The sequence below is a fragment of the Meles meles genome, chromosome 20 (assembly GCF_922984935.1).
Source record: "Meles meles chromosome 20, mMelMel3.1 paternal haplotype, whole genome shotgun sequence".
NCBI classification, from domain to species: domain Eukaryota; kingdom Metazoa; phylum Chordata; class Mammalia; order Carnivora; family Mustelidae; genus Meles; species Meles meles.
Window position 1 is genome coordinate 40,653,208 of NC_060085.1, and position 288,358 is coordinate 40,941,565.

General features: G+C 41.5%; 2 protein-coding genes across 2 annotated transcripts; both read left to right on the forward strand.

Moving 5' to 3' along the window:
- Positions 1 to 9,909: 9,909 nt before the first annotated feature.
- GXYLT2 (glucoside xylosyltransferase 2) lies at positions 9,910 to 103,961 on the forward strand. Its single transcript, XM_045989667.1, has 7 exons — positions 9,910 to 10,316; positions 32,063 to 32,255; positions 40,578 to 40,709; positions 85,571 to 85,822; positions 86,956 to 87,079; positions 94,403 to 94,575; positions 99,468 to 103,961. The coding sequence occupies exons 1-7, from the start codon at positions 10,042 to 10,044 to the stop codon at positions 99,648 to 99,650; spliced, it is 1,332 nt and encodes a 443-aa protein (XP_045845623.1). The 5' UTR covers positions 9,910 to 10,041; the 3' UTR covers positions 99,651 to 103,961.
- Positions 103,962 to 122,647: 18,686 nt separating this feature from the next.
- Positions 122,648 to 177,173, forward strand: PPP4R2 (protein phosphatase 4 regulatory subunit 2). The gene is made up of 9 exons (XM_045990674.1): positions 122,648 to 122,923; positions 123,931 to 124,012; positions 161,354 to 161,524; positions 170,945 to 171,038; positions 172,622 to 172,659; positions 173,728 to 173,802; positions 174,056 to 174,199; positions 174,865 to 175,154; positions 175,408 to 177,173. The coding sequence occupies exons 1-9, from the start codon at positions 122,890 to 122,892 to the stop codon at positions 175,719 to 175,721; spliced, it is 1,242 nt and encodes a 413-aa protein (XP_045846630.1). The 5' UTR covers positions 122,648 to 122,889; the 3' UTR covers positions 175,722 to 177,173.
- The last annotated feature ends 111,185 nt before the right edge of the window (positions 177,174 to 288,358 follow it).

Genomic DNA, 288,358 nt, shown 5'->3' on the forward strand with positions numbered 1-288,358 from the left:
AGGGCTGCCACAGCAAATTACCACAAACTGGGCAGCTTATACAACAGAAATTTATTCTCTCAGGGTTCAGAATGTCAGGAGTCTGAAATCAAAATGTCCACAAGGGCCATGCTCTCGCTGAAGCTCAGAGGAGAATCCTTCCTAGCCTCTTCAAGTTTCTTGTGGCTCATGGCATCTCTTGGCTGTGGCAGTGTGACTTCAGTCTCTGCCTCCATATTCACAGGGCTTCTTCTTTTACCTGTGCGTGTTTCCCGTTGTTGTTTCTTCTCCCAAGGATAAGGATACCAGTCGTTGGATTGAGGGCCCACTCTGCATTCAAGGTGATTCATCTTGGGATCCTTAATCATATCCACAAAGATCCTATTTCCAAGGAAGTCACATTCTGAGGTTACAAGTGGACATAAATTTTAAGGAATCACTCTTCAACCACCACACCTAAGATTTAATTAATTATGTTCTGTCAATCAAAATTTGCTTTTGCTTTCAGAACCCCGAAGATCTACCAATTTGGGATCACTTTAACCTAAACTTTCTCCCTGCATTTTTTTCTTTTTTCTTTTCTTTTTAATTTCTATTGATTGATTGATTGATTGCCCCACAGAGGCCTAAGTGAAAATGGGCCATTAGGAATTCTCAATCAGATCCTTTCCGTCCTCTGCGGAACACTGTCCACACAGGCAACTTCTCTCCTATCTTTTGTGAGATGGGTTGTTTTCTAGGTTTCTGTTCAGAGTGCCACTCGGGATCTGGTTCATTTTTATGGTATTCTATTTTTTTATTTTACTTTTTAATTGTAGTATAATTGACACATAATATTATATTAGTTTCAAGTGTATAACAGTGACTTGACAATTCTTTACATTATATAATGCTCACTACAATATGTGTAGTTACCATCTGTCAGCATACAAAGTTATTACAATATTACCAACTATATTCCTTATGCGGTACTTTTCATCTCCATCACTTATTACACTGCTAGTAGTTAAAAGTGTATTCTCCCATGGAAGACAGACAAACTGAATAGAAAGCCCAGAAATATTCCAAAGTACACAAGGAAATTTAGCACGTGACAAAGGTGCTGTCTCCCATTGATATGGGAAAGATGGCCTGTGTAGTATTGGTGTTGAGACAACTGATCCGAAAAAAATAAAGTTGTGCTTGTACCTTAATCAGAATAAACTCCAAGTAAAACTAAGTTTTAAATTTTAAAATGAAACTATTTTTATTTGTAAGGGTTCATTATGCATATTCTGGATAATCCTACAAGTCAATAAAAGACAACTCGATAAAAAATGGTTGAAAGACTTGAGCAGATGCTTCATAAAATAAGATGTCTAATTGACTAATGAATACATGGAAAAATGCTGACTTTCATTAGTCCTAAGGGAAGGGAAAATTATACCCACAATGAAACACCACTACAAGTCTACTGGAATGGTTCAAATGAAAAAGACTGATAACACCGAAAGTTGGAGATGATGTGTAGCAACCAGGATTCCCATTCTCTGCTGGTGGGTGTGTAAGTTGACACCATCACGTGGTAAACTGTTGGATGGCACCCACTAAAGCTGAACTTTTATCTACTTTGTGACGTAGTAATGTCCCTCTTAGGTATATACTCAACACACATGAATTTGTGTGCTCACCAAAGACAAATGTAAGAATGTCCACAGTAGGTATAAAGTTAAAAGATTTCCTTCCACATTTGTCCTTCATCTGTTCTGGGCTTCTTAAGATATAAGATAAATTTATCTTTATTATTCAATCTTTGCTACTCAGAGTATTGCACTACCACCAGCAGCAAAAGCAACATCTAAGAGCTTATTAGAAAAACAGAATCTCTTGGGGCACCTGGGTAGCTCAGTGGGTTAAACCTCTGCCTCCAGCTGCGGTCATGATCTCAGGGTCCTGGGATCAAGCCCCACATCAGGCTCTCTGCTCAGCAAGGAATTTGAAAAGCCATAGTTTAAGCCATAGTTAGTCAGATATTCTCTTCTGTGTAGCTAAAATCATTCCAACAGTAACAGACATAACCCGAAACCTCCCCCTTGCTGAATTTTTTATTGGCTACCATATTGTATATGTCAGTTTGCACACTTCTCTTTGCTCCACCAAACAACTATACATATATATTTGCAGTAGTATCTCATTGTTTTAATTTGCATTTCCCCTGATTACATTTGTTGTGAAGTATCTTCTCACAATTAACTTCTCATATGTTTATTTGCCATCTTTGGTAAGGTGTCTGTTATGGTCTTAGGGCCATTTTTTAATAGGATTTTTTTTCATTGTTGAGTATTAAATGTTCTTTGTATATTTGGGGTAAGAGTCCATGATATAGTTTGCCTATTCCAAGTATTTTCTTCCAGTCTATAGCTTATTTTGTCATTCTCTTGAGATTGTCTTTCACAGAGCATAAGTTTTTCATTATAACTATGAAGTCCAGCTTATCAATTATTTCTTTCACGGATTGTGCCTTTGGTGTTATATCCAAAAAGTCATTGACATATGCAAGGTCATCTAGGTTTTCTCCTATGTTATCTTCTAGGAGTTTCATTATATTTGAGTCTATGAACTGTTTTGAGTAGCTTTTGTGAAGGTTGTAAGGTTTAGGTATTGTTTTGGGGGAGATTTTTTTTGTTGTTGTTTGTTTGTTTGTTTCTTTGTTTTTGCCTGTGGATGTCCCATTGTTTCAGCACTGTTTGTTGAAGAGATTATCTTTGCTCCATTGTATTGCCTTTGCTCCCTTGACAAATATCAGCTGACTATACTTATCAGGGTCTGTTTCTGGAATCTCTGTTCCGTTCCACTGACCTGTTGTCTATTCTTTTACCAACCCCACAATGTCTTGATTACCATAGCTTTAGAGTAAGTCTCTAAGCCAGGTAGCATCTCTCTTCCAATTCTGTTCTTTTCCTTCAAAGTTATACTGGCTATTCTGAATCTTTTGCCACTCCATATAAACTATAGAATCAGTTTGCCAATGTCCGCAAAATAACTCGCTGATATTCTGATTGGGATTGCATTTAATTTATGAGTAAAATTGGGAAGAACTGACATCTTGACAATATTGAGTGTTCTTAGACGTGAACATGGAATCTCTCCATATTTTTAGTTCTCTTTTCATCTAATTCTGTAGTTTTCCTTATACAGATCTTACACATATTTTTGTCAGATTTATTCTTATAATTCTCAAGTATTTCAGTTTGGGGGGGTTCTATTATGAACAGTATTGTGTTTATAGATTTCAAATTCCAGTTGTTCAATGCTGGCATATAGGAAAATGATTGACTTTTGTAGATTAACCTTGTATCTTGCAACCTTGCTATAATTGCTTTTTAGTTCCAGAAATTTTTTTGTCCATTCTTTTGAATTTTCCACATAGACAATTTTGTTATCTGTAAACAAGTCAGTTTCATTTCTTCCTTCCAAATCTGTATACCTGTATTTCCTTTCCTTGTTTTATTAAAATAGCTAGGATTTCCAGTATGATGTTGCAAGGAGTGTTAAGAGGGAACATCTTTGCCTTGTTACTGATCTTAGTAGGAAAACTTCTCATCATTAAGTATGATGTTACCTATAATGACTGTTGATGTTCTTTATCAAGCCGAAGAAGTTCCCTTTATTTCTAGTTTTCTGAGAGTTTTTCTCATGAATGGGTGTTGAATTTTGTCAAGTGCTTTTTCTACATCTCTCAACAAGCTCATGTGAGTTTTCTTTTACATTCTGTTGATGTGCTGGATTACATTGGTTGATTTTTGAATGTTGAACCAGCCATGCACACCTAGAATAAATCTCACTTTTCATAGTGTATAAATTTTCCTATACATTGTTGAATCTGATTTGCTAATTTTTTGAGGATTTTTATATATATGTGTCTATGTTCATGAGAGATATTAGACTGTTGTTCTCTTGTATGTCTTTGTCTGTGTCTGGTATTAGGGTAATGCTAACTTCATAGGATAAGGAAACATTCCACCTGTTTCTGTTTTCTGAAAGAATTTATAGACAACTGGTGTAATTTATTCCTTCAGTGTTTGTTAGAGTTCACCCATGGACCTATCTGGGCCTAATGTTTTCTATTTTCTAAGTTAATTGATAGGTTTTTAAACCTATCTCTTTTCTAATATATGCACTAAATGGTATAAATTTGTCTCTAAGCACTGCTTTTCCTGAATCCCACAAATTTTGATAAGTTGAATTTCTATTTTCATTTAGTTCAAATGTTTTTGACATTTTCTTGTGGTTTCTTCTTTCACCCAAGTGCTTTGTAAAAGTGTATTTTTTAATTTCTAAGTATTTTAGAGTTTTTCACCTATCTTTTATTATTGATTTTTAGTTGTGCTCTGAGAACATGCATTGAATAATTTAGAATCTTTTCATTTTGTGGAGGTGTGTTATATAGCTCAGACTGTGATCTATTTTGGTGAATGTTCCATGTGAGTTTGAGAAGAACATGTGTTCTGTTTTTGTTGGATGAAGTAGTCTGTAGATGTCATTTATATTCGGTAGATCAAAAGTGCTATGTCTTTAATGATATCTTTGCTTGATGAAGCTCTCCATTTCTGATAGACTGCCAATAAAGTCTCCAACTATAACAATTAATTCACTTATTTCTTGTGGCAGTGCTGTAAGTTTTTGCCTCATGTATTTTGACATTCTTTTGTTAGATACATACACTTTAAGGATTGTTATGTCTTCTTGGAAAACTGACCTCTTTATCAATATGTAATTCCTTACTTTACCCCTGGTAATTTTCTTCTTCTGAAGTCTGCTCCTTTGGAAATTAAAGTAGCTACCCCAGGTTTCTTTTGATTAATGTTAGCATGGTATAACTTTCTCCACCCCCTTTGCTTTCCCATTCTTTTACTTTTAATTTGTATATGTCTTTATACTTAAAGTGGGTTTCTTACATATGACATACAGTTGGGTCTTGTTTTTAGATTCACACTGAAAATCTCTTATTTGGTGTATTTAAACAATTGATAGAGCAGTTATTGATATAGTTGGATTAAAATTTATTCCATTACTGATTTTGATTTGTTGCCTTTTTCTTTGTTCCAGTTTTTTCTCTTCTACTTTTTTGCTTTTTGTGATTCTAGTTAAACATATTACATAATTCAGTTGTCCCTCTTTTCTTAGCAAATGAATTATACTCCTTTTTAAAAATATTTTTAGTGCTTGCCCTACAATTTGCCCTACACATTAACCACTAATCCAAGGCCACTCTTAAATAACCCTATACTGCTTCATAGGTAATGCAAGTACTTTATAATAATAAACTATTCCTAATGTCCTCCTCCCATTCCTTGTATTATGGCTGTCATTTATTTCATTTATACATACCTCTAAGCATCTGATACTTTATTACTATTACCTTATTTATTTATTTTTAAAGATTTTATTTATTTATTTATTTATCTATTTGACAGGGAGAGACACAGCGAGAGAGGGAACACAAGCAGGGGGAGTGGGAGAGGGAGAAGCAGGCTTCCCACTGAGCAGGGAGCCCAGTGCAGGCCTCCATCCCAGGGCCCTAGGATCATGACCTGAGCAGAAGGCAGACATTTAATAACTGAGCACCCCAGGTGCCCTTATTGCTATTATTTTAAGCAAACAACTGTTTTTTTTAGATCAGTTAAGAGTAAGAGAAGTGAAGTTTTTATTTTACCTTTTATCTTCTCTGATGCTCCTCCTTTCTTTATGTAGATCTGTTTTTTTTTCTTACTTGTATCATTTTCTTTCTCCCTGAAGAAATTCTTTTAACATTTCTTGCAGGACAGATCTACTGGCAACAAATTCTCCCAATTTTTGTTTTTCTGAGAAAGTCTATTTCTTTTCTTTTCTTTTCTTTTTTTTAATGATTTTATTTATTGGGGCACCTGGGTGGCTCAGTCGTTAAGTGTCTGCCTTCTGCTCAGTCATGATCCTGGAGTCCTGGGATAGAGCCCTGTGTCAGGAAAACTGGTCAGCAGGAAGCCTGCTTCTCCCTCTCCCACTCCCCCTGCTTGTGTTCCCTCACTTGCTGTCTCTCTCTCTGTCAAATAAATAAATAAAATCTTTTTTTAAAAAAGATTGTGTTTATTTGACAGAGAAAGAGAGAGATAGGGAGAGAGGGAACACAAGCAGGGGAAGTGGGAGAGAGAGAAGGAGGCGTCCCACTGAGCAGGAGCCCTACATGGGGTTCGATCCCAGGACCCTAGGATCATGACCTGAGCCAAAGGCAGACACTTAATGACTGAGCCACCCAGGTGCCCCTCCCCTTCACCTTTGAAAGACAATTTATGGGGTTATGAAATTCTAGATTGGTAAATTTATTCTCTAAAATCTTGAAGTATTTTCCAGAGCCTAGAATCAGCAAAAGGAAACACAAATGCAAAGAAACAGAAGTAAGTAAGACCCAGCAATGGTAGAGGCCCTGATGGGAAGCCAGTAGGGCTGAAGCAAGCCCCAGGATGGATGCAGTCAGACATGCAGTCAGGGACCACATCATCCTAGAGTTAGATGCTATGGTAAGGGGTTCAGACTTACTTAAAGAACCATGAAAAAGGAGCACTTGGGTGGCTCAGTCCGTTAAGCCTCCAACTTTTGACCTCAGCTCAGGTCTTGAGCTTGAGCCCCACATTGGGCTCCATGCTGGGTGTGGAATCTCCTAAACCACCACCACCACCACAACAACAACCACACTAACAAAAACCATGATGACTCACTGAAGAGTTTTAAGCAAGGGAGAAATAAGATTCAATTTATGTTTTGTTTTGTTTTGTTTTAAGTTATCCTGCCTTAAAAATTGGAAGAAGGCCTGGGAAGAAATAAGGAGATTAATTAGAAGGTAATTACTATTGCATGTAAGCTGTAGAACAGTCACATCATATAATGGGGGTGGGGGGGTGGGGGTGAGGTTGGCACAAGTTATATGGAATACAATAGGAATGAGGCTATTAAGAATTTAGCAAGGTTTTGTCTTGTCAAGCAATCATGAGTGGCAATTCAGAAGGAGAGAACTGGACAGATGCCAATCACTTCTGGGAAGCAGCTTTGACAGAATTTGCTAATTCTCTGGATATAGGAGATGAAAAAACAGCCTTCTAAAATGGCTGCCAATAATCCTGGCCTCCTGGTATTCCAGCCCTTATATAATCCTCTCCTTTTGAATGTGAATAAGATGTAATGACTTGCTTCTAAGAAGAAGAACAAGATAAACGGACAGAACATCACTTCTGAAATTAGTTTATAAAAGACTAATTTTTGTATTGCTGTGTCCTCTCTGACTCTTCTTATAGTCTTATGCTGATAGAGAGGGCCACCTGGCAAGGAACTGGGGGTATCCTCTGACCAACAGGCAGCAAGGTGACCTGAAAGAAACTGCATTCTTCCAGCAGCCATGTAAGTGAGCTTGTAAGTGGATCCTTCCCCAGTTGAGTCTTTAGATGAGGTCACTGCACTGAACCAACAATTCTTGGGGGCCCTATGAAAGCCTGGGAAGCAGAGGACCCAGCTAAGCTGTTCTGGATTCATGACCCACATAAATGTTGAGATTGCATGTGCATTATCTTATGCCACCGAATTTTGGAACTGTTTGTTGTGCACAACAGATAATAATAAATAACAGATAACTAATGCAGGAGTTGAGGGAAATAGGGACATCAAGGATGATTCCCACCTAATTTCTGGCTTGAGCAAGTGAGTGTCTAGAGGAGAACTCCAAGAGGAGAAAATTATTTCCAGGGTGAAGGGAGCATATAAATAAGCATTTTGGGTATTAAACATCTAAGTGAGGAATTGGGTGATGCATAGGTATAGTATCTGGAACCCCTTTTCCATGATGTCAGAAGTTGTACTTTTCCACCAATCAGAGCAGTGAAATCCAAAACTTGGGTTTGGACTTAGGGGAAGGAGGTAAGTCAGTGGAGTTTAAGAAAATGAAGTCCTGGGGCGCCTGGGTGGCTCAGTGAGTTAAATCCTCTGCCTTCGGCTCAGGTCATGATCCCAGGGCCCTGGGATCAAGCCCTGCATCAGGCTCTCTGCTCAGCAGAGAGCCTGCTTCCTCCTCTCTCTCTCTCTGCCTGCCTCTATGCCTACTTGTGATCTCTGTCTGTCAAATAAATAAATAAAATCTTTAAAAAAAAAAAAAAAGAAAATGAAGTCCTCTGTTTGGTCAAGCCTAACTGCCCCACGTTCCATTTGGGTGTTTGAGGCTAAAACCCTCAGGAACTACTCCAGAGTTACTTTGCCTTATTTTACCTTTGTTGCATGTATCCTCCTTGAGGAAGAGGAGAGGTGGTCAGAGAGAGTTTGGAAATTTCTATTTCACTGGGCCACAAAGCAACACGATGGTGGCCATTTCTAAACCTGAAAGCCTAAGCCCCAAGCCTTAGCATAGCTCAGTGCTTCTCAACGGGACCCCCGTGTTGGCACTTGGCCCAGGACAATTCTTGTCATGCTAGAATGTCCTGAGGATTGTAAGAGGGTTAGTGCATGGCAGTAGAACCCACCAGTCACTGTGACAACCCAAAACATCCTTCTCACAATTCCAGATGCCTCCTACTGGGATGATACCTTGTCGTTGTTGAGAACCAATGGACTATTGGTGCTCGCTCGACTGCAACATCTCAGCCCACACTTCGACCTTGCACCCTGCTGTTTCTATGTGCCTGCTTGGCAAGAGGTTCCAGGATATTAAACATTCTTATTTCTAGAATTTTAAATATAATAGGTTTCCTAATAATCAAAATGTAATGTTAATATAAGAATGATTTGGAATATAATTGAATTTTAGATGATTTATATATCAACGTGAAATCTGGTAGAAACTCAGAGACATTGTTATATGTGGTCTTCTTTGTGCTGTGGCCATGCCAAAAAGCAAGTTAATAAAATGCTGGCGGTCGGTTCATAGTGAATAATAACAGCATGTGTCCTAATGCTTCAGATTTGTGACTGGAGATACCCTGAAAGAATACTTTGAAAATTCAGAACCTTAATCTGGTGATTGTAGCTGCTAGGGTCTCAGAAGACTCTATGCCTACAATGGGTGGTAAAGTTGTTACTCTGTGTCAAATCCACATCAGAAAGAAAAAAAAATTGCATTTATGTATTTGTGATATGCTGCATTTTATTGTACTGATTATCACAGAGCTTTTATTGGACACCTATTGTGAGCCAGGCACTGTGCTAGTTTCTTTGAATGCATTTTTTAATTTAATGCCCACAAAAATGCCTCTGTGGAGAGCAGTATCATCATTCCCATTTTGCATGTAAGGACATGAAGGCTCAAATTGTGCAACTTGCTCAGGATCACTAAGCCAGTAGGGGACAGAGTCAGATTTGAAACCCAGACTTTGAAATTTATTCTCTAACTTCTTTAGCTTGCATGAATCTGGCGTGATTTTGTCCAACAGATATCCACCAAGTGTCAGGGCCTGCATTGGGAAAACAGAACAGAGATTGTCTTGCCTGCTTGGATGTCTAGATGGATGCACGGGTGTGTGGAAAGATGGATAAAAATAAATCATGAGGGAAATGCTTAGAAAAATGAGATGAAGAGAGGGGTGGAATGGGAGGGTAAGTGAATGAGTGACTGAATGAAGAAGGAACCGAGAAAATGGAATGGTATGGGAGGGAATGAATGGATGGATAAACAGGTGGGTGGAAGGATGAATACATGAAGGAGGAAGAGGATTTGAGGCTGAGCTCCCTAAAGCCTACGCGGCAGGCTCCGGGCGGCTGGCGGGTGGGCGGACGGGCGGCTACTCCACACAGTACGGTAGGCGCGGGCCGCTCCTCCTCGAGCGGGGCTTGCGCCTCCTCCCCTCCTGCCCCCTCCTCCTTCTCCTCCTCCATCGCCCGCCCGCGCGCCGACTGCCCCGACCCCAGTCCCCGGCGGGCGGGCGGAGAAGGCGGCCGTCCGCGCTGTTGCGCTCGCCTCGCTGCTGCCGCCGCTGCCGCCGCCGCCGCCGCCGCCGCCGCCGCCCGGCGAGCCGCGATGCGCAGACGGGCCGCGCCGCCCCGGGGCCGCCGCCGCCGCCGCGCCGCACCATGAAGCTCCGCAGCAAGGCGGCGGCGCTGCTCCTGCTCGCGCTGGCAGCGCTGCTGCTCGCGCTGCTGTCCCTGCGCGCCGGCCGCGCAGAGCCCCCCGCGCCCCCAGCGCGCCCCGAGTCCGCCCCGCAGCGCCACCCGGCGCCGACCCCCGAGCGCCTCCCGGGTCCGGGCGCCCTCCCGGGGGCCCGCCCGCGCGCTCGGCGGCGCCGACCCCCGCGTCCGCGCCCCCGAGCCGGCCGCCGGGGCGCCGCGAGCCTGGAGAAGTTGGCGAGGTGAGTCGTGGCAGCCCCAGAATCCCTGCTGGGGACCCGTGTCTCGCTCCCTCCGCCCGTGTCAAGTCCAGGGGAGGCTTTGGGCTGGAGGGACAGACTCCAGGTTCTCCCGCGGGCTGCCCGGTAGTATTTTTTGCCCCGCCAGAGCTGAAGAACCACCTTTGTGGAGTCCTGTTGACAGCGCAATGCTGATAATCACGTACATTTTTGAAAGAGAAGTGCCAAGGAGGGTGGTTTATATATTACATTTTTTTTAACAGAGCAAGACGTGTGTTTGCGTTCTTGCAAACATGAGCCCTTTGTTTAATTTTTCCAAAGCCATCACGATTCAAGAATGCTTTATCTAATTCTCATGTTTCACAGGAGAATTTTTACCAAAAACTTAGATGTGATTGAGTTGGAAAAGTTAGATGTTTACGAAACACTAGCTTCCTCTCCTGGAACCTTGAATCGCACTGTCCTTAGAACAGAAGGGGCACTCGACCTAGGTTTATTTAAAAAAAAGAAGAAGAAGAAGAAGAAGAAGAAGAAGAAGAAGAAGAAGAAGTTTTCTTCCTGGAAGGAGCGGTGCGTGGCACGGGAAAGAGAGAGTGACGGTTTCCCTATTCCACGTTGTTTCAGACTCACGTACGGTCGAAGCGTCTTACAGGGCAGAAACATCTTAACCTTTGACATGGTGTTTGATATTCTCTTTCTCTGCCCTGAGCTTAACCCGCCACAGCTTTTCATCAGAGCGTTTTATCTTTGTCCTTAGGGTTGCTGGACCGCCCCCAGGTTAGGGATTTGCGTTCATTTCCTTTGTTGTGGAGAGCTTTTTAACTATCCCCTTTTCTTGCCGGGGGTCTGTTTCCTCTGCCCTTTGGAAGCTGGTGATGTTTGTAACTGCCCTTGCTGTCTCTGCTGTGCAGGGCTCCTTCATTACTTGAAATGAGTTGAAGATTCGTTTTGGCCCTAATGACTAAATCTGTTTTGGCGCTTTTACTGTAACTAAGAGAAAAGACACAAAACCTCAAGAAGTAGCTGTGTCAGCTTTTGGTTCTCTTCTGCCTCATCATAAATGTACAGATGGGTACTGACAAGTTTGAGAGGGAGAAGGAAACCCAATGATCATCTATAGAGTCACTTCTAAGTATTTAGAACCATTTACAAGCTCTTATGAATGTATACATACTTTAAACTCGGGATATTTCTTTTAGGAGCTGGGGTTTCTTACAATGTGTTGCCCTAAGGTGGAACTGCAAGTTTCCTGGGGTTTGTAAGTAGAAGGGACAACTCCTAAGAGTGATGACTGACATCACTTAACTTAGCTTACCTTTCACCAGGCATCCTCCTAACAGCAGTCCCCAAAAGTAGCCCTTGTTAACACTTACTGTACACCCATTAACCATGTCATCTGCACCATGGCCCTCTGATGGGGGCTCCTGAAGTGTAGTCTTTGAAAGAGCTAGTGGCAAGAGTGTCACCCGAGGCCTCGGTAGAAATGCAGATTCTAGGGCCCCACCCCAGCCTCAGGAAACTAGAAGCCGTGGGGGGTGAGGCCAGTAATCTGTGTCCTAGCAAGCCCTCCCATTGTTTCCACCAGCGTTTGAGAGCCTCTTCTATGAAGTAAGCACTAATTATTATTGTTCCCATTTCACAGTTGAGGAAAGTAATGCCTGAGGTTTAGCCATTTGCCCAAGGTTCGTAGGTCACTTGTGGTCGAGAAGGGTAAAGATTCAGGTGGTCTGGCCGGGTTGACTCCTACCTGCTATGCTGATGTCATAACACTAACTAGTCTTGCCTGCTTTTCATGGTTTTCCTGAGATTTCTCTAAAGAAACATCATAGATTTTTACAACGGTCTCATTCTTAAAGGTGTTGGGAACATAGGGCAGCATCTTCTTGTCTCTATCTGAACAAATTGGCTCTGACTAGGAAGAGATCATGAGCAGAATCCAAATGAATGTTTTAGGGAAGGACTATTCCATGAGCAACAGTACCTCCTGAAGCCATTTTTCTTTTGAACATATCTCTTATATTATCAATGAAGTCGTGGCCAACACCATAGGAATATAGAACAAAATTTTTAAAACTCGGGGAAGAGCGAATAATAAAAAAGCCACAGGAAGTCTGAAGCTCAGATGCAGAAAGATGAAAGTCTAGTGTCCTCTGGAGAAGTTGACATTTCCTGAGACTTAATAATGTTGTTTTTTTGGGTTTTGTTTGTTTGTTTGTTTGTTTTTATACTACCTGGACAGAAATGGCGGCAGAAGATACCGAGACAATGAGGGAACAGGAGGGAAGATGTCTGCATGGACTCCTTTATTGCTCTTCTAACCCTGCTTGGGTTAAATTTTTGTGGTTTAGGAGGCATTTCATTTTAGGGAGGGAAAAGAAAGCCTCGTGTTTTCAGAAACCGGGTGCTTTAATCTCGCTACGTGGCTAGAATCCAGAAGAGATGAAGGTTACGTGATCTCATTTCTCGGCCTGGGGAGTAGTCAGCAGCAAGCGTGGAGTTGGATGGGATACAGTCCACCACCTGCTGACCATCCGTGGCCCGGGCTGCCTTACCTCCCCGGGGGTACTGCTGTTAAGTCAAGTCCTGCCACGTCAGCGCAGGAAACATAGCCCTCTCCTTCCACATCTTGTTTTCATTTTAGAGAAGTTTCCAGGGACTTGCCTAGTTAGCAGACAGACCCTACAATTTTATAACTAGTCATTTGTATGCAATCTGTCCTGCGGTGGCCTCTCCTCTCTATAAATATAAAGCCCAGAGGTAAGGTCTGAGCTTTTAGGTCAGGGGTGGGATCTGGAAATGGACACCACAATCCAAGTAGCTGTTCCAAGTGCACAAGAGAAATGAAATCTTCCTTTATTTTGGTTTATTGGTAATTTACACCTGGCTGACTTCCAGAGAGAATATGAGACGACTTTTAGTTAAAAAACATATATAATAAGGCCATTGAAATCATCCTAAAAAATGAGAAGTCATAAAGGAGAGGAGGAAATAAGCACTGTTTGTCAAAAACTGAGCCACTATTGTTATGAGAGTTAAGTATTAAATTTAGCTCCAAGCTTCCTGGCAGCCATGTCAAAAAGGGAATCATGATAGGCTGCCTTATTTTCACTGAATGTTTAGAGGAAAAGTTGATCAGGAAGAGATGATTTGGTTTTCATGGAAATGAATTCTAAAAAGGATTTTACTGGAGAGTAAATTTTAATAGGCTGTATCTCCAAGTTGCTTCTGAAAATTCCTCTTTGAGCCTGTGTATAGAAAGGCAGTTGAATATAACTGCTAATCAGTGCAATGTAGAAAAGAATTTGGCATCTGGAGGCCAGAAAATTGGGTTCTAATCCCAAGCCATTTCACCTTAATTTCCTCATCTGTAAACTGAGCAAATCAATCCAAAAGTTTTCCAAGATCTCTTCCAGCTCTGACATTTGATGATCCTGTGATGAGATCATCCAGTTTAGCTGTAAAATCCCAACAATGAGTATTGCTTAGCCCTTTGTGCTGTCTCTTGCAAAATCAGTTTCTCATTTATTGGCTCTATCCTAGAACTCCTACTGATTACTCAATCTCAACCCTCTCGTGAACTTTATTCTTTTTCTTTTTGCATTGGCCTGGGTATTGCTGTTTTCTCTTAAAATATGGTTTCTAAGGGAGACTTGGGATACCTCTGAGCTCTGTGGAGGTCCTCTGCCATTTTATTCCACAGTCATTCAACAGATGTTTATTGCACATATATTCTGGACCAGGCACTCACTGTACAGTGGTGAAAGGAGTTGTTGCCCTCCCAGAATTTGGGAGAGGTGGGGTTGAGGAGACAATAGAGAAACACGTTTACACTTGGCAGCCTCCCCAGCTGTTCCAATGAGAGGAAGCGTGTTTACTCACTCATCAAGAGACACCATTTCCTGCAGTTCCCTTTGGTATCTGAGATAAGTCTTCTCAGACGGTTCAAGCCTGGAAAAAGGTCTCCCTTAAGAGGGATGGTGTTATATAGCAAAATGCCAACCCTGCAGCGATCCTATAATTAGCTGGTAGCCCCAGAGCATATTAAAGCTCTCCAGAACTTAGGTACCCCCTCTGATATTATGTACTCTGATTCTTGATTCTGTTCACATTCATTTTTGTTCATTGGTCCATGATTCCATCTTTTATTGATCAGCAAGTCATATTGGTTCTATGTCAACATATATCCCTAGGTACCTGGGAGGCACAGTCGGTTAAGCACCCGACTCTTGGTTTCAGCTCAGGTCATAATCTCAGGGTCTACAGCTCCCTGCTCAGCAAGGAATCTGCTTGAGAGTCTCTCTCCCTCTTTCTCTAAAATAAATAAGTAAATCTTAAACAAAAAAAAGTGTGTGTGTATGTATGTACATGTGTATGTATGTATCCCCATTTCCATGCTTACCACTGTCTCCTAAACAGCACCTTTTACACGTGGACTCCCCACAGTAGCCCTAGATCTGGTTTGCATTCCTCCCACTCTAGCGCCCTCTACAGTCCATTTCCCATACAGCTGCTGGAATGATGTAAACTGCTTAGACCACACTAGGTCTTCGCTGGTGAAAGCCTCCAATGACCAACATCCTGTCACAGTGAGAAAATTCAGTTTCTTAGTCCGGCCTTCAAGCCTTGTCTGATCGCAACCCCATTTAGGTCTCTGACCTTGTTTCCTACCACTGTGCTTCAGCTACACTAGCCTTTAAGTGTGCTGAATTCATTCCCTCCTCAGCACTTTTTACTTATTCCCTGTGCTAGAATGTTCTTTGCTCATAGCCCTGCGTGGCTAGTTCCCTTCCTTCTTTTAAGACTATGCTTTTAGGTTTTCTTCTCAGAAGGGTTCTCCCAGCTGCTCTAGAAAAAAGGACCCTCCCCATCACACTCTACTCCCTTACACTGGTTAGTGCTTTTTAAAAAATTATTATTATATGAACATTGTATTTTCTTTGCTCCTCTCCTCCAGTGTATATTTCAGGTCTTATTCATCACTGTGCCACTGGCACCTAGAACAGAGATGATCTCATAGTAGGTACTCGATGCATATTTGTCAAATCACCTAATGAATGAACACAGTACCTACCTTTTGCCAGCCCTAGGTGAAAATTTTACTTACATGATTAAGTTACATACTATTTAATTATGTTCAAAATAATCTCATAGTGAAGAACAATGAGAAGAATGGTGAGGATCTGTAATTGTAACATCCTTAATAGAGAGGGCATCTTTTTCTTTATAATACATGTTACTTTTTAGAATAATTTGGGATTTTTAGAAAAAGTGAGAAAGTAGTACAAAGTTTCCCTATACCCAGCACCCAGTTTCCTCCATTATTAAAATCTTGTTAGTTTGATACATTTGTTATAGTTAATGAACTAATGGTATAGTTACTAATTTTTAGTTTATATTTCCTTCGTTTTTATAGAATGTCCCTTTTCTATTCCAGGATCCTGGCCAGGATAGCATGTGATATTTATTTCCTTTTTTTTTTTTTTTAAGATTTTATTTATTTGAGAGAGAGAGAGAAAGTGAGCAGGAACGGGGTGAAGGGCAGAGGGAGAAGCAAGCTTTCCGCTGAGCAGGGAGCCCAACACGGGGCTTGATTCCAGGACCTTGTGATTATGACCTGAGACAAAGGCAGATGCTAAACTGACTGAGCCACCCAGGCGCCCCGCATGTGATATTTAAATGCCACATCTCCTTAGTCTCTTCTTGGCTGTGGCAGTTTCTCAAACTTTCCTTGTTTCTGATGACCTTGGGAGTTTTGAAGAGCACTGGTCAGATATTTTGTAGGATGCCCTACCCCTGGAATGTGTCTCATGCTTCATTCATGATAGTACTGAGTTGTGGGTTATTGGGAGGAAAACCAGTGAGGTGAAGTGCCATTTTCATCATATCATATGGAATCTATATGCTACTGACATGATTTATGACTGCTTTGGTCACCTGGAAGAGGTAATGTTTGTTGGGTTTTTTTTTACTGGCAACTGCTCTCCCTTCCCCCCTTCCATGCTATATACCTTATTATTTTTTTTAAGGTTTATTTATTTATTTTAGAGAGGAGCGAGCCGGGGGCAGGGTGGAGAGGGAAAGAGGGAGAGTCTCAAGCAGACTCTCTCTCTCTCCCTGACTGAGAGCAGAACCTGACGCAGGGCTCGATCTCACAACCCTGAAATCAGCACCTGAGCGGAAACCTAAGAGTCAGTCACATAACCAACTGCGCCACCCAGGTGCCTCCATACTATAAACTTTAGAAGGAAGTCACTGCCCAGCCCACACCTGAGGAGTGAGCAGTGATGCTCTCCCTCCTTTACGGTGGAGTATCTTTACAAATTATTTGAAATTGATTGTCCTGCATAGGACAATTTGATTCTTCTCCTCTATTTATTAATGTATTCAGTCATTATATCACTATGGACCTACAAAGAGATATTTATTTTATACTTTGAGTTATAATCCTATATAACTATCATGTTGCTGAAATTGTTTCTTTATTGGCCATTAGGAGCTTTTAGAGTTGGCTTTTATTTTTGACGTACTCCGATCACTATGTTGTTGTTTTTTTGTTTTCATTTCTAGTTTTTTGAGCACTTCCTTACCTTCTTGCCCTACAGGATGCTCCAGGCTCATCTTGTATATTTTCTGATTCATTTTTTGAACCAGCCATTTCTTTAAAGAGCCCTGATTCCTCTCACTGGAGAATGGTATTAGAAACCAAAATGTGGGTATGAGATGTGCTTTTTGCTACTGGGATATCATTTCTTTTAGACACTCACAGCTGACAGAACAAAACATATATGTGTTTATATTAACTTACATGTTTACATATAGAAATATTTCCATATGTAACCATGTCTATCTATGTTAAGCTAAGCATTACTATATGGACTATTCTAGATTCCTTCCCTTACTTACTGGGGAGAGAGAATGTTTTTGTCTTCCAAACCCCAGTTTTCTCCCATCTCTTTGGCTTTCATTGGTTTAAATGCCTGTAGTGTGGGGGTGGAATTGGGAAGGAGCCGAGGGGTAGGATAGGATTGACTAATTGACTCAAAGCAAGCAAGGCCCAAGCCCTAGTTAGAGATGAGACCGTGAGTACTCACACCACCTGCGAGAAGGTGATGTAGACATTGTAATTGACCCCTAACCTCTATTCCTCCCACCCCGCTGCAGTTTGTGGATAGATTGAACTTCCAGGAGATGGTGTAAGCCAGGCATGGTCGTCCCACCCCTTTCATGGTGTCAGCTGTGTGCATACAGGACTAAAACATTCAATACACTCATTTCTCTGGCAACAGTAATTGGACCACGGATGTTACCTGACCCACATTGCTGAACCAGCCAGAAGGGAAGGACATATTTTTTATTTTGGGGCAAAAGACTCCATATGCTTGATATGGACAAGGAAATAAAAGTTCCAGTTACTACCGTGATTCTTAGAGGACCAGTTTTAAGATGAAGCCATCACTGTGAGCAGTAGAATAGAGAAGGTAGAATTTGGATCCTTGGTTACTGAACCCAAGAATCAGAACATCCTGATGCCTGCCCTGTCTTGGGCTCTCCGGTTACATGAATTGGAGTTGGGATGTCTGATATTTTTCTCCAAAATCATCTTACCCAAACCAGATAGTTCTTTAAATCAGAATCTCACTGGTGTGAATGGAGAGAAAGGGGAAAGGTCGCGGGAGGACCCATAGGAAAGGCGCATCCACCACACCCTGGAACAGCCCTTATGTACTATTAACCTTGTCCCAGGTCCCAGGTGATAAGTTTTTGGGCCTAATATTAGACCCTTTCTTAGGGATTTAAAATTGGATCAGAGACAGTTTAAAGGCAAAGTGACTAAGATTCAGGTATGAAATTCAGGATTGACTGCCATGTTTCCTGCATATGGAGGAAGCTGGTTTGCATTGAGAGTATATGAATCCAAGTGAGAAGCAACACAAAGCAACTGGCAGGGATGGGAAGGGTGGGGGTGAGGTGAGGGAGGCAAGTTCTGACATTGTTCCCAAGGCCAGCTTCTGCCCTTTTCTGGCTGTGCTGCTTCATCCCTTTCCTAGAATCCATGAACTGAGTTTCTTTCACTTACCACCAAGGGGTTGTGACTGATTTGGGTATGTGGTACCTGCTTTTAACATCGTCACTAAGTTCAGTAAATAGTAGCCATATTGACGCAAATCCCCTGACCAACTCACAGGTGAGATTCTTTGGAGGAAAATTGAAAACAGATTTGTTTTCCTTGGAAATACTTCTCTTCTTGTTATCTCACTGTGAGAAAATAAAAGATAAAATTGTATGAGATAGGGGTGCCTGGGTGGCTCAGTGGGTAAAGCCTCTGCCTTTGGCTCAAGTCATGATCCCAGGGTCCTGGGATCGAGCCCCGCATCGGGCTCTCTGCTCAGTGGGGAGCCTGCTTTCCCCTCTCTCTCTGCCTGCCTTTCTGCCTACTTGTGATCTCTCTCTCTCTCTGTCAAGTAAATAAATAAAAAATTTTTAAAAACAATTGTATGAGATATATATATGTATGTACATACATATATATAATCACCATTTAAAGTCTTAAAAAAAAAAAAAGAAGAGACTTTTGTGGAAGATGGAATTCATTTTGTGTTCTTTTCCAAATCTTCCCCAGCACTTGATTTACTTCAGATTCTGAAATTCTGAAAATTGCCCCCAGAAAGCGGAATCTCTTGACTTGATGCCTTTATTGGGCCTCCGTGATTTGGGCCAGCAGGGAGTGACTTTGGTATATATGAAGGTGATGTTTTGATGTTTGCCCATGATCCCTCCCCTCGACATCTTTTAGCAACATGATGAACTGAAATAGTCTAGGAGAAATTCATCATTTGTACAATTAGAATCCAAGCGTTATGTAAGGGTTAGTGGAGAACATGTAATCCAAAACGTGACCCCTTTTCATGGGGGAGGAAACTGAGGTCCGAAGGGATAAAATCGGAATAATGTACACAAAGCATCTAGCACAGGGATACCTCATGGGGGTCACTCAACAAATGATTCACCGTTCTGAGTACTCTGATCTTGTCCACTGTTGTTTATTAGTTAGGAACTGAATCCTAACTAGACCCAGCTAACAAGCTGAATCAGTCCTCCTCAGCAAATCATGGCTTTCTCTTAAGCTCAATGATACAATGAAGTAACAGGTAAAATGTTGGCATGGAAGCATGCCAGAAACTCAGCAAACATGAGCTGGGGCTCAGATGCAGATTAGGGCAGGCTTTTCTTGGATTATGTCTTGAGGAAATCAAAACTCAGTTTCCGTATATGATAAATAATACACCAGACACAGTCTTCTGATCCTCAGTAAAAGCTAAGTGAATAGCTGAAGGAGGACCATGTTGACTGCCTCCTGGGGACTTGGACTGTGGCTCTGGAGAGTGTCAAGCCTGGAGCTGTGGCTCTCTCTAGCTCTGATGTCTACTGGAGGGCAGAGAGCTATGGTTTCCCAGCTCCGAAAAGTAGAGAGTGGGCGAAGGGTTCACGGGAATAGGAAGTGTTCTCAGGGAACCCAAATGCAGAATTTTGTCCACAGACACTGCTATTCAGGGCTCTGCATATGTGGTTGGGCTTAAAGATGCCCTTCGTTTTCCTCCTCCTAGTTTTGTGAGAATTACAAGGACCTCAGTTGTCTGACCACCAGCCTTAAAGTAACAAGCTTTGATGTTCAAGTATCAGATTTTTACCCTTAGGGAGAATGCATTGCTAGAAACTCCATTTTAGAAGAAACACAAGAGAAGTCGGAAACACATTGACAATTGGCATTTAGAAGAAACTTTTAGTTTAAAAAGTGTACTAAAACTTCAAATCTAGTTTGCAATAAGGTAGAACACTGATACCTAAAGTACCATGCTTTTTGCCTCTCTGCCTGCCTGTTTTTGTCATGGAATTAAATTTTTAGAGAAGGGGCGCCTGGGTGGCTCAGTGGTTTAGGCCACTGCCTTCGGCTCAGGTCATGATCTCAGGGTCCTGGGATCGAATCCCGCATCGGGCTCTCTGCTCGGCAGGGAGCCTGCTTCCCTCTCACTCTCTCTGCTTGCCTCTCTGCCTACTTGTGATCTCTCTCTGTCAAATAAATAAATAAAAATCTTTAAAAAAAAAATTTTTAGAGAAAAGTGAGGGCTTCTTGTACATTTCAAGTTAGTATTTAATAATAATGGTGGTGGTAACAACTGATATTTAATGATGATTTAAAATATGCCATAATACGGGACATCTGGGTGGCTCAGTTCGTTAAGTGTCTGCCCTCGGCTCAGGTCATGATCCCAGAGTCCTGGGATCTAGCCCGGTGTCAGGCTCCCTGCTCAGTGGGAGAATCTGTTTCTCCTTCTCCCTCTGCCCCTCCCCCTCTGACTTGTACTCTCTCTCTTAAATAAATAAATAAATAACATCTTTTAAAAGAAAGTAAGTCACAATACTGTACGAAGCATCTCCGCGTATTATCTTGCTTCTTCCCTAACAACCTAAGAGGTACTATTATTGGATAGGTCAGAACACTTTCAGTTGCAAGAGATAGAGTCTTAGCTCATCAGCTTACACCACTTAGTCATAAGAGGTGATTTATTGGCTCATAAAACTTAGAAATTGCAAAAGAGATAAGGATTCCATCGCAGGTGTTTCCCAGATTTCTAGCTGTCATGCCTCTGCCTTCCATTTCTGCTGCCTTCTGTGTGAGCCACACCCTTGCGTGGGTGTTCTCCACATGAGAGTCCCAACAGGTCTGGGCTTGCCTTCTCCTCCTTCAGTCACTGCTAAATGAAAAACTTCATCCAGCAAGAGTCCCAGAGCTACCTCTGTTGACCTGACATGGATCACATCCATATCCGATCACTGATGGCCACACGTGGGGAGAGGATGATTCAGCCCTTCCAGACCTCATGGACTGACAACAGAACAGGAATGGTTTCCCCAAAAGAAAATTGAGGTGTTCTTACCAGAAACTCTTGGAAATGGATGCTGGTAAGAAACACCAAAACCGAAAGCAAATGTCCACTATAATCAGTACACCCATTTTACAGGTGGGGAAACTGAGGGTCAGAAGTAGTTAAAGCATTTGCCCAAGATGTACAGGTAAGAGGCAGACCTAGAATTTGAAGCCTGGGGCATGTGCTTCGAGAGCCGAATCACTTACCACCACGCTGTACTGGGGAACAAATCTTGAAGTCTGAAATAATTTCATTGCTTTCTAGAATCCCTTTGAAGAAGATCCTTTGATTAAATCTCTTTTCTATGTGAGAAATTTTTCATATTTACAAGGGAAAAATAGGATATAAATATTACCCCTTTAAAAAAGCTTTTATATATTTACATATTTATAGATACACATCCACAGATATTGAGTGTGGCTCTGGAAGATTATACCATTATACCAAAATGTTAACAGTGGTTATGGAATTGGAATTATGGTACTTGCCTTTGACTTGTCTGTATTTTAAATTTTTTTCTATGAGGAATATATGCATTACCTGTATAATTTATAAAGTAAGTTACAGTATATAAATTATCATAAAAATTAAAAATCCCTGATTGCCTGTGGCCTTGGAGGATGGAAATTAGTTGGAGAGACCATTTTTCTTCCCCTTCAGTTGGTCTTCCATGCTCATTTTTGGGCAGTGAGCTAGAAGTGTCCATTTGCAGAATATGTAATCCTCATTCTTTTCCCTCATATGTCACCAGCCATTTATTTCAAACTAACACTGCTGGTTCATATTTTACAATCTCAGTAGCATCTTAATTTGAGAAGAAGAGGGAGATGGAGAAATAGAATCTCCTGTGTGTCAGGAACAATCATGAGGGGAACACATGAAAAGAGAATTAGTCCAGGCAGTATCACAGAGTTAGAGGGAGAGGAGTATAGATAAATATACTTGTGCATGATGTCAGCTGGTGAATGCATGGATTATGACAGTGCAGTTGGTAAAGGTATGCACTGAGATTCATGCCTGGGAAGGGGGTGGGGCTAAAATCCCATCCAGGCTCAGATGACTGAGCTGCGAGCCCTGAGTACAGATAAAGGGTTTATCTGCCCAGAGCAGACTCCTTTTCTGAATCACTTGTGTGTGGCCCCAAATAGAGCATAAGGATTAAAAACATGGGCTCTTAAGTCCAGCTCCCTGAGTTTGAGTCCTTGCATTGCCATTTACTAATCATAAAGCAGGTGTATATGTCCAATAATGTCTCAAAGCAGACACGCATACAGATAGACCCATAGACAAGATTGACAACTTCAGGCTTGGAACACCTACTACGTATTAGACCTAGACTTTGTTTAGGAGCACAGCCATGTTTTAAATATCATGATCCAAACTAAAAATAGGCTATTCATAATTGAATGCACTTATCAAATAATTGTGTTATGTACTGCCCACCCCCCAGTAGATTTTTGGCACTGTGTTGACACCATTCACATAATACCATGGCTTTAAGGCAAACGTCAGCTTCTCGGCCTATCTTGGAAGATTAATGGTACTTGATTTAACTCCAAACCATGGGTCATTAAAAGTGATTTAACTGTTAGCACAGTCCTGAGCGTCATGTCTGGGTTTCTAAAGCGAAGGCTTTACTCCCAGCTCCTGTGGGGAAATTTTTTTTCAGGGGACGAATGTGTTCCCAGACCTGTGGTTCACAGGGAAGTTTATTAGCACCCCTCGCTGCCAGCCCGTAGCGTGGATCTAATTACCCGTTACCAGACTTGCCTTCTGTGTTTCCATTTCTAAACTGCCACCCTGGCCTCATCCACTGGCCTTCGGCAGGTTCCAGTAGCTATGGTTTCATCTGGTAGGATTCCACGCAGGAGGGAATCTCTTCTTCCCCCTGGATGAGAGTATTCGATTTCTTGGAATTCATCTTCTACCATCCCCCCCCCATTTATGTTTCCTTCCCTATGAAAATGAGTTACCAACAACACTGTTTTAGACTCTCTTTTTAAAAACTAGGGTTTTCTCTTCAGTCTCCACTGCCTGCCTGTATCCCAGCATCAGGTTTACCTGCATTAATTTAGCTTGTCAGTTAGGGAGAAGCCCTGGTAAGAGGTAGCAAGAGACAGCAGGAAAGAGGGTCTGAGGAGAACCAATTACTCACTTTAATAATTCAGTGTGTTTTGCAGTAATAGGCTACAGAGTAAATAGCACTACACGTAAGTGCCGTATTTCATTATTTATACACTCCAGAAATTGAAGTTTAATTAAGTTGCACTCTTGAGACTTTTAAGCGATTAAGGAGACACCTCATCTCGGACAGTGTGGAGCTGGTAGAGCCTCTTCCCCCTGTGAGCCTCCTCCGAATCTCATCTTGTATTTGCACAGGGAGGGGCTTGAGCAGGGACGAATGAGACATACATTTTCCAAACAGCAGTCAGTGGCACATCAGAGCCATCATTCTTATGATATGGCCATACTACCAGTGTCTTGAAATGTTAAAAAGTCTTGGTTAAACATAAGCGCATTTACTTATTTAATCATAGCTTGATTGCAATATAATCCAAATACCCTTTCAAGGTGTACAATACAGTGGTTTTTAGTTTATTCACCGAGTTGGACAACCATTACCACACCAAATTTCAGAATGTTTTCACCACCCGAAAGGAAGAAACCCTGTGCCCATCAAGCCATCACTCCACATTTGCCCCTAACCCCAGTCCCTGGTAACCACTAATCTGCTTTATGTCTCTCTGGATTTTCCTCTCTGATTTTCTCTGGGTTCTTCCAATATATGGAATCAGAAATATGTGGTCTTCTGTATTTTCATAAGTTCCACAGTTCACTGTTTAAGGTTTATACAGGTTGTAATATACATCAGTGCTCCTTTCCTTTAGTGAACAAATGATTTTTCATTTTATGAGTATTTCACCTTTTATTTATCCATTCACCAGTTGGGGGACATTTGGGTTGGATTCTGGCTATTTGAATAATTCTGCTCTGAGTATTTGTGTGTAAGTTTATGTGTGGACATATGTTTTCATTTCTCTTGGGCAGATATGTAGGAGTGGAATTGCCAGGTCACATTGTAGTTCTGTGTTTAACCAGATTTTTGGAACTGTTTTCCAAAGTGGCTGCACCATTTTGCCATCCCACCAGCAATAAGTGAGGGTTCTAATTTCTCCACATTCTAAGTATATTTATTTTAAGGGAAACTTCCTATCACCAACACAAATTCTCGGTGGCAACATAAATAGAAGGTAATCACTGAATAAGACACTAAGAAAATGAAACAGTGTTGGTCATTTCTGACTTGGCTGTTGAAGGTTCTGTATCTGAGATCTGCTGTCTTTTTAGTTGAAAGGGAAGATTAGGTTACATTACAAAGGTGTTCAAAACATGTTAGTGCCAAGCCAAGACTTTCTTACTGACGTTATTGAAAAAAAACTGGAAATGGAATGGCTTTCTCACTCAGACTCAAAGTGATTTGATATGGTGTCTTAGTGGTAATTGCAGCTGAGACATCGCCCTTTGGAAAATGCAGAATTTGGGAGGCACGGATGCTGTATGCAAGCCCATTTCATCGTGTTTCAGAAGTCAGCTTCATGGTTATGTCATGCAAGTAACTTGGAGGTGGCAGGGGTCATGTTTGTTGTTTTTGGGTTTTATTTTTTCTCACAGTATGTGTTTTCTATTAACTCTTGGGTAAATTTGAGAAACTGTCAAGGTTACTATATTTTTGGTAGGATAATATCTATTTCACCCAGTAATGTCATTTCTGGGAATGTAGTTGAAGGCCATAATGAAAAGAAGGGAAAAAAAATTCTGTTGGCTCACAATATTTAGTACCAGACTTTTTTTTTTTTAATATAACAGAATAGTTAGTTGGAAACAACCAACAAAAGGGCAATGCTAATAAGTTCTGCTGTTTTTATTGGATGGACTAGTAGATAGCTGGTTACAATGATACGCCTATGAAGACTTAAGAAGTAACAAGAAAAATAAAAGAATCAGATGAAAAATGTGAAATATAAAATTGTAGGTACACTGTTAGTACAGCTATAAAAATATGTATTCAGTGGAAATTAGACCAGGACATAACATGCAAAGAAAGTTTTAGAGGGCACAATTTTTTTTCCATTTACCAACATTAATATTTCAATATATATGTTATATATATATATATATTTGTTTTTAGAGGGAGAGAGAGCACATGTGTGCATGCAGGGGCTAGAGGGAGAGGGAGAGAGAGAATCTCAAGCAGGCTCCATGCCCATCTTAGAGCCCAAGACAGGACTCAGTCTCATGACTGTGAGATCATGACCTGAGCCAAAATCAAGTCAGACTTAAATATCTGAGCCCCCAGACACCCATGTTTACTTTTTTTAATTGGAAACTTACATTGTGTATTTTATTCTGATCTTGTTCTAAAGATAGAGATTTTGCTTATTTACATTGCCTTAGATTGATGGTATATAATGTGTCCTTGATATAAATTACATTGAAAGAATTTATAAATACCAGCTGAGGTAAGTTTTTGGAAGGAAATAAGCAAAGACCGTGACAATAAAAGGGAGTGTGCTCCTTTGATGAGGTGGTCAAGGAAGCTCATTTAAAAGAGAAGGAGGTATCTATGCAAAGGGAAGAATATTTCAGGCAGAGGACACAGTAAAAGTCCAGGATGTGAGTACAGCACTGGGTGTCTCAGGTCGAAAGAAGGAAAGGTGGTGGGTGCAGAAATCCCTAAACTTAAGGGTCAGGAGGCAGGGAGCATCTTCTAAACAGTGGTTGAAGTCCTGGAGAATGCTGGGAGGAATTCTGTGAGCGAGGAGCTGAGCTGTCGTTGAGTTAAGAGCACTCCCAGGAAGCTGAGAGATAACACCAACAAAGACAGAAGACAGTTTTCATCCATAGATGTCACTATGAAGACATGTCCCATGTCTAAGTGTGGCAGGAAGAACAAAGAGGACACCAGCCCATCTCCTGCCCCGAGACTCCCAGGGGTGGGGAGGAAGAGCAGCCTCCACATGGGGGTCTGTTGGGGAGGCGGCATCCTCACAAGGCTGCCATGTTTTCATGATGGCAAGACATGAAGAGAATACCCTGAGAGAAGGCTGAACATGGAGTGGGTTTTCCTGAGGGTGTGGGGGAAGAATTTGGGAGAGAAAAGAAAGGAGAGATGAGGGGTCAGCTCAGATCATTAGTTCTTGGCTACAGCCAAGAATCACTATTGGTGATTGTGGTACTGTACTAATAAGCAAACTCCAGGACCTCCCCAAGACCCTCTGATTTAGAATCTCTTGTGACGTGGAGGCTTGCATGTTAACAAGCACCTCCAATGACTAGGCTGTGTGAGCTGGGTAGGGGATCCCCCGCACTAGATGGTATCTGGTGTTTCTTCCAGCACAAAACTGCAAGAGTGGTGGGACTGGGGCTCAGGGCCCTAGCAGTGAGCAACAGGGAAGAAAGGGATTCAGTGAGCATTTCAAAGGCTGACTCAAGGTGAGAATATGAGAGAGGCGGAACGAGGCAAAGGTGATTGGAAATATTTTTAAGCCCTAAATTAGGACTCTTTTGATTGCTAAGCTGTAAGTTTGTTTCTATGTGGCTTCAGCGAAAGGAAATGCACTGGCTTAAAAACTGAACTGTCTGGGGCACCTGGGTGGCTCATTCACTTAAGTGTCCAACTCTTGATCTCGGCACTGAGGGTTGTGAGCTCAAGCCCCACGCTGCTTAAGATTTTCTTTCTCCATCTCCCTCTGCCCCCCTCCTACTTGTGTTCACTCTCTTTCTTTGTCTCTTAAAAAAACAAAAACAAAACAAAACAAAAAACAAAAAAAAAACTGTCCTCAGTTATGGTCACCTGAACCTGGATGCGGGTAGGACCAGCAAAGATGTGACCCACCACGTTTCGGCTCTGCTTTCTACTGTGTTGACTCCCATTCAGGCTCTACCACCGTGGCGGCCAAGATGGTTACCATCAGTTCCAGCCTTACCAGGAAGCGTCTCAAAATTCTGGACAGCAAGTGTCCACTCCAGTCCCCTTTTATAAAGTATAAATAAGAATATAGTTAACCATCAGTCTGAACGATGCTACAATTCCCCACTGCCCATTCCCTGCCCAAACTGTGTAATTCAAGGGGTTAAGGAGTTTTAGGTTCATAGACTGGACTTCCCTTGATCTTCGAAGGGTCTCAAGTGACATTTGAGCGGTGCTGGGTGAAAGGCACACCATTTTAGTGCCCTTAAACCTGATTATTCATTGTGATCACAACACAAATGCTTACTGCCTGAAGCCTGAGGTTTTGAATGTAATGTGAGAGGTAACAGAGGGGGAGCAGCAGAGGTCTCATTAAATCCTAACCACTGATACTTGAACTGCCATCAGGAGAGGCCTTTATTTTTCTTTTTTAATACCTGTCACCAGACACCAAGAAAGACTGCAGTCCCTAGCCCCTGATTTTTGTACTGTGCAGTCCCAAATCACGGAAGCCTGCAGAGAAGTAGCTTGTTAGGCTGCAGAGGAATGCAAGCTTTTTTTAATTAAAAAAAAAAAAAAGAGTTGTTGGGGAGCCTGAGTGGCTCAGCCAGTTCAGTGTCCGACTCTTGGTTTTGGCTCAAGTCATGATCTCATGGTCATGAGACTGAGTCCCGTATCAGCTCTGCTCAGCGTAGAGTTTACTTGAGAGTCTCTCTCTCCCTCCCTCCCCCTCTGCCCCTCTCCTTGCTTGCTAGTGCACACAATGTGCACACAACACATTCTCTCTCTCTCATATAAAATCTTTTAAAAAGGGTGTTGTTGGGGCACTTGGGTGCCTCCATCAGTTAAATGTCTGCCTTCAGTTCAGGTCATGATCCCAGCTCAGGTCATGATCCCAGTGTCCTTGCTCAGCAGGAAGCCTGCTTCTCCCTCTCCCTCTGCCGGCTGTACCCCTGCTTGTACTCTCTCTCTCAAATAAATAAATTTTTTTTTTAAAAAATCTTAAGAAGAAAGAAAAGTACTTCAAATAGTTTGGGCATACAAAAAATACAGATAGCAACATAATGAATTTCTGTGTACCTGGCACTCATCCTAAGAAATAAAAATTTAAATCCCAGAAATAACCATTATCCTGTATTTGATTTTTATCATCCTCCTGTATGTTTATTGTTACTACATAAGTCTATGAACAACACACAGTGCTATTTTGTTTTTAAGCTTCATCTAAATGGTATCATTCTATGGGGCACCTGGGTGGCTCAGTCGGGTAAGCGTCTGCCTTCACCTCTGGTCATGATCATGATCCCAGGGCCCTGGGATCTAGTCCTGCATCAAGCTCCCTGTTTAAAATTAGTATTATCCTTAGGTGCCTGGGTGGCTCAGTTGGTTAAGCGACTGCTTTCAGCTCAGGTCACGATCCTGGAGTCCCAGGATCAAGTCCCTCCTCAGGCTCCCCGCCCAGTGGGGAGTCTTCTTCTCCCTCTGACTCTACCCCCTCTCATGTTCTCATTCTCTCTCTCTCAAATAAATAAATAAGTCTTATTAGTAAATAAAATTAGTATTTTCCTGATTACTAAGGTTAAACTTTTTTGTTCATGTAGAAGCCCAATAGGTAAAGCTAAACTGGGCCAAGTTATTTGCGATGAGGCAGTGGTTCCTATTTAAGACAGCTGTGCGATTGAGTCGATGTTTGAGTACCTTTGGATGAGACCAGTGTTCCTAAATATTGGGCATAATTTTAAGCAAACAAGTTTGCATGAAATCTCTTTTGTAGTATGTTTTGGCCAGATTTTTGCCCTTTTTTAAAATTGACTGTAATTTTTAGCATTATCTGTGACACATCCTTCCCATCGTTTTACATAAGTTAATTGGGAGCTGCCTTTAATAGTGGGTCTGAAAACTCGCCCACAGAGCTGAGGAAGAGAAGACATCTGAGTCCATTCAGCAGGGATCCTTGAATTTACCAGGCATGATCCTGATTTAGTACCTTTGCTCTGACTGTCTCCTCTGCCTGGAATGCTCCTCCCCCAGAAATGCTCATGACTCACTTCCTCACCTCCTTCAAGTTGTCATCGGATTTCTGCATCTCAGTGAGGACTTTCCCAACTCTGCACTGTATAAAAATATCTACCAGCCTGTCAGCCACTGCCACATCCCTCTCTGCTCAAGGGTATATTTCCTTCATAGCCCTTCTTGCTGGGTAAATTTCTGTGTAAGTTACTTAGTTACTGCTACTCCCTTCTTTGTCTTTCCCCTGCCACCCTTAGAATATAATTTCTGCAAGGGCAGGCATCTTGTTCTGTTTCTTTCATGGCTGTCTTCAGGTACCTAGAGCAGTGCCTGGCACATAGTCCTCAATATAGATTTGTTGATTAATACATGGTCTGAAGTTAGCAGGAAAAAGAGAGCAGAGGAGAGCATTTCTGAGAGAGAGAGGGAAAGAGAGGGAGAGACAAACAATGCTTGTGCCAAGACCTGGAGACAACCCACCAGTCTGCTAACCAGAAACTAAGACGGATGGAGAGGATGAGTAGTATGTGTGATTATGGCTACGGTTATGAATGGCTGTCCCCCCGAAGCTGGGGGTGCTGGAGGCAGTTGAAAGAGATGTATATAGGAGCCGTGATCATCAGTTTGTACTCAACCTCGAGGACATCTAGGAGCCCTTACATTTATTTTAATCAAAAGAATAACACATTCCAATTTGCATTTTAGAACAACATCACTCTGACAGATGCTGGCGAGGATGCGGAGAAAGGGAAACCCTCCTACCCTGTGGTGGGAATGCAAGCTGGTGCAACCACTCTGGAAGACAGCATGGAGGTTCCTCAAAAAGTTGAAAATAGAGCTACCCTATGACCCAGCAATCACACTACTGGGTATTTACCCTAAAGATACAAACATAGTGATCTGAAGGGGCACGTGCACCCAAATGTTTATAGCAGCAATGTCCACAATAGCCAAACTATGGAAAGAACCTAGATGTCCATCAACAGATGAACGGATAAAGAAGATGTGGTAATATATACACAATGGAATACTATGCAGCCATCAAAAGAAATGAAATCTTGCCATTTGCGATGACGTGGATGGAACTAGAGGGTATTATGCTTAGCGAAATAAGTCAATCAGAGAAAGACAATTATCATATGATCTCCCTGATATGAGGAAGTTGAGAGGCTATGTGGGGGGTTTAGGGAGTAGAAAAAGAATAAATGAAACAAGATGGGATCAGGTGGGAGACAAACCATAAGAGATTCTTAATCTCACAAAACAAACTGAGGGTTGCTGGGGGGAGGGGTGTTGGGAGAGGGTGGTGGGGTTATGGACATTGGGGAGGGTATGTGCTATGGTGAGTGCTGTGAAGTATGTAAACCTGGTGATTCATAGACCTGTACCCCTGGGGCTAATAATACATTCTATATTAATTTAAAAATTAAAAATTAAAAAAAAAAGAAGAACATCACTCTGGTGCCAATAAGAAGAAATCAGAGGGTGAGAGTTAAAGAATAAGACTGGAGGCAGGTGGCCCATCTAGGGAGCCATCAAAGTGGTTGAGGCAAGAGAAGCTGATGGCCTCATTGGGTAGCAGCAGGGGGATGGAGAGAGTCGGACAACTTCAGGAAATACTTAGGACACCTCTAAGTGTTATTCTGTGATCTGTGAAATCAGTGGAACCCGCATACCTCTCGTTGTCTAAGCTTAGCTGAGCTTCCGCTAAGCATGCTCTGAAGTGATCAAATCGGAAAGCTGTCCGACGTGCTCCACCCACATCTTCACCAACCTCCTGGTGAAAGCACTCTGGAGCAAGACTGCCGTTATTCAACAGAGCAGCGGATAATGGAGCAGTGCACTGGTTGGACTGGAAGGTTTTGGAAGGAAGGTAACATTCCATGTCCAAGTTTCCCTGGCCTCCAAGTCTTTTGTGCAAGTAAATTAGTTTCATTCGTCTCAGGGCACCTTTTCCAGGCCAACTCCTTCCAACTTGCCTGCAAATGTCTCTCAGTGGTGTGTTTGAGGCTTGGCTGCATCTCCTTGTCTGGAACAAATCTTTTATTACGAGGAAATAGCTGGATGATGATTCTGGACTCTTGGACCCTATTCCCCTCTCAGCTGTTGGCTCAGTATTTGATACCTTGGTCATTTTCAGCTTAACCTGCCTCCTCTCCTGCCTGTTTCTCATTAACACGACTTATATACTGGAAGCCGAATTTCAAACCTACCACCTCAGCAATTTTGAGTGAGACAGTTAGGATTAACACCTGTTTCTCGAGACTCTCCCAAGATATGACGGAGACACACATGTTATTTTCTCTGCTCACCTCCCAGACTCGCGTGATTTTCCTTTGGTGCAGTGGTCATGCATTCCACCGCAACCTAAAACCATCCAGATGATGGGAATATCATGTTGCTCGTTTCACATGGGAAAGCCACAACCCACCCTCGTCTTGTTCATGTTGCATTCAAATCTAATTTGCGTGGCCCAAGTGAGCATGAGCAGCACAGCCCCTTTGTCAGCTGTTGGAAGTTTAGCAATACTATTTCCAAACATGGGCCATTCGGCAGCCAGCAGGCACTCGACAGCTGAGTGGGGCAGAAAAAGTCTCAGACACCTATGGCCATCCAAAGAGTGACTCATCCTGCTATTGCCAGGATAAATATGGGAATAAATGGTATTTTTCTCCAAGCAGGAAGAATTGTCAAAATGCTTATCACTTTATGAAATATAACAGATTGTGCCTGTTCATGTTTTGAAATGTTCCAACTATTCACTAGCTGGGCGTTTTGTTTTGTTTTGTTTTTAATTTTATGAGTTTATTAATAGCTTTAACTGTTTTGCTTCTTCCTAGGAGGCCTGGAGAATTTAGGAGTTTTCAGGCCATGCTGCCTCCAGAGCTCTGGATCCACTTGGCCGTTGTGGCCTGTGGCAATCGTCTGGAGGAGACCCTGGTCATGCTCAAATCCGCTGTACTCTTTAGCCACAGGAAGATCCAGTTTCACATCTTCACAGAAGACTCTCTGAAGCCTGAGTTTGATAAGCAGGTAAATTTGTGGAAATGGCAGTACCGTAGTTACTGAGTGCAGACAGACTGCATTGTGGGAAATACAATCCTCCTTCACTAATGGAATTCGCTGACCTTCGAGTTGTACTCTGCTGTGTGGCCATACACTCAACTCTGAGCCTTACTGCTCTCATGGATCCTTTAGGGATACTTACACCTACCTTGCAGAGATATTGTAAGGGTTCGATGAGATGATGCACTTGACCCAGGGCTTGAGCCCTCTGGTGTAATTAACATGGCTGTCGTGTAGGGGACAGCTAGCTGTCTACAAATCCCCTTTATATAGGTTTTTTAAATGACAAGTGATAAACATTCATTAAAATAAATTGAAATGATACATGTGCTATACATTAAAAGGTAGGTGTCCTTGGTACTTATGTACTTGGTACCTGGTCCTTATGGTCCCACATAAGAAACTGAGTTAGCTATTTTGAGTTATTCTTCCATATTTTTTTCATTTGCAGATGTGTGTTTCTGTGTGTAATTATCTGTATGGATGCATGGATATGTGTGTAAATGTGTATTTGTTTGTATAAACATATACCTGTATAACACATAGGTATATGTGCCCAGACTAAAATGTATTTCTTTTATTTTTTAAAAAGATTTTTAAAATTTATTTGAGACAGAGAAAGAGAGAGAGCATGCATGAGCAGGGGGGAGCAGCAGAGGAAGAGGGAGAAACAGACCCCCTCCTGAGTAGGGAGCCCTATCTGGGGCTCGATCCCAGAACCCCGGGATCATGACCCGAGCTGAAGGCAGACACTTAACTGGCTGAGCCACCCAGGCGCCCCTGTATTTCTTTTATAAAATCAAGCTTGTTCTCTATGTGCCCACCTGAACTTGGTTTTCCTACCTTAAAACCATATTGTCAGGATTGTTCCAGGTCAGGTCTCAGATGTCCTCACCTCATCTTTGCTGGTGACTGTATAGTATTTTATTACGGGTTGGATCCCTGTTCAGTTGACTGTTCCTCTACTGAGGAACAAGGACTGATTTTTTTTTTTAATTTTTATTTATTTGACAGAGATCACAAGTAGGCAGAGAGGCAGGCAGAGAGAGAGAGGAGGAAGCAGGCTCCCTGCCAAGCAGAGAGCCCGATGCGGGACTCGATCCCAGGACCCTGGGATCATGACCTGAGCCGAAGGCAGAGGCCCAACCCACTGAGCCACCCAGGCGCCCCATTTTTTTTTTTTTTTTTTTTTTTACCAGTTCCCAAGGAGAGCTTTGGAAATACCTCTTCTCCCCAGTCTCGGGACCAGGGAGTTTGCAGAGTTTTGAGTTTTGAGTTTGTAAACCAAACTTTGCTTTGTCTTGGACGTTTGCCCTTGTGGTAAGGCCTGAGTGCTGGCAGAGTGAGATGTGGTTCGTTTCATATCCACTGACTTGTGTCAGCAGGGCCCCCTCCTGTCCCCAGGCTGGCTACACTAATGAGAAAGGCCAAAAGAAGCCTGTTGGGCAGAGAAAGGCTACTAACAGAAAGCTAGAAAACGGGTTGCGTTTTCTGAAGAAAACTATCCCCTTGACATCTTCACCACGAGAAGCCAAATAGTCTCAAAGCTTTAAAATTGATTGGAAAATGCCTTGAAAAAAGATCTGAGTCAAAGGAAAGGGAAGAGGTTGGCACACACATGGTTTGCTTCTCTGCAGCTGTGGTTGAAACGAGATGGCAGTGATAATTACCACTTCTGATTTATAATCAGATTATAATTATAATCTACCCCTCCTTAACTCTCACCAGAAGGTAGCAATCATGTCCCTCTTTTGCAGAGTTTTAGTGATTTATTCATCAGGTATCAGCTCAAGGTTACAGCGTCAGACCTCCACCTGCTTAACCAGTGTGCCATTCTACCTCTGCAGCTAGCAGACAGAAGACTCATCTGAGAAACTCAGCTCCCCCGTATGCTTGCTGCTGGATCTCAGGCAAGCCTTGTGGCCTCTCAGAGCTTCGGCTTCCCTGTCTGTAACTTGAAGCGAGGAACAGTGATAGAAGAGCTAAGGTATCTGGAATCAGGACAGGCTATAGGTCAGGCTGCCGTAACACCTCCCAAAAACTTCAGACACTTTCCACGTGCCTGCTGCTTGTCTCACACAGGCTCTTAGGTCTGGGACTGAAGATAACAAAGACTATTCATGCTTTTTTTTTTTTTTTTTAAGTTTTTTTTTAAAATTGTTTTTGGTAATCTCTACACCCAGCGTGGGGTTTGATCTCACAACCCTGAGGTCAAGAGTGGCATGCCCTCTCAGCTACGCCAGCCATGCGCCTCAAAACTGTTCACGCTTTGAGTTGCACCTGCTGGAACACTTGGCCTCTGAAGTTCTTGGGATGCCATGCAGGAAAGAGAGAGACAAGTGGCTCACGACTGTGCATTTCACTCCCTTAGCTTGACAGTGACACGAGTCTTTTCCATTCGCATTGAACTGCCGGGAAGCAGTCACAAGGCTCACCCAATGGCAAGAGGCTGAGAAGTGCTCAGTGTGCAGGAAGGGAGGAAACCGGCTGTGAATGAACTTTAGCAGTGTGTTGCCCAATATCCATCTAACAAGTATTTATTGAGTACCCACTGGGTGCTAGAGGCTGGGACAGGAGGATGGAGCCGAACTTAAAGAAGGTGAGGGAAAGGAAGATATGTGTGTGCAACTATGTGTATGAGGCAGAATGTGTTTTCCAAAGAAGCTCTCAGTGGTCCCACCTTCTGTTATTGACACTCTGGCATGCTTCCCTCCTTCGCTGTCCCAAGGGCTGGCCTGTGTGACCAGCAGCATGGGGAAGACGCAATGCTATGTCAGTTCTGAGATTAACATTTAAAAAGGTACCGGGCTTCCTATCTTACCTGCACTCACTCTCTCTCCGGGATCACCTGCTGTGGGGTAAGCCACTTTCATGTCACAGCACCCCTAGGAGAGGCCTTCCTGGTAAGGACTCAGGGCTTCTTGTGACACTCATGGAAGTTAGCTTGGAGACAGAACCTCCCGCCCCGCCCAGCCTTCCGAGGACTGTGACCCCAGCCAGTAGTTGGACAACACCCTCGTGAAAGCCACTGAGCTAGAGCAACCCAGCTTACAGATTTTTGACCCTAAGAAAGTACATGAAAGAATACATTTCTGTGGTTTCGAGCCACTAAGTTTGGGGATAATTCGTTAAAAGGTAATAGCCAATACATATGCCTCTATATACATCATCTGTATGTATATATAAAATAGAGCATGCTACATAGAATGTTCACATGACATTTGAGGCTAGAGAACAGAAAGAACAGAGCTTCTGCCGGCTTTCATGGAATGCCTGCCCCAGGAACCTGGCCAGCATGCAGTGAGTGAGCCCACACTAGCCCACTCGGAGAGATCGTATGGAGAGACCCACTCAGAGAAGAGCTGAGGTCCCTAGCCCCTAGCTGGCCTCAACTGGCAGACATGTGAATGGACTAGCATTCAGATGATTCTAGCCTCCAGGCTTCGAAGCTTCTAGCCCATGATGAGGCCCAGACATCATGCAGCAGTGTAAGCCGCCCCCCGGCCCCCCACCCCCGCCTTCTATGCCTTGTCCGAATTCCTGATCCATGGAATCTGTGAGCCTAATAGATGGTCGTTTTATACTGCTAAGTTTGGGGGTAATTTGCTATAAGCCATGGTAATTGGCACATTATAAATTGGGAACTAAATTGTATGGGAGAATCATTGAATTTGAAAAATAATTTGAATCGCTCTGGTGACTTTATCCCTGTGATGGCTCCTTTCCTCAGGTCTTTGTTAGATCAGTGGAGCTCAACCAACAAAGGAAATTGTAACAGGGTGTTAAAAGACAGGCAGGGCATCTGGCCTCGTCCCTTTCCATGCAGGGATTGTAGATAAAAAGTTTAGATATAAAACCTTGTCTCTTATGGAAGTCACAGAACTTTCCTCAGTCTTGGTTGTTTCATCAGTATGGAAAGACAAAATGATCCTTGCTCTGTTACTGCAGAGCATACTTGTGAGGCTGAATCACATGATCTGTTTATTCTTTCATTCCACAGAGATTCTTTGGAACATCTCCTGTACCTTGTTAGCTTGAAAATAGTAGGGCAGGACCAGTTGGTTTTTGTGTAGTCGCAGGAGGTGCTGGTATGGAGAGGCAGGGTCTGCCACCCTTCGCAAGGGTCTTACTTCCAACCCTGAGGCATTGTGGGAATATCCAGTTTCTTGTGATAACTTCCTGCGAAGCTCAAGGCCACGTATCTTTATTTTGTAAAAACAAAACAAAGCGCCAGCTGACCTCACGATTCCTCTGGAAACTGCTTTGTGGGTGAATTATACTCTTTTTAAGGAGAATTTTTTAATTTTTAAGCCGTGTAAATACAATATGTCTGGAGCTATTTACCAAGTATAATGTAGATACTTAATATTTTGGAGTCTCATTTATTTTTGTCATCTCTCAATATAGGAGCTGCAAATGCCAGCTGGTTGATTTCCTAGCTGCTCCTGGCAGCTCGGGAATCAGACATGTGCTTGAGGTTTGGCGCATCTGTCAGGAAAAAGTGGGACACCAAAGGGGGGTAACCACCAATCCATTCTGGTGATGGGTGGGGCCAGTGGGATGGCAACCTCCTGTGTGTGTGTGTGTGTGTGTGTGTGTGTGTGTGTGTGCATGCTGTGTGTGTGTGTGTGTGTGTGTGTGTGTGTGTGTGTCCTCTGCCATAGGAAGAGGTGTCAAGCAGAACTTGTGGCTGGAGCTGGTATACTATTCAAACACGAGCATTGAAACAAACGTAAATGGACTGAACATTCCAGTTAAAAGACACAGATTGGCAAAGGCAGATAAACCCTTCTGGGAGATCAAAGAGTCAGGGAAACCAGTAGACCTCCGGGACCTTCCCATTCTCCTTCAAGGGCTGATTTTGGGCTGCTGTGGCAAGGCACATTTGGACTATTTGGACTGAGTATCTGTCCCTGGTGTCCATTCTGATGGGTCAGTGTTGTCGCTCTGAGTGTGTACAGCCAGTGTCGGTTCTGATGAGTCAGTGCAGGTGTGCCAGTATTTGTGTCTGGTGTGGGTTCTGATCGGTCAGTGGGCCCTCATAAATTAGTTATCAAAGACTTTGTCACTCCTCCTCTTGCTCCTTCTGAGATTTCTCTCTCATATATCCATCTCAAAGTTGCAAATTTAAAACGTGATCAGTGGTATGTTTCTTCAGACATTTTTATGCGACCATATAAGCAATATATGTAGAGTGCAAAAAAAAGTCATAAAATTATAAATTTAAAAAATCAGCCATCCTAATGGTCAGGGAGAGTAATATTGGTAGATTTACTTATATTCCTTTTCTTTTCACAGGAATATCAAAAATAGGATCATCTTCTATATTCCCTTTTATATTACAAAGTTTTGTATTACTAAATTTCTTCTAAAACTGGGGGTGTCCAGCTTTTTCTGTAAAAGACCAAATAATAGCTTTTTTAGGCTTTGTAGGCTGTGTGGTCGTGTAGCCACCCAATTCTGACATTCAGTGTGAAAGCAGTCAGAAATATGTACAGAATTAGGTGTGACAGTGTTCCAATAAAACTTATTTGTGGACACTGAAATTCAAATCTCATGTGACTTATAAATGTCACAAAATATTACTTTTGTTTTTACTTTTTTCAGCTGTTTAAAAGTGTCTAATCATCCTTGGCTTGTGTGGTTTTCATAGCAGGCTGGATTTAGTTCTTGTCCTACCAACGGTTAGCAAACCCTTCCTGTACGATGTCACATTCTGTTATGTAGACATTCCTTGGAGCTTATTTAACCAAATTGCTCTTTAGGTTGTTTCTAACTTTGCTCTGTTACAGACAACATTATGATAAACAACCTTGCCATAAATAGGAGTGGACTTTAGGATTTTTTTCTTACAAGTAGGACTTTTGTGTCCATGGGGAAATGTTAACTCAAAAACGTATAAGAAGATACACAGCAGATCAGTGTACAGAAGGAGACTCCACATCACACGTTATTGGGGAACTGCGGAGGAAAACAATGAGATACCACTACACACCTATTAGAATGGCTAAAATCCACAACACTGACAACACAACATGCTGCTGAGGGTGTGCAGGCAAGAGAAAATCTCACTCATCGCTGGTGGGAATGCAAGATGCTACAGCCACTTTGGAGAGCAGCTTGACAAATTTTTAAAAACCTAACTGTAGACCGACCATACAGTCCAGCTATTGCACTCTTTGGTATTTACCTAGAGGAGCTGAAAAGTTGTCCGTGCACAAAAACTACACATCAATGTTTATGCAGTTTTATTTGTAATCACCCCAAACTGAAAGCAACCACGATACCCTTCCATGGGTAAATGTATAAACAAACCATTGTATATCCATACAAGGGAATATTATTCGGTGATAAAAAATAAATAAGGTATCCATCCACCTAAAGACATGGAGGAGACTTCAATGCATATTGCTATGTATAAGAAGCCAATCTGAACAGGCTTTATACTCTCTGATTCCCACTCTATCACATTCTGGAAAGGGCGAAACTAAGATAGAGTAAAATAATTAGTGGTTGTAAGAATTCAGTGGGAGGGGGTGCTTGGGTGGCTCAGTGGGTTAAGCCTCTGCCTTCAGCTCAGGTCACGGTCTCAGGGTCCTGGGATAGAGCCCCGCATCGGGCTCTCTGCCTGCCTCTCTGCCTGCTTGTGATCTCTCTTGCTCTGTCAAATAAATAAATAAAATCTTTATAAAAAAAAAAGAATTCAGTGGGAGGGAAGGAGGAAGGGGTGAATAGGTGGAACGGAGGAGATTTCTGGGGTGCTGAAACTATTCTGTAACGGTAGATACCTGACGTTATACATCTGTCAAAGTCCATAGAATGTACATCTCAAAGAATGAAACTTAAGGTAAGCTATGGATTTTACTCACTAATATATTGATATTGGTTCATCAGTTGTAACAAACATACCACACTAATGCAAGACATAGGTAACAGGGGATAGTGTGGGGGTAGGGGGGAGGGTAGATGGGAACTCTGTGCTGCCTGCTCAATTTTCCTATAAGCATAAAACTGCTCTAAAAAATAAAACTCATTAATTGATTTTGTTATTGATATTAACATATGCAAAGTAAATAGACTCACTGGAAAATTTTAAAAGAACACAGAAATATAAACTTAGAAAATGACACCACCACCACTTCCACAGGTGTCTACTTTTAACAGTTTAGCATCAGGGATGCCTGGATGGCTTAGTTGGTTAAGTGTCTGCCTTCGGCTCAGGTCATGGTCCTGGGGTCCTGGGATCAAGCCCCACGTTGGGCTGCCCGCTCAGCGGGGAATCTCCTTCTCCCCTTCCCTCTGCCTGCCGCTCCCAATGCTTGTGCTCTCTCAATCTCAAGCACAAGCTTGAGCTTGTACTCAAATAAATAAATAAAATCTTTTAAAAAAAAAACCAAAAATCAGTTTATTGTCTATCTGTTGAGATTTTTCTCTCCATATAAAATATATGTGTGGGGCGCCTGGGTGGCTCAGTGGGTTAAGCTGCTGCCTTCGGCTCAGGTCATGATCTCAGGGTCCTGGGATCGAGTCCCGCATCGGGCTCTCTGCTCAGCAGGGAGCCTGCTTCCCTCTCTCTCTCTCTCTCTGCCTGCCTCTCTATCTACTTTGGATCTCTCTCTGTCAAATAAATAAATAAAATCTTAAAAAATATATATATATATGTGCATATATTTTTCCTTTAAGACAGAAACAAAGTTTTTTGCATTTTATTTTTTATTTTTAATAATAAAACATCTTTATTACAAATTTTATAACAAAATTCTTAATAAACTTATTTATGTAAACATATAAATTTTATAATAAAAGGTTTTTTATAATAAACATTTTTCCTTGTCAACACATGTAGATCTACTTTATTTTAACTATTACAATAGTCTGTTGTATAGTTCCATCATAATTAATTTTCCCAGTTCCTAACTATTGAGCGTTTAGTTTGTTCACAAAGGTTTTTTTTTCTTAATTACAAATGAGACTTTGTTGAAAATCTTGTGCCTTTATCTTTTGGGGTTGGTTGTTCCCAATTTCAAATTTCCCTCTTGGAAGTTTATTCAAATTTATTCTCCCTTTGTGCTGTTTATGTGCCAGTCTCCCAACATCCTTGACAACTCTGGATGTTATTTTTTTTAATTCTAGCCATAGTCTTTCATTCATTGAGCATTAATCATGGTGGTGAAGTTAGACATTCTGTGAAGGTGCCTGAATAATTTCCACTTGAACATCCAGAAGCTTCAGGTGTTTTCCATATCTCTGGGACCTAATCACCCTCCCCTTGTCTTCCTTGTTTTTTAGTTACGACAGTGGCCTGACTCGTATACAAAGAAGTTTGAGCACAAAATCTACCCCATCACGTTTTCAGTTGGAAACCCTCAGGAATGGAAGAAATTATTCAAACCCTGTGCTGCTCAGAGACTCTTTCTTCCGGTAGGAACATGAGCTTTTACTATGATGCTGCTCGGGAGAGAATTGTTCTTGGAAACATGGTGAAATTCACTGGTGTGTGTCTAAAAACATTTTACTTAGAGCTGAAAATGTGTTTCTCTTGGATTCTGCAGTTGATTCTCTTTGTGTTCCGGTATAGGGGGTTCTTGTGTTCAAGAAGTTGTCTGTCCCAAAGATTGAGGGACTGAGAGCATCCAAAGCATGTCTTGGATTCTGGGTCTTTGTGACTTCGGTTCCACCTTTACTAGCTGTCTGAACCTCAGTAAATCCCCCACCTTCACTAGTCCTCATGTTCCTACAGAGGTTTGGCACATAGTTGGCCCTCAATAAATGGTAGCTTTGATGATTATTCTCTGGTAGCAATAACTATTACCAGATGTAGCCATGTTAGGGGATAATTCAAAAACAGTCCAGAGTTCTGGTTCAGACTCTCAGTTTTGAATTTCTTAATTAAATATTTTTGTTACCTTTTAAAAAATCCTAAGTAGAAAAATCACTGAAGATAGATTCTAGGTTCTAGAATAGGTTCTAGGCCCTGGGTTAGTGATACCAATATGGTAGCAAACAAGTCAGTCACAGCCTTGCTCCCTTGGAGTTTGAGCCCAGCACTGAATAGGTAATCGGAAGTATGATCTGTGTTGAAGTCTTGTGGGCATATGTAATTTGGGGTTCCACGCTGGTGAGTGAGAGGTCATAGAAGGATCTTTGAGGACATGGCATTTATGCTGAGGCATGAATGTGCCAGTCTCCCAACATCTTTGACAACATCTTCCTTCAGAAGAAGCAGGGATGACTGAGTGATAAGGGCCTGGTTAGTAATGAGATAGAAGAGAGTACCAAGCAGATGGAACAATATGTTCAAAGGCCCTGAGTTGGAAAGGAACATCCTTAAGAAAATAAAAGAAGGTAGAGTAACCAGAAAATACGGTGATGTGGGATTAAAGAGGTCAGCAGGGGTTGGATTGTCTGGTCTTTGTGTTAAGAGCACTGAAAAGCCATTGACTGATTTCTAGCATGCAAGTGGGATGATCTGGCTTGTGTTTTAAAGAGGACACCCTATTCATTGCAGTGTGGACAGTGGAATCGCTAGGCCAATTACTGATTATATGGGATATGTTGAGGGCCTTAAAGATGGATTCAGAACCTGCCTGAGAAAGAGAATTTACCAGTCCTCATGACTGGCTTGTTGTAACAGTCGAAGTGGAGTGAAGTGAGAAGGATTTCCCCCAGGTCTCTGACCTTAACAACTAGTAAGGCTGATCTGTTTAAAATTGCCAATATTCAGCTATTTATAAGCTATGGAAAAAGGCAGTTTGTTAGGGTTCATCCTACTCAATGGATGGTGATCTTTGGAGAGATGGAAAAAGACTGTTTTCATGGGATGAGATGAGTTTAACTTGGGTCATATTTTTATTTTGAGGTGCCTGGGAGATAGCCATGTAGAGAAGTCTTACCATCTGTTGGTTTCAAACCCTAAATGGCAAATTGCCATTTTAGCATTTCCTACCCAGAACCTGTGAGAAAACCTCCACACAGGTTTACTCACTCATTAAGTGACCTGTCACACACCACAGACCATCATGTGAGATGGGAGTCATTTCATAAAAGTGTGGGTAAGGACAGCCTACCTCAAACTGGAACTAAAAATCTGAAGATTTTTGCAGAAAGATCTGTATAAGATACAAAACTTAATTACCATTTCAGAAGATGAGAAAAAATGTCAGGTTTCTTCTTCTTGTCTCTGTTTTAGAGGGAAAAATACATTCAAAAACCAAAGTTACTATTGCAGAATTTTCTTTCCAACCTATCCAAAAATATAAGCAACCCAGCAGAACCACATTTGAATGTTCCCTGACCTTGAGTTGTGACTTTATCACCACTATTAAAAAAACAAACGTACCACATGATGGTTTTCATTCATTCACAGCTAAGTAAGTGTTCCATTTTGAATGACAAATGATTGCTGGCATTCCTTATCTGCTTTTGATAATGGAAACTAGCCCTCCCTAAAAATAATAAAGAGAGATTGAAGTTGACAGGACATTTACCTCCTCCGAGTCATATATCATAACAGCAGATTATGAACATAGCATTTTTGGGCTTCAGTAGAATATATTGATCCTCAGGGTAATTTGAAATAAAGTCTAGGTGATGTTTTCCTTGAAATTCATCTCTGTAGAACCAACTCAAATATACTGCTGAGGCAGCAGAGTGAAGATGGAGATCCCCAAATGCAAACATTCTAGCAAGTGATAGGTCAGTCAATTGCAGGCCGCAATCTCACCCACATTCTCATCTACCTCAAGCTTGTAGGAAAAAAAGAAAAGAAAAAACCCTTCTCACATAAGATTTTACTATCAGAATAAGATCAGAGTACAAGTCTGCAACTCAAGCATATTAGATGCTCAAGTACAATTAGTGGAACTCAGATCCTACCAATTCATGATTTATGAAGTCCTAGAAACCAGTGGACATTTAATTTTCTATTTCTGTGAATAATGGTCCAAAGAGCAGGACCATTATTAGTGCAAAGTAAACTGCAGATGGCTGTAAGCTCTCTAAGAAGCATACTGCTCTCGGGTAACTCAGAAGCTTAAAGTATTTAAAACAATCTGCTGATTACAAGTAAATCAAATCTGTTCGTTAAAATTTATTGGGGGGGGGGTCGCCTGGGCGGCTCAGTGGGTTAAGTTAAGCTAGGTGGGTTAATTTTTTAAAAAAAAATTTATTCTGGGGCACTTTTCCCCTTTTCTTTAGTACAGCCATAAAGCTTTCACTATTGTAAAAATGATTTAGTGTCATGAATTCACCTCACCTCTCTCCCATTTAATTGGAAGTAGTGAGATTTTTTTGATGCATCTATACATTTTGTTACGCACTCGCCACCTTGATTCCAAAGCCACTAATTGTGGTTTTCCTGGAATCCTAGAGATATCCCAAACATGACAGAGATCACCGAATTAAAGAATCTTCAGAGACTTTACCGGCAAGCAGCACCCAGTATGGAAATATACATTAGGTTAAGGTGCTTTGTAAGTCTTACCCAGGGAGAAAGGCCTTTTTATTTTTTTAAAGATTTTATTTATTTATTTGACAGAGAGATCACAAGTAGGCAGAGAGGCAGACAGAGAGAGAGGAGGAAGCAGGGTCCCTGCTGAGCAGAGAGCCTGATGTGGGGCTTGATCCCAGGACTCTGGGATCATGACCTGAGCCAAAGGCAGAGGCTTTAACCCACTGAGCCACCCAGATGCCCTGAGAAAGGCCTTTTTAAACCAAGTTTTGAATAATACCAATATTATAATAATGTCTGATGTTTTTCTTGTTTCCAACACTTGCCATAAGCATCTCTCTCAAAGGAAGAAGTTAGGGAAGAGTATTGACCTGAGAGGCAGGATAAAATTGCTTACAGCCTTGACCTATAAATTCTCCCAGACTTCTGGATATTTCTGTGTTTCTAACAAACTCGACCCATTCTTTACTATTTCAAAGGTATATCCTACCAAGTAAATAAAAATCTTAGATTACCTAGATTTTCTTCACCACATCAAGAATAACAATATATAGGGGTGAGTGGGTGGTGCAGTCAGTTAAGTGCTAACTCTTGGTTTCAGCTCAGGGGATGATCTCAGGGTCATGAGATTGAGCCCCACATTGGGCTCCGCACTCAGTGTGGGACTATCTCTCCCTCTCTCTCTGCCCCTCCTTACTTTCCCCAAACCTCAAATAAATAAAATAAATCTTTTTTAAAAAAGAGTAACAAGGGCGCTTGGGTGGCTCAGTCGGTTAAGCTGCTGCCTTCGGCTCAGGTCATGATCCCAGGATCCTGGGATTGAGTCCCACATCTGGCTCCTTGCTCGTCTGGGAGCCTGCTTCTCTCTCCACCTCTGCCTGCCGCTCTGCCGGCTTGTGCGCTTACGCACTCTTGCTCTCTGAGAAATAAATAAATAAATAAAATCTTTAAAAAAAAAAAAACTTTCTGCAGAGAAGATGAACACACAGATCTTTCCCTTTAAAAAAAAAAAAGAGTAACAATACATAATCTTCCTTTTTTCCACTTATAGTTTGTTCTTAGAGGTTTGTAATTAGCTCCAATATTTGGAAAATGATATGCTTACAAGAGATATTCTAATGAATCAGCTACAGGCTAATGGAGAAGAGAGATTACCTGACTTATAAGAACTTTCTATAATTAAGGTCAGGCCTCTGTACTATTCTTAATATTATAACTCAGCATTAGCAGTCAACATTGAGTCTTCCTTGGAACCAACCCTTTGGATGTCAACAAATATTGACAGATGTATAGGAACATATTAAAAATCCTAATTAAGAAGAACATCTATTAGAATCACCATAAATGATGTCTCTATATTTCATTAAGCATGAAGAGGCCATAAATTATTGGGACAAGGTGAGCTATCAAAAAGGTCATATAAAAATGACCCTAGATAACAATTTTGTTGAACAAGCTTTCCAAAGTCCTTATCACTTACCCACACATATTAAAGGTTTGACATTCAGGATATTAGTTACAACTCTTAGTTACATGTAAGAAACTCAATTTCAACTAGCTAAGGAAAGAAGGAAACTTTTTGGCTTGTCTGACGGTGAAGTCCAGATGATCCCAAGTCTAGGGCTGATCCAGGGGCTCCCATGATGTCACCTAGGCTCTCTGTGTATCTCCCTCTGTTCCTTGCAAGGCTCACTCCAGGAGTATAATGATTACTTGAAGCAACCTGAGATCCAAATTCTAGAAGCTTATTTTAGCAGAAAAAAAAAACAGGAAGGGTGGCTACTTACAAAATGGTGGCAGAAGAGCTCTGTGGACATGCTCCCCAGCAAGACAGGTATAACTGGTGAAAATCATTTTTTTAAGGATTTTATTTACTCATTCATTCATTCATTCATTCATTCATTTAAAACACGAGTGGAAGGAGGAAGTGGGGGAGGGAGTGGGAAGGAGAAAGAATCTCAAGCAGACTCCACACTGAGCATGTTCCTGACATGTGGCTCGATCTCATGGTCCTGAGATCATGACCTGAGCTGAAGCCAAGAGTCAAACACTTAACCAACTGAGCCACCCAGGCAACCCTGGTGAAAATTATTTTTAAAACAATTATCTAGACTCTTTGGACATTGTGCTAAGGGCCTAAGCAAATGAGGAAACAGATTATTCAAGAAAATGTAGTGTAACCAAGTCTAAGCTTGTTCTACTCACTGCGTGACAAGTCTAGAGGCAAGATGTTGGGGTAAGGAAAGTGACTTTATCTGGAAATGCAGCAAACCAAGGAGAGACAGACTATTATCCTAAACAACCTTCTCGCCTTAGCATGAGATTCAAGTTTCTTTTATGTTAGCAAAGCAGGGGAAGCAAAAGGGGGTTGGAGTCAGAAGGTAACTGATGCCTGGTCATAAAACTTGTTTGTCCTTGGTCAGTTGATCTTTGTGTACGGAATCTGATCATGTCATTCCTATAAACATGAAACATAGCATAATCAATTCTATATGTGCTTCCTTATCTCCTTGGGTGAGGTAGGTTTTGGGTAGAAAGCAGTTTTTGCTAATATTAGCTGTAATATGAAATACTAGCGGATCGTGACCTAAGCAAAATCTCTTTGATGATTAACATGCCTATGTACATGCAGGGCTAAAGCAGAAGTTTCTAAGCTGTAGGTCGCAGTAACAGGAAATAGAAGCAACATGGAGTCAGACATGCTGGGTTTTTTTCTCTGATACACTAAAACTTGGTAAGAAAGAGGGAGAATCTATTATGTGTTAATAAAAATAATTTGAAAAATAAATAAATAAATAAAAAGAGGGAAAATCTGTGACCTTTGAACCACAACTTACTCCCTCCTTCTCCCCTTGCAACTCGGCATGATGGAAAGTCAGCTCCAGACAATTCAGTCAAGAATACAGGGATCCTTTTCTCCCCAACTCCCAGTTGAGGGATATGGTACTGCCTTAGGAGGGCCATGTCATCAGCAGTTCTCATCTCTGCATCACAGAGTTTAAGCTCCAGGCAAGTGTGGCCAATGTTCTGCAGCTTCCATAATTAAGAGGAAGGTGGTAGCTTCATGAGAGCAAGAAACTAAAATACAGGCTGGTTCATTTATAAAAGAGAACCAGGGAAAGAGACAGATCAAAAAACACCTTTGTGGTGGCAGAACAATGTTCAAAGAATGGCCTTAAAAATTAATCCTGCAAATGAGCCCAAATTTAATTGTAGCAGGTGGAGAAACAATTTGTGTCTCAAAAACAGTAGAGCAATCAGCTGGCAATTCATGGAGGCTAATAGCTAGGTGTAATACCAACAGTGACTGACAGTTTAACAGAAAGATTGGAGAAAGTGTCAGTGAAAGATAGGTGATAAAACCACTGTCATTTCAGGGTGACTGTGTGCATGCCCAAGGCTGCATCCACTGAGGAACAACATCGCAGGCTGCATGCAGTGGGTGAAATGGACCTCACTAAAATAATCCAGACAAGATGCTGAACAAATACTTGAGCAAACAACATCAATAAGCCCTGTAGGCTGGAGTAGCTAAAATATATGACCTAACATATCCTAGGCTATATTATCATGCTATCATTTATTAACATGCTAAATATGTTATCCAGATTTTTTCATCAAAAAAGTATGAGGCGTTCAAAGAAACAGGAAAGTGTGACTCATTCATGGGGAAAAAAATGCAAGCAATAGAAGATGCCTGTGATAGGACCCAGATGTCAGATTTAGTAGAAAAATATTTCATCCTTTACTGGGGTCTTATCCCTGGGGGACAGAGTACAACATTGGGGTCTGCTGGCATGGGCTCAGGACCTGTGGGCACTGGCCTGGCCCTGAGGGTCTGACGAGGGGGTAGTGACACCACCACTGCACAGGCCCCAGCCCTCCCCAGCTGTCAGTAATTAAAAACAATCTAACACACACACACACACACACACACACACACACACACACACACACAAAATAGGAAAAGACTTCAAAACAGCCACTATAAATACATTCAAGCAGCAAGAGGAAACCATGCTTGAAGAAGTAAATTAATTAAGGAGGCCTCATGATGTGGTGAGCACTAGGTGTTATATGCCACTGATGAATTATTGAACACTACATCTGAAACAAATGATGTACTATATGTTGACTAATTGAATTTAAATTAAAAAAAGTAAAGTAAGATATGATGACAGTGTTTCATGAGATTAAGAATATCAACAAAGAGATGAAAATTATTTTTAAAAAGAGGTCATTGGGGCGCCTGGGTGGCTCAGTGGGTTAAAGCCTCTGCCTTCAGCTCAGGTCATGATCTCAGGGTCCTGGGATCGAGCCCTGCATCGGGCTCTCTGCTCCCTGCGGAGCAGAGAGCCTGCTTCCTCCTCCTCTCTCTCTGCCTGCCTCTCTGCCTAGTTGTGATTTCTCTCTGTCAAATAAATAAAATATTTAAAAAAAAATTAAAAAAAAATAAAAAGAGCTCATTGGAAATTCTGGAATTAGAAGGTACAGTGATTGAAGTGAAAAATCATTAAAGGCCCTCACCGCTGATTTGAAATTAAAGTAGAAGGAATTGGTAAGTTTGAAGATAATCAATAAAGTTCACTCAATCCCAGGAATAGGGAAAAGTAATGAATAAAATTGAACAGAGACTGAGAGAAATAAGAAGCACATCGGGCACAGCAGCATATGAGCGATGGTGCCAGAAGGGGAGCAGAGAGAGAAAGGAACAGGAAAAAGCTATTTGAAGACATAATGGTTGAAAACTTGCAAATTTGATGAAAAACAATGTATACATCAAAGTTCAAAGAATTCTAAGATAAGCTCAAAGAGATCCACATGGAGATAAATCATAATAAAAAAAATCCTGAAAGACAGAGATAAAGTCTTAAAAGCAGAAATAGAAAAACAACTTGTTACTTCATTAACAAAGGAACTTCATTAAGATTAACAGCAAATTTCTCATCAGATGCTTGTGGAGGGCAGAAGGTCATGGGAGGACATATTTGAAGTGCCAAAAGGTGGGGGGAAAACTATCTACACAAAATCTTACATCTAGCAAAATTATTTTTTTTAATTTTTTAAGATTTTATTTATTTATTTGGAAAAAAAAAGATTTTATTTATTTATTTGTTTGACAGAGAGAGAAAGAAAGAACACAAGTAGGCAGAGCGATAGGCAGGGGAGAAGCAGGCTTCCCACTGAGCAGGGAGCCTGACGCAGGACTCGATCCCAGGACCCTGACGTCATGACCTGAGCCAAAGGCAGACGCTTAAGCGACTGAGCCACCCAGGTGCCTTGTAGCCAAACTATTTTTAAAATGAAGGTGGAATAAGCAGTGCACTCAACAGTCCTGCAGATCTGTGTCGTGCTTCAAGAGTGTTTGGATAGAACAGACCCAGGGTTGCCTCTTCACCCTCCGACCACCCTCCAACCTTTTTCTGGTCACAGCCTTCAGAGCCATCTTTTCTGCCACCCTTTGCCGCTGGGACCGGCCAATACCCTATTTTGAGCGTCTCTCCTTATTACCAATGAACCGTGAGCGCCCAGGCTTTTCAGAATTATTCTACAGAGGTGGAAGCTGCTGCCAGCTGCCTGGTCAGCTTGCATCTGCTGGCCTCCTACACTGGTCTCTCTCTGGGCCTCTATTTCCACTGTGAAGGCATGGCTCTGGAGGACGTGGGTCCCTTCTTCCACAAGTTGGCTAAGGAGAGGTGAGGGCACTGAGCATCTCTTGAAAATGAAAAACCAGTGTGGCAGCTGTGCCCTCTTCCCAGGCGTGCAGAAGCCGTCCCAAGATGCCTTCTGGTTCTAGAGAAGAACCCGAACCAGGCCCTTTTGGATCTTTATGTCCTGGGTTCTGTCCAGGCAGACCCCCACCTCTGTGACTTCCTGGAGAACCACTTCCTAGCTGAGGAGGTGAAACTCATCAAGAAGATGGACAATCACCTGCCTAACGTCCGTAGGCTGGTTGGCCCCCACACTGTGCTGGGCAATGCATCCTATTTAAAAGGCTCACCATCAAGCATGACTGAGAGCCCTCTGAAATCCAGCAGCCTTTGAGGGGCCCCTCTGGCATAGCCTTAGTGCTGGGCTTGTGCCTGGGCCTCTTCCTGCAATAACCAGGCGGCTTTTTAACCACCCAGGACCCCTCTCCGAAGCCATGGATGAAATAAAGCTTTTTTGCAGGAGGAAAAAAAGGTAAAATCAAGTCATTCCTGATAAAGAAAGCTGAGATAATTTGTTGCTAGCACAAATGATCTACAAGCAATACTAAGGAATTCTTTAGGCTGAAAGGAAATGACTCCAGACAGTAATTCAAAATCACATTTTAAAAAGGAGCATAAGGGGCAGGCACCTGGGTGGCTCAGTGGGTTAAGCCCCTGCCTTTGGCTTAGGTCATGATCCCAGGGTCCTGGGATCAAGCCCTGCATCGGGCTCTCTGCTCAGCAGGGAGCCTGCTTCCCCTCTCTCTCTGCCTGCCTCTCTGCCTACTTGTGATCACTCTCTCTCTGTCAAATAAATAAATAAAATCTTTTAAAACATTTTTAAAAAGCATACGTAAGGGCAATTATATAGAAAATATTATAATGAATATTTCTTTTTAAATTTCATTTTATTTTTTAAGATTTTATTTATCTATTTATTATTTGTTTATTTAGAGAGCACAAGCAGGGGGAGGGGCAGAGAGAGAGGAACAGAGAGTATCTCAAGGAGACTCGGCGCTGAGCACAGAGCCTAACATGGGGCTTGATCTCATGACCCTGAGATCATAACCTGAGCCAAAATCAAGAGTCAGACACTCAACTGACTGAGCTACTCAGGCACCCATTCAGATTTTATTTTTAAGTAACCTCTACACCCAGTTTGAGGCTTGAACTCTCAACCCTGAGATCAGAGTCATATACTGTACCAACTGAGCCAGCCAGGCACCCCTAAGATGAATATTTCTTATCCTTTACTCTCTCAGTTGATTTTTAAAACAATTGTATAAAACAATATGTATATAACTGTATTGTTGGGACTGTAACATAGAAATGTAATATGTTTAAGATATATATAATAGCACAAAGGAAGTTGGAGTAGAGGAAAGTTGTGTGAGATAAGACAATGATACCAGATAGTAACTCAAATCCACAGAACAAACAAAGAAAATCAGAAATGATTGAAGAAGGTTAATATAACAAACTCCATAAATATATCCTTGCTCTCCTTCCTCTTCATCTTCTTTAAGACACATACAATTACATGAAACAGCAATTATAACAATATATTTTGGGGTTTATAGCATGTATAGCTGTAATATCTACAACAATGACATCAAAAAATGGAGACAAGAGAATAGAGCTAAATAAGACTAACATTTGTATAACTCATTGGAATTAAGTTAAATATAAATCTGAAGAGTTTTTTTTTTTTTTTTGATAAGATGTATATGCTAAACCCAGGAGCAACCACTGAGGAAAAATATGGTAAAAACAAATCACTGAATTAAAATGCTATGTTAGAAAATATCCACTCAGTGCAAAAGAAAACAGTAAAGGAAGAACAGAAAAACAAAAAAGACATGAGACATATGGAAAACAGAAAGGAAAATGACAGACATAAATTCAACAACATCAGTAACATTGTATAAGAATGGATAAAACAATCAAAAGGCAGAAATTGCCAGAAATAGTTGATAGAAAAATAAAATCCCAAATATGTGCTATCTACAGGAGACATTCCTTAGGTTCCTAATATACAAACAGGTCGGAAGCAAAAAGATGGAAAAAGATGTCAACCAAACAGCAACCACAAGAAAACTGGAGGGGCGCCTGGGTGGCTCAGTGGGTTAAGGCCTCTGTCTTCGGCTCAGGTTGTGATCCCAGGGTTCTGGGATCGAGCCCCACATCGGGCTGTCTGCTCAGCGGGGAGCCTGCTTCCTCCTCTCTCTGCCTGGTTCTCTGCCTACTTGTGAACTCTGTCTGTCAAATAAATAAATAAAATCTTTAAAAAAAAAAAAAAGAAAACTGGAGTGGTTATACTAATATCAGACAAAATAGAACTGAAAAAAATTATTAGAGAAAAACAAGCACATTAAATGCTAAAAATTTTAATCCATAAAGAAGATAAAACAGTTATAAATATATATGCACCTAACAAACAGAGCCCCCAAGTACATGAAGCAAAAACTGACAGAATTGGAGGGAGAAATAGGCAATCCACCAATATTAATGGGAGAGTTTAATGCCCCACATTAAATAATGGGTTAAACAATAGATAGATCATCAACAAGCAAATAGACTTGAACAACAGTTTAAACCAACTGGACCAACAGACATCTATAGAACACTCCACCCAACACCAGTGGAACACACATTCTTTTGAGTGTATATGGAACATTCCTGGGATAGACCATATGTTAGGCCATAAAACAAGCCTCAGTGAATTTGAAAGGATTGAAGTCATGCAAAGTATATTCTCTGACCACAGTGGAATGAAATTAGAAGTCAATAACAGAAAGAAATTTGGGCCCCTCACAGATAAGTGGAAATTAAACAACACACTCCTAGATAACCAGTAGGTCAGAAATTACAGAAGACATTAGAAAATATTTTGAAATATGGGGTGCCTGGATGGCTCAGTTGGTTGAGTGTCTGACTCTTGATTTCAGCTCAGTTCTTTATCTCAGGGTCATGAGTTCAAGCCCTATGTTGGGCTCCATGCTGAGAGTGGACCTACTTTTTTTTTTTTTTTAAAGATTTTATTTATTTATTAGAGAGAGGGAGAGAACACAAGCAGGGGGGAGCAGGAGAGGGAGAAGCAGGGTCCCCACCGAGCAGGGAAACCAAGGCAGGACTCGATCCCAGGACCCTGGGTTCATGACCTGAGCCGAAGGCAGACTCTTAACAACTGAGCCACCAGGAGCCCCTGGAGTGGACCTATTTAAAAACAAACAAACAAAACCAGGAAAATACTTTGAGATAAGTGAAAATGAAAATATGTATACCAAAACTTATGAGAGCAGCTAAAGCAGTACTTACATTGAAATCTATAGTTGTAAACTGCTACCTTACAAATGAGGAAAGATCTAAATCAGTAACTTAACTTTCTGCCTGAGATACTTTAAAAAGAAGAACAAACAAAATCCAAGAAAGAACAAGAAATAGTAAAGATTAGAGTAAAAAAATAAGGAAGTAGAGAATAGAAAAAAAGTAGAGGATGATTGCAGACTTGAAAGTTGATTATTTGAAAATATCAACAAAATTGACAGAGACACCTGGGTGGCTCAGTTGGTTAAGCGCCTGCTGTCGGCTCAGGTCATGATCTCAGAGTTCTGGGATAGAGCCTGGAGTTGGGCTCCCTGCTCAGTGGGAAGCCTGCTTCTCCCTCTCCCTCTGCCCACCCCCCACTCATACTCTCTCTTGCAAATAAATAAATAAAATCTTTTTAAAAAAAAAATTGACAAACCTCTAGCTAGACTGAGCAGGAGAGAAAAGACTCAAATTACTAGAGTCAGAAATGAAAAAGGGAAGACGAATACTAACATTAGTGTTATAAAAAAGAGTTGTAAAGCAATACTGTAAATAATTGAATGATAATTAGGGGAAATGGACAACTTCGAATTAGTAATTTTCTTTAAACCCATGAAGAAAAGTTCAGGACTAGATGGCTTCATTTGTGAGTGTTACCAAACACTTAAAGAATTAGTACCAGTTCTTTCCAATCTCTTAAAAACAAACAAACAAACAAGCAGAGGGCTGCCTGGGTGGCTTATTTGTCAAGGGTCTGACCCTTAATTTCAGCTCAGGTCATGATCTCAGGGTCATGAGATGAGGCGCTCTGTCAGCCTCTGCATTAGGCGCAGAGTCTGCTTAAGATTCTCTCTTTCCTCCTCTCTTCGCCCATCCCCCTAGACTCTCCCTCCCTCTCTTTAAAACTAATTAATTAATTAATTAAACAGAAAAGAAGTGAATATTTATGAATTATTATATTAGGCCACATATTAACCTGTTAACAAAACCATATAGTAACATTACAAGAAAAGAAAACTACAGAGCAATTACTCATGAATGTAGTTGGAAAAAATGCTCAACAAATATATATATATCCTCTACTATACATATCCTCTACTATATAGAATCCAGCAACTCAAAATAAGATTTTACACCATTACCAAGTGGAATTTTTCCCAGGAACACAAAGTTGGTTTAACCTGTTAAAATCAATTAATGTAATGTAACATGTAAACAGATTAAAGATGTCATGAACATCTCAATAGATGCAGAAACAAATTTGACAAAATCGAATACACTTTCATGATAAAAACTTTCAACCCTAGGAATAGAAGAGAACTCTCTCAATCTGATGAAGGGCATCTACAAAAACCTTACAATTAGCATCATATTTAACCATAAAAAACTGAATACTTTACCTCTAAGATCAGAAAAATAGTTATATGCTCTCAAAATTTCTGTTCATCATTGCATTGGAAGTTCTAGTCAGGGCATTCAGGCAAGAAAACGGAATAGAATGAACTCTGATTTGAAAGAAAGAAGTAAATCTATCTCTATTTTCAAATAACATTGTATCATACATAGAAAATCCTAGGGAATCCATTCTAAAAATGAGGAAAACTAATAAAATTTAGTAAAGTTGCCAGATACAAGACCAAGACACAAAAACAATTTTATTTCTAAAAACCTGCAATGAGCAATCCAGAAATAAAATTTAAAAAACAATTCCATTTATAATAACAAAAATAATAAAATAATAAATTTAACAAATTGAATACAAAAGTTGTACTCTGAAAATTATAAGAGTTGTTGAAAGAAATTAGAGTGCAATCAATGGAAAGAAGGCTCATGTTCATAGGTCAAAAGACTCAATATTTTTAAGATGGCCTTAGTCCTCACCATTGTCTGTATATTTAGTGCAGCCTTTAGCAAAATCCCAGTTGGCTTCATTGCAGAAAGTGCCCAGTTTATCATAACATCCATACGGAAATCCAAGGGACTATAACATAAGTAAGCTTCTAGTCAGGCTAACTAAATAAAAGCAGAGAGGACACAAATTACTAATATTAGAAATGAAAGTTATTACAGATTCCCTTTGATGGGCATTAAAAGTTTTAAAAATATTTTATTTATTTATTTGACAGACAGAGATCACAAGTAGGCAGAGAGGCAGGCAGAGAGAGGAGGAAGCAGGTTCCTTGTCGAGCAGAGAGCCTGATGTGGGGCTCGATCCTAGGACCCTGGGATCATGACCCGAGCCGAAGGCAGAGGCTTTAACCTGCTGAGCCACCCAGGCGCACCAAAAGTATAATTTTTAAAAGTACTAACATCTCCATGACCACAAATGGCAAGTTAAATGAAATGGATCAGTTCCTTGAAAGACACAAACTGTCAAAAGTCTCACAAAAAAAATAGATGATCTGAACAGGCTTACGTCTATGAAAGAAGCTGAATCGGGAATGCCTGGGTAGCTCATTCAGTTGAGTGTCTAACTCTTGGTTTCATCTCAGGTCATGATCTCATGTGTTCTGGGATTGGGCCCTCATTGGGGAGTCTGCTTGAAGATTCTCTCCCTCTGCCTCTCTCCCATGTGCATGCATTCTCTCTCTCTCTCTCTCTCTGAAATAAATAAATCTTAAAAAAAGAAATTTTTAAAAAATTGAATTAATAATTAATGACCTTACAAACAAAAAACACCAGGGCCAGACGGGTTGGTGAATTCTGTCAAACATTTAAGGATGAAGTTATACAAATTCTCTATAATCTCTTCAAGAGGATAGAAGAAGAGGGAATACTTCCTAACTCATTCCGTGAGGCCACCATTCCTCTAATGCAAAATCAGCCAGGCATATTAAGAAAAGAAAGCTACAGACTAGTAGCTCTTACTAACATATAGATGTAAAAATACTCAACAAAATATTAGCAAATCAAAATTTTAAAAAGCATACAAAGAATTATGTGCCATGACCAAGTGGGATTTATCCTAGGTATGCAAGGCTGGTTTGGCATTAAAAAGTCAATTGATGAAGTTCACCATACCATCAGGCTAAGAGGAAAATCAGGTAATCTTATCCATAGATGCAGAAAAAAAATTGACAATATCCAACATTTATTCATGATAAAAAAAATTGTCCATAAACTAGGAATTAAAGGGAACATTATCAACTTGATAAAAACTACAAAAAACCCCTACAGCTAATATCATACTAAATGGATCTTTAAAAGTAAGCTTTAGGACCTTAATAGGATAGGAATTTTCAATATTGTCAAGATATCACTCTTTCCCAAATTGATTTGTAGATTCAACTCAATCCCAATTAAAATCCCACCAAGTTAATCTTACGGATAACAACAAACTGATTTTAAAGTTCATATGGGCAGGCAAAAGATTCAGAATAGCCAACATAATATTGAAGGAAAAGAACAAAGTTGGGTGATTCATGCCCCCCAACTTCAAGACTTACTGTAAAGCTATAGTGATCAAAATGGAGTGGTATAGGCAAAAGAATAGACAAATAATCTGTGGAACAGAATAAAAGCTTATAAATAGGCCCCCATAAATATAGTCAACTGATCTTTGACAAAGGAGTAATATGGTAGAACAAAGATAGTCTCTTCAACAAATGGTGCTAGAACAACTGGATATCCATAAACAAAATTACAAATATAGATGCAAACCTCACACAGTTCACAAAAATAATGGATCAGATATTGAAATATAAAATGCAAAACTATAAAACTCCTGGAAGATAACATAGGAGAAAACCTAGATAGCCTTTGGTATGGTGATAGCTTTTTAGATGTAACACCAAAGACATGATCCATGAAAGAAATAATGGATAAGCTGAACTTCATTAAATTTTAAAACTTCTGCTCTCTGAAAGACAATATCAAGAGAATGCGAAGGCAAGCTGTAAACCGGAAGAAAATATTTGCAAAAGACATTTCTGATTAAGGACTGTTATCCAAAATATGCAAAGAACTCTTAAAATGTAACAGTAAGAGATAAACAACCTGATTTAAAAATGAACCAAACCCCCTAATCAAGGAATTATACAGTTGGCAAATAAGCACATGAAAAGAGGCTCTATACCATATATCATCAATGCAAATTAAAACAATAATGAAATTCCACTACACTGACAACACCAAATGCTGATGAGGATGTGGACCAGCAGGAACTCTCGTGCTTTGCTGGTGGGAATGCAAAATGGTACAGCCACTTTGGGAGATAGTTTGGTGGTTTCTTACAAAATGAAATACACCCTTACCATGGGACCCAGAGGTTGCACTTTTTGGTATGTATCCAAAGTAGCTGAAAAATTTTGTCCACATAATAACCTCTGCTTGAATGTTTATAGCAGTTTTATTCACAGTTGTGAAAACTTAGAAGCAACCAAGATGTCCCACAGCAGGGGTGTGGATAAAGAAACTGTGGCACATCTAGATAATGGGATGTTACTCAGTGCTGAAAAAGAATCAAGCTGTTAAGTTGTGAAAAGTCATGGAGGAAACTTAAATGCATATTACTAAGTGAAAGAACCCAATATGAGAAAGCTACACACTGTATGATTCCAATTATAGGACATTCTAGAAAAAGCAAAGCTATAGAGCAATGAAAGTGTTTGCCTGGTTGAAGGACAGCCTGGGAAAAGGATGAACAGGCGTCCACCAAGGATTTTAAGGGTAGTGATAGTATTCTATATGATATTATGATGAATATATGTAACTGTACATTGGTCTAAACCCATAGAATGTACAACACCAAAAGTGAACCCTAATGTATAGTATGGACTTTGGGTGATTATGATGTGTTAATATAGGTTCATCCTTGCTAAGAAATATACCATTCTGGTAAGTGATGTTGATAATAGCGTAAAGTATGCATGTGTAGGGATGGAGTACAGGAGAAATCTCTGTACCTTCTCTTAATTTTGTTGTATACCTAAAACTGCTTTTAAAAAATAATCTTTATAAGAAAGAAAGAAACAGAGAAAGGGAGAAAGAGAGGAGAGGAGGGAGGGAGGAAGGAGAAGGGAGGGGGAAAAAAGGAAAGGAAGGGAGGAAGAAAAAAGAAAAGGGGAGGGGAGGGAGATTGATTCAAGGGACGCAGAATATTCAAAATAATCTTGGGAGAGGTGGACAGGGTTGGAAGGCTCTAATTTTCTGATTTCAAAATTTACTACAAAGGTACAGTAACCAAGCCAATGCAGTACTGGCATAAGGATAGACATAGAGACCAATGGAAGAGAATTGAGTCCAGAAAAAAACTCTCATAGTTACAAAGTAATTCAATGGGGAAAGAGTAATCTTTTCCACAAAGAGTGCCAAGAAAAGTGGTTATCCACATGCAAAAGAATGAAGTTTTATTCCCTACCTCAAACCATATTAAAAAATTAATTGAAATGATCAAAGACCTAAATATAAGAGCTAAAAATGTAAAAGTCTTAGAAGAAAACATAGGAGTAAATCTTCACAATCTTCTATTAGACAGTATTTTTCTGTTTTGTTTTTGTTTTTGTTTTTTTAGATATGATACTAAAAACACAAGCAACAAAAGAAAAACTGGGTAATTCGGACTACATCTAAATTGAAAACTTTTGTGCTTCAAATAATACTGTCAGGAAAGTATGCAGACATCCACAGAATGGGAGAAAATATTTGCATATCACATGTCCATTAAGGGACTTGATCTAGAATGTATAAATAACTCTTACAACTCAGTAATAAAAAGATAAATAGCCCAATTAAAAAATGGGCAAAGGATCTGAATAGTCGTGTCTCCAAAGAAGATATAAAAAGGAGAAATATACATATGAAACGATGCTCAACATCATTAGCCATCAGGGGAGTGAAATCAAAACCACATTGAGATGCCACTTCACACCATGAGGATGGCTGAAATCAAAAAGACATTATAGCAAATGTTGGCAAGGATGTGGACAAACTGGAAGCCTTGTGCACTGCTGGTGAGAATGTAAACTGGTACAGCTGCTTTGGAAAACGGTCTGCCATTTCCTCCAAAAGATTAAACCTAGAGTTACCGGATGACTCAACGACTCCACTTCTAGATAATGGAGAGAAATGAAAACACATGTACACAAATATTCATAGCCGCATTATTTTTAAGAGCTAAAAGATGGATATAGCCCAAATATCCATCAACTGTTGACTGGATAAATAAAATGTAGTCTGTTCATGAAATGGAATTGTATTTGGCAGTATATAGAGAAGAAGTACTGATACACATTACGGATGGGTGTGCTTTGAAAACGTGCTCAGGGAAAGGAGCCATTCAAAAACATCACATATGATATGCTTCCATTTATATGAAATGTCCTAAATAGGTAAACCTATTTATAGAGATAAAAAGTAGATTAGTGCTTGCCTAGGGCTAATCAGGTTGGGGAGAAAAGTGTTGGACTGCTAATGTGTCCAGAATTTCTTTTTAAGGTGCTGAAGATGTTCTAAAATTAGTTTGTGATGATGTTGCACAACTCTGTGATATACTAAAAACCATTGAATCATTCACTTTAAATGGATGAATTGATATGTAAATTAGATTTCAGTAAAGCTGTCATAAGAGAAAACAAAAGCGTGGTACTTAATAACTGTCATAAAAATCTCGGGGTGTATTGTGATTGGCCCTACACAGCTCATGTGCTCAACCCTGAACAATTGTTATAGCCAGAAAGATACTCTGGGTAGCCCAAGTTAAATCACATTCTAATCCATGGGCAAGAGGGGTCCCCAGCATGGGAACCTTAGAGATTTGTTTTTTTCATAGGAAAGAGGGTTGCTCTTGTCAGAAGATGAAGGAAGATATGCTAGAGAGGACAGACAGTAGATAACTATCTGACTTAATGCATAGTTCTGGGGCACCTGTGTGGCTCAGTCATTTGAGCAGCTCTTAATTTTGGGTCCAGTTGTGATCTCAGGGTAATGGGATCGAGGCCCAGGCCATGCTCGGTACTGGGTTCTGTACTCAATGTGGAGTCCGTGTAGGGTTCTCTTCCTCCCCGCCCACCACCCACCCACCTGCTGCAGCACTCTGTATCTCAAATAGATAAGTAAAGTCTTAAAATAAAAAAAGAATAGCTAGTTTTGTAACTCTTTTTCCATCAGAAAGTTATTTTACTCTGTTAAGATGAGGAATACACACATCCGCACACACACACACACACACACACACACACACAGAGAAATAGCAGGGCCTTTAAGAAACTTAATAGCCACAGTACTAGGAAGCATTTAATGGAGATAGAAATTAATTTGAAATATACAGAGACAGTGTGATATGGTTGTTAAGACCACGGACTGTGGGTGTGCCTATTTGGCTTAGTCAGTTTAATGTCTGACTCTTGGTTTCAGCTCAGGTCATGATCTCAGTGTCATGAGATCAAGCCCCTCATTGCACTGAGCGTGCAGCCTGCTTAAGATTCTCTCTCTCTTCCTCTGCCCCTTCCCTCCCCTGCTCATGCTTTCTTGCTCTCTCAGAGAAACAAACAAACAAAAAACAAAACCCACAGACTCTAAAACAGCCCAAATATGTTCAGATCTTAATTCGTGCTTCTACCACTTACTACTTTGTAAACTGGGGAAATTTTATTTGCTTTAATTTATTCATCTGTAAAATGGGAATAAGAATATTACCAACTGACTACAATAGTGTTGTGAAAATTTAAATTAGCTAGTATATTTAACACCCTTAAGGACTGTGCCTGGCACTTAGTAAGTGTGAGTTGCTATTTTTATTATACTTGCTATTATTATGAGGACTGATATGTGGCATGAAACTACTGAGATTATTAACTTTTTTCCCAAAAGGACCTTATCTTGGCTAATAGTAAGAACATTTTTTTTTTTGGTCTAGTTGGCCTTGACACAACCAACACAGGACAATTATAACATGTACCAGCAGAGAACACTACTATTAAAATATCAGACACATTGTAGCTAATTGTCTTTTTGTCCCCAACATGATTACCATCCTAGTAGTTCTGGAATCACCATGTTTGTTTTGAAGCACAGTATAAGAATCAACATTAATATTTGTTGATTACCTATTGTAACATAATTCTTTGGTTGCAAGCAATCATAATTTACTCGGGTGATTTAATCAGAAGATTTGATTGAAAGGATGTTAGGGGTTCTGAGAATGGGAGAGAGGTTTAGTCATCTAGGCTTGGGTTTGATTAGAGATGGCAAGCAAAACATTTGCATTGAAATTCATTCTTTCCTAAAACTATACTTAAGTTCATAATTCATTTTTTAAAGAACATAAACATTCTAGTCAAAGACAAAAGAACAGGAGAGGATGCAATTAAGGCTCAAAATATATTTTGAATGGTAGTAACCAGCTTAGCTACTTTGAAGCATCTGTATCTTTAACCAGCAGTGAGGAAAGCCCAGAAGTAATTGAATTACATGACACAACCCACAAAAGGCCAGTGATTTGGTGGCACCAGCAATGTCTGGAAGTGGCAGTAAAGATGAACCTAAAATCATGGGGTTTGGTTCAAGTAAGGAGCAGTTAGAATCCCAGATTGCATGTTTTATGCCATGTAACTGGGAATCTGCTTCACTCTTACCCTGGGCAAAAGACTGGAGGTTTTGTTTCCAGAGAAGGTAAAACAGAATATCTCTGGACTAGGGAAATCAAGGCACAATTGAGGGCATCGTGTTGAAACATGAGATTCAATCAAAAACTTAAATATGGGGCAGTGGGTTGGTTCAGTCGGTTGGATGTCTGACTCTTGATTTCTACTCAGATCATGATCTTGGGGTTGTGTGATCGGGTCCCATGTCAGGCTCCATCCTCAGTGTGGCATCTGCTTGACATTCTCTCTACCTCTTCCTTTGCCCCTCCCCCAACTCGCATGCATGCTCTCTCTCTAAGATGAATAAATAAATCTAAAAAAAAAAAAAAACTTACATATGAATGTTAAGACTCCAGACACTTTACTCATACATAGTTCCCAGAACCTTGCAAGGAAAATTATGCCATTTAGGCAGGGATTTGAAAGAAATATCTGTGGGAATTTAAGGACTCTGATATCAGGGGATTCCCTGTCAAGGCGACACAGCCAGTACTTGCTACATTGAAGCACACAGCTGACAAGTCCCCTCTACATGCTTTCAAGTGACTCTTAAATACTAATGGAAATACAGAAATCATAGACATTTGAAGAAGCCCTCTAACAGGAAAGACAGAGGTCAAAACAAGCAAAGAGAAAGCATCCACTTAGAGCAAATAACCTATGCAAGATAAATACAACTTCTAAAGAAATTGTCATTAGTATCCTCAGAGAAATAAAAGAAGATATTACATGGAGAAGCATATGATTCTACAAAAAAAAAAAAAAAAAAAAAGGAAAGAAAGAAACAAACATTTAAAGACTAAAACCAAAATGTTTATAATTCAAAATATGGTAGCAGAAATAAGGAACTCGGGGCACCTGGGTGGCTCAATGGGTTAAGCCTCTGCCTTGGCTCAGGTCATGATCTGAGGGTCCTGGGATTGAGCCCTACATCGGGCTCTCTGCTCAGCAGGGAGCCTGCTTCTCCCTCTCTCTGTCTGCCTGCCTCTCTGCCTACTTGTGATTTCTCTCTCTGTCAAATAAATAAATAAAATCTTTAAAAAAAATAAAGAAATGAACAACTCAATTGAAAAACTGCAGAAAAAGTTGAGGAAATTGTTTGGAGTAATAAATAATAAAAATCAATGAGACAGGGAATAGAGAAACGAATAGACTGAGGACAGATTCAACATCTGAACAACAGTAATTCTGGAAAGAGAGAACAGAACACAAAGAGTTGGAATCAGCCTTGAAATTAATTCAAGAAAATTTCTAAGAACAAGAAGATATAAATTTCCAGATTGAGGGAACCCATCAAAACTATCACGTTAGGGGCGCCTGGGTGGCTCAGTGGGTTAGGCCGCTGCCTTCGGCTTAGGTCATGATCTCAGGGTCCTGGGATCGAGTACCGCATTGGGCTCTCTGCTCATCAGGGAGCCTGCTTCCCTTCCTCTCTCTCTGTCTGCCTCTCTGCCTGCTTGTGATCTCTCTCTGTCAATTAAATAAATAAAATCTTTAAAAAAAAAAAAAGACTATCACATTAAAAAAAAAAAAAAAGACAGGTCAGGTAAATTGGCTTCAACTTTCAGGGTTCCAGACCAAGATGGCAACGTAGGAACCTCATGAACTCACCTCCTCTCATGGACACACTGAATCTACCACTACACATGGAACAATTCCCTCTGAAAGAAATTTAGAAACTAGCTGAGTGATTCTTACATATTTGGCAAGCAAGAAAATACCCATACCACCTATATCGAAACGGGTCTTAGCACACTGTCAACTACTGGGAACCACGAAGAACAAAGAAGGTGGCATGAATGATCACCAAGTTTTGAGGGACAGCTTAGTTTGAGGTTGACTGAAAAGCTTCATCTCCTATACAAGGTCACTGTGTCAAGACTGGGAGAGGTGGCTCTTTTACCTAATGCACAGAAACCAACACAGAGAGTCAATGAAAATGAAGGAATAGAGGAATATGTTCCAAATTAAAAAAATGGAATAAAACTCCAGAAAGAGACCCTAATGAAATGGAGATAAGTGATTTACCTAATTAAAAAGGTAACAGCAATAAAGATGCTCACCAAAGTCAGAAAACCATGCATTGACAAAGTCAAAATTTCAACAAAAAGATAGAAAACATAAGAAAGTACCAAACAGAAATCACAGAACGGAAGAATACAACAACTGCCTGAAAAATTCCAGGGATTCAACAGCAGTCTAGATCAAATGGAAGAAGGGACTTGAACTTTGAGAGCAATACGGAGAAAAGATCAAATTAGGTGCCAGTGGGGGGGGAAGGGGTCTCAACAGCATTATTAGAATTGGTAAAATATTGGATCAATGCCTTATACATCAGAACATTATCATTTCCAACCTAGAATTCCACACCCAGACAAACTATAAATCAAGCATATGGGTAGAATCAAGACATTTGCAGATGTATGCAATTTTAAGATATTTACTTCCTCTGGTCTTCTCTCAGGGAGCTGCTGATACACTGCTCCACCAGAATGAAGGAGTGCATCAAGGAAGAGGAAGACGTGGGGCGCCTGGGTGGCTCAGTGGGTTAAAGCCTCTGCCTTCCGCTCAGGTCATGATCCCAGGGTCCTGGGATCCAGCCCCGCATCAGGCTCTCTGCTCAGCAGGGAGCCTGCTTCCTCCTCTCTCTCTCTCTCTGCCTGCCTCTCTGCCTACTTGTGATCTCTGTCTGTCAAATAAATAAATAAAAAATATTAAAAAAAAAAAAGAAAGAGGAAGACGTGGGACCCTGGAAGCCAGGAATCCCACAAAAGAGACATAAAAGAAGTCTCAGGGCAAAGAAGGTGACAGCGGCACCGCAATCCGATGGAAGCCATTTAGGGAGCTGTGGAATACACTTTGCTACATAGGTATAAAACAAAGCAAAATGTTAACCACAAAAAAGACAAGACTTAATTCCAGGGAAAATAGAATTGTACAGAAAGGTCAAGGATTGTGGTTCACTCCATGGCTTGATTATAAATAGTGTTTAAATGGCCATGATAAGATAACATTGTTTATTGATCCCATCAGTATTTTGATATGCTCTATTGGGGAATGAGCTATATGTATTTGAGAAGCATGGCAGGGCTGGGAGTTTGTGTTAAAGCGAGTCAAATTATTTTCTAGAGTATAAAGTCACCAGACAAGGCATGTGTGACATGATAAGAAATACATATTTGGGCTCTGCCTCTGGTTATTGATACACAGCTCCTAAAACTCTTGTGATTTTTCTGAGTGATAAGGGTGCTAGGAATATATTTTGTTCTAGTATTGGGTCTTTGACCTTCTTCCTGACACAACTTCTAAAAATCTTGTAATTTCCTGAGTAATTGGGGTTTAGGAGCACCTTATACAGAGCTTCTAAATCCCTTGGAATTCCCTGGATGAGAGGAGTGGTTTTTGTTCCAGTGAAGTAATTCTTGGTGAGCTCCTGGATGGGGGCTGGTCATCAGAAAGACCAAGGCATGATTAGAAGCTTGGAACTTTCCACCCTACTCCCCAGCCTCTGGGAAGGGGAGGTGGAGATTAGATTGAGTTAATAAACTATCATATCCATGTGATGAAGCCTCCATAAAAATCTGTAAAGTATGGGGATTGAGGAGATTCTAGATTGGCAAACACATATGTGTGCTGGGATGGTGGCATAGCCCATGCTCTGTGAGAACGGAAGCTCCTGTTCTCAGGACCCCTCTGGACCTCACCCTTGTACCTCTTCAGCTGTATCCTTTATTATATCCTTTATAACAGATCCATAAAAATGAGTGTTTTTCAGAGTTTTTTAAGCTGTTCTAGCAAATCATCCAGCCTGAGGAGTAGATCATGGGAACGTTCATGTACATGGAGCCAAATTAGGCAGAAGTGTGGGTGAGAACTGAGTACTATGATTGGCATCTGAAGTGAGGGGCAGTCTTGGCAAACTGGGCCCTTCCCCTGTGGGGTCTACACCAACCCAGGTAGTTAGTGTCATAATTGAATCATAGGACACCAGGCCGTTGCACAGATTGGAGAATTAACACATTTGGTGTCAGAAGTGCTATAGATTCAGAGAAAAAGCTGTTACTAAAGCATGTTATTTAGCAACATGAAGGTAAAAATCCAAAGAAAGCAATTTAAAGAATTAGAATTGGTGGTTAGCTAGAAAGTAGGAAATGCAGTGGGAAACGTGGAAATTTGTCCTCCTGTCTGTCTCTCTGTTTACCTACGTACATTTGATTATTTACCAAGCCTTTGTTAACTTCAATCCTCGTATTTCTCAAATTGTGGAAAATTACTTATGGCAACTCTTCAAATTAATTCAGTGGATCATGATCAAATTTTGAAAAAAATTAAAGTAGAATAGAATAATGAGCATGCATTGCCTATAGTAAGGGCAAATGCCATTTTTGAAATTTTTGTTTCTGTTTTATATATTTATGTATGCTTGTGCTAGAGTTGTGATACAAATGCATGTCTTTCTTTGAGGTGCCAGTTGAAAATAGTTTGAGAAATGGGCTTAAGATACATCTTCGGAACATAGGCCTGAAGGAAGAATGTATGATAGCTGGCCAAAGACCATGCAGTGTCTGCTGCACTTGACACATGCTAGGCTCTTGAGGGTTCGGAGTCCGTTAACTCTTCACAGCTCTGAGGAGTGCACTGATTTGTATCCTTTCTGCAAATGAGGTGGTTGAAGTTAGCCCAAGTGTCTTCTATAGTATAATTATTCCGCTCTACTTCTTGCTTGAGTTTTCTCCTGTCCATTACCAAAGCATGACCGAAGTGTTCCAAAATGCCTCCTCCCCTGACAGAACCTTCCGTTCTTCCACTGTTAATGGGGGCAACAAAAGCACACGTGTCTTTGTTTTGTTATTTAATATGGCTGTTGTCATTAAAATTGCTCCACCCCCTCCCTTTGCTTTTCCCCTATCCTGCCTTCAAACTGAGAATACTACCTGATGTGTGCTCGCTTCGGCAGCACATATACTAAAATTAGAATACTACCTGATGTACTTCTTTGTTCCATTTTTTGACTCCTCGCACTAGCATGTGCCCCCAATCAGGAAAAAGATCTTTGGTCTCCAGCACCTAGAGTAGCGTATAGTACACGTTCACAAAAGGCACTCTGTGTCAATTCACAGACCTGTACCCCTGGGCCTAATAATATATTATATGTTTATAAAAAAGTTTTAAAAATTAATTTAAAAATAATTTAAAAAAATTTTTTTAAAAGGCACTCTGTAAAACTATTTAGATGGATGGACGGAGGGAAGGAAGGAACGAACAAATGAACGAAGGCAGGAGGGAAAGAAGCATGTACTTTTAACCCGGGCTTGAGCAAGTGCCTTCATAGGCAATATAGAAGATTTGAAGCTACCGCACTTGTAAGTGTCCAGCCTTGCACCCAGTAAATACTCAGTAAATGACGGGTAGATTTGATCCTCCAATATAAGGAAAGGGAAAACATTCTTAGAAAACTTCCAGTTCTTGTGAAGAGCCACAGTTCCTGGTAACCCAATGATCCTGTTTCTAGCAATTCCCTAGAGAGGACGCATCCTCTGGGGAGGCACTGTCTGACTAAAAAACTTGCCTGTTCTAAAAGACAGTTGCCATGGCCAACAGGATGTCCACAGTCAGCAGGGAAAGACAGTGTGTACTTGCTGGCTGGGATCGCAACATCTGATAACAGGAGTAGGAAAGCCAAAAGGGATGGAAGCAGATGGAAGATCTGAGAGAGCCATTATCTCAGAATGCACCAGAGAAAGCAGATACCTTCAGTAACTTCAGTAACGCAAGGCCTGTGGAAAACGTCCTGCATGCTGATACAACAGTTGGCCACACAGCTGAGATGATGAAATCAAAGACCGAATACAAGTTTGATGAGCCAGAATTCTAGGAGAGTCATTCTAAACAAAGCCATCATTGATTTGCCCAGCTCAGAGGCAGGCTGACTTTTGTCTGCATGGAGATCAAAGATTAAACTGATCAGAGGAATCTAGGTTGTTAATGGGGACCACGTGTGAATGTAGTCATGACGTTGGTACGTTCTGCTCTTTAAAAAAAAAAAAAAAAAACTTCACAAAAATGAGCCTGTCAGTTACATGTAATTCCACAAGAGGGCACAATAGAAGCAAAAATAAAAATTGATAGACTGTCTCCTGTGCCACTCTGTTTTAAGCTGGTAATTTAAGGACCAATCTTAACATCTCAAAACTGCTAAAATGATAGATCACTACTTAATTTAAAAAAATGAATATTTATTTTTGTTCAAATTCCCGATATATTTTTTAAAAAAACAGGGAAAAAACACTGCATAGGAACAACACTTTCTAATGTTCATGATTCTCCCCCCAACTTAAACTATTTTAACATTATCAAATAGGATATTTGAGAATTCAGCATTGAACAGGAAGGAAGTCCTTTGTTCTCTGTGCCTCCAAAATGGAGGGAAATACCTCAAAGCAGACGATTAGCAAGTATGTGTAGCAGGATTCCACTGCTGTTTTAAAGAATCCGAAAGCACCTCTGTTTGTGCATGTATATATGAGCACACAAACATTGATACACACAGCCATTCATTCAGTGGTGTTTACGGAGCCCCAACTATGTGGCTGTCCCTGGAAATATGATTGGGGGAAAGATAGACAAATTTTCTGTGCTTACAGAGCTTATATCTCAATCCAAGGGAGAAGGACCAAAAAAAAAAAAAAAAGAAAGAAAGAAAAGTTAATTATACATTAACTTCGGGTAGTAATAAGAATTAGGGGAAAAAATTTTATGAGTTTAAAGAGTGATTGGGAGAGGGACCTCTGAGGAGGTAACAACTGAGTTGAGATCTGAATGCCTAGCCATATTACAATCGCATATACGTATAGATAAATGTGTAGATGAATGTGTAGAAAGCACCAGGGTGATGTTCACTGAAGTGTTACCATTAGTTCATTCTAATGAAAAGACAGTGTATCGGGGCGTGGGGTAGTGGGGTACAGAGGACAGGCAAGAAAAGAGCAACTTAAATTTCTGACACCACAGATTGCTGCCTTATCTGTGTTTTTATAACACATAAGCCTGCATTCATGTATTGTGTAATTTGGAGAATTTTTGAAAATGGCGAACCAGTCAGAAAGAGAAGAAAACAAGAACATCAAAGCTCTCCACTCACATTTGCAAGGACACAGAGACACACCATGAAAGTACGGGCCTCTTTCTGACCAGGTGTTCTGGGTCTGGCTGTATTTACCTTAATACAAAAACAAACACGGCCGTGATAATAGAGAACAGGATGATTGAATCGCCCTGTTTACTCGTCTCCCTGCCATCTGTGTCCCTTCTCTGCTGCATGCCACTCCTGGGATTTCGGGTTTTGAATGCTACTCTCAGCATGTGAATTCTGAGCTCAGAACTTTCCTAGAGTCCCTGTTCCCATGTAGGGATCAAGTCCAAACCCTCAGCCTTTTGTTCAGGGCCCTCCACATTCCAACTGAGTTCCCCTGTTCGTTCTTTAGCGTCTTTCCAGATCAGGGCTTGCCACTGCCCTGAGAGCATATTATCCTCCTCCAAACTATCACCTGGGGACGATACCCTGGCCACGTCACTCCCCTGCCTCTAACCTCACTGATGAAAACCATACCCAATTCTTTAAATCTCAGCCCAACACCCCAATAATCAAAGCTCAAAATTCTCTTTACCTTTAAGAAATGATTTCTCTGAGTCACACTCATGCACACAGGCTCTTAAGATCAGGAATCCACGTGGACTCATTTATTTAAGCAGATGAAGAGATAGATGGACAGATGGATAGATAGATAATCATAGATTTATGTGTATGCAGTGGTTAGTATACATACGTGTATTTCCCAGCTCTGTCCACTGAAAGAAGCCAGAAGCAGAGTGTATAGTGGGGCTGGCAATTAACAATGTGCTAAAGTAAAAAACGGAAGGGAGGGAGGAAGGGGAAGGGAAGGAGAAGGAAAGGGAAAGGAATGAAAGGAAAGGAAATAGGAGGAGAGGAAAGAAGAGGAGGGGAAGGAGAAAGGAAGGAAGGAATGAAGGGGAAAGGAAAAGGAAAAAGAAGGGAAGGAGGGGGGTCAAATCGAAAGGGCATGGGAACCAATCTGACAGAGCCCCTTATGACCAGAGTTGGAACAGTTTGGGCAGCAAAATAAATAATGACAGTATTGAATTATAACCCCCCAAATAAAATAATTTTCCATAAGCCCAAACTAATATAAATAAATAATAGAAAGGTTGAATGAGTGGGGAGAAATGGCAGCTCTTTCCTATGGAAAAAGTATTCCTATGAATACTTGTAGAAAGTATAAGGAAAATTGAAAATGACACTTAGAACACCATCATACTAATGACTGCAGGTAAGATCTACCAGCGAATGCTAAAAGTACGGGGTAAATGTTTAACCAGAAACAGGACATTTGGCAATTACGGGGAAAATAATATGTTTATTGTGGGGAATGTTGGCAGACAGCCCCAGAGCCAAGTGACCCAGGTTCACATCACTACATATCAGCACCATATATGCCCAGATATGATACACTGAGAAGGGCACCTCACCTCTGCTATCTTCTTCCTGACTGTGCATAACCTCGGTCTAATCATGAGAAAACACCAGACACCAAATTGAATGACTTTTACTGAGTAACTGACCTGTACTCTTGGAAAGTGCCAAGGTCGTGAAAAGACAAGGAAAGACTGAAGAACTGTCACCTAATGGAGGAGACGAGGAAGACGTAACAACTCATTGCAGTGTGGCATCCTCAATTGGATTTTTGGACCAGAAAAGGAAATTAGTGAAAAAGCTGCTAAAATCAGGATCAAATGTATAGTTTAGTTAATAGTGTTGTACAAGGTTAATTTCTTAGTTTTGACAAAGGCTCAGTGGTTATGTCAGATGTTAACCCAGGGGCACGCTCAGTTAGAATACTGAGAGCTCTGGCCTCAGTATTCTGTAAGTCTTCTGAAAGTCTAAAATGGTCTCAAAATAAAACATTTAAAAACATGCATATGTACATACAATATGCAGGTTCTAGGGGCCTATGCCAGACCTAATAATTCAGAATTTGGGAGTAAGGTCTGGGAATCTTCCCTCTGTTCCTAGATGACTGTCAGGTACATACACAGAAGTTTAAGAAACAACTACTCTCTGACTGACCACATCCATCATTCACGTTGTGAACATGTCCAGTGAGCGTTAGGTGAAAATCAGCGTGAGCCTTGGTGTCACAGAGCCCTGGGTTCACCCTGGTGCTGCCATTGTTCTCATGGTGACCTGAGATAGGTCATTTCAGCTCATCTGTTAAATGGGGGTAATATTTCCACCCTAGCGAGGTTGTTGAGGCACTAGCATCAATGTATATGAAATGCCCAGAATGAGGCTTAAATACAACAGGCACTGAGTAAATGAAGGGATTATAATTCCTGTACATTTGTAAATTATTGACAAAAATATCTGCTGATTGAATATTTCATATAGTTCTGTGACCTTGGGCAAGTAACTTAACCTCTCCATGTCTCGGTTTCCTCATCTGTAAAATGGGGATATAGTACTGGCTCATTGGGTTATTGAAAGGATTAAATGATTTAACATAAGTGTTATATGAGTGGTTTAACTATTATAATTATTTAGTCAGAATAGTATCTATCTACCTAATTATTTTACGGGATTATTGGTTACATGGGTCTTGGGCCATAACCTCTTGTGATCAGTTTTGCATTTTTCAGATTTCCACCTCTGTTTACTGGAGGATGTCTCACATTACCCAGAAATCCATAGAAAAGTTGATTTGTGTTCAGCTTTCTCTCTTTTCTTAGTAATTATTGTGTCTATAATAACCTGTTTCAGTATAGGTCCAGTGTGTATTTTTTCAAAAGAAAAATGAAGGAATGGTGTGGGGAAAGTGTACTTATTTTTACCAGATTGCAGATTTATGTTGATATGTAGAATTTCCTTTCCTTTCTGTTTTTGGTTTGGAGACTTTGGAATTTTGATCCCAGAGCAGAAAGTCCAGATAACCATAGATAACTTGAAGTTTCTGTAGAATGAGAAGGGGCAGGGGTCACCAAACGTTTTCCCAGAGTCTGCCCCCCGAGAGAGGCCTCTCTGTTAGGGAAGGAGGCAGGTAGCAGAGGGGAGGCTCTCCCTGCTCCTTTCTTGGCCAACTCTGAGAGACATCTTGACTGGACAAGAGTGTGCTGTAGGACTGATATTTCAAAACAAGAAAAGAAATGGAAAAGGACAGGGACCTGTTAGAACTGAGGAAATGAAAGAATGAAAGATGATTTTGGAAAAACTCTGCAAATTTGGCGGAGGGTTTAGGGACGTAAAAATTCACAAAGGCAGAAATAGGTTAAGCAACAGCACGAAGCACATTGTATAAAGCAGGCTTTAATTGAAAAATATAATAATGGTGCCTGTGCTTCATTTTCCCCCATTTTTATTATAGACTATATACAGTACACAGTGTTTTCAAGCATTTGAACCGTGTTTCAGTGTACAGTGCTATGGCACCGAGTACATTCACACTCTTGCGCAACCATCACCGCCGTCCGTCTCCAGAGCCCCTCATCTCCCCACACTGAAACAGTGTCCATGTTTCTTGTGCCTTTCCATGGGAGCACCATTTCCTTACTCGTAGCCCCATTTAGTACAGATGGACACTGTGCCTCGCTGATTCTGTGTAGATGGATTGTGGCTATCTTAGTTCTAAGTAGGTCTCTTTATTTTCCTATATACGTGATGTAGTCACCTGGCAAAAAAAAAAAGAAAGTGTTTCTTCTTCTCTTCTTCTCGAAACCCTGTCTTTTCCTCCTCTCTGTTTCCGCCTCCTGCTTTGACCCTTTTTAAATATTTTTGTCTTCTGATAAGCATTGGTGTCATTTTCCAAAGGGTCCCTCTCTCTGGTTCAGTTCTACTGGGATCTGAATGGCTTCTTTGTCTTTGCTTCTGTTCTGCCTTTCCTCCTCTGGTTCCTTTTCTTTTCCTTCAGTTGTCAGGGCCTTTTAGAGCTGTTTGAGATGTAAGGAAATGGAATTATATACTTAACACCTAGTTGTCTCATCAACAGAGGAGGGAGGCGTATTAGACACACAAACAAAAGGACATTGATTGGTGTGGGAGGTGTTATATTGGTTTTGTCTTCAGGAACGTGAGTCTTCTGTAATTCATTTGTTTACAGACCATCTCATTCCTCAGGACCTGCCCTCATCTACCATCAGCCTTGAATTTAATGTTTTATAGTGGTTCTGAGACAGCTCAGCAGTTGAATTCCTTAGTTTATGTGAGCATTTATTGGATGCCTAATCTCTATGCCAGGCATTGTGCTAGACACATGGACTTCAAAAGTTAACTAGATGCACAGCATCTCTGCCCTATTTCCAGGGGCAGAGTTCAGGGAGGGGCTCAGGCTGAGTTGGTGGCCTGTGTCAGGCTCTGTGTTGGTGGCCTCAGGGGAGCATGCAGGTTTCTCCCCCTCTGAGGGTTTTGCGCAGCTCCAAAGGGCACAATTTCCTCCTGGATGGTAGGCAGAGTCCTAGGGTGTGGCTCAGGAGTCCCCAGTCTGGAGGGCTTCAGGGCCAGGCCTCTTTGGATGGAAGCCTGAAAACCCAACCTAGAGTGAGTCAAGGGTTGTCACTCATGGGTCCTTAATCTCGGGAGTTTGGGAGCCAGGCGTCTTGGGATGGAAGCCTGAAAACCCAACCTGTTAGTGTTAGGGCCTAGGGACATGGCAGGCCCAATCTGCCAGTGCTGAGGCAGGATCCCCCAGTGTCTGAGTTGAGGACAGGGGTCACGCGGTGCTATGAGCTCCAGGTTGGTGGCAAGGGGGGCCGCCGGATTTGGGTGTGGCCTCAGGGAGGCATTTAGGTTTCTCCCCATCTGAGGATTCCTGTGCAGCTCCAAGTGGCACAGTTTCCATCTGGGTGGCAGGCAGACTCCTGGGGTGTGGCACCAGGGTCCCCAATCTGGAGGACTTGGGGGACAGGCCCCCGGGGACAGAAGCCTGAACACCCAGCCTAGGGTTAGGGTTAGGGCCTAGGAGTATGGCAGGCAGGATCTGCCTGCGCTGAGACTGGCGCCCCAAGGGGCTGAGTAGAGGGAGGGTTTGGCCACGTGTGCACCTGGCTTTTAGAGCGCCTTCTTGCAGGGTTTGGGCGGAGACCACTTGTGATCTCGGGTCAGGCCCAGGAGGCTCCCCTGAAGGCCCACACAGCCAGAAGGGAGCTTGCCAGGGGTTTGCGGCCAATTTTTATGAGCTTTCTCCCCAAGTCGATATCGATTTGGGCACAAATCTTGTGAGCATTGGCTGGCATTGTGCAGCCACTTGGGCCATATTCGCGCCAGCTGTTTAGAGCGATTTCTGACTGGGTGCGTTTGCGACCACCTGGGAACTCAGGCTGGGGCACACGGCCCCCACAGGGCCTCAGCTGAGGGCAGCTTTCCAGGTGCAGAGTTGAGGAAGGGCTCAGGCTGAGCTTCAGGCTCCATGTTGGTGGCCTGGTGGGGCGCCGAAGGTGGGGGTGGCCTCAAGGAGGCATGCAGATTTCTCCCGCTCTGAGGGTTTTGAGCAGCTCCAAAGGGCACAGTTTCCTCCTGGGTGGCAGGTAAAGTCCTGGTGTGTGGCTCAGGGATCCCCAATCTGGAGGCCTTGGGGGATAGGCCCCTGGGGACAGAAGCCTGAAAACCCAGCCTAGGGTTAGGGGTAGGGCGTAGGGGCATGGCAGGCCCGAACTGCTGGCCTGGAGACCGGCACCCCAGGCAGCTGAGTAGAGGGACGGTTTGACCACACTTGTACCTGGCTTTTAGAGTGCTTTCTCACAGAGTTTGGACCACGACCACTCGGAACCCCACGCCAGGCCCAGGCAGCTCCCCTGAAGGCCTGCGCAGCTAGAAGGGGGTCTCTGAGGGGTATCCGGCCAATACTCACAAGCTTTCTGCCCAAATCGATATGGATTTGGGCAAAAAGCTCGTGAGAATTGCCCGGTGTTGTGCAGTGATTCGGGCCACACTCACTCCCTTTGTTTAGAGCACTTTCTGGCTAGGTGTGTGTTGCGACCACTCGGGAACTCGGGCCAGGGACACATGGCTCCTGTGAGGTCCCCCGCTGAGGGGAGCTTTCTAGGGACAGAGTTGAGGGAGGGGCTCAGGCTGAGCGTCAGACTCCGTGTTGGTGGCCTGGTGGGGCACTGAAGGTCGGGGTGGCCTCATGGGGGAATGCAAGTTTCTCCTGCTCTTGAGAGCTTTGAGCAGGTCCGAAGGACACAGTTTCTCCTGGGTGGCAGGTGGACTCCTGGGGTGTGGCTCCGGGGTCCCAATCTGGAGGGCTTAGGGGACAGTCCCCTGGGGACGGAAGCCTGAAAACACAACCTAGAGTTAGTGTTAGGGCTTAGGGACATGGCAGGCCCTATCTGCTGGTGCTGAGTCAGGATACCCGGTGGTCTGAGTTAGGACAGGGGTCACGTGGTGTGTCAGGCTCCAGGTTGGTTGCTTCTAGTCTAATCAAGGAAGCAAGCAATAAATGAGAAAATAATGCTGCGAAAGCCACTGGTGTAAGAAGTGGTGGAAAGAAAGCAGTAGGGTTTTGCAATGATGGGACTGGGAAGGTGGAGGTGATGGGTCTCTCCAGGAAACCTTACTGAGGAGGTAACCTCTGAGCTTAGAGCTAGAGGATAAATCAGAGCTGGGTGTTCCAGAAACAGTGAGTGGAAAGCTCTGCTTCTCATGGGAAAAAGATTTTGGAAGCACTTCACTAACAGGACAAGGAAGGTTCTTTATATACATTACAGAAGCTTTATGGAGCTTAATGGACAGACTCACAAAGAGGGGACAAACATCAAATTACTGCCAAGTCATTTATATCAGCAGGTACGACTTGGGAACATCCATTTACACACTAATCACAGCTTTGATTCTTTAGGCAATTAACTAAAACAGTAGCTTACAGGGTCACCTGGGTGGCTCAGTCAGTTAAGCATCTGACTCTTGATTTTGGCTCAGGTCATGATCCCTGATCCTGGGATCAGGCCCAGAGTCGGGCTCTGCACTCCATAGAGAGTCTACTTGAGGATCTCTCTCTCTCTCCTTCCCCCTTTGCTCCTCCCTCTACAGCAAATAAACAAACAAACAAATAAATCTATCTTTATAAAAAATAAAAATGAAACAATAGCTTGCAAACCTTGAAACTGACTAAAGCATCAGAGGCTGTGCAGGTATTTCAGAGTCAATAAAGATGTTCTATTTTTTTTAAAGATCTTATTTATTTGAGAGAGAGAGCACAAGCAAGAGGAAGGGTCAGAGGGAGAAGCAGACTCCCTGCTGAGCAGGGAACCTGACATGGGGCTCGATCCCAGGACCCTGGGATCATGACCTGAGCCAAAGGCAGATGCTTAACCGACTGAGCCACCCAGGCGCCCCAATAAAGATGTTCTTTTTAAGCACATTTGGAGACCTTATCTCCTTCACCTCAGATGTCATGAACTTAGGGAGTGAAATGAGGGAACAGTTCAAAAAGTGATTCCTTGGTAAATACATAATTTCAGTTTTTATTCCTTCTGAAAGAGGAGATTTTTATGTTAGTGTCTGTCTCAGCAGAGACTTAAGAGCATCTCCAACATAGAAGAACCTGGCCATATGTACAAACAGAATCAAGAGCTTATTGGCTCCATAGTAAGTTATTTTGCTCCCCAGCCTCTGCTGACTTTGACAGTAACAGAGTGATAAGAAAAAAGTTAAGACCCTGAAGCCAGAAAAAACTTAGATTAGGCTAGGAGGTGAAAAAATGCCACTGATAGAAGATGAAGTTGGAGACGTGGGCAGAGCATGTCCATCCTGCAGGGCCTTTTATGGGCCATGGTATGTATGTGAATATTTCAAGCACAGTGATAAGTCTTGAAGGGGTTTAAGAATGAAAGTGGCATCTTCTAATGTAGGTTTTTTTTAAAAGTCTCCTGAATATTTCATAACCATATAAGGATCAAGCTGTCAAGAAGCTGTAACCAACCTAAATGAGTATGCATCTAATAACAAGCTTCCAGATCAATAAGGCAAAAAACATACTTAGGCAAATAAACAAATCCACAATCTGACTTGGAGACTTCAACCCTCTCCTTTTGATAATTGACTATAACCATAGTGTGAATATGAATGATGGGCACCAAATCACATCTGGGGTTTTCTTTGTTTTGGTTTTTATTTAAATTACAGTCAGTTAACAGTGCAGTTTAGTTTCAGGTATACAGTATAGTGACTCAGCACTTCCATACATCATCCGGTGTTCATCACACCAAGTGTACTGCTTAATCCCCACCACCTATTTCACCCAGCCCCCACCCCCACCTCTCCTCTGGTAACCATCAGTTTGTTCTCTATAGTTAAGAGTCTGTTTCTTGGCTTCCCTCTCTCTCTTTTTTTCCCTATGATCATTTGTTTTGTTTCTTAAGTCGCACATATGAGTGAAATCACATGGTATTTGTCTTTCTCTAACTTATTTTGCTTAGCATTATACTCTCTAGCTCCATTCATGTTGTTTCAGATGGCAAGATTTCATTCACTTTTATGGCTGCATAATATTCCATTGTGTATATATACCACTTCCTCTTTATCCATTCATCAGTTGATGGACATTTGGGCTGTTTTCATAATTTGCCTATTGTAAATAACACTGCTATAAACATCAGGTTGCCTGTATCCCTTTATATTAGTATTGTTTTTTAATTTTTCAGTAAATACCTAGTAGTGCATTTTCTGAATGTAGGGTGAAACTGGACCATTTTCTTCGACCATACACAAAAATTAATTCAAAATGAGTTAAAGACTTAAATGTGATACTTGAAACCATAAAAATCCTAGAGAAGAATACAGGCAGTAACCTGTTTGATAGCACCTCCTTACTAAGTATGTCTCCTGATGCAAGGGAACCAAAAGCAAAAATAAACCATTGGATCTTAATCATATCTGTTGATGTAAGTGAATTTGCAGTAATTTCACAATTCTCCCCCCCCCCCCCCACCTTCTTTAGTGTCTGGAGAAAAAACTCCACAGAGCTATAATAAACAAATGGAAAATCAGCATGGACATGGAAATCCTTGAGAACATTATCAACCGAGTGACCTAATTGACAGCTAGAGAATTTGTAGACTACTCCACCCAATAACTGTAGAATAAACATTCTTTTCATATGTTTGGGGAACATTCCCCAAGATGGACCATATGGTGGACCATAAATTTGAGAGGATTGAAATCACGTAGAGTGTGCTCGCGGACTACAAGAGGATTCAATTAGAAATGAAAAACAAAAAGAAATCTGGAAAATCCCAAATATTTGGAAATCAAACCACACACTTGTAAATACCCCATGGGTCAAAGATTAAACATCCCCCTGGCTGGTCTGGGAGGAATGTGTTGGAGGAAAGTCAGTAGGGACACAGTGAGACCAGCAAACAGACCTGTCCAGACTTCTAGGGGTGCTGTAATCATGCCTTGGACTCAGAAAAGGTGGGGGAAAGGGAGAGAAAGGGGAAGATTCACATGTATTCGGAGGAGAAACTGGTAGGACTCTTGATGGTTGGATGTGGGCAGTGTGAGTAAGAGAGGATGTGTCTGACCTTGGGCTTTCTGGTTCACATACTTGGACATCTCCCCTTTGCTCTCAGGATCCAGTCCAAATGTATGGGCATAGCTCCTGTTTGGGCCCTCCCCACTCTGCAAGCCTAATTGCTCTCTGGCTCTCCCACTGTCTGCTCCAGCCGCCCCCCTCCCCACACCCCACCCCTCACCCTGACCCTGGGCACCTAGCCATCTCATCCTGTGCCACGTTCTCTGTCAGGTATGGACCTTTCTACATGGTGTTCCATTGATCTGCAGGACTCTTTGCTCTGATGTTTACGTATGGCTCAGCTGAGATGTTGCTTCTTCTGGGAAGTCTTCCCTGCTTTCGCTGCAGGCTAGTTTAGGCACCCTGCTGTGTGCTTCTACCCCATCATCCTGCACACCTCACTTTGCTTTGCCTCTTATCTGCCTCCCCCATTAGACTTCCTGGAGACCAGAGAATATGCCTCATTCTGTCATTACTACTACTACAGCTGCCTCTGCTGCTATAGCCAAGTGCTTGTTCCCCCAGGTGCGAATCGAGGATCCCAGCCCTGGTGAGATCCGATGATAATGAGACTATGGCATGTCCACTGAGTGCCTGCTGGGTGTTTGCCAGGGGCTTCGATCGCCGGGTCTCATCTCATCGTCCCGGCAGCACCCTGAAGTGCGTGGCCAACGCCACTTACAGGATGAGCATAAGTCGCTTGCCCATGACCACACACAGTTCATGGGGGAACTGGAATTTGAACACAGATACAGTGGTTCCCCCCTCCCCCCACCGCCTTCTCCGCATTTCACTTTGCACCATGTCAGTTCCCCCCATCAAGCACAGCCCGGAAGCAGAGGATCCTCTCCTTCCCACATCCGGTCAGAAGATCATTGGTAGCCTGACGCCATGTCACAGTGCCCATGTCACTCACCTCACTCCGTGCAGTCACCTAAGCATTTTATCATCTGACGTCATCACAAGGAGAAGGGTGAGGATGGTGCAATAAGGTATTTTTGAGAGAGGCAACAGTCACATAACTTTCATTCCAGTACGTTGTAGTAACTCTTCCATTTTATTGTTGTTGTTAGTCTCTTACTGTGCCTGATTTATAAATTAGACTTCATCCCAGGCATGTATGTGTAAGAGAAAACACAGTATGTGTAGGGGGTTTGTCCCTTTGCACGGTCTCAGGCATCCACTAGGGGTCTGGGAACATATCCCTCATGGATTGCGGGGAGCTACTGAAATTAGATTTCAAACCCTGAGCCTTTAACCACTAAGTTATACTGTCAAATAACTGAGTTGGGGCAAAACAAACTTGAAGGTAAGCCCGTGAGTCCCGATCATCTTGCTGCCTGTGGCCAACCTCTGGTCCTCACCAAGCACAAAGAGCCAGCAGGTTTCCCTGGGGACAGCCACCCAGGTTAGGTTAGTGAATGGAGCAGGGACAACAACACCCATTACAGCCAGCAGGATGAGGTACAAATAGCTATTGTGTGCCCTTTCTGCTCCCCCTTTCCTAAGAAAACAAAGGCCTCATTTCTGGTGCTGACTGATTTCCATAAGGGAATTAGAATGGCTAATTTTATATCCTTTCAGTAAATATTCCTCTTTCCATTATCACATGGCCAAATGATCCTCTTCAAATTAATACCAGCAATAATTGCTGCAGAATTAGCCTCCAGAGACATAATGTTAGAGGAAGAGTGGGTTTTTCCCCCTCCCACTCTGGTCTTTTGTTTTTTTAAATAAAGAGTAAAAAAGCCTTATGTACTAGCTTTCAGTAAAGGTAATAAGTAGATTATGATGATATCAGAAGGTTCAAAAACTTCTCTGCTTGACTTTGACTGTATTAAAGGCTTTTTGTGGTTAAATTGTTTTGAAGTGCTGTGGACATTGATGGCAATGGTAACTAATTACACTTGATACTTTACAAGGGAAAACACAGAGACTTCTTACAATAACACCATGTGACAGTACAGAAACACAGTACTGACTGTGTAGCAGCCACTGTATCAAGTACCTTGTGTGTGTTATTTCACTGCATCATTAGGACAACCTGGGGAGAAGGTGGTGACGACGATGATGCTTTCCTCCTTTTACAAATGGGGAACGGAGACCTGGAAAGATGGAGTGACTTGTCCAAAGTCACAGGGCCGGGGGTCATCCTGCCTGGAATTCAACTCACAAACACCAGACTCAAGATTTTTTTCTTGTTTAAGATTTTATTTATTTATTTGACAGAGACATGGCGAGAAAGGGAGCACAAGCAGGGGGAGTGAGAGAGGAAGAAGCAGACCTCCCGCCAAGTAGGGGGCCCAATTCAGGGTTCGATCCCAGGACCCTGGGATCATGACCTGAGCCAAAGGCAGCGGCTTAACGACTGAGCCACCATGCCAGTATGTACCCACGAGGGCCAGACACATACTGGGGAATGACACATATCGGGCGCCGTCTTATGTAGAGATGACTCTGTCATACCTTTCGTTCAGGTTAAAATCCCTCGGGTTGCTCTTGATTTTTGTCTTTGTCTTATGTGGCGCCTACAGCCCATCAGGAAATGCTGTTGGCCCTATCTTTAAACTCTGTTTAGGGTTTAACCGCTTCTCACTCCCTGGGTCATTCCCCCCTGAGCCAAGCCACCAACACAGCTCACCTGAGTTACTAAGATGCTGTTCTCCCTGGGCTCCCTGCTTCCGCTGTGCACCTTAATCGTCTGTCCTCAGTGTGGCATTCACAGTGACATTTCTCTAAGTCAGATCCTGTGTCAGCCCTGTCACAGCTCCCCAGTGGCTCTCATCTCACTCAGAGTAAAAACCAGAGTTCTTCCAAGGGCAAGCAAAGCCCTAAGTGGCCCACATACCCTCTATCCTCGTCCCCAACTCTTCTTCCCTTTGTTGGTCCTGGTCCAGCCACAGTGGTCCCGTGCTGTTCTGGAAAAGTACCAGCCTGCTTTATTCTCATTGCTCACCACTTTCAGAGCGACACTTCTCTCCATAGTCCTATTTAAAATTGCAGACTCCTCTCTACCTGGGACCCCTGGTCCTTCTCCCTGCTTTATTCTTCACCTGCTTATGGACCCTATAATCAATATATTTATCTTATTATCTGACTCCCACATGAGGGCAGAGATTTTTTTTTTCTGGGTCACTGATGGTCACACTTGGCACCTAGTGGACCCTCCATAAATGTTCATTGTGTGAATGTACTGAGGATGTCGGGAGTGCCTGTCCACAAGGACCAGCAGATTTGTCCCTTAAAGGATACAAGCTGTTCTTGCCAGAGCTGTCGGAGTTTGTGGGGGTTTTATTTGTTTGTTTTGTTTCAAGACAGAAATGTAGGGATTTCTGAGAACTCTTCAGTTTTCACAAAATATTGGTAACTAATTCAATTTTTTTAAAAAGATTATGTATTAAAATTTTTTTAAAAATCCAGTCATTGGTTGAATTTGACCCACAGGCCCCGACTTGCCTAGGTAGGGTACATTGAACTGGCTTTGCCATCTTCACTGAAGACATGCAAGTTTTCCAAAAATTGTAGCCATAAAATTTACTCCTGAGTTTTTCTTCCTGTCCATTGCTCCTAGTCCAGAAAGCACATCTCTAAAATCAAAGCAGCAGAGGAGGGATTAGATATAGCTCTGAAGAAGGATGGTGTGGTGAGGGCTTCCCATGCATGGGTCCTCAGATCTGGGGCCTGTGTGGGTGCTATCTGGTGGGGGCCAGCACTGGTATTTAAGTGCCCTTAAATGGTTGTCACTGGTCTTCCAGACATGCATCATCTCTTGCCACAGTGCTCGATCCCTAGCAGTCGACCAGGGCAAGACTTGCAGGAAAACACAAACTGAAATGAACTGATAGGCTAAGCCCCTCTGAGGTGTGCTCCTTGTAGGCCAAAGCCGGAAAACATGACCAAACAGGACGCTGGCGAAGGTAAGGGGTAAGAGGCAGCCTCTTACGTTGCTGGCCGAAGGCTAAATCAGTCCATTTGTAGAGAAGTGGTCTGGCCACACGTATCAAACTTACACATGCGTGTACTCTTTGACAAAAGAATTATGTTTTAATGAATTTATCCTACACATATATTCATGTATGTTTGAAATGAATGAAGCTGAGGAGGTTTCTCATTGTAACACTGTCTGTCATAACAAAAGCTTGAAAGTAACCTAAATGCCCTGCAGTATGTAACGAGGTAAACTATGGTAGAGCCACACAATGAAATGCTACACAGGCATCAAAAATGTGAAATAAAATCTGTATGTGCTGATATGTGAAGTTCTCCTGCATGATTGTTTTGTTTATTTTAGAAAGCAGGCTGATAACATCACGGACACCATGCTACCATCTGTAGCCTGAAAGAGAGGACTGTATGGGTATAGCTCTTTATTCTTACGTGTATAAGATATCTTCGGCACAACACAGATCAGTCCAGTATCGTCGGTTACCTCTAGGAATGGGACTTGATGACAAAATCACCAGAAAGAATAAATTGCCAACAAATTTACTTTAATACATTTTTATTTTTAACCATGCAAATGTTTACTACATTAAAACGAAAAAGAAATGCTGTATTATGTGCTTGGAAACCTCTCTAAAGTGTCACCTGGGTGGCTCAGTCAGTTAAGCGTGTGCCTTCAGCTCAGGTCATGAACTCGGGGTCCTGGGATTGAGCCCCACGTTGGGCTCCCTGCTCGGCAAGAAGTCTTCTTCTCCTTCTCCTTCTGCCCCTCCCCCTGCTTGTGTGCTCTCTCTCTTTCTTTCTTTTGCTCTCTCTAATAAATAAGTAAACTCTTTTTAAAAAGTCCCCCTAAAATAGTATTATAGTATTGTTTATAATAATAAAAAAGGGAGGGGCGCCTGGGTGGCTCAGTGGATTAAGCCGCTGCCTTCGGCTCAGGTCATGATCTCAGGGTCCTGGGATCGAGCCCCGCATCGGGCTCTCTGCTCCGCAGGGAGCCTGCTTCCCTTCCTCTCTCTCTGCCTGCCTCTCTGCCTACTTGTGATCTCTCTGTCAAATAAATAAATAAATTCTTAAAAAAATAATAATAATAATAAAAAAGGGAAGCAATCTTGTGTGTCAAATAATAAGATATTGGTTAAATGAAAATTTTACCCTATTTAAGTTCATTGTGATTTTACAAATTTCCAATACAAGTTTTTTGCCTTTTTCACTCTTGATTAAACATATTGCCTGTACCTTCATGTTGGAATAGCTCCATTCTTCAGACTTTTTAGTGTTATTTTGTTTTTCCAGACCTTTGTCAGAAGAGTCTTTTGTTCTTTTTTGTTTTGATGAGGAGTAGTAACATTTTGTCAAAGAAAGTAATGATAGCTTTAATAATAATGATGACTTAGAGCCAACCAAAAAATTAGGGTAATCAAGTCGACAAGCTTGATTCTTTTGGGTAGATGTCTACATAACCCTTAATTGATTAAAACATTAATAGTATATGCTTTTCTTCAGGTCTTATTAGATAATCAGCCACAGAGAGAAATTTGTACTATTTCACATAGGTTGAAATAACTTTCTCTTCCTCTCTGATTCTGGAATTCTAAATTAGCTTTTTATGAAACACCATACATTCTCTTTTCCCTGAAAACACATTCTAAACAGTGACTTAATTTTGCTTTACCCTTATTAGCCCAAATCCAGCAATCATTAGCATTATTTGACATCTAAACTTGAACAGAACCCTTTTCTTTATTAGTTTTTCTTCCAAATAAAATAAATTGGTGGGATGTTGAGTACTTGGGATGGTATTAGGCATGCAAGAAATCATAATTGTGTTTACATGTGATACATAGTTTCTGTCATAACATGCATTTACTCATACTTCTGTAGAAAATTTGCCTTTCCTTCCCAGTATATGTAACTGTGATTTTAAAAAAATTAGCAGACAGATGCTAATCTGTGGCAATTTTTTTACCTTTCCCTGGCAAAATAAGAGTTAAAAATAAGAATAAGGGAGAGGATTTTTTTTGAAGCTTGTGTGTTCAATTTGAAGAATTTATCCTAATTCTAAAATTTTGTTAAAATGGTTGTCAAGATAATTTCTCTTATAAAATTGTAGGTGATCAATATTCTTAATTTCATTTTACCAGTTGGTAAAATCTGTTCCTCTAATAGATGAAGAAAGAAAGCTAGATCCTGGAGCTGATCACGTAAGCTCTGAAATCATTCAAGTCTGAAATCCCCATGATACCTGTTTCATACAGTGTGCATTTTCATCAATTTTAAATATTGGGGATCCCAATGGAATATTGTCTTGCCTGCCATAACAAAATACCAGAGATTGTATGCCTTAAAACACAGAAATTTATTTCCTCACCTTTCTGGAGGCTGAAAGTCCGAGATCAGGGTGCCAGCATGGTTGGGCTCTGGTGAAGGACCTCTTCCAGCCTTGAGACAGCTGTTTCTCATTGTTATCTCACATGATGGAGAAAGACAGCAAGATCTCTGGCATCTCTTTTTATAAGGGTACCCATCTCTTCATGAAGGCCCCACTCTCATGACTTAATTGAACCTTAATTCCTCCCACAGACCCCCATCTACAAATACCCATCACACTGCGGGTTAGGACTTCAACATATGAATTTTGAAAGGACACAGGCATTCAGCCCATTGCAAGTGTTGTTATGTTATTAGGATGATGTTAGGCTAGGGACCCAGAAAAATTCAAATCCTTCCTTAATTAAGCGACCACTAAATTTTGGGAACAATGGTAAAACAAGGCAAATAACACTATCACTAACAGACTTTGAAGTCTCAAACCCCAGGGCAAAACTCTGTTAAGCTAAGCAGATAGGACAGGAGAACTCAATCGCTTTAAGTGGCTGGCTTCACTGAACTGCAACAGAGGTTGGAAATCACAGCCTATGAATGAAGAATGGCTTTTGCATTTCAAACAGTCGAAAAAAAATCAAACGATTTTGTAACATCTGAGAATTAAATGAAATGCAGATTTTAGTCTCCATAAAGTTTTATTGAAACACAGCCACACCCATTCGTTCACACATTGTTGTAAGTTTTGTACTATAATGGCAGACTTGTATTGTGGCAACAGAGCCTGAAAGATTTACTCTCTGACCCTTTAGAGAAAAAGTTTGCCAATTCTGATCTGCAAACAAAGCTGACTGATGATTCGTTTTACCGATTCCCAAGACTAAATCTTAGCTGAAAATGTCATTGCACAAGGATGCAGTCATACCCATCAACACTAGAAGAAATGGATCCAGAGACAGAGTATTTACCTCAAAGCCTGGTGTGAGCTGGTCTAGAGATTGTCCACTTCAATTTGTCTAATGCCAGACCCTCCTGTTCCAAGAGAAAACTAAGAGAGAAAGACAGATGGCTTCACTGGGAAATAAAAGGAGAAGAGAGAGTCTCAGTCCATGAGCTGATGTGTTCACTCCTTTGAAATTTCGACCCTTACCAAATATACTGTAGGGTCCTGGAATTGAACCATCCTGAATTAAGAATTATTTTGCTTTGAGTCTCTACCCATCACTTAATATTATCCCTGAAGTCAAGGGAGATGGGAGGAATGGAAGCTAAGAGGGCGGTACCCCTTTCTAGAATTCGACATTGATCGCTGAAGTCGGTGGCGCTGTTGATATATCAGGCCACTTCCTTTGTTTCTGATTTGTTTTCATTTTGTTTTCTCCCTCCTCCCTGCAAACACACAAAGGTGATTCTAAAGGATGTGGATTCACTCCTCTACGTGGACACGGATGTTCTCTTCCTGAGACCTGTTGATGACATCTGGAAGCTTCTGAGGCAATTTAATGCCACACAGCTTGCAGCCATGGCCCCCGAGCACGAAATCCCCAAGATTGGCTGGTACAGTCGCTTTGCTCGGCACCCTTTCTATGGCTCTGCAGGAGTTAATTCAGGAGTCATGCTGATGAATTTAACTCGCATAAGAAGTACCCAGTTTAAGGTAAAGAAATACTTTATATTTCATGTTTAAAAATTGGGATTTTTAGTCATTTCAACAGTGATGTTCCCAGATTGTCAGTATATTGATTTTGGAAGTAGGTGGCTTGTCAGTGAGAATGGAAGGAGTCAGGGAAGAGGAAAATATTTGGAACATTATGAAATATTTGTTCAGGAAAAGTCCAGGTGGTTATGGAATTTAAAGCTTCACCAGAGTTGCCCTTCAGGAATGCTGTGTTGCATTTCTGAATTCTATAATGTTGGAACTCTGTGTACACCCAAAGCTTCAAAACCATGGGAAATTTTGTGGAATTTTCCTCAGGATATATTTATATAAGTATACAGAGATATTTGTACAAGGCTGCTCGTGGCCTCATCCTTTATCCTAGTAAAGAACTGGAAAGAACCTAAATGAACATCAGTAGAGAACCGTCAAAAAATATTTTTGAAAAAACTCATCCTCCTATTAAGAATTAGATCAATCTATGAGTAAGAGAAATAAGATCTCTAAACAATATTGAGGGGGAAAAGTGAAAATGTAACAAAGCATGGTACAATGAACTGTGATCTCTTTCATGGCTTAGAAATTTCCGGAAAAATACCTAAGAGAATACCTAATTGTTAACTGTGGATATTTCTGGGAAAAGTGGGAGTGGAGATGGAAGGAGGATGGAGGAAGAATATTTTTACTTTTTAATTTTATCTTTGTGTGCTGTTTGAATATTTAGTCTATGAATGTGTTGCTTTTATTTTAAAAGCAAATTATATTAAGACAAGGAAAAGGTGTTTTTCCTTAGATACTTTAAATCTGCTCTCTGTACTTTGTTCCTTCACTTCTGAGGCAAGAATTAAGCATGAGAAGAAGAGGTTCAATTTGGGCACAGTTTTCTTAGTAGAAATGATCACCCCAGCTACTGGTTCCTGGTCCCTCTTGTATCTATGTGTTATCCATCCTGCAACACTCTATGGTTTCCAGCTCTAGTTTTGCTTTGTCCTATGTCTTGAGGCCAACAGGACCCCTGCCCTATTTGCTTCATTCCTGGGGGCTTTGGGGGAACCAGTTCCTCTCCATCATTTCTCAGGAGATAGGATGTATTTGCTTTGCCTCAGCCCCTCTGATGGTTTTCTCTTTTGCAGAACAGCATGATTCCAACAGGCTTGGCTTGGGAGGACATGTTGTACCCTCTGTACCAGAAGTACAAGAATGCCATCACGTGGGGAGACCAGGATTTATTAAATATTATTTTTTATTTCAATCCAGGTAGGCTGTCTTGTAAGAATGCTATTTGTGTAGGAGTCTGCCCATTGCACCGCCCAAAGCACATTCCAGTCCGGTCTGCGACTGACTGAGCCTGAATTGTGCCTGGGTTCCCCTGTGAAGTGTGCCCTTTCATTCACACACACCACCCCCCACCCCCACAGGCTCCCCCCACCACCCCACCCCCGGGGGTGGCCCTCATGCTGCTGACACAAAAGGCCAAATGTTGCAACCTCCAACACTGGACTCCATTTTTGGAGAATATCTCTTCGAGTTTGGCCACACCATTCTTCTAAGAAGTGAGAATTAATGGCAGGGCGCAGAACTGAATGCCAGCTTTGTAAGCTAGACAGGAGGCCTTCCATGGCTAAACAATTGCTGGACTGAAGGGAATTGATTCCTGGGATCCCTATGGTTAAGTGACTTGTTCAGGGTTCAATGAGCCTAGAATAAGGACTTAGATTCCCCAATTCGTTTTTCTTTTTAGGTGAGGCAAAAAAACCAAAAAAACAAAACCTTATATTGTATCAGTGATTTGGTGGAGTTGGGGGAGGGAAAGAGATGAAAATTTCTGATCTGTGTTTTTTGTTGTTGACACCTAAAGCTAATAAAATTTCCTCTTTTCTTTCTTCTTTGCTAAAACCTTATTTAATGTTGCTAAAATCAAAACTATGTCTTCTCGAGGAAGATCTTTGGCAGGGGGCGAGGGGGAGCACTCATTACCCAGACCTATTGAGTTCATTTCTTTGTCTTTACAAAATCCTAAAATAGAAACTCCTGTCTATAAAGGCTTCCACCTATGATAACCTGTCACTCTGGAAGCACCTACTATGTACTTGAATTTTTTTTTTTTTTTTTAACAAAACTCTGAAATAAAACCTAATCCCATAGGTCTTTGGATCTAGAAGGAGCAAATCCTGGGAAAGGAAAAAAAAAAGCAGATTGGAAGAGTTCCTGGGGAAATTCCCACTACAAATTCATTAGAGTCAAAGTCTTGGCTATTTGCTGGTGGCGTGTTTTAATCCATTTCCCTCTGACAGTCACAGGAACTTTAAGGTTCCTGGTAATGAACTGTTAAGGTGCCTCCTCCTTTTTCTTCCTAAGCAGATTTCATCTTTTTTCTAGGTGTAGATGGATTGGTTAGGACTCTTGGCTGCATGTAAAAGACCCCCGGAGTTAGTCCAAGTACAAAGCATACTTTTTTTTTTAAAGATTTATTTATTTATTTGACAGACAGGCATCACAAGTAGGCAGAGAGGCAGGCAGAGAGAGAGGGGGAAGCAGGCTCCCCAACGAGCAGAGAGCCTGACGCAGGGCCCAATCATAGGACCCCGAGACCATGACCCGAGCCAAAGGCAGAGGCTCCACCCACTGAACCACCCGGGCGCCCCCAAAGCATACTTTTTTATTAGCAGACTGCTGTCTGCTAGAAACTGAGGCAAGGAAGGCCAGCAGGTTCGGCCCAGGACCTGAGGCAGGAGAGGGAGAATGAGGAGGAGGCCAGCGTAGGCTTATTTTCTCCCACTGACATTGCTTATTCCCCTCTTTGTGGACCTCCTTCTCTGCTCCTCAAAGTACCACACATTTCATACTCCAGGTTGCGCCATGTGCAAAGATGAACTCCAGCCACGTTCCGAATTCCCCCAGGGGAGAAACCAGATAGTTCCAGTGTGGGTCAGCTAGGTCAGGAGTGCGCCGCTAAGAAATAATGGCTGATGTTTATTATTTACTCAGTGCCAGGTGCTGGTCTAAGCATTATCTTCTTTAATCCTCACAACCACCCCGAGAATATAATCCCCATTTTACCGACAAACACACCAAGGGAAAGTTCGGTAATTTGCAGCACCGCTAACGAGTGACAGAGCAGGCGTACAAACCCAGAGGGCTCTGACATCCACCCTCTGGGTTTGGGGGAGAGGGGAAATTCTAAGAGAGGGGCAGTCCTAGAGAGCTGGCGGGGACATCCCAAAATGTATCTCTGCACTGAATTATTTGTCCTTTACATATTGCATTTGCCTCTCTCTTATGTGGCTAAAACTATCTTTTAGAAGCCCATCTGGACATATTCCCAAGCAGGAATTCTAAAGATGTGCACAGTTTCCTCCCCACAAATCCTCTTAGCCTGTTGCAGATTATTTGGGGACGTGATCAGTGAGTAAATAATACTTGAAGGCAGTTGTAAGCAGCTTTGCAATTAGACAGGAGCCCTTGTCTTTAATTGGAGCTGAAAACCAGCTGAGTTTGTTGGCTTCTGTATGCCCCATCTTAAATCCGTTGAGTACTCGAATTTCATCGCATACTTTGAAGTTGTTCTAAACCCTGATTTGAAGAGTACCAATAACCAAGTTTTCTAGCTTTCGATCGACGAGTTCTTAGGTGACTCCTTGATGGTTCTTTGTGTGACCTGCATTCGGTTGTCCTTTCTCATACTTCATTAAATATGAGATCTTTGAACTGAAACCCACTGATAACCCTTCACATGATAAGCTCTTTCTTTGTTTATATTGTGATCACTTTCTATTAGCCAAAAAACTATTTAGAAAAAAGATTGGTCATTTTTATCCCTAGAAAGGATGGAGGAAGAGGTGGGAGAGGAGATTGGCCTGGAGAAGGCAGATAAACATGCTTATTGTTATGGTCCTTTGGGTTTCCATGGACAAAGAAGCAATGCACAAGGGGCGCCTGGGTGGCTCAGTGGGTTAAGCTTCTGCCTTTGGCTCAGGTCATGATCCCAGGGTCATGGGATCAAGCCCCACAGTGAGCCCCTTCTCCCTCTGCCTGCTGCTCACCTCCTGCTTATTCCCCCTCTCCATCTCTCTCTCTCTCTCTGACAAATAAAATCTTTAAAAAAAAAAAAAGGCAATGCACAAAGAACCTGAGCACATGTCTGGAGTGGTATTATTATTATTATTATTATAGCCTCCTGTAGCCAATAATATGACTTTTAAAAATAAAAGTTATTAGTTTAAAATATTTTAAAACTCTTGGCATAATTAGATAGTAAATTTCTGTGGGTGTGTAATTGTAGAGCTAGGTACTAGACAGGAGGAGAGAGCTAAAGCTCAGGAGGGACACGCAGGTCCCTCAGCCCACAGGACATTTCCTGGCAGGTGAGCCAAGGTAGCTCCTTCAAGGGGTGGAAGACAGAGCTCACAGCTCTGCATGCATGTAAATTCAAGTTGAGAGCAGAGTTCTCTAGAAAGGGTAGATTTGACTGAAGCCTGAAGAGCATGCTACACAGAAAGATATGCCTTGATTAATATGTTTTGGTTTCAGGGAACAAAACTCAGGCCAGCTAAGGAAGGGACCGGGGGTGGCCCTGGGAACACACGGTTCACATCATGCTAGGCCTCTTGGGAACTAGCTTTGAGAAACTGCTAAGGACCAAAGCTGACATCTCCCTCCCTCCGAGGCCCCACAGCCTCTGCCATCCTTGCCCCTCTCCACGCCTACCCGATTCCGTTCTGTTTCTCAGCATTCTGTTTCACGTGGCCCAACCCTGAGCCTACACCGCCTTACAAACCCACAGCCAATGATGAGGCATGTTTGGTAACAGCCCCCTTTGTTTCCTAATTCACATTTTTGGAGAGAGAGAGAAAATGAGAGAGAGATGTGCCTAGCCCAGCCTAGAAAATGATTCCAGGCCCAACTAAAAATGATTTCTCTTTGGATGGGAGACTACCCATGATCTGGTCATCCGGAGCCAGAAGAGCAAGGCTACTCTCTCTATCTCTCTCTCTCCCCCTCCCCCACATGCTTTTGCATGCAGTCCTAGAACTCTGTCTGCTCCTGACTCCCACTCACCCGGTCAGACCATATTGAACCTGAGTCTGGGGATCCAGGAGCAGAAAGTAGCCCAGGCAGTGATGTTGGCGGTGTTGGCAGCAGTGCTGAAAAGCTGACATTAATTAGTGCCCACCTGTGAGAGTCCGGGAGCTGCCCCACTTCCTGATTGGGTTCAGCATTACCTCTGATTTTTATGAGCTAGTCCCTCTCTTTCCAAAGGGAAAATTCTTTTCCTTCTTTATTTTTTTCTTCAAGCTGGAATCGAAGTTAGTTACTTGCAATCCAACATAGATACATATTTCTTGAATATTTTGGGTCAAAGCAGTCTATTTATATGACAACTTTGCTGCTGTTATCTTACCCCTTTGAAGAGACAGAATTTATCCCAGCAAAATTAAATAGCTTATCTTTCATAAAGCACATGCTGATTTCCAAACTCTTCCCCAGGATCAGGCCATTTTCTCCTCCTTGAATCCTCCTCCAGTCCTCCATTTTTGACTGTCAAAATCCCATCCTTAGTCTATAAGTCTGAGTTTAGATGAAACTTTACTGAAATATCCTTTCTATGAACCCTGATTAAAAAAAAAATGTTCATTTTGACTCAACTACGTACTGTCTCCCTGACAAGAGTATAAATTCCCCAAGGGCAGGAGCAGAGTCTTATCATCCAGCAACACCAGTGTCTTGCATTGTGTGAATGAATTCTTCTTTCAATTACATGCTCAATGTATTTTGTGTTTCTCCCTCTGAAAAATCCTGAAGGGGGTTGTAAAGATGTGAATTGAATTCTGTCTGGAATCTAGTTTCATTTTGAGATTCAGCAGCTGGGTTTTAGCTGGTCTTTAGGAAGTCGATAAACCCCTTATGAGCAAACGTTCTTAGATATGCCCAGTTGTACCTTTCCAATGATAAGGTCTAAGGCTTTCGTTAGACTCTGAGAGATCTGTGATCCATAAAAAGTTAAGAATGTCCGGCCACCTGCTTGTCTGGAAACAACTGGAGTAAAACGTTTATTACCAAAGTACTGTGTGTCGAGAACTATGCTAGGCTCATTCCCTTTATTTTGTTTTATTCTTCCAGTGACCTAATGCAATAGTTCTTATAACAATAACAATGCTCACAGTCACGATTACAGCCCACAGTTATTACATGCTTCCTACGTGTCATGTACTGTTCCAAATACTTGTATTTATAAGTTCACTTAGTGCCCCCCAGAATCCTACTGGACAAGATATTTACAGTCTTCCCCCATTCACAGATGATGAAACTCAGACTCAGAAAAATTACGTAATAATTTGGCTGAGTTCATGCAAGTAGTGGCAGTTTTGTCATTCAAAGCCACTGAGTTGACTCCAAGGGGTACCTGGGTGGCTCAGTCAAAGCCAGTGGGTTGACTCCAGAGCTGGCTCCCTTAGCCGTTTCACTATTAGCGTAATAAAGCTGGAGTTCAACCCCAGATAATTTGGCATGTTTTTACTAATTCTAAATTGAGGTCCAGGTAACTCATCAAGGTTATGGATCTAGGAGGTGGTGGGAGCCAACTTTGAACATACATCTGTCTGATTTCAAAGCCTTTCTATTTCATCATCTGCCTCCGAGGGCCCTCACTGGGCGTGGTCCTCTAAGGAGGCTTCAAAGAAAGGGAAGGTTTCCTTTGCCCCGGGGTCCTGCACTATCTATGAAGAGGCGCAAACCTTCATTACCAATCTCAGATGACACAAAGGCAGGAACCAGACTTTCTTTGTCCACTACTACTTAGCCGGCACTCAATAAATATTTGTTGATTCAATCAGCATATTTACAAAAACAGAGATGGATTCTAGGGCAATTCACTCAGCCGGGAACATTAGCAGGTGCTTAAGCAGGGATTCAATTGCAAATACCCAGGCAGGTATCATAACTGAGCGATGTGATTCAGAAGGTTATGAAAGGCCACCACTGGTCTGAGGTCAGACGCAGTTTAAAAGCACACAAGCACTTTTAGATATCTTCCCTCAAAATCCTCATGCCCACCCCCTGCACTAGAGTGCAGAAAAATCACCCGAATCCAAGAGGAGTTTAATTGTAGATAAGTGACTTCAGGATGAGCACTGCTCTCTCCCAGCTATGGGAGATGATATTTGTGCAAGTGTGGAAGCGAAGGCAGGTTAAGAGCAGCATCGCGGTGGAAAGGGGTTCTCCTGAGAAAAGGAAGAGGACAATCTCTCAGGATGTCATGAATGATTAGGAATTGGAGGGTGCCTGGGTTTCACCATGGCCCGTTAAGACTGAGTGGTAGAATTACTATCCTCAGGCCACCAGAAGGGATGTGATGATCTCTTCCTTGTTTGCTTTCCATCTCAAAGCTCTCTGGAAGCTGTCTCTAAGCAGCGGTCTTTTCCATGAGAAGGGTTAGCCCTCAGCACAGCCCGCAAACACATCTCCATGTTCCTTTTCTGACAACGGTCATTGATTTGCTCTAATGCTTCTGTGTTCTCACAGGGGGTCTTTCTCGGGAACAGTGACACACTCAGAGAGCTCTGATCCCTGCTGCCCTTGCCCCAGCCCTTAAAGGCCTCAAGTTGAGGAGCCAGGAAGCTCAGGGGTCATGAATTTGTTGCTAATTTTGTAATCCTAGCCATCCAACAGGATCAGAGCCAAGTTTCTCAACCTTGGCACTATGACTCTTGCAGAGGCTGCCCTGTTCATTGTGGAATGTGTAGGCTATCTCCGGTCTCCACCCACTAGAGATCAGTAGCGGCCTCCTCCATGTATGACAACAGTGTCTCCCTCCAGACATCGCCAAATGCCCCCCCCCCCCCGCAGGAGGCTCCCAATAAAAAACCTCCAGATTAGAGATACACGTACAAGAACACAAGTGTGTGCATGCTCACCCACAATGTGGGTAGCCTTCCTTCTTTGCTCTTTGGTGGGGGGGCTCCCCTTTACTGTTGTAGTTTTTTTGTTTTTTCCTTCATTTTGATTTTATTGGTTGGTTTTTAATCCAAAGATGAACCTTTGCTTCAATCTTGATTGCAATTTTCCAAGTCTGTCTGTTTCATAAACCCTTCCCCAGGAGCTGATTGTAAGTGCTAACACTGCTGACCTCCACTGTGTGTTTGGCCTTCGGCTGAGCATTTTACCTGTGTTTTTAAAATCTAATCATCACGATTAGAGGGAGTTCCTGTCCTATCCATATTACAGACGAGGAAAGTGAAGCATGAGGAGGATGAATGGCTGGGCCTAGGCTGTGGCGTTTTTGAGTGAGAGAGTGGGGATTTGGACCCAGGCTGTCTGGTGACCTTGTTGGCCTCCTTGTCCCTGATGCATTGCCCTCCTTTTTGGGGGTAAAACCTACAGCATCACGAGTATGTGCCCCTTCAGTTCCTGATCTCAGAATACGGACAAAATATGGTGAAGGTTGGGCCGTGAGTCCCAGTCACACTCGCAAGCACTGAAATCACATGTGGCGTGCAGTTTTGGGAACATGGGTTTAAGCCCCGGGTGCACAGAGGAGAGTGGGCACTGACTGCAGACACATCTTTCTCTTGTCCCCACCAGAGTGTCTCTATGTGTTCCCCTGCCAGTGGAACTACCGCCCTGATCACTGCATGTACGGAAGTAACTGCAAAGAAGCTGAGCGGGAAGGCGTGTCTGTCCTGCACGGGAACCGAGGCGTCTACCATGACGACAAGCAACCCACTTTCAAAGCGCTCTATGAAGCAATACGGGATGTAAGTGTGCTCCTCCCCCCGACCCCGTGGAGCAGACGCATGCGTACTCCACGCAGAGCAGGACAGGGGCATTGGTCCATAACACCTTGGAAGGCCAAAGAATTCCCTCAGAGCATTGAGTTCCACCCCTGTCCCCAATCTCAGGCACCACTTCACTGTATCCACTTGCTCCCTCATATTATGGCCACTCTTAATCTTTACAAGCCAGTCATTCATTTTGAGAGGGGCGGGGGCGTTAAGTAAGTTCATTTAAGGAGGACGTGAAAGACCCAGAAAGAAATCTGGTGTTGTTTGCCATAGCAGAGGGGAATGTGTGAGGGTAAAGGTCAAATAATAAGAACAAAATGATACTATTCAACTCAAGCTGAGTGGGTTGCCTGGTTGCCAGCCTCCTGTTGAGCAATCCAGTGTGGAGGTGGTCAATTAGGACCAGGGATCAAACTAAAAGTAAAAATCAAGTCTTTATTATACATACTTGTATAAGAGGCAAAAAGAGGCACCCGCTCCCCTGTGTTGTGTCCCTACCCAACAAAGAGTACTGGTCAACAGGCAGAGATCGTCTCAAGGCTCCTGCATCCTTGTGGACCTGTAGGCCAGGGGAGGGGGAAGGAGGGAGGAGTAGAAAGGTACCCCTCCTTTCCCAGGAAGCCTCCAAATGGAGGTGTCTGGGATAGGAACGCAGATATGCATTTGAACGCGGCTGGCCGGGGGCAGGGGCCTGAGTTCTTGCCATTGTACCAGATCTGGTGTCAGGAAGGCAGCTCCCCGTCCCTCCAAAGGACTGCCAACAGCCTTGTCATTACCCATGCTTGAGTCTGAAAGACCACGCATAGGATTTTGGCCTGGAGCTGGACTTCTCACAGCCTCAGGTCCCCGGTTACTGCCTTGGAGAAATTGATTAGCGAAGTGTTGAGACATTAAAGACGCCTGGGAACTATCTCAAATTTCGGCGTTCATAAATGAAGTCATGTTGGGACGCAGTGACACCCATTCATTTGTGTGTTGGTCTGTGGCTGCTTTCAAGCCACAGTGGCAGAGATGAGTATTTATAACAAACTGTGTGGCCCACAGTGTCTAACATATTTACAGTCTAGCCCTTTATAGAACAGATTTGCTGACCCCAGACATAAAGTATGTAGACTTTGTTAGAGGTATTTTTCTTAAAAATCCACAAACCCTCGGAGTTTCACGCGGAAGCGAATCCCGAGACACAGGAACACCTTTTTTCTGGGTAAAAAATGTGCAGCTTCCTAAGGAGAGTCACTGGAATTCCCAGAATTTTCTCTGCAGGGAATGAATTTAGCCTGCATGTAAGCTAATACCGTTTTCTTCTCCTGCATTTCCTGCTGTTGGTTTTCAAAGACCTGGTGATTTAATTACACAGAAAATTTGTTCTGTACTTAGCGATAGCATCACTTCGGATATTCAAACACTGACTCCGGGGCAGAACCATTCAGGAGCACAAACAGAAGTGAGATGAGTTTGCTGCAGTCCGTCAGAGGCGCGTTGGGTTTCTTCTGAGATCTGTCAGCCCTAGTCTGGAATTGAGCAACTGTGGTTCTTGAGTTACCCTGTGTCTTGTTTCTTGTTTGCTTTCTGGAGGAGCAGAGAGAAAGCCAAATAACTGGGTCATAAATGATCCTGCCAAATACACCCAGTAACGGTCCTCATGTGGGCCTACAAGGACCATTTTCTTTCAGGCATTTCAATCAGGAATATGGCCAACCCCATCCTGAAATGGGAACGAACATAGGCTCCCTCTTGGAAGACATGTTTCCACACTCTCCACTGGGCCATGCACCATGGAGTCAGGGCTTGGCTGGAGGATGGACAGACCTCAATGCAAGGCCCAATTTTTGTCCCTTTCCCATGATTAGTCATTAACTCTGTGTTCCTACCTTACTGAGCCTCAGTTTCCTCATCTGTGAAATGGAATGATACTATCATCTACCTCATAAAATTGTGAGGATGCAACAAAATGATGGTTTTTAGATTTATTTTATTTATTTATTTATTTATTCATTTATTTATGAGAGAGAGCCTGAGAATTGGGGAGGAACAGAGGGGAAGGGCAAGGGAGGGGAAACAATCTTCAGCAGACTCCACACTGACTGTGGAGAGCCCATGCAGGGCTTGATCTCATGACCCTGAGATGGCAACCCTGAGATAGTGACCCTGAGGTCGTGACCTGAGCAGAAACCAAGAGTCGGATGCTCAACCGACTGCACCACCCAGGTGCCCCCAAATGATGGTTTTTTTAGGCTCATAGTGCAGTACCTGACATACTGTTGTGCTCAATAATTAGAAGTTGTTTCAAGAATAGCGGTTTCACACTTACCTCCTTTCCTACCTTGGCCACATTGTCTCACTCACTCTCTCTTCCTCTGTCTATGTTTTCTCTCTCTCTCATACTGTTATTTCTTTCTCCCTTCATCTCTCTCTGAAAGTATTCTTCCTGCCCCTTCCCTTTCCCCCTCCATCTCTTCCCTTCTCCTCTCTCTCTCTCTCTCTCTCTCTTACTTGCACACACAAACCCTAAGCCTATGTATCTGCATTTGTGCGAAGGGGAAATGCAGTCTCCTCTTATTGTGATCCAGGGAAGTCATCTATCAGATAGACATTCTGTCAGTAAATCTTGCAGCCATCATCTATGAAGAGCCTATTTTATGCAGGAACAATTCTAGGTTCTAGGCACTTGGAAATTAACAAGACTGACAAAGCAGTCATCATGAAGCATATACCGTGGGTGGAGGAAAACAGGTAATACTCACATGGACGGAGAAAGAAATAAAAATTGTACCAGGTTGTGAAAGGTGTTAAAAGGGAACCAGAATAGGGTGATGGCCTGAGAGTCATGGGCAGGGAAGAGTGTTCAGGAGCTGGGGTCCTCAGGGGGCCTCCTCAAGCCTGATAGGTGACTGATCAGTGGAGGCAGCCACGGGATAGTCTTGGGGGAGATCCTGCTAAGTAGAAGGAATAACCCAGGGAAAGCCCTGGAGGCAGGAATGAGTTTGGTGTGCCCAAAGGGCAGGGAGGTGACCAGAAGGTGACCAGAAGGACTGAACACCAAGGAGCGTTCAAGGTCTTATGGAGTCTTGGGAATAAGAGAGAAGTTGGAATCTTATTTTAATAGAAGTGGGAAGCCCCTGCAGAAAAATGATATGGTCTGATTTAGACTTTAAAAATATAACCTTGGTAACTCGGTGCAAGGAGGCAAGAGTGAGAACACAAGGGCTATTTATGAAGAGTTACTGCAGGCTTTGAGGTGAGACATGGGGACAGCAGGAAGGTGGGCAGCGGTGGCCACACGCAGGCATCATGGTAAAGACAGATTCTACAGTCCCTGCTGAGAGACTAGATGAGGGATGTGGGGGAAAGAGAAAATCAAGGTTGCCTCCAAGGCTCTGACCTATTCTCTTCCTGTCACTAGGGACACCGTGACCAAAAAGGAGTTTATCAGTGGTCTAAATTGTGCTGAGAAAGAAAACAGTTGTCCCAAACATGGTCCTTTTTGTGTTACATAATGCATAATCTCCTTCCAGGAAGAAATTCACATTTCTGATAAACATGCTTAAGCAATATTTCTGATGAACTTTAAAGGGATTAAAACTTGTTCTAGGAAACCAGACACCCACCCACTCTGCTGTCACGCAAGCAAGGACTGACCTTTCACCCTTCTTTTCTTCCTTTCCTTTTTTTTTTTTCCTGGTCTTTCTGTATAAAATTGCCAACAATGAATCTTTGACTTGACCTATTGGAAGCCTTTTCCATTTCAACCAGATTGTAATAAAAATTTGAACATGCTCATGACTAAGTGGTCAGAAAGATTTATTTTGGAAAATTCTTCTCATAACCACCTTCCATGGGAAAATAAGAGAATTAAAATTCAAATCAAATCAAAAGCCCAATGTTAAGTGAGGAAAAAAACCAACAACCAATATTTGGTAACTGAATTATTAAAATGAAGTTCAGTGATGATAAATTTTACTTAATGGCTAACCCCTGGACTTCATGCAATTACTGTGGACATACCTTAAAGTTTCTTCATTAAGATTGCAACAAACATGGGGTGCCTGGGTGGCTCAGTGGGTTAAGCCTCTGCCTTCAGCTCAGGTCATGATTCCAGGGTCCTGGGATGGAGCCTCGTGTCAGGATCCCTGCTCAGCGGGGAGCCTGCTTCCCCCCCCCCCACCCCGCCTGCCTCTCTGCCTGCTTGTGATCTCTCTCTGTCAAATAAATAAATAAAATCTTTAAAAAAAAAAAAAAAGATTGCAACAAACAGGTGCTTGATAGTTCAGTCTGTTAAGAGTCCGGCTCTTGGTTTCAGCTCAGGTCATGATCTCAGGGTCATGAAGCCTAGCCCTATGTCTGGCTCTGCACTAACGAAGGAGTTGACTTGAGATTCTCTTGTTCCCTCTTCTTTCCCCCCTCACCCCCACGGCCATGAATGCATGTGCACGCTCGCGCACTCTCACTCTCTCTCAAATAAATAAATCTTAAAATAAGTTGCAACAAATACAAAAAATATGAAGAATCCAATGTTTTAATGCAGTAGATTTCAAGTCTCTAGTTATGCCTTGCTTTTCTTCAGCAAGAGCCTACTATATAGAAAATATGTTGTTCTTGAAGATACATTTTGATCTTAGATTTTAAGAGCTTTAAGGACCCAATAAATCATTTTTTTTTAAAGAGGGAAAGAAACTGAGGCCCAGGGAAGGTAAGTAATTGCCTGGGATTGCACAGGATTGAATCAGGTGTTAAATCTCCATCCAATGTCTAACCCATGCCTGCATGTTTAATTCCCCGTTTCATTCTTTAGTAAATGTTGTTTGCATTGTAAATGGCATTTCAGTCACTAAACATTTTCTATCATTTAAAAAATCCTTTTTCAGTTTCCCTTTCAAGACAATCTCTTTCAATCCATGTATTACCCGCTCCAGCTGAAGTTTTTGGAGACTGTGCACACTTTATGTGGACGAATCCCACAAGTGTTTTTGAAGCAAATCGAGAAAACAATGAAAAGGGCTTATGAGAAACACGTCATCATCCATGTGGGCCCCAACCAGATGCACTGAATATTTTTCATGTTGTCGCAAATGGATTCGGCCTCTTGGGAACAAGGCGACGTTCATCTTTAAGCCGCCTGGATCTCTTTGGTGTGAATATTTAATGGTGCTCTGTGACAGTTAAGTTTAAAAAGCCTCATTACATGTTGCTCATTTCATTGCCCCTAAAAGGAAATATGCTTTAATTTTTTTAAAAAATTGCTATTTATCTCTCTGGGCTTGTTAAATGGTATTATTACTCATTTCATATTGTTCAAGCAGGTGGAGCTAGCTGTGAAAAGGAATCTTGTGAGCCTTCCAATGCCTGTTAAACGTCTGAGACCACGTCAGTGACATCTCCTGTTGTATATTAATCTAGTATTCTTGAGACTCTTCCTATGCAATAGACACCCCCATATCCTTGTAATAACAGGAATCTATGCTTGTTGTACAACAGAGAATGTTAAACATTTGTAGGGATGGGTGCCTGGGTGGCTCAGTGGGTTAAGCCTCTGCCTTCAGCTTGGGTCATGATCTCAAGGTCCTGGGATGGAGTCCCATGTCGGGCCCTCTGCTCAGCAGGGAGCCTGCTTCCCCCTCTCTCTCTGCCTGCCTCTCTACCTACTTGTGATCTCTCTCTGTGTGTCAAATAAATAAATAAAATCTTAAAAAAAAATTTGTAGGGAATACAGGTCCACGGACCAAAATCAAAATTAGATTAGCCATAATCCTACCAACCAGTGAAAAGATTGTTATTTCAGTGGGGGGTTGCTTCCAGCCTTTTCTCCCTACTTCTATATTTATTTGCTGGTTGTCTTTTCCATTGTAATACATATATGAAATAGTAGTTGAGTGAAAGCTGGCACCTGCTCTGAGATATTTCTGTAGAGATGAAAATTTAGAGAAAATGATTATGTTTACAGTGCTTTATTTAAAATACGTCTGGCAGAAGTATTCAGATTTCTGCTGATTGGCAGTGTTAAAGGATGAAGCATATCTGGGTTTTTTTTAAAGAAAAGTTGTTTAGATTAGCGGGAGATTAAATCATAAGAAATATTTATGCAACCATACCTTCTGAAAGGAAATTCAATAATTGTGCTAATCCCAAGGGGTCACTTTAACAGAGATGTGATTTTGTGTTTACCCATAGACAAAAACATTTTATCTCTTACCCTAGTAGGGGTGACCTTCTCTCTTCTTTAGACTCTTGGGCAATAGGTGGAAATTAAAGGCCAACTTCAACTCATGTGTACAGAATAGATAGTTCAGCTGATTCCACTGACAAAAAAATTCAACTTCATACCAGCCTTAGAAAAGGCCCTTTAAATAATTTTCCTTCTCTAGGGTTACCCGGCTGTTAGCCAAGGAACCAGGCAAGTCTTATCACCTAGCTACAGTAGAGGAAATTCTATATTCCCCCAAGGGAGTTGACTTAATCCCTAGTTGCACCTGTAGCTGGTATCAGGGTAAGAGCATTTTGCATAAGGCTTTATTTATCTCAGAAAACTTGTGCAGAAATGATCTTGATGTTCACAACAGCCTAATGGTCTTAGGTCTTCTTCTTACAAAGAAACAAGGACACCCAGTATAATTGCTGTTCTGTAAGACATACAGTTGACATAACATACAGGGTAACATGAATCCTGTATTGCAGACAAATTTTTGTAAATAAAAATATTAAATACTTTTCATCATATATAGACAGTGATAAAGATAAGTACAAATAAAGATAGATAAAGATAAAAAGATAAAGAAAAGTATAAAATGAAAAATAATATTTTGTTAATGCAGATGTGGTATTCTATGTACTGGAACCCAGTTCGATGTCATAGGTACTATATCCATAGAAAAAGTCTTACGCTGAAAAAATATATGAAAAACTCAGCACTCCAAAGAAATATATAGATATAGTGAATATTGGTATATAGCACCATTATGGTAATAACAAATTCTGAATTGTTAGAGGAATGGCCCATACTTTCGTTTCGATCAGTTTGATGGCCTGTGATTTGTTATTTTTGTTAAGGAAATTACCATTATGATGTAGAACTCTTCACTGTTATATTTTCTGCTTCCTCATTTCACCATTAAAGGTGATGTCATTTATTATTTTATATCTAAAGGCCTTGGGGCAATTTTTGGATTGTCTTTTGGATGGGAGAGAAAGCATCCTACATACCCACAAATGGGGTTTTAATGAAAGAGCCAGATTTCCCTGACTTCTGTTCCAGTCTTCCTGCTTCTTCAGCATGGCCAGTAAACCCAACAAATGTCATTCAGATTTGTTGATGACTTACTGACCTAAAGAAGTTCCTTTCCTCCTTCGGTGAGTTCCACAAAAAATCTGCTGTAAAGACTTTGAATTCTGCAACACCTTTTCTTTTATCAGAGTCTGGTTTACCCACAACTCTTGACTATTGGTTCTGGTCTAAATACCCAGAATTGGATTTCTAACAAAGGTCCATGAGAGAATTCTAGAACATTCTAGAATGATGCATTATGAGGATGTGAAACTTTAGAATTTTGGTATGCTTTCCTGCCTTGGAATTTCTTCATGCTATCCTGAAATTTGAGGTGAATTTGGAGGAGAATTTGGAGAACATTTGCTGTTCCAATCTCTGCTGCCTGAAAGTGCTAATTATTTTCTATTTGGTATGTTACCATGAGGCAGTATTTTCTCTGCCTTTGATAATTTCCAGACAACTATGACATTAGCACCTTAGAAATCTGGGAACTGTAAATTTTAATTCAGTGGACTCCTAAATCATGCAGTCTACGGTCTGAAGTTTGCCAAAGGTTGTGTTGCTCCATATGGCATGTTGTATCTGTATTGGGAAGAGCATGAGACTGGTTCTCTATCTCCTCCTCTTGTTTCCTTCAGAATTCTGATCAATGCATATGACTACAGAGTTCCACTGGAGAATGAAAGAACACTTGCCAATAGAAAAATGTATTTTTTAATGCATTGAGAGTGAGACTTTCTATAGTAGGGTCATTATTCTTACAATATTTTTCCTGCTGAGTATTTCTCCAATACAAATCTCAAAAATTGTGACTTTCATTAAAAATTTCAACGTTTAAAAAACATTAACTGGCTAGAAAATCTGTTTAAGTTTTCCTTCAACTTCCTGAATGACAATTTAGCATTTAGGGGAGAACACTCCAGCTTCACTGTTTATTTGAAGTCTCGTTACATAGTGCTTCCATTGTGACTTGTTGTGACTATGACTGGATTTATCATCAAAATGGATGTTTATATGGACTCATCAAGGTTTCAGAGTATTTATCTTATTACCCCTACGGTGTTCATAAAACAAGCCAGCCATACAAGACTTTACCGATGTCACGAAATAGTGATCCAGTAGTAGAATAATCCCTCCACCCACCCAGAAGAGAGGACAACATTCACAGAAATTTAGATTTATGTATAAATGTTGCCCGATATTTATTAAAAAAAAAAAAAGATAGATTGCTCATGTGGGCTGAACCACCATGAACATGATTTCATGACTGAAAAATGTTGGATGTCATGGGGATACAAATTATTTTATCCTCACTGAATGGTATGGTAGACAAGCTTTCCTAGGTTTTTCTCTTTCTTGGGTCCTATTCTTTTATCTTCCTTTTTTTTCATTTTTGCCTTTCCCTTCCTATCTTTGATGTAAGCTACTGAGTAATACCAAGAGGCTTGGCATTAATGACAGACGACAGAACTCGGGGATCCCTACGCAGGTTGAAGGAAGCTCTAATCCGTAGATGGAATCTTTATGATAAAAACTTCGCAAATTTTTTTTTTTAATCACACAACCCATACATAGATAACACACACACACCCTACATGCCTTTTAAGGAAAGAGCCCTGGGAATCTGTCGCGCTCTGTGAATTGAAGAATTCTAGACAGTGACATCTTAGGTCAACTCATTTCACAGCTGCAGGGCTGGTGTTTGAAGCTGATGAGATTTCGCTGCCAAACAGAGAAAGTTATCCTAGTTTCTGTTCTTCACAGGTTAAAGCTGGAAATACTCTCTTGTGTCCTCAAGATTAAGCACGTATGTGTGCGTGTCTGAACGAACATGTAAGAGTCAGTGCGATTTCTGCATCATTAGGTTTACACGTTTGTGTTGTCACTGAAAAGTGGACCATTTGTTTATTGCTCCCAAGGAGATCCTGTGTGGATTTTTATATGTTGGAAAACTTATTTTTAAGGAATTTTTTGGGGGAAGAAATGAGCATTAAAAAAACACAATACTTCAGAGAAAATGAATTGTTACAGCATTTAAAAGAACAGAAATGTTATGATTTAATTACTTGTCTTTTTGAACGCCATCTCCTGTTTTACCCTTTTTTTAAATTAAAAGCTTTTTAAAAAGACATGTCTTTTGATGTTATTTTGGAAGTGTGTTTCTTTTCTCATGAGATTTCAAGTTTGCAATTTTATAATATAAAATAGTAATATTTAAGTCCTTCCTCTTAAGAACTGGTAAAGAAATATTTGGTTTAGTAAGTAGCTTAGCCTATTTTTAAAAGTCATTAAAACTTCGCTTTGTTTTTAAAAATGCTGTACTATAGCAGTACCTGGCTGGCTCAGTCAGTAGAGTACGAGACTACTGATCTCAGTGTTGTGAGTTCGAGCCGCATAAAATTCAAAACAAAAATTTTTAATGCCATATTATAAATCATATGTTGTTTGGTTTCAAGGATGTTTTTATGTTTGAGGTACAATGAGACTTTGGAGGATGGGAAATCAGTTCTTCCTATTCCTACATGTTATTTGGCAGAATTAAAATGGACTTGTTAAGCTAATAACACATATCAAAAATAACTGAAGAGTGACAAGAGTTTTGAGTCTATACAAAGGCCTTTAGCCCAATCCCTGGTCTCTTTTTAAAATTAGCACAAGATACTCCATGCATCCACTAAGTTCCCTCCTTATATATTTTTTTAAGATTTTATTTATTTGGCAACGAAAGACCATGAGAGAGGGAACACAGACATGGGGAGTGGGAGAGGGAGAAGCAGGCTTCCCATCCAGCAGGGAGCCTGATGCAGGACACGATTCCAGGCCCCTGGGATCATGACTTGAGCCGAAGGCAGACTCAACAACTGAGCCACCCAGGCGCCCCTTCTTATATTTTAAAACATTTTAAAATGCTAAGATACTTGGATATGGTGTTCTGGAATAACTGGGAACCCACATCCAATTACTAAGACATATAAGCTTCAGGACCTATATGTAGACAATATTGAATTTAAGTCCTAGCTCCAACCCCACCCCCAATCCTTACTGACCCCCTTTCCACTTCAGACTTCCCACCTACGGTGGCAGGGCTGCGGAAGACCCTCCTCCTGGATTGTGGTAAGGAATAAACAGAAACATGGAATTTCAAATTTTTAAAAATTCTTTGTTGTGGTCCTCTAAGGCCACTAAGTAAATGGCTAACTGGTTTTTAAAGAGTATCAGAATGGAGGAATGGCAACCAATTTGTCCTTCTCTTCCTTTGTTTTATAAGCTGGTAAATGTCACCAGCATCCACCTGCTGCCTCGCCCCAGAAACCTGGCCATTACTCCTGTCTGTTTCCTCTCCGTCCTTGTGCACCACCCTCCTCCCTGAATCATCGCTTCCCCCACTAAAATAGCCCACTCCTGGTACTGGTTTCCGCAGCAGCAAAAACCCTTCAAATTGGAGTGACCATATACAAATTAAATTAGTACCGAAAAGGCAGAGGGTGTATTGCTTCTACCTCCAGAATATTAACTGAGTTAGCTTCTTGTGTTTCTCTATACTGTTGCCTCCATTCAAACCATTACTGTCTGGGGTCTTGTGATCTCTGGCCTGGATCATTGTTCTAATGCTGGTCTTCTCTCGCTATTTACTCTGGACCCCAGCAAACCATAACCCACCCCACCTGTGTGAAGCCATTCAGTGGTTCCCCTTTGCTCCTATGGTAATACCCACACTTCTTTCTAAACAGCTCAGGAAGTCCCTGTGTGATCTACCTCCTTCCTAGCTGCCAGGCCTTGTTTGAGTTTTGCTTTCCCACTCCTCTAATTAATCACTTTCGCTGATTCGTTTTCTCTTCTTTTAAGAAGTCAAGCTCTTACCCACAGAGGGGCTCTGCACGTGCTTGGAATCCTCCAACCTGCAAATTCACCTGGCAAATTTCTAGTATCCTTCAGGTCTTGATTTAAATACCATTTTCTCATGGAAGCCTTCTTGGATGCCCCCATAAGGGCAGGTCTTCCTCTTACCCTCACTCATATCAACCTGTACTTTCTCTTTTTAGTATGTATTGTAATAGTAACAAGACTTACAGGGGTAAAACATTTCATTTATTGACTGTCTTCCCCACTAGACACAGTGTTCCTTGAGAACGGTGTAGTCCTTAGTGATCTTGCTCCTTTTTCTAGGACCATCGCCTAACTCAATGACTAAACCATTTCTGGTGCTCAAAATGTATTTATTGAGAATGAAGTGATTCTGCTGTATCACGAACTGGGACCAGTTCCTATCCACAAAGCTTCATGACACACTGTCTTGACTTTGAGTGTTGTTCTCAAAAACTATGTGTCTTATAAATGTTCATTGTTCTGAATTATAATACCCTACCCTCTAAAGTCTCATTCATTGAAAGTGTATTGATTCATTGAATTTCTTAGAGATTTACTTATTTGTCCAAAAAGTGACATAGTTGGGTAATATAATGTTTAACTTCCTTTCCTCCTAAATGCTCTGTGTTTCCATAATCTGTTTTTGATGGCTCGGTTGTGGACATTTGTGGGATTTTGGCTGCCTGGAAACCACACTATGCCTGTTACCAATTTCCACATTAGTTATAACTCTTTAAATTGCAAGGAACAGCAAATACAACTCAAAGTAATACAGAGAAAGAGACACAGAGAGAGGGAGACAGAGAAAGAATGTATTGGCTCATGTAAGTTAAAAGTCCAGAAATAGCTCTGAATTCAAGGCTTAAACGATGCCAAGGGAAAAGTATCATTCTAACAATGCTTTTTTTTTCATTAATATTTTATTGAAAACCACAAATCCTTCTAGGACTCCAGCCATAAAATTTTCATGTCATTCCAACAGAATCATTCCATCTTTGGAAAAATACATTGTCTCCATGTCCAGCTGAAAAATGGTATTGTCAACCTGGGTCAAGACATCAAGAAAATTGTTCTCCTGGTGTATGTTTTAAAACAACTGTAATATATCTCCCCCCGCCCTCACTGAGAACCACTATTAACCAAATAAATCTCTCATCCAAGAAGCAATTCACCAACTAATAGGAATGGATCATGGGGAGGGGGGGTACATTCTCATAAACTGTTGGAACAAGAGTGTTTTATTGCCATCCCTCTGCTCTACAGTCCACGTAGACTCTCAGAGGTGACAGTCAAAATCATGAGTATAGATGTATCTTACTTAGGCTTCTTGGGCTACGACTATAAAGAGACTCCTGGGAATATCTGTGCCTGTCTCTTTACTGAGCATTTAGATCTTATCAAAATAATAGCACTTCTTTTTTAGAATTGCTACCTTGGATCTAGTGGCAAAGCAAATCTAAATGGCATACTAGGAAGCTGAGTTCTCCAGCATCTAAATTATTGTTATTAGAAATGATTGCAAGCACAGAGTTAAAGGAAAAATCAAAGGGCTGATACCAGCTTTGCTATATTAAATGTTTAAGACTTGATAGTTGTTTGTAAAACTTTGCTAGTGTTTGCATGTGCATAGTGGTGCAGGAGAGAGTTAACATAAAACTAAGAGGCTGTGTTCAAGTGAGTGGAAATTTAAACTTCTCAAGGTTGCCATCTGTCTGTTCAGATCCTACAGTATCTGGCATGTAATGGATGACTAGTACAGGATGCACTCCCTATTCCCTTAACACACATTATTTCCACACATACCAGCAAGAAATCTAATTTCCAGTCCCTGTGACTCCATGGCTGAAGGTCTCTTTCCACTGCAGTCTGCTCCACTCACCTATGGGAAGGCTGAAAGTGCTGGAAAATGAACACATGAGAGTACCCCTCAACTGCTGATTGATGGAAATTGGTGGATACATACCCCAGTTCCCTCTCTTCTCAGGTTGGGTAACTCTTGGTTGTCTGTCTCAGAATTCTGCACTGGGGGTGGGGTGGGGGAGAGGCCGGTCAAACGACTCACAGAGTAGTGACTTCCTTGATAATACATTTCTTCATTGGCTTCCCTTTCCTGACTCACTTTCCACTCTTGTACCAGCGTTTCCTTGGATTTGGCCCCAAATAAACCACTTGTACTCAAATCTTTGTTTTATCGTCTGCAACTGATAAATGTTTTTCATGTCAGTAAAAAATAAAATGTAATATCTATGATCTTATTTTAGTTATTATGAAAATAATTCTTGGGTGGGGGATGGGTATTTGGGTGATGGCATTAAGGAGGGCACGTGATGTGATGAGCACCGGTGATGATAAATCTGAGACTAATGATGTACTGTATGTTAGCTAATTGAATTCAAACTAAAAAAAAGGAAGGAAAATAATTCTTTTCCTTCCCTCTCTCCCACCAGCCCCCTTTACCCTGTCCCTCCTCCTTCTTTTCCTTCTTCCCTTTGTCCTCTTTATCTCTGCTTCATTTGGGAAAATTTGAATTAACCCCCAGGTCCTGGGGCACCTGGGTGGCTCAGTCCTGAAGCATCTGCCTTCTGCTAAGGTCAGGATCCCAAGGTTCTGGGATCCAGCCCCACATCCGGCTCCCTGCTTCTCCCTCTCCCATTCCCCCTGCTTGCGTTCCCTCTCTTACTGTCTCTCTCTGTGTCAATAAATAAATAAAATCTTTAAGAAAAAAAAAAAACCAAGGGCCTGCACAAAATATTTGGAAATTAGCATTCTTACACATCCTCCTATTGACTTTTCTCCCATCACTAGATTTTATTAGCCATTATTATTTTATAATATATATTATATAATACGTATTATATAATATATATTATATGTATATTTTATATATTCAAGCTGTGTGACATTTACACTCCAGTCTATAGGCTATTATTTCAATTATATAATAAATAAATTATATAATTTATATAATAAATATAATTAATATATTATATGTAAATCACATTTGGGTGATTTAATTTATTGATTTCCAAAGAGTCCCAAATACTTTGAATTCTATTATCCCTTATTTCCTTTTTCTAAGGTATGCATTTTATTATTTTTTTTTTAAGATTTTATTTATTTATTTGACAGAGAGAAATCACAAGTAGGCAGAGAGGCAGGCAGAGAGAGAGAGGAGGAAGCAGGCTCCCTGCCAAGCAGAGAGCCCGATGCGGGACTCGATCCCAGGACCCTGAGATCATGACCTGAGCTGAAGGCAGAGGCTTAACCCACTGAGCCACCCAGGCGCCCTAAGGTATGCATTTTATTTTTTTTTTTAATTTAAAAAAAAAATTTTAAAGCTTTTATTTATTTATTTGACAGAGAGAGATCACAAGTAGACAGAGAGGCAGGCAGAGAGAGAGAGAGAGGGAAGCAGGCTCGATGCTGAGCAGAGAGCCCGATGCGGGACTCGATCCCAGGACCCTGAGATCATGACCTGAGCCGAAGGCAGCGGCTTAACCCACTGAGCCACCCAGGCGCCCAAGGTATGCATTTTAAATACACTGTATTTTGGATTTAGATTTTTGTTTTGTTTGTTGCGTTTGTGACTTACATTTAGATAGTCATTACTATTTTTATACAACTTCGTTATGCTAATAAGGGAAAAACCATAAACTTCTCATATTTAAAAGGTGCAATTTGGTTGGTTGTAACTTATGTATGCTCACTTGAAACCAAGGTAACAAACATTTTTATCACCTCTAATAGTAGTCTCTTCATTCCCCCTTTTGATCTGTCTTATCCTCCAACCCCATCCCTGGCTAACCATTGATCTCCTTCCTATTACTTTATATGAGTTTACAAGTTCTCGGATTCTATATAAATCAAGTCATACCATAGGTATTCTTTTTGCTTGACTTCTTTCACTCAGCATAATTCAGACTAACCCACATCGTGCATGTCTCAATAATTCATTCCTTTTTATTATTGAGTAATAGTTCTTTCTATGGATTAACCCTAATATGTTTGTTCATTCTCCTGTTGATGGATTTGCTTGTCTTCAGTTTTGGACTTTACAAATAAAGCTGTTATGGACATTCATAAGCAAGTTCTGGGGCGTTTTTAAAAATTTCTCTTGGGCAAAAATTAGGAATGATATAGGTGAGTAGTACAGCCCGTGTATGTGTAACTGTTTAAGGAATCGCTAAACTGTTTCCCAAATTGGTTGTACCATTTATATTCCCATGAGCAGTTCTAGTTGCGCCACATCCTTGCCTAGACTGTGTGGACAATCCTGTTAATTTTAGCCAATCTAGTGATTATGAAGTGGCATCTTACTATGATTTTAAATTGCATTTTCCTAGTAATTAATGAGTCATCCCATGTATTCAGTTGACATTCATATGTCTCCATGGGTAAAATGCTCAAATCTCTTGCCCATTTTTTAAAAAGAATGGGTTGTTAATGCCTTACTACTGAATTTGGGGAGTCTTTACATAGTCTGGGTATAAGTCCTTTGATATATGTGTTGTAAATATTTTTTCTTAGTCTGTGGTTTGCCTTTTTGTTGTCTTAATGGTACTCCATTAATGCATTTTCCAAGAGCAAAAATTTTTATATTGGTAAAGTCCAATTTGTCAACTTTATCTTTTTCTGTTTTATGCTTTGTGTTTTAAGAAGTGACTGCCTATCCCAAGTTGCAAAGATTTTCTCATGTGTCTTCATCCAAACATTTTATAGTTTTAAGTTTCATACTGTAGGGACTGAATGTTTGTGTCCCTCCAAAATTTATATGTTGCAATCCTAACCGTCATGGTATTAGAAGGTGTGTCCTTTGAAAAGTAATTAAGTCTTGAGGGTAGATTAATGTCCTTATTTAAAAAAGGGGCACCTGGGTAGCTCAGTCAGTTAAGTATTTGCCTTTGATTCAGGTCATGATGCTGGGGTCCTGGAATCCAGCCATGCTTTGGGCTCCCCACTCAGAAAGCCTGCTTCTCCCTTCCCCTCTGCTGCTCCCCCTGCTTGTGCTCTCTAGTGCTCTCTCTCTGCCAAATAAATAAATAAAATCTAAAAAAAAAAAAAGAAACATGAGAGACATGATTTCTTTCTCAGCCAGGTGAGGATATATGATCCATTTTTAGCTAATTTTTAATGTATATGGCAAGATATAAGTGTTGACGTTAATTAATTCCCATATGGTATTCTTTTGATTCAGCAGTTGATCCTGCTGACTTGTGTTTATCTGGATATTAATGATTGGATCAATATTGGAGAAGGACAATCAAAGGCAATAAGTCTTTGTATTCATTCATTCAATTAATATTTATTGAGATCTATTAAATGCTAAAGTCACTAGTTGGTTTTGGAGACACATGATAAATAAAACACATCCCTAAATTTCAAATAGATTACTTTTTATTTTAAGTTGGCTCCATACCTAGTGGTGAGCCCAACGCAGGGCTTGAACTCATGACCCTGAGATCGAAAACTGAGCTCAAGACCTGAGCTAAGACCAAGAGTCGGATGCCCAACAGATAAACCCACCCAGTGCCCCCAAACAGATTACAATTCAATTGAGGAGATAAATATAAAATTACAATGTGATAGGAGAAAAGTTTACTGGAGCTGTGTGTTTATATCATAGTAAATTTAGAAAGTCACAACTAGGGGAGCCTCTGTGGATCGGTTGGTTAGGCAGCTGTCTTTGGCTCTGGTCATGATCCTGGGGTCCCACATGGGATTGAGTTAGGCCATCATCAGGCTCCCTGGTCAGCAGGGAACCTGCTTCTCCCTCCCCCACTCTCCCTGCTTGTGTTCTCTCTCTCTCTTAAATAAATAAATAAGGGGCGCCTGGGTGGCTCAGTGGTTTAAGCTGCTGCCTTCGGCTCAGGTCATGATCTCGGGGTCCTGGGATCGAGTCCCGCGTCGGGCTCTCTGCTTGGCGGGGAGCCTGCTTCCTCCTCTCTCTCTCTCTCTCTCTGCCTGCCTCTCTCCCTACTTGTGATCTCTATCTGTCAAATAAATAAATAAAATCTTAAAAAAAAAAAAAATAAATAAATAAATAAAATCTTTTTAAAAAAAAAGTCATAGCTAGCTAGCATTTTTAAAAAAATGAAATAGAATGTCAGAGTGCATATTAAGATATTGTTTTACAAAATCTTATTTTAATTTCTTATATCAGTATATGTTTATTGTGTTGCAATATAAAATGAATTTTTGGGGGTGCCTGGGTATCTCAGTAATTTAAGCATCTGCCTTCAATCCTGGGATCAATACCCAAGTGAAGCTCCCTCCTCAGCAGGGATCCTGCTTCTCCTTCTCCCTCTGCTCCTCTCCTCCTCGCTCACGATCTCTCTCTCTCAAATAAATAAGCAAAATCTTTAAAAATAAAATAAAATGAACTTTTTACTTCAGGTCTTTGTCAAAAATATTTTCAAACCTCTATGTTAGAGATATATACAAAGTGTTAGGCAAGCCAATGAAAGAAGCAATTAACACCTAGAGCAGAGTTGGGGGGACACTGAGCATGGAAGAAATAACATTTGAGCAGAGTCTTTTTTTTTTTTTTAAGATTTTATTTATTTGAAAGGGAGAGAGAGAGCAGGAGAGAGAGGGAGAAAGAATCTGAAGCAGACTCCCTATTGAGCTCAGAGTCTGACACAGGACTCAATCCCATGTCCACGAGATCATGATCTGAGCCAAAACCAAGAGTTGGATGCTTAATCAACCAAGCCACCTAGGCATCCCTGAGCAGAGTCTTAAGCGAATGATTAGGGGAAGAGCACTGCAAAGAGAAAGAACGGCACATAGCAAGGCCTAGTGCACAGTCACAGCAAATTCCAGGAATGGTTAAAAGGAAAGAGCCAGGAGTTGTCCCAGGGTAGAGAGTGGGTGGAATGAGATAAGAGCTAAAAGATTGGCTTCGGAGGTACTACAAAGCACCCTTACAACATACTGGTTAAGATTAGCTTTAGTCCCTGGGCCTGTGTTTCTCAAAGTGTGTCCCAGAGATCACTTTTATTAGAATCCACTGGAACAGCAGTTCTGACAGTGTCATTCCTGAACAAGAAGCATCAGTATTACCTGGAAAGTTGTTAAAAATATCAATCTTGGGCTCCATTCCAGATCTGCATCAGAAATTTCGGGAGGGAGGCCCAGACATCTGTGTTTTAATAAGCCCTCCAGGTAGCTCTGCAGACAGCAATTTGAGAACCACTTGGGAGTTTGCTAAAATGGGGATTCCTGGCTCCTACCTCAGGCCTGCTAAATCAGAATCTCTGGGGTAAAGACCCAGAACACCTATTTTTATCAAGCTCTCCTAGTAATTCTAACTCACTCTAAGTTTGGAGAATGACAGGTCTTGGTGGCATGTCTTCCCTCATAGATTTTAGGATGCTAGAGGAAATGACAGGAACTAGGACACCCCTGACTGGACAAGAAAACATGGTGATTTTGACACAGATAAACTGAATCATGCCATTGCCTTGCTTGTAGCATTCCACTGTCTATCACCCTGAAGATGAGAACCAAACTGAGTAGGATGTCTCAGGAGGACCCACAGTGCCTGGCATCCCCATCGCTGCCGCCGCTTTGTTCCCCACTCACCCATGATGCTCCAGCCCTCTTTCAGCTTCCTAGAACACACCGTGTCCTTTGCTTTCTCAAAGCCTTTGTCTCTCATTTCCCCAGTTCTTCCCCAACATGGCTTAGGTCGCAATCCAAATGTCACCTCTCCAGAGACACCTTCTCTGATCGCCCATCTACACTGGCTTGCCCACATGGTCCTCACACCATTTTTATTCTGTTGATTCCCTTCACTGTGCTTCTCACAACCTACAATACCTGGGCTCTTATGTAATTGTCTGCTTCCTTTACATCTGCCTGTCCTACTAGACTGTAAGATTCCTGACGACAAGGATCCCATCTGCCTTGTGCAAGGCTATCTCCACAGATGGGTTTCTGGCGTAAGGTACACGCTCAGGAAATATTCAGGCCTGAGAATTTCCTTGGGTCAGTTTTAGGTTCTAAGCCTGTGATTTTGCTGGTGGAGGCTGAACCATGCCCCACCCAACCTACTCCAGCCAGTGGTAACGCTATAAAATCCACATGTGCTCAGGCAATTGCAAATGTGACATAGCTTGTGATAAGCCAGAAAATAGCCAAATCCAAGAAAAGCAAAAAGGCACGGTCCTAAGTGGGGAGTGTAGCCACAGATTGACGGTACATCCTGGAGGCCAGTGGGGGTGGAACAGCTTGAAGAAAAGCTTGAAGAAAAGCTTGAGGGGTGACTGGGTGGCTCAGTCGTTAAGTATCTGCATTCGGCTCAGGTCATGATCCCAGGGTCCTGGGACTGTGCCCCGCATCAGGCTCTCTGCTCAGCGGGAAGCCTGCTTCCCCCTCTCCCTCTCCCCTTGCTTGTGTTCCCTCTCTCGCGGTGTCTCTCTCTGTCAAATAAATAAATTTAAAAGAAGAAGAAGACGACGACGACGAAGAAGAAGGGCTTGAAAGCAGTGGTAGGAGATGGAGTTGGAGGGCTGTGGAGTGGCAGAATGACCCACTGTAGGGACTGTGGCTTTTACACTGAGTCAGATGAGGAGCGGGGTTACTTTGAGCAGAGGTGTGATAGGATCTGCTCTTCTTGTTAAAAGGATCCCGGTTGCTGTGTTGAAATCAAGGATAGAAGGCAGGAGAGCTGTTGGAGGCTGTTGTAATAATACAGGTGAGACATGTAAACACCTAATAAACATCTGGAAAGACTTACAGCAAACTCAGTACACTTCCTACAGCTGTGGTGGGTTACTGGGTAGGGGAGAGACTTTAACTTGTCCTGTATTCTTTGAAATGCTTTATGAAACATTGTTTATCAACTATTTGAGGAATTAAAAGTCACTGTAATTATTTTTTATTATAAATACAAAAAATTTTTACTCTTCCTTCCTGGATAATTCACTCTCATGCCAGTTAAGTGCGGCCAAAGAAGCAGGAATCCACAAGGGAGTGGGGGAAGGTGGCCTGGTACAGGGTGTCAGAGCCCAACAGAGGTAGGAAGGCCTAGTGTTAAAGGGATTGGCAGTGGTAACAAGCTGGTTGTCTAAGGAAGATTGATCCAATAAATAAATATATTGAGGATAACGGCAGCAGGTTTTTTACTGTTGGAGCTTTGTACATATGGAAAAGGAAAAAACTAGAATGAATCCCCCAGTGTTGGTTTGGAACTGGAAGCTGTGAACTCTTGGTTTCAAATATATGTTTATATAGTCAAATATAGAAATAAATGTATTTGTAGCTGTGTGTGTGTATGAGTACATGTGTATGTTCTCTAAATCTGTCTGCCAATAGGGTCTGGGAGCACTAACATATTAATGGCAATGAACACCCTAGCCATCTTATCCAGACTCCTACATAGATAGCATTCTCCACTAAAAGAAATCAGGGCTTGAAGAAATGATTAATTCTGGGGCTGAAGAAGGGAAGATGCAAATTGAGCCTGGAATAACGTTTTGTACCAGAAAAAGAAGACATGCCCTAAGAATGATGGGCCCATGTCAAAAGGATGCAGAAGCTGGCTGAATGAAGGTCCTAATGGCCAAGTCTAGAACAATTTAGGCATCAAAATAAATAGTTATAGTAATGAACTATGACCTACTGAATAGGAATCCATGAGTCCAAACTAATATAAATTTAAAAAAAAATGAATTAATGTGAGATGATGCTTTCCTTATGTTATATTGCCAAGTTATAAATGTAGAAGGAATGATGGAATTAGAAAACCACCATTTGGCAACCATCATAGTAATACTTAATGCAACCAAGAAACATCAATGGACATGAAAACTGGAGAGTGAAAGTTTGATCAGATACGGGATATTTGTAAAGTTTCAAAGTCCCTCACCACAAAGCTCTTTAAGTAACTATAGTGGGCTGAATGGTAACCTCAAAATAATATGTCTATGTCCTAATCCCTAGAATTTGTGGTTGTTCCTTATTGGGAAAAGGGTCTTTGCAGATGTAATTTAAGAATCTGGAACTGAGGAGATCATTCTGGATTATCTAGGTGGGCTCTAAATCCAATGACCAGTGTCTTTTTTAAGAGTAAGGTCAAGATTTGACAGACAGGTGAAGAGGCAAGTGAGCACAGAGGCAGAGTTTGGACTGACGGTGGGCAGTCACGTGACAGGGAGTGCCACCAATCCGTAGAGGCAGGAAGAGGTAAAGAATGGATTCTTCCCCTCGAGCCTCCAGAGGGGGGTGAAATCCCACTGACACCTTGATCTCAGATTCCTGGCCCCCAGCAATGTGAGGAAATACATTTCTGCTATTATAAGCTCCCCAGTTTGTGGTAACTTCTTACAGCAGCCACAGAAAACTAACACTGTTACCAAGGGGAAAAGAGCAACCTCACAGGGGAGAAATCTGGCCAAGTACTAGCTTAATCACGGTAATGAGACAAATTGACATTGTGGGCCACCCAGTAGGATGGATCGAGAAGACCACACCATCCCTTCTGTGACATTCCTGCCAGAGATGCATCACCTGAACCTAATCATGAGGAAATATCACACAAACCCCAAATGAGGGACAGTCTACAATTGTAGTCTTCAACAAGGTCAAGGTCAATGGAAGTCAAGGAAAGACTGAGGAGCTCCCTCAGGCTGAAGGAGACTAAAGAGACCTACCAACTAATTGTAACATGTGCTCCAGGACTGGATCCTTCTCCTAGAAAGGACACAGTGAGTTAACTGGTACAACTTGCATCGGGTCTGAGGATTGAATGGAGATAATCTATGAATGCTAACTTCTTGATCTTGATTGTGGTTAGGCAGCAGAATGCCTTTGTAGGACCTGCATACTAAGAGGAATGTAATTTTTAGGAACTTGGAGGAATGTATTTGACAACTTACCCTCACGTGGTTTTTTAAAAAATGTTCTTTGTGTAATATTTGCAACTTATTGGTGAGTTTGAAATTTTTTTTAAAAAGGCAACAAAATCAGAAATACTATTTTTGTAATTCTTTTTTTTTTTAAAGATTTTATTTATTTATTTGACAGAGAGATCACAAGCAGACAGAAAGGCAGGCAGAGAGAGAGAGAGGGAAGCAGGCTCGCTGCCGAGCAGAGAGCCCGATGCGGGACTCGATCCCAAGACCCTGAGATCATGACCTGAGCCGAAGGCAGTGGCTTAACCCACTGAGCCACCCAGGCGCCCTATTTTTGTAATTCTTAATCTAATAACAACAATGGCTCATGCTGACTGAATCAGATCACTTGCTTAATTCTCACAGCAAGGCTATGAGTGACATACTACTACATCTCCAATTTATAGATCAGGAAGTTGGAGCATTTTGATATTAATCATTTACCCGAGTTCACTCAGCTAGGAAGTGATAAGCCAGAAATTCAATCCAGATCTGTTTGATGTTAGACCCTTTTCTTTTAAGGAGTACACCATTCAATTTTAACATATTCAATTATTGAATATTATATGTGCATATGCATTAGTCAGGGTTCTGTGGAGAAACAGAACCAATAGGATGTGTGTGTGTGTGTGTGTGTGTGTGTGTGTGTGTGTTCGTGTGTTCATTTATTATAAGGAATTGGTATACAGTAATTGGTGATTATGGAGACTGGCAAGTCCCAAGATCTGCAGGGTCAGTCTGTAAGCTGGAGACCCAGGAGAGCCAATAGTTTAATTCCAGTCTGAGCCTGATGGCCCAGGAGAGCCAATAGTGTAGTTCTAGTCCAAAGGCCAGGCGACCTGGGATCCAGGAAGAGTCAGTGGTTCAGTTTGAATCCAAAGGCAGGAAAAAGCCAACGACCCAGTTAGTAAGCCATTGGGGTGGGTGGGGTGGGTTGGAGGGAGGTGTTAGCTTTTTTGTTCTATTCAGACTTTCATTAAAGAGGGCAGTCTGCTTTCCTTAGTCTGCTGGTTTAAATGTTACTCTCATCCCAAAGCACCCAGAATAATGTTTTACTGAATATCTGGGGATTCTGTGGCTCAGACAAGTTGGCAAGCAAAGTTAATCATCACAATATATATACGTACAATATATGAGAGAAGGAGAGAGAAAGAGGGAGAGACTAGGCTAAAAAGTGGACTTTGATAGCAAGAACCGATCAGTACCTACCTAGCCCTGCCTGTGGGAGAGAGGGACATGCCGTTTCTTGCCCGCACTTAGAAGACTGTACTCCCAAACAGGATGATGGGATTGTGTTTCTAAACAACACCCACAGTCAGGATGAACCTTCAGATTATTCATTGGCTTGGGCTCCACGGGGTACCATTCTGCCTCATATGTGAGTTTGGTTAGGGACAATTGGGTCCCTTGTTCTAGTCATATCTGGGGCCTCTGGTCACCACACCTCCTACTTCTCTGAGAATTCTCCATTGCTTGGCCCTGCTGCCCCACATTCATGGCCAAAGCATTCAGATTTACACTGGGAGACCCTGGGTTCCAGACCACAGCTGAGTGGGCACTTGGCCCAAGTCGGCTTGTGACTGAAAGATACTGGTCATTTATCTTAGTGAGTCTTTGGCAATGAGGGCATCTTTTTGTGAGCAGTAAACACTGATTCAGAGAGAGAGAAAGATATGCAGAGCTGAGGAAGAGAATGGCTAATGGGTTTGGTGAGAGTCCTGGATCCCATAGAATACCCTTCTCTCCTAATAAATCCCCCTTTTCTTTCACACAATTTGAAGTGAACTCCCATCTGTCCCCACTGTCCACCTTATTTAAGTCATCAACCTAGGCCGCCCTTACTCCTCTCCTGGGGGTACTCTTCAGCCCAACATGGCTGCTGTCAGCAATCTCACCCGTTTTATGATGCCAGAGAAAACAATCAAGGGTCTTTCGGAACAGACCCTTTCTTCCCCTTATTTCTGATGAAAATCTGTTAGCTCTTGAAAGTGTCTGGAAAACAGTTAACCCTGATGATATGTAAAGCTACCCTCTTGCCTATTTAGGAAATTGCATTCATCTTCATTGGTCCACCTTCATATCCTAGCTTCATCTTGGTATTCACTGTGATATACTAATAAGGACTAAAAGGCCATGAAAATCAAAGCGCCTCTACGGCTTTTTATTGTGGTATTTTAACCTTGCCTCTTCCCTTTTCTCCAGCCCTTGCAGATGTGGTGTGGTTTTTCTAGATTTTTCTAGATTTTCCCTGTTCTCATCCCTTCCCACAGACTCATCTCAGAGAGATGGACAAACGCCAGTAATTCTCTCTGGGGTTATAAGAACATCCTTGCACGTTTTCTCCGATTTAGTTACAGGTGTTTTCTCCTATTTCTCTGTCTCCTCTTCCACTTCCTACTGTGTATTTCTCTTCTCAAGCTCAGCTTTTTCTCTCCTTCATACACTCAGAGTAATGGGCCAGTCTTCCTGCAGGTTCATGTTTAAGGTCCATCATTTCCCCAGTACCTAGGAGGCCCTCAAGCGCTGTTTGCTTGGTTAATACCACTCCCTCTGCCTGGAAGCTTCTTCCCTATTGGTGCTAATCTTTTAGAACATTTAAGTGAGATCCTTCTAAAAGGCAACTTCTATCCCTGCCTGGAGGAATTTTCTCAGGCCTTTGACCACCTGATTTGCATACTTGCCTTCTACTCTGCCTCAGAGTCTGTGCCCACATCTTATCTCTCTGGGTAGTTTGCAAACTTCTTGAGGACAAGAAAGATGTCAAAGGCTCTGCAGTGACTCTAGATTTGAATCATGGGTCAGTCAACTGTCTGTGTAGTTAGTTGTGTGAACTTGGGCAAGTTGGTTCACCCCTTATACCTGTTTTCTCTCCCATAAGTGGGGATAATATCTCTAATCTCATAGGATATTTGCAAGGCTAAAATCAGACATTTTGGTAAAGTGCCTAAAAGAATACTAGACACATAGAAAATACTGAATAAATGTTAGCTATTACTATTAATATTCTCATTCTTTACATTAGTTATCTATTGTTGTGTAACAGTTACCTCAGAATTTAGAAGCTGAATTTTTCATCTTCATAGTTTCTGTGGATCAGGAATTGAGAAGCAACTTAGGTCTGTGGCTCTGGCTTGGGATCCCTCATAAGGCTGTGGTCCAGATGCCAGGTAGGGGTGCTGTCATTCGAAGGATTTCCTGGGGCTGATGGACCCACATCAAAGGCCTCAGCTCTACTTTTGGGGCTCTTCATAAGGCTATTCTCGGGGTTGTAATAACAGGGAAGCTGGTTTCCGCTCTAGTGAGGCAGAAGCCACAGCACTTTCTATGGCCTAGCTTCAGAAGTCAAATGACATCCCTTCCACTGAAATTTTATTGGTCACCCCGACCAACTCTGATTCATTGTGGAAGGAGACTGCAGGAGGACACGAATCCCAGGAGGCAAGGATTACTGGGGGAATGGTGGAAGCTGGCTGTCACATTTGCATTATGTTTTCCTCCTATGGAATTAGTGTCAGTGGGAGACTCCAGCAAGCACAAAGACTGTGCACGTTGGCAAGAGGAGAATTTCAAGAAGGAAGAAATGAACCAAAGGCAATAATACTTCAGCCTCACGTCTTGCCTCTTCTGCCCTTGCACTCTCAATTTAAGGCAGACTGAATTTCCTATGAGTCTTTAGAAACCATCTAGTTCTTTCTCGTTTCGAAGCCTGTGCACCAATGGATTCTCTGTTTTCAAGCTTCTCCTCTCCACTTCACTTAGCTACCTACCACTCATCACCGAGGTCTCAGCTTAAACACTAGTTCCTCCAGGGATACTTTCCCTGATTCCCTTAGCCTGTCACCGTTTTGTGTACTTTGCCTCCTATCATAGACTTTCTCCAGCATTTTGAAGTCAAGGCATCTCCAAGTGAGGGGAATAGCTGATGGAAAGGGACAAGGCGAGATGGAAGAAGTTAGCATGGTATGTTCTCTAACCAAGAGAACTTTTTTGGATAATGGGATTTTCTTTTTTTTTTTTTTAATATTTTATTTATTTATTTGACAGACAGAGATCACAAGTAGGCAGAGAGGCAGGCAGAGAGAGAGGGGAAGCAGGCTCCTTGCTGAGCAGAGAGCCCGATGCAGGGCTCTATCCCAGGACCCTGGGATCATGACCTGAGCAGAAGGCAAAGGCTTTAACCCACTGAGCCACCCAGGCGCTCCGATAATGGGATTTTCTTTCATTTTTTAAAAGAGATTTATTTATTTGAGAGAGAGAAAAAGGGAGAGAGAGAGAGAGAGCGCACACCCTAGCATGCACAGGGGGAGAGGCAGAGGAAGAGGGAGAGGGAGAGAATCTCAAGCAAACTCCTACCATCCAGGGCTGGATCTCATCACCCAGAGATCATGCCCTGAGCCCAAATCAAGAGTCAGTGGCTTAACTGACTGAGCCACCCAGGCACACTGATAATGAGATTTTCTTGATCTGCGCCGGACAATACAGAAACCATTAGTCCCATGTGTCTGTTGAGCTCTTGGAATGTGGCTAGTGCGACTGAGAAATGAATTTTATTGAAAAACTCCAGAAGTGAATTTTAAATTTTTAAAAAATTTAATTAAAATTTAAATAACCACACATGGCTAGTAGTAACTATATGGTCTCACACAAGTCTAACAAAAAAGAAACTCGCCTAAACAGGACAGGGTGGTAGAAAGAAAGGGGCCTAGGCTTTACTATCTAGAGAATAGGCCCCTTCAGACTAGAAGGGACCACCATAACTAAATGCTGGGCATGGTGGGTGTGTATATTTGATGCTAACCTCATACATCCCTCTGTAAGGCTCTTTAACTGGATGCTCTGAACAATTAAAGGTCTAAAGACACTAGGGACTGGTTCTCTGATGGCAAAATGAGAAGTATTTTGGCTTTGGGGAGCTTTTGCCTACATCTGCCACCCAGAGGCAGGGTCAGAGCCATTATTTTAAGAGGGTCAGCAGTTGGGAGCGCTGTGTCCAAATTCCCACCTTCTGACACAAGTCAAAAATAGCCTTCTTTCCTCCTGCCCTCCTCCCCTCTTCTTCCTTCCTTTCGTGGCTTTGTGCTAGGCTTTCAGGAGACAAGGTGGAACAACTCCGTATCTTTTCCCTGGAAAGCGCAGAGACAAGAGAAGATAATAAAAAGGAACACGCTGGCTGGGAGCAAGATGTTCTGGGTTCTGGTGCCCTTTGGCCAGACTAGCTTTCTACACCGCAGCTTTCCCATTTGTGAAATGTCGGGGTTGGAGAGGCCTTCTGAGGTCCCGCCCTAACTTCCTGGGTGCTTATGTAATGCAATCCAAATCCTGATGGCAACGAAAACAGCAGCCACGTTAACCGAGTGCTTACAAGTTCCAGGCACTGTGCTAAACGCTTCATGTTCACCATTTCACTCGAGTCTCAGGGGTGTTTTACAAACCCTCATTTTGTAGGTGAAGAAACTGAGGCTCTGTCAGTTTAAATAACTAGTCCAGGGTCACATAGGAATAGTCGAATTGGGTTTTGAATCCAGATGGTTCCAATCGCTAAATTTTTAATCTTTTTTTATGTATCAGTTCTCTTCAAGGTAGGTCAGTGATGAGTGTTGGGTTCAGACAGGGAGATATGCTTGGTAGGATTATTCATAACACTGAATGTTTTTTTTAATGAGTACTCTGATGGCTGTGTGTACACACGTAATTCTCCCAGCAACTGTACAGAGTGGTCGATACCAGTGCCCTCATGCACGGACCGGGAAAGTAAAGGCTCAGAGAGGCTGGGTAAACTGCTCAACACCACACAGCTAGCAAATGCCAAAGACTCAAAACTAGGGCCTGCAGTCCCCGGCCGCGACCAATCCGCCTGGAGCACAGCGCAGGCAAGCCAAGGTCCACCACCCGGGGGAAGGCGGGGCGGCGGGCGCCTGCCGGGCGTCTGGCGCTGCCCGGGGGGCACGCCTCCGCCGCGCACGCGCTCTCGGGCTCCGGGTCGGGGCGCGCGGCGGGCGCGAGGACGGCGGCGGGGAGCGTGCGCGCGGTGACGTGCCGGGCGCCATGTTGGAGGGCTGGTGGTAGCGGCTCGGGGAGGTGCTCGCTCTCTCGGTCTCGCTCTCTCGCTCGCTTCCCCCGGCTCCCTTCGGTGCCCCCCCCGGTCGCCTGCGTGCCGGAGTGTGTGCGAGGGAGGGGGAGGGCGTCGGGGGGGTGGGGGGAGGCGTTCCGGTCCCCGGGAGACCCGCGGAGGGAGGCGGAGGCTGCGAGGGACTCCGGGAAGCCATGGACGTCGAGAGGCTGCAGGAGGCGCTGAAAGGTGGGGGTAGCTGCCCCCCTCTCCCTTCCTCCTCACCCTCCGCGGCCCCCTCTCCTCTTTCTGGGCTGGGGGCTCTGAGGAGCCGGGCCAGGCTGGAGCGGGGGAGGGGGGGGACGCTTCCCCGGCTCCCATCCCCCTCCCACCTCCCCAGGGGCGGGGAGCCCTGTGGGCAGCTCCCTCCCGCCCGGCTCTGGGCTTTGTGTCGGCCGCCGACGTCTGGGCTGGGGGAGGGGAGCCGGGGAAGCTTTGGTAGGGGCCCCAGCCTCTCGCCCACCCCTCCGGGTTGAGGTCGTGGGCCCGCAGCCCCTCTACGGGTAGGCTCCGTTTTCCGTCGGGCCCCCGCACGGCAGGCGACTGGGTGAGAGAAAAAGTAGAAGGTTTGGGGTGCTGGTGCGGGGGGAGAGGGCGGCAGAACAACTTTAAAGAGTCTCAGGAAGTCTTTTACAGAGCTTCTGAAGTCATTCCTCCACGCGCCCTAATTCTGAGGTGGTCGCCTTCCACGCAACAGGCGTGAGAACGGGTGGTTCTCAAACTTAGAATAGCGTGTGATTTCAGCGTTTTCACAATTATGCGTTGACATCGAAATCATGTGGAAACGGCACCATGAGGTAGCTGCGGTTTCTTAAGACGCAGATTTATGAACTTTACCTAGATAAACAATTTATGGGGGTTGGGGCCTGGGATTTCTATTTTAATTGGTGTCTCAGATAAATCTGGTATTGGTGTTCCCCTGGACTACACTTTGAGAAACACTGAATTAAGGCTGATGTGTGGAGAAGTTGAGTGCCCCCTTTAGGAGGATTCTTGTTACAACGTGAAGGGACCAGTGTTAGAAGTAGAACTTGTGACAGGTGAATATGTGGCTGAGAAGCTGATAATATATATACATTTTTAATTGCTTTTTATATTTGAGAAAGAACTGGGAGAAAAGTTTGTTTTTATGGTGCACTGTAAGTGGTTGATGGACTTTGAAAATACTGATAATTTTTCTTTCTTCCCTTATTTAGATTTTGAGAAGAGGGGAAAAAAGGAAGTTTGTCCTGTCCTGGATCAGTTTCTTTGTCATGTAGCCAAGACTGGAGAGACAATGTGAGTTGAAAACATGTATTTGTTGTTATGGTCGTAGGTATCATTCAGAACTGTTTAGAAGGGGGGAAAAGTGAATTTCAGAAAAATTGAATAATCTTTTTACAGCTGTACAAGCTCCACTTACTTAAAGCATTTCCTAAGTGCGTATGTTTTATTTCCCTTATGCACACTCTGTGATGAGTTTAAAAATTTGTTAAAATTTCCTTCGTATCTGTGCTTTTGTAGATTTAGAATTTACTAGTCTGCAGAGCTAGGGAAAAGAATGCCTATCCCGTTATGACCCATTTTGGCCCTAACAAACAGGCTTATTTCTGGAATTTTGTGGCTTTGATTCTGTCTCAATTTTTTTTTGTTGGTGGTATTTTCTCATATTGTCCTTTGTCCAACCTTTTGTTGTCGTATTTATATATATGAGTGTTTGAAGTGTCACTTGTATTTATTCTCTTGAGGACTTAGGGTGATTATCTGACAAATTCCAGATGCTACAGTTTTGATTGTCCTGTAAACTTTCTAGGATAGCTAACTTGTTACATATGCTCAGCATTTTATTAGGCTTGTTTCCAAATGTTGAGAATCTGAAACTTAAACTATGAAGTTAGGGCTGTTTTCTTAAGTACCATTCCAGTTCATTGTGTGTGTAGTTTGTGTTGCAGGAGTTGTTTTTGCCATCACTAAGTTAATTCGTAGAAAGCAGTGTAGATTTGGTGACTTGCTTGTACTCTCTTTTTGTAGGGGGTGGGAAGTAGGAAGAAGATAGGTTTCTTTGGGTGCAGTGTTATTAAATGAGCTTTCTTTTGTCTCCCTATGTCTTGTCTATTTTTAAAATTCTTTTTGAGGCCTACTGTGAGTGTAAGCTTCAGCAAGTGATGTATACTTTCTTGGGCTTTATTAGCAGATGTTCATTTCTCACAAGTTGCACTTGCGGTTGTAATATATGTAGCCTTCTAATAACCAGCCTAAATTGAGAAAGGAAAAAAGACCTTCTGATTTAGTAGTATTTAGTAGTTATGTAGATAAGCTGAGTCTCCGTAGTGCTTTATTAAAAATTAACAGGACTGTATCTGTGATGTTTTGAAACTTATATTTTTATTTATTCCGCTTAAAAAGTGGAACTCTTTAGGAGGAAAAAAATTATATTTGTCTCTGAATTATAGTCTCTCTTAGAACATCTTGATTTTAAAAATTGATGCAACATAACTGGTATTTCTGTAGATAAGCTTAAAAATGACTAGTTGCTATCTTTCAAAAATAAATTAATCCCTAAATCATAAATTCTTAAATCATAAATTCTTAGATTTCCTCTATTTCTTTCAGATTGTCAGTTGGTTCAAACTTATCCCTCTACAATATCAAGAGGGGAAGCTTTTACTTTCAGAGTTTTGATAAACAAGATTATGTCAAACTTTTTGGAGATAAATACTTAAAACCTCTTCTCCTTATCAGGTCTGTATAAACTGGCTTCTCTTTTGATAAACTACATTGGCTGTAAATAGCTGAAAACTGAAAGAAAACTTCTTAATATCCTGTCAGACTGGATCATCATGTGGCTAGGGAAATGTAACCTAATTTTTGTGGACAATTATTTTGTTTGTATAGAAGATTTACACAATTCTGCTATCCACTTACTCCCTACCCCACATTTATTTACATTTTCTAATATTTTGTATTAAAATGGTGATGTTAGATTCTTTAAAGAATTTGGAAAGTATTTTTAAATTTATCATTAAAGCAGCTGGTGTTTACACGTTTAGCTTTAATCTTTTTGTTTTTAATCGACATTATGCCTTTTGATTCTGAAATTTGTATTTTCTTCCACTTTATGGTTAAACTAAGCTTTGTCTAACTTAACAAGATTTTAACAAGAAAATGTAAAGAACAGCAGATCAGATCTCTTCGGTGTTTTAGGATGGATGGGTTGCTTGAGATAAGAATTCCATAGTTTTTATTTTCATTGATATCTTATAGCAAGAAATCATTAACGGAAGAGATATGTGGACTTTGTTTATGAACGACCGTCAGTGATAGCCTAGGCTATTTTCCATTAAAAAAGCCCAATTTGACACTAGGTGTTTTTAGCTTTAGAGAGGTTTTAAAATTATAGAATAGGTTTTTACTGAGTAGGAGGTTGTAGGGAAATCTAAAAAATCCTGGAGCAATTTTCCTTTATGGTCTTTTAAAAATTACCTGTAAACATCTAACGTAGGAAGTTGGGAAAGAGGCTAAGACATGGCTTATTAAACTGTAACGAAGACAGATTATCTAAAACAATCTCTAAATTTTGCTGGTTTTGGCTACTTCAAGAAACTATTTTATTTATTTTTGAAAAAGATTTCATTTATTTATTTGACAGACACAGTGAGAGAGGGAACACAAGCAGGGGGAGTGGGAGAGGGAGAATCAGGCTTCCTGCTGAACAGGGAGCCTGATGCGGGGCTCAGTCCCAGGATCCTGGGATCATGACCTGAGCAGAAGGCAGATACTTAACGTCTGAGCCATCCAGGCACCCCTGAAAAAATTATTTTTAATGTTGAAAAGGTTACTTTGTCCTGAAAAATGGGACATTTCCTTAAAGGACACTTTACCGAAGGTAACAGTTTATAGCTTAATGCCAGGTATATAGTATGTGCTGAATAAACAGAAATATATGTGGTAGGTTTCAATAACGAATTTGCACATTTGATGGGTTTCAGTTGTGGATTTAAACATTTGATAAGTTTTAATTGCAGTTACTCTTTTTTTTTTTTTTTTTTTTTTTTTTTTTTGCAGTTACTCTTTTTGATGGTCATATTGTTCCCCTCTTTGGCCCGTGGGAGCCTCTTTCATTTGATCCCAGAGTACTTTTGACTTGGCTCTTAGTAGTCTTTGAGTGTCCATAGTCGCTGGTATTAGAATATGGTTTTTTTTTTGGACACAGAAAGAGAGATCACAAGTAGGCAGGGAAGCAGGCTCCCTGCCAAACAGAGAGCCCGATGTGGGTCTCAGTCTCAGAACCCTGAGACCATGAACTGAGCCGAAGGCAGAGGCTTCACCCACTGAGCCACCCAGGCACCCCTAGCATATGGTCTAAGCTCATTCCTACCTAGACCTGGAATCAGACATTTCTCAAGAAGCCGTGTCTTTTAGTGGGAAGTAGTGTTTAAAGACTACAACCTGGAGACTGGAGATGCTTATTATTACTGAGTTGGTCATTGTTTCTAGCCTCTTCAGTGGACAGAACTAGTAAAATACTACGTGATTCATACTGATGCTTCCCGTTCAAAATCAGGACTACAGAGTTTTACTTCTTCCACCCTAACAATTCTGGTTCTCAAGGACACGGGAAAAGTCTAGTAATAATACCAACTTCACTGGTGTAGTTAGTAAGAACATCAAAATTGTTCATATACTCTCCCAATTTGTGGCCCAGTTTAAGAAAAGTAGTTGTATCTATATTATCTGGGCATATAGCTATTACATAAGTTTCTCCTAATCATCATTTGTTCTTATTTTTATAGTAGCTCTGTATCAAATGCTCACCACCAGTCCTTAGGTCAGTATCTCTAGTCAGTTCTCTATCTCTAGAAGTTCAGTATCTCTAGAAGTTCATTTTCTCCTAGAGTCTTTTGGCAGAGTTCATGGGACATTTCCTGAGTTTTTATATATTGTTAACAGTTAGTCAGTTTGGAAATAAAATTTTTGGTTCTCATTTTCTGTCATTGAGTAACTTAAATATGTTAATTCCGTTGTTTTCCCCAACTCACAGTACCTTGTCAAAAAATAATCAGAGGATAATCTAATTTTCTTTACCTAGTTAAAAGCCATATACTCTTTTTGCCTAGACTCCCAAGGAATTTTTTTCTGTTAAGTACAGTAATTTTTTGGGACTTTGTTTTAGGGTTGGGCATTTTGGGTCAGTATACTCAGGTATGTGGTATGCTCTTTCAGTATGTATTTTCAAATTTTTCATATCTTTATTTTTAATTTCAGGAAATAAAAATTCTTTTCTTTGATTTTCCTTTTCAGGGACTCCTTGTATTCTTATGTCAGTCATCTTTACGTGTCTTCAGTTTTCTTTATTTTGTCCTGAATTCCTTTCCTTATTCCTGTTAAAAAAAAACAAAACAAAACAAAAAAATCAAGCTTTGGTGAGGTAAGCTTCATTTATTGAAAATACATAGTTTGCTAAATTTTGACATCTGTCCTCAAAGTTGGACCGCACTGAAGATTCTGAACATACCCATTCATTATTCCCAGAAGTTTCCTCATGCCCTTTTGTAATCTTCCTTCCCTGGGTGTGCTCCTCTTCTCAGGCAACTGAAGATCCACTTTTTGTCACTTTAGTTTGCTTGTTCTATAATTTTATATAAATGGAATCAGACAGTTTGTAGTCTTCGGCTTTTTTTACTCAGCATAATCGAGGTCCATATTTGGTTATCAGCAGTTCATTCCTTTTTGTTTCTGAGTGCTATTCATTATATGGATATCTTACAGGTTTTTTATACATTCAGTAGTTGATGGACATATGAATTATTTTCAGTTTTTTTATTATCAGAAAAGCTGTTACAAATATTTGTGTACAGATCTTTGTATGGACGTAGGCATTCTTTTTTCTTGGATAAAAAAACCTAGGAGTTAATTGGCTGGGTCATATGGTAGGTGAATGTTTAACTTCTTGAGAAACTGCCAGACTCTTTTCTAGAGTGACTGCACCAGTTTGCATGCCCACCAGTATTAGTGGGAGTTGAGTTAAGGTTTTCCACGTCCTTTTCAACATTTAGTATGGCCCTTTCTTTTTTTGTAGTCAGAATTCTGTTAGGCACATATTGCAGAGTGGTTTTAATTTGTATTTCCCTAATGACTAATCATGTTCAGTATCTTCTCATGTGTTTATTTGCTATTCCTGTATCTTCTTGGTAAACTGGTTCTTCAAGTCTTTGCCCATTTAAAAATTGAGCTGTTTTCTTACTGGTTTTCGAGAGTTCTGTATATGTTACAGATACAAGACCTTTATCTGACCTAGGATTCTTAAGTACTGGTACAACTTTTGTGGCTTTTCTTTTCATTCTCTTGATAAGTGTCTTCAAGGTGAAATTTTAAACTCTGTTTTGGTTTTTTAAAAAATTTCTTCCTTTAAAGAACTCTTATTGCGAAAACTGTTATGTTCTTTCATTCTCATGTACTAGCTTAAACGTCTGTTTCCTGAAGTAATTTTAAAAATGTCTAATCATTTGCCAAAATCTATTATAAAACTCATTTTCTGTGTTTCTCTAATTCTGTCTTGTATCATTTTTCTCTGTGTCTTTAGCTCATTTTGAAATTGTATCATACAGTTTTGGTCTGTTTTTGGACAAGTCTTTCTAGGTTCCTTTCATCGTCTGTAAGGATGTTTGTTCTCCTTACTCTTTTTTCTTACAATTACTTTGTACTGGGTTTGAGCTTGATACTTTCCTATTGCACATTTTTACATGAAATTAGTTTTCTTGACCTTTGAGGAGGAAATTTGGTTCAGAATAGCTTTCCTGACTTCACAGAGCTTTCTTACTATTTTTTTAAGTATTTAAGAACATGGAGTTTGCTCTCTGAAATTTCCAGGTTCTGTTTTCTGCTCCTACTCTTAATTGGACGCTGTCCAAATGAATGAAGGACGTTTTCCTTCATCTTTATTGTCCTCTCCACATCTGGTGTCATCTCTGGATGGGAGCCTTGGTGTGTCACTTTCAGGATCACATTGGAGCAAGACTGCTGTTCCTTCACTGTGGGTCCCTTTTGTTTACTCACTAGTGGAGTGGGCATAGCCCATTCAGTTCCAGGTGCTATGCTCAAATTACCTGTCATGATTTCTAGTGATTGCTTGTTGACAGATTTGTGGTTCTCCTTATCCCAGGCCTTTCAGGTGCACCATGACCTCTCTCTACTTTCTCTTGTTCAGAACCTGATAAGGTACGGGTCATGTAACTGTCACTTTTTCTTAACCCTTTATTCTTTGGGATTTATGAGGTTCGCTACCTTCTTAGCTAGTATTTGTGTTGTGTTGGTTTTTTTTCAGGTAGTTTAATTGTAAATGTTTTTGTTTGTTGGTTTTTGGCTTTGCTGTCTAGTTATGTCTGATATATGGGGTTTTGGAGGGATAGAAAACTAAAGTACCATTGTCACCCTTTCATAATTATACTTCTTATGACAACTTGTTACTTTCCTCATCTATGAAGTAGAAATAATAGTATTTCATAGTATAAGTACTTAATACATGGAAAACTTATCATGTCACTTGGTGAAACAGTAAATGCTCAATAAATAGTAGTTACTGTGTGGACAGTGCTTATATTGAGTCTGGATTGTCCCCTCCCCCCTACCTTGCTCCGTGCAATTTGAAATTTCTGTGTGTTGAGCAATTTTGACATAACAGTAAGAAAATAAAAGATTGCCTAAAAGTAGTTAACAACAGCTGAGACCTCCTTATTGTAAATAAAAATCTCCTTAAGTAGATGAGGCTGTTAGAGCTTTCTTCTCTGGATTTCTTCAGGGAATTTTGTTTCTCAGCTTAGTATTTACTGAACAGTAGTATGTACTGAACATTGTTTCTAAAATGTCAGTCTCCCTAGGCACCTGGGTGGCGCAACTTGTACTCATTTGAGCAGCGGATTCTTGTTTTCTGCTCAGGTCATGATCTGAGTTGGGGCTGTGCTTGGGTTTCTCTCCCTCTGCCCCTCCTGCTCATGTGTGCTCACTCTTTCTCTAAATCCCCCCAAAATATATATATATATTTTTTAAAGATTTTATTTATTTATTTGACAGACAAAGATCACAAGTAGGCAGAGAGGCAGGCAGAGAGAGAGGAGGAAGCAGGCTCCCCGCGGAGCAGAGAGCCCGATGCAGGGCTCGATCCCAGGACCCTGAGATCATGACCTGAGCCGAAGGCAGCGGCTCAATCCACTGAGCCACCCAGGCGCCCCCCCCCCCCAAAATATTTTTTTAAAAAGTCCGCCTCCTATACTGCCTTCATTATTTGCCACATCCTTGTAATATCTATGTAAATATTTAATTCTGTTTTCTAGTTTGGCTTACTTTTTTTCAGATTTTTTCAAAATAGAAAAATATTACAAAAGTTAAGCCTTCATTTTATCCCTCCACAGAAATGTAGTCACTATGTTAATTTTTTTCCCTTTGTGAGAAAGATCTGAAATCACTGGTTTGTTGCATTGGTTACATCTTTCTAAGTCAGTACTTATACTCTAAATCTATAAATACTAAAATAATGTACTTACTATGAATTTTCCTTGTGTCACCTAAAGTCCTGTCATGTACCACCATCACAGTGGTACACAGACAAAGCACAGATTTTCATTAAATATTAGTTAAGTGGGTGTGCTTTTATTTCACATGTTCCAGTAACTGCAGTAATTAAGGTATAAACATGAAAATTTTAGTCATTTTCATTTGTTTCATCATATCATGCTGTAAACCTGATGTGTCATGCATACTGATGAAAATCTATTGATGCTTTGGAAGCTAGACATGCCATTTTTGTTTTCTGTGAGAGTTAACTTAAAATTTTGCACTCTTCGGTGTGCACATGAGCTCATATTTTCCCTGTTCAGTCCCTGTTTTTACTAGTAGTTGGTTAGTCCCATAATTTCATGAGAGTTAGCATGTGGTAATATTCTTGGAAGGAGCATGGCTTGAATTCTGAAATTAGGTTGGCAACTTCTCTCCATGAATTTGGGCGCGTTATTTGTGAGCCTTTTCCCTCACTTGAAAAATGGGATTTTTACCATATAGTTGCCGCAGCTCTTGTGAGGACTTAAATAAGTAGAAGGATGTACCTATAAGTACTAAAATTTGGAGTAAAAATTAGAATTGTCTATATGTCGGGCATAAACAGTAAATTTGGTTTAAGATACAAGCCTGAGGTATACTGTATCTTAGGGAAAGGGCTCTGGTTTGAGTCAGTACAAGACCTGGATTTGAATTCCTACCTCTGCCACTTACTTTGTGACCAAGGCAGAGTTCTCTGTGCTTTAATTTTCTCATTATACATCAGAAGTGCTTAATACAGTGACTGGCACAAATTCACAACCCACTCTCATTCCCACCCCTAAATGGGAGCTGCTATAACTCACTATTTTATATCCCATTATTTAAACCATTTAAATTACTGTGGGCCACAGTCGGTTAAGATACCAAATGAGGGGCTTGTAATCGATGATCTCCAAGGTTCCTCCCAGCTTGAAAACCATATAGGAGTCTGTGTTATGGCAGTTACTTTGGGGGTGGTATTGCAGCTGTAGTGATTAAGAGTGAAGAATGGGGCATAGTGATTGTGGTTGATGTTAAAAATGTCTGCTGATGGTGAAAGATGTTAACTGTTGGGAGTGTATTGCAGAGGTGAATGGTTTGGAGACCAAAAAAGATTAAAAAAAAAAAAAAAAAAAAAAGAATCAGTTGTGTATACCTGGATGAGAAAGACCAGTCATGGTTAACCACTTTAATTCATCAGAGCCACAAAGAGGTTCACAGAATGCCATTCTTAGTGTCACCTGTATACACACCTGTGGTTTTTTGTTTTTTTTTTTTTAAGATTTTATTTATTTTATTTAACAGAAAGAGATCACAAGTAGGCAGAGAGGCAGGCAGAGAGAGGAGGAAGCAGGCTCCCTGCTGAGCAGAGAGCCTGATGCGGGGCTCGATCGCAGGACCCTGGGATCATGACCTGAGCTGAAGACAGAGGCTTTAACCCACTGAGCCACCCAGGCGCTCCACACCTGTGGTTTTCTCTACATGCAGAGGTCCTCTTTGTGTCTGCCAATTGATGAATGCATCAGTTCATAATGCTTATGGAATATTACTGGAAGTCTGTCAGAAACTCCATGTTGTTTCCAAACATCTTATTAGTAAGAAGTTAAGGATTTTATGATCCACAATTTACTATGCTTTCCCTCTGTTTTGTGGACTGTAGGTCTTTTACTTTAATGATATGGGAGGTTGTGAGTGAAAAGTGTGTGTGTCTGTCTGCATCCTTCTGCCTGTATCTTTCTGTACCAAAATCAAGTTTCAGTATCAGTAGCAAACAAAACAAAACACAAAACCCTTAAATGTATTCAGTGACTAAAGCAGTAGAGACAGTTGAAGAGGAGAATGTTGGCTGTTACTTCATTTAATACATATGTTTGTGAAAGCATTTTACTTTAAAAATACCCAGTGAATCTGAGAAATATATTTTAGATCTTCATTTTTGCTAGGCTTTTGGATGTGTTTAGTTGCTTTTCTTTGCTTTCTCTGGTTTCACCCACAGCAGTCCTGTTTATATTATCAAGCTGCCTGGGTTTGGCACTGCTTGTGTGCAATCTACCTTGTGTAATAGGTACTTCTGTAACCCAAGCTCAAAGTCCATTCCTACCAGATACACTGAGTAGTATTGAGAGATTACACCACTGACTATAAAGTGAAAAATAGTTAAGTGTCAAATTAGTAATGATGTAAAATAATGGTAATTACTGCCTCCAGTTCTTTTTCAAAATGTACCATATATGTGACAGTGTAGTAGGGCTTTTTTGTTACCACTTAGCATTGTGTCTTTGGGGAGGGGGGCGGAGAAAAGCTTTATTGACAGGCTCTGTGGTACAGTGAAGATGCTCTTGGAGGTGAATTTGTCAGGGTATCTCTCTTGACTCTGTGCTTATAATCTGCTTGACGCTAGCTTAGAAAACAATCTTGGTGAAAATTTTTTTTTTAAAGATTTTATTTATTTATTTGACAGAGAGATCACAAGCAGACAGATAGGCAGGCAGAGAGAGAGAGGGAAGCAGGCTCGCTGTCAAGCAGAGAGCCCGATGCGGGACTCGATCCCAGAACCCTGAGATCATGACCCGAGCCGAAGGCAGCGGCTTAACCCGCTGAGCCACCCAGGCGCCCCAATTGGTAAAAATTTTAGTTTCCTTATAATCTATGTGAATGACCATGATGGAATAGGTTAGTTACCTAAGCCACCCTTTCTTCAGGTCCCCCACTGAAAATGTGAAACAACACTTAACTTCAGAGTTTTTTGAAATAGCAGGTATTCAGTAGATCTTAGATTATTTATTTTGTTTTTAGATTGATATGAAAATAAAAATTAGCAGTACTAAAAATAAATTTAATACCAATTTTGGTACTTAAAAGGTTTGCAGCTTACTGAAATGAAGTCCTAAGAATAAAAACATTGACCAGTTACAGTGATATCTCTTCAGGCCCAAGACTTCCCTAAAACTCATCAAACTTTATACTTGAGACTGAGCTAGTTACTCATTTTGCTTTCTAAAACTTTGCTTTAGCTATTATATTTTCCTTCTTTGCTATAACTTTCTTTGCTATAACTAGTAAAGAAACTGACTTAGACTTCTTCAGACATACAGTATATTGTACTTTCTTTTCCTGTCTCCCTATGATTTGTCTAGGCTCCTTGCAGTTTCTGGGTATCTTGAGTATTTTTGACCCTTTTAAAATTTTATTCTCCAAATGTTACTTCTTGTGTGTGGTGCTTCTCAATAAACTCCTTTGTGGAGTCTTAGATTGATTTTAAGCTTGTGAACCTGAAATGGGGATTTATCTTTAAGGGACTAGAGTTTTCACATAGGACTTGTGTTTTGGGTTAAAGTGGTTTTTCTTCCTAAAAGGCAAACTTTTAATAAACATTCTGTGCCAGACGTTTCATATGTGTATCTTGATTTGATCTTTACAACTACTCTCTGAAGTAGGTATCTCTGCTTTTTAAAAGCACATACTGAGACTTAAACATCTTAAAAAATTTTAAGATAGTGCATCTGGTGAGTGCCAGAATTGGAATTTAAACTCAGACATTCTGACTTTAGGTCCGCTCGTAGCCTGTACCTTTATACTCCTTGTCCCATGTTGTCTTATCACGTCTTCCCTCCTTTTTTTTTTTTTTTTTAAAATATTTTATTTATTTATTCATGAGAAGCAGAGGGAGAAGCAGGCTCCTTGCTGAACAGGGAGCCTAGTGCAGGACTCCATCCAGAACCCTGGGATCATGACCTGAGCCTAAGGCAGACGCTTAACCATCTGAGCCACCCTGGCATCCTACATCTTTCCTCTTTACTGAAGCACTCTGAGAATTCTTGTAAAACCTTGAGAATTTGAAATTATGCTTTTGACAGGAATCTGTTAATAGTTATTTCTGTGATGTTCTTGCTTCTTACCTAATCCTGACTGATGTACCTGTCCAGCTTTCCTTTCCTTGTGGCATACCATGATAGGACCTTCTAAGCACTGACATGTCTTAGTTTTCTGGGGATTGTGGCAAATATGGGGAGATCGGGTGGGGTAATTTGTGATTTAAGAAAAAAATGTGTCAGAAATACTTTACTGGAAGAGTCAGTAAGGTAAGTTACTTGCTGTACTTTTAACATTTGTGATTTGGACTATTTTCCAGTAACCTCAAAAGCTGAAAATTTTAATAATTGTAATTTTTCACAAATGTAAATTTAAAGTGTATAGGTGATAAGACTGATGTATATTTTAGTTGAAAGTATGAGCCTGGCTTTCTCTTCAATATATGTGTTTTGGATTTGTTACTCTTAATCAACCAAAAATCTGAACCTCTCAGTATTGGGAGGTAGGTGGTAAGATTTCTATTTACAGGTGATGAAACTGGAGAAAAATATGCTATAGAAGAATTTGGTATTGAGAGGTATAAGCTGTTGTGAGTACCTTTGTAATTTTTGCATTATTGTATATCTCTAAGAGGGAGGGTGAGATAACTTGTTAACTGATGAAATATTTCTGTTCAGAATTGTTTGTACTAAAGTGAATTTGACATTTTTCGAGATTGTTTTATTCTGGTCTTATTTTAGGAATATTGTCCATGGTGACTGCAGGGTGATTTTTGAGATTATGGTTATTTTATCTCAAGGTAGTTATTTATCTGGAGACAGGTCTGCCTTTTTTAGGGACTTTGCACAGCAGAGTATTTCTGCAACAAGTAATCTTGAATGTGGGTAGAATGTGGCCTAGTTTTCTTTTTTCCTCAGTAAGTGCTGTTAGTGAATTCAGGGTTTTCCTATTCAGGAGCTATTGTAAGGGAAGTAGTCTTTGTCTCCCTCCTCTGTAGATACTGATAGCTCTCTAGGCTTGCCTGTTTATTTTTAGAAGGTTCATAGGGATACTTGTCACTTTAGCCAGTTTTCTTGTAAATATTATCTGTGACATTTGATGTCTCCCTCCTCTGTAGATACTGATAGCTCTCTAGGCTTGCCTATTTATTTTAGAAGGTTCATAGGGATACTTGTCACTTTAGCCAGTTTTCTTGTAAATACTGTGACATTTGATTTTGCTATCTTAGTTGCTGTAGGATATGACAGAAATCAATGCCACAGTTAGGATGTGGTCTCTTTATAATTTTTTTTTTTTTAAGATTTTATTTATTTATTTATTTGACAGAGATCACAAGTAGGCAGAGAGGCAGGCAGAGAGAGAGAGAGAGAAGCTGAGCAGAGGGCCTGATGCTGGGCTCCATCCCAGGACCCTGAGATCATGATCTGAGCTGAAGGCAGAGGCTTAACCCACTGAGCCACCCAGGTGCCGATGTCACATTAAAAATTATTTTTTGACAAAATTTTAGGTGCGTAGACAGGTGGTAAATTTTAATATTTGCCTTAAAACTTTCAGTCTTAAATATTTTAAGAATCTCGAATATGGAGACTACAGTACGTACATTTTCTTTTACATCACCATTTTGGTTAAGGAGAAATTTGGTGAAAATAACTGCATGGTGAGTTTAATGGATCACATGGATTAAATAATTCATGTGCCCATACTGTGAAAAAAATGTGCAAAGATTATGGGAATCAGTACTGTTAGATAAGCTTGTCTCATTAAAGTTTTTCTTATTATATTAGTACTAACAACAAAAAATCAAACTATACTTTTAACCTTTTTCTTATATAGTAACAAAATCTTTGTGTATGTGTAAATGTGTGTATGTTAATTCTTTTTAAAAAACACGTAATATCAAACTTGGGCAGTTTCCCTTTTGGTACCTCCTATATTTGGATATCTTATCAAAACAGAAGTTTGCCTCATTGTTTTTATGGGTTGCATGGTATTCCATATTTTGAGACATACTGTAAGTTATTTAACCTATCCTTCTTTGATGGTTCTTTAGATTGTTTACAGTTATAAAACAATTCAGAAAGTGCCTAAGTGAGCATATTTACATTGGCACAGATGCAAGAATGGAATCTATAGGTTGATGTTTATGGGCATTATTATTTTGTCAGGTATTGCCACCTAGCCTTCCAAAAAGTTTTTTCGACGTATGCTTATATAAGCACTGTAGGAAAGTTATTTCTCTACCACTGTTAGCACTGAGCATTATTAAGCTTTTTTTTTTTTTTTTTTTCCAAAGATTTTATTTATTTCACAGATCGTAAGTAGGCAGAGAGGCAGGCAGAGAGAGAGAGAGGAGGAAGCAGGCTCCCTGCTGAGCAAAGAGCCCGACATGGGGCTCGATCCCAGGACCCTGGGACCATGACCTGAGCCGAAGGCAGAGGCTTAACCCACTGAGCCACCCAGGCGCCCTATTATTAAGCTTTTAAATCTGAAAATCTGATAGATGAAAAATGGTATCTTGTTTCAATTTGCTTTCTTTTATTTTGTGCCTACATCTTTCCATTTGTTTCTTTCCAATTACAGTTTCTGGTTTCCTCATTTATGAAGTTACGATTTGTTTTTCAGGGTTTCTGCTAAATTTTTTGACAAAAATAACAAATTAGCCCGATGAAGTTACTTCTAAATAATTACACTTCTTTGTGTTAGGAGTAATTTGCGTTTAAGACAGTCTCAAGCAGCAAGCTGTTTAAAAAAGATGGTCACAACTATATAGCAAAGAATAGTTTTTGTAATGATTGGATTGGATTGTTATTTCTGGCATGTGTCTGTCTTTTTAGTCACAATCCATAGACAAGTAGTCATATTTATCAGTAAAAGAGACCTCTCAGATAACAAAGTATGAGCTGTCTTTTTAATTTTTGTGACTGTATTTGAAATTTTGTTCTTGTAAATTTTTTCTTCGCAATCTAGTTCTGGCATTTCTTTGTAAAGAGGCCAAAACAAACCAGTTATTTTCAGGGAAAAAACTACATTTTGCTCTTTGGTTGACTGAATACTGAGAACACTCTGAGATTGCAGAAATGTCCTAGAGTTCTGATACTCAAGCAGGAAGAATAAAAATACCACCTACAAAAATGGACTTACCTTCAGATTGTTCTTCTTTTTAAAATTAGTTTTGAAAAAAATTAGTTTTGAACATATATATTCTTGTATTTAAATGTAAGTAGAATACTTAATCTTACCTATGGTATTTACGTAAACTCGCAGGACTTTGCAGTAATTAACAGTAAAACTAATTGAAGGTATTTGAGATTTTGAGATGTGGGCTGCAAGTTTTCATTTAATTCTGTAATACTTGTCTTCACTTTCCTTTTCAGAAATTTACAGCAGTGGTTCTCAATCAGGGATGAAAATGACTGGAGACTGTTTCAGTTGGTACTAGTGGGGGGATGCTGCTGAAAATGGGTAGTGGCCAGGGATGCTGTGCATTGCACAGGATAACTCCCAACGACAGAGTATTACCAGACCCAAAATGTCAGCGGTGCCGAGATTGAAAGATTCTACTTCATAGGAAAAAGCATACATCAAGCTTTAAAATGTGTCTCATAGCTTGTTCTTTGACCTGTGAAATAAAAACTGATGGGTATGATCAAAATCTTTAACCATGTCTTCTAGTTTTTCCTTTTGGAATTCTGTTTGAGAAACTTAGTAAAGTTTAATTTTGAGAAATAAATATTACTTGTCAAAGATTCATAGTCTTAATTATAAGTGTTATTCTTGATTTTCAGTGGAGGTGAAAGTCGCAGATGTTTGCCTCTTACCTAATCAAATTGTCTGGAAAATTCTGTCTCTCCTTTACTCTTACTCTCAGAGCACTTCTGACACTAAATGTGGGCTTTCAGGAATTTCTGTGACACCAGCTGAATGTCCTACAATTCAGTTCACTTCTGACACTATCTACCTGGGGTTACTGTCAGATCTCATAAATTAAGGACTTAATCTTAAAAGACTGTCTCTCTTCTACCCTGATGCTAGTCACGCATCTGGGTTGTTACCTGTGGTTTGGATCAGCAGGCTGAAAAATCAGAGGTTTCTATGACTTTGTCCTTGGGTTCCATTAATTTTCTAGAGTGGCTCCCAGCACTCAAGAAAACTGTTTACTTAACTAGATTACTGGTTTATTACACTGGATATTAAAGGATACAAATGAAGAGCCAGATGAAGAGATAACATAGGGTGAAGCCTGGCAGGATCCTGAGCATAGAAGCTTTCGTCCATGTGGAGTTTGGGGTGCACCACCCTCCCAGCATGTGAATGCATTCTTGTTCTTGATTCTGGAAGCTCTCTGAATCTAGTTTATAGATTTCTGTGGAGGCTTCATCATGTAGGCATGATTGATTATTCACTCCAATTCTAGCCCCTCTCTTTGGAGAATGGGGAAGGCAGTGCTGAAAGTTCTAAACTACTAATCCTCACTTGGTCTTTGTGATAGCAGCTCCCATGCAGGAGCCCATCAGTCGCCTCATTAGAGTGGCTTCATTAGAACAGAAGCTGTTTCTATCACTCAGGAAATTAAAAAGATTTTAAGAGCACTCTTGTCAGGAACAGGGGCCATAGACTCTGTAATAGAGCAGTCAGGAACAGGGGCCACAGACTCTGTAATAGAGCAGAAGTTTGTCCTAGCACCCCTGTTTCACAAGGCTTTTAAGAACTCTGTTAGGAACTAGGAACAGATACATATAAAATTATTATTACTCACAAATATATCCATTAGCTGGCTTCATGGGATGAGTCTTAATATACACTGGGAAGAGAGAAGCTTTAATTCTTTATTTTTTTTTTTAAGATTTTATTTATTTATTTGACAGAGAGAGATCACAAGTAGACAGAGAGGCAGGCAGAGAGAGAGGGGAAAGCAGGCTCCCTCCCGAGCAGAGAGCCTGATGCGGGACTCCATATCATGACCTGAGCCGAAGGCAGGTCTTAACCCACTGAGCCACCCAGGTGCCCCTAATTCTTCATTTTAGTGAAAAAGTACCAGCTTTGTGTGTTAATATTAGCTACTTTGCATATACTTAACTTATAATTTCCCTTACTTCTGCTCATTGATAGCTTGACAGCTCTGTATTTCAGGGACAAAATCATAGGCCTTAATTTGGCTGTTACATCAGTGGGACATTAGTGGTAGCAGTGTTGACCACTTCTTCCACATCCAAAGATGCTAATTGCCCTAGCTTCTGGAGAAGTCCCTTGCATACTAACCCTTGAAAGGGAAGGATTAGATACATCGAGTCTGGAAGGGGTAAAAGAAAGATAAATTAGTTATTGCTGTCATCTTTCAGATTTAACTGCACATTAAAGTGAGGACTCTCTTCGTTATCCATGCATTTCATAAACAAACTGACAGGATCATGGCAGAACTTGAAAGTACAAAGTGGAGAGGCCTACCAAACCTGCATATTTTACTGCAGTTACTAGTAACACTTCATTAAATATGGTACAAGTGGTAAACTGGGTGGAACACCAGGTGAACAGATGTAGACCAGGACTGTTCTAACTAAGATGTATGGTCACTCTGCTTTGTTCCCTTTAAAGTCTCCCTTGTTAACATTATTAGTTAATATCATTCCTTCTTATACTTCTGTTTTTCCAATGAGGCAGATATTGTCTTACTCATTAAAGTTCTTTTTTGATTTGGGCTCTTGTTAACTTTCCAATCTTTTTTCCCACCATTTGTAACTTGACCAAATTATTTGCATTTCACTGAATGTGCAGTGCTGTATTCTGCTAGTATTAGATTCTTTTTTTTTTTAAGATTTTATTTATTTATTTGACAGAGATCACAAGTAGGCAGAGAGGCGGGGGGGGGGGAGCAGTCTCCCCGCTGAGCAGAAAGCCCGCTGTGGGACTCGATCCTAGGACCCTGAGATCATGACCTGAGCTGAAGGCAGAGGCTTAACCCACTGAGCCACCCAGGCGTCCCTGCTAGTATTAAATTCTAATAGCATCTTCCTGGTGATTGCCTCCGATGTTCTTCTTTATGGCATAACCTTCACTTGTCTTTTAAGATTGTTCAGATAGCTCTATTCAAATACATAGTAATCTGCTGAAAACTTTCTCAGATCCCCCTTTCTTAATAGAAACCACCATATTTCTGATATGCACTGATTACGTATTTTATTGCAGCTGTTTGCTTACTAATCTTTTTCTACTTGTGGTTTCCCAAGTGTTGAGGGGGCTGAAATTGCCTTGCTGAGAATGTGACAAAGTAGGAGCTGGATTAAATATGTAAGTGGAAGAAAAAGCAAAATCACACCTGTCTTCATCTGTTAAAGAAGTATTCTTTCTAACTTTAGAAAACAATAGAAACTACTGTAGCCAAATTCAGAGATTGTATACGTGAGAGAGAGAGAGAGAGGGAAGGATGGTCGGAGAGACAAAAGGAGCTTGATTTCTCTTCCCTTTCAGTTTCCTTATGTCTAGAATCTATTTAGACAAAGGTAACTTTGCCTTCCCAGATTTTCAAGCAATATAGTAACTTTGCCTTCATAAATTTTCATTTATTGTGTTCTGCTCTTATGTTATGGGTGTTTTATTACAACCATTATTTCTCTACCAAACTAGGCTCCTTAGAAGTCATAATTTGGTTTTTGATCTTTTTATCTTTCTGTAGTGTATGTCACTGTTTCTTCAATAGTTGACTTGCTGTCTTAGCTTAGGTTACAGTAACAAAATACCATAGATTGGATGGCTCCAACAACAAATGATTTTCTCACAGTTATGGAGGCTGGATGTCTAAAATCAGGGTGCCAGCATGTTGGGGCTTTGATGAGGACTCTTTCCTCATTTGCAGAAGGCCACCTTCTTGATCTGTCCTCACATAACAAGAGGAAAGGAGAGAAGAGGGGGGTATGGGAGAGGTCAAATAGAGAAAGAGCAAGCATCCTCTGTCTCTGGTGTCTCCTAGTAAGGACATTAATTCCATCATAAGGGCCTTACCCCATGGGCTCATCTATATCTAATTGCCTCCCAAAGATATCATCTCCAAATACTATCATATTGTGTGTTAGGGCTTCAACATAAAAATTTGGGGAGGGCACATTTGGTCCATCACATTTGCAACTGATTTGTGCAATTAGTACATCTTTATCTCTTTTTAGATCTACTTTTTGGATTCAGGTATGGATTCGGGTATGCAGATATATTCTTGAAATTTTTAAATTTCATTGAGATTTGTTAAGTAAATATTTTAAGTGTACTCTGTTTAAAGGAAAATGGGAAAGAAAAAGGGCTGGGATTTATTGAAAGCGTACTACATGATAATCCGTATGATATTCTGTATAAAATATGCTGGTGTGAAATTTCCTGAATGTTCAAGTTCCTTTTGTTTTCTTCTCACCACTTAGTTTTTGTGTAATTTTTGATAATGCTATGTTTGTTTATGTTCCTTCATTCCTTCCCATTTCCTGAGATGTTAACTTAAATCGGCAGACATTATTGAGCATATATGCTGTGCCACATACTGTCCGAGTTGCTGGGAATGTACTGGTGAGCAAAGAAACCATAGTTGCTTATAGTATTTATTATTTTAGCTTTATAGTATTATATTTCATATGATATTTTGTTTGCTGTTTTTATCAACATTCACCTGTATCAAATATATTATCTTCATTTTTAAAATTAGGGTGGAGGGAAACTTTATTTAAGTTTAGTTCCTTTAGAGAGTATTTTTTTTCAGCTGACCCTTAAATTAGCATATGCTGTGAGCCTAAGACTAATCGGCTATAGAAGGGGTAAACAAATAATAATAATTTTTGTCACAGATTTCTGATTTTATATTTTGAGTAGGGAGACGAAAATTTAGTTTTAAGAAATAATAGCCTTTATAATGTATGAAGTGCTGTAGAGCTTGGTTAGATTATATGAGAATAGAATTGAAGTTGCTTTAAATTTCTGCTTTTCAGTTTTTTTTTCTGCTTTACATATGTAAATTCCAGATATTTCTCAAAATTTTGACATAATCACAAATTTTATTAAAATTAAGGTTTGGGGTGCCTGGATGGTTCATTTGGTTGCGTGTCATCTCAGGGGTCCTTAGGTGGAGCTCTGCATCAGGAGCTGTGCTTCTGGCTCAGTACTCAGCACAGAGTCTGTTTAGGATTCTCTTCTCCCTCTGCCCCTCCCCTTGTTCGCATGCTCACATGAGCTCTCTCTCTCTCCCTGTCTTTCTCTCTCTGAAATAACTAAAATCTTTAAAAAAAAAAAAAAGTTAAACCCCAGAGTTTGTTACCCCCTCAAATTTTTATTTGTTTATTTGAAGTTATTATTATTTTTTTAAATTTGACAGAGACACAGCGAGAGAGGGAATACAAGCAAGGGGGAGTGAGAGAGGGAGAAGCAGGCTTCCAGCTGAGAGGGGAGCGGGGAGCCGGATGCAGATCTCAATCCCAGGACCCAGGGATCATGACCTGAGCCAAAGGCAGACACTAATGATTGAGCCACCCAGGAGCCCCCCAAAAAGATATTTTTAAATTAAAATTAAGATAAATTTTCTTCATTGGCATATGTTTTTCTGTGTTTTAATAGCTCTGAAATTGAATGTCTATCAAATATCAGTAGTGGTCTAGAATTCTTAAAATATTGTAAAGTTTCAAAATGGATCCTGATTTAGGGTCTCCTGAGTGGCTCAGTCAGTTAAGCGTCTGCCTTTGGCTCAGGTCATGACCTCGGGGCCCTGGGATTTGGCCCCCCCGTTGGTGGGGGGGGGTCCTTGCTCAGCAGGGAGACTGCTTCTCCCTCTCTCTCTGCCCCTCCACCTCCTTGTGTTCTTTCTGTCTTTCAAATAAATAAAATCTTAAAAAAAACCCCAAAAAACCAATTGTTCCTGATTTAGGCTTGGTGCATATATACGGTGCTGTTAGAGCTTTGGTTTTAGGAAAAGCACATAAAATTTAAGTATTGGATGGCTAGTACAGTTTGGAAGTATTATTCATTCTTAAAAAAAAAAGGCTTCTGAGTATTCAGTGTAAGATTGACTTAATTATTGGCATATTTCAAGTCAAGTTTTAAGAAACATTAAGTATATTGCTTTTATATTTAGTTGGTAGTCTTCAAAAGTTGTTCATATTGTTATAAGGATTTATGGATAAAATCATTGTTATTTGTGATTCTTAGAGATTTTACTTTTTAAAAATTTATAATTGAACAGTATAAAACTTTTAAGTTATAGAATCATGTTAATGGGATGTTTCCTAAATGTGCTAATTTTTAAAATTACTGAATTTCTTACTTATGTTAAGAAATGTGGCTGGGTATTTAAAATGTATTTTTTATTATAAAAGTAGGATACCAATGTAAAACAATTCGAACAATGTAGTTTTTCATAAAAGAAGTGACAGTTTCTTCATTTGGGTGCCCCAGAATTTGCTGAATTTTTATATTCATTCAGTAAAATACAAAATGGGAGTGAAAACTTAGTAGCTTAAAAAAGCCACAAGGAAAAACTAAAACATACTTGAGCAAACCCTTTGTGTTCTAAGGAATTAAATTCATATTTTTCAGGAATAGTTGGAAAAGAAATGCCAGTAGCCCTTTAAAAATACTTTTTTGGATCAGCTTTGCTTTGTAGTATTCAGTTTGAAGATTTTTATTTCTCTATTAGAAAATTTCACCATCAGTAACTTAATTTTTCTTAGTTTTTAATTTCTTTTCTTTTATTTATTTATTTGACAGAGAGAGAGAGATCACAAGTAGGCAGAGAAGCAGGCAGAGAGAGAGGGGAAAGCAGGCTCCCTCCCGAGCAGAGAGCCTGATGCGGGACTCCATATCATGACCTGAGCCGAAGGCAGGGCTTAACCCACTGAGCCACCCAGGTGCCCCTTAGTTTATAATTTCTCTGCCTTAATTTTAAGCAATTACCTTTTTAAATACCATTTTTAATACTCCCATTAAAAATAACTTCATAGATAGGATTGGCTGAAATGTACAACCTTCTTCAGACACTAAACTCATAACTATATACATTTTTAAGTTTAGTTCTAATTTCTGATCTAGGAAAATCAAGGTTTTTGAAGACATTGGATATTTATATTGGAAAAAGACAAAATTCACACTATAATCAAGGGGGATAAGGTGCTAATAAAGAAGAAAACAGTAACAAAGTTACTTAATAGTAGTGATCTGTCATAAAGACAGTTAGTGTATATAACAACATACAGGGTCTTTGACATTCTAAATTACATGCAGAGAACAAAACTAAAACCCAGAACCTCTAAATACTGTGGGTAGTCTGCTAGACTGAATGTTCAGATGGTTCATTTGGCAGTGTCCACTTAGACTTGAATTAATTTATTAGTGTCACAACATTTTTTTTTTTAATTTATTTATTTGACAGACAGAGATCACAAGTAGGCAGAGAGGCAGGCAGAGAGAATGGAGGAAGCAGGTTCCCTGCTGAGCAGAGAGCCCGATGTGGGGCTCGATCCCAGGACCCTGGGATCATGACCTGAGCCGAAGGCAGAGGCTTTAACCCACTGAGCCACCCAGGTGCCCCTAGTGTCACAACATTTTAAATACTAAAATATTTAGAAGTGAATATAGAAAATAGAAGTGAACTTTTATGTTGTAATTTGAAAATCCAGGAGAGGCTTTTTTTCTCAGCTCAGGTTTTTGCTTAAAGATCAAGCATTAAATATTTAATCCTCGAAGAATCAAATTAATGTAAAGCATCAAATTAGTGTAAAGCTTTTTCGCTTACAAGCAAAGCAGACTGATTTTGGTTCTCTTAAGCCCAAAAGAAAATGAAAGAAGAGACAGATTTTTTGGAAGTATTCTGAGATAGAACTTAGAATCAGAGGTTGGGTTAAACTACCAAGCCAAGGATATGAGAATGGGGTACCTCAGGCTGGACTGGAAGTTGCTGGATGTTTCCTTTCAGTTCCTGCCAAAGAGATGATTTAGTCCAGTAACTTCCAGTCTGTTTTCTCTCCATATTTCACATTTCTGGGGTGAAATGTCCAATTGGCTGACCCCAGGATTAATCCAGTTTTTGCAGGGGAGGGGTTAAGTAATACGGACAGGGAAAGAATTGATTCCTGGAGCATCATTTTTGTGTATTATATCCCTTTCTAAGAAAGTGGGAGCCATGAGCTGGGGAGCCAGCCTCAGCAGTATAAGCTGTAGCAAGCATATATGCATGCATGTATAGTATCCTCAGTTCATACAGGTGAAGTGTTAAAATTGTTACCTTAAAACTGTTAATGAGATTATAACTGACTTGCGAGAAAGAATCCTTCTTGATTGTGAGAAGTTCATTGATCTTAACATCTCTGAATTGTGGATTTGAAGCATAGTTTTTGCTTGCATTCCTGTCAAAGTGTTTCTAACAAAAGACAGTTCCCACCGGAAAGAAAAAGTTCTGTTGCATGATGCTTAGCTTCATGGAACCTCACAAGAGGGAAAAAAAAATCTAGAACCTAGTGATTGGTTTAAGGGACCTAGATAGTTGGTTTAAGGGAGTAAGAAAGTGCTTCGGGGGTAAGAAGTTGATTTCTGAGGATTAAGGATAGCTTCCTGAGACAGGAGGCAGTTTAGCCCAATCCAGCTAGAGGAGACAATGAGCAAAGCGAAGAGAAAACGTGGTTATGAAGGTGTATTTGGGATAAATCAGAGTGTTTTCTAATACATAGAATTTTGCATTTACAAAGATTTTACAAGTTATTGGAGGATTTTTGTTTTTAGTAGAGAGATAAAGCAGAACTTTGTCTTGGGGAAACTGGTGTCTAATTTAGGTGAGGTAGGGAAATCAGGAGGCTTTTATGGGAGTTTAGGATAGAGAAAATGAGAACTTGAAATAGGGCAGTGTTAGTGGAAATGGACACGAAGATTCTCAAACAGTGGGTTTACCATTCTGTGGACATATGTGAAAATTATCATTTTCATCTTGCCCAGGTTTCTTTGTAGGCTTTTCTAAATTGTTCCCTAAACTGCAGTTTACTTTTTCTGTTTAGTCTCTAATATGTGCTCTTAGCAGTGGTCCTGCTACAATGTAAATATCATGTTATTCCCATGATTAAAATTTTTATGCACCCTCCTCCTATCCAGGTTAAAATTTAAAATCTTTATCATGTTGTTCTAAGGTGTATATGATTGTGTTTCTGCTTAATTTGCTATTCCCCAGTTTCCTCCTTTTGTTTTTTTCTGCTTTCCTAAACTACTAGAGTTCTGTGGTGGATCATCCTCTAATCTCAGTGACTTTGCACATTCTTTTGCCCTCTGCCTGGAACAAGGACCTCTCTTTTCCTTTATGCTCATCTTTTTAAGATACATAGAAAAGTCTACATGTAGGCAAGTCTTAGCCCAGTAAGTAGAATACTTTATGATTGCTTCCATTGTTGTATGTATAGATTTTGTTACCTCTGTCTTTTTTGTTTAGATTGTGAATTCCCTGAAGGCAGGTTGACTCTTACATCTTTTCCTGTTACAGAGTAGCTTAGAGATGCATATTTGCCCACCTTTCCTCCCTCCCTCCCTGTAACTAGGTGTCATGATTTTCTAAGAGTATAGATTCTGAAGCCAAAATGCTTAGGTTTAAAATCCTGGCTCTGCCACTTACTAGTTGTGCAATCATGGGCAGGTTATTTAACCTCTTCGTTTCTTAGTTGCATACTGATGATAAGACCAGTGAAATAATGCTGCATAACTCATAGGGTGGTTGTGAGGATTGAATTAATAAGTCCAAAGTGCTAAGACCAGTGTCTGACATAAGTAGTTATGTGTTTGCTCCTTTTTCTTTTATGCATTGTAGTTTAAATACAAATTTGTACTCCTGTTGCAAAACAGTTGCACATACAGTACTTCCTAAATCTGTTTGTTAAGTGGTATGTTCCTGATTTTTTTTTTCCACTGTAGGTGGGTTGTTAGTATTATTCCCACCAAAGCAAGCTTCAGAATATTCACCAAATAATTACTGAGTACTTCCTGTCTGTCAGACATATTCTTGGTAGTTGTGATATATTTCTATATATATAGGTGAACAAATCTGTGGGCAGGTAGTAAATAATAAATTATGTATTATGTTACTTGATTGTAAGGACAATGGAAAAATATGAAAGGTAGGGGAAGTGAGTTAGTTAAGATTGGAGAGGAACTTGTAATTTTAAATAGGGTGGTTAGACTAAGCTTTATAACACAAAAGTCCTTAAGTAAGAGTGTGTCCTACCTTTTCACAGACTAACCAGGAGGTCACTGTGGGTAGTGTAGACTGACCAGGGAGAGGAGGTCAGAGCGGTAAGGGGGTTTGGAGTTAGCTTTTGTAAGACATTGTGGACCATTGTAAGGACATTAGGTTTTACTCTGAATGAATTTGGGAGCCATTGTGGAGTTCTGAGTAGAGAAGTGACATTATCAGTCTTAAGTGTTAGGATTGTTTTACGAATGGTGTTGTTGAAGATGAAGGTAATGATATTATTGAATGATAGTAGTTCTGGAGGTGGTGAAGATTAGTCATAATCTTTATATATTTTGAAGGTACAACTGACAGGATTTCCTGTAGATAGGCTGTGGTGTACGAGAGAAAAGTAGTCAAGAATGACTCAAGGGTTTTGCCTAAGCAGCTAGAAGATGGAATTTCATCACGCATGCTGTGGGAAAGGCTGTGGCAGGGGCAGTTTATGGGAAAGATTCAGTTTTGGACACGCTGAATTTTATATTGATGTGGAACATGTGGTTGGTTGGATGATGAATGTGGAGATCAGGAGATATAATGGGCATATAGATGTTTAAAATCTCCAGACTGAATAAGATCCCCAAGCGTGGGCAGAGAAGTGTTATTCCAAGTTTGGGTTACTCTGGAGTTAAAAAGTTTGGGAAACCTGTAAGGGAAAATGAGCAACAAAGTCCAGTAATTTAAAAGAATATAATTAAGAAAGAATGGTTATCTGTGTGAAATACTCTTTATAGGCTAATTAAGGATGAAGTGTGAGAACTGACCTTTGGATTTATCAGTATGGGGGTCATTGATGACTTTGTTAAGAGCAGATTAATTTTTAGTGGTGGGGCTGAATCCTTCTTTGGAGTGGGTTTGAGAGATAACGGGAGGGAGACAACCCTTTTAAGGAATTTTCTTGCCAAGGACAGCACATAAAAAATGCAGGGGATAGGACGGTATGTGGAAGTTTTTGAGATAGGAGAAATACTGACATATTTGCATGGTAATGGAAATGATCTCTTAGAGATCACAAAGTAGAAGGAGAAAAGGGAGAATTACCCAAGTGGTGCTCCTGAGTAGGTGCACAAAAGGAGAGAATCTGATATGTTAATAGATGAGAGAATGAATAGTACATCTGTGCTTACAATTGGGAATTCAGTGTGTGTGTACGAGATCCTCGTAGTAGGTGGTAAGTGTAGTGGAACTCTGGACATTGTTCCACTGCTTTAGTTTTATAAGTGAAGCAGAAAGCAAAGTCATTGAGTGTGATGTTGAGGAAGAACTCATTGGGGGCTTGAGGACAATGATATAAAATAGTTATCTACAAGAGCCTGAGAGTGAATAAACTGGGGAAATTTATTACCTGTCAGCATTAATGGTGTACTTGAGTCCAACTAGCATGGTGGTGCAGTTTTCTGTAATTTTCGTGTTCCTTCTGGGCACAGATTTGGTGAGGATAACATTTAACTGGTGTAGTTGATTTTGTGAGCACAGTGAAGGCAAAGAGGGTTTAGAGAGTCAACTGTATGCACAGTTTAATTTAAATGGGATAATGAAGAGAGTGGGTGTCAGAGGGGTTAGTTAAAAGGTAGTAGGATCAATGCATTGGAGATCCTGGTGGAGTCAGTTTTTGGAGAAAGTGCATTAGTAGATTTTCTAGTTCATCAGGAACTGCAAAACATATAACTAAGGTTTGACAAAGATAGGCGATATACAGGTGTTTTTTGCTATTCTCTCTTCTTACCTGTTAGCTGCAATACTTCATTGATTTCTTTATTGGAAGAAAATAGTTTTGTTAAATGGTGGAGAGAGGAATATTGGATAAAAGATTTTCTCCTCTAATGAAGGGAATAGTTAAAGAAGTATTCTTAGGCCAGAGAGATTGCCTGAAATTCTTAGTCTGTTGTGTAGCAGTATATAAGATAAGCCCAACCATTTTATTGTGGTCTAACAGAGGTCTTGCTTACTGTTTTAATTCTTTTCTTGGTAATGCCACCTGGAAAGCTGTCTGCATAGTTCTGTAATATTCTCAGGTGTTCTCCCTGTCCTGAGTTTCTTGAGGAAAAACAACCATTGAGTGCTTACTAAGTGTGAGTTACTTTGCTGACATGTACTCTCCTTACACTAATGTTAATCCTCACAGTTCTGTGAAGTAGGTACATTTATTTCCATTTTATAGATGAGGAAACAAAGGGTTTATTTTAGATACCGTGAGATGAAAAATGAAAAAGTCGCTAAGCTGAAACTGGAGCTCAGCCAAGCTTCCAGTTTATTTTCTTGGCTTCATCACATATAGATGGACATTCTGAGGAAGGATTATCTATTTCATTGTTCATGTGTTTGTTTTCCATGTGTTCAGACAGATCTTGGGTCAGAGTATAAATTGTCCTTGTAGATGTGCTCTTAATGATACGTTTTTCTTCGTTTTGAGAGTGTAGATGCAGAAAAAATGCTTCCTAAGTAATTATGTCTTTAATTAGTAATTTTAGAGTAGCACATAACTCTGGGGCATACTTCAAAACATGAATAGAAATAATCTGTATATGACATAGCAGAAAATAGACACATACTAGTCTACTGAAAGCCATTATTGCAAATACGTTTAGACTCTTTGAGCCTCATCTTCAAACTCAAGATTCTCCAGGATGAACCCTGTGTACTAAATTATACAGTAATCTCCCACCATCCGTGAATGTGTAAACTCATTTTTATATTTCAGTAACAGAAACTGTAAAGCCTTCATCATTTACATACATTTCAGTCTCCTTAAAAAGAAAACCCGGGGTGCCTGGGTGCCTCAGTCCATTAAATGTCAGACTCTTCATCTCAGCTCAGGTCTGGATTTCAGGGTCCTGAGTTCAAGCGCCCCGTTGGACTCCCAACAAGCTGGGCATGGCACCTATGTAAAAAAGAAAAGAAGAAAAAAAAAACCCCAACAATTAACTGATTGCTTTGCACCACATGAGTTTGTCTGTGGGTCAGTGTGGGAAGATTTTTGTTGTTGTTTTTTACCTCTTCCTTTCTCAGTACACAAGATCACACCTGAAGAAAAAAAATTTAAGGTCACATCTCCACAGCACATTTTCCTGCACAGTTGAAAATGATTTTGTGAGACAGGCTTTAATATGAGTGTCTTATTTATTTTTTAAACAAATCATCTACATTTTAGAATTTTTTTCTGCCATTAAAAATATATATATGTATATTATTTTATCCTTCAAATTTTGTGAGACTTTGATCTGGCAGTTCTCATTTTCCTGACCTTACTGATTTTCAGGAACTGACGTAATCCTTGACAAGAGGAATTGTGTATTGCAGTGGTACTTGATGTGTGTGTGTGTGTGACAGCGGTCCCCTCCTCCCAGGGTTCATTTGGCATTTCCTGGAGATAACTTTTGGTTGTCACTACTCTCGGTGGGAGTGCTGCTGGCATCTAGTTGTAGAGGCCAGGGACTATACTAAACACCCTGCAGTGTATGGGACATTCCACCGTAACAGAACTCTGTAGCCAAAAATGTCAGTGATGGTTGGGAAATTGTCTCTTTTAAGCTCCTACTTTTAGATCCTGTACTTTCCCACTTTATTTTTCTGCATTCTGCTCATCCTTCTACAAGTCCAACTTGCAGTTCTCGTTTGTCCTGTTGCCTTTCCTAGATAGCTCTAAGCCTACATTTCATATTTCCTTTCTCTAGGTTCTGTTTACCATCACTAAATCTCTACAACTAATAGTTTATGATGTTTTATTTGTTTCTTGTCTTTGTATCATGTTTTCTAAACTAATTTTACTAGTGGGGGGTCAGTGTTGTATATCTTTTGAGTTTTCTAACTGCTGCTACCCCTGATGTGTAGTGTGAGTTGGTAGAATGCAAAAGGGGCCCAGGGCCTACCTAGGCTCTGACAAACTTTACAGTGAAGGAATGGACCAATGCCTGTTGATGGGAATTTGGAATTGGTATCATATGGATTGTGGGGGAAAGTAACAGCAGTAGTGGTGAAAGCGGTAAGAAGAGCTGCTCTTGCTCCCTTCGAGTAGGAGACAGAGTAGAGGCACCTCAGTCATTAAGCTCGTGCTATTAAAAAAACTCTGGTATCCTCCAAGTTCTGAATTGGTTGTCTCTCTTAAACCTGAGCCTTGCTGTTAGAGATTTATCTTTGGTTCAGCTGCTTATGGGGGACAGAAGGGTTCATGTTGGTAATATTAATAAATTTTAGAAAGATTTTCAGTAAGGGACCAAAGGTTAGCTAAATTAGGCTAACCAGACACACTGTTTCTTCAGCTTTCTGCTTTAATTGGTAGGGAGAGAGGGGTGAGTAGAGAAAAGTAACTTGACTCTTTAAACATGTTAGAACCCTTATCATGAATATATAAGTTACCAAAGAAGAAACCCAGGTTCATGCTGAGGTATTATCTGCACGTTTGTGTTACCTCTTGAAGCTTTTCTTTTCCACTGAATTGGATCTTTGATGGGTACAACTATAAGATATTTTAGTACTCTTAATTTGAAAATTAATTTTCAGTATTTGATTAGAGCTTCATTGCTTTGAAGCAGGCAAATACCATGCCATCTTCAGATATGACTTTCTGAGCAAGAAAATATGTTAATATTTCAAGGGTAATTTCAAAATCGGAACAAATAGACAAAAATTTTAGTGTTACTTCAACATTTATGTAAAAACAATTGCTCTTTTTTTTTTTTTTAAGATTTTATGTATTTATTTGACAGAGAGAGATCACAAGTAGGCAGAGAGGCAGGCAGAGAGAGTGAGAGGGAAGCAGGCTCCCCGCCGAGCAGAGAGCCCGACGCGGGACTCGATCCCAGGACCCTGAGATCACGACCCGAGCCGAAGGCAGCGGCTCAAACCACTGAGCCACCCAGGCGCCCCCAACAATTGCTCTTTTTTAAGCAGTCAGTACAAAATGGCAATTCAAAAGTTATGTTCATACTTGTGTTGCAGAGTAGTTTACTTTTTCTTTTAAGGAGTGTGGGGATGGGGCAGTGCTTCTTAATTGGGGACAATTTTTGTCTTCTTTTTTTTTTTTTTTTTTTTTTTTTAAGATTTTATTTATTTATTTGACAGATAGAGATCACAAGTAGGGAGAGAGGCAGGCAGAGAGAGAGAGAGAGGAGGAAGCAGGCTCCCTGCTAAGCAGAGAGCCCGACGCGGGGCTCGATCCCAGGACACTGGGATCATGACCTGAGCTGAAGGCAGAGGCTTTAACCCACTGAGCCACCCAGGCGCCCCCAATTTTTGTCTTCTATGTAACATTTGGCAGGGTTTGTAGATGTTTATGGTTGTCACAACTTTTGAGAGGGTAGAGATTGGGCGCTCCTGACTTTAAGCAGGTGGAGAGAGGCCAGGGATGCTGCTCAGCATCCTACACTACACAGGACCTTCCCCTATGACAAAGAACTACCAAGCTCACAGTGTCAGTGGTGCCAAAGTTGAGGAACCCCAGGATGAGAGGATCGGAGAGGACCTATTCCAGACACAAAAGAAATGTCTTGTGACCAGTGAAATAGGTTAAAATACTCAATTTTACTAGCAGTAAATGAAATACAAATAAAGTGATTTTCTACTATTAAATTGTGCAGGAGTTTTGAAAGAATTTAATACTTGAATGAAATAGGTGTTTTCATCCTGATGACGCTCGAAAGTAGTACAGCATTTCTGAGAGGCTGTTGAAAGTACGTTTATCAGAAGTTGATATTTGTATTTTAGACTCAATAATTCCACTTAAGGAATCTATCCTAAAGTAATAAACAGATGCCTTCAGAGTTTATTATTAGGATATTACCACAATTATTTTTAATTGTAATCAGCTGGAAGAAAACCTCTTTTTAAAATGGTGTTTATTCTTAATCTCACAAAACTGAGGGTTGCCGAGTGGGGAGGGGATAGGGAGAGGGTGGTTGGGTTATGGACATTGGGGAAGGTATGTGTTATGGAGAGTGCTGTGAAGTGTAAACCTGGTGGTTCACAGACCTGTACCCCTCGGGCTAATAATACATTATATATTAAAAAAATTAAAAAATTTTAAAAAGAGACATTTTGCAGAAAAGTATGTATAAAGTTATCCCCACTCACCTTAATTAATTTTTATTAAATCAATATTATTTATAAAAAATGGTTATTAAATAATGGTGCAGCTGTGATACAAATTAAAAATCCTACCAGAGACTACAGATCGTGTGACAATATAATAAAGAGGGAAAGAAAAGGGTTATCAAAATAGAATGCCATATTTTAATAAGTAAGTAGAATAGAATAGTGAAAAATACACTAAAATATATTTTAATGATAATTACTGGACAGTTCATGGGCAGTTTTCATTTTGTGTCTATTTTCTAATTTTTTATGACTGTACTATTAAAATATAGTCAGAAAAAATACTTTTTACACTTTGGTAAAATTTTATAGTAGTCCTACCATTTCTTAGGGTATTTCCTGAATAATCGGTCCTTTCCCATATACCATGTTTCCTTGTGTTGGGTTTATTTCTGGGCTCTCTGTTCTCTGATATATTTTATTTACTCATTTAAATGATAAAATATGGTGTGGTGTAATCATGATGAAAAAGGAATATTCCCTTGATTGGGGCCCTACTTACAGAAATTTTCTGACCTAGTAATTTGTATTTTAAAGTTCTTAAAAATGCTGTCATGATTTATGTAAGCAATTCACAATATGTTATTTTTGCCACATGTTTTTGCTCATGTAATTCAATATTCAATTACATTTACTTGGTTTTGCTCTCTCCTGTCATGTAAAAATTCTGACTTTTTGTTTTAAGATTTTATTTAAGAGAGAGATCACAAGCAGGGCAAGGGGTAGAAGGAGAAACAAATTCCCTGCTAAGCAGGGATACTGATTGAGGACTTCATCCCAGGACCCTGGGATTATGACATGAGCTGGAGGCAGACACCAACTGGCTGAACCACCCAGGCTGCCGAAATTCTGACATGACACTTAAAATCTCCTGATTTGAATAGCTACCTTTTGAAGATGTTATGAACTTGTCACCCAGCCCTCTTAAATTTGTTTTTATTCATTCATTCTTCATGTATTCCCCTTTGATATTTGCAAATGGTGTAGTATTTGCTACTCCTAGAGGTAGTAGGGCTCTCCTATGCTCTCTTGTGTTAGCTTCCCACACAGATTTTGTGTAGAAACCATTGAGGCTGAGTAGAAGTAATCTTAATAGAATTTGGAATTGTAAGAGGCAGTAAGTTAAGATGGTCGTTATTGGCCCCTGAAGTGTTCTAGAACAAGCTGAGAAAATAAGAGATTTTCTGTCCTTGAGCAGGTATAGACTTGTGAATTCCTGTGGGGATGATAAGGTCGTTGTGTGATATTTCATAGGGTATCTTTATTAGTGTTGTGTCTCTCTAAAGGAGAAGCTGCATAAAAGTAAAGATGGAAAGAAGAAAAGAAAGTGGAGAGAGGTGAGGTTACTTTAAAAAAATTAACGAGTGGGGTGCCTGGGAGACTCAATCATTAAGCATCTGCCTTTGGCTCAGGTTCTGGGGTCCTGGGATCGGGCCCCACATTGAGCTTCCTGCTCAGTGGGAAGCCTGCTTCTCCCTCTTACACTGTCTCTGCTTGTGTTCCCTCTATCTCTGTCAAATAAATAAATAAAATCTTAAAAAAAAAATTAAGGAGTAATTTCAGTAAATTCTTGAGTTAATTTTAGCAAAGCAGATTAAATTATGAGTATTTTTTGGAAAATTTTATGTGGAGGAATTCATTTGATTTTAAAGTTGAAAATGTATGTTTTTATGAGCATCTTTTTAGAATAATTTTATTTTCATTTGAAAAATAAGCGTTTTTTTTTGTTTCTAGTTTCTATTCAACCAATGAGTACATTCCTAAGAAAATATTTTTTCTTTGCCAGATCCTTAGTTGATTTGCTCATGGCCTGTTTTTGTGTTCAAATTCTATAATATTCATAAAAACATTTTCTGTTTTTGTTTCTGTCACAGTTGTAGTGTAACAAAAAGCTACGTTTTTCACATTTTTGTAGAAGTGGTTTTTCCATCTCTGTATGGTATAGTGACTTCTGAATTGCGTCTCTTGCACCTACTTCAGAATTAACTGCTTTTGATACCTTTGAAACTTAAAATACAATATGTATAAAATTCATTTAGTTTATGGGACTCAATTCCTGTCTGGCAAGTTAATATCATAGTCTTTGAAGCTCCCATAGTTGGCTTACCCTGGGCTCTATCTTTTCTTACCTAGTTATTTCTATTACTGTGTATGGCTGATTTGTGTGTGTGTGTGGGGGGTTAATATATAATTTCTTCTATTATGTTATATTAGTTACCAAACAGTACATCATTAGTTTTTGATGTAGTGTTCCATGATTCATTGCATTTATCACCCAGTGCTCCAAGCAATATGTGCCCTCCTTAATACCCATCACAGGGCTCACCCATCCCCTCTTCTCTGAAACCCTTAGTTTGACTCCCAGAGTCTCTCAGGTTCATCTTCCTCTCTGATTCCCTGCTGCCCCTTCATTTTTCTCTTCCTTCTCCTATGTCCTCTGTGCTATTTCTTACGTTCCACAAATAAGTGAAATCATATGATAATTGTCTTTCGCTTTTTACTTATTTCACTTAGCATAATCTTCTCTAGTTTCATCCATGTTATGCAGATGTTGGGTATTCATCCTTTCTGATGGCTGAGTAATAATTCCATTGTATAATGGACCACATCTAATTTATCGATTCATCTGTTGAAAGGCATCTCAGTTCCTTCCACAGTTTGGCTATTGTAGACATTGCTGCTGTGAACATTGGGGTGCATATGGCCCTTCTTTTCACTACATCTGAACCTTTGGGGTAAATACCCAGTAGTGCAATTGCTGGATCATGGGGTAGCTCTATTTTTAACTTTTTGAGGCACCTCCACACTGTTTTCCACAGTGGCTGTATGAACGTGCATTCCCACCAGTAGTATAAGATGGTTCCCCTTTCTCCACAACCTCTCCAACATTTGTTTCTTGTCTTGTCAGTTTTTGCCATTTCTAACTGGTATAAGGTGTCTCAATGTGGTTTTGATTTGAATTTCCCTGTTAGCTAATGATGTTGAACATTTTTTCATGTATCTGTTAGCCATTTGTTTATCTTCTTTGGAGAAGTGTCTCTTCATGTTTTCTGCCCATTTTTTGGCTTACTTGTTTTTTGGGTATTTGTGGGTTTTTGTTTTTGTTTTTCATAGCATGGGTGAATTGAAAAGTAGTTAATGGAAAGATGGGGGAAACTCCTGTGTGTGTAGAAATCCTAATTTGTAAAACAGATGATTACTTGGTGGCTTTATTAAAGTAACAAGAATTTTTAATTTAAGAAGTGAAAGGGGAGTGGTGGCTTCTGGGTGGCTCAGTCAGCTGGGCATTGGACTCTTGATTTTTGGCTCAGGTTATGATCTCAGGGTCATGAGATGGAGCCCCATGTAGGGCTCCACACTTGTCATGGAGCCTGCTTAAGATCTCTCTCTCTCCACCCCTCTCCTCTTCCTGTCTTCTCTGTTGTATGCCCCTGCCCCCACTCCTCTGGGTGTGTGTGCTCTCTCTTTAAAAAAAAAATAAATAAAATTAAAATATGAAAAGTACAAGGCTTCTCTTAATAATCTTCCTTGGTGTGTTTCAGTTGAATGCCTGTGAAGAGTCCCGTGCAATTTAGAGATAAATTTTAGTGACCATTGGCAATTGTATATTAACCAGAAATTAATATTAGGCATGTCAGAAATTATAATGTGCTGCCTCTGCTCACAAAACCTTCCCAGAATAGACCAGGGAATGGAAGAAGATGATATCATGCAAATAGCATGGTCCTCTCCAAAATTTTTTAATATTAATAAAATTTGTATCCCATATAAGTTATTCATTTAATAGAATGGAATTGTCAAGTTGCACATTAACTCTGTGTTTAACTGAGATACTGTCAAGACTATTTTCCCACAGTGGCTGTGCCTTTTTTTTTTTGCACTCCCACTGACAATGTATAAGATTTCCAATTTCATCCTGCATCCTCCCCAACACTTGTTACTGTCCCAACTTTTTGATTATAGCCACCTTTAGTAGATGTGAAATAGTATCTTATAAAATGTGCTTTGATTTGTGTTTCCCTAGTGCGTAATAATGTTAATCATCTTTTAATGTACTCATTGGCCATTTATCTTCTTTGGAGAAATGCCTATTTGAATCTCTTGTCCAATTTTCAACACTTTTCTTTTGGGGTAAAATATACATAACAAATCTTGGAATTTTAAGTGTATAACTTGGGGACATTAAATACTTCTACAGTCTTGTGCCACCATCATCACTATCCATATCCAGGCCTTTTTTTTAATCTTCTCAAACTGAAACTCTGTACTCATTAAACAGTAATACCTTACACCTCCTTTTCCCCAGCCCCTGGGCTAATGCCTTTCTACTCGTTGCCTCTGATTCTGTTTTAGATACCTCATGTAAGTGAAATCATAAAATTTGTTCTTTTGTGTCTGGCTTATTTCACTTAGCATATTATGTTCAAGATTTTTCAAAGTTGTAGCATGTGCCAGAATTTCCATTTTAAGCCCTAATAATATCCCATTGCGTGTATTTATACCACATTATTTATCCATTGGTGTGTTGATTAATGGTATTTTGCACCTTTTGGCTATTGTGAATAATACTGCTTTGTGAATTGGTGTACATGTTCTTATTGAGTCCTTGCTTTCACATGTTTTAGGTATTTACTTGGAATGGGAATGGCTGGATCACTTGGTAGTTCTTTGTTTTTGTTTTTGAGAAACCACCACACTTTTCTACAGTTGGTGCATCATTTTGTATGCCCACCAGCCAGTACGAGGTTCCAATTTCTCTACAGCTTTGGCGGCCAATACCTGTTTCCTGTTTTTTTGTTTTGTTGTTGTTTTTTGCATAGCAGGCAACCTAATGGATCTGAAGTTCTGTCACATTTTGGTTTTGATGTACATTATCCCAGTGATTAGTGAGGTTGGGCATCTTTCCATGTTACTGGTCTTTTGTATATCTTTGGAGAAATGTCTGTTCAACTACTTTGCCCATTTTTTCAGTGGGTTGTGTTCCGTGCCCTCCTGCCCTCCCCTACCTTGCTTATTTGTAGGAGTTCTTTTTATCTCCTGGTTATTATCACCTTATCAGATAGGTGATTTGCAAGTATTTCTTCCATTCTGTGGGTTGCCTTTTCACTTGTTGATAGTGACCTTTGAGACACAGAAAAAGATTTTGACATAGTTCAGTCTTTTTGTTGTTGATGTTGTTGTCACACAGTGCTGTTTAAGTCGACAGTGACTAATTCTGAAATGTCTTGGGAATGTATCAGGAGCCTTCTAGGCTCATACTGAAAAACATTTTCTAGTTTCACTTTCTATTTTGAAGTTCAAATTTCTTGTTGGCCACAAGTATTTTAGTTACATCTCTTGAAGTCATTCATTTTTGAAAAAATATCTACCAAATTTTCTTGGTCTAAAAAAAAGCCTTATTTGTTTGACAGTCCTTTCAAGTAAAAATTGCCTACTAAGATAGCAGCTAGTTCAGCTGGCAACAATATTCAACTGTTGTTCCTTGAAATGTATATAATATTTTGATACATTTTTCATGTATTGTCCCATTTTGTTACAGAGAATATTAAGATGCATATTCAGAGGTTGAGTATTAATAAAATCAGTATTTTTTGTTTTATTAAACTTTAAATGAAATGGTTTTTTGTTTTACTGTGAATTTTTGGTGAGTGAAGAAGATGATGACTGACTAGTAGATAGGAATTTGGAACTGTTGCCTTGATTTCTGCTGAGTGTCTTCATTTTCCCTGTTGCTGTTCTTGCACCATCAAGACACATACTAACATAGTAAAAATATCAACTCTTATTCTTATGAGAAATGGCTTTGGCCTCTTACAGTAACACTTTTGAGAACTGCTGCCCTCGTTTGTAGGATTATGGATGGAAGAGAAGAGTACCGATTAACACTTCCCTTATTTTGCTTAAGCAGTCACCTGTGTAAGATGTATCTGCTGCCCTTAATGGTTTGTACTTTCAACTTTGGGAAATGGTTGACATTCTTGGATCTCCTGGAATTTAGGGTATTCAAGCAGGTATCATCACAAATTTTTTTTATATTAGTGGTAAAATTTAAGAGGACAGGGAGAAAAGGTGTTCTTATTAGTAAGTGAATAGATTTTTTTTTTTAAGATTTTATTTCTTTATTTGACAGAGAGATCACAAGTAGGCAGAGAGGCAGGCAGAGAGAGAGGCAGAGAGAGAGAGGAGGAAGCAGGCTCCCTGCGGAGCAGAGAGCCCGATGTAGGGCTCCATCCCAGGACCCTGAGATCATGACCCGAGCCGAAGGCAGCGGCTTAATCCACTGAGCCACCCATGCGCCCCAGTAAGGGAATAGATATTAAAAGCACATAAATTATATATTTTTACTTTGCAGATACATGTTGCATGGAACCTATGCTATGTACCCTTTAAGAGACAAAATTCTGAAAATACTAGCTAAAAGAAAAGAGAAATTGAAGTTCATTTTGCTGTTTAACATAGATAAAGACAAGAAATCTTTGTCTATGTAAGCACTAAGAGCTTCGGGTCTGGAGTCATTCTTACTTGCCTATTTAAAATGTGAACTTGAGCCAATTTCAAATAACCTACTTACAATGGTATGGTAACTACACCTCCCTGGCTGACTTGTTAGGAGCAATAGAGGCAAAATAATGTTTTAAAGTTGCTAATAATGAGACGTAGTACATAATAGACTTTTAGCCGGAGGTTGTTCATTTTAAAGATTTTTATCAGAGATTGGGGTTTCTTTTGGATCAGGAGTAGGGAGAATTTGATGTAACTAGTTTGGAGTTTGTGAGTCAGATTCATAGGCCTGGTACTTGCCACTTAACAAAGATATTCTCAGTGCCCCTTACTCAGATCTTAACATTAGCATCAGTGTTATCCTATATTCTGTTTTGTGCTTTGTGTTCAAGAATTGTAAAGCTACATGTTACTGTGTTTTGTTTTTGAATTTTTGCTTATAGGATTCAGTGGTCCCAATTTAAAGGCTATTTTATTTTCAAACTGGAGAAAGTGATGGATGATTTCCGAACTTCAGCTCCTGAACCAAGAGGTCCTCCCAACCCAAATGTCGAATATATTCCTTTTGATGAAATGAAGGAAAGAATACTGAAAATTGTCACTGGATTTAATGGGTATGCACTTAATATTATTTTAAAGGTTTAATTTTTAGCAGAACATTATGGATTTTTATTTGTTTTGATCATTGATTATCCATTAAGTAAGTTCTGTGTCTCAGGTGACATTTAGTAGTTAGTGATTTTTAGCTTACAAGTATTAAATAATTACAGTCTATCTATTTATTTAACTTGACCCACATTTATGGGTGTATAAGTGGCATTTGGACTTTAAAATGGGTTTGACAGTGGAGGCATTCAGGAAATGTTAGTTTTTTCTTTCCATTTTATATGTGATATATAGATCTTTATACTTTGCCTAGAACCTGCATATCACTGAGATGAGTAATATTTTTAAATGAAAAATGACAATTTATGAACGTATTCTACTTAGGACTTTCTATTTAAAATTATTTTTGGAGTTCCCCTTCTAGTCCCCCAAGTAAACAAGTAATCATTTTTAGCCCTTTGTAAACATTGCATTAAAAGATACAGTGTATTAAAATAAACGGCTATTTTAAAAAATGTTGCTGTGTGTCATATTCTGTGTCATTTTAAGTATTTTTCTTTTTAAGACTTCGTAGGGTTTTCTTTATTGAAGGGAAGAAGTATTTTTGATGTTGAATTGTTCAGTATTTAGACTGACGTTAGCGATTTGGATACCAAATTTAATGAATTGTGGATATGTTAACCATGAATTCATATTTGAGATAGGTTTTATTTGAAGAGGTTTCATTTGTAAGTATTAGCATAAACAGTCTCATTCTTTTCAGATATTTAAACATACAGGATTTGCAACAAGGTAGTGCAGTTCAGTTACTCTTTTGTTGTATATTATGTTTCTCTGCTTTTAAGTTTTGAGTTTTGCTTAAAATAACACTTTCTTAGACTTTGGCTTTAGGTATGTTGCTAAAGTGCTTTTTGGGGGTAGAATATGGCTTTATCTTAGAGCTGTCTTTGGAGGTTTGGGATGGGAGAGACACTTATTTTGACTTTGTATCCTGTTGTACTTCTATACACTCTGCCGAGAATTGTTTATCTGTATGCACATACTGCTTTTGTCAATAATAGTATTTTTTAAAGGCATATACCAAGACAAAGCCACATACTTTATATTAGAAATATGTTGCATAAGATTTAGTCTTGAACTAAATTATTCAATATAAAGAATACTTCTTTGGGATATTTATAAATAGCACACAGATAGTACTTAGACGTTGTAACTCATCTTTTCAATAAGTTATGGCTACCATTTAAAAATTAAGAGTCAAGGTAAAAGGTCATAATATGCTACAGCTTTGTGAATGGTAAACTAATATACTTGTGATTCTGAATTAGTAATACTATTTTCAGTTCTTTCAAAATTAAGATTGACTACACAGATATGTAGACTAAATCTAAATATTTATAATATCTTAGTCTGTAAAGCAGGTAATTAACATACTTCTGAAAAGGATTTAAATGGTCATTAAATGCATACCTAAGACACAATTGCTTTTAAAATATTTTTCACCTTGAACCATAAGTATTTAGAACTTACATTGTTTTTAATTTGATTTTTCAAAATAGTTTATGAATCCTTTTTCCTAGTTAGGCAGGATCAAGGTCTTAATCAGTGTTAAGTATTTTTTAGTTTTTAATTAACCTTTTTTGTCTTTGTTATATTGATATATTGAAACATGTTCATTTTTTACAATTTTATTTTTATGTATGAATATATATAAATTAATTGGTGTGTTAAAAATTTTGCTAAGAGTAGTGGCTCCAAGTAGCATTTTGGTCTTTTTCAGCCAGATTGAGGATTTGTCCTTCTTTGTATACCTATTTTATATATATATATTTATATATATATATATTTATATATATATATTTATATATATATACACACACATATATATACACACACACTTATATAATATATTAGTATAATAGGTTACCTTTTAAGTTATAAAAATATTTGTTGAGTTTTTTTTTTTTTAAAGATTTTATTTATTTATTTGACAGAGATCACAAGTAGGCAGAGAGGCAGGCAGAGAGAGAGGAGGAAGCAGGCTCCCCGCTGATCAGAGAGCCCGATGCGGGGGCTCAATCCCAGGACCCTGGGATCATGACCTGAGCCGAAGGCAGAGGCTTTAACCCACTGAGCCACTCAGGCGCCCCTATTTGTTAAATTTTTTAAAAGATCCTTAGATGTCACAGGAGTAGTACTTGAAGAAAAGAAAATGGGATCATGTCATATGCTAGTTGTATTTTCCTTTTTGAAGAGCTTTGACATCTATCAGTGCATTTATAGTGGTATCTTCTGTTCATCTGTGTATTTGAAATGACTGCATTTTTTATTATACGAACAAGTTTGTTTTATTTCTGTTGGTGGTGGGTGTTTATTTTTTGGTTATTTTAAGTAGTGCTTGTAGTGAGCATCCTTGTACATACCTTCTTGTGTTGATGGATGTCACACATTGAATGTATGTGTAGATTGTTGCCTTTAATTTGTAGAAATGGAATTGTTAATGTCACAGTGTACACATACTTAAAATTTCTATTGAACTGTCAGGTTGACCTTGCAAAATGTGTATTTCATGTGTGTGTAAATGCAGATACTGTAATTCCTTAATATTGTGTGTGTGTGCAGCGCATGCATGTGCACACAGATTTATGTGTCTTTGAGTGCAGATGAAATTGAACATCTTATCAGGTTCCTTATTAGCTCTTACAAATTGTGGTTTCATACCCCTTTTTGTTTTTCTTATTTTAGAGTGATTTTCTTATTGGTATGTTTATTGTTTTTGCTTTTAATTAGTAAAAGCTCGGTTTTTAAATGCTTCATAGTATTTAGTCCTGAAAAAGATTATTCATTTTCTAAAATTATTTTAGTATATTGTCAGCATTTAAATTTTCCCTCTTTGAAGTGGAAATTGTCCATTCATTTGTTGGCTTGATTTCTTGAACTGTAAGATTCTGAAAGACAGGGTTAGTCATCTTTTCCAAACAAGGCCTATAACAGTGAAGGCCTGAACAGTAGGTTTTCAAACAGTACTGAATAAATCAGTGAAAGGAATAAAAACATGTATCTATATTTGTATTTTATTTGTAGGAGTTCATTCCTGCTGGTACACAAAGAGGGACTTCAAGGGGGTAGAAAGAAATGTAATTTACATTTTTAGTAGTTTTTTAAAAGATATTTTTGTGTCAACTCTACTGACAGTCGAAGAATAATGAATATAAATTAACTGTGTCTTTGCTTCTCCTTTGTGTTGTTAGATCTTTCTAAAATAAGCAGTTAAGTTTAAGGTACTGAGTGGTTGACTAAAGTAGTGTGGTTTACGTGTTTATGAGCAGGTCTGGAAAAAGTACATAACCATTTGATACCTAAAGATCTTTTTTGTCACATCATCTTTCTAAGGCAGGTACAGTTGGTTACAACTGAAGAGCGCTTTTCATCTTTTGGTATGATAGTCTTTCTGAATATTGAATTTCTTCTCTAAAGTTACTTTAATGTACACGATTGACCAGATTTTTCTTAGTCATAAAAGCGTTCACATTTTTTTAATTTTTTATTTTTTATTAACATATAATATATTATACATTATTATTTTATATGTATGTTGCTTATACACAGATAGCGCTTGAAAATTTCTGCACCTGAGAGTGGGCCTCTTCATACTTTTTTAAAAGGTCATATATGAAATTTTTGTATTCTTAAATCTGGATCATAGAATTAAAGTATAATCCTATTTTGATTTTGTATTGTTTACTTTACAGTTAGCTTGAGATTATTCAGGGATGAGAGAATAGGTTCTAGCTATTTGTTACTTTGTTCTCATTTCCTTTGACCTATTTTATTGCTGCTTCCAGAATTCTCTTCAGTTGTTTAGGAGAAATAGAGTTTTTGTGTCAGTATTTGTTGAACATATTAAATCTTTTAGCTAAATGTGTTTATTTCCGTTTTCTTCACTTTCACTTAGCATAACTAGTTGAGAATTGGAATTATTTAGTAGCCTTCTCTCCTCCTCCTACCTCGCCTTGCCTTGTCCTTTGATCATATGGTTTGATTTGATGTTCTAATAAAATGTTTTAAATTGAAAGGTAAGATACAGCAAAAGTCCTGATTTTTTTCTTGACATTTTTGATTTGATGCCAGAACAATGACAATTCAGAGTACTGTAGGCACTATAAAAGATTATTAATTTGACTAAAAGTGTTGACAGTTGCTACATACTTATTTTGGGATGGGGAGTGGCACAGATACTAGTTTATAATTACTTAGCATTATTTAAAGAGGCTAATTCATTTTATTAATTGTTTGCACTTGTCATTTTACATTGGTGTTTTCAGTAAATCTCAATTTCTGACATTTGATTTGGGGTGGAAAATATATACGTAAGAATATTTAAGTATGTGTATATTTATACAGATGTAAAGCCTGAGTACTGATGGAGATATTGCATAGATACTAAGATAAAGATAATTTCACGTGATTCTAATGATATTTCTGACTTTTGTGGGACTTGAGAGTAAATAAAACTGAACCTGTTTGTTCAGCCTTAGATAACTGAGATAGATAACATTAGATTTTTTATTTTATTTTATTTTATTAGTGATAACTGAGATACATTTAAGCTGGTTTTTACCTGAATAGTTCAGGTCAGATTTAAGTGATTTTGTTAACTAAGGCATAGTATAAATGTAGCCATTCATAGAAACTAAGGACATAGTAAAAATGACATCTTTATGCATAAAACTAAAGTTGAGCTGGCTGTTTTAACATTGTTCATAACATGATGTCTGGTTTTATGGTTATCTCTTAGTTTTTATACTCAAACGGCCTCTGTGTTATATTTTATATTCCTCTCTTTTTCATGAGGGAAGTTGCTTGCATTGGAAAGGAATAAGGTAATCAGTTACCTGATTTTTATCTTAAATTCTGAATTAAGTGCGCATTTTCCTTCTCTGAATGTCTTCTTTCCAACTGAATACCTGTATACATTCAGAATGTTTGTATACATTGGTATACATTCAGAATATTTGTACATTTTAATGATGAAACATTAAATAGACTAATATAAATTTTAGTCACACTGTAATCTCAGCTTAAAATAAAGATAGGAGGGGCGCCTGGGTGGCTCAGTGGTTTAGGCCTCTGCCTTCGGCTCAGGTCATGGTCTCAGGGTCCTGGGATCGAGCCCCGCATAGAGCCCTGCATCGGGCTCTCTGCTCCGCGGGGAGCCTGCTTCCTCTTCTCTCTCTGCCTGCCTCTTTGCCTAGTTGTGACCTCTCTGTCAAATAAATAAATAAAATATTAAAAAAAAAATAAAGATAGGAGGGCGCCTGGGTGGTTTAGTGGTTTAAGCCGCTGCTTTCGGCTCAGGTCATGATCTCAGGATCCTGGGATCGAGTCCCACATGGGGCTCTCTGCTTGGCAGGGAGCCTGATTCCCTCTCACTCTCTCTGCCTGCCTCTCTGCCTACTTATGATCTCTCTCTCTGTCAAATAAGTAAATAAATAAAAATCTTTTAAAAAAAATAAAGATAGGAAATTCTTGAGGTATTGGCCTTATTGTCTAAAATTTCTTTCTATTAAAAGTAGCATTGGATTGCTAATTCATGGTTTGATGTCTTTCCCTGATGTTCAGCCCCTTTCATGATACTGAATTCTCATTAAGACTTATGCATATTTAAAGAGTTGGGCATACAGAGGGAGAGAGAATCTCAAACAGGCTCCACACCCAGTTCAGAGCTTGATCCCAGGCTCTATCTCATGACCCTGAAATTTTGACCTGAGCTGAAATCAAGAGTTGCTGCTTAACTCACTGAGCCACCCAAGAGCCCTGATACTTTTTTTTAATTCAGTGAATGGGGAGGATTGCAGTCAATTCAGATACTATAACTAATGTAAAACGTGGTAGTTGCTCTCCTTGGAATTTAAAGGAGTATTTTAAAAGATAGAGATAAACTTTTGGTTTTGTTCCTCTATAGTTGGTCTTTGGGGTGTTGGTGCTTTCTACAGCCTTCATTAATTAGTGGGTTAAGATCAGGATGATGATAGGAACTAAGATTTAATGAACACCTTATAAAACATTTCAGGAACTGTTAATTGGTTTATATACATTATATTTTATTTAGTCTTCATGATAATCAGTAGTGAGAAGTATACGTTCAGAATCCCTGTTTCCTAGATATGGACATGAAGCTTTAAGAGAGATAAATTCAACTTGGACACAGTCTCTCAGTGGGCTAGCGAGTATGCCTTTTTATCCACACTACCTTATAATTTGTACATCAAAAGTAGACTGGATATCAGTGTTCTGTAGTGTTTTCTGGGTAATACCATTTGAAAGGACTTGTCACTTTTGGATCCTTTACTTGATGTGGGTTTTTTTCCCTCCCAAGTTTTAGTGGATTTCGTGGACACACCTTTTTTTTTTTTTCTAAAGTTGAAAATGCTAGCTAGTCCTGTTCCAAGTCCCCCCCACCCCAGTTCTTTATGTAGTCTTGGTTTTTATCTTAGGATGGCAGGGAAATAAGTAATATATTGCAGAGTAAACAATATTCTATTTGAAATAACCCCAAATGTTTTTTTATTAAATTATTTTACAGTATATTGTTCCAATGAACATCCTTACCCATTTTCCCAAATTTAGGGATTCTGGTTCAGATTTTTCATTGTGTGGTTTTGCTTTTTTCTTCTTGGCACATAGGGTCTTAATTTAGTTAGTGATTTTTATTGGAAAAAGTTTTAATATTTTCAGGAGTTAGAATAAACTGTTTTGTATGCTGGATCTAAGGAGTAATAGCAAACCTTGCTATTTTTTGTACCAACCATTCATTTTGGATTTGGTTATCTGGTTTATTCTTATACCTCCTTTTAAATATCTAATGTAGATTAAGTGTTCCCAGGTTCAGACTTACCTCCTTGGCATACAATTTATTCTGTCTTGAGAACACTGTACAAAATTTTATTGACATTTATTGTAGTTATTTACATGCTCTGATTTTAGCTTGTGGTAGGCTTTCATATTTACCTAAAAGGTTAAAAAGTACAACTGTGTAAAGAGACCTTCAGTGCATTTGGCAAGATTATATTAATGTTTCCAAAGGATACTTTTATTTACAAGTAATACTTGTATTTTAGTCTGCTTATGCAAGGGAGTGGGTATTATAGGGAGTGGGTATTATATGACATTTTAGTGCCATCTATTGGACACTTCGTAAAATACCTTCAAAAGCTCGTGAAAGTGCCTGAGGAGTAAACACGTTTTATTATAGGCTTTTATTGCTAACAGTGCTGTGCAAACATAATAGCTTTTTCTCCCTAAAAGCAGTGTTATTTATCAATACATGCATTGTTAATAATAGGCTACGCTTTTACTTGCCTTCCTGAAGAAAATTAGCCAAAACATGTAAACATTGTTAAACAGACAGTTTAAAGATAACTTATGTTTTAAAGCTATTTTTAACTTAAGAGAAAATACTGGTTTTTGGTACGGGAAGAAATTTAGTTGGAGGAAAAGACATAGATAATAACTGTTGAAATATTTGTCGGTTAAGTATCGTTTGCATATTCTTAACAGTGGGTGCTGTTTTGTTTATTTTTTAATAATGTAGACACTTCTGATCACTGTGAGTTAATTAATGAGGGGATAACATAGGTAGAGTTTGTATTTTAAGGTTTGGAAAGTAATGAACATGAAGAAGGAGCTGAGGTGCTGGTATACCATTAATATTCAGAAATCCATGGTGGTACTGCATTTCAGATACGTATGTGTACAAATAACTCGTGTATTGAACCTAATATAAAGGAGGAGATCCTGCCCTTGAGCTTTCAGGAAAGACATTTTGTAAACCCATGTTGTTTACTATGTATGTAGCTTGGGAAAATGTTTCCCTAATTTTTTAATGCAGTTAATAGTTTCGTGTATTAGCTATAGGTTTTCACTTACGTGGTATCTTTATAGGAATGAATAAAACAGACCAGTAAGCTGTTTCATTATTAGTAACGTTGTTGGTGTGCTTTGTTTCCTTCTTCCATTTCAAAGATTCTTCGTTTTGACTGTGTGTGTACTCCAGTCTGACCATATTTTCAAAAGCAAGAAACTGTATTCTTTCTCAGAAACCCAAAGGAATTTTCTTTAGCAGTCATGGTGAATGTTAGAGTTCTGTAATTTCTAGTTGCTTCTGAGTATTTGTGATATATCAGACACACATTCTGCCATTTAGTTAGCTCTCAGTCTCCTGTTGACAGAATGATAGTTTCTGATTTTTAGGTTTTGATGCTACTTGAGAAAAGATAGATTCTTGGACTCTCCTAAGTAAAATGTTTGTTTTGGTATGAATAACATACACTTTACACCTTTACAAAATTTGTTATAAACCTTATACTGGCTTTTTATAAGAACATAAGAGTAATATTGATGCTAAGGATATGAGGACTAAATATGATCTGTCCCATTAAAAAATAAATAAGATTTTAAGTATGTTTGGAATAATGGAGGGGAGGATAAGGGATTTGAAGTTAGAGACTCTGGGTTTGAGTCTTGGCACTATTATGCACTAGCTGCTTTCCTTTGTGGGAGAGTATTGTATCAAAATTCCTATACATAGTAAAGAAGTTTGTGAATATTAACTCTTAATTTGAGGCTTTGTAATTCTCTTTATAAGGAAAGTAAATAGATTTGAATGGCATATAATGAAGTCTGAAGTTTGTCTGTACTTTTTAGCTATTTGTCCTAGCTAATGCTTTTAGGTTGGCTGTACAGACTGTAATTCTGAGGAATGCTGAAGTGTGTGAGATAAATTTTCTAATATTTATAAAAGATTTTAGTTCCAACTTACATCAGTTTTGTATTTGATATGATCAAGTGAAAATTTAATTATGGTAAGGCATTTAGCAAAATATTGATTGTATTTGTGTGTATTTTATATCTGATGAATCATAGATTGTATGTAAAACTAACTGTGGAGCAGAACTCAACCATACGTCTTCATTGGAATCATTTGCCTTGTTCCTGTGTGATAATACATTTGTAGTTTTATTTGGAGACACTGTAAAGAAACCTTTATGTGCAAAGGAATGCTTGAGGGAAAATTCCTGTATTTAATAAACTGTAACTTTATTATTATTTGTGTTGCCTCTCTTGTAAACTTTAATCATATTCAGAATGTCAAAAATACGTTTCTCCATTAGTTCTGAAACTTCTAAATTTTGTGTGTTCTTTTTTTAATTGTTTTTTAAGGCTATAGGGATTTTCTTGTTAAAGAGATAGGTGTGCTTATTATCTTGAGTATTTTTTTAAGTCACTCATCTTTTCATCTCCCTATTGTAGCAGTCTTTTATCACTTAATACATGGGTAACTAGATAAATCTTTAGTAAGAGTAATAATGTTTCTGATTCTCTTGATAATTAATGACCTCAAACTATAAAATTATATTCTTTTGCAGTATCCCTTTTACTATTCAGCGACTATGTGAATTGCTAACAGATCCAAGGAGAAACTATACAGGAACAGACAAATTTCTCAGAGGAGTAGAGAAGGTATTTATCTTAATCATTGGGATTATATTAAACTTTATTTCAGAAGAGAGCACTGAGTAAGTTCTGTTTCAGGCACCTTTTCTTCAAATAGATTTCCTGAAACATACCTGGAGTATTTTTTCCCAAATTGTTTTCCTAATTTGGGAAAAATTAAGTTTTGGAGCAAGATTTAATAGAAGGGGCACAGAGGGAGGACTTGTTGATCAGTGAAGTTTGGGGAATGCAGCTTAACTGTCTCTTCAAAATTCCTAGTACACATTAGCATCAAAGGCTCTCCAAAGTTCTGGAATTGCTGTTTTAACTTTAGTTGTGTTTTGCACACTTGTTACCCATGGAATTCATTTCTTCATTTCTGGACTTCAGAGGTGCACAACTTTGGAAAATCTGATGAAAAATTTAACTTAGATATTGAGAAAGATGTAGATCAGACTTAAGAATGAAGAAGTGTTGTTTTTTGTCGGTAAGGGATGTTAGTTGTAAGAGAAGGGCATATTGGATCTAGGAAACAATGTGATGAACAAAGACATCAAGGTGTTTGAGGGAGTAATAAGTAGGAAATGGACTTGTTTGAAGTGAAGAACCAATGAGAGAGCCCTGTGGGAACCGAGATTGGACCAGTAGGTTGCTAATTCCCTCTGATTGATCCTAAAACATTGTCCTTTGTTCATTTTATGGTTCTAATTCAGATTCAGTTTATTCTACCCTTGGAGCAGGAATCTAAAACCGTTACTTAATGTTTACAACAGATCTTAGGGCCTTACTGGATTAATTTGTTCTGTTGCGCTTCCATGCCCTTGATTTAATGAGATTCCTGAAGGGCAGGAAAGTGAGATGATTCATCAGTACTTATTTTCAGCCTATTGGACTTTTAATAATTAGATTTTGGCAATCTTTGAATGAAGAGCAATCAAAGTAGTCATACCGGGAGTGGTCCTGTCACCAAATCAGGGCTGCAGTGTTTCATATTTGGGTGACCATGGACCAGTTACATAACCTAAGTCTCAGTTTCTGATGTGTGAAATATGGATAATAGGACTGCAGAAGTGCTGCTGAAAAGCACTCCCTGTGGGTCATACTACACTTTTAATGAATATTGACTATTAGGAAAGTCAGTATTACTGGGAAGATTATATTATTAAAAAGGTCTGAAGCTCTTTTTTTGGATGTATGATACTACTACCCAAACTATTGATTGTGGACTGCTTTTTTAGGAAATTTCATTATACATGGCCTAAATACTTCAGTCTCTAAGTATCTTGGCAGGATTTCGATCTAAAATAAGAGTGTGGTTCCACTGTATCAATTTTTGTTACATATCAGGGCTCCAGAGTAACTACAGTAGAATTAAAATAATACTGGCAGAAGGAACAAATGGTTTAGTAGGTTATTAGATTTATTGTGTTAATTGTTTTAGTTTCTGTTGTTTGATTAAAAGTTTTTACTTTTAACCATTTATTTTTTTGTATTAGTAAAATTGGAGTAGATGCGGTCCCAGGGTGATTCTGAGAGCTTAAAAACAAATGGTTAACCTTTATGTCGTAGGGCTTTTCTGCATATTAAAGCATCAATTTTTGTTGTTGCAGAATGTGATGGTTGTTAGCTGTGTTTATCCTTCTTCAGAGTAAGTATAGAATTTTTTTTTTAATTTCTGTATATACTGATTATTTTCTAATATATAAGTATTTAAATTAGGTCACATTTATTTTATGGAAATGATACAGGAAAATATTTATAAATATTGTGAACCTACCACCCAGTCCCTCAAGTAGAGTATTACCAATGATATCATCTGTATGTTTTTCTAGTAAAGAGGTTTGGATTAAAGTGATTGGTGATTTACTGTAATCTTAAGATTTGTGGCTTTATTTACTGTCATGGTACTCAGGGCCCTGAGATACCATCCTAGATACCTTGCCATGGCGTGTCTGGGGGATAACTCCTAGGTTTGGAATAGTTTGTTGATGACTTTCCTCCTCACGATGGAAACGTATTTCCAGTTGTCAAGATTTATATAGCAAATTAACGTGTTGGTTTAAGACACAATCCTTGGCACTATTAATGTTTTGTTATGATTGTTTGTCCTGGGAATTAAAGTGGGTTTGGCACTGTCCTGGGCTTCTACTGGATGCTAATAATGACTCTCTTTCCCTGAAAAATGTCTTAAGACATTGCCAGAAGTCCACTGGGACTGTGGGGTCCATGAAGGGGAATTGAGAGGAGAATGATGTCTTCTGTTAAGAAACACCGGATTTAGGGCACCTGGGTGGCCTAGTTGGTTGCGCGACTGCCTTAGGCTCAGTTCATGATCCCGGAGTTGTGGGATCAAGTCCTGCATCAGGCTCCCAGCTCCATGGGGACTCTGCTTCTCCCTCTGACCCTCTCCCATCTCATATGTGCGCGCTCGCTCTCTCTCTTTCAAATAAATAAAAATCTTTAAAAAGAAAAAAAGACACTGGATTTATAAAATGTCTGTGATTTTATAGATGATAACGTTGTTTTTAGAACTCTAGCAAGAATATACCTGTGTTAAATGAGATATTAAGGTAATCCCATAGTTAATGCTATTTCTTAAAGAATTCTGTTATAGTCTGTGACTGTGAGATTGTACAAAAGATCCTTTAGGCCTGTGGCTCTTACCAAAATTAAAGAACTAAAGGGTCTATAATAACGTTTTTTCCTTTTCTCATAGGAAAAATAATTCTAATAGTTTAAATCGAATGAATGGTGTTATGTTTCCTGGAAATTCACCAAGTTATACTGAACGGTGAGATTATTGATTTTAATATCCAGAGAGATTGTATATTCCTAATTTTGAGAAGCAGGTTCAATATATTTTCTTAAATAAAATTGGGCATTTTATGGAAACCATAGAATATACTGAATAATTAATTTGGTAACCCTGAAATCTTGAAAGTCAAAGTTAGAGTAAATACTTCTGTGATGTGTTCACATAAGCAAACCTTGGGAGGGTGACTTCTTACCAAAATGAGAAAATGATGTTCTTTATCTTATCCTAGGTCTAATATAAATGGGCCTGGAACACCCAGGCCTCTTAATCGACCAAAGGTTTCTTTGTCAGTCCCCATGACAACAAATGGCTTGCCTGAGAGCGCAGACAGCAAAGAGTCAAACTTACAGCAAAATGAGGACAAAAATCACAGGTTTGTATGGGATTTATATTTAAAAACAAAATGTTTTCAAAATAGGTTGACATTTATCCTTTCAGCACTCATTATCTACCGTATGCTGTTGTTTTGAGGGACACAGCAAGGTTTTAGTGTGGTCTATGGCTTCCGGATTTTTTCAGCAATAGCACATGATGAAGATAGTCCTAGAGAAGCTCAAAACTGCTAATTTGTAATAGCATCTTAAGAAAGTAAAGTGATTATAATGCTTTCTATTTCTTGTTTTTGAAAGTAACCTGAAAAGAGAAAAGATTTATCAGTGAGTTGAAAATTTTTAGTTATTTCTCATTGTAGATCATTAAAGGAAAGCTTTTATTTATATGCCAAAGCAGACTAAACAGGTGAGAGGTCTTAATGAGTATGTCCATCTGGAAGACTTGTAGTTCTCTTATGGAAAGACATTTAAGTTACTGGGGAATTGAACAGAAATTTCATATAACTTGATGACTAGTTCTAGTGGGAAATATTTGTGACACAGTTTAGGTTCCCTTGAAATTATTCTCGTGTTTCTCTTTGTTCAGATACTATAATTTAACTTTGATACTGAAATGCAATTTTAAAAATTATTAGACCTTAAAAATGAGAATGTGGAAGATGAAGAAAACAGTCTTAATAATGACACTTTAAAAAAACATTTACAGTGACTCTGTGACATCTGAATCAGAAGGTTCCTCAGTGAGCCCTATAAAAAATAAACATCCTGATGAAGATGGTGTGGAGGCCGAAGGGCATGAGGTAAAAAGACTCAGGTTTGACAAAGAAAGCGAAGTCAGAGAGACAGCCAGTCAAACATCTTCCAGTGAAATTGCTTCGGTTATGGTAGAAGAAACAGAAGCATCGTCATCATCTCAGGATAAAGACAAGGAAAGTAGTTGTACCAGGCAGCACTGTACAGAAGAGGATGAAGAAGAGGATGAAGAGGAAGAAGAAGGTATTTAGAGACCATCTTTAAAAGGGTGGAGTAAGGAGATCCTCAAATTCTTGTACTTCATTTTGCCTGAAAGAATTTAACATAATGGAACTCCTTATAATGCTGATGTTGGGCTTTTCTCCCACCTGTATGTATTTGCTGCTGAGTTTCAGGGGATATGATTTGAACTGTAGAATATCAGAATTCATGAAACTTAACTGTGGAGGTATTTTGAAAATAAAATTTAACTACAACAACATTTGCTTATTTTTAGAGTCTTTTATGACATCAAGAGAAATGATCCCAGAAAGAAAAAATCAAGAATCTGATGATGCCTTAACTGTGAATGAAGAGACTTCTGAGGAAAATAATCAAATGGAGGAATCTGATCTGACTCAAGCTGAGAAAGATTTACATTCTGAAGGTAGTGCAAATACAGGCCCTGTAAGTAGTGGTTCTGATTGCCATGAGACAGAAGAATTAGTAGGATCCAACTCCAGTAAAACTGGAGAGATTCTCTCAGAGTCATCCATGGAAAATGAGCATGAAACCATAGAAGTCACAGATGAACCAATGGAACAAGACTAACTATTGAGAAGCATGTAGATGCAGTATTTTACGTACAGTTCTGGTTTTACACTGTATAAAACTTTTATGTAATAAAGTGGACCTTTAGTTTTTACAAGAGAAGCAGGTTGTAAAATAAAGTACTTTATGGGATAAATCCTGAAAGAGTTGTACATGTAAGAACTGTGAATATCAGCTCCTCTGGGTCCTGCGTACCGCTGACTTTTTTTTTTTTTTTCCTTCTCCTGGTCTCGTCAAATCAGTGGTTTATGTATAGATTTTTTTTTTTTTAAAGAATTAAAGTTTTTAAACTGGAAGGTAATAATTATAATTTTGAAAACCTTTTGGAGATTATCACATTTAGTTTATACATATGCAAGAAATCTTTTTGTCTTGTCTCTTTCTGACAACTCTAGCAGTTTTCATATTTTGGTCATAGTTTCAACATTTTAACATGTGAATTATAGGGTTTCATGCTGGCTTCCAGATTTTATTGTTTGACTATGTACAATGGAACTTTAAGTCATATATACATATATATATATATTATTCTAAGGGGGGAAATGTTCTATTTTTCTGTTTCTATAAGAGATGAATACAGTGAATACTTTTTCTATTGGTAATGATTGAGTTCACCTCTTTCAGAAGACAGTTTCAGTTTCTCTTCTGAGTAATTCAAATAAAATCTGGCCCTTGTGAAACCCTGGAAATAAGTCTGTTGAAATACCAGGTTAAACACATTCCAAGAGATCTGTTCTAACTAAAATTCTTTTGTATACTTCTGAGGTGCCTGAGAAAAAGACTTCATTATTTATGAGAAAATATGCTTTATCTTGGAAACTGTGTTCAAACATTAGCTTACTATTTTGTAGAATGAATGCTGACATGAGACCATCTCAGAAGAACCCGGCAGGTTCCTTGACCTTTTGCTTGCTTTTCTGAACATTGTGAATATTACACATTTCTTTCTAAATTATTCTAGAGTATGCAAATGTCAATGGTATGAAACCCCACTGTACTGGAAGAATTAATATATTACTATAGTAATGTACTGGAGCTAAATGACTGAAGCTTTAGGGGTGCATAGAAACCACCATAATTTGTATGACATTTTGAAGTGAATTAAATATTTTTGAACATGCTTCTTCGACAGCCAGTGTTATATTTTTCAGATTAACACAAAGCACAATGATTACTCTAAACTCAATATTTTCAAATTCACATATTTAAAAGTCATGCAAGCTGCAACTTCCCTGTCAAAATTACTGGCTGCCAAATTTATACCTGTTTCTTCAGCTGTACCTTTTGATACTTAGAATTTTTAAATTTCTGTAAAGTAGATTTTGTAGAATGTAATGTGTTCACTGCCTTTGTGAAGCGGTATATAATTGTATAATTTCTGTGTGTAAACTGAATGCTTGGGCTTTCAATACAGTATTCATATAAAGCAATAAATATTAATGTTATGAAATATTCGAGTACATTTTTATCAAAATACAAAAGAATCCCTTTTTTAGTTTCAGATACCTGAAGTACACAGATGAACTTATAAAACTGATGCAAACAATTTCTGACACTGTATCATAATCTTTGGGGTGATGTGGGTGGCGACCACAACTTTTGCATTTTGACTACTTAAATTGCTATGACTAAAATTACCAAATGATTTGGCTCCATTTATGTTTATAGGGTAAATATACTACTGACTGACTTGACTGTCAGGTTCACAGCAGCTTGATGATGTATTTAAGAATATGTCTAGTAGTTAAAATAAAAATTGAATATTGATTTACTGTACCCAGGAGGGGAGAAAAATCACACATTGTAAATTTTTAAAAATTCTTTTGCAAAAATGTTGAAGCCAATTTTAAATGTGACATTCATTTGTAGTGACCTATTGACCTATTATTTTGTTGAGGGATATTTTGCCAATGAGAAGAGATTTTAAACATTTTAATTTTAGAAATTTTGAAATTTTCTTTAGGATATTTATGAAATTATTGTCAATAAACATATTCTTTAAGATCCTGTGACCTTTTGATATTTTTTGTTTTAATTGTGCCATGGACCATTTGTAAACAAATCAATTTACTTTTGTTGGTTATAAGTTGAAGATTTAGCGTCATGACTTTGAGGTCTGTGGTTTTATTTGTAAACTTGCAATTGCTATTTTTGCAAGGGCAAATGTATTTCTTTATTAAATAAAGTACAATAATGGTGAATGTACCAAAATGCCATCACTTAACTCTATGAGAGATCTGCATTTTAATCTATAGTTTAATAGTTTTAATATTTATTAGATACTCATATGTTGATCATAGATCAAACTTGTTGCTGTTCATACAGATAATTGTAGAATGCTCACGGAATATCTCCTTTAGGATAGGTGGAATACTTCTGTAGTTAAACTGGGAAACCTTGTTCAGCTGGTTTAAGATACTGATGCCCATTTGGAAGTAGATTCCCGCAAGTATGCATAGATGCACTTACACAGACTTTGCTTAAATGAAAATGTCAGTTGTAATAGTAATTGATTGGGATGTGAATTTTTTAAAGGCTGATTTTAGGCACATTTTCTTACATCAGCAAAGTCATATTAAAGATCTAAATGAAGCAAGACCTCAGTGATTAAAAATGTTATTTTCCCTTTTTTTGGCCTTGAGCAGATTGTTTACGTATTAGAATCTAGACTCTGAACCCAACACGTAAAAACTTGAAGTGCTGATGAGGATAGAGAATAATATGTAATATGTTTTTAGCACTTTCCCCTTTTAAAAAAGTAAAAATATCCTAGTACATTTTAAAAATTACATCTTTTCAGTTCTGAAAATGTAGCAGAACAGAAATAAGTGGTGGAAAATGTCATATTTTAAATGTTGATTATTAAATAAATTTAATCCAGTTAGGGTTTATTGTAACTACACCTTTCAGCAATGTGGACAGAACAGTGGAATTCCCCGTCAGAGAGCTATAACCCTTTGGCTTGGAAAGGCGTTCCAGAAATCCTGCGCCAGAAGGTGTAGCCTGTTAAAGCATGGAGGTTCAGAGTACTTTGTTTTGCTGGTGTAGATAGGCATGTATTTATGCATTTTTGCATTTGTAAAATCAGTAATTTTTCAAATAATGTAAATGTAATATACTAGTTTACTTATAAAGGTACTGGGCAGAATCTATAGCTGCTACAATGTTTATGAGAAATGTAACATGATAAGGATGAAAATGCAACTTGTAGAACCAAAGGAAATAAAAATTTTGGATAGTGTTTCAAGTTGTCTTCTGAACAGGAGTTTCTTAATTACATTGGTTTTGATCAAATGAAGCTCAGTTCTCTTGAGATTTGTGCTAATCATAAAATGGATGAATGCAAAAACACCTTGTAATTTTATGTGGAATTATTATAATTAGGTTTATTGGATTATTGGCCTAATAAGAATGCTAGTATGTATTGGTTAGGATACATCTAATATTTCACATTTAAAAAATAAATCAGTACACTTCAGAATTTTCTTTTATTTCAATTTGGAGCCTAGATTACTTTGCCAAATGTATTATTTTCATAATGCAATAAAATATAAATTAGAAGAATATATGTGTGGAATTACTTTATTTTCTTTAATAGTTCACACTTTCTGTCCCAACTCCTCCTCCCCAGTCACTTTAGATGGTTTAGGATCCGTAAGCATTTCATGGTCTGTAAGGGAAAAATCTTAATGCAGGAATTTATTGCACCTCTGTTTCTTAAGTCTTAAAGATATCCACGTGGAGGATGCAGCTGACGTGAATGGACAACTCAAACCTGGTATCTGACAGAAGTCCTGATTCACCTTATAAAAAAGTTCTCTTTTGCATAATTTTGCACTAATTTGGATGCACAACATGTGTACTGGAATCATTTTATTTTATTTATTTACTTGACACACAGATCACAAGTAGGCAGAGAGAGAAGAAGGGAAGCAGGCTTCCTGCCAAGCAGAGAGCCCGATGCGGGGCTCGATCTCAAGACCGTGAGATCGTGACCTGAGCTGAAGGCAGAGGCTTTAACCCACTGAGCCACCCAGGCGCCCGTGGAATCATTTTAGAAAGGTTTCTGTCAGACAACTACATGATTAGAAGTGTAGGGACGCCTGGGTGGCTCAGTTGGTTGGATGACTGCCTTCGGCTCGGGTCATGATCCCGGAGTTCCTGGATCGAGTCCCGCATCAGGCTCCCAGCTCCATGGGGAGTCTGCTTCTCCCTCTGACCTTCTCCTCACTCACGTTCTCTCTCACTCTCTCTCTCAAATAAATAAATAAAAAATCTAAAAAAAAAAAAAAATCTTTAAAAAGAAGTGTAGAATTGCCCTAAATGGAGAGAATGGATTCTGTTTTCTAAAAACCCTAGGTTCGGGGCACCTGGGTGGCTCAGTGGGTTAAGCCTCTGCCTTCAGCTCAGGTCATGATCTCAGGGTCCTGGGATCGAGCCCCGTATCGGGCTCTCTGCTTGGCAGGGAGCCTGCTTCCTCCCCTCTCTGGCTGCTGCTCTGCCTACTTGTAATCTCTCTCTCTCTCTCAATCTGTAAAGAAAAAAAAAATTTTTAAAACCCTAGGTTCTTGTTTCTTTTATGTATTGCATAGTAGATGATAGTAAACAGTAACACCTGGGGCTTTGGATTCAGAAGCTAGTACCAATTAGCATGTGCCTGAATTTAAATATTTTTGAATTTCAGCTTCATACTTGATCTCTAACTTATCCATAGTCAACTTTAGTAAACCGAAGTGGTAGTACAGAGTTTTGGGGTAACTTGATAGACTGATTGTTGCACTAAACAGGATGACAATGGGCCATCTCTGGCTACTTGCCATTCTAGAATACTATTTCCTATTGTATTCTAACGGTTTTGGAGTAACGGACTTTTTTTTTTTCCTCCAAAATTAAGCACTAGATTTTGTGGCTTAGGTTTATACTAACAGGCTTTTTTTCTTCACCCCCAAAGGCAATGGGTTTTTTAACTAAAAATAATGACAGAAATGTCAACAACTCCATTTCCCAGTCTGCACATTCCACTGTTTCACTAATTTTTATACTTGCACAAGCTAACCTGTGCTTGGCAAATGGTTAACAGCTGAAATCAGATGAACTTTGTGGATACTGTTTGCACAATCCATTTTGGGATTCCTAAATTCACTAATCCTGCAGTTACTTTCTATCCAATTGAAGGGTTCTGAGTTATCCCTGAAGCATTTCTTTGCTGTTGGGTTTATGGAGTTGAGAGCAGTACACACAGTTGGATGCCCTTGACACTGTCCCAGTGACAGAAGAGGTAAGGTCAATAAAACCAGCGTCCCCAGACTTACAGAAAGGCACAGCACATTGTCACTTGATGGTGGACAGGTGTTTCTCCAAGTTGGACATACAGGCAAACCAGTCAAGTCGTCTTTAATGTGTTATGGTGGGACTTGATACTTGCTTACAGTTGAGTACGTTTGCCAGTGTTAATGCATATATTTCCTGAGAATTTGAGGGTTAAGTATGTGGTAGGTATTGGGCTATCTTCATTTTGGATATTTTTCTTTACATTTCTTGTAATTTAGCATGGAAATGTAAGCTTAGTTGATGATGATTAGCAATTGCCATGTGCATTTAGGAATGCACACAGTCTTTCACTTTTCAACTTGGATGGGTTCCTAAAATTAAGTTGGGCAACTTGTGTGAGTTGTGTATTGGGGGCTAAAAGAATAAACTCAGTCCATTTCCTACGTTTGAGGAATTCAGTCACCTTTGGAGAATAAGCAGTCCAAGTTTTGAACTAAGGGTGGTCTGCGACTTGAGATGCACTGGTGAGAAACACTTGAGTGCCATTGTGGCTGTCTGGGAAGGCCTCTCAGATTTGGGCTTGAGAGATAACAGGGAGGTAGTAGGGTGTAATGGGCAGAATAGAAGGGCATAGGAGTTGCAGTGATGGGGTTAAGTCTGGTTTGCCTTCCCCAGCTTGGGCACCTTGGGCAAGTTGCCGTATTTCTTTGAGCTTTAGTATTCTCATTTTTGAAGAGGGGAAATAATAGTATCTATCTGGCAGGACTCTGGGCATTCAGTGTAATTACGGGAATAAAGCTAGATCTAGTTTAGGGTCTGACTCCCCCCCCCCCCCCACCCCCAATGTTGTATTTGAGAGCATGAGTTGGGAAAGGGGCAGAGGGGAGAGAGAATTCTCAAGCAGACTCCCTACTGAGCGTAGAACCTGATGCAGGTTCTCAATCCCAGAACCCTGAGGTCATGACCTGAGCCAAAATCGAGAGTCAGATTTTAACCAACTGACCCACCCAGGCATCCCTAGGATCTGACATTTCTTTTAAGGAGAAACATGGAGAAGAAAATATGTATTGTTCCTGGGGAAGCCTTTTTACCAGAATCAAAGTTGAGGTTTCAATCCTGGCTAATAACAGGATAATAATAGCAAGCACTAATTGAGCACACACTTTATGCCCTTCCTTGTCCTTAGCACATGCCTCCTCTTTTAACCTTCCCATCAACCCTATGAGATGTGTAATATCCCCGTTTTAAGACATTTGTGGTAAAGGAAGGCAAAGGGCCCCCTTGAAAGGGAAGGGTCAGAATGAGAATTGGGCTCTTGACTCCCAAACCTGACGTTTTTTTACCCTCCTTATGCTCAGATCCTGTCTAGTCTGGAAAGGCCTGTCAAGTTAGAGTGAGACCAGCAGAGAGGAAACCATTCTAGGTAGACGAAGGTTCTTGGAGCCACTTGGACTGCAAGTTCAGGTACCTCAAAGGGCTTGACCAGTCACAAACCCAAGCATTTGTTTTCACACCACATTTACTTCACTGTCTAGCTTCACCTTATTTTTTCTATTATCCATGGTTTTCCAAAAAGATATTCCCAGTACATAATCAATTTTTAAAATTTATCTTAAAAATTAGTAATACACACCTGGCAAAAATTCAAAAGAATAGTATACACTGGGTTGTTTATATTCTACTACTCTTGCTTCCGTATCTTCCCCCTCAACCCTGAGAGAAATGCTCTCATTAGCAGGGCATAGTGCTTGAGAACAAATATCCTGGAGCCTGGATTGCCTGGATTTGAATCGCAGCTCTACCGTTGGCTGGCTGTGTGATCTCCCGCATATCTCTAAAATGAGGATGATGTCCCAACGTTCAGACTTGACTACTGGAAGAGAGCCTGACTTGCTAGTGGTCCCCCCGACTTCCTTTCCACAGCGAATGTGTACGTTACAGTGAGAGACATCTTACCTTTCCTGCCCTATTTATTTTTGTGATATGTCTGCATCAGTACCTACAGTCACCCCGGTCGTTTTAACAGCAGCATTGTATTTCAGTGTACAGATGAACCGTACTTGATTTAACCAGCTTCCCTCTGAGAGACCACACAAAGTTTTGATTTGTGGCCACTGTTCACTCAGTTCGGGCTGTTTGACATGGGGACATATGAAACCAGCCTCTCTTCCCTTCCTTCCACCGTGGGAAGAAACAACAAACCAACCATTGAACTTTATTCCTTAAAAAATTAGTAATGTGGGAAACAGATGCCCTTGCCCCTGGGATGTGGTGAAGGAGAGGATGGGGAGTTTTCTGTTAGGCAAATCACATACTGTATTTGCAGTCATCTAAAATAGTAAGAGACACTGTTACCTTATATGAGGTAGGAAAATAAGCCGCCCATTGAAATCTGACACACGCTTAGTGATATTCCTGCACCACACACGGGGCAGTCACAACAGTCTCTCCTGGCTTGCCATTTTCATCTTTTCTGATGAGTCTTGTAATTTCTCGATCATTTGCACTGCTTGGCTTCTGCTGGGTAGCTTGCAATAAAGCAAAACAGCTTGACCTCTTTATGGATGTTTTCATTTCTTAGGCTTTTAGTTGTTGCTTGGCAAGAAAGTATGGAATTTGTCATTCCCACAATGACAAGTACTTGCTTTACTAATTGTTCTAATTTACTAATTACTTGCTGTTTTATTGTTGTGACTTTCCTGACATAACTTTTTTTTTTTTTTTAACGGACATGGTAACTTTTTGTCTCCATGTAGAATCACAGGATAAAGTCTTGTAAAGACATTTCCGGTGACAAGTAATTTCAACCCATATTGTTGTACAGCAATGCACATAGCTCGATTGGAGTGACAACACCAGGAACAGCGATGGCCACTTTGCATATGCTTTCTCAATGGCCGCTGCCACAACCACCACTGGCCCATGGCTCTTGAGTTCCAAGTAGACAAGAGCTTGCTGGAATCAGCCATCTCAGAAACAGCCATCAGCCAACCCAGACAGTGATCTGCTCCTTGGTTCATCCATTCGTGTTTATTAAGGGACTCCTTGGGGCACCTGGGTGGCTCAGCGGGTTAAGGCCTCTGCATTCGGCTCAGGTCATGATCCCAGGGTCCTGGGATCAAGCCCCGCATCGGGCTCTCTGCTTGGCTGGGAGCCTGCTTCCTCCTCTCTCTCTCTCTGCCTGCCTCTCTGCCTACTTGTAATCTCTATCTGTCAAAAAAATAAATCTTTAAAAAAAAAAAAAAAGGGACTCCTTATGAGCCTGGGTCTGGGGCCACAGCAATTAAGATGGAGAAACAAGGTAAGTAGAAATATATGTCAGACCAATATTATTAGCCACATCATATGAACTTTACCCTGTGTGATTCCAGAAAAATGATCTGTTGGTACTTTAATGTGATCATAATACATTTTAAAATTAACTGAAATGATGGGCATCTTTATGATGTTGGATCTTTCTAATTAAGAACATAATGTAAGGGTACCCTTGGGTGGCTCACATGGTTAGGTGTCTGCCTTCGGCCCAGGTCATAAATTTCCAGGGTCCTGGAATTGAGTTCTGCATCGGACTCCTTGCTCAGTGGAGAGTCTGCTCTCCCTCTGCCACTCCCCCTGCTTGTGCTCTCTCTCTCTCTGACAAATAAATAAAATCTTAAAAAAAAAAAAAAAGAACATGGTGTAGGAGTGCCTGGGTGGCTCAGTCTGTTAAGCATCTGCCTTTGGCTAGAGTCATGATCCCAGGGTCCTGGGATCGAGCCCCACAGCGGGCTCGCTGCTTAGCAGGGGACCTGCTCCTCCCTCTTCCTCTGCTGCTCCCCCTACTTGTGTTCTCTTACTCTCTCTCTCTGTCAAATAAATAATTGAAATCTTAAAAAAAAAAAAGAACATGGTATAGAGCTGGTAAATGAATTCAGTAAAGTCACAGGATACAAAAATCAGTGTACAGAAGTCTGTTGCAATCCTATACACTAATAAACAACAAAAAGTGAAATTAAGAAAATAATCCCATTACAATTGCCCTACAGACAATGAAATATCTAGGAACAAACTTAATCAACGAGGGGAAAGACCTGTATTCTGAAAACTATAAAACATTGATGAAAGAAGTTCAAGATGGTGCAAAGAAATGGAAAGACATTCCATGCTCATGGTTTGGAATAATAAATATTGTTAAAATGTCTGTACTACCCAGAGCAATCTACACACTTAATGCAATCTCTATTAAACTACCAACAGCATTTTTCACAGAACTAGAACAGACAATTCTAAAATTTGTATGGAACTGCAAAAGACCTTGAATAGCCAAAGCAACCTTGAAAAAGAAAAAACCGGAGGCATCACAATCTCAGATTTCAAGTTATATTACAAAGAGATAGTAATTAAAACAGCATGGAACTGGCATAACAACAGATAGACCAGTGGGCTAGAACAGAAAACCCAGAAATAAACCCACAGTTACATGGTCAAAAATCTTCAACAAAGGAGAATGAATCTCCAGTGGGAAAAAGACAGTCTCTTCAACAAATCATATTGGGAAAACTAGACAGCCTATGCAAAAGAAGGGAACTGAACCACCTTCTTTTACCATATACAAAAATAAACTCAAAATGGATCAAAGACCTAAATGTATGGCCCGAATCCATAAAAATCCGAAAAGAACACAGTCAGTAATTTCTCTGACATGAGCCACAGCCACATTTTTTAAGATGTGCCTCCTGAAGCAAGAAAAACAAAAGCAAAAATAAACTATTGGGACTCCATCAAAACTAAAAGCTTCCGCACAGAGAAGGAAATAATCAACAAAACTAAAAGACAACCTACAGAATGGGAGAAGATATTTGCAAATGACATCCAATAAAGGGTTAATAGTCAAAATATATGATGAACTGATAACTCAATATCTCAAAACCAAATGATCCAATTAAAAATGGGCAGAAGATACGAATGGACATTTATCCAAAGGAGACATCCAGATGGCCAACAGACACATGAAAAGATGCTCAACATCATTATCAGGGAGATGCAAATCAAAACTACAGCAAGAGATCACCTCACACCTGTCGGAATGGCTAAAATCAACAACACAAGAAACAAATGTTGGGAAGGATGTGGAGAAAAACGAGCCCTCTTCATTGTTGTTAGGAATGCACATTAGTGCAGCCAAGGTGAAACAGTATGGAGGTTCCTCAAAAAATTAAAAGTAGATTTGCCCTATGATCCAGATAGCGGACTACCGTATATTTACTCCCCAAAGACAAAAAGAGTAGCCCAGAGGGATATATTCCCCCCTATGTTTCTGATGGCACTGTAATAGCCAAACTATGGGACAGCCCAAATGTCCATCAATAGATGTATGGATAAGAAGATGTGACTTATAGATATCTACAATGGAATATTACTCAGCCATAAAAAAGAATGGAATCTGGCCAATTGCAAGGACATGGATGGAGTTAGACATATTATACTAAGCAAAATAAGTCAGAGAAAGACAAATACCATATGATTTAAACATGTAGCATTTAAGAAACAAATGAGCAAAAAAAAAAAAAAAGGAGAAACAAACAAGAAACAGACTCTTAACTATAGATAGCAAACTGATGGTTACCAGAGGGAAGGTGGGTGGGGGGATGGGAGAAATAGGTGGTGGGGATAAAAGAGTACACTTATCATGATGAAAAAGAAAATGACAGAAAAAAAGAACATGGTATATCTTTTGGTGTAACTTTGCTCTTACAACTTGGAAAAAATTTTAATTCCTTCATGTAGGTTTGTGTGTTTTTCTTGTTAAGTTTGCTCCTGAGTGCATTATCTATTTTTTCTAACTCAAGTTTGGGCCAGCCACAGGCCCACCGTCTGTTTTTGTGTGGCCTATGAGGTAAAAATAGTTTTTACATTTTTAATGGTTGAAAAAATTTTAAAAATGTAATATTTTGTAAAACATGAAAAATTATTTGAAATGCAGGTTTTAGTGTTTGTAATAAGGTTTCATTGGAATGCAGCCGCACCCATTCATTTTATGTATTGTCTATAGCTCCTTTCTCACTGTGAAAGCAGAGGCGGGTGGTTGCAACCAAGACCATCTGGCCCACAAAGCCTGGAGTATTTATGATTTGGCCCATTGCAGAAAGTCTGCCCCCTTCTGTATTAAGGGTCATTGTTTTATTTGTTTATTTATTTTTTATTCATTTATTTGACACAGAGAGAGAGAGAGAGATTGAGAGAGAGCCATCACAAGTAGGCAGAGAGGCAGGCAGAGAGAGAGGGGGCAGCAGGCTCCCTGCTTAGCAGAGAGCCCGATGCGGGGCTCGATCCCAGGACACTGAGATCATGACCTGAGCCGAAGGCAGAGGCTTTAACTCACTGAGCCACCCAGGCGCCCCAATTGTTTTATTTATTTTTTTAAGATTTATTTATTTTAGAGAGAGTGAGTAAGGGTGGGGGAGGGCAGAGGGAGAGAGAGAGTCCCAAGCAGACTCTACACTGAGCTGAGCCCAACTTGGGGCTTGACCTCATGACCCCAAGATCATGACCTGAGTTGAAATCAAGAGTCAGATGCTTAACCGCTAGGCGCCCCCTAGTGGTCATTGTCTTAATGCATACACATCCTCTGAGCCTGTAACCCCTGACTAGCCTGGTCCTGCATTTAAGCCAATTCAGAACTTCACCAAGGCTGAGGGAAAATTAGCAGGACGACTGCCCTTAAGGGCTGCTACCAATAACTGGAACAGCTAGAATTGATCCAGTGGAGAAATAACCTGTAATAGCATTGACAAAAGATTTAAAATCTGCTTCCACTTCCAGAAGATGTGTGCTTTTTTCCATTAAATAGGATTATTTCTTTTGAAAGGCAGGGAATCTTCTTTGGGGAAAGACAGGAAAGAGACTATCCAGCCAGGTGACCTCCTTTTCAGAAGAGAGATGACCACCATCCCCTTGGAGCCACCACTCCGCCATGTTTTTCATTGTCAGCTGTGGCCCTTGGAGGTAGAGCCAGCAGCCAGACGCTTCACGTCCGGGTGCCCTAGCAGTGAGGACCGGCTGTTAACATCTTTTATGAAATGCTGGTCAGGTGAGAGCTCGTGGTGTGTTTCTGTCTATCTGGTAAAACACCGAAAACTCTTGGTTGGGCCCCTGGGCCGAAGATTGATCAATATCCCAAAGCTGTGATCGTTTACTTCTATCTTCCATGCCTGCACCATAAAGCCTGGAACGGTGACTTCTGGCCCCCAGCCACCAAGGAGCAGCTGTGTCGCACAGCTCAGGCCAGTAAGATACAGGCAGAAGTCCGCAGGTAGTGTTTCCTTGCTTCATTCTTCACCTCTCTACCCTTTGTCCTTTTCCTTTTTCCCCCCTTCTCTGCCTTCCTTGACCTCCTGTTCTATAGTAACTGAGACCCAAGTCTTGAAGCCACCTTCCTCCTAGGAGGAGACCAGCATGAGAGTGAAAACCAACACGGGAGGCTTGGCAGAGCAGAAATCAGAAAGGTGTTAATTAATGAAATCCGCAAGTTAGGACACCCACTTTGGTATGTCAGTGACTGAAACGGACTAGGAGCGTCTATAAGCCTTGGTCACAAAATCTCATGGTTGCTAGAAATGTGAAATGAAAGTTCTCTGATGGGATCTTTCAGTGAATTTTTGAGTAACTGTTGTTGAAAAACCCCGTCTTCTTTAGAGAGAGAGAGAGAGAGACTCCTTCAGAGCAGGGGGTGGCTTTTTGCAAACTCTTTTTCACCTTCCACCCCTCCACAACATCTAAAAGTAGATCCTTAAATACATCTTGATCCACTGTGGCAGAAATGTCTGAAGCGAAGGCCAATTATCAAGGGGTTATCATTTTCATGAATTTATTTGAATTAAAAACTACTGAAGTCTTTCCTGGCATTTCCTGGCCCTTGAGGAATTTCAAAAGGGACCCAATAATTAATAGCAACATAGAGACCTTTCTTTTTAAACTGACACCCAGAAGTGCCATTGCTCAAGTCACACCACCTGTCCAGCCCGGGCACAGGAAACAAATGGTCATTCGTGTCGCCATCTTGGCGTCTTGGCATCTGATATGCATCAAGAGATTTAGATGTTCTTTTCCTGATCCTTACAACCTGGACGTAGGTTATTCTTGCTCTTAAAGAGATTTTAAAAAGAGAGTTTCTCAGGTGAATTAATATCTCTAAGGACACACAGTGCATTAAGTTTTGAAAGGGGTTCCTGGTGTCAGAGTCTTAGTTTTCCCCTGTCTCAACACCAGGTAAAGGCAACACTTAACATTACCTGCATGCTTAAAACCTTTTCCTATTCCTCCATGCCCACCCCCCACCTCTTCCAAACCTCTCAGCCATCCCAGTCACAGGATTACCAGAAGTCAACAGTTTCCTCTGGGGCTGCCACTCTAAGATGGTGATGGAGTCTGAATGACCCCCTTTATGGTACGAATTCTTAAGTGTTCTTCATTGTTTTCAGCTACTCTGTCTTTTCTGGAGATTCTGTTACAGAGGAAGTCGGTGAAGTTTCTGTTTATCCTTATAGTTGTTGATCTCTGTAGTCCCAACACTGGTAAGAACTTCGAAGCATATATGAGTAAATACACTATTTTCTATTAACTAGAAGTTCTGCAGCTTGTTACTGTTACTGTTACCAACGTTGTACCAGTATTTGGTTTTCCAAGCCTGCTCCCAAAGGGCAACGGGCCGCGGGTGTGTTACCAGCGGGGGATGAAGATCTTAAGGAAAAAGACTGAGTCTATCCAAGCGTTTTCCACCTCCTCCCTCCTCAGGGTCTGCATTCCTGTCGCCTTGTTCCATGGAGCAGAAGTGCGGCCTCATGGTGCCCTCTTGTGGTCACGTGTTTAGTTGCAAGATGGTGGGGGAGTTCTTGCAAATATGAATAAAGAAAAAGAGAAGGAAAAAAGGTCCTGCATATGTTTTTAGTCAGCAACAAGTTTTGAGATGTGACAGTCCTGTCAAAACAAAACAATTCAACAAACTTCAAAGGAAGCACAACAGAAGATATGTAGACACATTTTGGAGCCTCGTGACAGAGCCCTGCTGGAAAATGTGCCAAAGCCATTTGAAGGACAAACAAGAAGATCTGAAAGGGAAGTGGGGTCCCTAACACTCAGGTGTGTGGTAGTTTGGACGGAGACCTGGGAGCCAACCAGCTGAGATGCGGAGGGAGAGCAGTAATGCCAAGGCTGAACAGACGTTCACTTTTCTCGCTTTCTTCTGTGGGAAGCTGAATTTACTGCCCATTTTTTTTTTAATTTATTTATTTATTTGACAGAGAGAGAGAGAGATCACAAGTAGGCAGAGAGGCAGGCAGAGAGAGAGGAGGAAGCAGTCTCCCTGCAGAGCAGAGAGCCCGATGCGGGGCTCGATCCCAGGACCCTGAGATCGTGACCTGAGCCGAAGGCAGCGGCCCAATCCACTGAGCCACCCAGGTGCCCCTTTACTGCTCATTTTTAAAGAAAGTGCAAAGTTCTTTTTCTGTGTATTACAGGCAGTTCCAAATAAAAATTATGCTCCAAAAAAAAAAAAAAATGTGGGACATTCTGTACCCAGTGCAGGACTCTGCTTGTCCCTTTCCCTCTACCCTCCCTCACTCACTCTCTCTCTCTCTTTTTTTTAAAGATTTTTAAAAATTTTATTTATTTGACAGACAGAGATCGCAAGCAGGCAGAGAGGCAGGCAGAGAGAGAGGAGGAAGCAGTCTCCCTGCTGAGCAGAGAGCCAATGCGGGGCTCGATCCCAGGACCCTGAGATCATGACCTGAACTTAAGGCAGAGGCTTTAACCCATTGAGCCACCCAGGCACCTCTTCCCCCATTCTCTCTTAAACAAACAAACGAAATCTTCAGAATGCCAGAAGTTCTGCGGTTCCTTCACATGCTGTCCATCCAGGCATGAACAAGACAGTGTCCCTGACCCCGGAGTGGACATTTTAGCGGGAGGTGGAGGAAGAACATAAACAGACAAGGAAACAAGAAAACTTTAAGAAGTGAGTGTCCCCCGGAGAAAAGAAAAAAGAAGGATGAGATGGAGACAGAAAGGGAGGAGAAATGGGAAGAGGGAGAGGGAGAGAGCCCTGGAGGGAAGAAGTGCTTACATTCTGGATACATCGGGGAGGTGAACCAGATTGGGTGTGGGCCATGATGGAGAAAGGAGCCAGGGGGACGCAAGAGTCTGGAGATGGGGAGCCTGCCGAGGGGGCCACCTTCTGGCGGTCAGGTCTTGCAGACAATGAGTTGGCAGCGCCCCCCACCCTGATACCCGATCAGTGGGCGCGCAGATGTGGGCCACCCAGGGCTGACGGGGAAGTGGGGAGCTTCCTGCTCGCTCGATGGACCTGCTGACTTGCCACACGTGTGCTCTGGGCGGGAGGAGCCAAGGGGGCAGCGTCCCAGAGGAGACGGAAACTCCCAGGGGCCCCTGGACTCCGAAGGCAGCCCAGTCAAGAGGGAGGAGGGTCCTGCCACCCAGCTTGGATGGGGGGCCTTGAACCTGGGCGCCTCTTGGTCATTCCCCATAGGAGAGCAGGGGGCCCAGGGAAACCCTGGAAACGACTGGGTTTTAAACCCAAGGAGAGGTAGAAAACCCTAGGAATCATGCAGAAAATCTGCCTGTGATGAGGTTAAGCTGTTTTCTCCTAAGCGCGACGAGTCGTAGGATCAGGTTATGATTTCCATTCAGAAAGTTAAAAAAGAGGAAGAATTGACACACTGGGTCATAAACCTGTGCCGTTCTTAAGCTTTCTGACTCTGCCTAGCTCTGAGAGGGGAGTCCCCCTCTTGCTTCACCAGAGTCCTGGCCTTGCTGGGAGTCCTGGGAGACAGCGCATATGGCCGTTAGACCCCCAAGGGGCACGAGTTCATCCGCGGACAACTGACAGCCATGGTTCGCTGCTCCCAGGGGCCTCTGGCCTGCCTGCGGGTGGCCAAGCACTCAGGGGGATGCAGGAGCTGGCCAAGGAGGCTGGGGGTGCCCTGATGTGGCGGGGCTGGTGGGGGGGGAGGCACGGTGACATCTCCCACAACTGTGCTTCCCAGCGGCTTCTCCAGTGCGACCTTGTCCCCGGGAGCTCCCTTGGGTGCTGGCGACTTCAGTCAACGTCCTTTGGGGGTGCAACCTCGCATCTTCCTTCCTGGAGCTCGTCACTGTCCCTCTGAGCCCGGGACCTCCCTCCTACAGCTCAGCTCGTGTTTGATGGTGGCATTCACCCCCGACTGCACCCCAGTCTTCTTTTCTGTGGATCAGTTGCTGCAGTTTCTTAAATGCTCCGCACATTCCGCACAAAGGCAGGAGAACTCTTAACATTTCTTTGCTTTTTGTTTTTGCTAGTACGGAGAGACCTTCAATGAATAATCATGCATATGTTCCATTTCACAAGTAGGCAACTACATTTGTTAGATAAAATCCTAGAGGTACGAATTCTGGCTCCAAATATATGTGCTGTTTGCTTCTGAAATAACCTAAACTATTTCCTTTTCTTCCTCCAACCCTCCGTCTCCCCCTACCTTTGTCTCTCTGTCTCTCCCTCTCTCTCTTGTCTCTCCCCTTTCCTTTCTTTTTCTTCCCTTCCTCCTTCCTGGAAGTGGGAGCTGGGATCTTGTGCTGGAACATTTGGGGAAGGTGCGTAAGGAGTATGGGGAATATTTAAGATTTGGGTTCTTTGTCAAATCGGGATGGAAACTGTAGCCGGTTTCTGTCCGCTCTTGGAGAAGACAAGGCGAGGATACTGAATTCTAACTTGAAGATCCTGTAGGATCCTGAAATCTATTTTTCCAAAAGTTTCTACCAGGAAACATTATTCGCCCACGTTCTTTCTCCTGATGGTCAAACACGCGTTCACCCCACCCGGCGTGGGCACTCCCTCTCTGAGTGACACATCCTAGGACATCATCATAAAACAAAAATAATAGCATATCTTCATCCTCAGAGAAGTAAAAATAGAACCACCGCATGGCCCAGCAATTCCAAGTACCTCTGGGTACTGATCCAAAGGGAAGGAAAAGAAGAACTCGTGTTGGCTTTCCCTGCCTGGCAAAAAAAGACACCTTCACAGAGGCAAAGCTTTGCTCTGGAATGTGAGACTCTGCTGAGACAGACAACAGCCCTTTAAAAAGCTCAGTGGAAAGCACCCCATGGGTTGAGAACAAGTCCCTTCAGGGCATCCAGCTTTGAGTCTGAAGGAAACCTAGACAGAAGCCAGCTTCCTGCCCCAGCTTGGCAGGAGGGATCCTTGGAAGCTCCCTGGCTAGCTGGCTCTGGGGAGGGAGCAGGTAGCGTGGGAGGCGGGACCCTGCGGAGAAGCAAGTCTCCACTTCCGCCTGTTTCAAACCGGCTTGCCTGCTCTTGCTCTGCTCTCCTCAAAGGGCTCCATGCCTGCAGAGGGTTTGCTGTGTAGCTAACAAGGCGCCTCTGTGCAGACCCTTTCAGAGAAGACTCCGGAGGCAGGAGCATCTTCTCTTGGAAGCCACCGTCACCACTCACTGGCTACCTCCTGCTTCCCCCTGGGTGCCCCTCTCCCCAGGGGAGCCAGCAGCCAAATCAGGTGTCCTCTCCAAGTCTCTTTTCCCAGTCTGCAAAATGGGCACAATGGTAATTCAGCTTTTTGTCCTCATTGGAAAGATGAAATGTGTGTTATTGGGACAGTTCAGCCCGCCCTGAGATCTGGTGGCCTTTGATATTCCAACCCGGCAGTGTGTTGTTGCTGTTCATTTATTTTGACAGCTCAGCCTGATAAACGGGCTGTGTCAGAGGACAAGCAGGTAAACCACTTTTAGAGAATCCGAGGGAGGCTGTTGGGTACGTGGCCCCGTCCCTGAGACTCAGCTCCAACCTGTTCCTAACCTGTTTGGTCACTGAGTGCAGGTCCCAACTCCCCCTGGGTCTAGGTTTCCCAGCTGTATGCTGTGGGGTTCGATAGAGCAGAGGTTTTTACCCAGGCGTGTGTGTCAGACCCAATTGGAGAGCTTTGAATATCTGTGCCCAGTCCCCACCTTGGGGTTCGGAGGCTCTGGTCAGGGAGCCTGGGAGTCTGAGTTATAAATGAGGGGTCCCAGTCATTCTGTTGGCCCAAAAAGCCAGAGCACTGCTAGACCAGGGTGTCTCTGGTCTCTGGGGTGCTGCTGCCATTCCTATACAGCGGTTGAGGGAACTCTTGGAAATGAACCATGCTTGGGCTCTGGAAGGAGCTTGGTGATGTGACCTCCTTCCTGTGCTTGGGGTGCCCACCACATGGGGATGGGGAAGGGTTGTTATTTCTGTTCCCCGGGTTGGGGGAGGGAAGAGAAGAGGAAAGGTAGGCACACCTGGCCTATCTAGGATCTGAGTCCTTGACCTCTAGGGAGTTACCAGACCAAGAGTCTGGGTGGGAGGTGCGGCCTGCAATGCCCCAGTACCTCTGTCGGGCCTGAGCAGGCAGCAGAGGGGAAAGCTTCCGTCCCCCCACCCTCCCACCCCATGACAGTCCCTAAATAGGGGAGGAACCAAAGGGACCCTGGAAAGTTGATTGAATCTTTAGTAGTTCATTTCTTTCTAATGACTTCATTAAACAAGCAAAAAACCCTGGCTTCTTCCATGGGAAATGAAACTGAAGAGTATCCTTTTTAATATGGAAATCATTTCCTGAATATACAACATGATTTTGCATTTATCTACCTTAAGAGTTTGTTTGTTTGTCTACTTCAGTTGGGGGAGGGGGAGAGGCAGAGGGAGACACTCTCAAGCAGGCAGACTCCCCGCTGAGCTGAGTCTGACCCAGGGCTTGATTTCACGACTCTGAGATCACGACCTGAGCTCAAACCAAGAGCTTGATGCTTCATTGACTGAGCCATTCAGGTGTCCCTGTATTTATCTGCCTCAAAATTATTTTTAAAAATCAGCTTGAGCATAAGTGAACATCTATCTCCCTTTCCTGTGCCTTAGAGTCTTGCAGACCTAGACTAGGTCCTCACGTTGCCATTAACTAGCTGAGTGACCTTGGACAGATGATTTTTACCTCTCTGTGTCTTAGTTCTCATTTTAAAATTGAGAAAAATAAAACCTACCTCTGGGGGCTGCCGTAGCAGATTGTGATTTCCTCCCACCCCACGCGCTCTTCATCTCATGTCAGCTACACAGTTCTTCCAGCAAGAGGTGGGGCCCACACCAGGTCTCCTTGAATCTGGCCAGGGCTTCGGTATGGCAGGAGGGGGTCCCTTGGCACTTCTGAAACGAGATTATAAAAACACTCCCTTCTCTTGGATCGGAGCCATGGTGCTGTGGGGAAGCCCAACCCAGCATAGGCCAAGGGCCAGATAAGGGGCCACATGTACGTGGTCTCAGTGATATCCCCATGTTCACGGGCAGCTCCATCCACCAGACCTGTGAATACAGGTGCCTCCAGGTGGTCCCAGTGCCCAGCCCCCCATCGCCCCAAGCATCGGCCCTGCACACAGGAATTGAAACCCTGCCCGACATGAATGACCGATTCACAGAACATAAGAACCTAACAACATGGTTGGTTTTCTTTTGCCATTCATTTCGGGTGGCGATGTCCTCCATAGCCGTAATAGCAGGAACGGTTGCTGTGAGACTTCAATAAGATACGGTGTGTAATGTGCTTAATTGTTACATCACCATCGTAGGGAGAAATTCTGACATAGACGAGCACCTAAAGGTGTAATTGGTATGTGAGGGGAGTTTGTAAAATCCTGCTCTCAATTAGAGAAGACACATCCTTACCAACACTCAGGAAATAGTTACAAAAATTGGCCATTACCATGTCATCATCTCCGCACATCTAAAATTACTGCTATCATAGCTCACCTGCCATTCAACACACATACTGAGGGCTGCTGCGGCCCAGGGACCAAGACACCGCAGTGAACCAAGGGGAGCAGAGTCTTGCCATCTTTCTTCCAGGGGGAGAGATGGACAATAAGCACCAACTGTGGCAAATACCTACTATGCCATGTGGTGATAACTTTTTTATGGAGGCAAAAACAGAGCAGGGCAGAGCAGACAGGAAGTGCTGGGGGAGGCTGTTCATTATATATGGGGCGATCTGGACAGGCCTCTCAGAGGGAACTTTTGAGAAGACATAGGTAGGAAGTGAAGGAGCATGTCTTGCAGATGTCTGTGGGAAAAGCAACCTGGGAGGAGGGCGGCACAGCCAGTGCAAAGGCCCTGAGGTGGGAGTGGCTGGATGTGGGAAAGCGAGGAGGCCAGTGTGGCGGGCAGAGAGTACGCTCTCCACCAGGCAGTTACATTGGCAATTAATAATGTCAAACCATGGAAATGCCCTCAGGTGTTTAGAAATGTCAAACTATTTCTCGAGTAACTTAAGGGTCAACAAATAATTCATAATGGAAGTTTAAGGTGCTTAGCGTAATGTGTGGCTCGATCCAGAGCAAAACAGCATATACACTGAGGGGCCAAGTGAGTGGCTAAGGGGGTGGAGGCTAAAAGACCCCCCAGGAGTCCCATAAGAGACCAGCTCCAGGTCTCTGAGACCAGAGGAATTTGAATTCCAGATACATAGTAAGTGACTTTTTATTTTTACTTATTTATTTAAAAAAAAAAAGATTTTATTTACTCGTTTGTGAGAGCACAAGCAGGGAGAGCGGCAGGCAGAGGGAGACGCAGACTCCCCTCTGAGCAGGGAGCCCAATGCAGGATTCGATCCCAGGACCCTGAGATCCCAGCCTGAGCCGAAGGCAAACACGCAACCCCCTGAGCCACCCAGGCATCCCAGTAAGGAACTTTTTAGAATGTGTTTGTCTCATGAACTTGTAGGGGCCAAAGGTTGGTTGCCCCAAAATGTGCGGCTTTGGCAGACTGAGGATGAAGCTGGCATCGTTCCTGTCAGCATGAACAGCACAGGTCGCCTCGACGGTGGGCACAGCTGACCAGCCCAGGAGCACGTAGGCACAGGCTCAAGGGAGAGGGACGCCCTCTTATCTTTCAAAGGGGCCTGTGGGACACGTGGTTAACCAGCACCGCCCTAGAGACAGAATCACCAGGTGTACCTAATGAAAAATAAAAGCAGGTTTTCGGAATCCAAGTCTCTGCAGGTGGAGAAGACCATGGAGGGGGCGGAGGGGGGGATGGGGTGCAGAGGGACCCGCATGGGAACGCCTACCCATCCACAGCCTCTGTCTCCTCAGGAGACCCCGCCCCAAATTTGGCCCTTCAAAATCCTCACTGGCGAGTCATCGGGGAGTTGGGGACTTTTTGAACATCAGGTCCCCATTGTCCCGGGTGACACTACACCAATAAAAAGGCTACACCTTCTCACGGCAAAAGCTCGGGGTTCGTTTTTACTGACTTGGTGAGGGACAAACTCTTCTTTCTTTTGGTCCCAATTATTTTACACAAAAGTTTCTTCGGAGACAACCTGGGCAAGAAGGACACTCCACCCCTCCTCATCCCCCTGAAAGCAGGAAATACGTCCCCCACGTGAGGTACCGTCCCTGCAGCAGGTGGTAAAGAGACTTCCTGATCATCAGAGATGGGACATGTGGAGCCCCGAAGCCTATAGAAACAACTCCCGTTTCTTTCTGTTAATTGACGACCCCAGCCTAAGTTCTGTTTAGAATTCCTTATGAACGGAAGCCCCCAAAGTTAAGTTTTCTTTGTTGTATCCATTCCTCACGGATGTATGGTCTTTCTGTCTGAAATGTATAAAGACGGCCTGCCTTAGTCATTTCTTTAGGTCTCAATCTCATTTTCAGGCTTCCATGCATAGGGGATGTGACTTTGTGTTTTTTTCCTCCTGTTAATGTTTTGTGTCAATTTAACTCGTAGCCCAGGTGGAAGACCTTGACGGGTAGAGGAAGAATTTCTCCTTCTCTATGCAATGTTTGTGATTATACTTATGCTAAAAAAAAATCATTTTGTATTTGAATTCAAGTCGAGCCCCTGTGTGTGTGTGTGTGTGTGTGTGTGTGTGTGATTTCAATCCGGTCATCCTAGCAGGACACTGCAGGGGTGATGTGAGGGAAGGCAGAGCAGAGTCACACCGGCCTCGAGCCAGCCTGTAAGGTCTGAGGAGAGTGGGCTGTTTTCTGGGCCTTCCCTCTGCTTCTCCGCAGCCCTGCCCTGTTTCACAGCTCTCAAGGAGGTGCACCTGGGCAGCAGAGGGCACTCACCTCCCCAGCAGTGTGAGGGGCTGGCCTTCCCAGCATGCTCCACGCCAGGACTGGGACCCGCCGTCCACCCCCGCCAGCCTGGGTCAGCTTGTAGCTGGAGCCCAGACTGTGGGGACAGACGGCTCAGGATGTCGTTACTGGGGTGTGGTGGAGTGCGGAGGACCCCAGATCTGGAACTCGCTGCTGCTGGGGCTGAAATCCCACCTTGCGTTTTGGAAAACAAACAAAAGACCACACAGCCTGGAATCTTTGAGTGGAAAAAGCAAGTGCGTCTAGCCTGAAGTCAGATAAAGTGCATAGTTTTCTGACTATGATTTTGTCTGTGCACCCATCTCATGGATTCATCCTGAGAATAAAGTGAAAAGCTGTGTGTGGGAAGTGAGAATATGCTTGGGGACCAATACATGGCATCTTATTGAGGTCCTTGGGGCTCTCTGGGGGGTGGTGTCTGGAAGCTACGTTACACTTCACATAGGCTAGAAGATGTCATTCTTAAAGAGTGGGAGTGGGGGAGTTGCTCATGAAGATTTCGGGAGCCCCCAACTTTGGTTCTGGCACCTTGTTAGTATTGAAAGCCTTTCTGTTTTCTCATGTGAGGTAAAAAATATTTCCTCACAAGAGCCAGGTAAGAATGCACCTGGGGCTTGCTTTTGGTACATCCTCACTCAGAGCGGGTACCCTGAGGCTGTTAGGGTCAGCATCGATGAGTTTCTGTCTCAGGTGCCCTGGGGAGTCCTTCGAACTTCAGAAGTGCAGAGACAAAGCCCATGGCAGCAAGCACGGGAAGGGCCTTTTTCCTCTGGAACCTTCTTTCTGGGGCAAGAAGTCCACAGGAGGGAGCTCGGGGAACTCTTTGGTCAGGGAAGTCAGCTGCAGAGTGTTCTAGAGAGTTCAGAGGGAACTGGTGGGTAATTGCTGTTGTGACTGCCAGTTGTCTTCTCAAGTCTTTTCCAATTTAACTACCGGGGATTCAAAATTTTTCTTAAGACACTTGAACAAGCCCTCAGCCTTTCCCCACTTTTCATGCAAACCCCTTCCCCTTGCTTTCCCCCCCTTTCTGTGCCGGTATTGATTCTACCAGGTTCTAAATTAAGCATAAGTAAACCCAGTAGTTCCCCAAACTGTCTGGGACTTAGATTCACCTGGAAGGATGTGTCTCAAAAAATGTCGACTGTTGGGCCATCTGAAGGCGAAGGGACTGCGTCGTTCGTCAAGCAGAAGAGGGTGGGGGCATAATTCTGATGGGAAACCAAGCCTGTGAACCACTGGTCCAGTTCGACTTGGCTGTTTGTAATTTCTTCCTTTGCTTAAAATGGAATGATTCATCATTACAATCACAGACAAGCAGTTTCCAGTGTGAGGCTCTGTGGTCTTGGGACCATCAGCTTCACCTGGCACCTTGTTGGAAACGCCAACACTCAGGTCCCACTGCTGACCTACCGATTCCCAACTCTGGGGCTGGGACCCCACGCTGGTGTCCTAACAAGACCTTCAGATGATTCTGATGCTCCCTGAAGTTTGAGAACTGTTGCGACTGGCTGAGTATTTGGTTCTTTAAATTGAGTTTTTAATTCAGTTGGGGTTGGATTTGTGGTGTGGTTCGAAACCGTACATTTCCCTGCAGTTGTTAGGAATCAATCCCCAGTCATTAAATGTTTCTTCTGTTTGTGAGCTTTGGAAATGGTTACTGAGCACCCATTGTAGCTGATGCTCCCTCCTGGTCTGGGAACCGTTCAAAATGTAGGGGGAAGGGCACCTGGGTGGCTCAGTGGGTTAAGCCTCTGCCTTCTGCTCAGGTCATGATCTCAGGGTCCTGGGATCAAGCTCCACATCGGGCTCTCTGCTCAGCGGGGAGTCTACTCCCCCCTCTCTGTCTGCCCACTTGTGATCTCTCTCTGTCAAAAAAAAAAAAGAAAAGAAAAATTTAAAAAAAAAAAGATCTAGGGGGCATATAAGACCCTTATGCCAAAATACACACCATGAGCGCCAAAGGAAACCGGCAAAATATGGGGAATAAAGGTGGGAGGGATGGTACCTAATTATGGGAAACAGGTAAAGTCTTCATGGGGGAGGGGAGGAGAAGGCTTTGGGATCACCTGACATGGGAAGGACTGGCTCTTCTTTATGGAAAGCGTGACGTCTAGACTAGAAAGAAATTGCGTCTCCTCCCCCGCCATATTGCGCCCCTTCAAAAGCTTGCGTCAGCTATTTGGAGTGTCTCTTGTTTATACAGATAGGTTACAAGCACCACACACTGGGCCCGGCACAGAACTCTACCATTTTTCTCAGCAGTATACACACCATGCCTCCTGGCCAGCGGACCTAGATTATCCCTGTTCTACCGGTGCGCGGTATCCCCTAATGCTGAACCCATAGTTTGGTCACCTCTTGTGTGTCTGGTTTAGGGCCAATTACGATGACCGAGAGGTCATTTTGACAGATTAGGACGATGGGGAGGTGGAAGCGGACTAGCTGTTCAGAGCAGGGTAAGACATTTCTGGATTTTTCCACTTCAGCAGCGGAGAACACTTGTATCAAGAAAGTGGGAAGATACTGGTTTTTTCTTTGGGAAACGCCTACAAATTGAAAACAAAGTTGTTAAGAGAATGAACTTGATGGGGTTTCTCCAGTGGTAGGATTTCCAGCAGTGCTGGTCCCCCTCCTCACTGCACCCTGAGACTCCCATGGTCTGGGTGCCCAGCAAACATCCTACAGCTGCCAGCTGTCTTAGGCTTGGCAGGTCCCACCCCCAAGTTCTGTCCCAAACCTTACTTGCTCTTCCTCCTCCTCCCCCCAGTCCTGGGTGGATTTCCTGGGAAATCACCTCCACATATTTCCATAAATTTGCACCAGAGTCATCAAAGGGGATTGCATAAGAAATGTTGGCAGCCCACTGGGGCTTTGAGCGCTTTAGATCCGGTCTTCTTGGCAACGGGAGGCCCTTTCTTGCTCAGCATAAACAAACCCTAGCACTGCCCCCACATCCCCTTCCCCTCAAGGTTCAAGTTTGCTTTGAAATCCATAGCAAAGGATTCGAGGTGTGGCCTCATCTTGGCAAAAGCCTTAATTCGCATTATCTTAAGAGACTGTACCCATTACCCTCTCCCTCCCACATGTAATTTAATAAAAGTCATGGGTGAGAGGGGATTATCCTTCATTCATCTGGAGTAAAAGGTCATCTCGAAGTCCCAAAGGCCACTTCCCCTTGTGCCTGGGAGCAGGCCCTGGGGAAGGGGGTGTTGTGAATGCTGGTATTGCAGTTTGAATAATGACCACCAGAGGGCGCACTAATACTTGGGAACTACTTGGTTCCACCTCCATTCTAGAAAAAGGGGCCTATCAGTAATAGAGAAGAACCAACCTTGTTCTTGTCTCCTCTCCACACGTGGAATAGCTAATGAGATAAAGTGAGAGGCTTCTTGCTGGGAATTGGAGAATTCAAGGAGAAGCATGTCCAGTAATGCAAATATTAAATTCTGCCAATAATTAATACCATTGTTATCTCACGAGTATAGACCAGGTTGGCTAGAATCATTGGCATTTACAGCTCCGAGTGGACACTGCATACAAGAGTATTTCCTGCCTTAACGAGGAAGTCAGAACCTGCCTCAGAGGCCCTGTTCATGGTTAAAAACTGATCTTTGAGCAAGGTGGTAAATGAGTGACATTAATGTTTGGGTCCCTGGAACCTGTGTGAAGATTAGTTTCAGCTGTCTGCTACAGCCATCAAGAGACCCGTGCTGTACCTGGTCCAGGGACCATTATGGGTTTAAAAGCCCAGGGAACAGCTGAAGGTGGTAGAAACAGTGCCTGGCGAGCTGGATTTCCTCTAGAAAGACTCTTGTCCACCTGCCTGTCCTCGACGCTGGCTGTGGTATGGACGCTAGGCTTCATGATACCTTCATGGGTATCATCTCGTTCACCTTCATGATAATTTGGGGAGGTGGGAGCCTTTATCTCATCCACTGAAAAAATAAGGAACTTGCTCAGAATAGTTCAATGTTTACCCCTGGTCCATAGGGGCGGAGGCGGGATCTGAACCCCGGTCGGTATAACATTCATTCATACATTCGTTCATCAGACATAGATTTTGTGTCCTTTGTTCAAGGCTGTGTGCTAGGTGATTGGGATACAGCAAGGAAGCAGGAAGATGAGATCCCTGCCCTGACGGAACTTACGCTCTAGTAAGGGATGGCAGACTCTAAATGAACCAATAAAAACTAAGGTATTTTGAGGGATACTGATCAGAAAATAAAGGGAGATTTTACGGCGATGGAGGTACAGGAGAGACAGAGTGCTTGGAGAAGGCTTCCTGGATAGGGAGCCTAGGAGGGAGTGAGGAGATGTCTCCATCCACGGCAGGATCTAGGGAGGAACATTCTGGAAGGAGGGCTCAGCCAACGCAGCAGCTTTGACGGGGACAGGCTCAGCAGGGTAAGAGGAGGCCCATGAGGCTGGAGCTCAGGGAGAGAGGATGAGAGACACAAGGGACAGGGGAGGTGATGTGGCTGGGCCTGCGTGTCCTACACCCCTCACCGTCACACCACAGCTCCCCTCAATAGTCTCTACACGAGAGTCCAGTGCCCAGACATATGCATTGTTGTCAGAGGCAAGATGAGCCTGTGGCTTGATTCCAGCTCATTTCACCTTTTTTTTTTTTTAATTTTTTTAAAAAACCACTTAATTCATCCTTACTGGCCTCCCTGATTCCCAAAGGAAGACCCAGCTGCCAATTCCCTCTTTATTTTAATATCTCTCCGGGTCCCTCCATCTGCTTTGGATCAGGGTGGAAACTGTCATCGTCACGCCTGCCAAATGAAGCCCTACATCTCTGTTAACCTAACTGGCAGCCAGACACCAAACCTTCTGGTCAAGGGCAAGCCCAGCCTTTGGGACGACCAGAGGGTGCAGGAAAAGAGAGCCCAGCTGAGTTTGAAGGAAAGCTCTAGGGCGATGCGTATGTCAGGTTGGTCCTTGGGGTTCATCCCCCAGTGTAGGAAAACAAAAACAAGTTAGCTGTCCATCCCCAGAAGCTGGTTAACTAAAATTTGATCTCTTCATATCATGGAGTACCAGGCAGCCATTAGAATAAGGACCTGGAGCCATGGTCATGGCCTCACATGAGGGAGTTTGAGGTGGACCACCGTGGATGAAGAGGGGGAAGCAGACTGGAAAACAGACCGTGGTCTGGCTGTGCATCGGAAGAGGTTATACAGAGCTCCATGCTCGTGACAGGAGCAAATTTTGGTGCGTTCACAGCAAAATATTAACTGTTGTCTGGATGGTGGGATTTGGGTGATTGTCTATTTTCACTCTCTTGCTTAAAACCCTGCAGGGGTGCCCATTGTCCTAAGGATGAAGTTTCCACACTTCTCACAGGACACACTCACTCATGAGGCCACGGGCTGTCTGGCTTGTCCCCACCTCGGCAACCTGATCTGCTAGCTCTTTCTTAGAGCCCATGGGCCATCTCTCCTTTTCTCCAACAATTTTTGTCCCTTCTGAGGCCTTGGCTCAGGCTTTTCCCTTGCTGGGAATCTTCTTCCTCGATGGCACACCCCAGCCACTTGGCCATTACTGCCTCTCCTTCCTGTGTGGGTTCAGTCTTCACTTTCTTGGGGAACCCTCCCCCCATCGACTCTAGGGGGCTGCCAGGCTGCCCTGCCCCTGAACAGCTAACATGGGGCCCTCCCCTACCTGTACCCCACCTGAGAGAAGTGCCCAGCCATTCCCCTGCCAGAGTATGGATTCCAAGATGGTGGCTGTGGGACCCGCCTCCTTCCTGGGCCTGCTGGGGGCTCCCACGCACACCACACAGCTGCTCACAGCTCTGTTGAGTGAATGACACAAATGCCTTCCTGTCCCCATCTGCCTTTTTCTAACTAGTATTTAACCTTCCTTTGAGAAAAAAATACTAAATAAAAATATTCTTCCTGATGATACACGATCATGGCAAGAATGGAAAATAGTTCTGAGAATGTTAAATTACTTCTCTGACATCATTTTTGGGATCAGAACACTAGAGCTGTTCTCATGGGAGAAAAGGGGCCAAAGCAAAAGTAAGACTTTTCCAGATCTCTTCCTTCCCTAAGGCTGTGGTAGGGTTGAGTGTGGGCTTTAGAGTCGGGCTGCCTAAAATCTACCCCTGCCGGGCACCAGTCTTGACCAGCTGTGTGACCTTGGGCAAGTGACTATACTTCTCTGATTCTCCAATCATATATATTTTTTAAAGATTTATTTATTTACTTGTCAGAGAGAGAGAGAGAGAGAGGACAAGCAGGCAGAGTGTCAGGCAGAGGGCGACGCAGGCTCCCTGCTGAACAAAGAGCCCGAATGGGGACTCGATCCCAGGAAGGTGGGATCATGACCTGAGCCGAAGGCAGAACCCCCCAGGTGCCCCTTCGAGTCACATTTCTTACACAGACAAAGTAATAACTTCCGCATGTAGTGAGGGCTGAATAAGAGAACACGTGTAAAGTGCTCAGCACAGGGTCATAGTGCATTGTCTACGCGCGTTTCCTTCCCCACGGTCTCCGAATCCTGGCTCGGGGCTTCCCTTGAGCAGGGGTTCAGTCCCTGGAGTAAATTTGTGGAAGCTCTTGTGCTATCAGCGTTACTCATTTCTCCCGGGCTACCGAGCTGGGGGAAATCCCTCTGGGGTCTCTTCTCGGCTTGTTTTGGAAGCAGCAATCCTGAGGCCAAAACCTGTGCAGGGAGGAAGGCACACTTGCGCCTTCGGGTTTGGGGAGCTGCAGCCCTCGGTGCTGAGACTAGAAGGGCCCTGAGTGGGTGGCCTGAAGTGATGTGGTTCTGTCTGGTCCCTTGAGATGGAGCATCGTTTGATGGGAGCTTGTCTTCTTTGCTCTTCTCTTGCTCAGGGGCCACACTTTCCACCGTGTCACGGCCAGATTCTGGGAGTTCATTTGCTCCCATTGGCTGGGGACAAAAGTCAAAGCGGCTCCTTGTCTCATTCTCTTTGGTTTAATGAATTAGATTCAAAATCTTTATTGAAAGGCTTTGTGCTTAATTTCTTGTCTTTGGCCTCAGTTTATGCATTGGGGAGACCGTTCCAAAGGGAACAGTGAGGGGCTTCAACCAGAATGGAACTGAAATCTTAAACCTAGTTTAAAAATGAAAGAATTTTGGTTTTATACCTAAGAGCTTTTTGTTAGTAAATTCTGTTTAAATTTTTGTTTTTCTGGTACTGAGTCAAAAAACAGAGTTTGGGAACTCCTTGGAGCCTGGGGATATTTATGAGAATTAGTTCTGGCATGTCCCAAGAATGTCCCCTGTTTTATCTTGGAGAAATATTTGGTCTCAGCTGGACTGGGGAGCCCGCACCCCAATCTGCCCTGGGCCTCCAGGCAGACAGATGGACATGGACGTGCCAGGGCAGCTGAGGCCAACCCCGGCCCCTCCTGGGCAGCCCTGCCCCACTCTGGTTTGTGTTTGGGGAGCATCCACATACCTTGAAGGAGAGGTATGTGACTGACCCCGACCGGGCCGGGAAACACCAAACATATGTGATGACGTCACACAAGTAAACTAGCTTGCGCAAGCCCTTGAATTTCAGTGCATTCCGTGAATTTCAGTGCATCCAGCAAATACTTCTTTTTCCCGTAAAGTGTTTGGATTGAGCTCAACTCAATGTTGCTAAGAATAAGGCTTGTTTTAAATTCTGGGCATAAGCTGCTGGTCCTTGAACGGCACCACCTCAAAACTCAGATGGCTGGGTCCGCTCCCAGAGCTGCTGCTTCAGGGGTGCCGGGGTGGGGCCTGGGAATGTGCATTTCTCGCGAGTGTCCAGGTGCTGCCGCCACCAGTGGTCTGTGGACCACATTTGAGAGTCAGTGATGGAAGAGCTTCTCGGTCTGCGTCCCCCGGTTCAAACTCCCAGCTGTGCCACTAAAAAAATATTCCTGGGAAACACACATAGCAGAAAATGAACCATTTGAAAGTGAATAATTCAGTGGCATTTAGTTTATTCCAGTGGTTTGCAAACACTGTCTCTATCAAGTTTCAGATCATTTCCATCATTTTGAAGAAAAAACCTCACACCCCTAAGAAGTTTCACTCCATTTCCTCCCTTCTCTCCTATTGGAGTTCTGTCTCTGGGTTTATCTGTTCTGGGTGTATCATATAAATGGAATCATAATACACATGACTTCTCATTTATTTATTTTTTCCCCCATTTACCATGATGTTTTTGAGGTTGACCCATGTTGTCAAATGTAGCAATACTCCTTTTTATGGCTGACTATTCCATTGTATGTGGATATCTACAATCTGTTTATTCATCATACGTTGAGGTCTGCGCCTTTTTGCTGTGTGTTGTTGCTCAAGTTACTTAACCTCTCTGAGCCCCTGCTTTTTATCAGACCATTAAAATAGTCATTTCTTTTTTGTGGAATTGTTGTGAAAATGAGTTAGAACCCATGTGTAATAAGCTTCCTGGTACAATTCTAGGCACATATTTAATGTCTCAGTAAGTGGAAGCTGTTATAAATACTCTTCAACTTGACTTAGTATTTCTCAGAAGTAGATCCTGTGATAAGGATTTGAATCCCCAGTAGCTTATTTGGGAGGTCATCCTGAGAATCATCTTGAGGGGAGTTGAGAAGGGACACAGGCATGGAAAGAGCCAGAATAGATTGTGTTATCAAGCCAGCTATTATAGCCTGCACCTAGAGCAGAGTAATCTCTTTCCCCCATTCCCTGCCCCCCCTCCCCCACCTCCCAAGTGGTTCATGCAGCTAAATCTTGCTGGAAACTCTGGGAAACGGTGTAGAGCACATTCCCTAGAGTTGTCCTGCTAGGAGGTGGGTGTGTGTGTGGGGGGGGGGTCTGGGATGTTTCTATCCCTGCTCCTGCCCGCCACCCAGGGAAGGTTCATCGGGTATGAATTCTGCAGCCCTCGGGGCTAGAGAGAGAAGTGTGGTAGAGAAAGCCCCGGGCAAGGAGAGGCAGGTGCTGGTTGTCAGCAGTCCCCCTGCGTGCCCTGACGTGGCAGGCCGAGAGGAGGTGGGCTGGTACGGCAGCATCCACGGTGCCCTTCCCGGGCCAGTTCTGTCCTTGCGCCCGCGCTTAGCACGTCTATGCTCCTCCATCTTTGCCATGAGATGAATGGGCTTGAATGATAGCTAGTTGGCTGTTTGGAGCCTCTAAATTCTGATCTGAATTCCTCCCTGGAGCCTAGCCTGGTGCTGGTTCTGTAGAACTTCTCACCATCGCCCCCTGGGCAGGTGATGACATGTACCCTCCGTGAAGCCCTCTCCACGAGGCTGTTGGCTTGCCTCACTGGCTCCGCGGCCCCAGACCCTTCTCTGCTGCTGACTGAACTGACTGCACACCCCCTGACCCCCACCGACTGAGTTAGCCCCCAGACCTGTTCATGTTAGTTGTGTGGTAATTTAGAATAAATTCAATTAAATGGATTAAATTATAAATAAATTGAACATTGTGTGATCCAATTAGATAAAAGTGCAACACTTTAACATTTCTCTGAAAACTACAATGAATGCTTTGGGAACCTAATCTGCTGAAAAAAATTGCTCTTGAATTAGGTGCAAGAAATCGTGAAAAATGGTTGTTAAAATTTGAAAGAATCCTTCATTTATAGGGCTTTGGAATGGGTCTAGGTTCTCTCTGCTTTTGAGACACTGTTGACTGGGTAACTCAGTGCCTGATTCTCTCCCCTTTCTTCCCAGTCTGTCTCTATTACAGAAGCTATAGGCCAAATCCCCTGAGTTTCCAGCTTTCTTTGGATCCTGGTGTGTCAGTGACCCAGTTCTTACTAATGAATACATGAAAGTGTGCTGGGGGAAGGATGTGGTTCTGAGAAATCAGGAACAGATCTGTTAGGCCCTATGCTTGCCTCTTGTTTCTACATTAAATGTAGGTAGAGTATCCGGAGCTACAGCAACCGTTTTGTGATCATGAGGCTCTAACCCCAAACTGAAAGTCAGTAGAGTGGAAAGCCTTTTATGACACTCTAGAGCCACAGCACCAATGCAGGAATGTTTATCTTCAGACTTTCACATATTAGATAATTGAATGTTTGTATTACTTAGTTCATTATTAGTTGTAGCCCAAAGAATTCCTAATTGATACATCTTCTTCAAAGAACTTGAACCCAAAATTCGTGGATGTGCATTCGGGGTATGGTTTATGCCAGAAAGGCGGTATGCAATCTCGGGTGACCCATCCACACGGGGATTGGTCATTCATCCCGCTGTTGGCTAATGGTTGTGTACCCGTATGTTTTAGTTAAAATGTTACGTAGGTAACCGGAATCTAGTCATGAGAAGAACCCACATGTAATAAGCTTCTGACTCCCCACAGCGGACATTCTAGAGGACATTGACCAATTGTCCTCAAGACTGTCATGACCATGAAAGGAGATGGAGACACTATCATTGCCCAAAGGAGCCTGGGGAGACATGCCCCTACATGCAATGTGGGTGCCTGCCCTGGATCCTGGAACAGTAAGAGGACATTAGTGGAGAAACTGGTGAAACCCAAACCAGTCTGAAGTCTCATTAATAGTAATGTGCCAAAGCCGGTTTAGTTTTGACAAATGTGTCCTGATAATAAGGGATATTAATAACGGGAGAAACTAAGTGATGGGAACTCTGTGTCCTGTTGGTCAAAACTTTCACTGCAAATCTAAAGCCATTCCAAAATAAAAAGTTTACTAGGGGTGCTTAGGGTGACTCAGTGGGTTAAAGCCTCTGCCTTCAGCTCAGGTCATGATCTCAGAGTCCTGGGACTGAGCCCCGCATCGGGCTCTATGCTCAGTGGGGAGCCTGCTTCCTTCCGCCTCTCTGCCTACTTGTGATCCTTCTCTCTCTGTCAAATAAATAAAATCTTAAAAAAAAAAGTTTACTAAAGAGGTGCCTAAGTGGTTTAGTCGGTTATGTTTCTGACTCTGATTTCCGCTCAGGTTATAATGAGATTGAGCCCTGCATCAGGCTCCATCCTGGGTGTGGAGCCTGCTTAAGATTCCCTCTCTCCCTCCCTATGGCCTCCTTCTAAAATAATAATAATAATGATGATGATGATGATGATGAAATAGGAAAAAATACCATTCATTCCTTTAGAAAAAGTTTATTAAAAATGCTCTGTAGGCATTATCAATTGCTTTTCTTGTGGTATCCTCACTTGGAGAGACACTTGATGGACTCACCAACTACCAGCCTTCTAAGTAAGACATGGGTGTTTCTAGTGCACTTGGGTTGCTCATTTATGCTGCTTGCCTTGGAGATACAGAAAAAGAAATAGTTTGCAAACAACTTTCTCTCCCTTTTTAGTCTACATCTCATAGCTACCTTATCATAGAGCTGCTTGGGGCTTTAAAATTTCAGTTTTAATATATTTATCTAAGGGCACCTGGGCAGCCCTGCCGGTTAAGCCTCTGCCTTCGGCTCAGGTCCTGATCCCAGGGCCCTGGGATTCAGCCCTGGGTCTGGCTCCCTGCTCAGGGGGGAGTCTGCTTCTCCCTCTACCTCTTCCCTCCCACCTCTGTCTCAAATCTTTAAAAAAATACTTATTTAAAATTTAAATTTGTATTTACTTTTGAATTTAATCCATTTTCACTTGCAATTAATTATTTCTACTAATCTGATTTAATTTTGTCTTCAATTTGATTTTGATATTTTATGATTGTATCATGCTGGGCAAGTAGATAAACCAATATGGTGGTGAGAGGTGGTTTACGGATGGGCACTGGGTTCAGGAGTTTGCTGGCGTGTTCCCGGGAATGATGCCCTCTCCTTTGGACGGGGGTCTAGCTGACGGATGTTTGCCTGTGCCATCTGTGCCATCCCCAGCCCAGAAGCCTGCTTGGCAGTGACCCTGGAGGCAAACAGAACCCACATGTAGTGACCAGCCTTCTTGACACTGTTTGAGCTCCTGGGATCCAGCCACATTCCTATCCCCGGACTAGTCCATTTAAGAGCCAGTAAATGTCCTTCTTCTCTTTTTAAAGTCACATGGAGTTGGATTTCTTTCTCTGTCACTTAGAACCGTAGGATTTTTGTTGGAACAGTAGACGTCTTGCTGTTGATTTTCAGTTGAGTCCTTTCCCTCTGCCTCCCGTGGTCCTTAGCACGAAGCTATACACACCACCTACTCTTGCTGGTGAGTCCCGATGACACTGGGTTGACTTCCTTGCTCTGCCCGCTCTTAACTCTGCAAGTTATTACCAGGGCGAAATCTCTGACTTTTTTTTTTTAATATTTTATTTATCCATTTGACAGAGAGAGATCACAAGTAGATAGAGAGGCAGGCAGAGAGAGAGAGAGAGAGGGAAGCAGGCTCCCTGCTGAGCAGAGAGCCCGATGCGGGACTCGATCCCAGGACCCTGAGATCATGACCTGAGCCGAAGGCAGCGGCTTAACCCACTGAGCCACCCAGGCGCCCCGAAATCTCTGACTTCTTAAGAGCCGCAGTTTCCTTGTTTGTCAGGTGGGAATGAAAGCCCTGCCTGTGGGTCTTATTTAGATAATGAAATGAGGACATGCCTGCGCAGCACGAACTGAGTTTCATTTTAAATAATCAAATGTCAGTGATTTGGTCCGGTTTTATAAGTGGCCAGGTTGTCACGGACAGCAGCCCTATCTTACTTATCTTCCTATCTCCCACGATGCCTGGAGTACAGCGAGAGGTTGAAAAATTTTATAAAGGGTTAAGGATCTCTGTGCTGGTTTCTCCGAATAGAAAGCTGAGTAAGACACAGTCTGTCCCCTCAGGTCCTTCAGGCCTCGTGAGAGCCATTGCCTGGTCGAAGGCCAATCGAGAACAAAAAGAGAACATACCGGAAATAACAACAGAATGGTTCATAGATGCGGCCAGATTTTCTGAGCACCTACTTCATGGCGGGTCTTGTGCTGGGGGAGGGGCTGTGACTAAAGTCAGGTGTAAGCTCTTCTCATTAGGGGTAATGAGATGGATAAGCAACTTGTGCATACGATTTTAGGAACAGCGGAAGGGGTATTATACAAAAGGACTCATCCCTGTGCTTGAAGGCTGTTTCTCCAGCAGGGACCTAAGTTTTACAGATACTGGATGGATGGCACAAAGGGAAATGTTTCCCAAAGAACCAGAGGGAACATAGCCTCTGGCAGGCAGGTAGCTGCTACTTAAAAAAAAAAAAAAAAAAAGACTTGGAATTAAAAAGACTTGATAAAAAGAGTAGCAAGATTAAAAAAGAGAAAGAAAAGAGACCAACATGAGCACTGAATGTATTAGCACTAAAATAAATGTGTGGTTCAGATCACCCACACCCACACACAAAGTCGACTTGAAATAGTTATTATTTAAAAATGATTATTTTCATGGGCGCCTGGGTGGCTCAGTCGGTTAAGCGGCTGCCTTCAGCTCAGGTCATGATCCCAGGGTCCCTGGATGAAGCCCCGAGTTGGGTGCCCTGCTCAGTAGGGAGTCTGATTCTCCCTCTGCCTGCTGTTCCCCCTCCTTGTGCCCTTTCTCTCTCTGGCTCTCTCACTGTCAAATAAAATCTTTAAAAAATTATTATTTTCATAGATCTGATTTTGTAAAAAAAAAAAAAAGCCACCAAGATATATCTGTCTTGTTCTTAGTTGTCGAACTTGCCTAAAAAAATGTAGATTTCCTCTTTTCTCCATTTTTTTATAAAACAAAATTAAGCCAAATGTAAGGCATTTCAGAATTGCAGACATGCAGAATCTTTACGAGGACCATTTGACCTGATTTGTTTCACTAATTAGCAAAGCACCCTCCCCTGAATGGCATGTCTCACCCCACAGCACATTTTTTTTTTTCCACAGCACATTTTTAATCAAGGCATAAATCGTAGCAAAACCCAGGTTTTCTTAGCAAACAACGAAGCACCACCTCTAGACAGAAAGAATGCATTTGTGTCCCAGCAATAACACAGCAGGAACCCGGATGAGGGAGTGGGGAGTTAATTGCAGGGGGAATGAAGGGTCCCGAGGAATGACAACTTCCTGCTCCACGACAAGTGGCCACTGGCAGATGGCCAGGGGGTGTCTCCCGTGGCAGGTCACGGGAAGGTCCAGGTGCCGTCACAGGGCTGATGGCATCCAGTGACCCAAAGAGCAATTAAAGGAGAAATCATTTGGAGGAAAAAATGTCAAGAAGGACATGTCCCTGTGAACAACAATGTCTGGGCCAGGTAACCTGCCTGACTCATTTGAGCCTGAGCAGTTAGAGGGGTCGGAGACAGGGCTCCCTGTGGTCCTGGTCCCAGGGGAGCCGGAGGGCTCAGATCTGAGCTCTGAGGGGCCTTCCCTGGGGGCCAGGCCCACAAGTCTCCGTGATGGAGAAGTGAAAGTCTCCTGCTGGGATACAGTCCCCCGGTGTTTAGGGAGACAGGTGCTGCCTCCGGCTTTAGGGCTGTTTATATAGGGGGGCATTGCTGTGTTTCATTTCCAACTTTAAAAAAGTTAGCCTTTGCTAGCCCCAATATAGGCAGGTAGTTGTGACTATCCTCTTAGGGCTCAAAGTGCTTAGGATTCTGTATTTCAAGGGAGCTTCGTTTCTGTCTCAATCTCTGCTCCCTCTTTCTGACGCTCTTTCTGAGAGGGGGTCTCTGTGGAATTCACAATTCTATATGACATCTAAAATTTTTTGAAGTAGATTAAAAGAACCTTAATACACCCGGTTCATAAAAATTCAGTCGTGCAACAATCTAACCTCTAGAACTGAGTGTCTCATGGTCCCATTTCCCAAGGGTGATGCCTTTGCATGGCTGTGTGTATGTTCATCCAAATGGATTTTTTAAATTTTAATTTTAAATTAGAAAATTGTTTTCAGAAAGAGGGGTGGGAAAGGGGTAGAGAAAGAGAAAGAGTCTTTTTTTAAAAAATTTATTTATTTTCAACCTAACAGTATGCATTGTTTTTGCACCACACCCAGTGCTCCATGCAGTACGTGCCCTCCCCATTACCCACCACCTGGTTCCTTAACCTCCCACCCCCCGCCCCTTCAAAACCCTCTGGTTGTTTTTCAGAGTCCATAGTCTCTCATGGTTCACCTCCCCTTCCAGTTTCCCTCAACTCCCTCTCCTCTCCATCTCCCCATGTCCTCCATGTTCTTTGTTATGCTCCACAAATAAGTGAGACCATATGATACTTAACTCTCTCTGCTTGACTTATTTCACTCAGCATAATCTCTTCCAGTCCCGTCCATGTTGCTATAAAAGTTGGGTATTCATCTTTCTGATGGAGGCATAATACTCCATCGTGTATATGGACCACATCTTCCTTATCCATTCATCTGTTGAAGGGCATCTTGGTTCTTTGGCGACTGTGGCCATTGCTGCTATAAACATTGGTGTACAGATGGCCCTTCTTTTCACTACATCTGTATCTTTGGGGTAAATACCCAGCAGTGCAATTGCAGGGTCACAGGGAAGCTCTATTCTTAATTTCTTCAGGAATCTCCACACTGTTCTCCAAAGTGGCTGCACTAACTTGCAATCCCACCAACAGTGTAAGAGGGTTCCCCTTTCTCCACATCCTCTCCAATACACGTTGTTTCCTGTCTTGCTAATTTTGGCCATTCTAACTGGTGTTAGGTGATATCTCAGTGTGGTTTTAATTTGAATCTCCCTGATGGCTAGTGATGATGAACATTTTTTCATGTGTCTGATAGCCATTTGTATGTCTTCATTGGAGAAGTGTCTGTTCATATCTTCTGCCCATTTTTGATATGATTATCTGTTTTGTGTGTGTTGAGTTTGAGGAGTTCTTTATAGATCCTGGATATCAACCTTTTGTCTGTACTGTCATTTGCAAATATCTGAAAGAGAAAGAGTCTTAAGTGGGCTCCAGGTCCTGCATGGAACCTGACACGGGGCTCGATCCCACAATCCTGAGATCATGACCTAAGCTGAAATCAAGAGTTAGGTGCTTCACTGGTGGACTGAGCCATCCCGACGCCCCTCTTCCAAATTTATTTTTAACGTACAAATGAACATATTATCATTTTAACAGAAATGGAGCTGTTCATACATCTTGACTTGGCTCCCTGTTGATGGTTATTTGTTTCTGTGGCTGTCTAGTATCTGTGGTCACACCCTGCTCACATTGTGACAGTTTTCTGGGTAGCTCTGCTTTGTTTGCTTAATGATCCGTCATGGAGATTTTTCCGTATTGGGACTTAGAGACCCACTGCTTCCCCGCTTCCTTTGTTTAAGGACTGTGGCTATGTGGTATCTCATTATATGGCTATATCGCCATTTTTTTTTCATCTATTTCTCACTGATGGACTAGAGCAGGACATACATTTGGAAACTCGACTTCTCTCTCCATGCACACACACACACACACACACACACAAGGTCTTTATAGCCGTGCATGTGTTCAGGCCAGTGGAATTGCTTTTGTATGAATTACTTGGATATGATGATCTATATTGCATACGTTATGAAGCTGCTGTGCTGGTGAGGATGGGGCAGACCTATTCTTTCTAGAAAGAATGTAGACTGCAGTCACACTTCAAGCTTTGCAGGTGTAGACGTGCAAAGAAGAATGTAGTGCCCCTGCTTGGATAAGAGAAACAGTAGCCATGAGATCCTGACACTAATGTCCAGCGGATGGTGATGGGGGATGTTACTACAGGATGTTTGAGCCAAGACCGTGTCCCAGGAACTTGTGGTGGTAGGAAGAAGGATGCTAGGAAAATATATTTAAAGGGAAGTTGGGGAGAGACAGAAAGTAAAAAATAGGCTGGAAGTCAAAAGCATCAGGGTTGGGGCACCTGGCTGGCTTAGAGGAACATGTGACTCTTGATCTTGGAGTCCGGGTTCTAGCCCTGTGTTGGGTGTAGAGATTACTTAATAAAACTATAAGAAGGGCAGCAGAGTTGCAGTCTTACCTAGGATTTGGGGGTCAAATTTACCAAGCATGTAGACTCTTAGGATAAATTTCCTGTCCTTTGACCATGGTGGAGGTTGCTTACCCATATGGCGTCATTTTCCCTTTGAACCTGATGTAGCTTCTTGAATCTTCTCTCACCGTTTTTCTAGGCCAGTCCGAATAAAGTCAGGCCTGACAGGAGGGATGAGTTCTGTTTGCAATCTCACGTCTACAGGGACCTGTTCTATAGGGGATGGGTTTCAGGGTGGTGGAGCTTAGACTTGTCCTTGATGGATTCCCCTGTGCTTTCCAAACCTTTGGTATCCCAGAATAAAAAACAAACATGCACCCAAATTAAAAAAAAAAACAAAAAACCAAACCAAACTAAAAAACCCAGTATGGAATGGTGGGACAAGCAAGGACTTTTGAGTTAGCCAGAGCGGAAGTAAAGCCACTGGCTCATTTGGGAACCTTGGATAGGTTAACTAATTTGTGTTGGACTTAATTTCCTCATTTTTAAATCAAGGAAAGGAATACGGCACACGAGAGTACTGGAGGCATCGGAAAGTGAAGGGCATGCTATTGGAAATAATGCAAGTGCTCGATAAGCATTATTTCCACATTTCTTTTTCATCTTCTTGCTTCCGTGTCTCGTTACGCTTCTCAGGTGAGGCTGACTGGCAGAACCCGGTTTATATGCGTACCCCGAGCTGCAAGGCAGTCTGGGAAGTGTGGTACCTCTAAGAGGAAGTGACCCAGTACGTGGGCAGAGCAGGTGTCAAGCAACAACCCTGTCTCTCCCGCACAGTTCTAATATGCCCATTGGAGCAGCTTGCTGTGCTCACTCAGCTTCTTCTTCATAACCTAAACTTGCAAATGACCTCAGCTTGTCATTCCTTCATGTGCAGGCTTCACAGCTCACTGCTTCAGTCTCCCTGTGTTTCTCAAATCAAACGGCCGTACACGAGTCCTGGCTTGCTCTGCTCACTTTTAGGTGCTAGCCATGGCTCTGGTCACCGGACAACTCTTGGGCTGATTGGCTGTCCTTGCGTCCACCTGCCCTTCTCCATCTAGTCTGCTTGGTCCAAGAAAGGTGGAGTTGAGGGGCCAGGTTGCTGGTGACACAGGGTGGCTGCCTGGGCTCCAGTGGCTGGGGTGGGAGATTATGCAGGAAGGTGGGAATGTGGTAGACAGTCATGGATGATTCTAGCATATTTCACATTCATGATTCAGCCCAAATCTAGCTTCTGTGATGTCACCCAGAACCCTGCCACTGACGTGGGTGGTTTCTTTCACTGACAGCTGAGTGTCACACGGCAGGTTGCACAGCCCTGGGTTTATCCTTCTCCTAGGGCCTTGAGCACTTCTGTTCTGTGTCCCAGAACTACTGTGTGGGCCAACTACAAGACAAGCGTGCCTCAGACTACTGGTCTCTTGGGCTGGAGAATGGGTGACCTTGGACGAAAGCAAAGAGGCAGCCCAGGATTTGTGAGGAGCCCAGAAACCTCCTCTTTCCCCCCCGTCTTCTCTTCCCTGTGGCTTTTCCACTTTAAAGGAATCACCAACCAAAAGCACAAGTAACCAAAGAAAAGTGGAATAAATCAAACATTGTGATAACTAAAAAGTTGCTGGGTCAAAGGATACCAGCAAGAAAGTGAAAAGGTCATTCACAGAACGGGAAGAAATATTTGCAAATCATATATCTGCTCTAGGAGTAGTATCCAGTATGCGTTAAAAAACTTCCAAAATTCAACAATAAAAAGACAATGCAATTAATAAATGAGCAAAAGATTTGACTAGACATTTCTCCAGAAGACAGAGATGTGGCTAAAAGGCACATGAAAGATGCTTAACAAATCTAAACCACAGCCAGTTCTCACTTCACACCTGTAGGATGGCCACAGTGAAGACAATAATGAATGCAGGTGAGAATGTAGAGAAATTTGAGCTCTTAACCCACTGTTGGTGGGGATATAAAATGGTGCAGACACGTTGGCAAAGAGTCTGTTGGTGCTTCCGAAAGTTAAAGATAGAGTTATCTTGTGACCCAGATTTCTCCTCGGTAAATACCAAGAGAACTGAAAACCTACATGCACACAAAGCTTGTGCATGAGTTTTTATAGCGGTGTGATTCAGAGTCGCCAAAACACGGAAACAAGCTCCGTGTCCCTCACCGGACGAACAGGTGAACAAAATGTGCTCTATCCATACGATGGAATAGTATTCCACCATAAGAAAGGATAAATTGGGCGCCTGGGTGGCTCAGTTGGTTAAGCCATTGCCTTCGGCTCAGGTTATGATCCCAGGGTCCTGGGATCGAGTCCCGCATCGGGCTCTCTGCTCAGCAGGGAGCCTGATTCTCCCCCTCCCCTCTCTGCCTGCCTCTGCCTACTTCTGATCTGTCTGTCAAATAAATAAATAAAATCTTAAAAAAAAAAAGAAAGGATAAATTACTGATACATGGTGCAACATGATGCATCTTAAAAACCCAATGGCGAGTGAAAGAAGCCAGACACGGAGGCCACATAGTGAACAATCCCATTTAGGGGAAATGTCCAGAACCCTCAAGCCCCTGCAGACAGGATATAGGTGGGTGGTTGCCAGGAGCTGTGGGTGGAGGGCATGGGGACTGACGGTGTTGTCTCACCCAGTGAAGAGCATGTATTTTATTATTTTTAAAAAATTTTGTGTTTTGGAAGGAAGCCATTTCTAACAAGGCTGACGGTGTCAACTGCAGCCCCCAAATTCCATCGATCCTTGGCTATGGTGACTCTCCTTTCTTTTGATTAATGGCCTTTAAGAAGAATTTTATTCCTGCGGGATGCTGACCAATTGTGGGATGGACGGAAACCACAAAACGTATTATCTCCTGGGGCTTCAGTGAAGTTAGAACCCAGGTCTCTAGAGATGAAAAATTACCTCTTTGACCCACTACATGAGGAGACTTCCCTTAATCCAATTCCAGGGTGGCCTGACACAAGCTAATCATATAGCCTCTGTGGCGCTGAACATTAATCACCACGCCCGCAGACGTGGGGCAGTGGCTCTGAAGACTCAGTTGGTCCAGCTGTGGCGTGTCAATAAGGCATGTGATCAATGAAGGAATGGCCATAAAACACCCCTTTGAAGCCTTGAAAGGACTGGGACATTGACAATAGTGGAGAGGGATGTCGGGTATCAAAGGATCGGTCACTGCTGCCGTTCCAATAAAGGGTTTGGGATTTATGGCAGCTCTTTGCCTATTTTCCCCAATTGTTAAGGGTTGGTATTGGCCATATGGCCTTTCCTGTTGTGAAAACTCCCAGATCATAAGTTATAAATCCTGTCTTCTGACAGGAGAAAGGACAAAAGCAAGGGACTTCCTTATTTGAGCAAGGAATTAATAATAGAATATATCAAGAAGTTAGGTTTTAAATTAACACTTATTTGGAACAGGCATTGTTCGAAACGCTTGACTGATAAATTCATTAAGTCTGCACGACAACCCTATTAGATGGGTGCTATTGTTATCCCCATTTTACAGATGAAGGCACTGAGGCACAGAGAGGTTAAGTGACCTACCCAAGGTCACATAGGCAATGAGTGGTACAGCCAGGATACAAACAGAGCCCGCACTTTAATTCTGCTGTACTGACTCTGAGTGACCTGCTGGGTTCACCCCACTTCAACAGCTTTTTGGACTTCAGGGCTTCCAGAACTTTTAATATGGTAATCAGCATTATAAATCTTTAATATTTAGATAGAGGATACAACATTTTTCATATTAATTGCCCCCACTCAGGACATCTGTAATTTTGCAGAAGAGCTGAATTCAGATCCACACAAATCTGGTTCCAGGATCCAAATATTAACCATTCTGTCACACTACCCCTCAATGTGGCTAACTCTCCCAAAGCTATTTTTCCCTCAAATGATCAGAATGGCAGTTGTGGATTTTAAGTCTATGTTAGAAGCTGATCAGAACCGCGATGTTAGTAATACAACCTGTTTGTCTCGGCACAGGGCATCTGTCATTTTCCCCAGGCTGGCCTAGTGTCTGTTCTCCCTTCTTTTTACTGCATTCCAGTTTTCCTTGGAGGGGGAGGGGAGTCCCACACTCTCTCATCGCATGAAGTCAAGGCGTCCAAGTGAAGTCAAGCAGACACTTTCCTGGGAATTTGAATCTTTCATATTTGAGCCAAAGAAACTCCAGCACGGAACATGGTGGGAGCTGCTGAATTTTTCCAGGGGAACCCTGAGGCTGCCGTGCTGCCTCCAGTTCCCTTGGTTCCAGCTTTTCTGACCCTTGGCTGTTGCATCAGTTACCAACAGCTATGGTAATGCTGTGTGACAAATGGCCACAAAACTTTCAGTGACATTCAAAAATAAGCTTTGGTCGCATGTGTGGGGTTAGCTGGCATTTGGTTCTTCCGCCTTGCTGGGCTGCTCACAGGATTGGGGAATGGCTGGCAATCAGAGCATTTTGGGACCGGCTCAGCTGGGGCAGCCTCCTCTGCTCCACGTGTCTCTTACCTTCTGGTGGGCGAATTGTGGCATGTTTTCATGGCTGCAGCAGAGGCACGAGAAAGTGCAAATACACAAGCCCATTAAAAAACAGAAATTCCAACTTTAAAGAATTTAAAAAACTTATCTTGACATGATTATAGAGTCACATGAAGTTTTAAGAAAGACAACAAGATCCTGTGTACCCTTTTTGTGATTTCTCTCAACACTGAGATCTTGCAAAACCGTATAGTGTAGTAGCACACCGAGGATACTGACGTTGATACAACACACTGATCTCGTTCAGATTTTCTCAGTTGACTTGTACTCACTTGGGAGCGGGTCTGTATTTGGTTCTGCCTAGTTTTATTGCAAGGGTAGTATTGTGTATCTGTTACAGTCAAGATATGTTGCAGTTTCAACAAGACAGAGATAACTTTGCATGGCCATGCCCACCTTTCTCTCATCCCCTGCCCCTTTTCCCTACAAATCACTAATCTTTTCTCTGTTTCCTTTTGTTTGTTTGTTTGTTTAGATTTATTTATTTGCTAGAGAGTAATGGTGTATAAATCTTTTTGTTTTACATTGTTAAGATTCTGTTGGTAATATTTTGTTAAGGAATTTTATATCCATGAGAGATATTAGTCTATAGTTTTCCTTTTTTTTCTTTTTTAGTATAGTCTTTCTGTTTTTGTATCAGGGTAACACTGACCTCATAAAATGAATTAACAAGCATTCCCTCCTCCTCTGTTTCTGGAAGAAGAGGTTTTATGAAGCTGGTGTTAATTATTCTTTAAATTTTGGTTAAATTCTCTAGTGAAACCATTTGGTCTGGAGAATTTCTTTTGTAGGTATCATTTAAATATTCAGTTTCTTTGCTGACTATTGTATTCACATTATCCATTCTATCTTAGTTTTGTTGGTTGGGGTCCACAAGAATTTGTCCATTTCCCCTAAGTTGCTGGGTTTATTAGTCTACAGTTGTTTTTAGTACATATTCCCTTACTATTCTTCTTCTTATGGATTCAGGATCTGTAGTGCTATCTCCTGTTCACCTCCTGACAATGGTGATTTGTGTCTTCTCTCTTTTTACTTTTCTCAGTCTTAGAGATTTATTAATTTTATTGGTCCCCCAACCCCCCAAACAGTTTTGGTTTTATTGATTTTCTCCATTTTCAATTTCATTGATTTCCATGCTTATTATAATTACCATTATTGCTATTATTATTTCCTTTTCTCTGCTTTGTATTTTTATTTTCAATGTAGAAACTTAGGTTATTGATTTGAGATCTTTTCTCTCTCCTTTTTAAAGATTTATTTATTTGGAAGAGCCGGGGGAGGGGGGAAGCACGTGCAGGGGACGGGTGAACAGAGAGGGACCAGCAGAATCTGTTGAGTAGGGAGCCTGACTTAGGGCTCAGTTCCAGGACCTCGAGATCATGACCTGAGCTAAAGTCAGACACTTAACCAACAGAGCCACTTATGTGCCCCAAATCTTTTCTCTTTTCTAATATAAGCAGTTGGTGTTATAACTTTCAGTCTCAGAATTGCTAAGCCACATATTTTTATGTATGTATTATCTTGTAAAGACATTTCCTTGCCTTTTTTTATTTTTAAAGATTTATTTATTTATTTATTTATTTTATTTGAGAGAGAGAGCTCACAAGCAGGAGGGGCAGAGGGAGAGGGAGAGAATCTCAAGCAGATTCTTCGCTGAGCATGGAGATGCTGGACTCTATCCCAGGACCCCGAGATCATGACCTCAGCAGAAATCAACAAACTGAGTCACTCAGGCGCCCCCGTGTCACATGTTTTTAAACACCGTATTTTCATTTTCATTCAGTTGTATATACTTTAAAAATTTCTTCTGAGGCTTTCCCTTTGACCCATGAATGATTTAAAAGTGTATCATTTAATTTCCAAGTGTTTGAAGATTTTCCTTTTGCCTTTCTGTTACTGATCTTTTGTTTGATTCCTTTTGGGTCAGGAAACAAATTCTGAAGCTTTAATTTTAAAAAAATTTTAAAAATTTTAAAAAAATTTGGGGGTTTGTTTTAAGATCCTGGATATGGTTTATTTTGGTGAAAGCTCTGTGGACACTTGAACACAATGTGTATTCTGCTGTTGTTTCATGTTTCGTAAATGTTGGTTTCTTCTGATTAATGGGTTTGTTCAACTGTTGTATAGTTTGGCCCGTTTTCTTTCTAGTAGACCTGTCTCTTGCTGAGAGTCTCCAGGGATAACTGCAAACATATTCATTTCTCCTTTCAGCTCTGTCAGTTTCTGTTTCATTATCTTGAAGCTCTGTGGTTTGATACACACACAGGCAGGACTGCTGTAACTTCTTGGTGAATTGTTTTACGGTTACGCAATGTCCTTTTTATGTCCCTTGTAATTCTCATTGTTCTGAAGTATACTTTATTTGAATATCGCCATTCATGCTTTTAAAAATTATTAATCTTATCATGATCTGTCCTTTTCTGTTCTTTTGTTTTCCAATGTTGTCATTGCGTTTGAGATGAGTTTCTTGCGGACAGTGTACGATTGTGCCATGTATCTGTCCTTCTGTCCTTCAGTTGGTGTATTTAGTCTACTTACATTTACAGGGACTACTGATAGGTTAGGGCTTAGGTCTACCGTTTTGTTATTTATTTTCTCTTTGTTTCCCCTGTTTCTCATTTCTCTGTTCCTCTTTTCTTGTTTTCCTGTGGTTATTTGAATATTTTTAAGGAATTCATTTTTTTGTTTGTACTATGTTTAGTATATCATCCTATTATTTCTTGAATTGTATTTATAGTTTTTTTCTTTTCACGATAGCCCTAGGTTTTATAATACATGCACATAATTTATCACAGCCTTCTTGTATTGATGCTTTAGTATATTTGATGGAATATTAAAATCTTATATTTAGTTTCCTTTTTCCTCTCTGCTGTTGAAATGTGATTGTCTCAAGTGTTTCCCCATTATGCATTGAGTACCACAACAGAGGAAGTTTTCATTTTTGCTGCAACCATAAAACATGATTTAAACGACTCAGGATGATAAAGAGAGTCTATTTCTTAAATTCTGTCATTACCTGTCTCACTGTTGTTCTTTCCATTGTGAAGTTCTACTACTTCTGCTCCCATTCTCCTGCTCGTCTGAGAGCCTCCCTCAGCCGTTCTTTATAAGGGTAGGTCTCCTGGTAACAAGTTCTCTTAGTTTTCTTTCATCTGGAAATGTCTTTATTTCTCCTTCATTCTTTTTTTTTTAAGATTTATTTATTTATTTGACAGACAGAGATTACAAGTAGGCAGAGAGGCAGGCAGAGAGAGAGGAAGAAGCAGGCTCCCTGCCGAGCAGAGAGCCCGATGTGGGGCTCGATCCCAGAACCCTGGGATCATGACCTGAGCTGAAGGCAGAGGCATTAATCCACTGAGCCACCCAGGTACCCCCTCTCCTTCATTCTTGAACAATCATTTCATCAGATCCAGTACTCATGTTTGACAGTTATTATTATTTTTTTCATCACTTGAAAAAACATTGTGCCTCTTTCTTCTGGCCTCCATGGTTTCTGACAAAAAAGAACTCATCTGAGTTGGTGATCCCTGTTAAGTACTAGTAAGTAACCAGTTTCTCTCTGGTTGCTTCTAAGATTTTTCTTGGTCTTTATTTTTCAAAAGTTTAGTTATGATGTGCCTTTACATTGATTACTTAGGTTTATTTTACTGAGGGTTTGCACAGCTTCTTGGATCTGTAGGTTTATGGGGTTTTTTTTGTCAAGTTTAGGAGATTTTCAGCCATGATTTCTTTGAATATTTTTTCAGCTGTCTCTTTTCTTCAGGGACTCCAAAGATATGAATGTGTAATTGGCCCATAGGTCCCTGAGTAGCAGTTCATTTTTTTTTTTAGTTGTTTTTCTCATTTGTTTAGATTAAATAAATTCTACCAGTCTGTCCCCTTCTGTCATTTCCACTCTACCCTTGAGCTTATCCACTGAATTTTTTTTACTCTATTTTCAGTTCTATAATTTCCTGTTTTTAGTATGTGAAACAATTTTATGACAACTTCTTTAAAATTTTTGTGAGATAGCTCAACATCTGATTTATTTCAGCATTGGTATCAGTTGATTGTCTTTTCTTGTTCAGGTTGAGATTTTCCTAATTCTTGATCCTATTTAATCTTTTTAATTTTAGCAGGAAGTCACTCTGTTTGGTTTAGTGTGTAGGTTCTGGCCCACCTTTGAGGACTGTAATTCCAATGGCAATTGAGTTTTTTGAGCCCTTGCAATGTTATTCTGCTCTTGGAGCCCCTGCCAGATCCCTCCTGGTACTGCCCAGTGTTTGGGGAAAATAGGTTCTGGTGGTTCTCTGCCACTGGGTGGGGAATCAGGAGACCCTGGGCCTTAATGACTTCCTGTAGCTGGGTGGGGAGCTAGGGATGCCAGATCTTGGTTGTCTTTTGGGTGGAGTGTCCGGAGATGCAGGTTCTGCTGGTGCAACCAGGTGTGGCATGTGGGATGATTCCCCCTGCTCGGGTTACTCTTTTGTTGATGCTGTGGGAAGATTCGAGTGGGTTGTTCGCTGGAGCTCTGGTGCCAGTGCAGGAAGTAGATCAGGCTATTACTGGTACTAGTTCTGGGTCTCCCTGCTTGGTCCCTGATGGGGACTTCGGCCAGAGCAGGACTTTTTTTTTTTTTTTTTTATAACTCTTGGTGAATCTGGGTTGAAGGCTCTCTGATAACCAGTCTGGAATATATGTGAGCTAAAAAGAAAACCCAGGGAACTTACTATGGTTTCTTTCTTTAAGTCCTGAGGTCCCTAGCCAGTCCACCTTCCTCTCTCCACCTTTTATGTTTGTTGGATTCTTTCCAGGGTATTTCGTTGTACTTTGAGGGCAGGTATAGAGGAAAATCCATCTGTGCCCCTTGGCACCCCGAAGTCCGTTTGTAGCCTCTGCTAATGCTGCCCTGCTAGCATTCCATTGGCTAAAGCAAAACACACAGCTGAGCCTAGTGTTAAAGGGAGGGCTGAGTCAGTGCTGGGGGGCACTGCCTGCTTACGTGCTAAGGACATGGAGATCTGGAGGGGTGAGAAATTAGGGTGATACTTGCAAATAACCACAGTTGTCCTTCTGCAGCATTGGGCTAATTATATTCTCTTTTCCCTTAGCTGGAGTTGGTTTCTCTTGCTTAGAAACAGAGAAGCTAGATGATAAACCATGCTCAAGTAACAGCTTGATCTGTCTGTAAGTTTTGAGTCTCATGGGGGTTGGGACCATGTGTTCTCAGTTAGCTGCTATGTCCTCAGTGTCCAGGAAAGACAATTCGGCAAAAAGTGCTGAATTGAACGACACCGGCATGGGGCATCTACTATCTTTTTGAGGACGCATAGTCACCATGATGTACATTTGGTCTTCTTCTCTGTAGCTTTCTGGTTGGGAGTCTCCAAGCCCCAGCTTGGAGCCAGATATCCCGTGCAGACATATTTCCGTGACCATGAAGTAACTGTGATCCGGATTTATGTTGTTATACTACATATTATGGTGGGGTGAGTTGCAAGCAGCCATTGACCTTTCTATTAAGATGGCTACCACAGCCCCCAAACCCCAGTGCTGAGAAGTCTGGTCAGTCTGGGAAGCCGGGCTTGTACACATGGAGCTCTCCATTTCTCTGAGGTCATTTGGACCCAGACCAAAGAAAGCTATGAGACTTGACTCTGTGCGACCTCCCTAGTATCTCAGAGTTAGATTTTACAGCTCGCTCTCAGCAGAGCATAGAAGAAAGACAGAAGAGGACCCTGATGCAGTCTTCCGACACACAGTGACCGTCCTAAAGCAGGCTGTGCCTGCGCAAAGAGATGTAGATGGAGGACATTATGCCATGTACTTGGACCGGGCGCATAGAAGCACAGCCTGTATTAGTGTCTTTTATTATTCCCTGCACGTTCAATTTTCCTAGTAATGAAGATAATATTGATACGAGTAATACTAATGTCAACTTATATTTACTTACACATTCATGCCACACATATTTATATAACCTTACAACATCCTAATAACCGCTCTAGGAAGGGGCACTGTGACTATTTCCAGCTGACTGTCGAGGCCCAGAGAATTTAAGTAACTTGGAGTACTAGCTCGTTGCTAGTGAGGAGTGGAGTCCAAAATGCCCTCCTGGTTCCCTGCCGCCCCGCAGAACCGGGGCCTTCGGAGAGGAGACTAAAACAGGCATCGGAATTCTCTGACCCGCACTGGGGACTCAGGCAGACCCTACGCTCAGCGTTTTGTCTTCTCTAGCGGTTCGTCAGTACCAGAGCATGGCCTCTGATTTCTCTGATAGATCTAAATGCCAATTTAGAGCCGCATATTAATTTCCTCGCATTTTTTGCTTTTCTCACATATTCTGAGAGCACAGGCTGTCCCCTGTAAGTCACTGTCAGCCACCTGTCCCTTCAATCAGCTCTGCACTCGGTCCTAATAGGACGACGGAAGGAGCCACGGAGCAGCTGCCCCGCCACCATCGGGAGTGCGGAGGCAATTAATTGAGAATCAAATATTTGCCTACTCCAGAGTGATTTATCACAATTAAAAGGAATAATTATGTGCCCTTCGGGTCGTGTCAGAGATTTCGAGGGGCTGACTGCTGCAACATGTCCATAAATCAAGCCAGAGAAGAGTCTCCTTGGGTTTCAGTTGGGCCCAGCACAGTTTTCCAGTTGGGAAGCCAATAGGTGTTTCGCGGAGTGGATTCCTACACCGAGGCAGCTTGTAAAGGCAATGCTTCAGGAGCACGTCGAGGGCAGCCAAATAGTCCTTGAGAATCTCGTGGAGAGGCCCCTTTCTGGAAACTAAGAGCCCATCTGTCAGTAAGTTCACCATAGACAATTCGCCCCCAATCCCCGCTCACCGTGGAATTCTTCATGGTTTCTTAGTGGAGCACCGGATGTGGTTCAGAGTGAGTTCAGGCTGAGAGTGACCGCGGGGACAGCTGAGTCATATTTCGGATCTCCGTTCTCTGTAGGACATGTGCTCAGCAAGTGTGTGGAAGGCAGAGTCATTTGCACTATTTCAATTATTCCCCTCCCCCCCCCCACCCCGTTTCCTTCCCCCTGGCCAGTACATGTGATTGAATCTGCAAAAATCAAACCTACCATGATACAGCCCTACTCCAGGGAGATACCAAAAAGCCGTGACTTCTCAAAGTTAGAAAGCACTTGGATGGCAGTTCTGGAAAATTCTCTCCTATAAACCATGATGACAGCTGGGATTGATTACCTTTCACTAATGATTCCAATGAAGCCCAGGGCTGGACCATGTGATCAAAGCAGATGGAGGAGTTAAATCCGAACAGTGTATTGGTTGTATAGACCTTTATTTGTCTTTCGTAAGGCTCTCAAGGTCAACTTTTAGGGACATTATCTTTCAGAAACATCGCATGGTGTTGAAGTTTTCCATTGACAAGGAGGTTTTTCTCATGCTTGCCCTATTAGATGAGAAAAAGGTGCCCACAAGAAACCGTTCAGAGGGGAGGGCTTGCTGCTCCAGGAGATCATAGGCTTTTGCAGAGTGGAGACAGTTTTTGTGATTAAAAGAAAGTGTGTGGGGTCCGCGGCAGTCTGCTTATCTGACGCCGTGCAGGCTTGCCGGAGCGACAGCCGAGTCTCCTAATTAACTCCACACAAACAACCCTCACCTGCCTTCAGGCTCTCACGGTCTTTGCCATCCCAGTCACCTGAAACTCTGCCACTTCCCTTCCCCAGGGACAACCGGCTAGCCACTTGGCATTCACACAGGAGAAAGGGACTTGCCCTGGGACGCCCTAACCCACTCGGGGTCACCGTACTGTCATTTTCCTCTGTACTTGCTTCACTTTTTCTGCTTTAACGACCAAGGCTACCTTTTAGCTCCACGTTTCCCAGGACCGCCTGTAATTGAGACTCCAATAGTAAAATATACATAACCGGCCGTTTTACCGCGTCATCATTTATGAATACAGCTCGATTAATTTGTTTAGTCAGATGTAGAGGGGCAATAAAAAGTGATTGACGAAAAACAATTAAAACAGTAAAAGTAAATTGTTTGTGTCCATTAAAACCTGCTGAGGCCGTCAGTTGAAAATTGTAGGGCCTCAATGTGAAAATTAAAACTATTGATTTCCCCCTTATGTATGTGAATATCAGAGTTCTAATTTGTTTTGTTTTTTACTGGCTGAAAGCCCCTGAGGTCGAAAAGAAGGTACGCCTTCAATAAGCTCTTTTGGTGGAGTTAATAAAGATTTGGGAAGACAAATATGGGTGAGAAATGGCGGAGATGTTTTAGGGAAGAATTATGCGTCTGATGAGCACCCAAGGTGCCCCGCTGCGCTAATACTTGGTAATTTATTGCATTTTGGGGGCGAAAGTGGAAAATCAACGGCAGAATATATGATATTCATAGGTTGAGTTTTTAGGGCTTTGTGTTAATTTATGTGAGTAAGAGAGATATTTTTTTATTATTGTCATTTTATTTTTTTATGTGCTGCACTAAATCTTGTATTCCACGAACTATTATTTTTTAGTGTTCAATTAAAATACCGACATAAAAGGAATTTCACATGGATAGATCTTGACTCCTAAGACGAGGACTTGGGGGAAAAACCCTGTGGATCGGATGGGGAGGTTTTCAATCAAGAGATATGATGGCATTAAACTTTAGAATGCTGTAAACACAGAGTAGCGTGTTTGGAATTCCAAGTATTAGGCTATCTGTCACTGTATCAGGTTGGGCATGAGTTGATATCAGGCTTACAGACTTAATAAATCACACATTGAGAATGCAAAGTGTTATATTTGGTGATTAAGTGAATGATCAAATAAACAAGTCAGACTTTCTCTTCATCTCAAAGGCATGGTTTTTGAAGAAGTTTTAATACAGCTAGAAAGTCAGCCCTTTGCATACAGCATTTAAAAAGCTGTTATATTTGTGGCATTACCCGAGTTTGACTCTCACACACTGATTTTTCAGAGAATAAAAGAGTCAAACAAATAGCTAATTTTTCCTTCTTGGGGAATTGTTTTATTCACTCCTGCCCAATGCTGCAGAGTCCTCTAGAGAGGATATAAATGCTTTATCTGCAGGAAATGCTGTGGCTTTTTCCCCTTTAATTTTATTTTTTAATAGCATTATGGAGGTGTACTTGAGAAGTAGAATTTGTATATATTTAAGGTGTGCAGTGTGATGGTTTGATAGCCGTATGCATTGTGCGATGATTACCACAACCAAGCTGATTAACACAGCTTTCCCTTACCTAGTTACTATTTTCATGTGTGTGGTGGTAACTGTTAAGACTTACTCTCTTAGCCAGTTTCAAGTGTGGAACACAGTATTTAGTGACTGTGCTATACATTGGATTTCTGGAACCTAATCATCCTGAAAAACCTTTGTGCACTTTGATCCTCATTTGTCCATCCACCCCCTGCTCCTCTGCCCCCGCCCACCCAGGTCTCGGCCCCTGGCAGGCACCATTCTACAGTTGGCTTCTATGAGTTGGACTTTTCTCCTATTCCACATATAAACAAGCTCATACCATTAGCATCGTGTCCTCAAGCTTTATCTTTGCTCTAAGTGGTCAAAACTCCTCCTTTTTTTTTTTTTTTAAATCAAATACTATTCCATTGTATGTATATATTGCATTTTCTTTATCCCTTCATCTGGAGACAAAAGCTCAAGTCTGTTTTCCTCCCTAGTTCATTGCAGCATTATTCACAATAATCAAGATAAGGACTTGAATATTTCTTGTATCATTGACTTTCAAACATGAGCAAGCTGGAGACACATTGTTCTGTTAGAGCAATGCATTCCCAGCACCACCTGCAGACACTCTGATGTGAGAGGGTGGCAGACTTTGGAAGTACCCATTTTTATTTATTTATTTGGAAATAGGTATTTTTAAAAAGTGTTCTCGGGGGGAGGCTTTAGGATTGCCCATTGAAATATAGACTGCAGATAGTACCTTTAAGAATTATGTAGTGTCCTTCTGTATCTCTGACTACAGTCTTTAGTTTAAAATCTAATTTATCTGATATGAGAATCGCTACTCCGGCCTTCTTTTGAGGCCCATTGGCATGAAAGATGCTTCTCCATCCCTTCACTTTCAGTCTGGGTGTATCCTTAGGTTCAAAATGGGTCTCTTGTAGACAACATATGGATGGGTCCTGCCATTTTATCCAATCTGCAACCCTGTGTCGTTTTATGGGCGCATTTAGGCCATTCACATTGAGAGTGATTATTGAGAGATAGGTTTTTATTGACATCGTGTTGCCTTTGAAGTCTTTCTGTCTATAGATTGTTTCTATATTTCTGTTCAATGATATTCTTAGGATTTTTTCTCTCTTATAGGACCCCCCTTAATATTTCCTGCAGTGTCGGCTTGGTGGTTGCATAGTCTTTTAAGCCTTGCCGGTCTTGGAAACTCTTTATCTCTCCATCCATTTTAAATGTCAGTCTTGCTGGATAGAGTATTCTTGGTTGCATGTTCTTCTCATTTAGTACTCTGAATATATTTTGCCAGCCCTTCCTGGCTTTCCAGGTCTCTGTGGAAAGGTCTGACGTTATTCTAATGGGCTTTCCTCTGTATGTAAGAAGCTTCTTTGTCCTAGCTGCTTTTAAGAGGGTCTCTCTTGAAACAAAATTCCCCATTCTAACGATAAGGTGCCGTGAGGACTTTCGAGAATCTAAAATCTTGGGAGGAAATCTTTCTGCCTCTAGTACATGAACGTTGTTTCATGTTTCGTGAGATTGGGAAAATTTTCATAGACAACTTCTTCCACTATATCTTCTAGACTTCTTTCTTTTTCTTCCCCTTCAGGGATTCCAATAATTCTGACGTTGGAACGTTTCATGGCATCGTTTATTTCCCTGATTCTGTGTTCGTGGCTTCTGAGCTGTTTGTTCCAGGCTTCCTCCTGATCCTTTCTCTCTATCTGTTTGTCCTCCAGATCACTAATTCTATCTTCTGTCTCAGTTACCCTAGCTTTTAGAGAATTTAGATTGGATTGGAACTCATTGAGAGCATTTTGAACATCATCCCTGGTGGCTTTCAGTTCTGCCCTAACATCGTGAACATCATCCCTGGTGGCTTTCAGTTCTGCCCTAATCAATTCTGTTTGGTCATCCATGGCTTTCTCCAACCTAGCTATTGCCTGGATAATTGTTAGTCTGAATTCCTTTTCTGACATATTGTCTATGTCGATAGCCATTAGTTCTGGTACTATCTGCCAAGACGATCTAACAATTGTGAATATCTATGCCCCCAATATGGGAGCACCCAATTACGTAAGAAAACTATTAATCAAGATAAAGAGCCATATTGATATGAATACAATAATAGTAGGAGATCTTAATACGCCTCTCTCAGAAATAGACAGATCATCGAAGCAGAAAATTAATAAAGAAATAAGAGCATTGAATGAAACATTGGACCAGATGGACCTCATAGACATATACAGAACATTCCACCCTAAAACAACAGAATACTCATTCTTCTCAAGTGCACATGGAACCTTCTCCAGAATAGACCACATACTGGGTCACAAAGCAGGACTCAACCGATACCAAAAGACTGACATTATTCCCTGCATATTCTCCGATCACAATGCTTTGAAACTGGAGCTCAATCACAAGGAAAAGTTCAGAAGGAACTCAAACACCTGGAAGCTAAAGACCACCTTGCTTAAGAATGCTTGGATCAACCAGGAGATCAAAGATGAACTTAAACAATTCATGGAAACCAATGAGAATGAAGACACCTCGGTCCAAAACCTATGGGATACAGCAAAGGCAGTTCTAAGGGGGAAATACATAGCCATCCAAGCCTCCCTCAAAAACATTGAAAAATCCAGAATACACCAGCTGTCTCTACACCTTAAAGAACTGGAGAATCAACAACAAATCAAACCAACTCCACATGCAAGAAGGGAAATAATCAAGATGAGAGCAGAGATCAATGAGGTAGAAACGAGAGATACAGTAGAACGTATCAATGAAACTAGAAGCTGGTTTTTTGAAAGAATCAATAAGATCAATAAACCATTGGCCACACTAATCCAAAAGAAAAGAGAGAAAGCCCAAATTAATAAAATTATGAATGAAAAGGGAGAGATCACAACTAACACCAAGGAAATAGAAACAATCATCAGAAATTATTACCAACAGTTATATGCCAATAAGCTAAGCAACCTAGATGAAATGGATGCATTCCTGGAAAGCTATAAACTCCCAAAATTGAACCAGGAAGAAATTGACAACCTGAATAGACCGATATCTAGTAATGAGATTGAAGCAGTGATCAAAAACCTCCCAAAAAACAAGAGCCCAGGACCTGATGGATTCCCTGGGGAATTCTACTAGACTTTCAAAGAAGAAATAACACCAGTTCTCCTGAAGCTGTTCCAAAAAATTGAAGCAGAAGGAAAACTTCCAGACTCTTTTTATGAAGCCAGCATTACCCTGATCCCCAAACCAGGCAAAGACCCTACCAAAAAGGAGAATTTCAGACCAATATCACTGATGAATATGGATGCAAAGATTCTCAACAAGATCCTAGCAAACAGGATCCAGCAGCACATTAAAAAGATTATCCACCATGACCAGGTGGGATTCATCCCTGGGTTGCAAGGTTGGTTCAACATTCGCAAATCAATCAGTGTGATAGAACACATCAATAAGAGAAGAGAGAAGAACCACATGGTCCTCTCAATTGATGCAGAAAAAGCATTTGACAAAATCCAGCATCCGTTCCTGATTGAAAACGCTTCAAAGTATAGGGATAGAGAGAACATTCCTGAACTTCATAAAATCTATCTATGAAAGACCCACAGCAAATATCATCCTCAATGGGAAAAAGCTTGCAGCCTTCCCGTTGAGATCAGGAACACGACAAGGATGCCCACTCTCACCACTCTTGTTCAACATAGTATTAGAAGTTCTAGCAACGGCAATCAGACAACAAAGAGAAATAAAAGGTATCCAAATCGGCAAGGAAGAAGTCAAACTCTCTCTCTTCGCAGATGACATGATTCTTTATATGGAAAACCCCAAAGACTCCACCCCCAAACTACTAGAACTCATACAGCAATTCAGTAACGTGGCAGGATACAAAGTCAATGTACAGAAATCAGTGGCTTTCTTATACACTAACAATGAAAATACAGAAAGGGAAATTAGAGAATCGATTCCATTTACTATAGTACCAAGAACCATAAGATACCTGGTAATAAACCTAACCAAAGAAGTAAAGAACCTGTACTCGAGGAACTACAGAACACTCATGAAAGAAATTGAAGAAGACACAAAAAGATGGAAGACTGTTCCATGCTCTTGGATTGGAAGAATAAACATTGTTAAAATGTCTATACTGCCTAGAGCAATCTATACTTTTGATGCCATTCCGATCAAAATTCCACCGATATTTTTCAAAGAGCTGGAGCAAATAATCCTAAAATTTGTATGGAGTCAGAAGAGACCCCGAATTGCTAAGGAAATGTTGAAAAACAAAAACAAAACTGGCGGCATCACGTTACCCGATTTCAAGCTTTACTACAAAGCTTTGATCACCAAGACAGTGTGGTACTGGCATAAAAACAGACACATAGACCAGTGGAACAGAGTGGAGAGCCCAGATATGGACCCTCAACTCTATGGTCAAATAATCTTCGACAAAACAGGAAAAAATATTCAATGGAAAAAAGACAGTCTCTTCAATAAATGGTGCTGGGAAAACTGGACAGCGATATGTAGAAGAATGAAACTCGACCATTCTCTTACACCGTACACAAAGATAAACTCGAAATGGATAAAAAACCTCAACGTGAGACAGGAATCTATCAGAATCCTAGAGGAGAACATAGGCAGTAACCTCTTCGATATCAGCCACAGCAACTTCTTTCAAGATATGTCTCCAAAGGCCAAGGAAACAAAAGCAAAAATGAACTTTTGGGACTTCATCAAGATCAAAACCTTCTGCACAGCAAAGGAAACAGTCAACAAAACAAAGAGGCAACCCACGGAATGGGAGAAGATATTTGCAAATGACAGTACAGACAAAAGGTTGATATCCAGGATCTATAAAGAACTTCTCAAACTCAACACACACAAAACAGATAATCATATCAAAAAATGGGCAGAAGATATGAACAGACACTTCTCCAACGAAGACATACAAATGGCTATCAGACACATGAAAAAATGTTCATCATCACTAGCCATCAGGGAGATTCAAATTAAAACCACATTGAGATACCACCTAACACCAGTTAGAATGGCCAAAATTAGCAAGACAGGAAACAACGTGTGTTGGAGAGGATGTGGAGAAAGGGGAACCCTCTTACACTGTTGGTGGGAATGCAAGTTAGTGCAGCCACTTTGGAGAACAGTGTGGAGATTCCTAAAGAAATTAAGAATAGAGCTTCCCTATGACCCTGCAATTGCACTGCTGGGTATTTACCCCAAAGATACAGATGTAGTGAAAAGAAGGGCCATTTGTACCCCAATGTTTATTGCAGCAATGGCTACGGTCGCCAAACTGTGGAAAGAACCAAGATGCCCTTCAATGGATGAATGGATAAGGAAGATGTGGTCCATATACAATGGAGTATTATGCCTCCATCAGAAAGGACGAATACCCAACTTTTGTAGCAACATGGACGGGACTGGAAGAAATTATGCTGAGCGAAATAAGTCAAGCAGAGAGAGTCAAGTATCATATGGTCTCACTTATTTGTGGAGCATAACAAAGAACATGGAGGACATGGGGAGATGGAGAGGAGAGGGAGTTGAGGGAAACTGGAAGGGGAGATGAACCATGAGAGACTATGGACTCTGAAAAACAACCAGAGGGTTATGAAGGGGTGGCGGGGGGTGGGGGGGTGGGGGGGTGGGAGTTTGAGGAACCAGGTGGTGGGTAATAGGGAGGGCACGTACTTCATGGAGCACTGGGTGTGATGCCAAAACAATGAACACTGTTATGCTGTAAATAAGCAAATAAAAATAAATAAATAAATAAATAAAACTATAGTATCCTAAAAAAAAAAAAAAAGAAATATAGACTGCAGAACAGTGATGCTTTAATTTTGGGGGGTCAGAAATGTCCTTTAGAATCTTCTCAGAATAGAGGCACCAGGGTGGCTCAGTGGGTTAAAGCCTCTGCCTTTGTCTCCGGTCATGATCCCGGGGTCCTGGGATCGAGCCCCGCATCGGGATCTCTGCTCCACAGGGAGCCTTCTTCCTTTTCTCTCTCTCTGCCTGCCTCTCTGCCTACTTGTGACCTCTGTCTGTCAAATAAATAAATAAAAATCTTAAAAAAAAAAAGAATCTTCTCAGAACAACAACCATATATGTATATGTGTGTGTATATATATATGTATTTGGCTGAAGGTGTCTGGATTTTGTGGTCTGATATTAAGAACTTCCATATATATATATATATATATATATATATATATATATATATATAGTGTGTGTGTGTGTGTGGTGGTGGTGGGTAAGCATTTTCACCCAGGAGAAGAATTAAGCAGGGAAATGCCCAGGTGTCATGTGGTTTCTGTGCAAGACTTTTTTTTTTTTTTTTTAAGATTTTATTTATTTACTCGACAGAGAGAGAGAAAGACAGAGGGACAGTGGGAGAGGGAGAAGCAGACTCCCCACTGAACAAGGAGCTGGATGTGGGACTCGATCCCAGGACCTTGAGATCATGAGTTGAAGGCAGACGCTTAACCGACTGAGCCACCCAGGCGTTCCTGTGCAAGACCTTTTTATGGTCCTCCAGGGTCCATGCAGTCTCTGAGCTGAGGGTTTTGTGATTATTTGGTGGCTTTGGCTGTTTTCTGGTTGTGAGAGATACTCGGTAAGTAGGGCCAGGTGTGCGGACTGTGGTGTTCTGATCAGCCCTTTTCCTTACTGTGCAGGTGTTTTTATATGGCTATAGTTCTGAAGGTATTTTATATTACCATAGTGAGCGGTGAGTAGGGGCTGGTGCATGCTTGGGATGGAGGGATTTCCGCCATGCCCAGCGGGGAGACTGGATCACACGACCTGCCCCACCTCCTTGGTGGTGCCCGCAAGGGGGACCCACAGGAGGGTTGGGCTGGCCTTGCGGAGTCACAGGGTCCTGCTGGACCGAGACCAGCTTTTGCTACAGACTGCAGACTTCGCAACACTTCATGTAATCTTTTCTTAAAAACAAAACTAAAAGTGAATTGGGCATTTTAGGTGGGCAATACCATTGTAAGGCTTACAACTGGAAAAGCATGAAAGACTCCAGGAAAAGCCCTCTCCTATCAGGCCTCTAGTTACTTGACTAACTTGGGAGAAATCTTACATAAAGGAAAGCAGATATGTTTGTACATGTCATTATCCTTTTAATTTTAACACAGTTGGTGGTGTATGAAACACGTTTTTTGTAAGTTTTAACATTTACATTTGTATTCTTCTCTGGAGAAGAATTTAGAAAGGGAATGTGATACCGTGTGTGTGTAAATTTTATCGCTCTTTCTCTTATACTGAACATTGTGTGTAATCCTAAACAGATGTTGTCAGGGCGCCTGGGTGGCTCAGTCATTAAGTGTCTACCTTTGGCTCAGGTCATGCTCCCAGGGTCCTGGGATCGAGTCCGGCATCTGGCTCCCTGCTTGGCGGGAAGCCTGCTTCTCCCTCTCCCAGTTCCCCGCTTGTGTTCCCTTTCTGGCTGTCTCTCTCTCTGTCAAATAAATAAATAAAATCTTAAAAAAGAAAGTCCTAAACAGATGTCGAATGCGTACAAATATCAGCGCATTTCCCGAGGGTTGAGTCTTAAGATTTGGAGCCAGGCTCTGGGGTGAGGCCAGAGACATTGGTTGGCTGTCACAGGCACACCTCAGAGATGCTGTGGGTTCCCTTCTGGACCACCATAATGAAGTGAATATTGCCCTAAAGTTAGTCAAATGAATTTTTTGGTTTCTCAGTGCATATAAAAGTTAAATTTACGCTAGAGAGTAGTCTTATTAAGTCTTATTAAGTCTTATTAAGTGGAAAGCCATGCTTTCCAGTATTAGGACATAGTATTATGTCCGAAAGGACAATGTACGTACCTTGATTAAAAAATGCCTTATTACTAAAAGACTCGAACCATCTTCTGAGCTTTCAGGGAGTCCTAATCTTTTGCAGCTGGAGGGTCTTGCCTTGGTGGTGGTTGCCCTGACTGATTAGGGTGGTAAAGGCAGGAAGTTAGGGCGGCTGTGGCAATTTCCAAAAATGGGACAACAATGAAGTTTGCCTTATTGACTGACTCTGCTTTTCACTTGAACGCTTAGAGAGCATCATAGGGTTAGTAATTCCAATCCTGTTTCATTTCAGGGAGTAGGAAGGCTGGAGGAGAAGGAGACAGTGATAGGAAAGCCTGGTTGGTCGAGCAGAACACACACACATATTCAACCTTTATTGATTAAATCACTGTCTTATGAGGGCATGGTTTGTGGTGTCACAAACAATTACTATAGTAACATCAAAGATCACAGATCACCATCACAAATGTAATAATAATGAAAAAGTTTAACATGAGGTGAGAATGACCAAAATGTGACACAGAGACACCATGTAAGCAAATGCTGTTGGGAAAGCGGCTTCAGGCAGGGTTGCGGCAAACCTCCAGTTGGTCAAAATGTAGTATCTGTGAAGCTGCATTTTAAGTATCCAGAAACTCAGTGGGAAGCTTTATTTATTTTTTAAAATTTTATTTATTGGACAGAAATCACAAGCAGGCAGCGAGAGAGAGGGGAGGAAGCAGCCTCCCGCCCAGCAGAGAGCCTGACGTGGGGCTCGATCCCAGGACCCTGGGACCATGACCTGAGCGGAAGGCAGAGGCTTTAACCCACTGAGCCACCCAGGCACCCCTCAGTGGGAAGTTTTAAAGAATAAAACAAAGGAGTGGGCTTTGATTCATGATGGGCGCAAAGTCCCCTCAAGCGGGTGCTTCTGCTTTCCTGTTTCTCAGCAAGGTCCGGGAGCAAAGGGCTTTCCTGGGTGGTTAGCGCATCTGCCAGTTGAGCTCTTGTCTGGGGATCCGGCTGGGGGCTGTGGCATGCCGCTCTTTCTCATCTAGAAGATGAAACTTTGTGGTTCTCAAACCTGATGGTCACCAGAACTACATGGGACTTCTAGAAAGCCATGCTTTCCAGTAGTCCTGCTGTGGGGGGTGTCTCGGAAAGGGCACGGGTAACAAGCCCTCAGGTGAGTCTGATGCTGGCAGTCCATGCATGGACCAGAGGCTTTCTAAAGTCTTGCCAACTGGAAATTGAAATTGTTTCATCAATGTCTCTAAGAGCTGACCTCCCTTGACCACTAAGAGTTAACAAAGATTTGACTACCCACCTTCAGGCTGAATCTACAACAGAGAAAATGTCATCTTAGACTACACAGAACTCCCTAAACCATGGACGACAGAGCCCCAAACTTTCCCACAAATTAAATACACCAGCTGTGATTCAGACAGGCTTCCTGTTCTCAGCACCTTATTAACCCCCTCCCCTACCTGGGAATCCCACATTGCTTGCAGCCTGCTGCATGACTTAACACATACGTGTGTGTGTGTGTGTGTGTGTGTGTGTGTGTGTGTGTGTGTGTGAGTGATATAAGTACAAGGAGCAGACAAGGTTTACTTCTTGTCCACTTTCATCTTGATAGTACTGACGTTCTTCCTTCCAGCCGATATGGATTTATTTATTTATTATTTATTTGAGATAGAGATTGTGTGAGCAGGGGGAGGAGCAGAGGGAGAGGGAGGGGGAAAGAACCTTAAACAGGCTCTGTGTGGAGCCTAATACAAGGCAGTCTCATGATCCTGAGATCATAACCTGAGCCGAAACCAAGAGTTGGTCATCTGACTGAGCCACTCAGGCGTCCTGGGACCAGAATTTCTAATGTCAGCATCATTTCTTCGATTTCACGGCATGATGGCCAAACTGTGCAGTGTGTATTATGATGTATTTTGGGACCAACCGTCTGCGTCAGAATGACCTGGTGAGCTTGTTAAAACATGTGGGTTTTTGAGGGTCTGGTCACAAGGCCATGGAATCAGACTTGTAACACATTCCCCAAGGTGATAATCACAATGCCAACACCATCGTCGCACGGATGACTTACACACATTTGATCCTGTTTAACTCTGCTAAGCCAGCGAATGGAGGCAATTTCCTATTTAATCAAGAGCTTCTTCCAAACCAGATCAATAGTCATTTCTAACTATGGAGCTTGTTGCTGCTGAAACTTTTTGTTTTGTTTGTTTGTTTTCATTTTTAATTTGAATTCAGTTAAGTAACATATAATGTATTATTGGTTTCTGAGTGGCTGTCAGTGATTCATCAGTTTTATTTAATACCCAGTGTTTATTACATCATGTGCCCTCCTTAATGTCCGGCACCTCACACCCAGCAACCCCATGCCCCGCCCCCCACCTCCCCTCCAGCAGCCTTCAGTTTGTGAAACTTTCTCTTTGCTGCCCATCTTCTAGCACAATATTCCTCAAACTTCAGTGTGCTTGTGAATCCCTTGGAGATCTTGTTAAAATGCAGATTCTGATTCTGTGGGTCTGGGACGGGGCCTGAGAGACTCTCCCCGGGCTGCCTGCTGAGGCTGACCCTGCTGGTCCAGGGACCACACGGTGAGGAGCTCTGTTCAGCAGGTTGATCTCTGCTTCTGCATGTCAGTAGAGCTAAGCTCTGTCACATGGTTTTGCCTGCCCACGGCTGACTGTCATAATACCGACTCAGGATTTCCTCTGATTTTATTTAATTTTTGTAGGTGAAGGAAGCCTGAGACCCCTGGGAGGGAGGCCCAGCTCCGTGGTGGAGGAAGGCAGCCAATTACATCACTAGCCAGAGGGCCTATCGACCTGTGCAGCGGGGTTCGTATTGAGTGGGAAACAGCCAACTTCCCACAATTCAGGGGAGCCTCGGGAGAGCAGAGACCACCTCCGCTTTATTTTATAATGAAGGGGAAAATAGTCCACCCTAAAATGTTGCTTAAGGGTCTTGCCTTTTACATTTATGTCAGTGAGTTGCTTATGAATCAAACCACCCACTTTGAAGATGTCAGTTCAGATATTGGTTTTCCTGCTCAGTGGCTTTATGCAAATGTTTTTTCTCCCAGGATGAAGTTTAATGGGGACTCCAGATCTAGTTGGCCTAAAGTGGGAATGTGCCCTCTTGGCTGTGCACTCATGTCTGATTACCGAACCCTTCCTTTGCCTGGGGGATGGAGGGGACATTGGTTTTTCAGAGACTTTTTGAGGGGAATGGACTTCAGAGTTCTTGGAAGTGTGAAGACACCATTGTGGAGGGAGAAATGTGCATACGTATGCACTTTGTTGCCCTGGAATCCAGTTTGAGGAGACTTTCCAGATGAACTTGCTTGGTGACTCTGGACCTCATGAAGCCTCCTCATTATCCAGAGCTTGACCTGATTCCTCGCCTTGGGGGTACTGGGCCACTTGTCTCTGCGCTTAGGGCTCCCATGCTTGTCTCTATTCTTAAGGTCTCCATGCTGACCTCTGTAGCATGTTCAACCCTGCGTCATGTTGATGTGGAAGCTTGGGGAGGGGCAGGCCTGGGTGTCTTGTGGTTCCTAGTAGTACCCAGTGCCTGGCTTGTGCCTGGTACTTTAGGAGCACTCAAAACATATTCGGACGGATGTGCATGCTACTAGAAGACACATGCTTTTTATAGAACTTTAATGGGCATTGCTCCAAAGATAAAAGAAGATGAAACTTTAAAAAATCTATCCTTTGTATTCACAAAGAATTTTCTGCTTTTACTAGCAGAGTAAGCTATCAAGACCAAAATGACAATCATGCATATTTGTTTCAATTCAGTTGATACCAAGCTTTGTTAGCCCCATTGTCCTCACATCCACTGAGTTAATCATATGCCCATGACCAAAAATGCTAGATACTTCTCTGAAGTGTTTCTTCCCTTATCACTTAGCAGTAGAGTCTCCAGTTTTTACATGGACACATGGTGACCTTAAAAAAATACATTTCCAAGTTTCCCTTGCACCTAGGCATGGTCATATGATGGCGGCAGATGGAGGCACTTGTGATTTCCAGGAACTATCATGTTACTGTCTTCCTGCTGTGAGGACTATAGATGTGATGACTGGAGTTCAGCAGCCATCTTAGGCTGTGAAGATGGTAGCACAGCAAGAAGAGCGACCCTGAGTACTTTTCTAAAACTGCCTTACCAGCCCTGCACTGCCCGCTTCTGGACTTCATTTATGTGAATTAGCTACTGTTACTTTGGATTTGCTCTCTAAGCTAAATGGAATCTCACCTAATATAAGAACAGAAGAATTATACGTCTCAGAGAGGACCTTTTTAAGGCCAGTCTTGGAAAACACGCTGCAGGTCAAGTTACCGGTGAGGGTTTGCATGTGACAAGGTTTTGGGTATTGTAGTGTGAGTGTTAAAAGCATGGACTTGGAAGAGTGTTGGATTTGAGTTGCCATGAGTTCTTGGACAGTCTCTTTAAGGTTTTAAACTTTTGTCTCCCTGTCTGTAAACTGGGGATAATAATATAGTGCCTGATTCCCGCTGTTCCTCTTGTTACTTTGAGTTATGGAAACTCCATATAGCTAATTCTCTAAGGGCCAAAGCAATTTCAGTTCAGTAAAATAACTCTTTTTTAAAAATTTTATTTATTTATTTATTTATTCATTCATTCTTATTTCTTTTCAGCATAACAGTATTCATTGTGTTCATTGTTTTTGCACCACACCCAGTGCTCCATGCAATACGTGCCCTCTCTAATACCCACCACCTGTTCCCCAAACCTCCCACCACCCTTCAAGACCCTCAGGTTGTTTTTCAGAGTCCATAGTCTCTCATGGTTCACCTCCCCTTCCAATTTCCCTCAACTCCCTTCTCCTCTCCATCTCCCCATGTCCTCCATGTTCTTTGTTATGCTCCACAAATAAGTGAAACCATATGATAACTGACTCTCTCTGCTTGACTTATTTCGCTCAGCATAATCTCTTCCAGTCCCGTCCAGTCTCAGTCCAGTCCCATTGCTACAGAAGTTGGGTATTCATCCTTTCTGATAGAGGCATAATATTCCATAGTGTATATGGACCACATCTTCCTTATCCACTAGTCCGTTGAAGGGCATCTTGGTTCTTTCCACAGTTTGGCGACCGTGGCCATTGCTGCAATAAACATTGGGGTACAGATGGCCCTTCTTTTCACTACATCTGTATCTTTGAGGTAAATACCCAGTAGTGCAATTGCAGGGTCATAGGGAAGCTCTATTTTTAATTTCTTGAGGAATCTCCACACTGTTCTCCAAAGTGGCTGCACCAACTTGCATTCCCACCAACAATGTAAGAGGGTTCCCCTTTCTCCACATCCTCTCCAACACATGTTGTTTCCTGTCTTGCCAATTTTGGCCATTCTAACTGGTGTCAGGTGGTATCTCAATGTGGTTTTAATTTGAATCTCCCTGATGGCTAGTGATGATGAACATTTTTTCATGTGTTTGATAGCCATTTGTATGTCTTCATTGGAGAAGTGTCTGTTCATATCTTCTGCCCATTTTTTGATATGATTATCTGTTTTGTGTATGCTGAGTTTGAGGAATTCTTCATAGATTCTGGATATCAACCTTTTGTCTGTACTGTCATTTGCAAATATCTTCTCCCATTCTGTGGGTTGCCTCTTTGTTTTGTTGACTGTTTCCTTTGCCGTGCCGAAGCCAGTAAAATATCTCTTGTACAGTTTTTCTTTTTTCTTTTCTTTTTAAATCAACAAAATGAAATAACAGTAGAAATATCACTAGTTAAAGCATAAAAAATGGTTGGTTCCTTTCTGTAATAGTAAGTCAGTTGTAGACAGTTTTTACCATCTGAATGGCAATTCATTTAGGTCTTCTTAATTTGATACTTAACTAAGTACCAGGCATTCTCTTAAGACCTGGGCACAAAAACCAAAATAACAACAACAAATGGTTAAGACATAATTGCACCATTACAGAATGTGAAGCAACTGGATGCATGTCCTTCTCTTTACAAAACACTTGTAGGATATGCAAATAACGTGTTCTTTGGAGGGTAGAGATGTGGATGTTCTGACCATGAGTTATGAGTCTTTTGTTTGGTCTCATTGATGCAAGGATAGATAAGCTGATTCCAAGTTAGTGAGGCCATTGTGTGTGCCTGATACGTTGTATGTGCAACCCAGATGTTGGCTGCATGATCCTTGGCCCTCTGGGTTCAACCTGGACTCTGAATTTCTCAGTCTTCTGAGAGTCCAGAGACAAAGATTCCCCCTTCCCTAGAGTTCTACAACTTCCTGGCCTTTTCACTGTTTCCTTCTGTCTTGCACTCCTGTTTTCAAAGAGGGCCTTTTTGATTTATATGTGAGTGTATTTCGTCTTTCCACTGATTATAAGGAATTTGAGATCAGGGACTATGGTTTCTTGTAGGATCTGCACATGGGTCTTCAGCCAGTGTTTTATGTGCATCCTTTCACAGTTGGACCAATTCCTGGGGCCGGCTAGGATTCTCAGAGCACACAACTTCCATCCCTCATTATTGAGCGAGAGACCTAGAAATGGGCTGCCCCAAAAACGTTCATCTGCACCAAGGGCCCTGAGTTCTACTCGGAAACCCCAGTGGGGTGGATTTCCTATGGCAGAGAACTTGCCCCTGTGTTTAAAGGTCAGTACCTTTATTTGTCCCCTCTCCTTTGCCTTCTCCGTTTTATTGTGCCTAATAAAACGCAGTGCTTATTTTATTATTTAATAATTTCTAAGATCAAACGAAGTGAAGTAGTCATTTCTGCTTTTATTAATTAGTCTTTTCTTTTTCAAATTAGTTTTCCATTGATGTTCTCAACAGATAAATGTAATATCATTTATTCCTCTCCATGAAGGCCATTGAAAGTCTTAGTGGATTTAGCCTTTTAATTTATTCTTGAATTCTTAAGCAGGAAAAAAAAATGAGAGTGTAAGTTAGAACGGATATATTGAACAAGACATATAAGCTGCTTTTTGCCCCTTGTTCTCATCTCTGTTGCCCAAGCGTGCCATACGGGCCCCCAAGAATCCTACAAGACTCCATTTCTATGTACCATCCATAGTAGGGGAATAATTAAATCTAATGATTTTCTAATCTCTGTGGCAGATGTTCCAGTGGTGGTTTTATTCTACCAAATAGTACTTTCTCCCAGAATTTTTTTTTTTTTTCACTGTTAAACTTTGGGATTTTAGGTGTTTTCATTATGACAGGAGGCATTTCCTGATGTTCGAAAAGATCTGTGTAGTTTCATGTAAGTTTCATGTCATGCTCCCAAGTGGAGACTGGGGCATTCCGCAATTCCAGTTCTGGTGGGAATCGTGGCATGGGCACCACTCTAGCAAAGAATATGAATTGTGTTATGTATGAGCACAGTGACCTTCCTAAGTATGTTTATGGGCAATGCCAGAAACGTTAGGAAAAAAATGGTTTTGGAAACCATTAGGAAAAAAATGGCTTTAGGAAAGCCATTTCTGGTTTAGGAAAAAAATGGCTTTGCTTTGCTTTCCTCTGAACGAGGCTTGTGGGGAAGACCCAGCTATCAAAGGGAAGGTGACTCACATGGCTTTTTAATCTTACCGGATTGCTTGCTAATTAGAAATAAGAGACCTGGAACTCCCTTGAAAATGAATAAATAAACTTCTGAGGTCAGGAACTTAGGAAAAGTTGATACTCTGTATGTTACATGAAAGTCGTCTTGGGCTGATCGGAGTTTGATGTTTCTGTAGTGAAAACAACCCTTGAAAAAATGGAGAACATTCAGTGATAGCAACATGCAAATATTTGTAGGAAAACAGCAACAGACCATATTTCAAGGACTTGAAAGGATGCTTGGCTGGTGGTGTCTTCCCAGAAGCTAAAGGCGTAGAGCCAGCCGAGGCAGAGGCTCCTAGTTTGAGACACCAGCTCCTCTTGGAAAATGCTCACAGCAACAAATATATCCAGACCCTTATTTTCCCTTTGATTTTTTTTTTTAACTGCAGTTTTGATTAATGACAAACATATTGATGTTTGGCTTGTGGGGTGTGGGTGCTTCTCTGCTCTTTCTCAGTAAAGCCTGGACCAGGGTAGCAAACAAAATCTAATTAGTTCTTTTGAAGTAGCCCCCTCCCCCCCACTGCGCTATTTGTTTCCAAGCTCCTCCCTTTGATGGTCTAACATTGTGTGGTCTGTGGACTCTTCTGGCATGTAAAATTTTTAATATATTTGTGTATTTATTTATGTATCCAAAAGCAGTCTACACGCTATGCATATGGAAATACTTAGGGAAGAGTGTATCCGTATCTGCAACTTACTTTGAAATACATAAGATGGGTTGATGGATGGGCAGAACAGTGGATGGATATCTGATAAAGCAAGATAGTACAGTAGTAATTGTAGAATCTTCATGGTGGGCATGAAGAAATTCCCTGTAAAATTCAACTGTATGCATGTATGGAAATTTTTTTTGAAGATTTATTTATTTATTTATTTGACAGAGAGAGTAAGATCACAAGTAGGCAGAGAGGCAGGCAGAGACAGAGGGGGAAGCAGGCTCCCCGCTGAGCAGAAAGCCTGATGCAGGACTCCATCCAAGGACCCTGAGATCATGACCTGAGCTGAAGGCAGAGGCTTAATCCACTGAGCCACCCATGTGCCCCTGTATGAAAATTTTTGTAATAAAATATTATATTGTAGGAGGGGAAATATATACACAGGAGGGGCAAAGGAGGGGATACTGTCATTTAGGATTCTCAGATGAGGCCAAGCTTCTAGGAATAAAATAATTTTTCGCACAAAAGTCTTGATTTACAGGCAAACTCAGGGCGTTTATTGCCTTGATGCAATAAAGGTGAAGTGGGGCATCTTTCCATGGTGTTACTTGTGAATCTGCTTCTGTGTCGTCTTAAAGGCTGTATAGTACTCCATTGGGTGAATATGCTGTAAGTTATGAAACCAATTTTTGCTTGGCGTTTTAGCTGGCCAGGCATTACCTGCTGGGGCTGTCACAACAAAATACCATGGATTGGGTAGTTAAACAACAGACATTTATTTTCTCAGAGTTCTGGAAGCCCAAGATCAAGGGGCCAGCAGATTGAGTTTCTGGTGAGGATTCTCCTCCTGGCTTGTGAACGGCTTGCTTCTTGGGGTTGTCTCGTGGTCTTCCCTCAGTGCTTCTGTGGAGGGAAAGATCTCTGGTGTCAATCTTTTTCTCCTTCTAAGGACCCCCAGCCTATAGGACTGACGTCTTCTGAACACTCTCATGACCTCACTTAACCTTTTTACCTTTTTCTGTATAAACGGGACAACTCCTTGGCCTCCATCTTATCCCTTCCCCTTTGGTTGTATGGTGCTTTCCTTTTTAAGAGAACACCTGGAAGCAGTGCCTCCTCAGGGCTGGCTGGGGGCTCGGCTAATCCACCTCTTGGGGTGCCTGTTTTGCCTTTTCTCATGGGCTCCATGTTTAATAGTGTATATTTGTTTTCCCAGATATGGGGCACATGCCCCAAGAGACATGGTCTTCAACACAGTCCCAACTCCTGGGGCTCCGTATAAGGAGCTGGGAGGAGGAGGAGGCACAGGAAATGGGAACCTAGCTCAAACAGGGGTTGAGGCTGGCCCTGGATGAGGGTGCTCCTGGCTGCCCAGCCTTCAGCCACCCTTCCTGAGATTGGAGCATGTTCCCATGGCAACATGTCCCCTCCTCCACCCCTCCCTGGGCCCCCTGGTGTGATGTCTATACAAAGGTACTTGTACTTTCCCCTTGTAAACTGCATTTGACAGGAACTAAATCAATATCCACAAACAAACAAAAACAAAAACCCCTGAGAAAGGGGAAGAAAGGCTCTGTCTCTCTGAGGGGTTGGCCTCCAGCATGTTAACTTATGGGGGGAGGACACCATTTAGTCCATAACAATAAATATTTAAGTTGTTTCACATTTGGCGTGACTATAAGCAATTCTGCAATGAATTTATATGTACACCGGGCGTGGAATTGCTGGCTGATAGATTAAACACATTTAACAATGGGTAATGCTGATTTATCTGTTTGAACCAAGTTGCGTGACATCTCTGTTTTCTGCATGTCCTTCATAATCCCACCACACAGACCAGTCTTTTTAATACATGTCAGTCTGATGAGTAAAATACTTTGTATGAATTTGTTTATCTTTAATAATCAGTAATTAGGCACTATTCTATTCATCTTTCATATTCTTCTGAATTTGTCTATGCATATGTTCTAACATTTTCTTGCAAAGTCATTAGGCCTTTTAATTAGTTTCAAAGACTCTCACCACATGAAACAGAGCAGACTTTGTTGGTAACAGAGTGTTGCTTTGTGCTGCTTTCCAAGTTCGTTTTTGCTTTTTAACCCTGGTTTTTGTATTTATAGTGTCTTACCATGCTGAGGCTTACTGGTTTTCTACGGGCCACTTTAGTATATTTATCAGAGTACGACTTCTCTCTATTTCAAATCAGCACTGTCCATTTGTCTATCTGCCCCTCCCCGCTGTCCTGTTATGGGCTGAATTGTGTGCACTCCCAATTCCTGTGTGGAAGCCCTAACCCCCAGTACCTCAGAATGTGGTTGTATTTGGAGAGAGGGCTTTTGAAGACACAATTGAAGTAAAATGAGATCATCAGTGTGGGTCTTCATCCCTAATGAGTGGGACCCTTAAAAGAAGATGAGATTAGATGGCGCACAGACCCAGCCGTGGGTGTGGGAGGGCCCAGCGAGAAGGTATCTATCTGGAAACCAATGAGAGAGGCTTCTGAAGAAATCAATGTGGCTGACACTTTGAGCTTGAATTCCAGCCTTTGGAACTGTGGGGGAGATTTTCTGTTGTTTAAGTCTCCCAGGCTGTGGGGTTTGTTATGGTGGCCCTGACGGACTTCAGCCCACCCTACCCAGCAAACTATCTCCTACCTTTGGGCCAGGATTCCTATACTCTCCCTCTCCTCACCACCTGGTGCTTGTTTCTATTTCTCTGTCATCCAAACTACCTAGAACAAGATTTGACACAAAGCAGATACCCAGATACTGCTAAAGGAATGAAGAAGATCTAAGAGCTTTTATTTTGGTTTTAATTTGAGAAGGTCCGCTGGGCTGTGCTTCAGTTACTGCATCAAAGAGGCCCAAACAGGATAAAGGTTGTCTTTCAAGGGGCAGTCTCTGGGTGTCTCTGGGCAAGTAGGGAGGCTTCATCACAGTTAGTATACTCTTCCATCTTGTTTCAGAATGGCTGCTCTTGCTCCTGCCATCTCATCTGCGTTCTAGCCAACAGGAAGAAGGAAATGACTATAAAAGTTTCATTCATATAGTTAAAAAATCTGATTTGCATTGGCATGCATAATTTCCCTACACATTCGACAAGAAGCCTCATAAAACTGCAGGAGATGCTGGGAAATACTAGTCTTGTGGCAGGTGGCCATATTGTGAGCTAAAACAATTGAAGGAAGGAGGGGAGAATGTATATTGGACAGGTAGCTACTCTGCCACAGGGGACATAGGAAAATAAATTTTGATTGCCTAAGTGCTGCCTTGTAAATATTTTACTTTAAAAATCAAAAGAAAGGATAACCAAAGTTACTTTCTTGTGTGCCTTTAAATTGTTGGTGGTGAGAGAACTTCACTCATATTCCAGAAATCATATTCTTTTAAAAAATTTAAGGCCACCTTCTATCTGAATGCGTGGATTTCTTTTTATGCCTCAAGATGGGAAAAAAATGGCTATATAAAAGGAATGAAGAAAAATTAGCAAATTATGTGGTAGTAATCACTAGAAGAACTAGAAATAAAATGGTTTCAAGTGGTTGCCTTTGGGAGTAAAGGAGATGTGACATAAAAGTATTCCTTTTATGAGATGCCCTTCTGTACTATGACTTTTTTTTTTAATCATGTGCCTGAACTGTTTTAATGCAAATTAGTGTTTAAAGAATAGGATTTTATAAAAATAAAGATTGAAAGTACAAATTAAAATAAGGCAATGAGAAGATACTTAAAATCAATAAGATGGCAAATTCAGAAGGTACATTTTTCACTTTTTTAAATCTTTGCCTTGATGATACGAACCAAGAACATACAGGCAGTTCTCTGACCCAGAGGTTTTTAATAAAAGATGTGCTATAGCGACTAAGAATAAAATGTCAACTGCTTCCTCCCTATGGTGGTTAAGCAAAGATGGACTTGTCCGGGAGCGAAGATCTTCTTCTGTTCATACCAGCTTTCCAGATACTTCTGTCCACAACATTCCTCCGTTTTAAGGATCATGCATGGAAAAAGAAATCATTGTGTGACATTCTCCTTTTGGACAAGGCGGTGAGATTTAAGAGAGGGACTCAAACGGAAGCACTGGGTTTTGCTCGCTTGTGAACATTAAGTTACAAGAAGTGGAGGTGGGAAGACTAAAGTTTACATAGCTCTTTTGTTTCTGAGCTGCTGTCTGGCGCAGAGTGGCCGAGAAGCTGGTGGGAGGCCTTCCCATAGACACGTTCCCCCGTAGACGTGTTCCCCTGCTGACCCAAGTGCGTTCCTTCTACCTCTAAAGTCATGGCTCTTGGGTTGTAGCGGGCCCCGCCCCCAGATGGCTATCAGCATGCTGGTGCGCGTGATGGTGGCAGCCCGGGGTCAGCTGGTTGTCCTCAGAACCAGGGGAGGCTTTTTTTTTTTTTAGGGCAGTCGCACCAGGGGAGAAAAATTTGGTGCTCACCCCATATTTACATTTTACTCGCTAAGCCCGCTGGGGTGACTTGTAACTCCTCTGGGTCTGCGTTCGTACCTGTACTATGAGGACCGTCCTGGAGGCCCCGCTGAGAAATTGCCCGGTCTGGCTCGGTGCCTGGCAGGCGGTTGTGTTAAATGCTATAATTTCATCCCAGCTGCCTGTGACCTGGGGATCTTCGGAGAACGCCACCTGCCCAACTTTAGACTCGCCAAACGGAAAGCTCTGGAGGTAGGGGAAGTTGAGGAACAAAGTATTAAAAACAAACAAGAAGGAAACATGAATATACAACTCTTCCCAGGCGATTCCCAGGAGCTGGGTTGAAGAAGTACTGCCATAAAAGGTAAAATGCAAGTGTGTGGGGAGGTGTGCTGTTCAGGGGTGTGTGTGGGGGGGGTGTGTGGATCAGGAGACACAAATCAACCAGAATTCCAAAGTAGTCAACCATTCACCAGTGCTTCAAACTGAAGGGGTCTCAGCAGGCTTCTGCTCGTTTCACAACACGATTGACAGTCCGCGACTGAGCTCCACCGAGAAAACCACTCTTAGGTTCTATCTTGTTTCCTGAAGGCCTCAGTAAAAAGATCCCAGGGCCTTTACAGTTGCTGCATGAACGTACCAGTCCTGTTGTTTTTGGGGGGCTCTTAGTTTCTGGGAAGAAAAGCCCAGACTTGTGACCTGACCTAACTCAGCCGGACGATGACTCTGCTGACAAACATTGGAGCCCCCAAGGAGCAAAGTTAGGTGGGTGTTACCTGTCTCTTCCTGCAGACCTCACCCAAAATGATATGTTACCCGGAAATCAAACACACGAGCGTAAAAAGGCACAGAAGTGGGTGGTCTCAAACCCACTCCTATACGCTGGGTAAAGTGTGTCACCTACACTCGGACACTCTCATGAACCCTTGACTTTACCGGCTCACTCTGAGGTCCATGCAGTGCAAATCCAAGGGCAAGGCCAGCCACGCTTACAGTTTGGTCGGACAACAGAGAGCCCATTAAGTGTGTATTGGGGGAGGCATAGGAAACTGTGGTTTTAGACCGCAAGAGTGACTCCAACCTGTGTTAGACCCCAAGAGTGACTCCAAGCTGTTAGGCTGCTGTACCTACGACATTCTTCTCGTTCCCATCAAGGTTGAGACCCCATAAAAATATATCTAGCCAATCACCTAATTGACCTCTAACTCATTTCTCCATTGGTAAATTTCTTCCAATTAGTTCCTATTTTTCATTGGCGAAATGAGTGATGTTTGATGTTTGTCGGTGGCTCAGTGGGTTAAGCCTCTGCCTTTGGCTCAGGTCATGATCCCAGGGTCCTGGAATCGAGCCCCACATCGGGCTCTCGGCTCAGCGGGGAGCCTGCTTCCTCCTCTCTCTCTGCCTGCCTCTCTGCCTACTCGTGATCTCTGTCTGTCAAATAAATAAATAAAGTCTTAAAAAAAAATATGTTTGACGGGAATATTATGTAGGCACTTCTGCCTTACGTGAGAGGGGTTGTGACGGGGTAGCCACCTTTTTATGCCAAGGGTCAGATGAAGAATGTTTTAGGCTTTTAGGGCCCTACGGTTGATATTCCAAATCTTCAGCCAAGCTATGGTGGCGGAAGTCACCACAGGCCACATGGAAATGGCTTTGTTGTAAGAAAATTTTCGTTACGTTAGGTTGCCCACCTATGGTGTATGAGAATCTAGCAAGTTCAGGGTCTTGTTTCTTGTGGAACAGTGGAGGCCCCCAATTCGTCTATCCCTGGGCATTGCCTTAAGCAGGGGATTCTGTCCTGTGATCTCAGAGACCTTCAAGGAGAGGGACTGGAACACTGTTGCATTTTCCTTGAGGGTGACTTCTGTGTGAGGACAGAGAGTTGGGACCTCACTGAGCAAAGAAGAGCTCATTGTAGGATGGGGGTGGCGGCCGTTGGTCCTTATCACACAGCATGTAATGGCAGGGAAACGGGGAGGACCCCCATGGCCTTCCCCTCCTTTTAATCCGAGGCTGCCACCATTTGCTGAAAAGAAGGCTGTGATTGTCAGTGACCCAGTGGGGGTAAGTCGGTTTGTAGCTGTCACTGAGATGAAATTTCCAAAGCGAGCTGATCTGGCTTATTACGTGACTTTCAGTCCATCTTGATCCTGGAGGCTGGCCTCTCTGCATTCGTCCTACGTGGATTATAACAATGAAAATACCTTTTTCTCTCTTGCTATACAAAATATATTGTGTGTATATGTACATAGCATAAAAGTCACCATTTTAACCAGTTTGTTTTTAATTGTGGTAAAATAGGTACAATGCAGAATTTAAGTGTACAGTGTGGTTGTTTTAAGCAGCCAGTCTTCAGAATGGTCTTGCAGAACTGAAATTCTATGCCCATAAATAAAAACTCCCATCTCCCCCTGACCCCCAAATCCTGGAAGCCACCTTTTCACTTATTATCTCTGTGAATTTGATTATTCTAGCTACCTCATTGAAGTGGAATTATACAGGATTTGTCTTTTTGTTACTGGCTTATTTCACTTGGTGGAATGTCTTTAGATTTATTCATATCATGGCCTGTTTCAGTATTTCCTTTTTATGGCTGAGTAATATTCCATTGTATGTATAGACCACATTTTGTTTATGCATTCATGTGTCAGTGGTCATTTCTCTTTGTTTTGTTTCTTAAATTCCACATAAAGTGAAATTGTGTGGTATTTTTCTTTGACTTATTTCACTTAACATTTTACCTTCTAGATCCATCTATGTTATTAGAAATGGCAAGATTTCATTCTTTTAGTGGCTGAGTAATATTCTGCTCTCTCTATACACCATTTCTTCTTTATTCATCTATCTATGGGTGGATACTTGGGTTGCTTTCATAATTTGGCTATTGTAAATAATGCTGTTATAAACATAGGGGTGGGCGCCTGGGTGGCTCAGTTGGTTGAGCGACTGCCTTTGGCTCAGGTCAAGATCCCGGACTTCCAGGATTGAGCCCGCATCGGGCTCCCAGCTTCTTGGGGAGTCTGCTTCTCCCTCTGACCTTCTCTTCTCTCATGCTCTCTCTCACTCATTCTCTCTCAAATAAACAAATAAGATCTTAAAAAAAATAAACATAGGGGTATAGGGTGCCTGGGTGGCTCAGTGCGTTAAAGCCTCTGCCTTGGGCTCAGGTCATGATCCCAGGATCCTGGTATCGAGCCCTGCATCAGGCTTTCTGCTCAGCAGGGAGCCTGTTTCCCCCCTCTCTCTGCCTGTCTCTCTGCCTACTTGTGATCTCTGTCAAATAAATAAATAAATAAAATAATAAATAAAAAAATAGATAAATAAAATAAATAAAATCTTTAAAAAATATAATTAAAAAAATAAACATAGGGCCATATATATATCCTTCCAAATTAGTGGTTTTGGTTTGTTTGTTGCTTTTTTTTTTTTTTTTTGGATAAATACCCAGTAGTAGAATTACTGGATCATACGGTAATTCAATTTTTTGAATTTTCAATTTTTTATTTTGTGAGGAACACCCATACCCTTTTCCATAACGGCTACACCAGCTTGCTTTCCCACCAGCAGTGTGTAAGGGTTCCACATCCCTGGCAACACTCGTTATTGCTTATGTTTTTGATGTTAGCCATCCTGGCAGGTATGAGGTGGTATCTCACTGTGGTTTTGATTTGCATTTCCCTGATGGTGAATGATGTTGAGCATCTTTTCATGTGTCTGTTGGCCATCTGTATGTCTTCTTTGGAAAAATGTCTGTTCATGTCTTCTTCTCATCTTTTAATTGGATTATTTGTTAGTGATGTCTCCTTTAAAAAACAACTGAGAGCAGATTCAAAGTTATATCTGATCCTTTACTGCATTCTTCTTGAAAGGAGAGAGAAAACAGTACTTTCCTGAGGGGTGGTTAGAGGGGTATGACACGAATTCCATGTAATCCACGGTCGAATATCTCTCTACTGTCGGAACCAGCCGCTACTGTTGGACAGTTTAAGTTTTGTAGCAATTGCTGTTTATTGCAGTGATTTATTTATTCTTGATATCTCTTGAATTCTGTCAAAATCTGATTAGACTTTAAGTGTTTCAGAAGAAAAACAGACGATCCGATTTACCAGTCAGTGGGTCTCAACAGGGGGCAGTGTTCCTTCCAGCCCCAAGGGCGTTTTGAATGGGAAGGAGAGTTGGGAACATCCTAACTCCTCTGGGTGCTACAGGCATTGCGTGGTCTGCTGCTCAGCATGGTAACTGTCCTGCGCTCCACGGGACTGTTCCACATAAAGAGAATCGTCCAATGCCAAATGTCGTCATGACACTGTTGGTCATCAAAGCACAATCTTCAGCAGTGTGTGTGCTAACTCATCTCACCTAGCCCCTGACTATGTTCTCAGTGTGACACCCCCCGCTTCCGCTCCCTGCTCCTGTCCAACATGTGATAATTTCTTGTGCAAACGAACCTTCAGCTCTTGTTTCCTCCATCTGGAATGCCGTTCTAGCCTTGAGTAGTTAAAATCTTCCTTCGGAGCATTCATTCCCCTGTAGAGCCATCTCTGACCCTTTCTGCTCGGAGGTGTGTTAATGTCCCCTGTGTCCCACAGCACCCATCAGAGCTCTGCTGATCACCAGGGATGTTATAAATACACGATTTCTTCTCTGGGAAGATGGTAGGATTCTAGTTCTCTGCCCTTCCTCCCTTAAAGCACAGTCAAATGGCTTGCTTTGGCCAACAATATATGAACAGAATTGATTTAGGTAACTTCCAGGTGGGAGCTTTAAGGGTAGCCCTGTTCTGCCAATTTCTCTTTCTTTCTGCTGTGGCAGCCAGGAGCAAGACGGACAGCAGCTGCTCTGACCCTAGGTCCTGGAAGAAGGAGGACAAGAAGCAGAGATCCGTACCAGTCACTGTTGATATGTAACGTGGACAAAACATAAGCTGTGGGGTTCTAAGTGTCTGAAATGTGTAGGTTATTGGTTACCTCAGCATGACCATGTTCAGGCTGACTGAGTGACCCCTCTGTTCTTAGTTGTATCCCATGGTATTGTTGTTGTTGGTTTTACCCAACTGAATCTCCTCAGTAGGCTATGGGCTTCTTCCTGGTAGACTGTGTTGTTTTTACTCCTTGTTGCCACAACTTTGCAAAGAAACAAGTTACAGTACTTACCTATTGCTGCATAACAAACTACCTCAGAAGGTAGTGGCTTAGAACAACAATAAGCATTTTTAATCCTCATGGTTCTGCGGATCAGGAGCTTGGGAGCCATTTGGCTGGGGAGTTCTGGCTCAGAGTCATTTATGAGGTCACAGTCAAGATGTCAGTTGGAGCCCCAGTCATCTGAAGGCTTGCCCGAGCCTGAGGGATCCACGTCCAAGGTTGCTTATAGCCTCCCTGGTGGGAGGCCTTTGAGAGAGGCCTTAGCTCTTCCCCACGTGGCTTCACAACATGGCGGTGATGCCAGTGATCCAAGAGCGAGTAAGATGAAAGTGACAATGTCTTTTATGACCTAGCCTCAAAAGTCACTTCTGCAGAGTTCTGTGTGTTCCAAGTTCCTAACCGATGTGGTTCACATTCACAAGAATTAGATTTTACCTCCTTTTGAAGAAAGGTGTGTTGCTATGTTCTGAACATTTAGGTAAACTCCAATTCCTACGTTGAAGTCCTAACCCCCAGAGATAATGGTAACAGAAGTTGAGGCCTCTGGGAGGTGCTTAGGTCATGAAGCGGGGGAGGTCTCATGAACAGGGTTAGTGCTGTCCTAACAGAGACCTAACAGAGACCTGCCTGCTCCCTTGCCGCTTCTACCACGTGCTGACACAGCGAGAGAGACCAGCTACGAACCCGGAAGTGGGCCCTCACCAGAATGTGTGCAACCATGATGTCACTTTGATCTGGGACTTCCAGTGTTCAGAGCTGGGAGATGTAAACTTGTAAGGTACGCAGCCTGTGGCATGTTTTTATCACAGCTTGAATACGTAAGACAAGGGTCAAGAAAATCTGTGGTCATGCTGTAAAACTGCCTCTATGAGGGTCACATGGTGGGCCCTCAGTAAACACACCCTGAAGGAAGGACTCACTGTTTTCATTCAGCCTTTTGGGAACCTCAGCTGCCTTCCTCATTTACTTCAAACTAAAGTTTTCTCCCCTTCAATTAGCCTTTATTTCAAGAATTCACGAAACTAAGCTCCATTCCTTAGTTTCTTCAGTTTATTTCTGCTCCAGAGAATGAATTATGTATAACCAGTCCCAGAAAAATTTTTTGAGTGTTCCTGAGGAGCTTAAAATAGCAAGAGAGCTAAGTCTCACCAACCTTGTAAATTAGACGCCTCAAAAACTGTCACAGGAAAGTAATTTGAAATTTTGTCCTTTCTACACGTTGACAAAATCACCTTTATCTTCTTATTAGATTTTTTCCCAACTGGTGGTGAGATTTGGGATTCCACCGGCACCCCTCATCACCGTGAAGAGGCTTGTTTTCCTCATCCATGGTGTTTTTGGACAAAGCCCTTGCTGTCTCCTTAGCCAGGCCAGGTCGTCAGTCTTAGGCCTCTGTGAGAATCTGGGTAGCAATTCTGTTAGCTGCATGGATGCTTTGACAAGAGCTAATGGAATATAACCTTGTATTTCTTGTAAGAGCAATGGTTCAGTATTCACTAACTCCGTGTTCTGTTTATAGAACCTAACTACCTAACTACCTAACTACCTAACTACCACAAGTAATCAGAAAGGACTCTAACTCCTTCTTGAGGTCCCCTTTTTGGTAATGTTCCTTTGCAACTATTCAAGATCCTCAGGGCCAGGACCAGCTACATAATTTGTGGGGCTCAGTGCAAAATGAAAATGCAGGACCTCTTGTTCAAAATGTAAGAATTCTGGGGCGTCCTGGGTGGCTCCATCGGTTAAGCGTCTGCCTTCGTCTCAGGTCATGATCCCAGGGTCCTGGGATCGAGCTCCCTGCTGGTCTCCCTGCTCAGTGGGGAGCCTGCTTCTCCCTCTCCCTTTGCCTGTGGCTCCCTCTGCTTGTGCTCTTTGTCAAATAAATAAAATCTTAAAAACACAAAAACAAAATTGAAGAATTCAAGACGAGCACATAGGGGGCTTTCTGGAATGGCACACATCACATGCCCAGGTAGTTGGATCTGCTCATGGATGTATTCAAGCTGAAAGACACCTCTAAATACCAGGCTGGGAGAGGAGACTGTGATGAGCTCACCACAGTCGTTGCCTCAGGGCCAATGATGTCATAGTTGAAGGTGAGGCTGCGGGGTTCAAAGGACACTGTTTGTCCACTCCTATGTGATGGCCTTGCCGGTCGAGTCCCTGCTCAGGCTGCCATGTTCCTATTCCTAGAGTTCCTGTTATGTGATTCGTTACCATCCCTAAAGGACAAACACGGTAGGAGGGTAGCCAGCTCTTGGGAGACTGTGGCATGCCAGCCCCGGTTTCTCCTACCATTTGAAGCTCCCTTTGAGGACTTAGTTGGCAGAACTCACCTAGCCAGTCCCAGTCCACGCTGATGGTTTTCTACAACTTTTGCTTTGGGGCAGTAGGTGTCCCTAATATTTTTATTCCAGAAGTTCCTAGATCTGGATGCTAATTTGCTTTTTCTCATCCCAGAGGCCCCAGAGGTAAGGGGGGTAGGACTGCTTTGCCAACCTAAAGGACCAATAAATTCCTGCCTTCAAAGTGTGGAAGCATAGTGACCTTGGGTGCCCTTGAAGAGGCTGTGTGGGTGCCCCTCCACAGAGCAGTGACAGGGGCTCCACGGGTCTTTCTGGGTCAGCCTTTGCAGTAGCCGCGAAGAATTCTAGCAGAAAGGCCACATACGTTTATGTCTTTATTTGGTTTGGCCTGCAAGGATTATCATTATTATTTTTTAGGTTTCAAAGTAGTTGCCAACATTTAAATCAGGAAATTTCCCAAACAAGTCCAAATTCAGGCTCTCTAGGGAAAAAAACCTATATATATTGGAAGCAATAGGCTTGCATTCCCACATCTGCCATCGGCAGAGAGGATGGCAGTTTTCTAGGGCCACTGACACAAAGCACTAGCTTTCGTCTCCCTCTGCTCCTGCGTGCCCACTCCTTCCCTCACCTACCCAGTCTGTGTGGGCAGGACTGGAAGGAACCGCGCAGAACATACCGGTGCCCAGCTGGGACCAGTTGTTAAATATTTCGACTCTCACCCTTGCCTGGAGCCATTTGAGTTGCTAACCCTGCTCGGGAGAGAAGCAGCTGTCAGCTTCTTGCTAAAAAACAAATTTAAATTCTGACTCCAGGGTCATTCTGTTACACTGATTAATCTGTTAGATTGTCAGTATCCTCCACTATTTCATTTACTGGGAGCAGAGCTTCGAGATGAAATCTGAGAGGGATTCAGAACGTCTGGCTGTGTCTGTACTGATGGAATGGGGGCCCTGGGAAGCCAATTTGCATGAAGGCTGAGGCCCCTCCTGGAGGACAATTCATCCTGATGAAATGAGAAGCCAGGTACTAGACCCTGACCTTGTTAGAGGAACTCACTTGTCAGATAATGGCATGAAGTCTGACATCCTGATTTCTCTCTGCATCTAGCCTTCACCAGCTCTGTAGCCTTAGAGAGCAGAACAACAAGTTAAAAAAATGCAACAGTGTTTCTCTCCAGACTCTTGGGTATCCCTCTAACAGAGTGGAATAGAAAGGGGACAAAGAGATATTCTTGGATTTCTTCCCCCTGGACGCTTGCTACTCGATTCACACACCTGTAGTGTATTGGCCCTGTGGACCCCTTAGTGCTCTGCGGGAGAAGACATGTGGGTCCATCTTGGTGGTCTGGGGTCCTCACTAATCACCTCCACCCCCTTCCAGGTCCTTAAACTGTTACAGAGAGGTATAAGGAGCCAAAGAGTTTCAAATCCAGAAACTGAGAGCGTGGCAGGGTGGTTCTAGTGCCTGTAATGTTCTCCAAATATGTGAGTGTGGATAGTGGTGTCTGTGCATGTGTGTGTTAAGTATAATACATACCCTAGGAGCTGTCGGCTAACATGTCAAGAATACTTAGTCTGGTTACCTTTAGCTGTTGCTGCAGCATTATGGCTTAGAAGGCAGCATGTTGATATTGCTTGTGGTTCTGTAGATGGATGGCTCAGTTGGCAGTTCCCGCTTGGACTCTTGAATAGGGTTGCAGCCTGCTGGCAGCTGGGACCGCAGGCTTCTGAGGCCTCAGTGGGGGTGAATGTCCCGGGCTGTGTCTTTCCTCACGTGGCTGGCACCTGGGCCAGGATGGCTGTCATGGCTGGGGGTTTGCTGGGGGTCTCTGACTTAATGTGGTCTCTCCACCTGGCTAGCTGGAACTTCCTCACAGCATGGAAATCTCAGGGCAGCCAGACTTCCAAGAGAGCGTGGTGAGGCTGCAAGTGTTCTTACCACTTAGCCTGGGAAGCTGTGCTCCATCACTTCTCCTGTCACCAAGGCTGATGGGGATAGTTAATTTTAAGTGTCATTGTGGCGGGGGCTTAGTAACCAGATATTTGCTCAACTGTTATTGTAGATGTTTCTATGAAGGTATTTTTTAGATGATGGTAACATTTAAATCAGTAGACTTCGAGGAAAGCAGAGTGCCCTTCCCAATATGGGTGGGTCTCATGCAATCAGGTGAAGGCTTTACTAGAAAAAGACTGCCCCTGAAGAAGAGGAAATTCTAGCAAATTGTCTTTGGACACATCTACCATCAACTCTTCCCTGGGTATCCAGCCTGATGATCTACCTTGCAGATTATGGATCGGCCAGCCATGATAGAAAGGAAAAATGGAAATTATGAGCCAGTTCCCTGAAATCTCTGTAGCTCTGTTTCCCTCAGTGGCAGGGGGCTTAGAATCAATGGGAGAGGCACCCAAGAAAACGTTCAGTCATCTTTAATTCGTCACAGTTCTCATCTGAAATTTGCACTCTGTGGTTAGTTAGTTGTATACAGTTTCTCAATGGTTGAATGAGTGGTGTTCAAGATATTTGGTTGGCTAGAAACACTCTACAAGCACCATAGTCCTTGAGCCAAGGAGATTTAAAAACCTGACAAGCCTAATATGACAGCACCTGCTCTTGGTCTAGAAAGTTATTTATCCTTGTGTCCCCCACTTATCAGAGCACCTGTTGCTTGATCTAAACAGAGGGATTACAAGTGAATGAAATTCTCTGTTAAGCTTCTTGTTGTAAAGCTCAAGGATAGGAAATCAAATGTCCCTGAGCTGACAGGATAGGTTATATATGATTACTTTGAGCCAGTCTGCTTTAAGAAACTTTTATATAAATGGAAAAATTTGGTCCACAGCTTGGTTTTATTATAAAATGCCATGCAGAAGTGAACCTTAGAGGAGCTGCATAGCTCCCACATACCTCTAACTGTTGGTTATGACCAATACTGGCTCCCCCAGATCTGTCCATATTGAATGACCAAATGGGCTCAGATCAGTTTGCCCCATGAACTTTCTCTCTTCCTCTCTAAACAAGAACCCTGGGATTCATGTGACTTTGGTTTGCCTATTTATTTACAGGCTAAAGAACTAAGAAATTGCAAACTGGCCTGGCTGGTCAGCATCTGACCCTGCTTCATCGCCTTACTAGAAGGAGCCAGGGGCACAAGGAATCATGCTTTCAAAGGGCAGGTGGCTCTCGCTGTCCTTGTTCAGTGCAGTGGTCCTGCCCCAGGCACAGGTGACCCACTGTGTGTCAGGTGGTCCCATCTCACGAATCATATTCATGACTCCTCATTCCAATGCCAGGAGCTAGAGAGGGCTACAGAGCTTACTCTATTGCTGTCCCTTTCAGGGAATAAGGGAGAAGTCTTCTTGTGGAAATAAATATGGAGAAAGGGATATCCCAACCCAGATATTAAAGACGACTCATGCTAATCCCAGACACCACTACAGAAGGAGTGATGGGGTCCTGCATGAACAGTGTGGCCCTGAGCACTGACATTGATGTTTTATTGGGACACTATCCTCAAGCTGGTGATGGCTGGCAAGAGCCTTCTTCTATCCATGTGCATTGGTTGTTTCCCTAAGTAGACATGAGGTCCATGTCACATTTCTTATGAACTGGCCTTTTTTCAGCCACTTAACACCAGGACAGTGCTCTGTACTGTATTTGTTGTCAACTGCGGTATTCGTTGTTAGGGAGTTCAGCAGTGGGAGCCCAGGGGCATGGTGGGTAGGTCTGGCATGAACATTTAGAAGTTTCCAGTGCATCATTTTCAAACTTCAATAATGTACTGATAGACAAGGTCCTTACATGTTTATTTATAAGATAAAATTAAGTGTATTTAAGATGTAGAACATGATTTGATGGAGACACACGCATAGTAAAATGATTACTATAGTCAAGTCAGTTAGCACACCTTCTTACATACCTTTTTGTGCACGCTGAGCACACCTGCTGTCTCTCGTAGCAAATGTCCAGTGTGGAGGAGAGTATTAACTATACTCATGTTGTCCATGGCATCTCTAGACTTATTTATCTCACATAACTCCAACTTTGTACCCTTTGACCAACATCTCTCCATCTTCCCCCTGTGTCCCCAGCCCTCAGCCATAGGTCACTGCCATTCTACTCCCTGCTTCCATGGATTTGACTTTTATAGATTCCACCTCTAAGAGATCATGCGGGTTTTTTTCTTCCCGTGTTTGGCTTATTTCACTTAGCATAATGTCATCCACGTTCATCCAGTTTGCGTGCAACAAGGAGAAAGCGGCTTTTAAATCAAAGGCAACTTACGGACTTCTGGAGTTGATTTAACATTTTTATAATGTTTTAAAATTCTTGGCATTACAACACTCAGTGTGGTGGGTCTTTTCTGTTTGCATACACTGTATTCCTTCTCTCCACTCTGCCTGTGTCCTGTGGGGACGACCTATCTGAGCCACAGCAGCGGTCTCCTTTACTTAGGGCCTCTGATTGGGGTCAGCCCATGGGGAGCTCTGGCAGGATAGTCAGGCTCTGTACTTCTGACTGCACCTTGTACCTGCCGTTCTCAACTTCAGACGGGGCACTCTCTCTGCAGGCTTTGTGCTCCCCGCTGTTTCTCTTCCTCTTCCTGTCTCTCCCTGCTGACCCCACCGTGTGCTTCTCCCCTGCTTTGCCCCATTAGACCTTCAGTAATAGCCTTCCTCTAGCCTTCCCACACCTTTGTGAATGGCTTGCACGTTCAGCTCTCCTGACATTCATTACTCTGTCTCATCTCTTTCCTGTCTGGATCCTGACTCATTCGTTGGGCCAGTGGTTCTCATCTGGGGACGTTTGGGAATGTGTGGAGACTTTTCCAGTTGTCACAAATTGGGGGAGGGGTTGGTTTTCACATCTAGCAGGTAGAGGCGGGGGGGGGCGGGCATCAAATGGCCTGCAATGGCCAGGACATCCTTGCAACAGACTCAGCAGGTCCCAGATGTCAGTAGCGGTAAGGCTGGGAGATGCTGCTCCCTGGGGGTAACGCTCACGTCTGCTCTACGACTATAAATGCAACACAGATTTATAAACCACATATGAAAACTACAGAACCAATGAAATTTTAATTAACGATGTTAATTGAAAGTTAAGGATGTGGTTGTTGAGCTGAAATGAAATATCACGAGGTCCCGACTGCTTAGGTCCCGGCTGGGCATGTGTCTGGGCACATAAGCCCATAACTCCCTCCCCTTCAGTATGTCTCTCTGCTCAGTCTACTAAGGGACATTTACTCTTAGGGCACACGTTGGGGTTTTGTTGCCTTTTATTTGGCATCAATGTGATTTTTCATCTGAAGTCTACCATTATCATTTCTCTCATAAACCTGTGTCAACTGATGCTTTATTAATTGCTGTCACTATGTTCATAAACCTAATCACAAAGGAGAACCCTATAGCAATGCTCTACTCAGTCCCTCAGATACACTTTCTTAAAGATTTATTTATTTATTTGAGAGAGAGGGTGTGAGCTAGCATGGGGGAAGGGGCAGAGTCAGAGGGGGAGAGAGAGTCCCAAGCAGACTCCAAACCAAGCGTGGAGCTGGTCATGGCTGTGGACCTTAACCTCATGACCCAAGGTCATGACCTGAGACCATGACCTGAGCCGGAACCAAGAGTCGGACACTTAACTGACTGTGCCACCCAGAGGCCCTTGTCATTCCGTTATTTTTAAGGATTTCATAGAGATTAAGACGGGAGGCTAAAATAAAATGTTTCACAGGGAACTCATGGGACCCTGACAATCTATCCTTGCACTCCTATGAGGGGATGCCGTTCTGGTATTGGATGGAAAATGCGAACAGACCTCAGTTCCTTCTTTGATGATGGAAACGCAGGAAGCTTCCGCCGTGGGCAGAAGGTTTTGCAAACAGACACACAGCTTTCTCCTTGGCTCTTTCTGTAATGCCTCAAAGATAAAGAAAGGCCTTTCTAATAAAACCTTATCCCCAAGCTGCCCAGTGGGAGGTTCTCACACTTTCCAATCAACATGTTTTGCTTTCTCAGCTCTGGCTTTCTAAATGAAATTCCCCTGTGACATGAGGATGGCAACTTGAGGTTTTTTCTCTTCATGAAAGAGATTTGTTGGATTTCCTCCTTTTCCCCCTGGATGGGGAGGTGTGTCGGCTTCTGAAGGCTATTGAATTGTGTATGGTACAGACTAGCTTTGCAGAGGGCCTGTAATCTAAATTCCGCCTGGACAATGCAAACCTTATTTCTTCACCTAATAACCTCTCCGGCTGACCATATTCATCACAGAATCTTGTGTTGCTCTTTATTTTGCTCACGTGTTAGCACCTTTTGCACATCTAAAACAATTATGAAACCATTTAAAAACAATAATGCTTAAATGCAAACACTTAAATGTTATTAAACTGTAGCATCTTGCTGAATTATTTCCTTGTGGTTAATTACTTTATTTCTTTATAGCTAGCCATGATGGATTGCTGCCTAGTGTGGTTTCCACTCTGTGAGAAAATATAGTTGTGTGTTCTGAAACTGTTAAGGGTTCCCACTACTACTTTCAAAACTGTTTCAAAGCATTTGTGGGGTTGATGGGGGGAAGAGAGGCTGGGGAAACTCTTTATTTTAATTTAGTTTTTATTTTTAAATAAATATTTAGCTACAGTGATTTTGATGAAAAGCCCTTTACTAGCTTAATGAAGGATTTTTATGGGTCTATATAACATCAGTGTCTTAATTACTACAAATGGATAATAAACCCTTTCTCATATGTGAGAATGGGAAACACACAGAGTGAGCACCATTAGGAACAATTGGATTTTCACTTGATAATTCAGTAAAAAAAAAAAAAAAATGTAAATACTGCAAATAACAGCCCAAGGGGTAGACTCTGCAAGCTCCACCAGAAACCATAGAGCGTAACTAATTTTTACAGAGATTTTCTCTGTTTTTCGGACTGTGACAAAAGCAAAATATATATTCATGCAGGGAATGAAAACGTTGTTCATTTGGTGAGCACTAATTAATTCCTCTCTGTATGCTGGAGACATTTAATTCCTCATCATTAAAGGTCCTTGAATGTAGGAGGTGGCCCAGGGAGGAATGTATGACTCCATGCAAGTGGACTGCAGTGCACCAGGAGGAGTGGTCTGGAGGCTCAGAATGTGTGTGTGGCTCCAAAACCCAAATTCACTTGGTTTTAGAAACTCGCTGATTGCTAATACGGTTTGGCCTTTGCCATTTCAGCAAAAGGCCAGTCAGAAAACAGTTTCAGAGAGGTAGTGGTTTCAGCTCTTCAAGTCAGAAAACGGAGAGCCGTTGAGTAGATCTTGAAAGAACTACTAAATTACCACACTCTTCATTTCCTAATCAGAGGGTTTCAAGCCAGAGTGTGTCCAAGAACCACCTGGAAAACTAGATAAAATGAAGATTTGGAGGCTTTACTCCAAGACTTCATCAGGCTTGGGTAGAGTCCAGAGACTTTTTTTTTATAGGAAAGGACCACATGTATGGCCCATGTTTTGAAAACATTGGTTTCTTTTGGTAGTTTAAGCATTTCCCTTGAAATTGTTCCTTTTATTTTTTATTTTCTTCCCAGATTACATTTAGAGTGTTTAATGTTCCTCAGCCCCTCATCAAATGGGCCCAAATTTCAGGTTAAAAATCCTAAAGTCTGCTCATACACAGGAGAGAGGTAATCTCTGCTTATATACAGAGATCATTCATAAAATGGCAATTATTTTCAAAAAGTGGCACATGAGTACATAACTCTCTCTCTGCCTTTCTGTATAGCTCTGGTTTGAATCAAGATAGGGCCCTGGAGAACCCAGAGTCTAAATCTGCAGAAAGAGTGTATCTCTAGCTCCAGAAACATATTTTGTAGGCTTCTTATAATGAGATCTTGGTTGGATCTGTCTCTGTAATGATATTTGATGAAAGATTTATCACCCTGACTGAGATAGCATTTATTTCCATTAGCATAAAGCATTTCCTTTGCCCTGTACTTTGTTCCCCTTTGGAACAATCTTTTCAAGATTCCACAGTGTCTAATTTTTAAGTGATCTGGTTATAAAACTGAAACATTTTCTTCTTCTACTTCAATTCAAGGATCTACAAAACTGCTTCCTTTTTCTTATCAAAAGAATGAGTCCACCATATCTAATCCAAGAGGGCCACTGGAGTCCTCTGCAATTATTTCTTTTTAAACTAAAATTACTTAATTTTATGAAAGTATAATTGGCATACAGTATCCTATTAGTTTCAAGTATACATCATAGTGACTCAATATTTTTATGCATTACAAAATGATCTCTAAGGTAAGTCTAGTTACTCTCTATTACCACACAAAGTTATTACAATATTATTGACTATGTTTCCTATGCTGTATATTCCATCCCCATGACTTATTATTTTATTTTATTTTTTTCTGATTGAAAGTTTGTACTTCTTACCCGTTCACCTATTTCTCCCATCTCCTGATTCCTTTCCTCCTCTGGTAACCGACTGTTTGTTTCCTATATCTGACTCTGTTTCTGTTTTGTTTTGTTTGTTTCGTTTTCTCGGATTCCACATATAAGTGAAATCATACAGTATTTGTCTTTCTCTGACTGGTTTCACTTAGCATAATATCCTCACATCCCATCCACATTGTTGCAAATGGCAGGATAGCATTCTTTCTCATGGCTGTATAATATTCTGTGTGTGTGTGTGTGTGTGTGTGTGTGTGTGTGTGTGTGTGTGTGTATTTACATCTATTTAATCCATTGAACTTTTGATGGACATTTACATTGCTTCCTTATCTTAGCTATTACAAACCGTGATGCAGTAAATATGGAGGGGCCAACATCTGTTTGAATTGGTGTTTTTGTTTTCTTTGGATAAAGACCCGGAAGTGAGATTGCTGGGTCATATGGTAGTTCTGTTTTTAATTTTTGGGGGGAGCGTCCGCACTGTTTTTTATAGTAGCGTCACCAATTTACAGTCCTCCCAATAGTGTAGGAAGGCTCCCTTTTCTCAGTATTCTTGCCAACACTTGTTATTTTTTTCCTCTTGATAACAGCCGGCTAATAGGTGTGAGGCGGCATCCCATTGTAGTTTTGATGTGCGCGTCCCTGACAATGAGCAGTGCAGAGCTTCTGTTCCTGTGCCTATTGCTCATCTGTATGTCTTCCTTGGAAAAAGTCTTTTCAAATCTCCCGGCCATTAAAAAAAAATCACATTGTCTATTTATTTTTCAATATAAAGTTGTTTAAGTTGTTTATATCTTTGGGATATTAACCCCTTACCAGATGTATGATTTGCAAATCTCTCTCCCCATTTAGTAGGTTCTCTTTTCATTTTGTGGATGGTTTCCTTTGCTGTGCAAAAGCTTCTTACTTGGATATGTCCCATTTGTTTATTTTAGCTTTTCTTGCCCTTGTCTGCAGAGTCTGGTTCAAAAAAGCATTCCTGAGATCCCAAGACTGAGGTCAAAGAGCTTACTACTCATTTTTTCTTCCAGGAGATTTAGCGTTTCAGGTCCTAAACTCACATCTTTAATTAATTTTGAATTTGTTTGTGTATATGGTATAAGGTAGTGGTCTAGTTTCGTTCTTTTGCATGTAGCTGTTCAGTTTTCCTAGCACCATTTATTGAAAAGATTTGTCTTTTTCCAGTTGTGTCCTCTTGCCTCCTTTGTCATAGACTGACCATGTATGTGTGGGTTTATTTCTATCCTATTGATTTATATGTCTGTTTTCATGCAAGTACCACACAGTTTTGATCACTTGAGCTCTGTGTAATAGTTTGAAATCACGGAGTGTGATGCCTCCAGCTTTGTTCTTCTTTCTCAAGACTGTTTTCACTATTTGGGATCTTTTGTGGTTCCACACAAATTTTAGGATCCTTTGTTCTAGTCCTCTGAAAAATGCCATTGGTATTTTAATGGGGATTGCATTGAATCTGTAGATAGCTTCGGGTAGTATGGATGTTTTAACAGTATTCTTTTATTCCATGAACACAGAATATCTTTTTATTTGTGTTGTCTTTAATTTCTTTCATCATTGTCTTATAATTTGCAGGGTACATGTTGTTTAATGTCCTTGGTTAAATTTATTTCTAGATGGTTTATTCTTTTAAATGCAATTATAAATGGGATGTTTTCTTAATTTCTCTAATAATTTGTTATTTGTTTATAGAAGCATGACCAATTTCTGTATGTTAATTTTGTATCCTGCAACTTCACTGAATTCATTTCTTCTAATAGTGTTTTGGTGGAGTCATTAGGGTTTTTATATATAGTATCATGTCATCTGCAAATAGTGACAGTTTTACATCTTCCTTTCCAATTAAGATATAATGTACTTCCTTTTTTTTTTTTTTTTTTTTAAACCTGATTGCTAGGGCTAGGATTTCCAATACTCTGTTGGAATAAAAGTGATGAGAGTGGGCATTCTAACCTGTTCCTGATCTTAGAGGAAAAGCTTTTAGCTTTTTCACTATTGACTATGATGTTAGTTGTGGGTTTGTCACAGCCTTTTATTCTGGCCTTTATTTTGCTGAGAGTTTTTAATCATAAATAGATGTTAAATTTTGTCAGATGCCTTTTCTGCATCCATTCAGATGATCATATGATTTTGATACATTGTTTTGTTGATGTGATATATCACATTGACTGTTTTGTGGATGTTGAATTGTTCTTACCTCCCTGTAATAAATCCCAATTGATAGTGGTGTCTGAACCTTTTTAATGTATTGTTGAATTCAATTTGATAATATTTTGAAAGTACGTTTCCATCCATGTTCATCAGGGATATTGGAGTGTCTTTTTTTTTTTTTTTTTGGTAGTGTTTTTGGTTTTGGTATCAGGGCAATGCTGGCCTTATGAAATGAATTTAGAGGCATTCATCCCTCTTCAGTTTTTTGGAACAATTTGAAAAGGATAGGTACTAATTCTTTAAATATTTGGTAGACTATCGACTATGAAGCCATCTGTCCTGATTTTTTTTTTTTTTGAGGGGGCAGTTTTTAAGTTGTTGATTAAATTTTATAACTTGTAATTGCTCTAGAAAATATTCGGATTTTCTTTTCCTTTGTGATTTAGTCTTAGAAGGTTGCATGTTTCTAGGAATTTATCCATTTCTTCTAGGTTTCCTGGTCTGGTGACTGGCTATTCATAGTAATCTCTTAGGATACTTTGTCTTTCTGTGGTGTCAGTTGTAACTTCTCTTTTGTTTATGATTTTATTTATTTGGATGCTCTCTCTTTTTCTTGATGAGTCTGGCTAGAGGTTTATTGATTTTGTTTATCTTTTCAAAGAACCAGGTTAAGTTTCATTGATTTTTTTTCCTATTGATTTTTTAGTCTCCTTTTCATTTATATTTATTCTGATCTTTATTATTTCCTTCCATGAAATTTGGGTTTTGTTTGTTTTTCTTCTTATAGTTCCTTTAGTATAAAGTTAGATTGTTTATTTGGGATTTTTCTTGTTTCTTGAGGTAGACCTGTATTGCTATGAACCTCGCTCTTAAAACTGCTTTTGCTGCATCCTATAGATTTTGGAAAGCTGTGGTTCCATTCTCATTTGCCTCAGGGCATTAAAAAAAAATATTCCTTTTTGATTTCTTTTTTAACCCATGGGTTGTTTATTTTCCACGTATTTTTGTTTTTTCTAGATTTCTTCTTGTAATTGATTTCTAGTTTCATACAGTTGTAGTTGGAAAAGATACATGATATGATTTCAGTCTTCTTAATATTATTGAGACTTGTTTTGTGGCATAACAAGCGCCCTATCTCAGAGAATGTTCCAGGTACATTTGAGAAGAATGTGTATTCAGTTGTCTTTGGATGGGAAGTTCTGTATATGTCTTTTAAGTCCATCTGGTCTAATGTGTTGCTTAAGACCAACGTCTCCTTGATGATTTTCTGACAGGATGATCTGTTCATTCATGTCAGGGGGTTGTTAAAGTCACTTGCCATTATTGTGTGGCTGTCAATCTCTTCTTATATATCTTTTAATATTTGCCTTATATATTTAGGTGCTTCTGTGTTGGGTAATATATATTTAATGAATGTTATATCCTCTTCTTGGATTCACCTCTATCATTATATAAATGCCCTTCTTCGTTTTCTGTTACAGTCTTTGTTTCAAAGTGTATTTTGTCTGATAGGAGTATTACTATCCAGCTTTCTTTTCAATTTGCATGGATTATCTTTTTCTGTCTTTTCACTTTCAGTCTGTGTATGGATTTAGGTCTGAAGTGAGTCTTTTATAGGCAGCACGGTAGTTGGGCCTTGTTTTTTCATCCATTCAGCCACCCTCTGTCTTTTGATGGGAGCAAGAATCCATTTACATTTAAAGTACTCGTTGATGAGTATGTACTTAGTGCTATTTTATAGTTTTCTGGTTGTTTTTACAGTTCTTCCTTTTTCTTTTCTTCTTGGTCTCTTCCCTTGTGGTTTGGTGGTTTTATTTTTTTAAAAAGATTTTATTTATTTATTTGAGAGAGAGAGAAACAGTGAGCATGACTGGGGGCAGAGGGAGAAGCAAACTCTCTGCTGAGCAGTGAGCCTGACATGGGGCTCAATCCCAGGACCCCGATATCATGACCTGAGTTGAAGGCAGACCTTAAGTGACTGAGACACCCAGGCTCCATGGTTTTCTTTTCTTTTTAATAATGTTATGTATTTATTAATTATATATATGTAGAGAGAGATAGAATGAGCAGGGAGAGCGGCAGAGGGAGCAGGAGAAGCAGACTCCCTGCTGAGTGGGGAGCCCAATGTGGGGCTCCATCCCAGGACACCAAGATCATGACCTGAGCTGAAGGCAGGTGCTTAACTGACTGAGCCTCCCAGGCACTACCCCTGGTTTGATGGTTCTCTTAGTGCTGTGTTTGGGCTCCTTTTGTCATTATATTTGTGTATCTCTTATTAGGTTTTTGGTTTGTGATTACCATGAGGTTCGTACAATCAACCTATATATATGGCATTCTGTTTTAAGCTGGTAATTGCTTTGGTTTGAATACATCCTGAATGTACTATGTTTGTACTCCCCCATCCCAAGTTTTATGTTTTTGACATCATATTGCATCCTTCAGCTCTCGATTGTCCCTTTCTTGTACTTTCTGACTTTTTGTTGAAGCTCTCATTGTGTTGCTCCATTCTTCTCCTGAGTTTAGTGAACATCTATATGATCAATACTCTGGGCTCTTTATCACATCAATTACTTACTTCTAACTCATATGAGTCCCCCCCCCACCCCCACCCCAGGGTTTTATCTTTTTCTTTTATGAAACATATTCTTCTGTCTTTTAATTTTGACTTTCTGTGTGTGTGAGTTCAGCAGAACATCTATCTCTCCCTGAAGGAGTGGCTTTGTGTGGGAGCAGCTGGTGTGGACTGCATACCTCTGACAGATTTGGCAGGCCAGCTGGAGCTAGAAGAGCCAGGCGACTCTCAAGGCCTGTCATGTCAGGGCCACCTTGGCTGGATGCTGGAGTTGCAGTGGGCGTGGACAGGGGTGAGGGGTGTCTCAGGGTGTATTTCACCTGGGCCACCTTCATGGGGTTGTTGGATCTGAAGTGGGTCTAGGCCCGTCTGACTGGCTGGCTAGAGTGCCTGGATCCTGCTTTATTTATGCCATCCAAGTGGAAGTGGACCAGGAAAAATGACACCTGCCAGTGCCTCTTACCCCAGAGAGAGTTCCAGCAGTACCCTGCCCATGTGGCAGATGATCTAGGGTTAGTAGAGGGATTTCCTTCACTTATAGTCTAGTTGCCCTTAAAACCACTATGTATTCACTTTGCCCCAGCGCAGGTGAGTCTGCACATGGGTTACTTGGTAATATCTCTCCCTAACACAGATTTTCTTACGGGGGTTGGGATTCTCATATTTCTGTGTCTCCATTTGCGCCACCCTTCTCTGTGTGATCCCTGTATCCTTTGTTGTGCAGAAGCTATTTTGTTTTATTTTATAATATATTATTATATTAATATATTATATTATTTTATAATATATTATTTGCTTCAGGGGTACAGGTCTGTGAATCATCAGTCTTACAATTCACGGCCCTCACCATAGCATATATACCCTCCCCAATGTCCATCACCCAGCCACCCCATTCCCCCACCTCTTCCCCTCCAGCAACCCTCAGTTTGTTTACTGAGATGAAGAGTCTCTTATGGTTTGTCTCCCTCCCTGGTCCCATCTTGTTAGCCCTCAGTTCTTCAGGGGAATTGCCCTGTATGCAGGTATAGATTCGGTGTGTCTGTGGGAGGAGGTGGTGTCAGGGTCTTCCTATGCTTGAACCACCTTCCCTGTTACCCTACATACTTCTTATAACTTGCTTATCAGTTTAAAAATTGAGGGTTAGGTTTTGATTCAAACCTAAGCCTGGGTGGCTTAGTCGGTTAAGCGTCTGCTTTCAGCTCAGGTCATGATCCCAGCATCTTGGGATCAAGTCCCACATCAGGCTCCCTGCTCAGCGGGACGCCTGCTTCTCCCTCTGCCTCTGCCTGCCACTCTGCCTGCCTGTGCTCACTCTGTCTCTCTGAAAAATAAATAAATAAAATCTTAAAAAAAAAGTAATACATTTTCAATTCTTGAAAGATTAAAACAGTACAAAGGAGAAAATGAAAATTGTTTGTTTCTGCTACTCTGACATAATTCCATTAATATTTTGGCACAGTTGAATTTAAGCCTTCCAAATCTAGATTTTGCTAAAAAAGTCCAAGTTTTACAATACTTCTACTTAGGAAGTTATTAAGAACATCTGGTTGATCTGACCACATTTTGTCTTTCTTTGGGACCACCTTGTAAGAGGACGAAGCACTGTGTGGTTCGTGGGGGCGCTCAGAGTCTTCGTAGCAATTCTGTTCTCACCTCCTCTCCAAACTGGTTCCTCTCCTAGTAATCACCAAGAAATTTTACGAGATTCAGTTTGGGGACCGGTGAAAGAAATTTCTTCCTCCTCCTTCCTTCTTATCCCCTGTCTTCCTTCCCATTCTTCCTCCTCCTGCTCTTCTCTCCGCCCTTCTCATTTCTTTCCTCAGCTGGCCCTTGATGGGTAAAAACACAGACCTTTCCATTCCCATGGGCATCGTAACAATCAATACCCACACGGCACACTCAAGATGTAGATTTTTCTCTGTTGCGGCTGCTGTAATTTGATATTTGCCATGCCAATAGCCACATGTTTCTTTTAGTTAAATGACATTTATTTGACATCCTTTGTCACATGAGTAATCTTTATTCTATGCAGTCCATTTATCTTCTTTCAGTCTTTCAGCGGCAATCTTTGTTCAGAGAATAACCGTACCATTTATCCATCAGTTACAGAGCATTACAGCATGCCAGGTGCCTGGTGCGAATGCTTTAAGTATATTTACTCACCTAATCCTTGCACACCTCTTAGAGGTCAATGGTGGCATCGCGATTTGACAGGTGAGGCAGTGAGGCTCACCTTTTAAGGAATTTGACTTAACATGGCAGGGCTGATAAATGGTGGAGCTGGGATTCCAATCCTAGTTTCTTGGATGCTAAAGTCAGTGAATTAATCAAATGTTCCCCCAACAACTGAAGGAACTTTATAGAATGGCATTAAGATGTCTGCCAGATGAGTGACCTCATAGAAGAGAATAGATTTATTTCTCCGGGAAGTTCAGTGAGATGAAAAGAATCCTGAGATGAACTTTCCTGAGGCCCAAGCACCAATTCTCTCAAGTCAGGGAATTCCAAACTTGACGTTTACTCCTGAGGCTCCGTCTGCATTCGGTGATGCCCAAGGCTCTAGCTTGGCATTTTGAACAAAGGACTCAGACAGTGGTGGACTTTGTGTCACATCCATAGGAAGTCTTAAGAACCGCGGTCTGATTGAGTTAGTCATAAAGCAGACAGAACATGATAGGTTATGAAAATGCTCTGTTTGCTTAACAGGGGCGGGTCGTGGAATGAGTGCTGACGACATGAGATCTGGTCTCTTTCTCACATGGAAATATGGTAAATCTTGAGGCACAGGGAGGGTGGAGAACTGGTGTGAGTCTGGGAAGTCCGTCCTAGAAAAAATGATGTAGATAACAATGGCACATCAGAATAAGCTCCATCAGGCAATCCCGAAGTGCTGAGAAACCCGAATTTGCTGTTAATCAAATTTAGGAGATAGTTTCTTGAGAAAAAGAAATCAAGAATCCAAGCTCTTCACTTTTTTTCTTTTTGAGACTGATGGTAGAGGGAAATAAAGTTTTCCTCTTCGATAAAGACTTAGCTATGTTAGCTAAGTTTATACTCAGACGTCCTATCTCTATTCAACAAAATGATTCTCAGTAACGATTATAAAATGAAAGAAGTATTAGTAATAGAACAGGGATGCAGACAGTCTAAATGTTCAAATGTTATTTTTTTTCTACTTTTTTTTTTTAAGAGAGAGAGAGAGAGGAGTACAGAGGGGGAAAGGGAGAGAGAGAGAGAGAGGATCTTAAGCAGGCTCCATGCCCTGCACAGAACCTGACATGGGGCTCTATATCACGACCTTGAGAGGTTGACCCTAGCCTAAATCAAGAGTCAGACACTTAACCAACTGAGGCATCAAAAAGGAAAAAAAAATAATGCATGAAAACTTTAAATTATATCGTGTTTTTTGACAAAAAAGAATCCTTATATTCGTTTGCAGCAATAAATACAGTTTTTCTTTTCAAGGCTTCTACAAATTTGACAATGACATTAATGAAGTTGATCTTCATGGCTTTGGGGTCAGTAGATGGTAGAGCCCGTTTTGCCAATCTAGCTTTACTCACAGCTGATCACAGAATGTTTTCTGCTTCAGTTTGAAAACTTTTCTTTTACACGAAGCAACAGATTCTCAAATAGTTGGGAGAAATCTTAAACATAAGGGTAAATTTCACGGGGAGCCGTACAATTTTTATATCACCACAACTTCCCCAGAAAGTCACACATCATCCATGTCTGTTTTTATTCAGGTTGGATTCTGGTGGCTTTCAATTATCTTGGCTGTTGAAAATTTTAAACACAGACACCCAAGTGGTCATACCGCATGACAGCTGGAGTAACTCAAATTCTGTTTCTTCGTCTTTGCATCTGATACGTTGTCTTTTTTTTTATTTTGAAGCTCCTGTTTAAACACAGGATTGTGTTGCATCACAAGTGGTTGGAAATAGAAACCATGCACAAAACAAGCTCACTTAGGAACCTGATCTTGAAACCAGCACATGCAATCGAGTTCCTGTATTTTATTCCTGAATTATACAGTTGACTGTATAATTAATTATCAGAATTTGCTTTCATATAGAATATGATTATGAAAGTATAAATAGCAGAATCATGCTAATTTGAAGCTTACATACATGTTACTAAAAGTGAACTGAGTAAGTGGTTACTCAGTTCAGTTTAGTAAACCAGTTAGTTTAGCAATTGTTTAGAACTTAGACCAATGGAAGTGATGTTTTTGTTTGTGTGTGTGTTTTTTTTTAGAGTATATTATCTTTATTTCTGAGGTCAAATTGTTACCTCTGAAGTGAATTTGTGCAATGAAATTAACTATTTGGTGTGCAAAGTTGCATTCTTTAGAACTTTTTTTGGGCAGAAGAACACATAGCCATACATGGAACTAAGTAGAGATTGCTTCTTAGTACAGTCAGAAAGAATTTCATACAGAAAACAAATATTTTGGTGGCTACCAACTCAAAACTTCATTGTTAGTTAGGCATAGGGTCTTCTGCACTGGGGTCCCCTTGACAGGAAGAGACTCCCCAGTTTAAACTTTGCTCACTGTCCATCAATGCCTGTTGATACCATGAAAAATGCAAATATTTGTTTGTGTTTTTAAGGGAAGAGTTTTTTTTTTTCATTGATAGTCTTTAGAAGTGCTAGTTTATGGTGATAAAAAAATGAAGACTAGACAGTTTTATTTTTTTTTAAGGATTTATTTATTTTAGAGAGAGAGCTCACATGCAGGGGGAGGGGCAAAGGGAGAGGGAGACCGAGATGAGCAGGCTTCCTTCTGAGCTGTGAGCCAGGCGAGGTCGTGCGGCTCCATCCTAGGACCCTGAGATCATGACTGGAGTTGAAATCAAGAGTCAGATGCTTAACTGACTTGAGCCTCCCAGGTGCCCTTTAAAACAATAGTTTTAAAATTCTCTATAGTCAGTGCATTTTCTTATTGCCTGACCTTGGGCAATCCCTTCCCCATCCCTTCCTTTGGGCTTTGGAATATCCCTCCTTAAAGGATTGCTTTGGATTCAGGTGTTTTCAGCTATTTCTGATATATTTCATGATTTCTTTCTCCATGACTTTTCTCAAATGATGAATCCTGGAGGGCAGCCTGGGCGAGGGTTGGGATTCTTTGGAAATGTCGCCTGTTGAAGGGCACCCCCATTCTGAGCCTAAGAGCTCACTGCCCCACTGCCATGAAAATAGGAGCATGGTGTTGCTCACCAGAGGGAGTGAGGTGGCTCGGCTACTGGCCTGCTCACTTCCCAGTCCCCAGGGAAATCACTGGCCAGGTGTCCCACTACACTAGGGCCTTGTGACCTTGGTAAATGGTCTGAATCAAGATTGGATCTCTTTCTAGTTTAAGTTCTTTAGGGGGCCTCCAGTATACCAACCCCCCCTCTTTCTACCAGAGGCAGGAGTAGTGCCAACCTCTCTAGGTTATGCCAGGAAGTTGTTCTTACTAGCTGTGTTTATTCCCTTCCCCTAGTTGCGATTTTCTTCTAAAGTGCCTGCTTAACAGCACACTATAATCTTGATCAGCTAATCCCATTAGGAGATGGTGCCTTTGCTGGACAATCTCATCAGAAATTCCCCTGGAGAAAAAAATTAGTATAAATTTGGCAGAGGGAATCCTAATTCCATACAATACATCCTCTGTAAAACATATCCCTCTCCCAATGAGACCAGAAAGATCTATGCACTCATTCTTATCTTGCTAGGGCTCGCTTCTTAGAGATTTTACTTTTACTATAGAAATGATAAATACAGCTGGTGTATTCCATTTGGTTTTCATTGTGAGGTAAAATACTTATTGAAATGAGCAACATCGGGAGCCTCTGAGAATGATAAGTCCATAGAACATCTGGAGGGGAGATAAAATGTTTTTGCAGGTTTTTGGGGGGGTGACAAATGGGCCTTGGGTTGTTGGAGGTAGGGATCTGAAAGCATTTGGTCTCATATGAAAGATGAAACCTGTTTAGGCCAGGAGGCCAAGGAGATATAAGAATCATGGAAACAAAAGCGTATTAGGCATAACATTATGTGTGGAGGTTTGTTTGCCAGTCCTGGGTCTGTTGTCTGGGATCCACCCTGGGGCAGGAGGGGTAGCCCCTAGGGCGGGATTTCTCAAGTTTCTGAATCTTCTGGCTGGATTGGACCAATGGGATTTGTGGATGGGAGGTCAAAGGGCAGGGGGAGGGACAAACTGGGTAATTCTCCCTCCCATCCCTAATTTTCTGCCCTGAATCAAGTCTCCCTCAGTCCTTGTGGTTCCTCCGTGGCCTCAGGCACGCAGCGATTCTAGCTTTGGTGGTGGCCCCAGCCCCTAGCCTGGGACAAGCCCACTTTTTATCTCTGTTTATTCAGGGTGGTAATAGTTTTCCTGCTGCTACAGCTCTCTGGGACTGCCTCACTGTTCTATATTGGCTTCTCAGCTCTTTCCTCCCTTTGGTAACCAATTCCTTGTTTTAAATTCCCTCTGCTTTCGTTACAGATAAATTTCCTTTTTTTTTTCTTTCCCTGATGGGTTTATAAAGGATACATTCCGAATAGTTCTGTTTTTAGAAGTGGCCCAGTGAAAACCATATGTGAGGCAGACGTTTGGTTTATTATTCCCTTACTAATGTTCTTGTCCTTCCCAACTTCCCTCTGGGATTCTGTTAAGGACCAGACCTAAATTGTTCTAGACTGGTAGCTCTGCTGACATGAACATCATTGGAAAAAGAATACTGATTTCATACATACAAGGTTAATTGATTGATGGATTTGGGGGCTCAGTAAATTCACTGGATGCTGGAGCCTCAGTGTTGGGTTTAGGTAGGAAGCCAGGCACCTTCATGGTCATAAGAATGTTCTTTTTGCCACCACCATCGCTGACTTCTAACCTGACCTTCCATCCTCATGAGGTCCAAGATTTCGAGTTGGCAGAGAAAATGCCACTGGCGAAGCTTAAGTCACGTGGCTCCCTCTGTCTGTACTAGAGGACATGGGAATGGGGGAGAAGGAGCTCTATACTTCAACTTGTGTGATGGACGTGAGTCTCTGCGGTAAGCACCCTGCTAAGACCACACACTTGGGTCACTGTTGGGAAGGGAATAGGAGGCTGGGCAGCCACAGAGGGACAAATATTCACCACATTGTCAGGGAATGGTAGTTCTTCTTGGTTACCATTCCCAGTCCAGCCTCTCTGGTGAAGGTCTGAGAGTAACTGCTATTTTTTGATACTCACTTAAGGGTATCTTCTCATTTGAGTCAGTTTATAGATGAGAAAACCATGGCTGAAGATGCTGAAGTGAATGCCAAAGGTCTTCTTCCAGGAAATGGAGAACAGCTGGGTTTGGATTCAGCTGTGTCTGCCCCCAAGGCCTAGAATGGCAGCTTTGATGTCAGGAAGCCTTTTTCCAGAGGAGCAAATACTTTTGTTCACCATTCACCCTCCTCAGAGCACCATTTGATGTCCGGGTTGATTCAGGCACCAAGTTGCTTGCTCAAGAAAACCCATGGTGGGAAATAGTGTTAGGGGCTATATTCCAGACTGCGGTTCCAAAGACTTTCCTTTATTTTCTTACTCCTTGAGGTGTTTCCCTGAGAACTCTGGTCTTGTGAAGCAAAAAAGAGACAGACAAAAAAACCTGTGGTTGGACTGGAAAAAAATATGTAGGATTATTACCCTTCAAGACAGTATACGGTATTCGTGGCGCTGAAAAGCCCTAAAATAATAAGCCCTTTAAGCTTTCAGGCTTCGTTTAACTCAAAATTTATGCACCTATTTTGACCTCGGAATGTGGAATACTCATTAACATTTGTGTTAGGCAGCGTTTTCCAGAAAAACAGACCCAATAGGATCCATATTCTAAGCAGGAGACTCAGGAAAGCCAGTGACATAATTCTAGTATGAGTCCCAAAACCTGAGAACCAGGGAACTGGAGGTGTAAGTCCCCATCCAGGCGCAGGAGAAGATAATGGGAGATGTCTCAGGTCCAGTAGGCCAGAAGGAAAGGGAGTGAATACGTTCTTCCTTGCCTTTTGTTCTGTTCAGGCCCTTAACTGATGGGATAATGCCCGCTCACACTGGATTTTATTGAGTTGACTAATTCGAATGCTAACTCATCTGGAAACACCTTTGCAGACACACCCAAAAGTAACGCCTGGTGTGGACACTCTGTTGGCCGGTCAAGTTCACACATGAAATGAACCATCACAACAGATCATTTGACGAACATCAATCAGGGAACGTTTACTGTCATACTATCTTCCCATCTAGGTAAACTGATGAGGAGGTGGCCTCATGGCCCAGGCTGTAGCTGCTTTGAGAGATGGGGGGAAATACGCTGGTCGCTCAGGTACCCCGCACCACTCCGGTGGGGTATTTGCCATGCAGTTTTGGTACCAGTCCAGAAATTCTGGGCCTTCCGCAGACCTGCCCACACTGCAAGACACAGCTTAGGTTTATGAGTGACTTTCCCTTTCTTTTCCCTCCCCAAATACACAGGCGTACCGCTTTGCTATGTCTAGAAACATGAAAGTGGATCTTCTAGAAACATGAAAATGGATCTAAATAGATTTGGGACTGTTATGACACCAGTTATAGTAACTAGGGATATCCCAGGTCTTTAAAAACTACGTTCGGGGGCAATGCTAGTTTCAGTGTTCAGTTAACTAACTCATGATGTTGTATCCTGGGTTTAGGGGCAAACTTCTGATGCCACTTAGTCTTTCCCAGACAAAGGCACAGAGAGAAGAGAATTCTATAATATAACGGAAGCATTCTCAATTAAAAAAAGCAATCCCACCTCACATCTTTTATACCTGACCTCGTTTTAGAAATGAACAACACAGCAATCTTTCCAATTGGAATCTTCTGGGTTTTGCGCGTGCGTGTGTGTTAATGGTGGTGGCAATGGTGGCTGTTTCATGTAATCCTCATTAGAAAACTAAATAATAAGGTCTCTGTAGAGTTACAGCGACTATATTTGAACTGTCAGCCATCTTCCCATGATGCACTGCAGCTTGCATCTTTTGGCTGCAAAGCTGCGATGTTATAAATCTGGAAAGAGACAGGCAAATTACAAATTAGGCATATTGTCCTATTAGCTGCAGATTTCATGATAAATTCTGCACATAAAAACTTCCCAGTAATGGTTCTATCTATGAGACTTTGTACATATTCTGTATATATCTTTTGAAATGAAGACCGATGAGTAATGGTTTGGTCGAGGAATAAATACATAATGAAGAATCACCTTTGATCTTTCTTGCGTTCTATGAGGTCAAAGTTGGGATGGGTTATAAATCATGATTTATGCTTTTAAGTCTGTGGTATTTTTTTTAAACAGTCTGTTTCCCCATTGTTTTGATTTGAGTTGTTTAATTATTCATCAACCTGCAGTTCTTCCACTTTTTCAATGTTAGGTGTATTTGTTTAATTTTGGATACAGTTTGATTTTCGAGACTTGACTTTTTTTTCCACCTCCGTGCATTGTCTTTGTGTTTACTGTGTGACATGACTATAATATGAAAATTTAGTTGTGGTAAATAAAACCCCAAAATACATATGTGTATCCATGCTATGAACTACTACTGCAATCAGGGATTTTTAAGTAGAATTTTCAGGCGTTTTCTTCACTTGCTACATCTTTTTTCTTTTCCTTTTTTTTTTTTTTTAAGATTTTTATTTATTTATTTGACAGACAGAGATTACAAGTAGGCAGGGAGGCAGTCAGAGAGAGAGAGGAGGAAGCAGGCTCCCAGCCAAGCAGAGAGCCCAATGCGGGGCTCGATCCCAGGACTCTGGGATCATGACCTGAGCTGAAGGCAGAGGCTTTTAACCCACTGAGCCACCTAGGCACCCCCTTTTTTTTTCTTGAAAAATAAAAAAAATTTAAATGCTCATAGGAGCTGCAGGACCTCAAAAACATGACATGCTTCACACACAATTGTAATGAATTTTTGAACACAGCTTGATTGGTAGTGTGGGCATCTGATGAGGAGTTTTTACAAACAATGTTTCTTAATAAGATAGAAATAGAGAAAACTTGAACTGATTTTGCGGTCCCAGAGAGGTAACCTGCTCCGCTTAAACTAGAGAGGCAGCAGGCAAATTCCTTTTTACCGTAGTGGTTGGTTTTAAATTTTGGGGTTGATGGGTGGACAAGACTCTGTGATACATACAGCCCCTAAACTCCATGCTATTCAGTGCTACAAAACATCAATCAACCTTTTAGCATAATGGGATGTTATAATTGGATACTGGCTAAAAGCTTATTTCACACATTACTTCTGTTAATTTGTTTTTATGCCCCTGTTAAATATCCCTGCCACTTTGTACCTCCTGGGGAAGAAACAGTTGGTAGCACTCTTGAGACGAACCCCGGAGGGCCTCACATACAGGGTAAAATGCCTCTTTTCTCCCCCATATTGTGTTCCTACCTTGAGAGTTCTCTTAACTCCGAGACTGTGGAACGAGCCCGGAATATTTTAGCAAAGCCAGCGTCACCTCATTAAGCATCCTTCACAAGGGTTGAATGTGGCCATGCGGCCATTCTAGTGAATATAGTCCCGGCACTAAAAAACATTTATCGCCATCATTTAAAAAAGAACTTTTAAAATGAGTTTGAAAGAAAGTCATTACCTCCTTAACTACCAAATAAACTCAGTGGTCTATGTAGATTATGATGAAATATCCCTGGTGCTTCCATCTTCCTCTCTTTGTTTGGTAAGCTGTAATTCATGCTGAGTCTGTGCTGACAGCTCTCCCTCCTGGTCCCTCCCCGCGCCTGTCCGCCGCCTCCCCTCACTTAATCGTTTTTGCCTTGTTTGCTCTCTGTTTTTGTTTTCATCTCGGAATAAACTTTATTCCTTACTGTCTTTTAAAGTGTGTGTGTGTGTGTGTGTGTAATCTAAGGTATAGAAACTTTAAATAAAACTTGACTGCTTTTGGGAACCAAGAATTTTTAGCAAATTTAGCTTTTGGATTTCTGTTAAGTGTTTTTTGCAAGCACGGTAATTCACTGATGAGTAGAGGTTGCAATCTATTCAGGGAAGCTTAAATGAATTGACTTAGATCATCAGGGATAGAGAAATGTCTAGTTTCCCTACCTTCCACCTGTCCAAAGTCTAAATGCTCGGTGTCTGGAAAGCTCCGCAGATCCTAAGAGGACACACTGGGCACTTTTTCATTAAGGGAGGGCAGATCACGGAAGTCTTCCCTTCTTCCCATTTTCTCCTGCCTGCTTCATAGTGCACTCTACACGTGGCTGCGCCCTGTCTTTGACAGGAGTGGGGTTTGGCAAAGTCACTTGAGGGAGCAGTACAATCACCAGGGGTTGGTACCTTCGTGCTAGTCAGCCATTTTCTTGGCCTCACATTTCCACGGCAGTATCCAGAGGGCTTTGGGCAAGCATGAGCTAAGTCTCCCTTTTACAGCCAGGTCAGAATTTTAAAATTCATGGCGAATCGCTGGTACCATTTCGTGACTGGAGTTTCCTAAAATTAAATGCATGTATTCCAGTGAAAAGGGGCTTGGCAACAACCAACCAAGAACCACACCAACATGTGTGAACGCTGTGAATATTTGTGTTAATCTAATATTTTATTTATTTATTTGACAGAGATCACAAGTAGGCAAAGAGGCAGGCAGAGAGAGAGAGAAAGAGAGAGAGAGAGAGAGAGGAGGAAGCAGGATCCCTGCTGAGCAGAGAGCCCGATGTGGGGCCTGATCCCAGAACCTGTGATCATGACCTGAGCTAAAGGCAGAGGCTTTAACCCACTGAGCCACCCAGGTGCCCCAATATTTGTGTTAATGTAAAGCTAACAATGTCTCTAATAGGATTGAGGCCCAGGTATCTATGTCCATTTAGGTCCCCTTGCATTAGCTCTGGGTCTGGCAAGCAGGAAAAGGGATGAAGCCTTGACAGCTGCAGAATGAGATCCAGAGGTAGGCAAACAGTTGGGAGACCTGATTCTAATTCCTCTCCCTCCTGCCTGGATTCTAGTTCCTCTCCCTCCTTACATACCCTCAGAGCTTTACTTTGATTAAGAGAAGGCACAGGTGCGAAACTGGACCAAATAATGGATGTGAAAGCCCTTGCTGATAACACAGATTCGTTATAATTGCCATTTGGCTTGATTTGTGACAGGACCAATGTCACAGAGTGTGATTTGTGTGACCACACGGGCCCTGAGCTCAGAAGGCCCCTGTGCTTGGTGTGGTGTTCTACTCTTGCCATCTTGAAATTCTTAGTAATTTCTGAATGAGGGGCCTCACATTTCCATCCTGAACTGGGCTCCCCAGTTGGGTAGCCCATCCTGACTGTGGGCCCATAGTTGGCTCAGATGGCTAGATTGGTTCACTCAGCAAGTGTGACTGGGTCCTGCTCCAGGAAAGTGGGATTTTATTTTTTGGCCTAGGTTTGTCTTGAGCCTTACATAGTTACAGTTGTGGGTCGAGGTTGTCACTGCTGGGGCTTTCCTCTGCAAGGCAGAGGCTTGTCAACTGGGAAACCACTGCCACTGAAGCCACAGGGAGCCTCCTTGGTAGGTCCACATTTAAGACTTGGAGAAATGTTGAAATTATATTTATGCAAAATTTTATGACATTCTCCTTCACCTTTGGACCTACCTCTGCTATTAAGGAGTACTGTTTGGAAAGGGATGGCCGTGCTGAAGGTTGTCATAATAACTGGAGCAGAGCAGGTGGAGGAGCAACACCGGCCCTTGGTGGCGGGGGTAAGGAATGCTAGATTTCCTGCCACATTGTGGATAGCCCCATGTCATAGGTACTTTTCTTGCTTCCCATACAACATCCCACGTGCCGTTCACATGACCTAACCAATCATTCTTGTAGTGAAAACTGGTTTCCATACTGAAGGTAGGAATGCCAGTTTCCATGCAAGTACACTCTACTTTTTTTTTTTAAAGGTTGTATTTATTTATTTGTTAGAGAGAGAGATAGACAGAGAGAGAGAACACAAGCATGAGGAGTGGCAGGCAATGGGAGAAGCAGACTCCCCACTGAGCAGAAAGCCCAACACGGGGCTCGATCCCAGCACCCTGGGACCATAACCTGCACTGAAAGCAGATGCTTAACCCACTGAGCCACCCACGTGCCCCTTTACATGGTTTTTATATACCCTGAATCAGCAACAATGCAACTGCAGTCCAAAGAGAGAAGGTTCTAGTTTGTTTCGTCCAGAGCTTGATTGTGAACTATTTATTCAGTATTTTTGGAAGGTTGTCAATGAGGACAGAATTGTGGGTGGCACTTGACCCCTGCTGAAGCACGCTGCCATCTCTTCTAGACTGCTCACAAGCCTCACCAATATTCAAGTTGTGAAAAAAAAAAAAAAAAGGAAACAGAGACTCTCTGTGGCCCACAAAGCCTGAAATAATGACCGGATGAGCCTTTACAGAAAAACTGTGCTGACTGCTGGTCTAATGTAATAATGCTTAAGTGGTGATATATCAAAATAGATGGTTCATTAGAAATTATTTTCTTTTTCTCATCTCCTTTATATACAGGTAAGGGCATCATATGGATTAAGGCCATTTGACTATTCGTTGGGTATTTGCGGCTTTCTCTCAGAAAGTAAAAGGAAATGACCATTTGTTATGTCAAGGTGTGTGGAGAACTTCCGGTCACTCTTTGGGAAAGGTGCTCTGGGTTGAAGGTCCACAAACTCTGGCCTCCCGTCCACCATTGGAGATGTGCCTTCTGTCTGCACTCCCATTGTCTTTAACTCGTGGTTTCCTCGGAGCACACTCACACTCATGCCCCATTCCTCCTTTTCCTCTCACTTCAAGCCCCAGCGACCGACTGTGGCAGCACCAGAGCTAGCGAGGGGTTGTCTATGGGCAGCAGATTCCTGTCTCTTTCTCTGCGGGCACTGGTCTCCTCGGCCTGGCCCCACACAGCCCGGCCCCCGAGCCTGCCTTCTGGCCCGGAGCTCCCTTCCTGATCCCGGCTGTCCTGTCTGGCCTCCTCTCTTGCCATGTCCATTCTCCCCTTTTGTTGTCTGGTTCTCTTTCAGTTTCTCAAACATAATACGTTCAGGTTTCCCTTTGGTCTTGGTGGATATTCCACACCCCCCACCCCCTCATTGCTTGGTCTTCCCCAACTCCGCCTTCCTGCCATGGTGCTGCCTCCCTGACTGGCCTCCACCTCCATGAGAACAGGCCTCCCTCGTGCGCCTTGCTCTTTCCATTGCTCGGCTCCAGGCCTGTACTTGGAGAGGCTCAGTCACTATTCGTATGCCACAAGCTCACCCTTCAAACTCTGTAATTTTCTCCCATGTGAGGCATATGTGGAAAAAGAAAAATTAGCCCTGATGTCTTAATACTATGTTGGCCTGTTTTTATAAGTAAGACCTTTAGAAGCATATGCGTGAGTTTTCAGTACACACTGGCTGGTCAGAAAGATTAAGACTTCCAGCCATTCCATTTGGAAAGGTGAGAAACCATAATGAGGAGTCCTGGAAAGCTTGGACTTAGGCCTAGGGGATTCAAGGAACATGGAGACACCACTTTTTGGGAGGAATAGTCCTGTGGAGCTTACCCGGACACCTTTTCTCTAAAAACTGCCTTCCCACTTAGCAACTAGGTCTTTGCCACACAACCCTATCACCAGCTACGCCTAGTGAGATCTGTGGATGTATTTGGCTTTTCCTCTTTGCCTTAGTCACTGTCAGCATACTAGTGACTAGTCATTAGTCAATACTGTCATCAATTCACTTTAGAGTTCTTACAGTAATTTTCTGACTTTAGGACCAAATCTGTTATTCTGGTAGGGAGCAAAAATAATAGAGAAGCTCTCTTCTCTGTGATCCTCAACTGTCCCATGTAACAGCGCCTTTGGTGCCCCTGGAGTTGCCATGTCTGCATTTGGACCCCTTCACAAAAGGGAATTTATTGGGTCACATAACTTCTGGCTTAACTGGTTGCAGTTGTTCAAACGATCTTGTCAAGGATTTCTCTATCTCTTCTCTCAGGGAGGGCTTCATTCTCAAGCTTGTTTTTCTTCATGGATTTCTTACCCCCCCATCTCATTTTTCATGGGGAAAAGGAGCAACATCCACTGATATTTGAAAGAAGGAACTGGGCACAGGCGACTCAGCAACCTTTTGTTTTTTGGAATGAATTGTGTTCAGGATGCTCATATTATTGGCCATGTGTGTGGTAAGCTTACTAGGATAGGATCTCCCTGGGAAAGGCTGATGTCCAGTTTTCGGAGGTTAAGTTAGAGAGTATAATTGTGACTTAAAGTCAGGCTTCCCTCTCCAGCATAAAGCTGATATTGTTTCTCTCTGTCATTTTGACTCCTCTGTCTATCTCTCTTAATTAGGCTTGTACACAGGAGTTGAAAAAGATTGGTATTTAAATGTCAACCTCCGAACCCCATCTGTGACTACAATTTGTGGTTTTCATCTGAAGAGTTTAGCAGTAGCCCAAAGAAAAGTTTCCTTTCTTTGTACTGTATAAGAGAAGTTTCCGTGTAACCCTCATTTGTTAGGCCTGATTCACATACCTAATTTTGATCTGTTAATGACTGGCCACACTGAGGGTCACAAAGGACCCTCAGGTCTACAGGCCACACAAACTGAAGGGAGGAAGGGCGAATGTTTATCCACAGTGGTTCTCCAATGGTTAAGTAAATTTCAATTCCCTGGGGCTCTTGATAAATGTAGATTCAGATTCACTACGCTTCAGGGTGGGGCCTGAGATTCTGCATTTCTAATGAGCTCTCAGGCGATGCAGATGGAGCTGGTCTGGGCACCACATTTTGAGTAGCAAGGTCTGAAGGAACATTGGGATGTGGTTACTCAAGGCGCATGATGCCGGGCAGGGGAAGGAAACCAGAGCCAGCTGCCATGATCCCTTCCTGTCAACCCATTTTTTCTTTTCATTTTAAATTTATTTATTTTTTTCAGTGTAACAGTATTCATTGTTTTTGCACGACACCCAGTGCTCCATGCAATACGTGCCCTCCCTATTACCCACTACCTGTTCCCCCAACCTCCCACCCCCAACCCTTCAAAACCCTCAGGTTGTTTTTCAGAGTCCATATTCTCTTATGGTTCACCTCCCCTTCCAATTTTTTTTTTTTTATAAACATATAATGTATTTTTATCCCCAGGGGTACAGGTCTGTGAATCGCCAGGTTTACACACTTCACAGCACTCACGATAGCATATACCCTCCCCAATGTCCATAACCCCCTCCCCCACTCCCAACCCCACCTCCCCCCAGCAACCCCCAGTTTGTTTTGTGAGATTAAGAGTCATTTATGGTTTGTCTCCCTCCCATTCCCATCTTGTTTCATTTATTCTTCTCCTATCCCCCTAACCCCCCATGTTGCATCTCCACGTCCTCATATCAGGGAGATCATATGATAGTTGTCTTTCTCCGATTGACTTATTTCACTAAGCATGATACCCTCTAGTTCCATCCACGTCGTCGCAAATGGCAAGCTGTCATTTCTTTTGATGGCTGCATAGTATTCCATTGTGTATATATACCACATCTTCTTTATCCATTCATCTTTTGATGGACATCTAGGTTCTTTCCATAGTTTGGCTATTGTAGACATTGCTGCTATAAACATTTGGGTACACGTGCCCCTTCGGATCACTGCGTTTGTATCTTTAGGGTAAATACCCAGTAGTGCAATTGCTGGGTCATAGGGTAGTTCTATTTTCAACATTTTGAGGAACCTCCATGCTATTTTCCAGAGTGGTTGCACCAGCTTGCATTCCCACCAACAGTGGAGGAGGGTTCCCCTTTCTCCGCATCCTCGCCAGCATCTGTCATTTCCTGACTTGTTAATTTTGGCCATTCTGACTGGTGTGAGGTGATATTTCATTTTGGTTTTGATTTGTATTTCCCTGATGCCGAGTGACGTGGAGCACTTTTTCATGTGTCTGTTGGCCATCTGGATGTCTTCTTTGCAGAAATGTCTGTTCATGTCCTCTGCCCATTTCTTTTTTTTTTCCTTTTTTTAAAGATTTCATTTATTTACTTGACAGAGAGAGATCACAAGTAGATAGAGGGGCAGGCAGAGAGAGAGAGGGAAGCAGACTCCCCGCTGAGCAGAGAGCCCGATGCGGGACTCGATCCCAGGACCCCGAGATCACGACCCAAGCCGAAGGCAGCGGCCCAACCCACTGAGCCACCCAGGCGCCCCCTCTGCCCATTTCTTGATTGGATTGTTTGTTCTTTGGGTGTTGAGTTTGCTAAGTTCCTTATAAATTTTGGATACTAGCCCTTTATCTGATATGTCGTTTGCAAATATCTTCTCCCATTCTGTCAGTTGTCTTTTGGTTTTGTTAACTGTTTCCTTTGCTGTGCAAAAGCTTTTGATCTTGATGAAATCCCAATAGTTCATTTTTGCCCTTGCTTCCCTTGCCTTTGCCGATGTTCCTAGGAAGATGTTGCTGTGGCTGAGGTCGAAGAGGTTGCTGCCTGCATTCTCCTCAAGGATTTTGATGGATTCCTTTCTAACATTGAGGTCCTTCATCCATTTTGAGTCTATTTTCGTGTGTGGTGTAGGGAAGTGGTCCAATTTCATTTTTCTGCATGTGGCTGTCCAATTTTCCCAGCACCATTTATTGAAGAGGCTGTCTTTTTCCATTGGACATTCTTTCCTGCTTTGTCGAAGATTAGTTGACCATAGAGTTGAGGGTCTATTTCTGGGCTCTCTATTCTGTTCCATTGATCTATGTGTCTGTTTTTGTGCCAGTACCATGCTGTCTTGATGATGACAGCTTTGTAATAGAGCTTGAAGTCCGGAATAGTGATGCCACCAACTTTGGCTTTCTTTTTCAATATTCCTTTGGCTATTTGAGGTCTTTTCTGGTTCCATATAAATTTTAGGATTATTTGTTCCATTTCTTTGAAAAAAATGGGTGGTATTTTGATAGGGATTGCATTAAATGTGTAGATTGCTTTAGGTAGCATAGACATTTTCACAATATTTATTCTTCCAATCCAGGAGCATGGAACATTTTTCCATTTCTTTGTGTCTTCCTCAATTCCTTTCATGAGTACTTTATAGTTTTCTGCGTATAGATTCTTAACCTCTTTGGTTAGGTTTATTCCTAGGTATCTTATAGTTTTGTGTGCAATTGTAAATGGGATTGACTCCTTAATTTCTCTTTCTTCTGTCTTGTTGTTGGTGTACAGAAATGCAACTGATTTCTGTGCATTGATTTTATATCCTGACACTTTACTGAATTCCTGTACAAGTTCTAGCAGTTTTGGAGTGGAGTCTTTTGGGTTTTCCACATATAGTATCATATCATCTGCGAAGAGTGATAGTTTGACTTCTTCTTTGCCAATTTGGATGCCTTTAATTTCTTTTTGTTGTCTGATTGCTGAGGCTAGGACTTCTAGTACTATGTTGAATAGCAGTGGTGATAATGGACATCCCTGCCGTGTTCCTGACCTTAGCGGAAAAGCTTTCAGTTTTTCTCCATTGAGAATGATATTTGCGGTGGGTTTTTCATAGATGGCTTTGATAATATTGAGGTATGTGCCCTCTATCCTATATT

What these genes read in the sequence shown, in the direction of transcription:
- GXYLT2 (XM_045989667.1), top strand. Translation starts at nt 10,042, where the DNA reads ATGAAGCTCCGCAGCAAGGCGGCGGCGCTGCTCCTGCTCGCGCTGGCA. An exon ending in AGCCTGGAGAAGTTGGCGAG is followed by an intron (nt 10,317 to 32,062) that starts GTGAGTCGTGGC and finishes GCTTCTTCCTAG; the next exon opens with GAGGCCTGGAGAATTTAGGA. An exon ending in AGCCTGAGTTTGATAAGCAG is followed by an intron (nt 32,256 to 40,577) that starts GTAAATTTGTGG and finishes CTTGTTTTTTAG; the next exon opens with TTACGACAGTGGCCTGACTC.
- PPP4R2 (XM_045990674.1), top strand. Translation starts at nt 122,890, where the DNA reads ATGGACGTCGAGAGGCTGCAGGAGGCGCTGAAAG. An exon ending in TTCTCAGAGGAGTAGAGAAG is followed by an intron (nt 171,039 to 172,621) that starts GTATTTATCTTA and finishes TTGTTGTTGCAG; the next exon opens with AATGTGATGGTTGTTAGCTG. An exon ending in TGTGTTTATCCTTCTTCAGA is followed by an intron (nt 172,660 to 173,727) that starts GTAAGTATAGAA and finishes CTTTTCTCATAG; the next exon opens with GAAAAATAATTCTAATAGTT.